The 243,793-nt window shown below is 37.4% G+C and overlaps 3 protein-coding genes and 1 long non-coding RNA gene across 15 annotated transcripts; 1 reads left to right on the top strand and 3 right to left on the bottom strand.

Moving 5' to 3' along the window:
• Window positions 1-1,530: 1,530 nt before the first annotated feature.
• On the bottom strand, window positions 1,531-200,136 carry RP1 (RP1 axonemal microtubule associated). Of its 12 annotated transcripts, none has more exons than XM_085572110.1 (61): window positions 199,935-200,136; window positions 197,254-197,351; window positions 173,860-174,510; window positions 172,325-172,496; window positions 159,423-159,586; window positions 157,412-157,498; window positions 154,666-154,798; window positions 150,083-150,234; window positions 149,380-149,458; window positions 148,647-148,722; window positions 147,007-147,083; window positions 146,889-146,920; window positions 146,618-146,747; window positions 145,451-145,554; window positions 143,349-143,522; window positions 142,394-142,606; window positions 141,125-141,302; window positions 139,333-139,464; window positions 134,400-134,602; window positions 131,177-131,266; window positions 129,106-129,238; window positions 128,689-128,840; window positions 126,267-126,421; window positions 123,631-123,689; window positions 123,277-123,318; window positions 119,093-119,256; window positions 110,467-110,692; window positions 100,393-100,547; window positions 99,676-99,754; window positions 96,817-96,898; window positions 94,688-94,743; window positions 94,496-94,528; window positions 88,473-88,642; window positions 82,023-82,242; window positions 80,594-80,748; window positions 78,509-78,722; window positions 77,034-77,224; window positions 75,314-75,524; window positions 70,017-70,168; window positions 67,188-67,266; window positions 65,572-65,703; window positions 64,914-65,095; window positions 64,292-64,378; window positions 60,587-60,719; window positions 57,892-58,031; window positions 56,281-56,343; window positions 53,258-53,510; window positions 46,620-46,861; window positions 44,000-44,126; window positions 42,225-42,373; window positions 29,462-29,669; window positions 27,861-27,920; window positions 27,375-27,553; window positions 26,600-26,822; window positions 23,293-23,447; window positions 23,080-23,155; window positions 14,035-14,113; window positions 13,539-13,824; window positions 11,897-11,975; window positions 9,093-9,168; window positions 1,531-6,429 (listed from the first exon to the last, which is right to left on the bottom strand). In XM_085572110.1, the coding sequence occupies exons 3-61, from the start codon at window positions 174,496-174,498 to the stop codon at window positions 6,360-6,362; spliced, it is 8,562 nt and encodes a 2,853-aa protein (XP_085428236.1). In that variant the 5' UTR covers window positions 174,499-174,510; window positions 197,254-197,351; window positions 199,935-200,136; the 3' UTR covers window positions 1,531-6,359. The 12 variants fall into 12 exon arrangements, 4 of the variants coding, with proteins under 4 accessions (XP_085428236.1, XP_085428237.1, XP_085428239.1 ...); XR_014952905.1 differs by adding an exon at window positions 191,281-191,366 and having other exon boundaries at window positions 6,356-6,429; window positions 9,093-11,975; XR_014952910.1 differs by lacking the exon at window positions 11,897-11,975.
• LOC146768393 (uncharacterized) lies at window positions 184,484-199,040 on the top strand. The gene is made up of 2 exons (XR_014952911.1): window positions 184,484-184,634; window positions 185,108-199,040. It is a non-coding gene; the product is annotated as an uncharacterized LOC146768393 (long non-coding RNA).
• Window positions 200,137-223,345: 23,209 nt separating the features above from the next.
• LOC144247190 (transcription factor SOX-17) lies at window positions 223,346-230,882 on the bottom strand. Its single transcript, XM_077787058.2, has 2 exons — window positions 230,477-230,882; window positions 223,346-230,214 (listed from the first exon to the last, which is right to left on the bottom strand). Exons 1-2 carry the CDS (start codon window positions 230,766-230,768, stop codon window positions 229,286-229,288), a joined length of 1,221 nt encoding a protein of 406 aa, XP_077643184.2. The 5' UTR covers window positions 230,769-230,882; the 3' UTR covers window positions 223,346-229,285.
• A 7,435-nt stretch (window positions 230,883-238,317) lies between these two features.
• Window positions 238,318-240,083, bottom strand: SOX17 (SRY-box transcription factor 17). Its single transcript, XM_021555728.3, has 2 exons — window positions 239,653-240,083; window positions 238,318-239,390 (listed from the first exon to the last, which is right to left on the bottom strand). Exons 1-2 carry the CDS (start codon window positions 239,942-239,944, stop codon window positions 238,465-238,467), a joined length of 1,218 nt encoding a protein of 405 aa, XP_021411403.2. The 5' UTR covers window positions 239,945-240,083; the 3' UTR covers window positions 238,318-238,464.
• Window positions 240,084-243,793: the final 3,710 nt, after the last annotated feature.

Below are 243,793 nucleotides of genomic sequence, written 5' to 3'. Positions count from 1 at the left end.
CTCCTCTCCTCTCCTCTCCTCTCCTCTCCTCTCCTCTCCTCTCCTCTCCTCTCCTCTCCTCTCCTCTCCTCTTTTTGCTTTTTTTGTTGGTTGGCTAGCTTTGCTCTGTTTGGATTCAGCTACTGTTGCATTTGTGAGGGAAATAATATTCTTTCACACTGATTTTCATATTAACAATAGCTGTCTGTTAAAGAAAGGCAGTGCAATAGATGAACATTTAAACTTAAATTAAAGGCTGTTTGATACTTGATAAGAGGAATGTCTTCTGGTTTGTTTTCTCTCTTTAAAGATAACAAATGAAAAGGATCCCAAATAATAATAATGATAATAACAACAGAACCAAATTTCCTCTCTGTTAGACTGGCATAACTTCTGTGGAGCTGTATCAAGGCCAGAAGTGTTTGTATACACATTGTGTACAAAACAGCATGCATTCAGCAAGCCAATGTTGTTCCTAAATCTCAGAAATTATTAATTACAAAATATAATTGAAGGACAAAAATGAGATCGCAGACATAAATACATATTTCATAAACCAAGAACAGACAACCAAGTACATTCATTTCTCATGTAAAACTAGTTTTTCTCTGAAGGAGATTTTATTCATTACTTCCTTTTTCCTCTCCTTTCTTTAAAGACATTTTTATGGGTATCACTGCTTTTGTTTTTTTCTGAGTTACAACTGTTTCCCTTTTTTGACCCTTAGAATCTTGATCTACTTTAGGAATACTTTTTGTGTGTACACGTCCTTCTGTTTCATTGTAGACCATTATCAACTCAAACCTAAATGTCCAAGAAACAAGCTTCCAATCCTCTTATCTTTACTCTAAAGTATCTTTTAGTTCTTCACATCCTAAGATGTGCATCTCTTCTGTAGTTGTGCTATACATACTGCCTTTTCAAAATGCACACAAACTTTTGTTTGTATCCCTCTCATTTTGCCATTAGAATATCATTATACCCTATAGGTCTAATCAATTTTTGCATGCATCCTTTAAAATTATTCCAAAATATATTTGATTTTGTTTGGCATTACTTTTGGCAATTTCAGTTTAGTGCTTTAGTTTCTGCACTTTCTTCTAGTTCAGACCAACCAAAGCATTAGAGTAAGCTCATTGTACCTGGACTTGACATCCTCTGGAAGTGTTCTGGCACAAAAGCCTGCATTTCTTACTCTAGGCAGTCCTTTAGGGAGTAGTTCTGCATCAAGAAGAAGTTGTGCATAATCCTAGTGTCCTGGCAGGGTTTGCAATGCTGAGCAGAGCTCCTGAGCAGCCCCTCTTAGAAACAAAGAAGTCCTAATTCAAAAGGGATTCCCTTCCCTTCCCTTCCCTTCCCTTCCCTTCCCTTCCCTTCCCTTCCCTTCCCTTCCCTTCCCTTCCCTTCCCTTCCCTTCCCTTCCCTTCCCTTCCCTTCCCTTCCCTTCCCTTCCCTTCCCTTCCCTTCCCTTCCCTTCCCTTCCCTTCCCTTCCCTTCCCTTCCCTTCCCTTCCCTTCCCTTCCCTTCCCTTCCCTTCCCTTCCCTTCCTTTCACCCCTCACTCCTGTCTAATATTATTTCTCTCCCAAAGTCACCCAGTCTTTTCCTGCACTGCACTTTCCTCTCTCTAGATGTGTTTGACACAAAACTGGTTTGACCTGGTGGAGAATCTGATGAATATTTATTTTCTCATTCACTCATTCAGATATAGTCTTACTCCTATGTCTTCCATAGAACTGGATTTCTTTTTTCCATGTTAATACAGTGCCCTCAGGCACAGATGCACATGAAATCAATTTCTTTCAGACCATCAAGTAGGAACCATTCTACAAGATGTTCATAGGTTTTAGATATTTTTAATAGATTCATGTTTAAACTATACACACAGGTGTCAGTGGAAGTTGTAATCTAGGCTGTGTGTTTAACATTTATGTACTAAAATACTTCATTGTCTTTTTGCCCAACTAGCTTCATTCTAACAGGCACATGCCACTGTATGATCTGATACCTGAAATACTTCATTACAAAGGAAGGATACATTTCCTTTCAATTAGGACAACATTTCAGCAAATTAGCATAAGCACAAATCAGAAATACATTCATAAATTGATACACTGTTTAGAAAATGAATATTAAAATACTATCTATTTTTAAAAAATATAAAGAGCAATTGGTTTCTTTCTTTAGGTTTAGATTATTTTATTTATGGGTATACATGTAGATTCATACAAAAATATTTTTCAAACTCTATACTTTTACATTTACGAAAGAGGGATGAATCCAGTATCTCTGTATGTTAGTCCTCTTTTGCAATTATAAATAATACTCTGGAAGGTTCCCTGGCTTCTGAAGTTACTTTGCTTTATAACACCCTGATATTGATATGTGTTATTTGGTACATCTTGGGCTCTTTTCTGTAGCATGCCAAGGTTAATGTGAAAATGAAAACACACACACACTCCACATGAGATCTCAGAGACCCAATGTTGAGGGGTTCTTAGGTGTACACTTAAATTAAGGAAGACTATAAATCAGAGCAGTTGAAATTATTTTTTTATCCGTATTCTTTAGGCAAAGATATTTTGGGCACACATTTAAATTTCATGGTGAATTGTGGCTGTCGTTTGTTTTATTATATTGCCAGATGTCTAAACATTAGAAATATATAAATAGATTCAACTGTACACTCCAGATAGATTAATAGGTATATTCCAGGTTTAAGCAGAAAGAGAATAGCCATGCTTTGAAGATAGCATAGGGATTTTTCAATTACCTATGAAAGAAGGAATTATTTCTTGGGATTTTTTTAAGATTTAACTCAGGATTTCTTAAGTTTACATTTATTATTTAGAAATGGGTGTCAGTCACCTTTCAGGTTGCTTCATAGCTTGCATTAAAATATATAATCAAAGATAGACATAAATATATAAGGAATTATAGGAGAAGACAGAGATATAGGAAGACAGCAAGGAAGCAAGCTTGCAACCTTGTACAATGCTGACAACTCTTTTGCTGCTATTGTGCATGCAGAAACCAACTATCAGGGACATCACCTTTTATGATAAATGGAAAAGCATTTCTAGAATACCTAAGGAAATATTAACATGCCTTCTGACACTGTAAGATGTAATTAAGAATTTACAAGAATTTTAAAAAAAATTAAAGTCCCATTTTCTTTCCCCTTTTTGATTCACTGTTTAAAATTATTTTCATTCAAGCAAAAGAAAAGGGTTTAGCCACAGCACAGAAAGTTATGACACTACTTTGCACAGCTAAGTACAGAGGATTTTATGAACTTTTCCAGTCTACTGCCTTTCTTCATGGAGATGTGCAAAGGACCATTTCAGACTGTATGTGAGCAGAGGGGGTTTATATTTGCATAGACATTTATAAATACTAACAATGAAGGAATAGATGACATTCATCCAAGATGTCTAAAGGAACTCAAAGGAGCACTTGGTACTCCCTTTTTTATTATTCTCTTGCCATTTCCACAACTGACAAACTACAGGATGGATAGATGCAATACAACTGCTCATATGTACTTAAAAGGAAGGAATCCTTTCTTATGTATGATGAGTTTCAGAAAAACAGTACTTGGAGTTGCTGGGAGAATATTAAATGGTCCAATGAGCCAGTCAGAACATGATTATATTTTTTTCAAATCCTTAACATCAACAGCAAAAGAAACCGAGACACTTAAGGGCTTAAAAGGGAAGAAATGTATCTAGATCAACCTATTAATAGACATATACCAGCATACCAGGAGAGGCAGATGAGGAAAAAAGATACAGTTAACTGGACTCTAATGGACATTTTCAGACTTAGGGGGTTTTTTTAAGAGTCTATGATATGGTCTGCAGGGTAAGTATTTCAGCTTCAGGCTAATATTTAACTTCAGTCTTTGTCTGCAGTGCATAATCAAATGTTTAATAATAATAGCAGCAAAATCTTCTAGCCTGCCTTCTTTCACAGTCCTTTAGTCAGGTTGCAACAGAGGCAGTAGAAGTCAAACCTTCTCTCCACTACAGCCTTTCCTGCTCCAACTGATTCAGTTACCTCACTGCTCCTTCCAAGGCTACTCTGTGTGTCAAATTCCTGGACTACTTGTTGACCCAGGCAGTCTCTTTTCCATGCTACATCTCTGTTCCCCATGGAAGCATCAGTAGTGTCAGTATCTGCCCAGGCTCTCCATAGGCAGGGCAGGGTGTTGGGAAGAAAAAAAGCAGGGCAGCACCCTTGCTGTGCAGGAACAGCAGAGTGCACACGAGGAGGCACCTTTGTAATGTCCCTGTCTTTGACCAGCAATTTTTTCCAGAAATCATCCCACTGGCAAGGGACAGAGATTGAGTGACTTCTGTGCCAAACACAGCCCACATCATATGGAAGAAGCATGTTTGGGATTTGGCACCAGTCACAAGATAGGTATGCTAACTGGAATGTCTTCTAAGCAAGACCTGAGTGGGGAGGGTTATATGGTTATATTTCACATTTTCTTATCCAAGTGTAATCCCCTGGTATTGTGTGCTGTGAGCACTCATGATGCTCTTGAAATGAAGCCCTCTGCAGTGCTGGTCCCATTATTGAAAGGGTTAGAGAGTTGTGTGCACAGCTCTGGATCCAGGAAAGCAAATCCAAAACCTGATTTGGACACTGTATAGGTAGAGAAAATAATTCAAGTATGGAAGGCAGCTGCAGAAGAAGGGTATCACTCTTAGTAAAGAAAAACAGATTAGAAAGGCATTATTTACACTTGATAAATCAGAAATGGCATCAAAGGGAGCTAGTATTACAAACTATTAATGAAACACATAATAATGAAACAAATCACATAATAGATCACAACCAAGTGATTCAGTGTAATGAATACTGATACTAAGTGAGTGAGCTGTGGGCTCTGGGGATACAATTTCAAATCCATTCCAGTGAGTGTGGTAGGAGTGTCAACAGAAAAAAAAAGAATAATTTGGCATTCCATTGCTCACACTGACCACATCCACACCTTACAATAGTTGTCCTTTTGATGACATTTGTAGATAAAAATTATATTTAAAAGTTATGTTACCTACCAAGGCCAAATATAAGCATTTATTATTTATTCTTGTGTCAAGGTAGCAACAGAGATCTCATCACTCATGCAGATGTCAGCCAACTGTCCTAATTTCACATAATAGTGTGAGTAAATAAACATTAACCATATTAAAAAAGACAGTCAGACAATGTTTTATCAACACAGATTAAAAACTCATTTATTTCTTATAATTATAGAGAGCCCAATAACATGGTAATTGCTTGAGGGTGAAACAAGTCTAAAATTTGGATCTTCAGAAAGATTTTAGATTTTGGAGGTACAAAACGTGAAGTCCTTGATTAAGAGAGGGATGTCTTGCATAGCTTATATAAAATATTTGTATTTTGGTCACACACATGAAACTTCAGGTGGTGTGCAAGTCTTGATTACATTTCAGACTTGTCTGTATCCTAAATCCTTCCTAAGTCAATTCTGGCAATATCAAAGCCTACCAAATAAAACATTAATTTGTGCATTTATAGCAAGATACTTTTTTTTTAGTGTGCTTTTGCAAAAAAAAGAAAAATGGGCCTTTTTTGTTGATTTTCTTTGACATGAAGGCATTCACACATATAGCACTGGAAAGCTGGTTTGATAGCTAAGGAGAGGCACTGCAAAAATCATCAAGCTGAGCAGGGAGCTGCCTAAGCCTGCCTAAGCTATTGCAGTGTCACTGATAACAGCCTCTCTTAAGAGACCCTTTGGATCTAAAGATTCTCAGCTGAGGTTCTGGCTCAGCTACAAGATTGTACAACCAAATGTCAGTGACAGGCTTACCAACACAGGGTGAACTTCTGAATAACAAGATCTTTCTTACTCTCTGTTATGGTCTTAAGAGAAGCAATATGTAGTAAGGCTGAAGGGTTTTGCAGTTTGTTTGGGAAATTATTTTTTAAATATCTAAATTTTAATAAATGATGAAAATGAAAAAAAAAAATCAAATAAATACATACTGATAGATTTGAAATGAGCTAAATTTACCTTACCCACAAATCATTACTGAAACACAAATATTTGAGTATGTTACTACATATGTAACTACATACTACAATTATGATTGCTCAGTTCAAGTCCACAGAGACATGTTACAGATTTAAGTTTCTGATATCTAAATTTCTGTCATGCAAAGTTTTTGAGCATCTATAATAGGATCAGAATTCTGTGTTCACATTAGACATATTTCATTTACTGTGATGTTTTTAATACATTGTTTTGACTTTTCTTCACAATAATTACAATGCCTTCAGAATTACAAAAGACAAGTAAATCAAATCAGCATGGATTTGGAGAAGCATCACACTCAGAAAGAATCAGAAATCAAGCAGCTGTGGATAAAGCTGCACTACGGTGAGGCCATCATTTTCATCTTCAGAGAGCCACCTTAAGGGAAAAACATAAAAACCTGTCATAGACACAGCACATATAAAACTTAAGAAACAGACAATTTGTGAGAGCCTGGTTCTGCACTTTTGATTTTCTAAGAGTTTTTACATTGGTTTGTTGAGAAGAAAACAACAATCTGAAGAAAATTGTGACTTTTAAAATTTTTGGTTTAGTATTCACATATGTGTAAATTTAAAGTGTAATTAACTTTATTAATATATTTATGAAATACACATGAATTTCATTTTTTGGTCACATAGGTAACTAGTAAATTGATCTAAAGAATGACAATAAAATCAGGATAATTTAGAGTAGGGAAACGTGTTCTGTGATAGCAGGTTATTGTCCTTGTAATTCATTCCAGGAACTCTCTTTCCCATATCTCTTTGTTGGTTCACAAAATACTGAGTTGCATGATGGGCCCAATCCTAGCCCTGTAAGAACCTATGGAGCTTTTACTGTTGATTATATGAGAAACAAGCCTGAGTCCAAAGTTTGGGTAGACTGATTTTAACTGGAACCATGTATACAGTGGTATTAATTTCCAAAGAGAGTTAAAAATCTTCTATACTTTGGAAGGTTTATGGCAGTCTACCTGATTTGATATCTACATGTGTGGGAGGGATTCCCAGACAGTAAGTACAGCATGAAAGTAATTCGCATCTGAAGCTGCACCATCCAGCAGCAGGGAGATATGGCTGAAGATAAACAGGTCCAAGCTGAAGCAAAACTGATTTTGGCAGCTAAAACTGTAAGTGGAAGTCACAGAGCCTAGGAAAGCTAGATAACAGGCATTTAAATGGGTTAGCAAAGGATTCAGGTTTCTCCGTGATTAATGTCTTTTACAGACATTATTTGTATTGGTGGAGTCTTTTTTTGTGGGAGAGAATGAGCCCATTTCCCATTCACTCCGTAGGCCATGAGAAGAGGAGCTCCATGAGGACCTCCATGGCTCAGCTGGGAGAGGACCATGAACTTAGAGTTTCCTCTATCTGAGGAACCTCTGGGTCACTGAGTGCCCTGGGGTTAACCTCCTAATCTCTCCTACTAAATAACTTCCAGTACGAGTGGGTTGATACACTTCAAGGTAGGCACATAGCCCAACAAGGCCCCAGTTGAATGTTCTTATCAGCAGCATGTAGGATCAATCTGTGCCAGTCACTCACTTATATCAATGATGTGATTCAATTTCTGTGTGCCAGTCTCTCATATATCTTTGCAATTTTACTAGAAGATTCTAAATAAAATTGAAAAAAACCCACAAATATCTGGAAAAAAATGTTTGCTGCAGTCTATCTTCTGCAAGAATCTTCCTCTGACTGGTGTGGTCTGAGAACCCTTACAAGCAAGAGGTGAAGTGGCATCAAATCCTGAAAATCCTGTCATGGATTTTGTTGTGCATCTGAGAAACCATATTTGTGGTTTAAGAACATTGCTTAATGCCCACTAACTTAGATTTAGGTATTTAGAGGATTTGAGAGCATCTGAGCATGCCTTAGGAGGAAGCTGAAGCAAGGGAAGTTTATTGCTGTTGGAAGAAGTTTAATGTGTTGAGGTCAGTAACACCCTCCCTCTCGTGATTTAGACTGTAGAGACAAACTGAGTATCCAAGAACTTTAAAAGTCACCTTTTTTTGGCACAGGGGCTGGGATTTGGCTTCCATTAATTGTCAAGTCTACAGAAATATTTAGGGAAAGGATAAAATTAAATATTCTTGGCTACCATTTCTGTTTCCAGATTACCAGGTAACATTCCTCTTTCTAGATACAGGTAGATTGTAAATTTTCACACTTCTGTGTTCTCCAGATGCATTAAAAAGCTAATTTCCACTTGGAATGACATGAATATGTTTGCATCAGTTATTTATTCAGAAATTCTTCAAGCTGTGAATGATATATTGTAGTGAACAATCACTCCAAGTATACCCTTCCATTTAATTTCCAATTTTTGAAATTGTATTGTTTCAGTTTGATGCAGACTGATGTGCACCTTCTTTTTGCACATCAGTAGCCCTTTACCCAAGCAACCCATTACCTAAATATATTTCTAAATTTAGATCATTACAGTTTTACATTATATTATATAAAGCTTTCTTTAGTCTTTATCCTATTTATGAGTGTATCTTGGGCCCTTACTAAGCAAGCATTGAAACATAAGGATTCTAATGTTTTAATGTTGCCTTTGCTCAGTAAAATACATTACTTATTCCTTGAGTTTTTAATCTATGCTGCCATATTCCACTGTCCTCCTTTCTGATTTCCTTCCATGCCTGTTTGCTTATCCCTGATATGTTTGCCAGAGCTATTTATGTGCTAATGCTTGTATAATGGCTCACCAGACACCATCTACCTCTTGTGTTCAAAATATGTACGAATACTTTCTCTTGGAAAAGGCATTAAATTATGGCTCTTTCTCTCTCTCTCCTACAATCATCCAGTTTTAATTCTGTGGAAAAATCGAGCATCGTCCTCTAACAATTCTTCTGACAAGTTAGTTTCAAGCTGGCTGAAGGGTTCAAACGTCATTGGGGATGGAGTGATAGGAACACAACATTGGAAAAAAAACATCATTACTGTCTTAGAAAACCAGACAGAAGCAACTGAGAGATTTGTGAAAAAGAAAACAGCATGTACAGGGTGATGATGGACTGATCTACTGACCTGTTACAGTTGAAGCAATGCGTTGAATTCCTAGCTGCATCTGTGATTTCCACTTTTTCTAGAAACCAGCCACTTGCTGTAGAAGGAAAAAAAAATAAAGAGCAAATTTAATATAATCAAAACACAAATACAGCATAAGAAAGGTTTCTAATTTCATTTCCCAAACCCCATGTTGTTCAGTACTTCCAAGTAAATTCAACATCAATAATAAAACTGAAACACAGATTATTCAAATTACTATCAACATCCCTTTGTTTTACAGGGAAGGTCTTTGATGTTTTTGACAGAAAATGTAATGGAGGATTTTTTTAAAAACTTATTTTTCCAGATTGGATAGAACAGGCAGTAAGACAAATGAAATAGTGTGCATGGTAATATTTAATACATTCTTGAAAACCCATTTTGCCCTTTCAGGTACTTGGAAATGCACTCAAAATGCACCCCTAGTGGGCATTCTACTACTTTTTTCTAATTAATATATTGATATGGATGTGAACCAAGTGTTGAAACAGAATGCTTCTTATATCCCTATTTTTTCAGCACTCATGAATTAGAATAGCATTTTCATTTAGGTCAGCACTCATATTTGTTTCAGCTTTAAGATACTAAATATTTTAATTTAATCTCCTGGTTTTTGTGTGAAGAAATACCTAAATTGTTGTGATATAGAATTTTATTTCATAGAATATCAAAATATTAATATTTTAAAACCAAAACTTTATTTTATATATACAATGTCTGTGCTGATATCTTTAGTTGTGTTTGTCAATGCAAATACTTAAGGAAAACATTTTAAAACTAATTGGGATCATACTGCTGGCAATTGACAACATTTTAGTACTCTTTACGTGTCCTAGAGATAAAGAACTAGATCATATCTAATTATTTTGGTTTTCAAATATTTGCATGAAGTACTAAGTAGGCTAAAACCAATAAAATATTTTATTTGTAAATACTAAATTTTAATTGCACATGCTAAAAATGTAATATAAAAATATTTGCAAATAGTGTCAGTTTGGATAAAATGTAAAGGTACAGCAATGTTTCTTTTTATTCAATGACATTTTCAATAAAATAGCTGGGTTAAGTAGGCCATGAAGGGTGTCTAGGTATTCCACCTTCAATTCGCAAAATCCATTTATTGATATTGTGAAGTACTTTTGAAACTCTTTTAATGAAATCTTGTGAATGCTTTAATATACCATAGACTCTACTTGGAATAGATGACCTTTCACAAAATCTCTAAATCAGAGTCAAGATCATCAGCAAAATGTTACAGTCTCTCAAATTTACACGACCCTTTACAAAAGAATAGAAAGGTAAGTTTGCTCTCTTGCAAAGATTAAAATCTAACGCTTCATCCTTTATTGACAAAACTCCAACAGACCTCACTAAAGTCTCCAGGTATGGAGAAATCCAGAGGTAGCTAGGATATATTAGCAAACAGAACATCTCAAAGAGGTACTCTAACATTTCAGGAAGCTTGTGGGGATAACATCTGATTTGACAAAAGACACTTGGAGGTAATTTCAGAGAAATATTTAGAGGAAGGTTGTCATGTCTAAGATGACTCAACACACACCAGCTGTGCTAGGAAGGCACTATTAGCAGCTGTGTGCTGTTGATCAGGACACAGAGAGGAAAAATAATAATATTGTTGATAGATCAGGATTCAGGAAATAAAAGTTCAATCTATTATTTCACCTGCAGACTTCTGTGCAACTCTCAGTGCTATAAGTCTGCAATTGTGGAGTTCCCTTCCCATATCAGATCTAAGATGAACTGTGTGCATGCATAGCAGTTATCACAAATAAGATGAAAGTCAGCAGGACAATCTTGTTTATTATAGATATTTCAACAGGTTTAGTGATTTTTCTGTTTTCAACACCGTGAAATATATGACATGACTGGGTGGTTAGGAAAATAAAAAAGCTGTTCAACTTTCTCCAAATAGGAATTGCAGAATTTTTATTGGTTCATCCTAGAAATGATAAACCCTTTGGAACTTTATGATGCCTCATTAACTTAGATTAATCAGATATTATTAAACCTAAACCTATTTCTTTGAGATGGGTTAAGCAAACTTCACCTGACTAGAATATCTTAATGCAATCAGACCCTTTTTGATTCAAGTTATGCATTCCCTGAAAATTCAGTGTATGTGTTTGTATATCTCTGTATGTGTGTATATATCTTGATAGCTGCATATCCCTAAGGGTTTTTAACACTATTAACTGTAAGCTAAAAAGATTATATGCCTGAGTCTCCCATTTTATTTTTATGTAAAATTCAGAGTCTAGAGATTACTGTTCACAGAAACATTTTTCATCATCATGTGTGGTTATGTTCTATAGCTACCTCCTAACTTAACATCAGGGCAGGACCTGGTGCACACTGGTGTTCTCAGGCTTTACAAGAGGAGATCTATGGGTGTGAGAGGGAGCTACAGCATGCTTTGATCAGAGTCCCCAGACTTGCTCAAATCATGGGAAGTTAAGCCTGCAGTTTGAAAATTCAATCCTATCTTATTTAAGACATCTAATAAGGGGTTTGGCTGAGCAATGTTTGAAGGATAAAATTATCTGAGGTTTATTTTAACTAGATCTGTTAGAAAAAGAATTGTGGCATAGTCAAGGGAAATGTGATAGAGGGGGTGAAAACAAGGGCAGTAAAGCTGACCTCATTTGTACACAGATTTGTATTAGCTATCTGTAGCAGCAGTGTGACTTCAAGCACCTTTCCAAATGTCAGGCAGATCCTTAAGCAGAAGATGTTTGCACGACTACTGAAAACAGAATACTTACCAAATCCTTTCCCATCGTGGCCAATTTCAATTGAACATAGGCTGCCTAATTTTTTTGTCTTAATCTTGAAGGTATCAACCTTTAATATTAAAATATAATTATTAAAAATATGATATAATGTTTGGAAGATTACATATTTGTCTAGGTTACTTCTGAGACCAATTCAAGTGTAATAGTAGAAGTTCAGAATAAGAGAACCACTAATGTGGCTTATTTTCCCAACTGATGTGTGACACACATTCTCTCCTATTAGGTCCCAGTTTCAACACAAAAAATTCATTTTTCAACTTATAGTATGACAATTCCTACCTCTTTCTTGACTTTCATCTACTGTGAAAACATTTTTGGTCTCATGAATCCTCAACTGGCAGTCTTCTAAAATGGTTTTAGTATACGATTCATAAATAAAAATTCAGGAACAGAAAAGTTAAAGGCTTTTACTACATTAACCATTATTCCTCTTAAATATGATATATATAAATTTTAAATATTACATTGTTTCATATTGCAGATCTTCAAAAAGAAATCTGTTTTTCCTAAGACCTTTGACATCACTGGCTATTCATCAGCTTAGCTGGATAGCTAACAGGATTTCTATGTATCTACTGTTCTTTTTTGTAGGGTAATGACACCTCCTGTGTAGTACCAGGCAAACGGAAGTACTACAGAAGACACTTTTTTACTTGCTCCTTGTGCCTGTAGGTAGCTAGATTTATTATCCTCCTCAGTATGGAAGACAATTCATGGGTAAATGTCTTTATCTCACAGATAACCTGGCTGAAGAAACTTAGATTAATTCCAGGTAAAAAGATGATTAATATTGCTGGAGATAATGAGGTAGATCTCTTAAGGGACATATTTTCACTGGAGTTCTAATTATTTAGTCATTACCATTCAATATCTTCACAAGAGAAAGTTACAGAGAATATATATATATATATATATTTTTTTTTTTTTTTAACTTAAGGGTAACCATCATTGTACTGCATTGCACAGGTGGTGACCAAACAGAGCAATTTCTTTGCCAGAATAATATGTTTGTTACATTAGGAAAACATCCAGCTAAGGCAGTAGGACGTCATGCAGAGAATCTGCATTCTTATTCAAATGTCTGTATCTGAAATAAGGGTCTCTGATAAACAGCCTAAAGCATGATGGATCTTAGAATCAGGCTGATGTGTATGGTTCCATTTCACCTGATTTTAGGCTTATACACCCAGGGATGCTCGCAGCACCAGTTTCCATGGCAAAGTAAAATGATGGGAGGTAAGAGACTGATGTGTTCTCATGCACAATATTCAAGGTGTGTGCAAGAGCACAGGGTGGTGTACACACATGTTCAGGCAACTCATGCTGTGCATTTCAGAATGAGGAAATACATAACTGGGCACTAAGTGGAGGCAGTATGAAGATATATTTGGGATTAATAGGCAGAAGAGCAGCAGAGACAGCTAGATACAATAGAAGTAAAATGTTCCTTGGTGAATCTCATGGAAAGAAGAAACACAGGGCAAGATAAGACTATACCTCATATAGTGATGTTGAAAACAGAATAAATGCCTCAAGTTTTCCAAGGAACTTGCATAGATTTAATGTCTGCTTTTCCGGTACAGAAATGGACCTATAAAATCTGTGTACTCACCTTTCCTCTTTCAAAGGGGTTCTGATGCTCCAGTGACTGAGAGAGTTGAAATACCTCAGATTTCTCCTCATTCCCAAATAAAATAATATGCACATTGGCATCAGTCCCTGCTCCCCTTTTGTCACCTGTATACACTTTAATAGTATACTCTGTCAATTTTTTTACTTTACTTCCTTTTTCATTCAAGTTGTTATCTATGTCATTCTTTTGTTCCTCTCCTCTAATAACAAAAGATCTTGGAATTTCTCTCTGTATTTTGGGCTTATTTGCATTCACAGAAAATTCTCTGAAAAACAGAACCACATTTATTTTTTGATAAGTAAATAATAGGTTACATGAAAAAAATCCTATTAATTTATGTGGAACAGGTAAAGATGGGCATATTTTTAAAATATCTATTGAAAGAATTACTCTATGGCAGTCACTTTTATTCAGTGTCAGCAATTTCAAGTATTGTGCTATTAAAAAAAATACTAGCTTTACACAATATACTTACTCATTCACTTCAAATACATAGATAGGATGCTCCTTTGCAGCTTCTTGCACATGCAGTTTTTTGATGTCCAATTTGCAGTCTGCAAAGAAGAAGATCATAGTGAAAATATTCCATTGCATGACAAAAATTAGGTAGAGTGTTGTTGGTATAATGATGGCATTCTTACTATATGAAAACTTCATTTTTTCATTAATTTAGGAATGCAAACAACTGAGTTGAAAGTGCTGGAACAACTACAAGATTCTTTATTTTGTTCCTATTTGTAAACCTCAACTTAGAAATTTAGGAGTAAGCAAAGTGAGTACTGTCCTTAGTGAAGCAAAGGAGTACTGTCCTCGCTGTCCTTGGACGGGCATGCAGAAAAGATTCAGCATGACTCGGGCAGGCACGTTTGAGAAGGAAGAGCAGAAATACACGTCTGTTGCTTCCTCCTCAGTGACTGGTTGACAAGAGGACTGGAGCCCTATTCCACATGCAGCACAAAGATGATCTCATTAGGTGGCAGGTAGGAGGGGAGTTTGGCAGCTCATTGTATCCCTCTGCTGTTTGGGAAAAATTGCTCTCTGACTTACACTCCTTTTTGAATTTTCTATTGGGGGCTTCAGCTGCATGGCCTGAGTGTCTTGCCACTCCTTAGTCATGAAGACTATTCATTTTCCCTTCTATTATTTGTAACTTCAGATCTGTTCAACGAACTGCATCTCTTCTAGTACTATCCAGCTCCCTTTAATTATATCAATAGGATATCAGACTTCTGTGGAGGAATCCAAGACATTGTGTTATACCTCATGACCTGCCAAGACACGTGCATAGGGAGAGTCAGAAGATTCAGGAAGGGATCATGAACCATCTCATCTTAAAAATTTGCTCTGGTAAGGAATGAAAGTATAAATGCACTAGAGAACATTGCCTGAACTGATCAGTCCTGCAAGGTAGATCTGACTTTAAAGATATTTTATGGGGTTTGGAACTTTTGGTTCAAAGTCTTGGTCTAAACTAACCTCAGTTCAAACAAGCTTAATTACAATATGGACACCCTCACTCATCTAAAGTGTTTTATCATCTAAGTAACTCCTTTGGAAGAAATATCTGTTATACAACATCCCAATTCTCTCTTCATAACACAAACAGAGGCAATGAGCCCAATGTCCCTCCTTTGTGAATTGTGTTTTCAAACCTGAATGGAAAAGACTTGCTTGTCTCATTCTCCATGGTGCCCTTTGGCTACACACAATTGCCACATTCAGTGACTGTCACTCAGACAGATGGCTGTAGTTAACTTTCACAGCTGAAGCTGCGGGGAAACAAAAGCATGAACTGCACGCCTTGCTCCCGCCAGCAGCATGGCAGGGTTTTCCTTCTCCTTCCCCTACAGAGAAACTGCACCTCCACACGTGTCCCCCTGGGGTGACCAAGGCAGCCTGTGCTGGGCACAGGATGTGTGACCAGCCAAGGAGCTCGTGGATGCTCCCTGCCCAAATGTCACCTCACATACTTGGTTGAAATTGGGTGCTGTGCCTAAAAGGTTTTTATTAGGAGCCTCCAGATGAGCAAACAAAAAAAAAAGAAGATGGATAAAGTGCAAACATAGAACCCTTGCTTCCCTAGAAAACTGTCTGAAAATGGTCAAGTGTAATGCATATTAATGATTTGCAATTATATAGCAAATTTCATTAACGGATTTCAAAAAACTTTATAATTAATTCTTTGAATTAGTAGCATGATAGCCATCCTACAGATAAAGCAGAGAGATATTGAAGTCAAAACAATTTTAAGGAAGTTCAGTGACAAAACTTGCTGACTTCCAAACAGAGGTAAAATTTGTCTCTGAGTGTTGCAGGGAGAAAACTGAACTGGGGGAGAAACAGTGAAAATAATTGACTCACAGAAGGAAAATTAAACAATATCAATTTCTTACTTGAGTAATAATCATTCTCCTAGATAACTTATTAGTAGAACATGTATTAAGTGCAGAATATAATTATATTCATCTTCAATTACTTTCTTGATGCAATACTATTATAACCTTTAGATCCCAGGATTTTAATTTGTCAAAATGTAGGATTTTGCTTTATAAAACACTATGCTTTAGAAAAAATAGCCAAAAGGAATTAACTAAGATTTAACTCTGGCAGTGACTTTGTTGTCTTTAAGAGGAGGTGTCTTGGTTAGACAAGACAGGAGTCTGTGAAAGAGGGCAAAGCCTCCTGTGCAATGGAGAACGGCAAACCCCCCTCCCTCTGAATTACGAGGATCTTTAAATTAAAAGGCTCTCAGGCAAAGATATGGGAGTGGGAGTAACAATTCTTTACTAGGAGAAAACTAGACAACAATTTAAAAAGGAAAATGCAATCGGTACAAACAAAACTAGTGAAAGAAAAAGTCTAGAACCTGAGGAATGCCAGTATCAGGTTTTGCTGGGACAATTGCTTTCTCTTGCAATAGTTGATGAGTTGCAGCTGAAGTGGTGATCTTTAGAAGGGTATAATTTTCCTCTGAAGATCTGGTGGCAGTGGGGCCGGTCTTCCTCTGCGCCGGGGTTGCCTCTGAGCTCCGCTGCCGTCGCCTCTGCGCGCGCCGGCTGCTTCGCTGCGGGTGCCGCCGAAGAGAGAGAGAGAGCGAGAGCTGCTTTCCCCGGGAATCCCGCGAAGAGAGAGAGAGAGGTGCTTCTCTCGGAGTCCCGCAAAGAAGAGGGAGAGCTGCTTCTCTCGGAATCCCGCGAAGAGAGAGAGAGAGGTGCTTCTCTCGGAGTCCCGCAAAGAAGAGGGAGAGCTGCTTCTCTCGGAATCCCGCGAAGAGAGAGTGAGAGAGCTGCTTCTCTCGGAGTCCCGCGAAGAAGAGGGAGAGCTGCTTCCCCCCTCTGGGTGGGACCCCTCACGGCGTTACATTTTTTCAGCCTTTCATTGAATCAGTCAAAGGTGTATACACAAACCATTGTCTCTGAGAGAGATAACAAAAAACCTGTCCAACCGGTTCGCCTTCGACAGATGGCAAATGGAATACAAGCTTATCTTACAACCCAGGACATTATCCACCCCTTATTCTATTTCCATCTGCACACCATGAAATCTTACACCCAGTTCTCTCTTAAGACTAAGTTTCCCTGTGGTACACAGCGGGTCTCCCCATCTTCCTGCATTACCCACCAAGTGTAACCAGGTCCTTGAGCAAAGACAATCCCACGAATGGGTTGGTCTTTGCCTGAGGTGGGATTAATCCAAACAGTTTTCCCTAAAATACCTTTCATATGTACTACAGGGACCTTATCTCCATCTACTGCGTGTAAGGGTTCTGACTGAGCAGAGCCAGCTCGATTGACAGACCCCCGGGTGTTGACCATCCAGGTTGCTTTTGCCAGGTTAATTTCCCAGTTTCTAAATGTTCCCCCACCGAGTGCCTTCAGGGTAGTCTTAAGGAGTCCGTTGCACCGTTCAACTTTGCCGGCAGCTGGAGCATGATAGGGAATATGATATATCCATTCGATACCATGTTCTCTGGCCCAGGTGTTGATAAGGCTGTTCTTGAAATGGGTGCCGTTGTCAGACTCAATTCTCTCAGGGGTGCCGTGTCTCCACAGGATTTGTTTTTCCAAGCCTAAGATGGTGTTCCGGGCAGTGGCATGAGGTACAGGGAAAGTCTCCAGCCATCCAGTGGTGGCTTCTACCATGGTCAGCACGTAGTGCTTGCCTTGGCGTGTCTGGGGCAGTGTGATGTAGTCAATCTGCCAGGCCTCCCCATACTTGTACTTGGACCACCGCCCACCATACCATAGGGGCTTCACCCTCTTGGCCTGTTTGATGGCAGCACACGTCTCACAGTCATGGATAACCTGGGAAACACTGTCCATGGTTAGATCCACCCCTCGGTCTCGTGCCCACTTGTAGGTGGCATCTCTGCCCTGATGACCTGAGGCATCATGAGCCCATCGAGCCAGGAACAACTCCCCCTTATGGTGCCAATCTAAGTCTATCTTTGACACCTCTATTTTTGCTGCCTGATCTACCTGCTCGTTGTTCCGGTGCTCCTCATTAGCCCGACTTTTGGGGACATGGGCATCTACATGACGGACTTTCACCGTCAGCTTTTCCACCCGAGAGGCAATGTCTTTCCATATATCAGCAGCCCAGATTGGCTTTCCTCTACGTTGCCAGTTGGCCTTTCTCCACCTTCCCAGCCAGCCCCACAGAGCATTGGCTACCATCCATGAATCAGTATAAAGGTAGAGCTTTGGCCACTTTTCCCTTTCAGCAATGTCCAGAGCCAGCTGAACGGCCTTGAGTTCAGCGAGTTGGCTCGATCCACCTTCTCCTTCGGTAGCTTGTGCAACTTGGCGTGTGGGGCTCCATACGGCTGCTTTCCACTTCCGGTTCATCCCTACGATGCGACAGGAACCGTCAGTGAAAAGAGCGTAGCAGGTCTCCTCTGCTGGTAGTTGGTTGTATGGTGGAGCTTCTTCAGCCCTTGCCACTTGTACCTGCTCCTCATCATCAGTGAGACCAAAGTTTTCACCTTCTGGCCAGTTCGTAATTATCTCCAAAATCCCAGGGCGATTCAGGTTTCCAATACGGGCGCGTTGAGTGATGAGGGCAATCCATTTGCTCCATGTGGCGTCAGTGGCATGGTGGGTAGTAGGAACCTTTCCTTTAAACATCCACCCCAGCACCGGTAGTCGGGGTGCCAGGAGGAGTTGTGCTTCTGTGCCAATTACTTCCGAGGCTGCTTGAACTCCTTCAAAGGCAGCCAAGATTTCCTTCTCTGTGGGAGTGTAGTTGGCTTCAGACCCTCTGTAACTTCGGCTCCAGAATCCCAGTGGTCGGCCTCGAGTCTCCCCAGGCACTTTCTGCCAAAGGCTCCAAGACAACCCATGGTTCCCGGCTGCAGAGTAGAGCACATTCTTGACCTCTGGTCCCGTTCTGACTGGGCCAAGGGCTACAGCATGAGCGATCTCCTGCTTGATCTGGGTGAAGGCTTGTTGCTGCTCAGGGCCCCAGTGGAAATCATTCTTCTTTCGGGTAACCAGATAAAGAGGGCTCACAATCTGGCTATACTCAGGAATGTGCATTCTCCAGAAACCTATGGCACCCAGGAAAGCTTGTGTTTCCTTTTTGCTGGTTGGTGGGGACATAGCTGTGATCTTGTTGATGACCTCAGTGGGAATCTGGCGCCGTCCATCTTGCCATTTCACTCCCAGGAACTGGATCTCTCGGGCAGGTCCCTTGACTTTGCTCTTCTTGACGGCAAAGCCAGCTTCTAGTAGTATCTGGATGATCCTCTCACCTTTCTCAAACACTTCTGCCGCTGTGCTCCCCCACACAATGATGTCATCAATGTATTGCAGGTGTTCTGGAGCCTCACCCTTTTCTAGTGCAGCCTGGATCAGTCCATGGCAGATGGTGGGGCTGTGTTTCCACCCCTGGGGCAGTCGGTTCCAGGTGTACTGCACGCCCCTCCAGGTGAAAGCAAACTGAGGCCTGCATTCTGCTGCCAGAGGAATGGAGAAAAACGCATTAGCAATATCAATGGTGGCATACCACTTTGCTGCCTTGGACTCCAGCTCGTACTGGAGTTCCAGCATGTCCGGCACAGCAGCGCTCAGCGGTGGAGTCACTTCATTTAAGCCACGATAGTCCACAGTCAATCTCCATTCTTTGTCAGATTTGCGCACAGGCCAGATGGGGCTGTTGAAGGGTGAGTGGGTTTTGCTGACCACCCCTTGGCTCTCCAGCTCCCGAATCATTTTGTGGATGGGGATCACGGCATCTCGATCCGTCCGATACTGCCGGCGGTGCACTGTCGAGGTCGCAATTGGCACGCGTTGTTCTTCCACCCTTAGGAGTCCTACTGCAGAGGGGTTTTCTGACAGTCCAGGCAAGGTGTTCAATTGCTTAATGTCTTCTGCCTCTACAGCGGCTATTCCAAAAGCCCACCTGAGTCCCTTTGGGTCTTTGTAATATCCGTTCCGGAGGAAGTCTATGCCTAGGATACACGGAGCATCTGGGCCAGTCACTATAGGGTGTTTCTTCCACTCCTTCCCAGTCAGGCTCACCTCAGCTTCCACCAGAGTCAATTGTTGTGATCCCCCTGTCACACCAGCAATGGAAACAGGCTCTGCCCCCACATGTCCCGATGGTATCAGAGTACACTGTGCACCAGTATCAACTAAAGCATCATATTTTTGTGGCTCTGATGTGCCAGGCCATCGGATCCACACTGTCCAGAAGATCCGGTTTTCCCGTGCCTCTCCCTGGCTAGAGACAGGGCCCCTCTAACACTGGTTATCATTCCTTCCCTGGGCATACATACTAGAGGTCCCTTCAAGGGGGTCTGACAGATCGTACCCACAAGCTTGGTCACGGGAGGTTGAGGCTACCTTCACTTTGGTGGAACTCCCCCGGTTAGAGTTTCCCTCCTTGAGTTGACGGACCCGTGCTGCCAGGACAGAGGTGGGTTTCCCATCCCACCTCCCCATGTCTTCCCCATGGTCACGCAGGAAGAACCACAGATTAGCCCTTGGGGTGTACCCTCTCTCTCTAGCTGGGGATTGTTGGGTGCTGATTCTGGGGCCTGTGACTCTCACGGGTGCTGTATTAACTTTCCTTATCTCCTCCCTCATCTCCTCTTTAAACTCCTTAATCACAGCTGAGATATGAGCCTGCATTGGGCCATTAATCATACTCTCATAATTCCTAAGTTTGTTGGCAACAGAACCTATTGTCTCCCGGTGGGTGTCAGCATTGATCGTTGCAATGAAGGTGGCGTATTGAGATGGCCCAAGATTTGCCAGACTCCACAGCATTTGTCCCGTACACCTGACCTTGTCAGGGTCATTATTGTGTCGTCCATCCCTCCCAAAGAGTACCTCCAATACTGCCACTTCTCTCAGCTGTTGGATCCCTTCCTCGAGGGTCTTCCAGCGCATTCTATGATGGTGCTCTTGCATCCTCTCTCTGTGGATAAACCTCTCCCTGACACTCATTAAGAGCCGCTCCCAGAGAGAAAGGGACCCTGGTTCCCTTACAAAAACCTGATTTATACCCGAGTCCTGGGTCAAGGGTCCCAAGTTCCTTGCCTCACTACCGTCCAGCTGCACGCCTGTACCCATAAGATCCCAAACCCGGAGTAGCCAGGTAGCATAAGCCTCACGCCCTCGTCGCACAATGTCTTTATGCAGATTGCGAAGACTTTCGTACGTCAGGGACTCGGTGATGATAGCAATCTCTGGCTCCCCTGTGGGTTGTGAGGTTCCTCCATTCCTGTCCCTATCTGCAGGGTGCTCTGCTTTCACCTTAGACTTCCTTGTTTCTACCGGGGCCACTGCTGCTGACCGTGACTGCCCTTGTGGTTCAGCTGGAACCTGGACAGTTGTAACATTAGTGGGTTCCACAGCTGTACTATTAGACTGTCCCTCCTCAAGGCAAAGGGCCGGTTTCTCACCAGCTGGGGAAATGCACTCCTTCAGCATCTCTCGTATCTCCTTAACCAGAACCCTCACCCAATCTGGGCGGTTCATTTCTGAGGTGGGCTGTGGGGCAGGGTCAGGCTCTGGAGCAGCAGCATCTCGAGTCTGTGGTGTAGGTGTGAGGGTAGTTATCCAGGTTAATCTTCCCTTATCTCTGAATGCTAAATATAACAGGACTATCAGCAACACTACCCATTGTATGGTATCATTAGCACTTATAAAGGATCTTAACCCTTTGAGAACTGGTGGAACAGACCCAAAAAGATGGTTAAAAGGTTGAGAGAAAGTTTGCCCAGGTGCTATTTCCTCGCAGTAGGTACCGTTATTAAAGTAACCCCAAAAACATACAGTTAACGTGTGATAGCTATGAATCCATGTACCTGCCTTCCAGAGGAAATTAAAGATCCATGAATTCCTCACCCAATTAACCCAGAAGCCAAACTTGATAACAGACACCGTAGCCTTAGTCATAGGACCCATTTTTAGATAAGGGTCTGCAAATGGGAAAAGTATAGCTACGATCACATGCCACCCAAACCAAGGTAAACTAGACCACATGGTGATGCTGAAGATGTTTTTACACACAACAAAACCAAATTACTTAAGAACTGTTAATCCTTTTTCCCTCTCAATGCCCTCGGGCCTCACGTTGATGCGCCAAATTCTGTCTTGGTTAGACAAGACAGGAGTCTGTGAAAGAGGGCAAAGCCTCCTGTGCAATGGAGAACGGCAAACCCCCCTCCCTCTGAATTACGAGGATCTTTAAATTAAAAGGCTCTCAGGCAAAGATATGGGAGTGGGAGTAACAATTCTTTACTAGGAGAAAACTAGACAACAATTTAAAAAGGAAAATGCAATCGGTACAAACAAAACTAGTGAAAGAAAAAGTCTAGAACCTGAGGAATGCCAGTATCAGGTTTTGCTGGGACAATTGCTTTCTCTTGCAATAGTTGATGAGTTGCAGCTGAAGTGGTGATCTTTAGAAGGGTATAATTTTCCTCTGAAGATCTGGTGGCAGTGGGGCCGGTCTTCCTCTGCGCCGGGGTTGCCTCTGAGCTCCGCTGCCGTCGCCTCTGCGCGCGCCGGCTGCTTCGCTGCGGGTGCCGCCGAAGAGAGAGAGAGAGCGAGAGCTGCTTTCCCCGGGAATCCCGCGAAGAGAGAGAGAGAGGTGCTTCTCTCGGAGTCCCGCAAAGAAGAGGGAGAGCTGCTTCTCTCGGAATCCCGCGAAGAGAGAGAGAGAGGTGCTTCTCTCGGAGTCCCGCAAAGAAGAGGGAGAGCTGCTTCTCTCGGAATCCCGCGAAGAGAGAGTGAGAGAGCTGCTTCTCTCGGAGTCCCGCGAAGAAGAGGGAGAGCTGCTTCCCCCCTCTGGGTGGGACCCCTCACGGCGTTACATTTTTTCAGCCTTTCATTGAATCAGTCAAAGGTGTATACACAAACCATTGTCTCTGAGAGAGATAACAAAAAACCTGTCCAACCGGTTCGCCTTCGACAGATGGCAAATGGAATACAAGCTTATCTTACAACCCAGGACAGGAGGTTAGCTGTGTGATTTACATGACTGATTTAGAAAGCAAAAAGTATTTTACCTGTTTTACTGCTGATCAAAAGAACAATTTTCTCCAGCTCTCCCAAGTCAACAGCATCCACGATAACTAGAAGTGACTAAAATTAAAGTATTCAGTATTGTAAGATAAAACCATGTTTCTTAACTTCTTTTCATGGGAAAATTTGAAAATAATATGTAGGAAGTATAAAAATGGATTAAAGGGTAAATTTTAAAATACTTTAAGACAGAGTACCTCATTTTTCTCTCCCTGCTGTATGTTCTGCAATGACTGGAGAAGGGATCTGTCTCCTGTGTCACCACGAGTACCGTATATGCATGCAGTCATATGCACTAAATTTCTCTCATTCAAAATATTTCTTGAAAATACTGTTAGATTATATGTAACCACTGCAATATAAAGCAAAAAGATATTTTGTTAAGGTTTTGCCACAACCTTGAACACCTATTTGACAACATGGCATTCTACAGAGACATCTAATAAAAATTCAAGCACTTGAAAATAATAGCAAAACTCAAGTTTTTGCAAAATTTTCTTCATAATTGTTTTGCTACCACCTCCCAGATCTGAAATTTGAGAAGTGAGGCTGGACCAGCCCAAAACAAAAATGAAAGGATTGCATTTTGAAGGTTTAATTCCTGGATCACTGTGTCAAAAAGCAGCAAAAGTGGACCTGCCCTACAGGAGAGGACAAGGTAGAAGCTGAGCACAGCCCCAGCTCAGGCAGTGCCCTCTCTGACCAGGTTCTGCAGCATCTGCATAGGGCAGAGCTGTGCAGAATCCCAGATGCAGCAAACAGTAAAAAAGACCTGAGATCCATCCTGGTGATTGAGTTGGGGGCAGAAGGAGAAAGGGCCAGAGAAGGAATGAGAATAAGAGGACAACATAAGACCAAAGTCTGTGCAGGAGAGGGGGCAGAGAGAGAACTAGGGGAAGATGCACATATGATGTAGCTCAGGCATGATCTGACCAGTGCATCCTCTGCCCATCTTGGCTGGAGGTTCCAGGTGAGTTCAGCCAAGGCAAGTTATATCTGTGACTTGTCATGGACCTGGTGCACTGGAGTCCAGTGGAGAGGTTGCATTCATGAACTTTGGGTCAGATCATACAGAGGATAGCACTGGGAGAGTCCATTGTACAGAGGGCAATGGAGAGAGATTGATGTAGGCAAGGGTAGGAGGGCTAAAATGCTTAAATAGTGGTCTTTGGGTAGTGTGACCAGATCACAAGTGTAGCAACCAAGCTTTTATCTCTCTAGTGCACTGAATGAATTGGAAAGGGGAAAGATTAAATGGGTCTCTGAAAAGAAATTACATACAACAAGCGTGACATATATGAATGTTACAAATCCATTAATTGTATAAAATTCTAATTATTTCATAATATCAATATGAATTATGAATTATGGCTCTCTGTTAAATTTATGGGAATAATCAGCTTGAAAGTAGCATAATAGTTTTTTTTTCACCTTTTCAATATTTAATTGTTTTGTCTTAAAACCTACAGCAGTGCAAAATTGACCTTCTGAACTGCCCTGTGTGTGAGAGGGGAGAGACAGCACCATGTCAACCCTGGGGATTCCTGTGGTGTAAGCATCTCAAAGGATGGTGCAGTAAAGGGAAACTACTTATGTATATACTCAGCTGGAGGCCTCTGCTCATTAATACACCCAAAGGCACAAGTGTGCACTGCCAGATCTCAAGGGTCTGTACTATATCAACTGCATTTTGATGGCTTCAATTAGCCATTAGCAAATGCTTCATCACAAGCCAAAGCACAATTTTTTTTTTAAAGGAAAATATAACTGAGATAAAATACTAAGGCACTCTATGAATGACAGAGCTGTATCTGAAATTTAACATCACATGGCTTCTGGTTATAGGGAGTGTGATTAGCTGTTTTCCATTCCAATTAATACAATACTGGTATTGCTTTTAGCTGATAAAAGGGAGAAAATAAATTAGGTTTAGAAAGCTGTCAAAAAGCATATCTGGTTTTCACAATAAATTGCAAGTAAAGTTGTCTGTAAAGATCACTTTGAACTCCACGTGTACCACCTGCTGTGGAGCTGCTTAAAGCTCACTCAGACAAAAATGGCAAAGATTGGGAGAATCACTCTCCTAGCTTTTTTTTCTTCAGTGGTTACAAATCCCTCCTTGAAAATATCTAAAACATGGATGGAAAGACATAAAACCCACAGAAATTAGCTATTTTGAACTTATAGATAACATAACACCTATTCCTTGTTTGTGATGTTTTTTTGTCTCTTGATTTCAGAATAGTTGCAAAGAACAAATATATAACCAGAAAAAGAAAAAAGAAAACAAAGAATGGGGAAATTATTTTTTCAACAAAGGTCAGTGACAGAGCCAAGGTCATAAGGACTCCAATCTCACCCCACTTTTATCACCCGTGCTGCATCTTTCTCTCCTCATTTCTGTGTACTTGTCCCTGTATCCTGAGTATTTCTGCATGTGACAGTGATCAGTCCTTTGCAAGGGACGCACTTATGTGCTTTATGTTAATCTGAAGGTCCTCTTTGTTTCAATCTTGTGTGTAGGAGATGAAAGCCATTGAGCCCTGCTCTGTACCCATACTCTGTAAGTTATCAAGTCAAAATAACACCTCTAAGCAATATAAAACCTAAAGACCAGATACAAATTTTAGATTTTCAATTGCAGCCAAAATATGCAAAATAACCCCAAAATTCATCCTCTGTTACTTCTACTGAGATTATTCACATACTTACTTTTGGATGCAGAGACCTCACTGAAACTGGGCCATAAGCTCCAATCCAAAGTGTGTGGGGTAGTTCATTTTACGTCTACTTCAGCTCACTTTAGATGAGCTGACTTATTTTTTACCCAAATATTTAATTTTTTTTCTGCATAAAACCCAGGCACAAATTATTTGAATATTAAGCATCATTATTTGGTCTGTTAATTAAGTTAGTATTTGTTCCATCATATGGCAGCATTCAGTACACATCACATTAGGAAACAGGGTGGATTTTAGGTTGAAAGATTTCTTTTATTTTACTTAAACAAGATGATAAATGTAAGAATTGTTGAGCTAATTTTAGGAGGCATAAATATTTGGAGTATGTAAAGGTAATAAAGCTGAAGCTTATATATAGTTTTGAGCTGTTATTTACTCATATTTGTTTGGAATCTGCAAACAACAAAATCACATAATAGTAAATGAACTATAAAAAATGATGTTGTTAATGTCAGCAATATGAGCAGCTGAGAACTAAACAAAAGAGAGTAGAAATATTACAATAGTGCAAGAAACTGTTCTTTGTAGCATATAATAACATTTCTGTGCAATCAAGGGAATATTGCACGTCCCACTTTATGGGACAGAAATTAAGCTGAGTGGGTAATATTTTCTTTCATACCTTTTAACTTATTATCCAGTCTCTATGAATCATTAAATAAAGACAATAAAAATTTCTGTTTTGATAAAGGTTTCTACTGTAATACTAGGACATGTTAACCTCCTGAACCACTCTACTGCTTTGAAGTAGATTTATACCTACCAGAAAGTGCTTCTTTTAATGGCCACTGTATAGGGAATTCAATCCATCTGTCTCCATTAGGAGAAAGAGGAAGTGTTTTATTTATGGTGAGACTAAAGGTATCCAGGGTTGATGTGTTCTGTATTTTAAAGTGACGAAGAGACAACTGGGATATGTTGTTTTCCAGACTCTGGAGACCAAGCCGCACTTTATAAAGCATTCCCAAATCAGATGGCAAATGTATCTAGGAATCAACAAAGCATTGAGTTAGCATCCAAACAGAGGTATGCAGATAAATGCAAAGGTAGTTTACAGGAAGAGAGGAAGCTGGCTCTAAAGGAGTCAGCGCAGTCCTGTACCCCTTTGCATCAGTCTTGGTGCTAAAAGTCCCATTCACTTCAAAAGCAGCAGAACCAGGTTGACTGTAGGCACTTAAGGACATTTTAGCTTTATCCTCTAGGGGCAGTCATTGTAATTGTTCTATCAAATTCAAATTACACATGCCAATGATTTCTAATGTGAATAAGTAATGTTAATGTCATTTAAAATGACATGCATTATTAACTATGACTATTTGTTGGGGGAAAAAAAGAATATGCTTGATCATCAACTTGAGAAAGCCAGAAATTAAAAATAAAATATGGTATGCAACTGAAAATTTCAGCTCTGATTTTCTTGACTATTTAAACAATAATACAAACAATAAAAACAATATTTACATCACTATATGATTACTTCTCTTTAAAAGGAAATTCAAAGAAAATTTAAATATAGGCAAATCTATGTATTATTTTACATCATATGTTATTTGGTTCTCAGTCTGATGTTCCACTTTGTTTTCCATGGTAACTGGATTTGACTTGCTGTTGCTTCCATAAAAAACCATAACCATCTTGGATATATTTTCTGACAACTTTTCAAATTCTGATTTTGTTTCTTCTTGATGCTTTGTGAAATAAATCCTCCATCTGCCTTCTGAACAAATAAAATACAGAAAACAAAAGGAAAAAATATTAAAGATGTTCCTATTTTCATATATTAACAAAGCTATCTGACATAAAATTTCTAAGACATGCCTTGTTCTACATGGGGAGCATAATTTTATAAGAATGTCACCTGGCTATTGAGCAGCTCCCTAAGTTTGTCACCATTTTTTACTATGACAAAGGGAAAACTATTGTCAGTACTACTAAGTATAATGACATATTGTGATGAGAATATTCTCACATTATTATTTCAGAACTGATTAATAAAACAGTAATTGTAATGACAGAAGTTATACCTGAATTCATTTGCTCTCTTCCTAAAGGCCAGGCAGATGTACTCCTCCTCTCCTGAACTTCTAATTAAAAAAAAAAGATAAAATTGTTATTTTTGTAAAACATTATCTATATGATAATAAAGGTCTGTATTCATGTCTAGTGAGGCAATTGACTGAGTATTATATCATTTAGATTAAAGATTTAACTAGGAAATGTACAGTGTGATTTTCCATTTAAGCATCATCTAAATATCATCCTATTAAATAAATTGTCTGTAGGGCTGGCTCTTTACTAGGAAAATGGTAGTAACATGAAGACTCAAGTATTTTTCATTTTAAAGCATTTCTCTTTCATTTGTACAATTTTTGCTCTGGATGAATGAGCACTAATTGGATGTCTTTAATGCCAATTCTAGAGGTTGATGTTCCTCCCAAAGATATGAGTCCCCACTGATTTCATCAGGATTTGGTGTAGATCAAATCTGTCTGTAAACCTGAACTAACTTCTTTTGAGTTCATAAACAAGACTGGATTTGTCAATTATTGTATAAGGAAACTCACAGGGACATTTGTCCAAATCAATTAAGTTTAGTAGAAACGGAACTAAATATTGCCTTTTAGGTTTTTTTTTTTTTTGTTTTGTTTTTTTCAGAGATGTCCCAACATACAAACTTAACCAAAGCTGAAATTATTTGCTTTTGCACATGAACAATTGCCTCCTTTTTTTTTTTTTCTTTTTCTGGTTTCAAATGATCAAAAGTTAGAGATCATACAGCAGAGGAAATAGATTGAACTTGAATTTTCAGTCTCAAAAGGCTATTGCTGGTGCCAGCAAATGCCCAGGGAGTTAGAAAGAATAAATCTAGAATATGCTTTACAATCCAAGGACTCATCTGTAATGTCAATTAACTTCTCTGAGAGGCAGGAGAATAAATATATCTCTCTTAGAGGTACATTCTGGGCTTTGGTGCCTACTGATCTGGTTGGAATGTGCACACCAGATTGTGTTGAAAGCCACGCTTAGACTGAAGCCATGACACAGGGAGGGAAGGAGGATGTGCATTCCCTCCCTGTCTTGACAAAGAGTCACAGGCAGTGGGATCAAAACTGCTCCTCTGTGGCCCGATTATTCACATGGTGTCAGTCAAAAGTGTCTCCAGTTTCTGGCAAAAGCTGTCCAAACAGGGTAGCATAAATAATGTAAATTAGTCATCTTGCATACAATGGAGGAATTTTCTCCACTGCTTAAACAGAGTTTTCCCTGCTTTTTACCTTGCTTTCACTCTGCCTAGCAATTGGTATTAGAAGCTTAAAAAATAGTTTGTAGGTGTAGAAGTAAGACTTGGAGAGGTAGATTTTGTAAAAAGGGAATAGGACAGATTTCTTGGCATTTACACCACTGAAAACCTAGAGTAACAAAGCAGAAATTATCCTCTGGCAAATTGGGGTTATTAAGTGGTACTAAAACTCAAAGTGTTCAGACACACTAATTCCCTGTATAATGACAATGTTCTACTGGAATATTTTAAATCACAACTTGTTTGTAGAAGCAAATAATATAGCTGCATTCTCCAGTTTGAAATGAATTTCTTAGCAGATGATAGTTTGAAGATAGTGTTGACCTGTGGCATCCAGAGTTACTGAGGCAGATTTTTTTCCATCATGTCTGTCTTTAAGCCATGTTTGAGCCATAAACAGTGTTTCTGTCCCTGAAGATGCTGACTCTTTCACAATAATCTTCTCCAGAAGCCAGTCAGAGCCTCTCCCTTTTTCAACAACCATCCTGTGCAGAATACCAATATCTACTGCCTCCACTTGAAAAATATCCACCTGAAAAATTCAGAATCGGAAGTCATACGGAAACAGAATCATGTAACTAAATTATTAGGGTATTTTGAAATATGAAAGTGAAAAGAAAATCAGGATTTTTTTATTAACTCAATAAATACCAACAGAACCAGAGATGACAAGTTTAACGATGTTAAATGCCTGCATTAAGAAGTATTTCTTCCCTTTGTGGTTCTGCAATTTACAGTTAAATCCCCTTTTTGCACAAAAAGAACTATAAGTTGCCTATGCTCACTTAATGAGAAATTTTCCTTCCCAAAATTGATGCTTAATTAGCCCAAGGGCTATTTCAGAAATGAAATACAGGGAATGAGAAAGGTAGAAACAAGCATCACGGAAGGAATCTCTAAAGAATGACAAACTTGGTTCCAGATTTGGATTAACTTGTAGGATTAGTTTCAATATAAGTAATTGAATGGAAGGAAAAATATTAAATAAAACTATGTTGAAATAAGTTCTGCTATTCTCTATCAATTAAAAAACCCACAATAATTTTACAATGTTTAGAATATGAAGTAAGATTCCTAAAGAAAATTGTGATACATCAGACATTCAACAATTTCACAATATGTGATTCTGGCTTTTTGTGAGTGTTACACTTATTTCCTGTTTACTCATCAGAAAAACAGACATTAAATTCTCAACACAGAGACTTTCCACATTTTTTGCTTTATAGATTTATGAATTATCATCTTATTTCTACTGGGATTGATAACTGTTGAAAGCTAGTGTTATTTGTTATGGAATTTCCAGCATGATTGAAAGAGGTAAAGATGGTTTTGAAGGGAATAGGTAGTAATAATGATTGAGTCCTGAAAGGTCTTGCAGTCTTCCAAACGCAATTCACACTGAAGTTGCTCTACCAGAGCAACCCCTAAAGGCTTATTCAGAGAAGAAACAGAGAATAGCAGTCCTCTTGCTCCACCTCTATTCTTTCCTGGACAGGTCTTCCAGCTGAAGAACTGATGAAAGATTTGTGTCTCAAAGATGAGCCTAACCAGCTTGCAACTTAATAAGACACAGCATAAGCTCAAATATTGAGCTTAAAATTGCAGATAATATATGACTATCCACTTTAAAAAGAATCACCAGAAACAGAAAAAATTGAAATTTGTTGTTCAACTTTTGTTTCTTGTTTTTCATTAGTATCTGTACATATGAATTTGAAAGTGTGTGTGTTTGTGAACCACACCTTTAACAGTGTCCTAAAAATAACAATCAATCTGTTACTAATTACTCTGTAACTTCAAGACAGAAAGGTCATGTTAGTCAAAAACTGCTACAATGTACCATCTAATCAACAAATGTGCATTATCACTCTTACGCTATCATGTGAAATGGAAAAATGAGACAATGACATTAAAGAAAAAATCTGAAAGAGGTGCTTGAATAGCTGTACTTCCTCACAAGGAGTCAAGGTTATCAGCGGCTTAGTGAATTTAACAGCAGAGCAAATACATTGGAGTGACTGAAATTCTAGATGGAGTGCAGAACTGCAGGAAAAGAGGCTCCTCTTCATGTTTTCCTTAGCTAAATAAAAAAATTAAGGTTTAGTGTCAACACAACCATTTTATTTTATTACCTATTGGACTAATCTGATTATTGAATATCATTAATTTGAACTCTTAATTTACATTTATTTTGATATTAGGTTGATCACTCTTTTATTCCAGTTTTAGTTGGATTGGTAAAGTAATACCATCATGCCTGAATAAAATGAATTTGTTACACTTATTAAATGAAATACATTAAAAATACACACAGTTAGGAGATGACTGACAAACACAGACTGAAGTAAGAAACATACACACCCCATGTGTCTGTCAGTAAAAAAATATTTTAAGTTCACAAAATGCAAAAATTTATCCTAAAATTGCTGCTAGTTCTTGCAAATTATTATGCTTATAGTAATGCATGATTGTTGAGGTTTAACCCCAGGCAGTATCCAAGCCCCCTCACCAGCAAGATCAAGGAGAGAATGCAAATGGTAAAAGCTAGAAAATTCGTGGGTTGAGATAAAGTTTAATAGAGAAAGCAGCAGCCATGCACACAACCAGAGCAAAATGAGGAATTAATTCAGTGCTTCCCATAGGCAGGCAGGTGCTCAGCCATATCCAGGAGAGCAGGGCCCCAGAACTTGCAGTGGTTACTTAGGAAGACAAATGCCATCCTTGACTCCAAATGTCACCCTTCCTCCTTCTTCCCCCACTTTCTATACTGAACATGATGCCACATGGTCTGGAATATCCCTTTGGTCAGTTGGGGTCACCTGTCCTGGCTGTGTCTCCTCCCACCCTCCCATGCACCCCCAGCCTTCTCACCAGCGTGGCAGAACAAAAAGCAGGAAAGGCCTTGGCTCTGTGTAAGTCCTGCCCAGTGATAACAAAAACATTTCTCTATTATCAGCTCTGTGTTCAGCAAAAATCCAAAACAGAGCCTCATACCAGCCACTGTGCAGAAAATTAATTCCACCCCAGCTGAAACGAGCACAATTGTTTTATGGGAAACACATGAGAAAGCGCTTGTCAGATACTTGTTGGAATAATTTCTTTTTAAAAGAAAAGAGTTTTCCTGAAAATGACTAATTTGGTGGCATGATCATCCGCATCTCCAAAAAAATCTGTTGTCAGTGATCCATTCTTGGAAAGAAGAGTTAGGAATATAGGAAAAGTACAGACAATATTCTGCTGGCTTCTAGACTTGTGCTGTCCCCAGAAGAGTAGTTGAGTCTGACTTGCACCAAGTTTGATGCTTACCAAATTCTTAGTACTTATTAATTTAGTGACTTAATTAATCAGGGACAGCATGTGCTATGGGTTATCCATGACCTGGAGGATCCTGCCACAAATAAAACTAGTTAAGATGCAAAAGGGTTTCCAATTCATTTTTTCTATGAAAATAAGTATATTTTGATGGAATAAACATTTGTAAAAACTTTGAATGTTTGGTTTGTGCTAGACACAGCACTTTATCACTTGTCAGTGTGCCATTTTAACAAGCTCACTTTAGAGGATGTAAAATCTCAGAAATCCATGGTCAAATTAGCAGACTAATAAATGGGAAGTTAAGGAACTATTATAATATAGACTAGAAATTGTATCATCTGGGGTAAACTCACCTTGCAGACAAGATTACATTTTATCTTTATGTGTACATTTGAAAATCTACACAGTGTAATGAGCTTTATTTTAGTCAAGAGACCAAAAAAGAACAGAGAAAGATCAGCAACTAAAATTGTTAGAACTAAAAACAATTGGCTCGAGATAATTTATTTGCTAAATTTAATTCACTTTTCTCCTCTCAAGCTGTCTGCAAACAGAGAGATTATGACATATATTTCATTCTAATTTTATGAAATTCAATTATTATTAATAATTTAGATAATATTTTTGTAGATTCATCTGAGACTATGGATTAGGCATAAAATTTTCTAAATACTCGAGTTGTTCACAGGTCTTGTATGTCACATGATACTCTATCTTTTATTTGACTTACAAATGGCGACCTTCTAAATTACTGGAGGGTTAATTCTTCTGCAAAAAGAGAAGAGATGGGAAGAAAAAACACAGAAGATAAGCAAACCTATAGAATATGAAATTTATCATTTTCCCCTAGGGAAAAAAATGTTAATTGTTTTTTAGTTACTACTAGCAAATTAGGTTTGAACTGAGAAGTCACCTTAAATATTGATAATAATACATATTGTCCAATTCAGCAGAGCTTATATTTAATTTTCTCAGAATAGCATTAAAGCAATTTATATGTATGTACAGCCCACTAAATTTTCTTAATTAACATGGCCTGGAGAAAGAAAGATATTCCCCAGTCTGAGCAGCTAAGATTGACAATGGTAGAGCCACACATTCTCTGTGAGCCAGAAGAGCTGCCCTAGCAAATTGCAGAATTGGTACTTTTGGTACTTCTTTTGGTACTTTCCTGGCTAAGAAACTAAGGACTAAAAAATTCCTTTATAAGAATAACTCTAGCAATCCTTTCAGAATTAAAATTTGGGTTTTTTTCTTAACTCCTTTCCAGATTTTCTTCAAATGTTTATTTCTTTTCCAGGGATCCACACTTTGAGCCTTTTCTTTGAATCTATGACCCAGTTTATTATGACTTTATTCAGTACTCTTCTGTGACATTGCTGGCAACATATCACTGTCTGCAGCAGCTGCAATAGCTCTTGTAACAGAAGCATTTGAACAGTCACTGTGCAATATTTACCTTTATAAATGCCAATCATTTTACAGGCTTGGTATTGAGACTTGATGGTTGGTTAATGATGATATTCCCAGAAGAACTGAAAATGGCAAGTCAAGACACACCATATGCTTCATTTCATCAACCTGTATGCACAAGTGATTTCCCATACTGCTAATGTTAGTATCATTTTAATAGGCTTTTATTGGAAAAGGAGTCAGAGTGTCTAGATAAAGGACCTTTTCTATTAAGCTTAGTGAACCTATTGATTTGCTGCCTGATTATTTTGATCTCACTCGCTAATCTGGAGAAACTGAAAACAAAGGAGTTTTAACACAGGAAGGCAAAATAAAGGCCCCTGTAACACTGAGTCCAATCAGAAACAGTGTGTAAACAATCCTGTAAAACGAGAAAAAGAGAAAAACTACTTATGCCCCTTCAGACTGTGGTCCTGTGGGCTCTTCCAGTTGTGCTGAACAGAACCTCTCCACCCTGTCCCAAATGTTTGTCACATCACTACCTTCTGTTAGATGGAAGTTAGCACCTTTTTAGTTAGGTCAGCAAAACCACAAAATCAGCTCCAGGAAAATTTTATCAAGACAGACCAAGTGAAAAAGCCCAAATCACAAATTATATAAACTGCTTAAAATAAATAAACATTTGGACAGAGCAAATGTATGTCACTGTGCCAGCTGACCTCAGAGTTGGAAATATTGGGTGGTAAGCAGCAGTGATGATTAAGCATTGGTAGAAGTACTGCCTTGGCTCAGCTCAGAGGAAGGATGGACAGTGCCTCTGACTGTGCCCTTGTAGTGTTCTCTATCCTTCTTTAAAAACAGGGGTTTTCTTGCATCTGAAAAAGCCAACCCCAAATTTCCTTCTAGACTCACATTTCTGCAAGCATGCTTTTGTATTATGCTAAATTCTCAGCTATAAATTCTTTGCATGAAAAAAGTAATGTAGATTATAATGAATTAATCGTTAGAGGTCTCTGATAACCCACGTTTATCATAGTTTATCAGTCTTCAACAGGATTGGTGAAGAATCAGTGAAAGAATTAGGAGTAGTAAAAAGCCCCAAGTATATTTGACCTGCACTGATCTTAATAATCTTAGTATAACTGGAAAGGAATCTTTTTGAAATGAGATTTATATGCACAAAACTGCAACAGGAGTAAGAAAGAATAGAGGCATCTTATAATGATCAGTAGCTATAAACATTCTGCTAACTAGGTAAAGACATTTCAATCAGACTTTAAAATGTATTTAATAAAATGCAAAAGGACTGCTAGATAGATCAGTATCATCAGCCACATCCAAAGTTGTAATCATAAATTATATCAAACAAAAGAGATTTAAAAATCAAACAAAAGGACCAACAAAACACAAACAAACATAAGACAGCCATCACTTTGGACAGATTCAATAGCATCTGACGTAGCCTGATTGTTGGATTGATTTAATAACAGTCCAAGTTTGAGATCTGGTTTAACAGGCAAAGAAAATAGCATGAATGTCATTTTCTTCAACTTCAGAAATGTATATCATTGCATGATATTTTGATTAAGACACTATAATCAAATATAATAATGGGATAATAAAATGTCTAACTTGTATGTCTCCAAGTGAAGTTGTAAAAAAGATAATATTTTCAAGCACATCTCATTGCAGTGAGACCAGTTAATAAGCTTATGCTCTTTAGTATTTCCATGATTTATCTGGAAGAAAATAAGATTTCAGAGATTATGCAAATACAATCTCCAGTTATGACACTTGAAGAAGCAGGGTGCTAAATTGAAGAGTGCTCTGAAAAGATTTGTGAGAGTTCATAAATCACTGGAAAGCCTTCCTTTCAGTGAATCAAACAGAATAATCTATTTAACTTGTCAAAGGCATACGGATTTTCTTATTGTCATAAATACTGTCAAAAGCAGTAGAAATTTGGTGTAAGAGAGCTATCCAAACTAGTAGTCAAAAGTGTGAAAAAACTCAATTCCAAGAAGTTAGACAAATTTAGACAGAAAACAGTGTGAATCTCTAATATTTACAAGAAAAAACAAGTATCCTTAAGCTTTGAAACAACTTTCCAGATAGATTTAAACTTCATCACTGGTAGCCATTCATTTGGAGTTAGATATATTTTCTAAACTATTTAACTTGAACAGAATTTAACTTAGTTCTTGCTGCATTGAGGAAAATGATTAAATATTTTATTTCCTGAAAAATGCACGCTTGTATTAGCCATAACTATTTTAAGATTTTTTTATAAATAAAGCTAATAAATTTAGCTGCATTTTATTTTTAAAATTACCTTGTTTATCAAAACCCTGAAATGAACAGGACATAAAATTCACTTACCCAACTTGGCCTATCTAAAATAAGTCTATATAATAAGACAATTTCTTTCAAAAAGAGCAGCAGGTACTCTCTGAGGTTAACTAATTTCATTTTAAGATAAATGTCCAAATGAAGAGAGAAGGTAACCATTACTCCCTTTCTGCAGCAGATGCTTAAGCAATCATGTTAGAACAAATGTGTACAATACAGGCAAGTAAGGGAGATGCATTTCAGCTTTAGAAATGTCACTTACATGATTTATTTTTAGGATCTATGTAGACAGAATGAAGTACTCTCCTCTTGCAGTTAATTTTAGCGTTAATTTATTTTTCCCAGTTTTTAATTTTTTGCAGCAAAGTTTTACAAGTTTTCTCACTCTGCAAGAATGTGGGATGTTCTGACTCTGTCCCTTATAAATCTCTCACTGATTGTAACCACTGACTGTGAAATACCATCCTGGAGGTATCAGTGAGAACTGCACATAACTCAGGTATTTGCCACTGTCTCCTAGGATGTTATAAAGCTTTAGTAATGTTCCTTCTTTCTGCATTTCACCTCACTAACAACCTTCATCAGCCTTTCCTTCACTGTGATGGTATTCTGTACTTTCCTAGTTCCCATCTGATTAATCCTTCCACTCAATGGATTTAAACATGGTGTAACCAAAAGTAGCAGTCAAGTGGCCAAGGTGAGCCACTCCGGTGCTGGCACAATCAGCAGCTGAACACTGCAGTGTGGCACAAGGGGGATATTCCCAAAGGAACCTCAGGGGTAGCAGAGAGCCCCCTGAACCCACAGCTCAGGCCACAGCAGGCGACACAGGACCAGAACCAGTGGTGGCCAAGCTCCCCCCATGTACAGAAGAAGCCCTGAGGGAGTGCAAGCAACCACGAGTGCCACAAAGAGAGCTGGCAAAGCCTGAGGAAAAGGTTGAAGTACTTACTGCCATCTTTGCCTCAGTCTCTAATAGCAAGATCAGTTGATCTTCCAGCCCCCTGAGATGTGAAACAGAGGCAGGGAGCAGAATGAAGCCCCTACAATCCAAGGGGAAAGGACCAGCAACCTGCTACAGCACAGAGACACACATATGTGGCTGGATGGGATTCACCTAAGGGTACATAGGGAGCTGGCAGAAGTGCTCACCAAACCTCTATCCATCATTTATAAGCAGTACCAGCTAGCTGGACAGGTCCCAGTTGACAGGAAATTAGCAAATGTAACGTCTCTCTACAAGAAGGGTTGGAAGGAGGATCCAGGGAACTGCAGGCCTGACCTATGTGCCAGGGAAAGTCATGGTGCAGATCACCTCGAGTACCATCATACAACACACACAGGGGGATCGGGCTCAGCCATCATGGCTTTATGAAAGGCAGGTCCTTCTTGACCAACCTGACCTTCCATGACAGAGCAACCTCCTTAGTGAATGAAAGAAAGGCTGTGAAATTTGTTAAGCTGGACTTTAAGAAAGCCTTTGATACAATCTCCCAAGTATTGTCCCAGAGAAAATGGCTGCTCATGGCTTCAATGTGTGCATTCTTCTCTGGGTAAAGTCTGACTGGATGGCCAGGCCCAGAGAGAATGGAGTGAACGAGTTAATGGTGAATGGAATTAAATCCTGCTGGTGGCTGGTCACTACTGGCGTTCCTCAGGGCTCAGCAGCCAGGCCAGTCCTGTTTAATATCTTTACTGATGGTTTGGATGTGGGGATCAAGGGCACCCTCAGTCAGTTTGCAGATACCACCAAGCTGGGTGAGAATATTGATCTGCTAGAGGGCAGAAAGGCTCTGCAAAGGAGTCTGGACAGGCTGAATCAAAGGGCCAAGGCCAACTGCATGAGGTACAGCCAGGCCAAGTACCATGTCTTGCACTTGGGTCTCAAAACCCCATGCAATGCTACAGGACTGGGCAGGAGTGGCTGGAAAACTGCCTGGTGCAAAAGGACCTGAAGGCTCTGGTTGACATCTACTGAACATGAGCCAGAATGTGCCCAGGCGGCCAAGGCAGCCAAAGGCATCCTGGCATGCATCAGAAATAGGGTGGCCAGCAGGACCAGGGCAGTGGTTGTCCCCCTGTACTCAGCACTGATGAGGCCACACCTTGAATTCTGTGCTCAGATTTGGGCCCCTCTCTACAAGAAAGGTATTGAGGTGCTGGAGCAAGTTCCCCCAAAGAATGGGAACAAAGCTGGTGGTGGGTCTGGACCAGAAATCCTGTAAGGAGCAGCTGATAGAACTGGGGCTTCTGGAGAAAAGAAGGCTCAGAGAGATGTGATTGCTATCTATAACTGACTGAAAGGAAGGAGGCTGGGGGGAAGGTTGGCTTCAACCAGGTTGGGGTTGGTCTCTTCTCCCAGGTAACAAGCCACAGCATAAGAGGAAATTACTCTGAGTTGCACCTGGAGAGGTTTAGATTGGATATTTGGAAAAAAATTCTTCAATGAAATTATTGTCAAATTGGAACAGGCTGCCCAGGGAAACATGTAGTCAGGGACATTGTTCAGTGGTGGACTCACCAGTGCTGTGTCAATGGCTGGACTTGATCTTAAAGGTCTTTTCCAGCCTCAACAATTCTATGATTCTAAGATGACCAGATTGATGTAGTGTTCATTTCAGTATAACAGTAACTTGGCCAACAGCTTGGCACTGTGATTAATACATTTGGATCAATGACATTTGGCACCTATTTAATCATTATGTCAGGCACACTTTCCATAAGAGAAGGTTTATCTGCAGTCACAAAATAGCAGCACTGTCAGTGTGGTGGGATGTGGACATCACTGGCTTCCTACTTGTGACCTCAGGACACTGCCCCACATTCTGATTCTTCATAGTGTGTTCTGGCACACATGGACTTTTTGCCGAAGTATTTTTTTAATTGTCAGTGCTAAATCTGTGAGTACTGAAACTGAGCACCAACAGTCACCTCTCACTGAAAATTTTTGTATGTGCTGCAGTTACCATGGCACCAACCTGAGCAGTTGATGTCTAAATATAGGGCAGGATAAAGAATATATCTTTTCAAATACTAATAGAATGAAGCAAAAATTGTCAGAGAATTTAGTGCTTCTATAAAGTGGAGTACTTAAAATACTGGCCAATTTCATAGGGCCTAGATTAAAGTACTTAAATATCAGTCATAACATATTCAGTGTACTTTACTGTTTTTGATGGAATTGATCTGAAAAAACCCACATTCTCAAAGAGGAAGTTTTTGAATAACTCACAGCCATATGGACAGAGCATACAGCAAGTCTATCAAAGGCCATATAAAGAAGCATCAAGAATTATATTTGCTAAAGAAATATTGTGTGTCAGAAGCAACATGGAGGTACTGTAAGGATTTTACACAAGTGGGCCCTGGTTTTCACAGAATTTCTGCACCGAGTATACTTGGTTCAAGAAAATGCTCATAAGCAGGTAACATCTATCAGGCTTAAACTGACAAACAAAGAATGAATAAATACTATTAGGATTTCCTGAAAGCATGAAGATGTGTGCTGAGATTGCGTTGCCTGTCCTCACAGCTTTTAGGAGAATGTCAAACAAGGCATCAGTGTAATAACAATTTGAAAGACTATGGTTGTTGCAGGACAAGTCCTCATGCTCATTTGTATGAGAGATCACCAGAAGCTCAGCTCTCACTGGTGACAGCACTGCCTTCTCAGGGGTGAGCTACAGGGCCTTACTGGTGAATTAATCATATCATGCACATTACTTTACCTACAAGTTCTCTGTTGGTCTCACAGGTGCAAGGACTTTGGAAAGGCACAAAGAAACCTTTCAGATATAAGATTCTAATTCACTCTTTTACTAACATGTAACTTAGCTCATGAAAATAAAAATGTGTTAGATGAGAGAAGAATATCTTCAATCCACTGCAAACTTTGCTGAATATTTAAATATTTCTATGTAATTCTGCATGGCTAAACTGTTGCTTGTAACAGCCCTGACATTCTGTGAGACTAACACCATATTTTGATGTGTTTTCGAACAGAAACAGTGTTCCAGTTCACTAGCTGTTACAGTATAGTCAGGGGAAAAATTATTGCAAGGAAAAGCACATTTTAAAATGTCAGAACAACTGTTAAGATTCCAAATGCAAATTCTGCCTGTTATACTCAAAATCCCTTAAACCACCAAGTGCAGAATCTCTGTCTGCAGGGGTTCTTGGCACAATATGTGATTGGGCTGGTATAGAAAGAGACATTCTACACTTGAAAGTCCTTTTGGAGATTACTTTTAAAGGGAAGAAAACATTGGGAAATTTCCAAAACATATAATGAAAAAATAATGCTGCATAGGCAGGAGCCTTTCTTGCAGAATAATTTTATACTTTTCAATTAACCAAATACCTTTATTTTCACTGAACTTTGAGTGAATCAAGACTTTTATGTGTTTCTCTATTACTTATCTACAAGCATTTCTTTTTAGAGCCTTAAAATCCTCCTGTGCTGATTTCTACATTTAGAAATATAATGATACTGTGTTATATTCACACAGTGCTCCTATAAAATGTCAAATAAATAATGAAGAGATGGCTACATGCCAGATCTGAATCTTACTCTGTAGGAGAGACAAATTCTGAGCTAAACTGAAGTAGATGCTAATACTATAAAAGTACCCTTTGGGTTATAAATCTTTGTGGTTCACTTCTGCTTACTTAGTCAACATTTCTAGATGTGCATCCCTGGTCCCTCTTCATTAAAAACTACCAGTCTAAAAATCAGATTATTAATCTGTGTGACTATGATTTAAGGAGGAATCTAGTAAAACTTATATTTAACTAACTTTATGTCATGAGGACAAAAGGACTGCGGCTATAAAATTCAGCTAAATCAGCTTATCAATAAACCATAACATGAACTTCAGCATTTGTCTTCAGGGAAGACAAATATGGCTTTACCAAAACTGAGTAGCCTTATCCACAATATTTAATCCCTTAAAAATAAAGATTTAAACTCTCCAACTTTTCTTATGAGTAAGTATTTCAAGTGGCTGAAATATAATACTCACTTTCAATTCCCACTGAATTGATGAGGTTAGGGATAGTTAGGAGCTGAGCTCCTTCTAATCACACATACCATACCATGTCTCTGCTTTGGCTATCAGTCTAGGCTGATTTGGAAGCTTACATCCTTGGAGAAGCTCTCATTTTCTTGGCAGCCAACACCAACAGAAAAAAATAACTTACTAGTTACAAGACACTGGTGGATTTTTCTCTAAACTTCAACTATTCCAACATAAATTTTCTGTAACAGATATTTGTTTTAGAGTCTTTTAAAAATTGTTTCAATTCTCAAATTTGTTTTCAAAAAAGAGCCAGAGTAAATACAAGCAATTTTTTTATTCCATGTTCAAAATACCTTGTGATCTTTTCAGCTGAAAATTTTACTCCCTCTGTCTAGACCTCTACAACGGGCACAAGATTTTATGTCAAAGACATGCATTTTTTTGTAAATCTACCCATGTTTCTGCAGCACATTCAGCACCTAAACTCCCTCCAATTTCTGCTTATACTGACAATGCATCAAGGAAATGCATGTCTGGCAGCAGTATTGAACCTTGACTGATCTATGTCTATGAGCTACAAGAGTCACTCCTGGACAGTGAATGAAAGACCCTCCTGGTACACCAAAGAAAACTATGGAGGGTAGTGGTGACAGCCTGGAGAGAGACCAGGAGTCAGACTGAGGGGCAGACAGTAGAAATCGGGAAAAGGTGGCATAGTTGAAGAGTGGCATGGGCAGAAAAGAGGTATTAAAATTTGAATGTAAATTTGTATATAAAAGCATTGATATAGTCACTTTATTAGCTGTCATTGTTCCTAGCATTAGCTGCATAAGGATTGGTATTTCCCCCATAAGACTGAGATATTGATAGACACATGCTTAATCACAGAGTGTTGTGAACTGGACTTTGTAGATTTCCTTATTCCTACCAAATCCACAGTGACTAGACAGGTTCTAAAAGTGAAAAATACCTTGCAGAACTTATAAGTATACCTTTCCTTTAGTGAAAGTTTCATCTCCTTTTCTAATTAACTTTCTTCTGCCAGTATCTCCCAAGGAGCCTTGCAGCATGACATACACATCTGCATCTGTTCCTGACCCAGGGATAGCTCCCGTGGTGATGTAGAGAACATAGATTTTCACTGTGGGGAAAAAGAGAGCAAAGGTTTACCAAACCTAAACCAGTTGAAACATATGTTATTTAATACATTATTTCTATTACATTTTCAATTTTCATCCTGTCTGGAGTGATTAGAGGACCAAAATATAGTGTAATGCTTGGAAAAGCATATAGATGCATTGTAATTAGAATTTAGGAGCAACTATTATAATGAATAATAAGCTAAATAATTTGAGTGGGCCTGAAACCCAGGCAGAAGAAAAAAAAAATTAAAAATAAACACATAACAAGTTGATATAAAAACATGTAAATAATACTCTTATCACCTCTTGCATGCATTTAAATACATGACACTCCAATGAAAAAATTTCTAGGCTATGGATGATACTAAATCACTCAACAAGTAAATCTATGCTTAGAGCCTCATGGAGTTCAAAGAAAGCTTTTTTCCTCTGTCAGGAGGAAAGCAACTCTTGTATTTCTTCTGGATCATGGTCCAGTCAGTGGCTGTTCACTCTGCACTGTACCAGTTGGAGTTACTGGCCTCAGGAGAGGCAATTACATGTGAGAGAACACACAGTGTGAACACACAACCCTTCAGCTGAATACTCCTTGAAAAGCTGCTTATGTAAAATTCCTCTTTGTACTCCCAGAGAAATGCATAACGCAATGGTGATATGGCCCCTAAAATAAGAAAGAAATCACATCCCCAAAACATTCAATTGAAAAGCAGAAAAAAATGTGGGGAGAAGTAAAGAAAAAGTACCTTTTCTCATGTTAAATGCTCCTCAGAAAAAGGAGCAGCATTTTAAAAGATTTAAATATCTGTGTTCTTCCATAAATAAATAAATCTAAGAAGTATTTAAAAGCAAAGAATTTTACCAGTGAGTTTCCCATCGATATTTTCTCAAATTCATATTCAAGAAGCTTCTGCCTAAGTGCTTTGTAACTTTGAAAAGCAGCTTTGAAAGCACAGCAAAAGAGGCAAGAATGTACAGATTACTTCTGTGCTTGATCTAAACCCTTAACTCCTGGAGTGGCCTAAGATATTATCATGGTAGACTATTCATTTAGGATAAGAGTTCTTCCATTCTTCTCTAACTTTGGTTATAGAACCTCATAAAAAACACAGAACTAAACATATTCAGTCTTGAGGGGACCAAGGCACAACTCTGATGGAGTTGGATGACATGCAACTGCTGGGTCACAGAAAGAATGTCTGCAATTCTACACAAACAGTAAGAGAGCTGTTTGGGCTGGCAGGGGCATGGATCTCCTTCTTGCTTGAAATTACAGTACAAGAGTTATCTCCTCTGTATTTCCCTTGCTCAGTCTGTGAAGGAACCCAATTATATCACTGAGTAAAAGCTAAACTCTGAGAACTGTTCAAAACCCTTTTAATAGTTTCAGTGCCATATGCTTGCTCTTTTATGTGTCACAAACTGATACCAATCAGACTTGAGTGCACAATGCTCAGTTTTAGGATCTAAGATACTGGCTTTAAACATTGGACTGGACTGGACCTAGCCATGCATCATCAGGAAGAAATTAACAGAAAATATCTGCAAAATCCTTTGCAGGTACTGCTCTGAAAATTGGACATCATCACTGACCAAATCTCTCCACGTGTTTCCAATTTATGACAAACCTGCTGGAAAAAGAGACCCAGCTGTAAGAACTGGAAGTTCAGTCACTCTTCCTCCTTCTTCATCAGCAAAGTTATGACAAAAAGGGAATTCTAGAACATTTTTAGTTTCTCTGTGTTGAAGTTTTACCTTAGCAAAGAAATAAAAAGAAATAATTTCAGCATATGTTGTGCCCTAATGCAAACTATAGCTAAATACAAACTATTAAATAGCTATGACACATAATTTCAAAATTTTAAACTAAGATGAAATAATTTTTCTAAAATGTTTTTTAAAACAGCCTTTTAAATGAGAAGGAATAAATATCTTTCCCAATTAAAGGTAATTAAAATGTTGTCAACATTTTTGCTGCAGAGACTGCAGTGAAGGAAAAAAACCTGAAATTGTTCAAAAAGTTTCCTTTATGTAACCTATTCATCCAGCATATGGAAGAAAAAGAAGTGTTGATATGGGCACATTTCAGCTTGTAAGAAATGTCAATATGCCACAATATTTTTCAGTGCAGAATGTTTTCTTATTCTAAGTAACAGGAGAAAGAAAAAGGAATGTTTCTGGGAAAAACTGAAATATAGAAATTAAGAACACTTTCTGACATATATATATATCAGCACATATGTATCACTTGAATATATAGAGTTTGATACTAATTTCAATCTCTATGAAATTGTGTATAAACTAAGAAAATGGTGATCCTACTAAGAAGCTTCTTCTTTCTTTAAGAAAATATGTTTTAATAATGAGATATCTTAACACTATGGTACTACCAGCTACACTGAGATAAATTCCTATTTTCTAAACCATTTAAACCTAGAACAGACAACATATTTAAAAATACTTTGTAGAAAGTAACCCTGGTTTAAAAATTGCCCATATAATTCACCCATTTCAATTTTTCATGAACTAACTTACTAAAATGTCCAAACCTTTAAGCTAGTAAGCAAAACCAACTTTGGTCACGAATTGTCACTGGGAGATGGGAGCATTATTTTGTCTTCGAAAGACTCAGTATTTTTCATTATGACAGACACACTGAAAGGAGTTTTTTAAATGCACTGTGAAGTATAATGCTAGAACAATTTTCCTTTCATAATAATATCTACATTCCTGAACAGTTTATTGAAACTCAGATTTTATTTACTGTGTTTTATTTCTTCAAGAAATTAAAGAAGCAAGAATGAAGATATTAGCTATTACATGCTGCAGAAATAAGGCATACCTTAATTAATTTTTTTCTAAGCATTATTTTCTAATTTCCTCAAAAAATAAGGATTATTATTTTGAGTTATGGCTATAACAATGAAGTCTGAATCTAAATGTGGAATTCAACCAACTACACCTGCATTTACTTTTGATAGAATGCAGAAATCACAGACTTTCTGGAGATGTAATCTTGTAAAATCAAAACAAAATAGCATAGAAATGACCATGGTGATTCTAACCAGCAGTGTAAATACACTGCTAAGCTGTCTTTAATAACAGATATTATCTACAACCACTTATACCAACCTAGTTATTTTATACAAGGATTCAGACAGTCCTGCTATAAAAATTATGGAATAAAAGGAAATGTCTCCCTTAAACCCAAATAATTGACATGTATCCCAAAGCAGGGAAATTTATAATTTCTTTCTCTACCTCTTCCTACTTAAGTGTGCATCTTTTCCTTTATTTATGTAAATGATGCTGACTTCTCTTAAACTGAGCTTTGAGTGATTGTTCTGAGCTAATGAAGTAAAGCAGACTAATACATGTCACTGTTTTCAGCTGCCAGTTTCTGTTCTGAAATTTTTCCTGTGATTTACTGTCTTCTACAATACTCCAGAAGCAGTCTTAATTTTGATAGATTTGTTGCATGACTTTTTCATCTGGCTATGAAGATGAAATTAACAACCTGCCTACCATTTAAATGTCAGGGAGTTCAACTCAGTAATACCATGTATTGGGAAGAAAAATTATTTTTTCTCCAGTTTTTAATAAGAATAAAATAGAAACATTAATGGACAAAAGCATGTCTGCAATTTTAAAGAAGATTAATCTTTCCTTTATAATTGTTTTTATTTTTCCAGCATAAGAAGATAAAGACATTTCTTCGTATAGTGAAATGCCACAGCAGTTTCAGTGTGATGTCAGGTTTTAGCTGGATATCAGAAGAAAGATTGTCACTTTTGCTATTCACTTCTTTTTTTCACATGCCAACATAAAAGGCAGATAGTTTCATCAAAATGCATTTCTAGTGTCTGCCTTAATTATTCACCATGGATCACTGACTCTACAACATGTAACAGCCAATTTGAAGTTATGTAAATACTGCAATGTATGCCAGTGAGTACAGTTCTGAAAAGACATCACTTGATATGCTAGAGATGATGGCACATCTGTATATATGGCTCTCCAGAAATCCACCCAATTTCATAAGATTTTTGTTATCCATAGCTATCCTAGTGTTTTGAACAGTCTCTGAAGTTAGCACTCTACAACTGTTGCAGCTTCTGTAAATTAAAAATTTAGCAATCTCAGACAGGAATGAAAACTGGAAGAAATAACAATAGAATATAGAAAGAAAAAAAATATATATATATAATTGAGACAAAACAAATAATTACTTTAGGTTTTAATTTTTACCTCACGGCAATGCCAAGTCTCTCCTTCTCCAGCTTCTTCAATTTCAAGGCGAACTTTGAATATAGTATTAAATTTCTTACTTAGTTCAATAGAAGTCTCATAAATCTGCTCTTTTTTAAGGGATCCTTTGGGGAGTATGACTGAAGTACAAGTTCCTTTTTCACCACATACTGTTAGACACATTATAGGGTTCACGGAACTTGAAGAAATATCACTAGTTGTGACATGGATATCCCAAGTCCCTGTTGAAATAAAACAGCAGACAAAAAAATTAATGGGTTTGCTGAATATCCAAAATAATACAGCAATTTGTAGCAGGCTGAGGAGTGAGGGACTAGCAACCCATTCCTACCTTTGTACTGAGCTCAAGTACTGGCACATAACATGTTCACTCACTGTTATCGATTTAGTGAAAAGCAAATTTGGACATCAGTGCTTTCATAGAGGTAGCTGATACTTTAGAGATGTGCCAGTCCAAGAACAAAGTGCAGATGAGACTGCCCAGTTCAACATCAGAGACTTGTGAAGAGCCATGACAATCTGTTAATTTCTTCCCCTGCCCCTTATAAATATCCCCTGATGAGTTCAAATATTTTTTTGCACTAGTCACCATTCAAAACCAGCATATTTTTTACAAGATAATATTGGTTATCAGGTTTGCCTTTGGTCAGAGAATATTTTCATTTTAACTTTTTGGGGATTTACTTAAATGAACATGTTAAAATATGCTGCATACATACTATAGGAATATGGTGGTGAGATCAACTGGTTCAGCTCTTGAAAAGGAATATTATTATCACACCTCACCATAATTATCATGACAGCAAAGTACAAAACTTTATCCATTTCTTCTATGAAAAAGTAATGTTTGCTGAGAGATTAAAAATAGTCCTATATAGCATCACACAGATTTGTCTACTTTAGGGACTCAGGAAACACTCCAGGAGAATTTTTCCTAGGTCTTTTTGAAGCATTTAGTCACTTAAGCACTGGAGATGAATTGACAGATCCCTGAAGTCTCAGAATGTCAGGTAGACTCCTAAGTAACTTCTGCAACTTTGTATGGAACAGATATTTGGTTAAAACTTCAATCAACAGGACAGTTTTGAAGATCAAGAACTCCATCAAAAAAAGTCACTGATTTAACTAGCTTTAATATTTTAATTCATGCTAATAGAATGTATGAAAAATTCAGGGTTACCAAAGTCATGGTTCCAATTTTAAAAAAATTGTGAAAATCAGAATTTTTGTTCACCTGGGCTGCTGCAGAATTGAACAGAATTTTTTTAATAACATGACTTAGTTCAGTATTGATCTGATAATATCAATTAGTTATTTTGTAAAACAGGTTGTTTTACTCTGAGTAATGGAATCAAAGACTCCTGGAGTTTATGTTCATAAACTCCAGCTTCCTACCTCAGCTTCAGAATGTTCAGTCACCTCAGCTTCCTAACTGCAACAGGAAAGTATTTGTCTCCTACTATAACTAATGTGAATAAAGGTTTATTGCTTTAGGTCAGGTGAGGATCTGTACCATAAATCCAGCACTTGTTGACATAAAAATTTAGTACTCACCATCTGTAAAATCATCTAAAATAACTTCAATGTTATGACTTCATGAATAATCCTAAATCTATTTTCATGCCTATGAACATTAAATGTAAATTAAACCAATGATAGTTGTGAAAAAATGGAAGTCAAATGAAAATTTATCACATCTCATGTGAGATAATCTAGGATATTTTACCCCTTTAGTACTGAAATACTTGGCCTTAAACTATCAATATATAGCTGCCCAGGAATGGAAGGACTATGTCTGCTGGATAGTACAGCACCATATGCTGCTATAACATATGAATTAAATTGTATAATTTCTGATAAATTTGTTAAAATTCAATTTAAAAACAGCTTCCTTCCTTCTCCTTAGTTAAGTATAAAACAGTGTATTGGGTTTGCGTGGCCACATTTTGGTAGCAGGGGGGCTTCAGTGATGGCTTCTGTGAGAAGCCATTAGAAGACCTTCCCTGTGCAGCAGAGCCAATGCCTGCTTGCTCCAAGACAGACCCACCCCTGGCCAAGGCTGAGCCATCAGTGATGGTGAGAGCGCCTCTGGGATAAGGAATTTAAGAAAGTGAGGCAGAAGAACTTGCATAATTGTAGCTGGAGAAGAGTGAAAAAATGCAAGAGAGACAATTCTGCAGTTCTTCAGGTCAGTGCAGATGGAGGGTGAGCAGAGATTCCCCTGCAGCCCATGGTGAAGACCATAATGAGGCAGCTGTGTCCCTATGGCCCATGGAGGTCCACAGTGGAGGATTCACCCACAGCCCATGGGGGATCCCATGATGTCCAAAGAGGATGTTACCTCATGGGAGCCTGCACTGGAGCAGACTCCCAGCAGGACCTTATGGCCTCATGAAGAGAGCCTGTGCTGGAGCAGGTTTACTCCTGAAGGACTACATCCTATGGAAGGAGCCCATGCTGGAGCAGGTCTGGAAGAACTGCAGCACATTGGAAGGCCTCACTTTGGAGAAGTTTGAGGAGGACTATCTCTTGTCACTCCATGCTGGAGTGGAAGAGGAAGGAGTAATAGAGACAATGTGATACATTTACTGCAAGCTTAATTTCCTGTCCTGCTATACAACTGGATGGGAGGAGGTAGAGAAAATTGGGAGTAAACTTTAGCCCAGGAAGAAAGATGAAAGGTATTTTTAGATTTGGGTTTAGTTCTCATTATCCTACTCTAATTAAGCTAATTTCCCCTAGTCAAGTTTGTTTGGTCCACAGCAGTAACAGCTGAATGATCTGTCCATGTCTTTATCTTGACTCATGAGCCTTTTGTTGTGTTTTTTTTTCTCTCCTATCCAGCTGAGGAGGGGAAGGATAAACAACCTTGATGGGCACCTGGATCCATCCAGGGTCAACCCAACACAGAGTGCAATGCTAAAAATCTAATATTTCTTTGTTTCTTTCTCAGAAATCTTTTCATTCTCTTGGGAGGGCATTAGCGGACTGCTGAAAACCATTTATTTTTATGACAACTTTGTTAGCTTAAATAACTCTCCTCTCTCCTTGATGTGTAAGCCACCATTAATTTGATAGATCACTACTTCGTCCATTTTAAGCATTACATTAGCTATTCTGAATCTGTCACTTTTTTCCAATACTCTTTCACAATAAAGAGTTGCCATTTTTTCAGTCATCATATCTTCTTTACAACTATTCCAATTTGATCTAGTCCTTCTGGACAGGTGGCCACAATTACATACAGCATTGCTGGTGAAATATCATAGTTTCTCTGTAAAGCCAGTAATCCAATTAGATTTTCCCTGGTAATGCCTACATACACTGTGGGGTCACAGTAACCCCAGAGCCATGTCACATTACTGCCTCAAAGTTATCCTGTGATCTTATAACAAACCCAGATATTTTTCACGGTCCTCTTGCTGATGAATTTGTGTAGCAGAAATCATTACAAAACATGGCAATACAGATCAAAACTGGTTTTTGGACCCTTAGTTACTACTTGGTTCCTAATTCTTAAAAAACCCCAAAACAATTGAAATTAGGACCATGTATCAGAATTGAGAGCTCAAATAGCTAGTTGAGTTTACACCTAATTGTATACAAGCTGCTTGCCACAGAATTCTGTTCAATTCCTGTCCTTCAGTTCCCAACCTTTGCATGTCCTGATAGCACTCCCAGCTTTGTAGCAACAAAAGATCTCATTAACATATTCCTTGTCTCTTCTCCAGCTCTTTACAATTCTTCTTTTTACTACTACTTTTCACTTTCTTGTGATTACCTAATAATTTGTCATAAAAAAAATAAAATTCAATACAGGAATTTGGACAGATTCAATGTCATTACATTTGTCTTACTGCAAAACATTTCTGTCGTATCTTCTTGTTTTACAGTCTAGCTTTAGTAAAGCCATGGTGCATTCCTTCTCATTTCCTATTTGCCTCTATTGTCTCAACTATTAATTTCTTCAAAAGTGTGTTATAATGATTTTCATTTTAACAATTACTAGGTAAATTGTCACCTACGTTATGCTTTCTATTCTTTAGGTGGAGGCATTATGTTTGCTGATGTTAAGTCTTCATAAAATTGTTTTAAATCCTTGTTATTAGATATGCCACTGGACTAACAACTACCTTGATTGTCACTGCTTGAGTAAATGGAACTAAAAGTTCAATTTATGTTTCAAATATTCTGATTTCCAGTAAGCTCATCCCATTAGTAACTGTGCTTTTTGCTTCCCTGGCCAACATTATGATTCCTTAATGAGAAGAGAGACAAGGTATTCCATTTGTTTAAGGGCTATACCTACATGATCTTCAGTCTGCACTCTATTGTTCCTAAATAGTTACTCACCTTTGAAGGTTCTTTTAATGAGTAAAGGGTTGAAGAACCATTACTGTTTGACTTACTTTACAAAATCTGTTTTAGCTTGAAATTTAGTAAGTTCCATGGTATCCATCTGACCCCTAGGTGTTGGAACTCAAAATGTCTCTCAGACATTTTTAGAGATTCCAGGCCTTGGTCAGAAGCATTTTAGACCCTGGCAGGCAGCTGGAAACAGCTGTGATTTTGAGTTTGAGCCATGGAATGAGTTACCAACTTTGGAGGTGGAAAAAGCAGTCACAAAGGGTTAGATAGTATAGTAAAAGTAGTTACAAAACAGAGGGAAAATTTTTTTAGTATTGTACAGGGGAGTTTTAGCACTTGTACAGGGGGGGTTTTACTTTGTACATGGGAGTCAGAAGTTCTAAGATGGAGGAAAGTGGGCTGATCCTGTTCTTCCTTCTTCTCTTTCCTTGCCTCCATGTTCTTGGTGATGTTGGCACTCACAGATTGGTTTAGAGTAGAAAAGCACTTTTTAATATAGGTAGTAGGTATTGGGGGAAAACTATAAACATGTAATACGTAATATATCATATAAAAGATAGCAGCAGCCCTGGGCAGGGGAAGAGAAGAAGACAGCAGACAGAGAGGATGTCAGGGTGTGTGTGTGTCTCTGCCTGGGCTGCTGACCAAACAGCCGCAGCCCGAGAAGACAATCTTTTAGATAACTCGCAATAAACTGCCTTGAGACCGAACAACAAGAGGCTGCGGAGTTTTTCTTTGGAAGTGCGGGTTGGAGGAGGAATTTCACCACCACACGAGACCCCAGACCAAGCCCGGGGTTCTCACACCTAGGGTATATTGCTCTTTGCTGATTTGTCTTTTATTTATCCATTCTTCTAGGCTCTCTGCTTACTTGTCATATTATTTCTGGATTTATTATGCACCCAGACTAAAAATTATTTTCAATAGATACAGCACTGAGTATTAATAACCATAGACATGAAATTATTATCATATCTGTACTCAGATTTTTGAGGACTATGTCTGTGTGTGGGAAACCAAGGAAAGCAATTGTTTTTACACAACCATATTCAGACATTAATCAAGGTACATAAACAAGGATGCAAGGTTTCTCTCACTTTTCATATTATCAGTGAAGAAAGATGTGACAGATTTTGACCAATCTTGTGCTTCTTTGAATTACCCTCAGGGATCATCTACCTTGCTCTATGGACTATGTAGGACACCTATGGAATCTACTTAATAGAGACCTAGAATACTTGCAGTGGTGAAATACAGCTATTTCTTGTTCTGAAATTGTCACTACTCTAGCTGCTCATACTATGCTTATATTTCCATGATTTTCTGTTATTCTGTAGTATCAGTAACATTATTTCTGTTTTCCTAGATGATATGCGATATTCATGTGTGGACTAACTACAGATGACTAAATATGAGGATATAATCTATTAGTTTTATCTGCAACTATGTATAGTATAAAATTCCCTGAACATAAAAGGAAATATTCAGGATCATGGAAATTAATAAAGATCGGTTTACAAAATGGCTGATACAGAATGCCAATTCACTCCTCCAGATTAGTTAAACTTTACATAGCTTGGTCTATCAGTTCTGATTCAGTTTTCATAAATGGACCCAAACCAGCATTTTACACCTCTTCAAGAAAGACACATGAGAGAGCTAAAAAATACAGTATCCTGGCAAAGCATGTTTTCAGTGTCTAAGTTGTTTCTGAATTTTGGTTGTTTGTTAATTAAACAGTTTGGATAGAATATTGACTTCAGGTCAACTAGCTGTTTGCAAGAACTTGTGCCATTGATATAAGTAAAAAAGAAAACTGCAAATAAAATCAAATGCTTTCTGCAAATATATGAACATAAGGGAAAATCGCATTTTGCTAAAAGAGTTTTTGTATCTCTTGTGATTCCATCGCTGTTGCAGGAGCCTTCTGCTCTGCATTGAATGCCATATGGAACAACCTACTTCTTTCTGCTTCAGCTTTTTTCTAACCTCAACTAAAATCATAGTACCTTCATTGTCTCTGTCACTTAATATCTCCCTTATGCTCTAGATTTTCTTCCCTGAGCATTTTAATTGTATTTACCATCTCAGGAAATTGTTTGTAGAGACAATTTGTGTGAGAGAGGCAATTCACATTCAAGCTATACTGTTTCTGTAGTTTGGTTTCAACCTTAAAAATAATAAAAAAATTATTATGGATTACAATTAAAACCAAAGCTGGAAGGAGTTTTGAGGATTTTGGACCTTACCATAAATCTTTCCTGTCAATACTCCATTCCTGACTTTTCCAAGAAGCTTCAATGTTCGTTCCATCTGTGCATCACCAACTCCACTGTCTAACCATTGCTGGCAAAGAAATACATATTGTTCTTCAGTCTTGCCCGATTCATGGATGACAACTTGGTCAAGGTACCATCCAGCTCCATAACCCACATTATGGTGCTCAACAAGCACTTTGCTTAACTGTCCAAGGTTTATTGCTCTAATTTCAGAGATACAAACCTGAGAAGATAGAGGCAAAAAGAATGGTAAACTGATTAGACCATGTATCTTCTGTCTTTGAGAAGTTTGCATTTAGAAAGACAAATTCCTTTCAATGATGAAGTATCTTTCTCTGAGAATATGGAAAAGTGTTATAGGTTGACATTCATATTTGGACAACCTGTTCAGAAACTATGTGGATCCTTGAATATATACATCTTTTCTTCAATATGATCACTGCAGTTCAGGTTTTCTAACAAAAACCTCCCCTTGTTTTGGGTAGAAACAAACCTTTGATCAAAAAATCTAGAGAAAGCTCATGAAAATTGAAGTTCAAGTAATCCTTCATAAAGGAAACAAAGAGAGTTCTTCAAGTTACAAGGATAAACCTGATAACTTAAATCTCTGTTTAGATAAGGCATTTTATTTTAAAACATTTTCAAGTATTTTACATTCTAAGACATCCTATTATTCAAATAGGAAATGTTCTATTATTCAACTCTGAACAGAAGTACTGTGGATGACTATGCAAACAAAGGAAGATACTGACATTAGAAACTATAACTAAGGCTGTACACGCATACAGGCAAGAATTGATGTGCTCCTCGGATGTAAATAGACATCTGTTTAAATATTGCTACGGCTACCAGTAAACAAAAGCTAAATGGCAGCTGCACTAGTGCATGTTGGGATGAATAAATTATGTGAGTGAGAGAATGAATGTGTTCTGTGCAAGATAATATAAGTGGGTGGGTAGATACATGGCCATGTGTGTGGGTGACATTAAAAAAACCCCAGATGGATAGTAGAAACAGACGCTATAATTTTTATTTGTTGCCAGCCAATTTGCCACCAGGCAGGAAAAAGGATGAGGACCAGAAAGCAATGAAGGAAGAAATGATTTTTAGAACGAATTATGTCATCTTGTCCATTTTCCTGTCTGTATCAGATATCAGACTATTCTCCACAATGTGATCAGAAAAAGAATACATCCAAGTTATTATTCCTATCACTGCCTTAGGACTTCCAGCATTCATACCTTGTTATATCCACGATATCCTCAAACAGTTACCATGGCAAGATATACCCCTGCATGTAAGTATATGTAGCCCAAAATAAGATCTAGCTGGGAGGAACATCTTGCAAATAACTTTTTGGGAGTACTCATTGCTTTTTAATTTTATTCTTTGTAGTTCCAATCCAAATATAATTTTCCTGTCAGTCTACATGACCTTTGACTTACAGGAAATATTCTGTATTGCTAACACTCATGTTCCTTCACAGCTAACTCTAATTGAGAAAGGGACCTATCATTAGTTTCATTCTTTGTGATAATAATTAACATTCATTAGACAACAGTGGTCATAATCACCCATTGTTATCAATGAATTCTCATAATAATACATTAAATTGCCTACTCCCTCAGCATTAGTAAGAATGTACTTTTGGTTGATGTTATTACATTTCTTTTTTTCCTTCAGTATAAAGATATTTGGAACTGTATTAAACACACTACTGGAAGTACAATTAATGAAAGCCAAAAGGATTTTGTTTAAACTGTTTTGCAAACCCATTTTAATCTGTTTTCTTACACTTGGTTGAAATTTTCTGTCTTCCTAGATTTTCCTTATATTCATGTTCTTTTTCAATCAAGAGAGATTTTTTTTTTTTATATATATCAAGTTTCCTTAACTTTTTTTCTTTGCCTCTACATTCCACATTTTTCAGGGATATTGCTGACAAAATCTTGTCTCTCAAGACAGCTTGCCTTTTACATTCCGTCCTTTCACCTTCTAGTCTTAGAATCTCTCACTAAACTAAAAAATTCCAACGTTTTTATTGATGTACTTCTATGTAAAAGGAATGTAAGACTGGTAGTAGTATTTTAAATTGCAAATCCATCTTGCCCATCTAGTATAGTGTTGCCAACAGCTACCACTAACAGATTTCTATGGAAGAGCTGAAAAACAGGGCAAATATATAGGGATGCTTCTTGAATATAAAGTCTCTCAGCCTTTTCCAATTTGTGGTTCAGAGATTGCTTGAGCCAGAGATTACATCTTTGCATTTAACAGTCTCAGTGGAAAATTGTCTTCCATGACAATGTGCAATGGCTTTTTGCACCAATATGTCTTTACCATCTGCAACATCTTGTGTCAGAAAGTAAAATGTATTAATTACACATTGAGCAAAAAGCCACCTCCTTTTGTTTTGAATCTGCCACCTGCACATTATATTGAATGCTCCTGAGCTCCTTTATTTCACAAAGAAATAGAAATGTTTCTTTTCTGTATGCCATTTTATATTTTTTTATCTCACTCACCTTTCCTCTTATCATCATCTCCTTTCCAGACTAAACCATATGTGTTCACTTCACTGTTCTTTGTATGGAAGATATTTCATACCACTTGACATTCTTCTTGCACTTTTTAAGACAAGTGAATCAACAAAACACAGTGTCTATTATGCATCTGTACTAGTGAACACATTTGGAGGCATGACTGTGTTTCATGCCTTGAAGTGGCTGGATTTTTTGGGTTTGTTTTTGTTTTTTAATAATTTCTAATAATTTTTTGTTTGATTTTCCTTTTGTTTTACTTCTACTGAGATGATATCCTACTACTTTCATATTTCAGAGCCCATCATTTTGCATGCAAATTTAAGGGGTTATTCCTCCTCACAGCTACTGCTTTTCATTTAGCTACAGAGAATTTAATCTGCCATTTTATTACCCATTCACTGTGTATGAGGTTCTTCTGCAGACTCTGCCACCAGTTTTAATATTTATTACCTTAAATAGCTCATTATGGTCAGAGCATTTTGCCATCCCACTGCTCAACTCTTTCCCAGGAACCTATCGAACAATGAAGAATGTGAACACACAAAATACCTAAGCTGATGAACACTTTCATTGTCTGCAGCACAAAAATTGCTCCCTGAAAACAAAGGATCTGTTTGGGAAGACACTCAGCACTCTGCAGCTCAGTGTAATGGCTGTGAATTCTTTATCACTAACAGCTGTATCACTGACTCTGTATTAACAACCAGTATGAAATGCCACGTGAATTATTTCTTTTTAGACTTCTTTTCCAGATTATGTCACTGACCATGTGCCTTTACATTTTTGATTAACCTTCTAGTTGTCCATAAATATTTGCCCTCAGAAATACCAAAGATTAACCTGTATTTTTAATAATATTATCCAGACAATCAACATCATAAAGTTCTTCCTATATTGTTATAGCACAGGTTGGACTAAGACAGCAGGATTCTGAAAAAAATGGCATCTGAAAAAAAAGGAAGTATTATCGAAGAGTCAGAACAACATAGAGAAAAGACTAAGTAGGAAGATTAAAGAGACATTCTTCTTTGCACAGAACAATGCAGCAATACAAGTGCACAGAGGGTAGAGGTCTATAAAGCAAGAGAGAAGCAAAGAGAAGATGACATGGAAGAAAACATTCACCATGTCTTCCAAAGGAAGATGTGGAATGAGATTTAAATAATATGTGAAAGTTTAGTTTTACTCAGGTAGCAGATCAAGTGCAATTAAATTGATACAACACTGTGGACACTTATCATGTCTATAGAAGAATTTATACAAATTAATGGAAGAAAAAGTATCAATGACTAGAGTATGACTGGAACAAAATGATGTGGCTGGTTTCTAAGTTTCTAAGCTCAAGAAGACATAATAAATCTAGTGAAGGAAGAGTTAAGTGCAAGGCTAGGAAAGCAGTAGAACAGTTTGCCTAGGAAAGTTATGGCATCTCAGGCATAAAAGAGCATAAGAAACAGTATGAAAGCAGAGGATTCTGCTTCATTGTACAGGATTAATTGATCTAGTGCTCTCAGTTCAGGATATGGGTGAGCATGCTGTGCAGATATAATCATTAATATGGTAATAAGCAAAGGTTAACCAGAAAATCTCATAGGATTTATCTTGAGCAGACAGTTATGTTTACAACCAGGTTTACCTGTTTGCAATTTAACAGATTAATTAACATATAGTAGCTAATACATTTAAAATCTTTCATCTGGGTGATTAAAAAAAAATTAATGGAGCAGTCACAGAAAATAGACCTGATATTTCTATACTAGCTTCACAAATGGATGAAAATTAGGCCATAGAATTTAATATATAATTGGATTGAGTTCCAGATTCTAAGAACATTTACTGAGAGTTTGTGGATTTTAAATTTATTTGTACTCAAACTATTCTTAAACTGGAATCTCAATTCAGGTAAAATGCTTATACTTAGCAAGTAGCACATTCGTTCCACAGGTTACCAGAGTGTAACATCCATGGTGGTATTTCATAATTGGAAAGAAATATGGAATTAGAAAATAATAAAATTAAATAAATAAAAAAAACATGTAAGGAAAACGACTCAGTACCAACCTGCCCTCTTTCAAAATGTGAGTGCCCTAGTCTCCTTTTGCAGGAATCTCCCCTCTCTCCAAATACTGTGATAAATACATTTGCATCTGTTTCTGATGCAGGCAGTGTTCCTGTATGGACATTGATGATGTAAAGGACTTCTGCCATGAAAAATCAGTAACACAAAATATTACCAAATGAGATAATTAGCAATGTAATTATAAAACATTATAAACCAATATATTTTAGGTACAAGATTAATTTCAAGACCAAGGAATTAAGTTATAGAAATTGACATCAATTTTCTGAGTTTCATATAGATTGCTAGCTATCTCACAGCACACACTACAGCATTAGGGATGAAATGTCTTTTATGAATCAATGCAAGAATCCATGCTTGCATTACAGAAGAAGAAAATATCCTACTTCTGGATTCTGGAATCACCTGAAAGACTCAGACTGATTTTAAAAAAGAAAAAAAAACAGGAGTTCTTGTAGGAATTATTGGTCTTAAATTGAGTTAGGATTTAACGACTCTAACATTTTACCAAGGAAAAAAAACAGACATATATGATGAAAACCACTTTTTTTTCTGGATCAACTGAACTGTGTTTCAATCTCATATTTTGAGAATTATGGCCAACATGATTTAATATGTTCAGCAGATATGGCTCAGCTATTTATACAAATATGCATTGTTATTATTCTTCACAACAAAGGATGACTTGCCATGACTTTTCTCTCATGAGTTATATTATGAGTATATATATGAGTTATAATATGAGTACATATTCCTTGAGGCAGTATGACAGAGGATTTTTAATGGGTTCTGTGAAGAATTAAATGCTATAACAGACTCTTAAGATATATTTCTATTTGCAGTCTAGCCTCCAGTTAGATATTACATGCAAAAAGTTTTAAATATTTTAACCAAGACTTCTGTTCATAGTGTAATGAATGAGAATTATTTTCTACATATTTCATAAAATATAATCTGAACAAAGGAAGATGTTATCATATTTTAAATACAATGATGAAATGAAATATGGCTTCAGAGGCAGAAATGGGGCTTGAAGAATAACTCAAAAGCCCCTGCATTTTCTCTTTGTAATTCATGCCATTATGACTTTGCTCCAGCTTTTTTTTAATCTGTGAATTAGTCCCTCATTAAGTGCAAATCAGTCATTTTCTGAAAACTGTCATTCAAATATACTAACTGGGCTTTGTGCGTTTTTCAGACTTTCAAATTGGTACTTAGTCTAGTGAAAACAATACATGTCAGTTGCTTTAAGGCAGAAGAAAATGCTTTAACTAGATACCTGTGCACAGCACTTACAGGATGGCCAGGGTATCGGACCAAGCCAGCATAGGTTTAGGAGGGTTAGGTCATGTTTGACCAACCTGGTCTCTTTTTATGACCAGATGACACACCTGGTGGATGCAGGAAAGGCTGTTGCTGTTGTCTATTTGGACTCCAGCGGGCCTTTGACACTGTCTCCCACAGCACACTGCTGGAAAAGCTGCAGCCCATGGCTTGGACAGAAGCACTCTTCACTGGGTTAGGAACTGGCTGGATGGCCAGGCCCAGAGAGTGGTGGTGAACGGTGCTGCATCCAGCTGGGGCCAGTCACCAGTGGTGTCCTTCAGGGCTCTGTGCTGGGGCCATTCTGTTCAATATTTGTATTGATGACATGAATGAGGGGATTGACTCTTTCATTAGTAAATTTGCAGAGACCTGGAACAGTTGAATGGATGGGAAGAGTCCAATAAAATGAAGTGTAATAAATCCATGTGCTGAGTCCTGCATTTTGGCCACAACAACCCCTTGCATTGCTACAGGCTGGGGATGGTGTGGCTGGACAGTGCTCAGGCAGAAAGGGACCCGGGAGTACTGGTCAGCAGCCAACTGAACATGGGCCAGCAGTGTGCCCTGGTGACCAAGAAGGCCAAGGGTGTCCTGGCCTGTATCAGGAATAGTGTGGCCAGCAGGAGCAGGGAGGTCATTCTCCCCCTGTACTCAGCACTGGTGAGGCCACACCTTGAGTGCTGTGTCCAGTTCTGGCCCCTCAGTTTGCGAAGGACGTTAAATGCTTGAGTGTGTCCAGAGGAGGCAACGGGGCTGGTGAGGGGCTTGGAACACAAACCCTGTAAGGAATGGCTGAGGAAGCTGGGGTTGTTTATCCTGGAGAAAAGGAGACTCAGAGGTCACTCTCTACAACTTATCACTCTCTACAACTCCCTGAAAGGTGGTTGCAGTCAGGTGGGGGTTGGTCTCTTTCTCCAGGCAGCAGCTGACAGAATCAGAGGACAGTCTGAAGCTGTGCCAAGGGAAATATAGATTGGATATTAGGAAAAAGTTTTTATGGAAAGAGTGATAAAGTACTGGAATTGTCTGCCTAGGGAGGTGGTGGAGTCACCATCCTCGGATGTGTTTAAAAAAAGACTGGATGTGGCACTCAGTGCCATGGTTTAGTTGAGGTGTTAGGGCATGGGTTGGAGCTTTGATGATCTTGAAGATCTTTTCCACCCTAAAGATTCAGTGATTCTGTGATTCCAGTTTATTGAATGAATAGTTAAAAGTAATTTTGAGTGTTTTTAAAATATATATAAAATGCTTTGCAATCTTGTGCCTTGTGTTCATCATATTAGGCAATTTACAATTCTGTGTGTGTGCATGCATTTGCTCATGTATTTATTTTTCATTTCAATAGCATACCCCTGAGTGGTGGCTGGTCTGGTCTGACCGCAGCAAGCTCTGCCACAGTCTCAGATCCATCTTCTCCAAACAGATATGAGGTTTCAGTGTGAAAGCTCAACTCTTGTTTAGTGTCCAAGTCTTTTAGCTGAAGCTGCAGGCAGAATCAGAGAAAGAAATTAATTTAGTTGAATTATTTAATTTCCTATTTCCATCGCAATAGAAACTGACATTTCTTCCTTTTACTAACTCCTGCACACACTTTATAACAGATACCTGATTCTGAATAACAGTTAGAGCAGCTTCTTCAAGCTGCTAATTCTGTAGCCTGATGTTTATAGGTGTATTCTTCACTGTATATCGCCACAAGCATAGTACTCATTTATAAAGAACCAATGAGAGATACAGCTTAAATTGACCTGTATGTGTTTGCAATTTCAGAATGTCAAATGAATGAATGCGGTTACATCAATCTTAATAGCATATGACCATTTTGCAAAAACATTTGGTTTGCTGCTTTTTATTTTTTTAAATGAGTCTTGCTATATCTCAGGTAGGATTTTCAAAGTTGGCAGAAATTGGTGTCCAGTCTTTCAGGGCTACCTGTGGAAATAAATTATTTGAAGAATGAATTTCAATAGAATGGGCAAGCTTAGGTCCAGCTTCATTCTACTTGGCTTTAAATATTTATTGGAGAGGGAAGAAATTAGGTTCCAAGTGTATGGACTTAGAACATCCAAACCAGCTGAGGAAGCACAGCCTTAGGAGCTCACATATCTCCTCTGAGAGGGTCAAGGTGGAAATCAGATTCACAGGAAGTCAACTCAGATCATATCCTAGGTCAGGTTATAAAATACAGAGTAAAAATCTATTAAGTATATGCAGAAACATTTGTGGTAACTATTACATGAAATATTGAACTTCATAAATAGCCAATGTCTGCAAGTTTGCAGAAATAGTTTCTTCAGTCTTCAGGATCTCTTTGTATAGAAATAACATATTCAAGACTTTAAAACAAAAGGAAACAAAAAGAAACAAAAACTTAATTTCATCAGGACAGTAAGTAATTGGAATTCTTAGGCAGGGATTCCCAAAATTATTGTGGCTACTTCTTTACAGTACTGACAGCAGCTGCAACAGCAAAACTTTGTGTTCATCATACAGAATAAACATACAAGTGTTTAGAAATCCTGAATACAGGTTTTCTGACACAGATTTGAACTGCAAGCTGTGAGGTGTATAAATATTTTTATAATTGAATGACATAAACGAAATTATTGGGAATTTGACAGTTTTGTTCTCAAAAATTTTGTCATCAGACTGTGTTGTCCTTGACTTCTTAGAAATGCAATAACCTAACATTTTCCATTATTGCTTATTCATTCTGTCCAGTGATTTACAAGTCACAGGGCTTCTAGATGAAAGTAAACAATACACCACAACAATTTCCAGAATTAAACCATTAATTAATTGGATAAAAGGTAGATTTATTCAGGTAGTATTAAATTCTACTAAAATTGCAGTCCTATTATTTACAAAAATAAGGGTTTTTTGCACTTGCAAGAACAAATTTTTTTTAGATTAAATGTATAACTTCTTCTTACACAAAAATATTTTCCCCTAACTTCTATCAATATGTGCAACCCTAAATATCCATACATATCACAAACTCCTATCTGTCTTAAAATTGCACTAAGGTTCACCTCCATGTGCAGGCAGACAGCCTGCAGAAACTGGACTCATAAAAATGAGGTGTGCAGATTTATGCAGACTTTGGCCTTAAAATAAATCTTACCTGACAAATTCTTGTTAGCTCTAAGATTACATCTAAGTGTGAACTTAATCTTCAAATCATATAGTGTTGCTATATTGTAAACAAATGTAAAAATGGGTTTCTATTCTATTTTAGGAAAGACCAGAAACTGGTTTTGAGCAAGAAATAGCTACTCATTCTACACTAAATAAATCTTCAGAAGCTACAGAAAATACATAATTTTTAGCTAAGGTTATATAATTCACTACAGAATTTTGCAGAAAACTGTAGGAGACAACAGGAAAAACTCTGGTACTTGGAAGAACCCTGTAAACATCAAAATAGAGAAGACAGAGAGTAGCAAAATGAAAACGTAGGGATTTTATCTTCTTTTTGCAGTTTAATCTGTGTTTCTGAGAAAATTCTGGAACTTTGACTATTATTTCTTTCACATAGACAGAAATCAAAGAAGGTAATTTTATTTAGTTGGGGCTGGGTTTGACCACTGGTTCACATCCTTGCACATCCTGACTGCTGCCTGTCATTTTTCTGTTTCTATACAGCATCTCTATTTTTTACTGCACTGTAAGAATCCTACTAGAGTGAGACCAGCTTGTTACATTTTAGATTATGCTTCCATGAATAACTAATTTATAAATAGACTAATAAAATAGCATTAGATATTATAAGTATATTAATGGCAAAATCAATAGATGTTATGTGGCTTGTGCTGTGGGTTGCACATGCATACAAGAAACTACTTAGGACTATAGCAACTTACTGACTTCTTGTAGATTGCAACAATTTATAACTACTAATAAACCAATTATTAAATTAATTGTGAAGTATTTGAAAGTACAGACAAAAATCACTTAGCCAGTTGCATAGAGTTGTTTTGGAAAAGAAAGCAGAAAACAAAATATTACATTTATGAATTTTCTGCCATGTTTTGAGCCACCAGGTCTGGAGGCTGAAGCCTTATATTACATAATGGATATATTAAACATAGTGTCAAAATATTTTTGGAATGCTTTATCAAGTGGCCTGAAGATGCATATTAAAATGAGAAATTAGTTTTGCTTACCTATTCTTTCCATTTTTATAGCCTAAATGGAGAGCACAGTTTAGCTGACGCAGAACACATTTGGGGAGAAAATGTAAAATAAACTCCTCCTCTATCCCCAGAGGAACTCATAAATTCAGACAAAACATTCCTTTGAGTGCCACAAACCCACTGACATTTTAGTCTGGAATGCAGCTGTCTCTAGCATTTCCCATCAGAATGATTTCTGGAGTCTATGCATTTAAGGAATCACCTTGATCTTTCAAATCCACAGCAGGGTTAAGGGACTCTGTGGCACAGTTCAGGAAAGCATGCTTCTACTTCAGAGTAATTCAGTGCTATGTCCACAGTGGGGTTTTTTGCCCTTGCCTATAGGCAGAGCTCATTGATACAATTTTTCCTTGAATTAACCTTCAAGTTTAAGTATTGAGAATACTTTTAAATTCTAATTGTATTTTAAGATTGACAGCATTAAGTCCCTTCTCTACTCCTTTTTATGACAATTCTTAAGGACCTATTAAACTACAGTCAGAGGTTTGAGGCCCACTGATGGCCATATTGCAAAGAATAGACCCCGAATATTATCTTAATTGGCTTCCACAGGTAGGTTGGTCTGAGTGTGGAGACTGTCAGTATTTCCATGCAGGAATTAACATTTCCAAACATCAGCAGGAAACACTGTCTTCCATGTACGGATGATGTGCATAATGGGTGTGCACACCAGTGAAGAGCTATCACAACATGCACTTCAACAGGTGCAAACAAGGTCGAGCTACCCACAAAGAGATCTGCAAGCTGTAGGCAATCATCTGCAGATACCAGGTAACTGAGACCATCTGTGTCTCAACAAAAGTTATTTACTGTTATGTTGAAAACTATTGAAAGTTTATATGCATTATACTTGGAATACCTTGTGAAGTTTAATTCCTCTTCTCAAGGATGGACCACATAACACAAAGGAGACTTTTGTTATATCTCCAATATCACCAACAGTCAACTGTTAAAAAAAATAGTAATAATTAACTTTATGTATTATGTAACAGTTTGCATGGCATACTTTAAGCCCAAAAAAAAAGATAAATACAACAGGTCATAATATTAGTCAATGACGTTAGTGTTAGGAGGAGGAAGTCCTATTAAGAGTGCAAGTTAATTTGGACTAACATTTGTATCATAAATTATGTCTATTTTTTACTGAGGGAAATGGTTGCAGAGCATAGGCCAGCACAACAAAAGGGAGGAAATGTACAACTGAATTCTGTTTTTCAAGGCCAGTTCTTTTCTCCTCACTTGATTCAAAGTTAATGAGGTTTTTCACATCAAATTTGGCATTTCCTCAAGAGAGTTCTCCTAAGTGATATGTTTTGGCCCAGCAGTGAGAACTTCTCCAAGCTGTGTTTATTTAAGTCATAGAGGTGTAAACATTAACTCTGACAAGCAACCAGTACACATAATGTCATACATATTGGCTACAATCCTTATTTTACTGAAACTCTTTGGTAAGACTTGTATGAAGTAGAAAAGAAACCAACCAAAAAGGGAGTATGGCTTAGATTTTGAACTTTCTGTGTAGGTGATTTCCCTTTTGTTCCAAATGCAACAATTTCAATGTTAGGAACATCTTCCGGTACTTGTGTGCAGTGCAACCATGTTTGCCATTGTCCTCTACTTTTTGTATCTAAATTTTCCATGGGAAGAGATGTCACAGATGTTTCTGCAGTAAAAGAAAACCTATATTTAGAGCAATATTTGTTATAAGGCATTATAAACCAAAAGATTACATTGCCTGGTAGTGCTGGATGTAGCACAGGAAATTCAGGCAACAAAGTCACAAACCCCTCATTATTCATGTTAGTCCCATGGAGGGGTAGAAAACCAGGCCAGTGGCTTCGTGGATCCATGTCACACTCACACAGAGGCCATGCCTCTTCTCTTTGTATTGTTCCAAGGACAGGAAATGTCCTGCCAGAGGAGATTCTTTCAATTGTGCCATTTCTCCATCCCAGGCATAATTTCTTCCCCTTTGTTTACAGAAGGCATGATTCACCTTGGTCCAGGACTGTGCCCCTCACCACTGGGGTATCAATGCTAAGTTCTTCCTACTGTGTGAAGTAACCTTATACCAGCTGTGAACTGCTCTGCCATGCAGGAGTGACTAATGGAAGTGAAGGACATTTCTGCTTGTACTACCTTTGAGTGGAATTGCGACTTCTACAAAATCTTCCTTGGAGCGTTTATTGATCCATCCATTGTGAAAAAAAACATGTGCAGAAAAAGGGTAGAAGACTTCTTTCATAAGAATTTTTTCCAAAAACCACCTATCTGATTGAAAATAAATAGGACATTATTAATTTATACCTTTTAAGCAACAAAATATTCTGTGTATGCAGTCATAAGTTTCTACCTTCATCAAATCAATAAAAGGTTTTCTTTTGACAGACTTCTTAAGGAAATAAATTTTATGAAAATATATTGGCTAAGTGTATGTGTTTCTATTTGTTCCACTACAATCCAAAATAGTCAATGTTTTTACGGATCTTGTGAAATTAAATGTAGGGATAGATTTGCTGTAATGATCTATTACAACTCAAAGTAGAGAAAGGCTTCTGTATGCAATCTCTAAACACAAGAAACCCCAATAGGAAATTATATTATCAATGTCCTAATGGAAAAAGGATCAGGATTTCTATGACATTAGCCATTAGAAAATCCAGAAATTTCTTTCTGGGGAGATACTACTCTATATAATAAGGAACAAACCAGCTAGTTTTATCTTGATTTGAAACCATGATTGTTTGGAAACAAAGCATTTGAAGAGTCACATCTCTGAGTCTTGGTAAACTTGGTTACATTCCCAGTCTTGCTGAAGTGAATGAAAGTTGTATTGTTCATTTTAATGTTACCATCTAGGAAATAGTCTCCCATCCTGTTTTTCTGAGTCCAAGTTTAACCTACAAAGTCATTTTGTAATCTTGGGGTTTTTTTTAGAAAAGAAGAAGGAACAAGAGACTCAGGTTATCATACTCTGGCACAATCATTTCCATTATCAACATTACCCTGCAGGAGTAAAATACCTGTAGAATCTCTATTCTCTTGTGTTTAAAAAACAATGGGCCAAAATTGTAGCCAAAAGCTTAAATAAAATACCAATTCATGATACTCTCTGTTGTTGATATTTATTTTCAAGAAATAAGCAAATGTTTTTTAGTTACAATAGCTGCTTTGGAGTCAGCAGTAGGATGAGAAAACATGCTGCAGCAATACAGCCTTTTTATCTGCCAGTCAACCCCACATATGCAGGATTAGAAGGAAAGAACCTGTGAGGCCAGAACAGCCTCTCTTCTCAATCTAATGAACCAATTTTATGCTCTTATCTTTACATAGAAGCATATAGCCCTAAAATAAATTCATTTTTTTACATATCCATCATCTAAAAATGTACAGCAAGTCAAAATTTTAAAAAGTTTCAAAAGCATGATGGCACACTGCTTCATGAAAAACAAGAGCTTTGTTGACTATGTTTATAAAAAGATAGAAACTTCAATGGAGAACAATTTCATATAAAATTTACAATTTTACATTGCTATATGTCCTTGGAATCCCTTGCACAAGATCCAGCTGAATCTGGATACTTGACATGTATAATCCAAAAGAAATAATGAACAGCAGAAAATGGAAATTAATTTCATGTTTTCTAAATTTTTTTAACACTTTTGTGTTAAATTTCAGACATTTTTGAAGTACTAGGATTACGTAAATCTAATAATCTACATCATTACCTTACATTAACCAAAAAAATTACCAACCTTTGCTTAGACTTTTAAATCCAACACAAACTTTATTCAACTTGCCAAGGTATACAGATTTAATTTTGAAAATATCCACCTGCAATATGAAAATAATTAAAATTATATTTTAGTTTAACTTAATAGGGGTTTGGTTTTGAGTATTTATCAGTTTAGCCTAGTGTGTCTGATCATTGTTTTGCACCTTGATAGAAGCAAATTTATCTCATCTATGCCATTTAATTATTTGATTTCATAATGAAATATTATATACTGTAACTTATCTTTTCTTATCCAGTTGATATTATGAGTTATGAGTTTCACAATGCCTCTGTATTTAGTAGGAAGTATTTTTGGAAAAATCAGATACACACATTAGCAATAAAATTCTCATTTCTCATACCTTCATGGACTGAAATAAACAAATCTTAGTGTGTTGAAAGTTACTTTGGTCCAGAACCTAACTTGCAATGAAACTGATAAATACTAGAGGTCTAATAATTCTGAAAATCTGGAGCAATTTAATTTTCACTAAAATTCACAATTAATTTAGTGGGAATTAGGTATGCAAATGGGAATTAAGTAAATTATATCTGTAAAGATTTCAACCACTGTGCTTTTGGGATAAGGACGTCTCCTTGAAATCATCTCTACAATAGGCCAGATTTTCTACATACAAAAGACTTGAATGATCAGTAGACTTCATGGAGCCTTTCCTTTTTTCTATATCATAAATCTCTATAGATTATTCACCTTCCTGCCTATATATGCTCATCTTCCTCTTTGAACAGTCATCTTCATAATCTCTGGGAAAGCTCACGGAAGTATGTGCATTGATACTGGGAGCACACATTGCTTAAAATGCATATTAATTGGCTTTTCTTAAGTGGGCCTGAAAAAATGAGGTTTGGAAGCATACAGTTTATGAATGGATTCATCTAATCTTTTAAGAAACCAGCTGCAAAATTAAATCTCGACAGCTAAGATTTTTATTTCATGTGATTTCATGATTTATTCTGTTGAACACAGAAGCAGTTGTCTTGGGAAGTTGGGTTGAAAATGCAAGTTTGAATATAACAGTTGGGGAGTAGTTTTTGGGTTTGGAAAAAAATAATAAAACCCTTGCATTGTTCCCATAGTGGCACAGTTCCAGAATTTCAATGACTGTGAGAATAATATTGATCAAAAGAATAATTTTGAAAAAACAGCAATAACTAAAACCAGAGCATTCATCATTTGAGTGTAAATTGGAGTAAAGAGAACTGCAACAGACTGAATATCCAAAGAGTTGCTACTCGAAATCTTTCCTATACGAAGAAGATTAGGGTCTTATAGCCTAGGATATAGAAAAGCCCTTTAGAATTTCAGAGGAAGGATTTAGCAAGTCTGCACAAGCCTGTTCAAAAACTGACACAGAATCTGGATTATACAGAAAAAATCCTTGTGAATTTGCAGATGAGTAGTACTTCCACAGGAATGAGTATTCACAGAAGTCAAGTGCTATTGTTCAGGTTTTTCTCTACAAGTTTTATTCTTGGCAAAAATGTAACACATTCTTATAAAATAAAGAGGTTTTTTTAAAAGGTTGGGACAGTTTGAGATTTTGAAAGAAAGAGGAATTTGTCCCTCTTCCAGCCTGTACTGATACCTTATCCATTGTACCAGGCAGTCTTGCTGTTCTGATTTCTCTGACACTATCCTTAAGACATACTACACAGGACTATTATCTGTTATCATCAAAAAGACTAATCTATACAACTCCCTACATTACTCCTTCAAGCAAGATGAGCTCTACTATCCTGTCATTATTTTCAGATTTAAATTGTGAACTGATCTACCAGTTTGATCAGTTCTTGATGAGCATGACATTGGGTATGCATATTCTCTTCCACAATGGAGAAAGAAAATACAGAGGACATAATGAGTAAAATCGGGGTTTCCTTTCATACAAAAACCTCGTATCTTCTAGAATCTTCAAGAATAGTAAGAAAAGCAGATAAAATAAACATAGGTATATGTAAAGAATAAATGAAGCATATATCAAGTACATTTCTCTAGCTTTCTGCACCAGAGAAGAAATTACACTAGGCTGGCTGGCAAGAGTGAAATATTCTCTCCCACCCTCCCTAAAAGATTTCCAGGTATTTCATTTACAATTTCCTTAAAACAAAAATACAAAACAAAACAAAAACAAAAAAAAAAAAAACCCAAGTTGAAATTCTAAACACTAGAATCTAATAAACTATCAGTTAGACAAGTTCTTCTGATTTGAAAGAGATGCTTCCTTTTGATCTGAAATCTGTTTTAGTTACTTTGTTCTTTTGCCAATAACTACTCAAGGAATTACTCTTCTAGGAAAAGCCATTTAATCTCAAAAAGCAACTGTATGTTTACCAAAAAGCAAGAAGTGAGTGGAAAATTTTGAAAAGTGAAAAAAATAAGAGTCTTCTTGGAACACTGACAGTGTTCAGGAAAGTTAACAAGGTAAGTTCATAGACTACTTTAGATGGAGTGCCTAGAAATTTATCTTACAGAAATATTATTATTTCTAACAAACTGGCATATTTTAATAAAGCAGTGATGTTTCCCCAGCCTTTGAAGTCTGGAATATTAAAACAGAACTCTTAAAGGTCATTTAGTCCAATCCAGAATTAATTTATCACCTTAACTGTTTTACTGTAGCACAACAGTGATGATGCTTGAAAAAAATATGTTAGCTATGGAGACAATCATTATACGGAATATAAAACATTAATATTTTTGATACTCTAGCCATAAAAGATTTTCTGAAAATATAAGTTCTAACAAAAAGACACACAGATTCAGTTACATTTTTCCTCATTATTTTACCTGCCCTCTAGCAAAAATGATCAGGCTGTTTTTTGAGTTAAGCCATCTCTTCCCCGAGTCGCCTTTTTCTCCTAGTATACGAAGATAAACTTCTCCAGTGGCATCTGCCTTCTTCAGGTCTCCTGTGTGCAAATGGATCTCATACTCCACAACTTCAGAAAAAATAGACAAAATAAACCCAAAAAGTCAGCAGGAGAAAACACTTGTCATCTTGCCTGACACCTGCATTATATACCAGTTCTTAGAATTGCAGATTTCACCCTAATCCCATAATGTACCACCAAACAAGGCCTCTTCAGTTCTGGTGACATACACATAACCAAAACACATTATTGCTGCATAACAGGATTACAGGCTAAAGATTTGCTCTGGTCTGCCACCACTCCCAGAAAATAAGTGCTACTTGTTGCTCTCTGGGGAACAGGATCTCTTGTGTACTGCCCCCTTCCATATAAGAAAAAAACATACATGCATCCTCTTCAGAAAGTCTAATTTTTTCTATTATTTAATGATATTTCTTTTATTTTCCATCCCTCTATTTTTATTTATCACTGGTTAGAGCATAATACTATCACAATGTTTTTAAGTTAAAATATGTTAATACAAAATAAAAATAATAAATTAAAAATTCTTTGAACATCAGCTTTAACACATAAATAGAAAAGCCTCCTGATATTTTGTATCATTCTCCAAAGAACCTGCCATTACTGATATAATAGCCCACAAATACAGGTCAGATAACTGAATTTTGAGTTTAAGGGAAAGTATTCCTGAGTTTCTCAGCTGTGGTCATAGTACAGAGATTAGAAGAGACACATGTCCCCTGTACAAAGCTTCTGCTTCCTTGCCTCTTTTTGTCACACTACATAGGGATGCAGATGAGACCAGACTGAATTCATCTCAATGAAACTTCATGGAAATCTCCTATGTTCACTTTTTAGATTACCTATTTCAGCCCCTGAGTTTCCTATGGAAACAAGGAACAAGGAAACACTTGAACAGAAGCAGGTCACAATCTCAATGCTCACTGTTATTTGCATCATTTTAGCAACAAGGACCCCAGGACAAAATAAGAAGGGTTTTTTGGGGATAGATTTTATTTCCGTTCTGATGTTGTGTGCTCTAATTCAATTATAATAGTAAGTATCATTTGTATAGTGTGTTCATTTGGGCTCATTTTTGTTATGAGCTGGCACTGTCAATTTAGGAATCTAACTTTCGTGGCTATTTTAGGACTGAGATCCTTATGTAGCCAGCAGGGGAAGGCAGGTGCTACAGAAAACACCTCTGATGGGTTCCCACACATTCTAGAGATAAACACTAGAACTCAGGAGTCTAAATTTAGATGGTCTAAATATTCCTCTGCTTCAAACCACAGGCATAATTTCTTCAGACTAAGAATAAAAGCTATGCTCTTGTAGCAACACATGTTTGTAAAACATGACTGTTAAATATTTTTACAAGGACAACACTTTTCTCCACTGTAAAATGCAGAGCCACATTTGGGGCGCAGGTGATGAGCAGTGCACATGTACCAAGCAAGAATGTATCTGAAAACATTTTTATTATCTCTTGAACTTTTTTATCACAAACATGAAGAGTTTGTTTCGTTGTTTTTTGGTTTGTTTTTTTTTAAGAACTGAGCAGCCTTAAAATCCAGTGTTTTACAAGTCCTGAGCTATGTTTGACTGCCAAAAATTATCAGCCCTTTCTCCCACAGCCTTCATCACTGTAGCGGTAGAACACAGAAAACATCTAGACTATGTGACATTTACATGCTGGAGAAACTCCCAGCCTCACTCTGCCTCCTGCCCCTCCCTGGAACTTGGCTGGCTTTACAATATCTGCTTTCCCAGGCAATTCTGGTGTGCAAAGGAGGGGAGTGGTGCTTTAGACAGACATGAAATCAAGAAGAAACAAAGCACTTTCAGTTTCACAGCTGACAGTACAAGCTAGAGAGCACAGAAATGCATATTATTCAAGTCTGAAACATATATTTCAGTCTACTGTACATCACAGGATACATGAATATCTGAGTATACATCCTGGAAATGTCTGATATTCTCAGGATATTTTTCTTCTTCAATCAAATTTTTTCCAAAATAGAAATTTTTAAGCAAACTGTACATTCTTTAAAAACATTGTAATTATGAGAAAGTTCTAGTAGGTTTAAGAATGATTCAATGAACCCAGAAGCTGAAGCTGTCATTTAGTTTTATGCGTAGGTGATAGGAAAACAGGGAGCAGAAAAAATGTTCTGAGGATATTTATTTTAAGCTTTTCTTACAGCTCTTTTCACAGGTTGGTGCTATTCATGTTGAGTGTTATAATCAAAAGGTCTGAATTCAAATATTGTGACATCTTGTATAGCTATTTCTTTCTATCTCTAAAACAAAAAGGTCCCATAACAGGATTAACAATTTAAAAGAGTAGGTTGTAGACTGTAACACTAATATTTAAATTGATTCATTAAATAATAAGGGCTGCATAAGTCTGACAATAAAACTCTGCTAGTTTCAATAAACTTCTGAAATATATTTATTTGTCTTTACCTTTTATTTCATAAGAATTATGTCTGAGAAAATCTGCTTAAATGTAGTTTTATTTCACTGCAGCAATATTTGCTTCAGGGACTCCACCTGGGACTATTATTTTTTAAATAATTTAAACTAAGGACTGGGAAAATTCTTGTAATTGATGGTATCACTCATATTTGATAATAAGAAGTAAACCAAGAGTTTTCCAAGCCTGGGGCCCTAACATATCTTATTCCTTTCTTCAAGGGAGTTAAATATGTGCTGCCAGGTAAAAGACAAAATAGCTGCATTAAAGTCAGCACAGCTACACAGACTTGATCTTTCTAGAGTTCCAGATGGTTGAAAATACATGAGCTGTCCAGGTGACACTTTAGTTAGCATTTAGCCAATGGCATTTTGCTTTTAGGGGAATTAGGATATGAAGTTTCTCTGTTGTTGATTCAGAGTCCTTCCTCATCTGTGTAACTGGGTCATGTGAGAGGATGTGTTGAAATCAAAAAGCTACTTGTATGAATAAGATCAAAATATTTTAGTCCATGTGTCTGGCCATTTCTGTGGGGGTAGATGAGCAAGCACAGTGCTCACATTTTTACTGCTTTTGTCCATTAATATTTGAATCATTAATACACAGACCCATGAGCTTAGCTTAGAAATGTATGTAGCGTTTCTGCTGAGTCAGTACTTTCAGCTGGATCTGATGAATCTATTGATGCATAATTTAAAGCCCAATGCAATCATAGCAAATATTTACTATTAATTTTCCACTATTTAAGTGAACTAAAAGTATACAAAGTAGCCCCTATGAAAGGAGTCATAACAGAAAGGGGATGCTGGGAAATATGGTAAAAGTTTTTACGCTGAGTTTGGGAGCATTGTGTTCTGTATGAACAGCATACCCCAACAACAAAAATCTACTAAGACAAGGTGTTCTGTTCAAGCTTGTCATTCTTTGGCTCTTCCCAATCCTATTTATAAAATTTCTCTTCCAGATGTAAGACAACATATTGCAACTGAAAGCAATCATCTGATGTTCATTTAAAAAGAAAAAAACAACATAAATTAAAGATAGGAGAGTAAATGCATATTGGTTTTTTATTATTATATTGCATTAATTTCTTATGTGTGTGTCTTTGAATAAAATGAAAATAAAACAAAGAAGACATTTTAGACTGAAGTAGTATTTGGACCACAAAGAATAAAAGTGATATTAACACTTCCAGTTGTAAATCATGGGACCCCACAAAATGGTTTGTGAGAAACTTTCTAGGCTGGTAGATACTCCTATCTGAAGATTCATTTTTGAAAGAGAGCATATATATATATATATTTTCCTTGAAATTTTCCAAGAAAAACACCCTAAATTTCTAATATACCTCAATAATTAATTATTTTACATATCAGAATAATGCTTTCAGACAGTATCTCCATTTGGCTCTTAGCACTATAGAGGCTTTGAGAGGTGTATCCTAGAATTTTAACTTTTTTAAATTTTTGGACATTTTATATGCAGTAAAAAATTTATCAAGTTTGAATTCAGAAAATAATTGTTCATATTTACAGTCCTTCTCATTTTTTCTTAAATAAATTAGGGAAATAGGGCCTTTTAATAAGGTATAGAATTACTATATTCATAATTGTAAATCCAGCACATATTACATCGAACACTCAATGTTTTTTGAATCTGATGGATCAAAAGTCTAAAATGGTAAGATTTTTCAGTACATGAATACAAGGTGACAATTTTTTTTAAATTATGCAAACCCACACAAAACCAGAAATTTAAAGGGTCTTTACTGCTTCTTTCAAGTTTCAGCTTTAAGTTAGATGAAAGATATAGGAAACTCTCTTTAGAGAATGGTCTGCAAAAGTCCATGTGGTCTATTTTATTTCTTTTTCTGGGCTGCCTCCATCTTTTTCTATTAATTTCCATTTAAGTAGGGCACTCTTTGTTCTATAGCCTCTAGCAATAAACCTCTTAACTGGCACTAAAAGCCTCAATATATGATCTTTACTTTCTCAATCAATCCTTTTTATTCTAATGAGCTGAATAAATGGAAAGCTTGTCCTTAAGTAGTAGTGATCAGGTTATCAGTACACAATTGGTTGTTCCAGGGGAAGTGGTTGGGGGTGGTTGGCAGAAATCACTTAATTATCTCTCTGGCATCATATCGTTCACATGTGTTATTAACAGCAGAGAAACATGCAACTTGATGTGTATTTTTGTAGAGTATCACTTGCTGTGCTAGGAATTTCTCACTGACATCAATAAAACACTAGTGTAATTGAAATTCTTAAATATATCTTTGCTGGCTAATATCTCTTGGCTGGTAGACTTTAAAAAGTCTACCTTTGTTGTGTAGGGGGTCTGCAATTTTTTTCTTCTTTACTTTGTTTCTAGATCACATACATTTCTTTGTGAATAGGAAGAGACAAATAGTATCATACAGTAGATAATATTTTGTACTCATCTTCAGCTGACATAGCATTAATTTGAAGAGACAATAAATAATCAAGAGTTAAAACTGGAACATCATCTAATGTGAAAGAAACCAAATACTGTGTTTGGTCACCAGTTAGAGCATCTCTCATAATCCTCATACCAATGATTTCTCTTTTGTGGTAAATGCATGTACAAAACCATCACATTACTTAATATCAAATTCTTATGGAAATCTTCACACAGTATTTTTAGCCCAAAAGAGATGTATTGGTATTCCAGAGACAGATCCTGACCCAGTAACAAAAAAGGACATATCTTACCAGGCAAAGGCTCCTGATCTGCATAGAGAGCTGGCAGCTCCACACATTTGTCTTCCTTAGGGTTGAACCAGCAGTCAAAAGCTAAATACATCTCTTCCTTTGTGCCTGTGTGCTTCATATGCAGTGACTCTAAGTGCCATGGCTGTTTTAGCTCACTGTGTGGGCCAGTTACTTGAACTTTGTATATTGAGCCAATATCTGCCAGTTCATCCTGTGTGAGGAGAAAGACGAGATGAATGGATCTCATTTCAATTGTGACAGAACAAACATAGTTGGCAGCTGTATGCAACAGTTGAACAAACTTCAGTAGTTAAAAAATTGGAGCAGATTTATAACTAGTACTATTTTCTAATAAACTTTACTAATTTCTGATCAACATTACTAATTTCTAATCCATAAAAAATTAATTTAAAAACATGAATGAGGAGTGGGAATGCTTGAGGTTTGATATTAAGGAACAAGCAATGGCAGTCACTGCTGAAATTTATACACAGAAGAAGGCACAATGTTCATATATATATTACACAAATTCAGTAGATTGTTTTCAGGCACAGAAGATTTAGCCAATTTTTAAAACTTTGGACACTGTTAGAAATATTTCTTACAACAATAAAAGTGATGCAATTAATCATAAATTTGAAAGAAAGCTAATCCAGTTTTGAGGAAACATCCAAGAGATCTTTCATCCTCACTCTAGATCATAGAAGATGCACATTAAAATCTTGCATTCATACTTGAGAGAAAAAACCTATCTACTTCTACTGGGGATAATGCACCATCTCTAGGGCATACCATTGCTTGAATAGGTGAAAGCAGAGGAGGCCTTAGATATTATACTTAGTGGTTTAAAAGAAAATTTTTTTCACTGTAAGTTAAAAAAAAGAGAGAAAAGAGGTGTGTTTTCCTATTCAATACTTCTTGGAATTTTCCCCTGCTTTTTCATTTTAAATATCCTCAGATGGTACAACTCCATGTGACCTGACTTCAGCCTTTCCTCTGACAGGGACACTTCCATCTTCACACCAGAGATTCTTGGAAATAACTCAGAAAAGCACTCTGAGTACTCCTCATTTTGGATCATGTTTGTGGTTAGTCTACCTGCTTAGTTCCTCTTTCACTAAAGAAAAGAGGAGCATCAAAATACAACAAATTATTTCTTTAGCTTAATCATAAAATTCAATTCATTAAGAGGAAAAAGTAAGAGACAATAAATACCAGGGGGGAAAAGGGAAACTATACTAGAAAAACCAGTTCAGATAAACTGATGGCAGGGATGAATAAATTACATGAGAGAGAAGAGAAAAATTAACCTTCTGTGCATTTTATCTCATTTATGATTCTTCCTTCTCTATCCTCAGCCCCAAAAGCTCTACAGTATCCCATGGCATATTGTATGCTTACAAATTGCTGATTTTTGTGGGATCAACAAAGCCTGTAAATCAGTACCTGCCGCGTGCTATACACTGCAATGCGCACCAAGGGACCAATTCGCTCACTTAAACATTCTCAGTATGAGACACTAGGAGAATTTGCTCATTCAGAAACCATTGTTCATGTGTTGCTACCTACAAACAAAAATTATGATCTGTGCCCAACTACACAGAGGACTTAAAAATCAATTTGCTAGTTTAGTTTAAAGAAACAATTTATCTCAAAATTAAGTGGATTATTGGCTACATGATTCGTAGGCTTTTCTTGCAACAGAAAAAGGTTGAAGTACTTTGATCTGAATTGCTTTTCCTATGACTTGAAGTGGCAACTTTTTGCGACTCAGGTTGCCGTAGAAGATAAAAGAAAGGCGTATTGGATCCTCTTCAGCACTCAAGTCAGATCCACTGATATCCATTATCCAGAAACCTGATGACTTCATGTTGATTTCAGGTAGTTTAGGACTAAGAGTCGACCTTCTACCTTTAAAAATCATCAAAAAAAAAGGAAAGATGACAGCATGAGAGAATGATATAATCTAGCAGGACCACAGCCTTTACAGTACACAAATAAAGCTCTTTTTGCAGGTTATGTTGTATCTATAGCAACTGCTCACTAAGAATAACACATCAATATCTTTATTATCTTTTTGGTGAAGAATTTAGCAGCTTAATGTTCTTTCTGTGTTTAAATTTTAATTTCAATGGTATTTTTGATGCCAATGTCATGTTTGGAAGTAATTGCTAAGAGAATATTTAGTCACCTTTTAGAAGTCTAAGTAATGTTCTTTTAAAAGCAATCAGCGTTACTAAAGTAAATTATCATTTAAGAGCATTTAGCCATATGTAGCATGTAGGCACCTAATGCAAAATGAACAAATTCTAATGAAGTTTTCTTGTCACCAGATGTTACCTAGCAAAATAATAGGTGTTGTAATAGTGTGAGACTGACAGGTAACCTATAACAAACACACAAAGTTGTTTGCCAGATGCTCAGAAGATCAGTATCACTAACTCCCTCTCTTTTTTTTTTTTTTCATTAATTGTTATTCTTTATTTTAGTTCTGTTTTAACCAGTCTAGGTAAAGTGAAAATTATTCCATGAAGAGGAACAGCTCAGGAAAATTTACTTTCTACAACTTAAAAAAACCACACAACTGAATCAAGGATATCTTATGTTTTACTTCCTCTGAACAAAGTTCAGTAGTTCATTTCCTTTGCATTTAATTCTTTTCACAGGATTCAAGAAACCTTTTGCTACTTCTGAATGACTAGAAGTCCTGCTGTAAGTGTTCTTTTGCCAAGTACATCCAGGTTTAGATTTGTGCAAATCATGGAATAGAAGTAGGTGTGAAATGAGCAGAAACGAGCATACCAGAACTGCTGCTTTGTGCTGCGGAATATTCTCACAGGTAACGATTAGGCTCATTTCACTGAAGTAATTTTTCTTTAGATTTCAAATGAGATTCTAGGCCGAAAAATAGTGCATAAAATTTAAGCTATTTATCCCCATGAGGTGCACATCCTAAGCTTGGTTATTTATCTCTCATTTAAATATGCTGTGTTTAATTTGGAAGACAGGTGTTCCATATGCAACACATTGACAAGACAGAATTATACTAACTTTGACCTTACCAGATGTGCTATAACACTAAGATCAAACTGAAAAATTACATTTTCAATAAAAGAAGGATACTATAGACATCTAAATGAACTGTAGTCAAATATATGCATATAAAAATGGGCAGGTCAGTTCTGCAGAACTTACCAACTGTTACAATCTCACAAACAGTCTCACACAAACCCAGATGAGTGTCAAGCCAATTCCATAGTGGAAAGACCCATTCTTGGTCTGAATCTTGTGATTCCTTGACTGTTACCATTTTGAGGTACATCCCTGCTCCATAGCCTTCTCCATCATGCCCTATGACCACTTTTTGCAAATGACTCAGAGAAACAGCTTCCACCAAAAATGAATCCACCTGCAAAACAGGGAAATACAGAATTTTTACTTGAAACTTCATGGAAAATATAGGCTTGAATTAATCTGAGAATTCAAAATTTTTAAAGTCTGATTCCTTATGAAGTTTAACATGGCATCTCCCTGCTGAATCTAAGAAAGCACACACTGATTAGAATTAACATTTAATCCTATATTCATCATTAATTATGCACTGTAATTTCATTTGATCTTTGGTCAATATGAATCACTGCATCAATTATTTCATATTACATTTAATGTAATATGCTTACAAATTATACCTCAACTTTCTGACAGTCAGTTATTATAAGATTTTGGTTCTAATGAAATTTCTATATTTTAGATATCACATTTCTAAAGCTTATCATACAAGTCTAGATACAGATATTAATAGTTCTAAACAAAAGTTAGAAATCTGAAGAGTGTTTTTACTCCAAGATAGCTTTATAATTCTTCTCCAGTAGTCAGAAAATCTGACATTTTACTTTCCCTACAGAATGAAAATAATTGTGGAGCAAATTGAGAAGAGCAATGGAGGAAGTTAAAAGGAAAGTGAAGGGTAAAAGATGAGAGATGGGAAGGGAAGCAGAATGGAGAAGGCAGAGATAGACATGAGAGAAGCACAAGTAACAATAGATGAGAAAAGAGACCAGAAAGACAAGATAAGTAAAAATGTGTAATGCAAAGAAAGAAATTGTATGTCCCACTAAATTTCTGTAAGAAAGCCAGATGTTCTGTATAGGGCCCAACCAGGGGCCAGATGGACTTCACAGTAACAGCTGAAGATTAGAAAGTTATGAAAAACTGGAGTTTGAACAGCAAAGTCTAGGAATATAATTAACACCATAATAAAAATGAAATAATTCAGTAGTAGGCACTAACTAAACTGGATGTCAAAACAAGTAAAAAACCAAGATATTAGCAAGCTCATCTCTAAAAGAATACAGTAGTTTTCAAAGTCCTATGTGTTTTTCCTATTACTTTTTAAATAAAATATTGGAGAAACAAATTTTCTGCTACTGATAGTGAAAGTACTTAGATATAACAGAAAGATCTTATTTTTTTCTAGTAATAGTCAGAACCCAACAGCAGATTGGGAGCAGAAATCATTAATTTAATTAATTAAGATATTTTAGGAAATAAATCCATGTATGAACATAAATTAAAAGAATTACATTATAGTGCTGTCTTCCTTATATAGGCATAGTTCTGAGAAGTACACAGAAATGAAATTTAGAAATTGTCTCAGTTCATTACTGATTCCAATTTTACTCTAACCAGTGCTGTGGCAGTTATCTAATAAAATTATTTCACAGAAATCTAAGCCTCTCCTTGACAATGGACACTTTCAAACATCCTTGTTCAGTGAGTGAATGTCTAATTCACAAGAGAAGAATTTTATTTATAGAGATTATTTAGAAACACTGGGTTTATTTGCATTCTTTTTCTAAGTGGATTTTTTTTGTCTAAACTTGCTGATGATATTGAGTTGGTGTTTCAAAGTGGGATTTCAGAAACATCATAGACTGCAAAAGTCTTGTGGAAATTTCTCTAATTTTTCACTAATTGTTCAATTTTTTACTCCCTGTTCTGTCCTAAATTTTGAAGAGAAGTCAGAAGCATGATCACAGAGGTTCTCCCCACTAATCTGCTTTCTATTGCTCATGTGGAGTCTTTATTGCCATATGGATGTGTTCTTGTATAGGAAATAAATAACACTGGAATTGGTCTATTGTGAATATCTGGAAGATAAATTCTGTGAATGTTTCCAAATTCTTGCATATCTAGCCAGATGTATCCGAGCAGGCATTAAGTAACACTTAATGCAGTGCTAACCCCTGTACATGTAAGACTGCGGTATGGAGCCATTACCTTATTTCTCTGAAATTTTCTTCCTTTTGTTAGAGATGTATGAAGTTTCCTCACACCTGTGTCTCCTCTTTTGCCATAGAGAGTGATATAAACGTTTGCAAAAGTCCCTGCTCCCCAGCGGTCACCAATATGCACAGAAACAACATACTTATAGACTGTACAAAAAAAAAAAAAAAAAAAAAAAAAATTAAAGCTGATTAAATACAAGCTATACTTACAAATAAAGCAGCAACACAGAATATTTAGTAAGACTATAGATTTTTGTTTTATTTCTGCAGCTGCAAAATAATCTGCTTCATAGTGAATTAAATAATCTGATCTCTTTGTGCTAAACTCAATGAAGACTTTCCACTCACTTTCTTTGAAATTTGAAGGAAATTGGACAGTTTAGACTTATGAATGTAGGCAAATTCTGCCTGATTCTGTTTTATTGTGCAAGATCTACAAAATAAGAATTCATTTGAGTTAGTTCAGGAGCTAAACTAAAAACTAATTAAAAACTGAATTATCTTTGAAATAGATAATTAGCACAGGTCAAAGAATAAGGTTATGCAAATTTAAATAAGAAACAGTTGCAACATAGCATCTGGATGCATGACATGACATACAAGTATAAAAAATTACAAAATGTACTTATTAACTTAAAGAATGAAACTATAAAGTCTTTGCCTTTATATTGGTTCTGTATGAATGCATTTTTACAGTCAGATCAGATTTTCTTCTGAAGAAGATCATTTAATTGCATATATATTCAGGCTCATACAAAAATATAACCAAAATTTTTCAAATGTCATTTTTAATGTACAGTTCTGCGGAGTTAACATTTAACTAATGTAACACTATACTTTCTTTTAAGGTCATTAATAGAGTTGGGTATTCAGGAATCTGAACTTCTGGAACTTTAGTTTAGCAAAGCAGTCATGTCTCTAATTACTTTTATCTCATCTGTAACTGCTAAATTTTCTGAACAAATGTAAGTCTTCACATTCCAAGGGCATCTCTGAGACCTCTCAGCATGGCAAAAAAAAGTAGTCCTTAGGAAAAAAAGGCTTATTTCTGTGAAATAAGCCTTACTTCTGATACTTATATCAGCAAGTGAAGGTATTGTAAACTATGTAATTCAATAGTAACTCTAGAACAAATAATTTCTATGGCTTTGAACTGTTTGTTTCCCTAAAACATCCAATTGTATTGTTCAGTTTTTTCATTTAAAATCATGCAGAAGACTTGGCAACTGTAAAATTCAATATGCAATTTAACTGGAAAATTAAAATATCATTTTCAACATTCTTTCAGTGCATATGTGAAGACAGGTGCAACAGAGCCACTAAAGGCATCAAATCCAGAAAAAGCACTATATTATATCTGTGGCACTGATATATTTTCAAACAGTTAATTTACAGTGTTTCTGTCTTCTTGGTGTTTTTACCTGGTAAAGTTTTCTGGTCTTCAGTGATTGTGGGGAATTCTTTTACCAGCTCCTTATTCCCTCTCTTAAGAGAGAGCCAGCAGTTACACTCAAAGTTCAGTTCTTGTTTCGTATCCAACTCTTGTAAATGAAAAGACTTCAGATGCCAGCCCTGAAAGCCTGGCACATCATCACAGCTGACTCGAATCTTGTATACATCTCCCAGATCTCCAGTCTCAACCTGCACCAAATAGCATGAGGAAGAGGGTACTGTCAAGGCTGATTCACTTAGAAAGATTTTCTCCAATCCCAGTGTAGGATTTCTAAACTTAATGGTAAATAATGTAAAAGTTTGAGGCTGGTATAAGTGTGATGATAGAATCAATAATTTTTATTTCATGGTATAATCATGGGTGAGATTATCTCCTTTATTAGTATTGCGAGCATGATACTCTGTAAGCATATGTACTGTAAGCATGATAACTTTGGAGTGAGTCACAGCTAAAATTAGTAAGATCTGTGCATTTAGGTTATTTAGACAAAAGGTAACAGAGAAAGTTGTGACCCTACTAGATAAAGAGAACATTCATTTATGATTAAAGATTCTAATATCAGCAGCCAAGTGAGGTATTAATTTAAAGATGATTACTATGAGCCTGGAATCACAAAATTGTTTAGGTTGGAAAAGATCTTTAAGATAATCAAGTCCAACCGTTAACACAGCACTGCCAAATCCACCAGTAAAACATGTCCCTGAGTGCTACATCAGCATGTTTGTGAATACCTCCAGGATGGTTTTTCAACCACTGCCCTTGTCAGCCTGTCCCAGTGCTTGACAACCCTACTGGTGAAGAAGTTTTACTAAATTCTCTTTTGCTAAATGGTTTTGACTAGAACATAAAACTACTTTACAACCAATTCTTCATTAAAGGAAAGGTATATTTCTGAATAAAAATAAATATGTTACAGAAATAATTGTGTAGAACAACACAGCCCTGTTCCCATACTACATGTGGAAATTCAATAACTGGTTGCTGATTGTGAGTAATGATTTGCATGACATTAACCACTGCATGGTAAGTCTCCTGAACAATGGGAAGTAATGTGGCAGCCATGTAATGGGTAGCTACAAGAAAGACAGGATGGGAAGTGATTTTGAGTGAAACAACTGAGAACTAGCAATTTTTAAAGGCAACATTTTTTTTTATTAAGTATCAAAATACTTAATAAAAAAAAATATTGCCAGTGGCTTTGTTCTTCTCCCACATTGATGCTTTTTTTTCCCGCACCTCAGTCAAAATATAAGATTTGGTGACTTTCCAGGGAATAAATCCTTTGTGCACCCTATAGCATCACAAAATAAACTGAAATTAGCCTTACACCATCATGCCTTGGCTCTGACAGCACCGCCAGCAGATTGGCTCCTAAGACAGAGCACAGACCTAACAGATCAATTTATTTTGCTTCTCAGCAGAGCTCTGAACGTGACAGCCCTTCACTGCTGACCTCTCTTGCTTAAAGCTAGTTCATGTGTATTTGCACAGTGAACACAAGCATGTAGTGAAGTACCAGCTACCTAATTCTAATTAGAGAGGTATTAAAAAAATGTGCTTTGTCATTTTGGAAGAGTTGGACATCATTTTTAGTAACTGTTATGCACATAAGAAATAGTAAAACATCAGAGTATGAAGAGGATTAATTAATTGAAAATAAAACTCCCCGCCCAAACTGTTTTACAGGAATTTTATGATGGGTTTATGATGCAGAATTTACGAAAAGAGGCCTTTAGTAGGAAGGAATTGCATTTGATGGATTAAAAGATCCCTTCCAGTCTGAATTTCTTGAGGTATTATAAGTGGTTGCCATGCCACTCCTACACAATTTCATGACTCAGGGCATTGTTCAAGGAGCAGAGAAGAGTTCCTTTCCATTGCCCGTATAACAGCCCTGGGCTGCTCGGAGCCTCTCAGCTCCTGAACTGTAACTCCACAGTACACAAAAAGGCCACACAGCAGTAGTTATACACCAGAAAAGAGGGCACCAGACTTGTCCTCTCTCTAAGCCTAGCCTGCCCTGCCTGTCTCTGTGCCATCGTGCTCACAGAGATCAAAGCTGTCCCTGACTGGGTCTCCAGTCCTGCACTGTGAAAAGGGAAATAAGTGGGCAGAGTTTCACATCAAGATTTTTCATTCATGCTGTGTATGTTGCAAAGGATATCATTAGCTATGTATCATTAGCTGAGGTGGACTAAGTGGATTAATTCCTTGCAAAATATGCATTCCACCTAATTAAACTTAACAGGAATTATTTGGGTTCATTGAGAGGAGAGTACACAGGTTCTTCACCCATCTAAACTACAGTTCTTTCACAGACAACAAAGTAATTGTTTCTTCTCTTTCAGAACCAGACTACTGACTTTTAAAATTATTTCCTGCACATTTTTTTCTCATGCATGGATCTCATAACTGTATCGCACAGCTACTCTAAATGCTGTGAACAACTTATTCCATAAAGCTCTCTATTTGGGAGTTGCAAAAGTACAGAACTTGGTTATTTTTATGTGACAAGACAAGATGTAATTCATATTTTACTTTGTCTTCTGCTACCCTAATTTGCAATTCACTAGGATTCTAAATTGTCATAAATACATGTGCTATAATCCTTGAAGGAAATGCACAGAGGAGATTTATAGGAAAATAATCCCAAAATACAGGATAGACTATTTAAAAGCCACAATTGTCCATTTTGTTTCTAGAATCACAATTTCAATTAATTCCCTGACTGCCACGGAACTAGCAAGTACTAATAATCATACTGTTTATGATCCGTGGAATTAAACACCAGCTATTTTCAAATGAGGGTATTAGATAGTTCCCCATTTTCCATGGATTTGTTTTTCCATTTACAGTTATGGCCAGTATTAGCCTTTCTGTTCAGATCCATCATTGTACCCAGTGCTGCCATTACATCATTCTTGTAATCCTTTTCTGATCAATTTAGTATAAGCAGTTTTCCTTTGGTATATGATATTCTATCTTAGATCCAAAATTGTCTGTTCCCTCCACCAATGTCTATTAATGGATGCAACATGAGCTGTGAGGCAGAGACAGACATATAATCAAAGCATATATCCAGTGAATGTCCTTGTTTTAAATTTGTTTTTGCAAGAATATTTGCAAGAGGATACTTTACCTCATTCATTATAATTTCTTGATTAATTTTTTCACACTTATTTATTCTTAATAGTTTTCTCTAATCTTCAGAACTTGAAATCTTAGCTGAGTTGGCATGATTTGTCACATACTAAACAACACAATATGTTTTCCATTACATGCCTAAATCTTTAAGAGCGTAGCTCTTAAAATTAGGAAGAGCTACTGCGCTTCAGAGACAGGTAACTGATAAAGATAATTAGAGAATTTCATAACATTTTAAATTTTTTCCTTTTTAACTCACATAGGGCTTCTCAAAGACATTGTGCTTATGGTAATGAAAGCCTTGTAAATTTTACTGTTTGGGTGCATATTTAAATATAATTCCTTTTCATTATTTTCTCTGTTAGAAACAAACAAACAAACAAAAAAAAAACCCAAATCACACATACCCACCCACCCCATAAATTATTCTACTTAATAGGGTTTCATCAAACCTACTAAAATTCAACTGAACAGCCATTTGTCATATACTCCAGAAATTCTTCTGCTTGTTGTTTGGAGCATCATCTCATACTGTGGAATTGGATAATTGTATTATGTGGTTTGAAAGTTTGTCACCTTTTTGATCCTTAACACAAAATACATTCAGAATTTATCATGTATTTACCAACAGTCCTACTTGAAGAGCACTATTGCTCATTTTGTACTACCCATGCTAGTGTTTCGGACAACAGTTTTGGACATCCTAATCTCACACTCTGTGCCATGTATTTTAAAATTCTCTGGAGAACAGAATGTGTGTGATACAGCAGGACCTTCCAAAGACATACTCTGACAAACTCACTCTGCTAGCAGCCAAGAAACAAAGATAACTGTGAGAAAGACCCATATACTTTACAAATCTATTCATTCCATGTAAGATCAATGATTGATTCCAATCATCACCAGACTACCAAGGAAAAACTTTTACCACTTCACTGGTTTCTTGCCATGCTGCCCTCAGTGCTACAACTCCTGTCAGATTTCATAACATTGATGCAATCACCAATTTTTCAATTTATTTTTTAAAACTAAAAATAATTAAAATAATTATTTTAATGTTCTAATTAAATTAATTATTTTTAAGCAGCTCAACTACCATACTACTCATTTTTGAGACTACCAAAACCCAACTGTACCTAAGAGAATGCATCTATTTTCTCTCTTTTAATTTATTCTTTATGCTTGCTATGTGCAATTAAACTACACCTGTTCTTTCATAGGAGTTGATTTGGCATATTTTGGATGGAAAAATCATTCTGAATATGATACACATCTGTGCATACACTTATGTAAGAACACCTGTAAAATCAGGAATTTGCATGCCTTTCTGTCCTCAATGTGCAATAAATGTATCTCTGAGATCAAAAATTAAGCTTACTGTTTCAAAACTATGAGAGCTGCTTATAGCATATAACCTGTTGTTCTTTTTACTGCACTATATTATTAAGGATGTTTGTCTAGAACCAGGATCTTGGGGGAAGGTTAAAAGTTCACTTATTCATGCTTTTTGGAAAGCTGAATTCACAGCTTGTCCTCGTGATATCACGTTCATGCCTCCAGCCTGCTGCTACAGTGAGAAAACAAAACTGAAGTTTCTGCATTCTTCTGCATAGTCTTAGTAAGAAAAAGAAAGGGAAAGCAAAAAAAAATGGGTTCATTGTCTCAAGCACCTAAAGAGGTATGAAGGTGTTTATGGAGATACTTATGAATCCCTAAATGCCCCTTTATACCAGAAGTGCTATTCTATAAGCTGCACTGTAAGCAAAGCAACAAAGAGATAAAATGTCACACTCAGTAAATAATGCTCAAATAGTACTAACTTCTTCATACAAAGCAATAAAAACAAGGACACAAATAGCTGTGGGGAAAATACAGGCACTAACCCAAAGTCTATGCAAAGTATGAACAAGCATTCAGAAAACTGCTGGGGTGGAAGGCTACAACCCATAATGTACTGTGTACCAAGCACGGTAGACTATGGGAGACAACCACAACTGACACACAGAAATACTAATTTCTCCTAGTGTAATACCCAATCATTGAAATTAGGCAGCCTTAACAAAGAATAAGTGCCACATGGGAAATTACCAACATGCTGGATGTAGCAGCATCACTGCTTTATGCAATGATGCTTGCCAAAATTCAGTCAGCTGGTGCTCCTGCTCCATAGACAGATTCTGCCTCTACTGACCTCTTCAGTTTATGTTCATGACATAGCATAGGAAGCTTGTTTTGTTGTTCAGTGTGTTTCCTGTGTGTTTTCTGATAAGCAGCTGCTTCCTTGTCCTTAAGAAGTGCCATTTTATCTTTTCATTTACTCCCCATAAAGGTCCTAAATTGCTTTAGCTTGTTATTTAAACTAAAAATTCAGCCTGGATCAGGTCATTACAATGAGGCTTTGACATAATTTTCTAAATGTAGCTTTTCCATTGTTTTCAGAATGTTCATTGTAGCCATTGAAAAGTCTTTCTGAGCTGTATAAAACTGCCTCAAATTGCAAGCTATTTCTCCCATCTTGTTGGCTAGAAGCTGTACTTCATGACAATCAACAGAATTTGCAATGACTGCCTATAAAGCCAGGACAGAATTTGAAGATTAAAAGGGTGCCTCAAATGAATCCTCTCAAATCATCAGCATGTGTGTCAGGTGTATGAATGGTCAGGATGGTGTTAGGGTTGATTTTAATACTGGCCATATATAAGCTATTGCTTCAGAGTTCACCACACTTTGATATGCATGAATGCACTCTCCAGTGATTTGTGATTATACAGAAAAATCCTCTGCCTGCTGGCCTGAGAGACAGAACAACCCTGTGGAGAGTGGATACTACTTTACAAAGATGGAAATGAAGGAAAGAAAAACCCACTTATGTCCCCTGGGAGTGCTGCCCAATCCTTCATCTTCTGCATTCACAAATAATTGTATATTGCCTTTTGTATGAACTTCAACTCAAGAATCTTCAGGGAATTAGAAAAAAATGCAAGATGAGCTGGTGAATGCAATAAATTCCACAAAAGAATCTATGGAGGTGGCTGTAGTAGAACAGGACTAACAGTAGGAGATGGCCCAAGACCTATACTTACATCATTTCATCTTTGTAAATAATTACATCATTTTTTAGCAGACAAATCAACAGTATATATATAATGGTAGTTATGTATACACACACACACACATATACATATATACATATATCTATATCAATATCTATATTTATATCGTAGAGGGCAATGTCATGATAAATTCTTTGCAGTACTGCATATTTCTGACTTACAATGAATTCATCAGTTGCTCTGGGGAGAAAGCACACATATCCTGGGGTTTGTGGAGAAAGCAGAAGCTCATCACTTTTGCCCTTTGAGCCATAAATCACAAGGGTCCTTTTACATTCCTGTGGCTCTGGGGAATCTCCATCTGTTTTAACCCACACTCTCCACCATTGTGCTAAAACAGGAAAAACATTTTTAGCATAAATCTACCAATTAAACATTTTTAGGATCAATAGTATAGAGCAATGAATGTTGTTACTATCAGAAAGAAGAGTTATAGAGTTATGAGTTTACATCCCATTTACTATAAATAAATAATTAATAATTAATTTTTTAAATCTCTTGAAGTATAGCTCAGACTTAATAAACACAAGACAATTGTTGAAGTGGGTATGAAAACAGAAATTAATACATAGGAAGCAGAGAAAAGACACTTTGCCTAGGGGTGTTTTTTGCATTCTCTGTATCAAAATAGTTACTTTAATTACAGTAATTATTTTAATAAATTTCAGTTCTTAGAATGTTCTTATGTAACATGAAAAGAATATTAATTTTTTGAAAGACTTCTATGTGGTACATTTGTAAGGTCTGCTGGCTAATACATAACTATCTAAACAATGGAACTTCAACTTCTTTTTCTCAGATTTTTCTAACATAATTTGTCATGTACAGTCTGCTCAGATCACTCATTAGAGGTCGAATACAAAATTCAGGAAATCTTGACGAGATATTTGCATTGACCTCACCTCATGGCTTGAGCCTTTTAAAGGTTGTTTTTTGGTAAGTCACCTGTACTTGTAACAGTGTTAGAAGTCCACTATGCAACTGGGAAGCTGCTCCATGTGTGGGGAAAATACAGTGTCTTAGAAGGATAGTATAGTTTAGGAAGCTACTTAAGTGCTTGAAGGTAAATCATCCTCTGAATTCAAAGGTATTATTTGTTGAAAAGACACTTGATCCTGAAAGGCAAGAGAAACTTAACAATGAAAGCAAATTAAAAGCTTTTGTTTGGACTGTGGCTAATACTGTAATAATAAAATAGTTTGCTAAATATAAAGAGAACTATTTTGTGATTATGTGTAATCCCACAATACAATATGCTGATAAAATGAATTTTAGAATAATTTAATTCAGAAATAAATTAGATGTGACTTTTTATTACAGAACTGTGTGCTATTTTCCTAGCTTTTGTTTTTCTCTGCCTGCTTAAAGATGGAGACTAGGTGAAAGCCTGATCTGGTTTCCTTAATTTATAATTTTCCTCTTTTTTCTTTTTTTTTTTTTTAGCTAATCCTGGGGCTTTTTTCTCTGTTATAGAACCTTTTTCTGCCTTACATCTTACTGTTCCCTGACTCTTCTGGGCTCAGCTACAAAACAGCAGGCAAATACTCATCTCACAGCCAGTCTTCTGAGTAACACACTAGCTGAAAGGATCCCTCCATCTGAACTCTTTTTTTAAGGTCATTTCCAGCAATGAGTCAGATGTAGTGTGTGGAAGATCCACACTTTGCCTAATGAGGAACTTTTGCTGTTTGATATATGCCAGCTTTGAATTTTATCTCCTTGTGCCAGGTTGGCATGTGGTACTCTTCAGGGTGTCACACTTGGTGAAGTCAAGCATTGTTTGAGCTTTTGCTTCTCCTGAGCACTCCAAGGGTTTATGAGGAGCTTCAAATTTTTACAAAGACTCCCAGCATAGCCCTGAATCTCTTATCCTGTCCAACCAGGCTCCATTTTGAAGGCTGTTGCAGGAACACAGCAGAGGGGGAATTAAGATAATTTTGCAGTTCTGTATTTCTCAAGTGGAGCTTATTTGTTTTTTCTTTTTGTACTATCCCTCTGCTCCAGGAGAGATCAAGCCCTAACTTAAGAGAAATCCCAGATGCATAACTGGTTGTTTCCCTCCTCAAAGAGGCAGCATGTTTAGAGAAGGTATTTCGAGCAAGGTGATTTATTTTAATTAATATCCATTATTGTGTTTTTAATTATTATTTCAGTAGGAAGGCTAAGATACCAGTTAGGAGTTTTCCAGGGAATAAATAAATGGTTACAGATTTAAGGTCTCTTAATGTCTGTGATTCTTTATTGTCCTACACTTACTTCTAATGCTTCTACAGATTATTAAATGAACTAACAGAGACTGACTGCATTTTCTCTCTGTTCAACAAATTCATTTAAACTGCTCATGACAGAAGAATCAAAAAATCCTTTGTCTAATATTCTATTCACTTAGACATCTATTTGGTGAGGAGGCTACATGAGGCAGAAGACAGATGCCAAGTATTTACTGTGTTCAGTGATTTCTATACCTCCCCAGGAGTGAAGTTGTGGAAGTGAGACAGCTGGGCTTCAATAGGTCATTTTTCTGTGTTTCATCTGTGTGGCACATTAAAAAATACTTTTCCCCAGATATCACTGACCTGTGTTAACTTCCTTTCAGAGTGATTATTGTGTTCATGTGTTATTGTACTTCTACAACTTATGTGTAAAGCTAGAGCCATTTACTTTGAGACATCAATGTAGGAAGCACTAAAATGAATAGCAGGGGAAAAACAGAACTCTGGGGGAAAAAAGTCTCAGAATTCTCTCTTTACTATAATGATATAACCACGAATCTTATTCACATTACAGAGATTTATCCAGAGATATGTTAGAATTAGGGATAATTTCTTGACTTTCAGAAATTAAATGGGATCAGTATAACAATTTCCTGTCAGAAATTCCTTTAACCACCACTCTGGAACCTGAAAGTTCCTTCAGTAAAACCATGAAAATCAAACCCACAATGATTTCTGTACATAGAAATCTGAGCATGACAAAACCTGAAGTCAACATTTCATCATATAATTCAGAAAGCTAAAAAAGGAAGGTTTATTTTCTGGGTTTTTAAAATATGAGTTATTTATATATCTTTTAAGGATTTCCAGAACTGTTTTTACAATACACTATTTCAGGGGTTTTTTTACTCTGGTGTTTTTGGTCTTAAGACCTAGAATGACATTCACACTTTGCAAGATGTAGGAGTTGGTTGCTTATTTCCTGAAGATTGTAGAAATTTGTGCTGCCTGGAGGCAGAGCAGTCAGTCTGCTGAATTCTTTTTCTTAAGGATTTCCGCCTTCATCTGGCAGTAGAAACACTTTGTTGTTCTTGCTTTTTAGAAGCAGGTCCATTCCCTTTAAATTTGGGAATCCTGTGATTATGCTTAGTCCATTATCCAGTACTTGCAAGGTAGGGAATAATTCTAAAACAAAATTAGTCACAGCAGAATATACTGAATATTTTCTGCTTTGATACAAATTTTCTATGAGACTTAATACCAAAAACCTTGCACAACAGAAGAGCCAATCGAGAAATATCTATTAACCAAACTCTGCTACTGAACTACACTTTATTTACCATCCACAACACCTCAGGACACCCTACAGACATCACATTACAAGAAGCCAGCTCCTTTTAGCTGACTGCAGTGAGGATTTCATTGGAACATACTGTGTCTTGTCTCCTTGCTTTGAGAGAAAATTCTTTCCTATGTGCTATTATGATACCTCATCTATTTTGAAGTAGAAAAGGAAAATAAATAGAGAAAACAGAAGGAAAAAAGTAGTAAAATATCCCTACTATGTAGGAAACTTTTAGAAAGTAACAGAAAGTCCCATTCAAATCAACTTCTTTTGAGAGCTGAGAGCATCTATCTGCCCTCTCAACCAGGGCAATACACTTTATTTATCTTGCATCAAATATATGAGGAGGATTCAGAGGCATACAAATAAATCTATTCCTATGCTGATTTGCCAGAGCCTCTCTGTAATGTATAAATGTACAAAGGTTACTGAGAAAACTTGACATGGGCAGACTGGATTTTGGCAGAATCCATAGCCAGCAGCAGCAGGCACAGGGATCTGGGATCTATGCTTCATTAGAGCTGGCATAATGCCAGCCTGACTGAAAAAGGACAAAGAGCCCTCAAGTAACCTACCTAGCTATCATGCCTTTCAAAGTTTCTTCTTTGGCTAGGTGGTTGAACATGTTACTAGCATCATCCAAAGTAAATGAGATTTCTGAGTCACATTCAGAGTGACTTATAATTTGTTGTGTATGTGGTGCTTTAAACTTGACCTAAGCACATTGATCTTACCCTGAAAATCAGCAAACCCTGAATTATGCCAATCAAGTCTTTATGACTTTCCCTGAAGCCCATTTGCAGAGTTCAGCTCATACAGAATATGACCACGAGTGCCTAAAACATTGGCTTCCTAACATCAGAACTTCCACTTGCCTCTTATTCAGTAAATCTATGTTACATAGAAAGTTTTCACCCCCACTCTGAAGGGGACTGCTTTTCACTATTCTACCATGTGGAATCTTCACTGCTACAGGTGCTAGGAAAATCTAAGGGAATTATTTTTTCTCCCAGGACTCTGCATCTCTGGAATGTTCTCTTACCAGCTCTGACATTGGCACCAAGTCCTGATAGAATGACACAGAACTGACTACAGGATATCTTTCCAAACCTCTTGTGATTGTTCCCTCCTACAAAGCTCAATCATGCATGGTCTATGAGACCACTGATGTGACAACACAAATTAAACTGTGAAAAATCAGTCCCAACCACCATCTTTTTCATGTAAGGCATAAAAATCCAACCTCTAACCTGTCTCAATTCCTCACTGGAGTGAGCCCATGGGTAAAACAAAGATGGCTGAAGAGCAGCTCAAGCTAAGCTGTCATACAGCTAACTCACAGATAAAAATGTTCTTCTCTTTTATAACCTCTTTTTTCAGAAGCTCTGGTCTCAATGGTGTCTGGGTCCTCCTGGACATCTTGGGAGTGTGACATTTCAAAAGCTGGTTAAGGATAAGTCACTACTTTCTCCTCATAATCAATATATTAAGTCTGATCACTCTTAACACTCACAGGCAATGAGCAGCCTGTGCATCTGTGCCTGCTTACTATACCATAATGAAAAAATGAAACTGCTGGAAAAAATTTTGAATGGTAGTATAGTCTATTTTCTGAACATAAGGTGAAACAGATATTATGGCTGTTACTCAGAAGTGTGCACTTAGCAGAATGCAGAATCCAATTGCAAGTCACTTGTGAAAATCAACTTTCTCTGTGAGAAAGTCTTTACCTGAGTTCATCACTTTCCTCTTGTCAAAGTCATGTTTTTGTCGAATAATAAAGCTGTTGACTAAGCTGTTTGATTGAATGCAAATGATTCAATTTTTGCTGAAACTGGAACTAGTTTGAGAGACTAGGATTTATCCTACAGAAAGCAAGTCACTGTTTTAAGGGACAAATGGAAACACTACTTTTTTAAATTTAGTTGTTCCCATTAAATTCCCAGACAGAGTTGCACAGAATAGCCATTTACAGTTAAATGTTCATAAAAAATACGTGTGTCAGTTGGTTTCTCTTTTCTGGTTAAGATGAAACATGGAGATGGTAAGTAGTGCATTACAGGGATGAGACTGTAGATATAAAAACAGCAGCTGAGTGGGGAGTTTTTTAATAATGTCTTTTTATTAATTCAAGCAGATTTAGCCAACTGAATGCATATAGAACATTTAGCTTTGCTGGAGGATTTGGAGTTTAAGCTTGCATTATTTCTGGCTACTTCGGAATTTTGACCTGAAAATGTTTCCAGTGACACTTCACAACATATTTTTCAACTTGCTGAGGTTTGCTAGGGGACCTGTCCCCAAGTATTAAATGACAGTGACATTGGGGTAAACAAAAGAACACTTGAATCTCTTCTCAGAGGAATTCCTGCTTGATTTCAGAACAGAATAGTAGAAGTAGGAAGAAAACCAGAAATGGTTTCTGGTTTTTCTCAATTGCTTATAAAGGTCTAATCCTCCCTGTAAGACTATTGCCAGCCAGTTTGTCATGTTCTCTCACAGCTGATATACAAGAAAATACACGTAAAAATGAGATAATTTGCTCACATATTTCTTGCAATACTGATTTAAATTCAAACAGCAAAAGTTATGGTATAGAAAACAATGGTTGGAAAACAGCTCTTACCTTTAAGAAATGACTTCATTGAACTGCCATGCTCTAAAATATGAACCGGAAAAATAATTGTGAGCTAGCTTTATTATTACTTTTTTCTTAAGTTATGGTCTTATCTGGAAGGGTTCTTTAGTAATAACTAGGCATTAAGTATATACTGTAGTCCTATAATTAGTGTTAAATTTTCTTTAACAAAATACTTACTATTGGCAGTTAGCTCCCTCTCTGTTTTCCCATCATCTTGATATTCATCTAACCATCTTTCATTGCGAAAACAAAAATAAGATTAATAAAAACTATTAGTATAGTATATATCATCTGATCATTACCTTTTGTCTCCAATAGTATATTTTATACACCTTTTATCAAGTTACACCTTAAAACTACTTCCAAGATCAAATATTCTTTTATACCTTCAGCACAGTTGGCCTTATTCATATAAGAAGAATCTGGTTCAATTTGCTCCAGGCAAATAAGAATTTTGATGGTAGCTGTATGAAGTGAGTAGTACTATATGGAGTACATTGTATGAAATACTAATTATTTATTGGTTCAGAGACTCAGCTGTACATGTGAGGGAGTTTTATAGCAGTGGTTAGTTATAGTTATTGTACTTAGAATTATATACAAAACCTGTAGGTCAGGAAGTTTTTAAAACTTTTGCAGATCTGCAGCAGCAAACTGAACTTCTGTTCTTACTTTATTTTCTTTTATACTGGTGAATTTAAGGAGCTTTTATGCAATATCATTTCACTGCAAACATACATTCATACTCCTTTCAGTTGAACCCTCTTACTCACATAATATTTCCCAATCTTCACCAACCTCACTTATTTAAAAATAAACAAATACGTGCTCACTATCGGGTTCTATTCTATTGACTCCATGTTGATGTTGTATTTGTTTAAACTCAAGGATCCATAACACATTTCATTTCTTGTATGGAACAAAACTCTATGAATAAATCTCTTATGCATGAAGTCTAAACTCCACTGTATTTCAACTTTTTTGCAATAAATATCTTGATTAACTTTTGAGACCTATCTCCTCATTCCATCCTAAGAAACAAAAGATCACTAGCAGTTTCTAAAAGTAGAAAGCAATTGTTGACAAAAACTGGATGCAGGATTTGAGATGCAGCTTCACCAGTGCTGAGTGCAGGGGGCAATCACAGCCTTGGTGTACGCTTTTGCTGATCCAAGCCAGGCTGCCATTGGCCTTCTTGCTCACCTGGGCACACACTGGCTCGTGTTCAGCTGGCTGTTGGCCAGCACTCCCAGATCCTTTTCCACCAGACAGCTTTCCAGCCACTCATCCCCAAGTCTACAGCACTGCATGGGGCTGTTGTGACCCAATGCATCCCCCTCAGTACCCTTGTGTGGATCACTTCCAGTCCAATAGACTTGTCTGAGTGCTGCAGCAGGCCACTGACTCTCTGCTTAGATTGTGGGGTTCATTCTGCTTCCCACTGCTTTCTTCTAGCTCAGGGGGCTGGCTACAAGGAGAACTGAAAATACTGTTGAAGACTGAGGGGAAGAAGGCATTAAGTGGCTCAATCTTTCCTTCATCCAGTGGGTATTTTCTGTACTTGGCTACCTCACTGTGTCAGGAGATTTCTTCCATGGACTCCGGGAACCTCCTAAACTCCTCCTCTGCTGCATTGTATTTGTAGTCCCTCACAAGACAACAGCTGGTGATTGTGAGATTTCTTCCAGCTGCTCACATTAAATTTTGACTGCCTCTTCCTCCTGGCTGGCTGGTCTGTAACAGACCTAGACCATTCTATCATGGCACTGGCCTTGCTGGCCTCTTCCCTTTACCCATAAACGCCCAACTCTATCACAACCATCATCAAGCTCTGGAAAATCAAAATACTCCCTAACATACAGGGCTGCCTCACCTCCCCTCCTTCCTTGCCTCTCCTGCTGGAGAGTTTATAGTCAACCATGGCAGCACTGCCACTGTGCAAGTTATCCCACAATGACAACTATGTCATTTCAGATCTTTACACACAGTACTTCTTAAAAGATTGAGAACGGAAAGCTTATTTAATATTACATGGTTTCTATATAATTTAGATTAAAAAAATATCATGCACCTTTCCTCTTATGCAACATTTGGTTTGGAACTTCTCTGCATTAGGCTATTACTCCCTTCTATGCCAACATAGGAACTTTTTCCTAGTCTTCAGCTACAAAATTTTGCACCACTTGTATGTTGAAAAACTCCAGGGCATTGTTCAAACATCTAGTTTGTGTGCACATATCTGCTCTAAAATTTTTTCATTACATTGCTGGCAGGTAACAAATTCTTTTTCTCCATGAATGACATACCTATTACAAGGAAATACAACCTCGTGAGCTTCCTCTCCTTCTTTATGTTTGATGACAATCTTATCCAGGAACCATCCACTGCCTGTGCCGAAATGACAAAAGTTTATAATGTGAAATCATACTATTTTTAAAATAAATTTTAAGAAAAAAAGCCCAGATTATCTTTTTCTAGCAGAAAAACAGATCATATTTAGGCAGATCTCATCTAAATAAATAAGATGTATTAACAGAATGAAAGTTTTATTATTTTTCATCTCTCCTAAGAGATGCAATTCTTTTCTGCCTTTGCCTGTTTTAATTTTAAGAGGTGTGGTTTTTTCCCTTGGAGACAAATACATGCATACATCTCTGAACTGTCAACACCATTCACATCCCAGCCTACATCTTTTGATTATTCCCTGTAATCAGGCACAAGGGTGTTGGGACCAATATGTTTATACCCATAAATATGATTTGTGTGAAAGCTGGAAATTTTTGTCCTCTGTGAGTGAACTTCTTATTGCATATATAAAAATATTAATTAACAAATCTTTAAAATTAATGCTCTCATGTGCCAATGGAGTGGGGCTACAGCCTTGGAGGGGATTTTTTGTCTTTGTGCCAGTAACTGGCAAAACTGAGGATCCAAAACCAGCAGCCAGAAAGACTGACTGCCTAAGGCCAGCTACTGGAGGCCTTGTACATCCACCCTGTACATATTTTTTATATTTGACATTGATGGATTGTTGTTCTGCTCAACTGGAGAGGATAACAGAGGAAGGCCACTTGTACTGTTTGTGTACGTGCTGAGTTCCTGACTGTGTTGGTCTGCATGGCCAGCTATGTGCATACATTTGTGTCTTAGAAATGTGTTTGTGTGCTTGTCAACTGGGAACACACACTCAGCCTTGCTACTATGAGACCAGCAGGCATGGGACTGTGCAGTCTCACTTCTGCTGGATTACTGAATTCATCTTTTCTCTTACTGCAGTAACTGCTGGCACATCCATGCTGATCTTTTAGATCACTTCCAATGACCATCCTAGTGACTGGTTTGGTTGTCCTGTGATGCCCTTCTCAAATACCCTGATCTCACTGTACCTGCACCACTCACAATTTATCATATTGCTTACAAGGTTTTACCCAGCTCACACCATTGCAGCAAAATGGCATGCAGGATGTTTTGGTCAGAAACAATCATCCTATTTATCCTTATGCTTTGCATCCTGGCTGCATCTGAGTTTGGAAGTCTTTAGAAGGCAGCAGTTTCTGTCACACAGAAAGGGCATCCCCAGGTAGTGCATGGAGCAAACCTCTCTAGGACAAAAGTTCTTTACTCTCCTCATTCACAATAGCTGTGGGAGTAGATCTGTGCCCTGCAGCATGGGAGCCCCAAAGAAAACATATGTTCTAGGATCCTTTCAAGACAGACGCCAAATCAAGAATTAAGGCCTTCCTGTCCTGTCACTCAGGCAAATGATGAGAAAAAGAGGTACCCCACCTCTGAAGGACTCCTCCTTCCTCCTTCTCAACCCCCAAAAGGTTGAGTCTCTCTGAGCAACCATCTTTTTCCAGCTCTCAACCCCTCAGCCCCATATAAGCCTAGCCTGAGGTACAGTTCAAAAGATGTCTGTGAGATCTGTCTGTGCTGAGTACAATGAAAAACCTTCTGAATGACCAAGGCATACATTTTGTTACAGATAGAATTCAATCCATTGTACTGTTTAGAAAGTCCTTCACATATATGAACCCACACATATGAACTCCAATGTCAAAAATCAACTTGAGGTAGCTGAATTGGGTTTAAGATTTGTAATGCTGATCCTCTGCTGCCTGTTAAAGGAGATATCAGAGAAGAGAGCATGGTGTGGTGCTGTGGGGAATAGAGGGGAGGTAGGCTCCGCCACAGTGCCTCTTGTGTTATGTATTGGGTTACGACAATGCGAAACTTTCAGGTGCACCATCATCCATACTGCTGAAGGCAGCAAACTCTATGGAACTACAGGAAACAAGATTACACAGCATTCCAAGGCTCCACTTTATGGCTGTTTCTGTAACAGTCACACACCTGCTCAGAGCCTTGGGCAGTACAGACAGCAAGATTGGTGTTGCCTGGGGACATTTCAGAACGGAGTAGGGTAAAAGGGCTTTTCCAATCTGTTATCAGTGGAGCCCTGAACTGCCTAAAAATCCTTTTCTTCACTTAGCTTCTTCCTAGATATTAATCTGCAAGCATATTTGCAGTATTTACATTTTTGGTGCTTTTAAATGCTAGCTTTCTCTTCATTTGCATAATTCCAGGGAGATGTCGCCTTCTTTGAGAGCCTGTACCCAAAATTCACCTCATTACCAAATTCTTTCTTCTTTCCTCAAAAACCTACAAGCTTAATACAATGTGACTCACTGGAACACCTCCACATGGACTTTCACAGATCACATGTATAATCAAATCTTCTACAAATGCCCAAAGCAGCAAAGACCTTGTGCTATAGCTACCCAAATTTTGTCAGGTAGCAAATCAGCTGCTGAATATCTTAAATTCCTTCCTGGACAATTTTCACTGTCTGTCTAGTGAAAGATTGTCTTACCAGTGTGAGACACACTTTTGAGAGTTTTCTACATGCAAATAAAAAATGCTTTCTTATAAATAACCATGAAAACAGAGAGCAGAATAACAGTATATGACATTAAACTCATGCCCTTTTTTCTGTCCATTACCACAGTTTTTCATCATCCCGTCACAGTGATCAACCTGCAGGAAGACTTTTTATCACTGCAAGACCTTCTGTCACATTTTCTATGAAGCATACAACATAAACAAGTGCATTTGGTTTAAAAAGCTCTTGAAAACAGACTGGTCTCTAGGAAATTAAATCTTACCTGGACCAGCTCCATCATGGCTAATCAGAACTCTCTCCAAGTCTCCCAGTGAGACAGCTTTTATGCAGAAAATATCCATCTGTGGAACCATACAAGGAGAGTTATAAGAGTCTTAAACATAGCTACTGCTTTGATTCTAACAGTATAGAAAAGCTTCTTTGTAATATTTTGTTTGTTTTTTTGTTTTCAAAATTAATATAGTTGTTTTATATTAATCCTGGCCAAACAGGGAGGATCCTTTAACACTTTCTAAGGTAAATAACACCTGAAAATTACTCCACAGGGACAGCACTGATACATTTGGCATGACACAATGATTAATTTCAATTACTTGGTTGTGTCTACATTGTATTTTCCAGCCCTGTGTGCCTCACCAAATTTGTAAAACATACTCAGGAATACAGAATAGAACCTGTTTCTCAAATGTACAATGATCTGTTCAGGACTACAACAATGATATTGTTAGAATGTTATCTATATGTGCAATACAAATGACCAAAATACCCAAATTCTAATATCTAAAGCTCTCAGAAAATGGTTGATTAAACAGATAAATATTATCTATATGATGCAATTATGTAAGGAATTTTGAATAAAGAAAATAGCCAATGCTTGAATAAACCTTGTAAATAAAAAGATATTTACATTTCTTGACAAAAGTGTTTTCTAGCCATAATTTCATCTTATTTATCAGAAGCAACATTGTTTTTACTTCACCTGTCCATGTCGAAATTTAATATTATTATTCTTAGACCTATGGAGCTTCCTTTTGCCAGCATCTCCTCTTGTCCCAATGATGTTGATATAAACATTGGAATCTGTTTCAGCACCAACTTTAGCACCTGTGTATACATGGACCTCATACACCAACACTACAAGAAGAAAAAACTTGAGATTATCCTTGCAGCTTGCACAAGATTCAAAAGTTTCCTCATCAAAAATTTTCCAGAAAACTCTACTGATTTTCAAGTTTACAAGTAGCAACAACTATCCATGAATTTGTAGCTTCTAGGTTCAAATCTTTTAATTCTCTTCACAAAAATATAATAACACCAAGCTTAGGAGAACCCCATTATGATGAACATTGTTATGCATTGCTAGTTCACAAAGTGTTTCTTTGCAATTTACTGGGATACCACCTAATATATCGAGTCATCATCTGAAATAAAAGCTACTTTTCACTGGTACCGAAGCATTTTCAACCTCCAGATTTATGCAAAACAATTATCTGGGTTGTTAACCTTCATTTCATCTTAAAATAGGTTTTAGATTTTCATCCCATATGCAAAGGTAGACAAGCAGATGAGCAGCTCCTACACCTATAAAAAAATGAACCCTGCTTTTGAAGGTTTCTACATCTGTCACTAGTGAATGATAGGGCTTTCAAAACAGCTCTCAGTTAAAATATATTTACAACTTTTTAATGCCTCTCCTTATAATCTAGACATTATAATCTTACACACAAAAAATATATACATCTTCAAAGAATTTTGCAAAATATAATATAATATAATATAATATAATATAATATAATATAATATAATATAATATAATATAATATAATATAATAATAAATTAATATATAATATATTTTTAATTACTGTCTTAAGATGTTCTATGCCACACTAATATTATTTTTTTTACTATCCAGATGTGCAAATTCATTTTTAAAAAATTCTTTGCAGTGATCATATGCTATTATGCTTAATTTCAGGTTTTTTTCTCTGTGCCTTTAAAAAAAAATTCCTGTTTACATTTTAATGGCAATTTTTCCATGCAGTCTTTCTTTTCTAATCACAGCTGGCCATTTCTGCTGCTATGTAGTAGATCACACAGAAGATTACTGTTTCATTTATGCATAATTTGAACAGTTCTTGGAAGCAAAGAAAGGTAATACAAATCCTAACAAACAGAATTCGTTCAAGAAGAAACAAAGATGAAAACAATATAACAAAATGCTTGAAACTGGACAATACTCTACAAAAACTAGTTAAAATACTGTTACCTTTACACCACCAGATAGCTACTAGAATCTGACATTTCATACATTTTTTATTCACTGGCTCCCAAGTCAGTTTATAAAACTCAAACATCATGTTGTCCACTATCACTGAAAAACAGCTACTCCTGATTCCCACATGAGACGATAAACAAGTAGTAAAATAATACTGCAAATACTTGAAGGAGAAAAATAGCACCACATGTATTAAAATATAGAAGAAATGTTATGGATAGACTCTATGTTTAATCAAATTCAGGTAGTTATTTTAATCTGTGTAAAATTATCTGAAAACACCGTGTCTCCAACTCTTTATCACTATTATGACTGGGACTCTAAATAGAAGTGGTGTTCCTTGACCAATTTTATTATTTTCTGTAATTTCAAGCACTCATTGCAGCTCTCACATCCATGCATTAGTGTACCAGCATTGCTTGTGAAATATAAATGATCTCAATAATTCACACATATCCTCAAAAATTTGAAGAGCCTTATAAAAGTAGTTTCAAGGTTTTTAACATTAATAAATCATGATAAAAAAAATTCTAGATATGAATAGCAAGTAGCAAAGATAAATTGATCTGATAATTAGCATAATTGAGCTATATATCCAAATTACATTTTATATCATAACTGCTAATATAATCATAGCTGGCCAAAGGGCAGAGGATAAGGGATAGTAGCAAACTATGACAGAAAATGTGCAGCATAGCAAAGAGCCATGCTGATCATGAAGGGGAAAAATCTTTAGGAGTGAAAAAGGAGAGAGATTACATTTCCAAACAAAAAATGCTAAAAATTATCATAATCTGTGACCACATATTTCAATAACAGGGCTGCACTACCCATGAAGCAAGATGCTGCAGGTAGTAGAAAAAGGGATATATTGACTTGAAGTCTCTTCCACACTTTTACAGTCTTACTTACTTTCTTAGTTTTGAAAATGCAAAATATTTGTGGGAGGAAATGGAAGGGTATAGAGTGTTTATGTTATGATTGTTTATATAGAAAGACCGGTATTACTTACAACTGCAAGTAATTTCCATCATCAAAAATAAAAAATTTAAGTAACTATAAACACAATTTTAAAGCATATTCAAGGGTTTCTTTTTAAGAAACCATTTAACAATAATTGTTTACAAAACCAAAATATCAACAAGTCCTTTCCTCCATGAAAGGAGAAGAGAACAAAAGGTATTTATAACACAACACAAAGATATTAACAGATAAATAAATTATACTACGTTTTGTAGCACTGTGCATCTCTGTGGTAACCAGAGAGACAATAATGATCTAATCATTAAACAGAGCTTTTTTTTGCTATCAGCCTAAATAAATCAGTCTGAAATAGACAGCATTCACATCTTGAAATGTAGAAAACTGGAAAATATTTTCCATAGTTTCTTGCATCTATACATCCCTCACCATCTGTAAAATCTTAGGTCTGACATTTATGTAAGCTACACAATCTGCATTATTTATACAGGAACCTTCTTAACAAAATAGACCAGTTTGTGCTCTAAATTTTTCTATCAATATAGGTTACTACAATACAGGCTATTATATTAGGATAAAAAAAGGAATGTTTATACCCCTTAACTTGAGTATATGTTACAATGCATTTCATAAGAATCACACAAAAAATGAAGCAGGGAAAACATTCTCCACAGCACACACGCCTAATTAGAACATGGTGAACATGGCCACTATGGTGAAACACCTGCACAGTCATATAAACATTTACTAAATAGATTGTGGACATTAAACCTTTTCTGTGCAAATGGAAAACTAGGCACAGACCAGACTGAGAGGATTCAAATTGCTGAAGTTTTATCAAGCAGTTCCTCTAGATTGCAGAACAGCTACAAAAGGTGGTGGTGCTAATGGCTCCTGAGCTAAAGATTGCTTAAAGCAAAGAAAAAGAGTGATGGTACCACTCTGTAACAGATAAAACAAGGTACACCAATTGTTTGATGGGACAATACAAGCAGAACAAACCTACTCATTGAATGTACTGCTGAGACAAAAAGACTCACCATATGTGAAATTTTTTCCATTTTCAGTTTTCTGTATATTTTTCACGAAACACAGTTTGTTGTTTAGAGAGTAAAGTGAAATAATCCTAGATAATGTGTTCAGCCTCTGACACTGTGCTTTCATTTCTTTTGAGTAACCAACCTCTTCTAAGGCCCCTGCTGCAGGCCCATCTGCAATGGAGACCTCCTTCACTGCAGGAAGAAAAAGCCATCCCAAAACTCTGAAAATTAGAAATGTATGGCCTGATCCCCTGTTCTCTAGTAGTAATTTCATTTTACTATATACTGATTCAGTGTAACTACACTCACTAGCTGTAAACTGGGGTGACACAACATTCAGAGAGAGGTAAACCCATAGGCAAAAGAAAAAAAAAAAAAAAAGCCAGAAAAAAAGTTGAAAATTGTTTCATAAAATCAGCCACTCAACAGAAGCCAGGAAACAGGGTTTCAGCATTGAGGGGGACCTGTGAGACTCACATCTAGGCATCTGTCCAATGTTGAGCACATCAAAGTAACAGAAATGTCTTGGAAAACACAGTAACTTTGATAAAGGATATAAGAGGATTAATTAATATAGAATAGCAGGGGAAAAAACCTCAGCTAGCACTCAATAAAAAAGAAACCTTTCAGAAAATAAGTGATTGAAATCTTCAAATTGCTCACAGGGTAACCTTAGATAAGCTCTAGAAACCAAACCGAAAAATCTGTAACATGGATGCATGGAAGAAACAGATGAAAAAGGGAACAAAAGTGTTTTCAGACAGAGGTGAGAAGTTTCTAAAAGCAGACTTTAAAGCAGTATAATAACTGTGCTAAAAAATCACAGAACCAAATATATAAAAAATACTATAGAGTCATATGAGCAGTCAAGTGTACTAGTACCAAATTTCCAGTTGCTCAGCCTATAAAAATTCTATCTTTTGAGATACTATCATGAGACTTCAGGAGTTTTTTAAATCCCAGCTCCAGCTTCTGGCATCTATTGATAACATAAGAAGTGAACTACCTTGGACAAAAAAGAAGGAAAATTTTCCTGGTTATGACGAAGAGGTAACCTAAGGACAATAGAACATGAGTTGGAAAACCCGTTTTTCCAGATTTCCAATTCTGTGGACCAGAATCAGGGTTTCCAATACAGAAAATTGATATATACCTGCGCCTTCACCAATGACAAGAGATAGATCAGTCCCAGTTCACAGGCACAGTATATAATTATGAATTCCTTTTGAAGAAGTAATGTACAGAACTCAATGGCTTATGACACTTGCCTTTGGAAAATATAAACAGTAAGCAAATACCTCCAGTTGCTTCACTCAAAAGACTAAGTTAGTATGTTGATATGTTTTGGGAGAAGAAAACAAACCTAATAGGATTAAAGAATAATTTATTGTTGAGAATCTGAAAATGAAACTTTTCATGGCAGAAACATTGGTCTCTTCCTTTTGGTACAAATTTCTGTCCCATTGTCAGATCTTTTCAAAGTAATTCCACTAAACGTACAGTCATTAGTTGAGAATTCTGGTTAAAAGCAAATGAATTGAAGATCCATAGCTGTCTGTGCCTAGTGACACTGGTTTGCTTACAACACTGCTGAATCACCTGGTTGGCTCTACTTCCTTCTTTCTGGTGTGCAGCATGGAGTGGTTTTAGAACAAAGAACTAGGCCCTTTTTGGATGAAGCTACACCAGATAATACATTCCAAGAGCCCAATGATAACAATCTTGACACAAACTGGCAGTCAGTCTCTGGGAACAGACTAGAACAAGCCTGAAGACTTCCCTCTCGACTCCCATAAAGAGCCCATAGGACACTTAACTAAGTGGGATTTTAGCACTGAGTGCTTCACTGAGCAAATTCACTCCCACCAGGCTGCCAGTGTAAACAGACAAACTGGCCAAAGAGCACAAAACCTGGAGAGATGTTAAACGACACGCAACATTAAAATTGTCCAACTGCTTCTATTCAGTCCTCTCTTTATGCTGGCGTAGCAAGATCCCAGAATGGTATTGCACAGTATTGCTCCAGGTTTTGCCTTTTTTCTATATGACATGCCCACTTGAATGAAATGGTCATTTTGGCTCAATCTGTCAAAACAGCAAGGTTGAATCTCTAGTTTTGTCACTTGGTGTTTACACCTGGCTTTCATAAAGGGTGTTTGGCATTTTGCCATGAAGGGTAAAGATACAGGTGAGTGCACCATTAAAGCCAAAAGAGAACAAATTCTTAATGGCTGATACTGGTTAAGAGGGACTATCTTCCTCAGAAGTAGTGCATATATTAATTTAGAAAACACAAATACAAAAACAGTATCATTTCAATTAAAATTATTGTTCTCACTCTAATCTCCACTAACTGCTCTCTAATCTCTGCTAGTAATATTTTGAGCAATAGTCTGGAAATATATATGTTCTTCATGACATGAAAGAAAATTATCAGCTTTGAAAAAACACACTTGCTAATGAATTTTACTATAAAGAAGCTTGACGATATACTTATGTAGTTGGTGCCTCCTGAGTGATAGAACAGGGATAAAAATTTTATAGAGATAACACTTATGTTATTACTATTTGCTTTGGTCATCTTTTGCACTATTTCAGTCAATTGCCACTTTCCAACCTTTCTGTATTTGCCTGCACACTGTACTGAAATGAAATAAAAGACAAATACTGAGACAGAGGCAGGGAAAATTCCAGCTCCAAAGATTTAGTATTCTTTTCTACTTGGAGAACCAATACAGTTATACCTTTGAATATGTGAACAAGAACAGGATACATTTACCCCTTTGTATCCTCATTTGACATTTATATTCATATAAACATAGCAGTAAGAAGATTCAATACCTCTTGCATCAGGTACCCCTGTAGAACAAAAGTTCAGCCATATCTGAAGACAACCCATGTTAGGATCTGTGATAAAGTTCTGCACATGTACAGAGGAATACAGGCAGGGGACAGTCCAGGTAACATCCTGCTCAGGCCCATCACAGTCCTTCTCCACAATCACAGGGGCACAAGGGCAGGTGGGAATCCTTAGAGACTTAGAGAAAGGGAACACACTGCCAGCCCCTGCAGGGCTGTCCCAGGAGTCTCAGTCTGGGCATAAAACCCACCATGATGAGCAACTTGGAGTACCTATCATACTTAAGAGGTTTGATGCCCCAAGGCATCAGATGCAATATAGGGCAGAAGAGAAGATGATTTTGTGATTGCAGAGGACTTGTAAGACGTTTAGGAGAGGAACTAAAGGCAGGGAAACAGATGGATCTAGGTGACCTGGGAAGGAAGTGGTGTTAAAAAATAGATCACATCTGTTCTCTGTGTGCTTGTGTGGGTAGGGAGTCCAAGTACCAGCAACTGGACTTGGAGTCCTGCATGGCAGCAGCTTGAGAGACTGAAGGGAATAAAACTGTCAGTGAGTGGAGTGGGACCAGGGGTCAGAGGCCCATTTCTCTGAGTGCAAGACTACATGAGCAGCCGAGTGTTGGAGGGACCAGGTGAGTCCCACTCAGCTGTCAGAGACACCCTGAGGTGTGGGTATCTTTAGGGGTGAGACCTGCTGGGTTGGGCATGAGGGAGATGGCCTGTACCAGAAGCTGGAGCAGGTCTGCAGCCTCAGGGGCTCCTATGTCCTGTTGCCAGCACCTGGAGAGACTGGGATCCAGGGGCAACTGGGGATAGGCAGAGTGTGTGAGCCCAGCTGTTGGATCTACCCTGTACACACCAATACACAGACACAGTCCCACTGCTGGACGTCTGTTCTGCTCAGCCAGAGTGGGGAGCAGGATGAGGCTGCTGGGGCTGAGTTTGTGCAGCTGCTCTGTGTGTCTGGGTGATCTTTTCAGCTGGCACACATTGGTGTGTGGTACACAGCTGTGCTCTCTGTGAGTGTTGACTGGGAATGTGCTGAGCCTTGCTGCTGGTTGGACCTGGGGCCATGCAGCTGTGGCAGCCTCACTGAGCTACTCTGAGCTGCACATCTGGGCTGACCCCCCCTAATATTCCTATGCCAGAAAGCTAAGTCAAAAGCATTCAAAGTCTTCTATCTTATTGTCATTGAGTGATTTATTTCAATATTTACCCAACTCAGGGTATGATTACTAATTTCCAATACCTATCACTTAGAAAATAGTTGAATAACTTTTATTTTGTGCATCAGAGTGTAACAAGGAGTTGAAGCCATATCTAAGGAGCAACAAGTAAAAACCCAAAACCTGTAAAATTTGGTGAACTAAATGTATCTGGAACTGCTAGAAAGGGAAAAAAAAAAAGGCACAGACTGCATAGAAGAATCGCAAAAAAAAAAAAAAAAAAAAAAAAAAAAAACACCAATCAACCAAACCATCAAAAAAACCTGAAAGGAACATCCAGGAATCACACAGTACAACAGCATACTGAATTCAGGGACAACTTCAAAGACAGAGCAGGTGTTTTCTAGATCCCAGGGCTGGAAAAGCAAAAGAGAAGGTGTAACAGGAAGAGAAAAAGAAGCCATGGAAAATAAGGAAAGAGAAGACAAAACCAGACCTGCATTGGAGGGATAAGAAACCTGAGTTAAGAAAGGAAGTTGAGACTGGCGTGATGGAGAGATTGATAAAGAACTGAAATCAATACTTGGACTAGGAGACCAGATTAGTGTCAGATTTTTTAGGCAACTGAGGAGCAATGAGAAAAACTAACAAGGGCTACCAAGGTGAGAAATCTGAATGGATAAGAAGTAAGTTCAGAGAGGAAGGTAAAGAAAAGCTAACAGATGCAGGAAATAAATTCAGATCTTAAGACAAGATGCTAGAAAAATAATAAAGTCAAGGAGTCAAAAAATTGTTCCATGGTTTTGGGTCCATATTGGTTGCATAGAAAATTTCAGCTGGGGAAAGGGAGAAAAAGAATAAGTAAAAATTACTATTTCTTCTGAGAGGGGAGCTGAGCAATGAGATAAGTGTTTAAGAACAGCAATTACAAGACCAATGCCTTCTGTGCTTAGTTTACATTTGTTTGCTTTGTTTAAAGTTTCAAGCACATTACTTTTATACTTAAACAAATCTGTTATCACTAGAAGATCACAGATTAAATTGAAAGTACAGAATACAAACTCCTAAATCATATCAAATCCTCATTAAGTAATTGCCAGCATGTAGTTTCCTCTGTTGGAGAAAGTGACTTGATGTGGCTTGCTCAGTACTTGTAAGCAATTAGCTTTTAAATGGGAAATTAAAATGGATAATGTTTCATTTTCTTGTTCTTGAGAAAATAAATACAAAATGCTTTGGACTCCTTGCTGAGTTTGTATTGATGTTCAATTTAAATGTTCCTAAAATCAATAACTAATTAGTAAAACTTAACTTTTTGAGATATTTCCAAGTCCTTTTGGAAATGTATCTTTTCTTTCATACTTGAAACATATATTTTAATAACTTTCCTGCAAATACAAGGAAATATGCAGCAATACAATGATTAAAGACTACATAAATATGCTGCTTTTTAAAGATATTTCCAGCATTTGATAGAACTGACTTGATTTTTCATATATAAATATATATATAGACCAGAATATTAGTACTTTTCTATGAATGAGTTTTTCAGACTGCATAATGCAGATTTGAATTATTGATGCTGAATTGATTGTTTGTACAAATTAACTGGCTTCTGCACCATTTTTTATTGCACCAGTAAATGATATATATGTCACTGTGAGTGGCATATGGTACTGTGGTACATGTCAGTGATCATAAAACTTGGTTCATCCTGATCAGCCTCCTTTTATTGAAATCACTTATTGAAGTTAATAACAATTCTGAAAAAAAATAAGAAAAGAGCAAAGCAGAAATATGAGCTGGCTCATACATGTTTTTCAACATCTTCTGTCCTCTGCAATAAAACATTCACAGTCTTAATAATTTTTTCAGAGAATTATATTCTTTGGACTTAAGGGTTTTCACTTCTGGGATATTTTCTTCTCAATTTATTTGATTGCAATTAAATGCAGGGTGATCTTTTTTATGTTAAATCCCACACACCTTGCAAAATTCACTGAATCAGCTTGAATCCAATTTACTAAATGGTAGCACCTATCTATGTAAGACATATCACTGTCAGACATTACTGGCCATTCTATTAATGTAAAGAAAATCTATTAAAATAAAAAAGACACATGTAGTGATTATACGGAATCCCTATTCTTCTATAAAGGCCCCGGACTTTTTAAATAATAACTTTATATGATGGGAGAACAAAGTGCATCAAAGCTGTCATAAACTTTGGTGTTCCAAAGTGTCATCCTGCAGCTAACCATTTCTATGTGAATGGCTGTGACTCAAGCCTGATTTGAAAAACATGTGTGTGATGCTTCACATGATGGATTTATTGTAAAGTATGCTTTATTCAGGACAAGAAAGGATGACCTCAAACTTGCTAAAATGAACTGGATACCACATGACATTACACACCTTGATTTCCTACCTGATGTCTTTCTCTGAAGAGCAGTATTTACCAGTGATGTATGAGCACTCTGAGAAATCAAATATTTTATAGGGTAATATGCCCTGGGCACAGCTATTATTCTGATTTTGGGAAGGAAAGGAGTAGGGTTAAAGGATCACTTCCCTCTCCTGGAGCTAGAATATATCTGCAAGGGATTGCTTCATGGTTACACTGGCTTTTGGGCAAGAGGGCTTTTGTTGTCCTGAAGGAAATGAAAAACTGTCATATACTCAGAGGAAATGGTTAATGAACACATGATCTAAAATACTGAGCACATACATGGTAAAAGCTCCTCTGCAGGGTTTCTTATTGCCACTTCTCTCCATGTATCACCTTCATCCTTGTCTTCAGAAAGCCAGCTCTCTATGGGGAGACAAATCTCTTCAGCAGAAACAGGGACTACTCTTTCAAGTCTGACTTGCTTCAGGTACCAGCTGGGATCATTTCCAGAGTTGTCATGGCCAATGCGGATTTTATATAGCTGTCCAAGATCTCTGAGATTGATCTATTAAAAAAAAAAAAAAATCCAGATTTTAATAACAAATTACACTGTTGTCTTTGGACATCCTTATACTGGGCACGCAAGCTAAATGTGCAGTGCAGCTAACATAGCCAAGAGTAATGAGTTTTGTTAGAAAACTAAGCCTTAATATACAATGAATCCCAGAAACAAAGAGTAAAAACATATGGAGTAGTCTGGAAGTGTAATTTTATTGACTTCAGTGCACCATTATTTAAAGTGAATAAAGGGCTCAGAGAATCCAGTCTGTTTCTAGACATCTTCAAGGAATCCATTTTCTAGTGCTATAATGTAAATCTCTATTCCTAGACAAATCCTTTAACAAGCAGAACTAAGTTCAGTCGTTGCTACACCAAATGATACAAGTCCATACAGTTACCATGAGCAGAGCCCTATTAATTATTCCTACCACTTATCTGTCTGCAACTTTTCTCATTGATTCATGTTTTTATGTGCTCTGGTTCCAGGGTTAACTGTTTTTCTAAGTGTTGATGTTACAGGGATGCTACACTGCAGCAAATTTAAACAGTAAAACATGGCTATGTCACATTGAATACTGCAGCCTTGAAATAAAAGCCACTATGTTTTGGGTTGCAGAAGTATTTTGGGCAATTCTGATGGCAGGAATCGAAGCACAAAAGCAGGATTAACCATTTTCAACCTTTTTTTTTTTTATCAGTGTTGTGTTTGAAAGGTCATGGTAATTGGGAAAAAAATCACCAAGTGAAAAAATAACAAAAAAGAGTTGTTTCCTTTACTATTATAGCAATTTTGTACTATTTCACATCAAAACAAAAAGGAAACAAACATCCCTGAGGCAAGCCTGGCAAAACTCAGTCTCACAGGCTGAGGGCATGACATGTATGCTAGTAGTAAAAAGTCTGAATAGAGACATAATCATTGTAGTAGGGTTTGCTATATTAAAACAGTATGTTAAAGTAAGATGTGCCAACTGAAGATACAATTATAGCATTAATGCAATAAAACCATGTACCTCAAAGATATGCTCTTAATACTCACAGCAGAATTACAACAACAGACAAAAAAACCCACTCTGAAGCCACAAATATAGGCAGGACATGGGTTAAGTTGCCCTAAAAAATGTCACCCAGCTGCAAAACAGAGACCTCTGCAGTGGGCAAGGGACTGCTAAGGTTACCTCGAAAATAAATATAAACTGTATTAGAACTCTCAATCTTTATTGCAAACTGAGTGGATTATGGTATTAGTGAACAACAAAGGTGGGGCTCTCGTGGCTGCTCTTTGTGGTGCAGAAATGTTAAAGGGCAATTTTGTAAATAAAACACTGATACCTTGTGACCTTATGTACATGATAAAATTCTGGCTTAATCCCTGTTGAAAGAGAAGCATCACAGCCATCACAGATTATTGTATACAAAAATAATTACCATGATTCTTGGTCAGGACCAGGAAACTGTTAAAGACCCCCTTTCAGTTTCTGAAGCAGCTAATCAGTCATTTGGCTATGAAGCAAATGGAAATACTGATAAAGAAACCTTGCATATCTATTTTATATATATGTGAGTTTTAGTATGTATCATATGAGTTGGCTCAAAAGCAAAGCTAAAACTTCAAATTATATTCATCTATCATATTATTCTAAAGTGGAAACATTATTAAGCATCCTTGTCTACTGACTTACAAAATAAGAGGGTTTTGTATTATAAACTATGCTGGACTTAGAGGTAATGGCATACTTCTGTGTCTGAAAAGTCTCAAAAATAATTCAAAACACAGAACACTGCCCATGTTACAACAGGCTTAGTAGTATTCTTATAATTTTTGCATAATATTAGTTTTCTGCATAATTGTTTATTAGTGACCTTGGGGAAGAAAAGTCATGTATGTTCTTAGGTGGAAATTAGGCAATGGCAGAGGGGAAATCAATTGCATATGATGTTCTGAAAGACAATATAATACAATTAGACATTTATTTTCAGTACCAGTTGCATATTTGAGGCTTGGAACAATTAATCTTGATGTCAGATCAGATATCATATTGGTTTCTCAGTGGTATTGACTTGCTAACATGTTATTTTTTGCCACTTGGAATCCCATTAAATGTATGTCAAAATTTGCTCTTGCAGTGAAATGCAGAGGAAAATATTCTCATAACACAGTAGAGCTAACGATATTCTTTTGACAACATAAACAGTGTCTTGAGGTTGATTTTTCCTTCCCTGTGTTGAATAAATTGCCTTGAACTTCTGCATGACTTGAACACAACCTGGCATTTAGAAATCTACTTTCACAGCCAGAACATTCTGTAAAAAGTTACAGAACAAAGTTGACTTTGTCACCCTTGTAAACAACGTGCTTACACAAACTGCAGTCTAGCTGTTCTATGATGTTGGAACTAAAGCTGCAAAAGTAGTATTCCTTTTTATATGGAAACAGCCATTCTGATAGGCCTGCAATAAATGTCCAAAGAGGAAAGGATGAGTTCCAGGACTAAAGCATTGCTCTGAAAATTGAGCAGCTAGATTCTATTCCTGGATTTGCTTTAGGATTCCTGAGCAACTACAAAATTCACAAACCCATTTTGCTCCAGTTTCTCAACTATACATGGACAACATTTTCATGTCTCTTACAGAGACATTGCAAATCCCTTTTCATAAATTTTGAGATTCTCAGAAAAAGGCACAACTCCAAAATTCTGTATTTTTTTTCTAAAATGTTCTGTTCGTTTTTGTTATTTGCTACTTCTCTAAAATTTAATTGAGATATCAAAAATTATGAATTGCAGTGATGTAATAGAGTTTGGACATGGAGGGAAACTCAAATTCTGTTATGATGTGGCTTACATCAGCCACCTATAGAACATAAAACCTAAACTGCAGAGGTGACAAACAACGGCATGGAAACACAGATTGAAGCGAAGGGATCTAGACACCACAAACATCAGGTATGGTGATGCTCTTAGGGATGACCTGTTAGAGAAATCTTCTACAAATGCCAGCCTCTTCCCATGAAAAGGTTTTGCAAAACACCTGAATCATCATCTAAAGTTAACTTGTTGGTTGATTGTGGAACTCCTTCTGCTGCATTAATTAGTTTGTGTTAAGTCCTGTCATAAGTTCTAAAGGGTATGGGTCTCATAAAGACCTTGCTTATGTGACAGCACATAATAAGCTTAAAATATAGTGACTACAATGATAGTGGTAATTCTAAATGATAGTGGTAATTCTATCGCCTTTGTAGCATTTTTCTTCACTGTTACAGGCAATAATATCAACACATCATATTTCATGGCACAAGTACCAGTAAAAATTATTGAAAAAACTGTCCACCACTTTCAAAAGGGCCATGCTTTCACACACAATATCTTTGATTTAGTCATATTCTAAATGTTTGCAAGCAGTTAAGCTAGACTGACCTGCTAAACAATACCTCCATAAGCTTTGCTCATTGCTACTATTTATAGGACTAAATAATCTTACCATAGGCAATGGGAGCATTTTTATTAAATCATGTGTTAGACAACTTGGCCTTAATTTTTGAAATTGAAGCTTAACAAAACTCATATTTAACAATTATTCTCTAAGCATAATTGAAATCCAGGTTTATCAGCAAAAAGTTCTACCTAAAGAGGATGCCAGGAATAAATTTTAATTCCATTTCTAAATGAGCTATGCAAATACACTTTTTGGTCCCTAGCATACCTGTGATATTTTGAATGGAGTTGGTATGATCGATCTTCACGTACTTAAGATGTTTAACTAAGTGAAAAGTAAAGTTCCTTGTCTGAACAGGAAAAGGTCCAGTGGAAAGATACTTCCATAAAAATATGGAAAAAATACATGTATTTGCTCTATTTCTCTTTCATTTACTAGAATAAGTAAAAAAATATCACTGTTGTCTTGTTGTGCAGAGAGTATCTACAATCTCTTTCAGATTAACTCAGGCTAGCATGAAGATCACTTGGATAAATCAACACTTCAGAGACAGCTGCACCAAAATCCTGATGTCTAACACACCCACCAGAGAATGTGCTTGGCAGACAGTTATTAATTTCATGTAAGGCCACTTCATTAAGAGAATTTCAGAGAAGTCATGCACAGCAGTTGGATTCCCAAAAGAAAGAAAAATCATTGATTGCATCAGTTTAACTTCTACAGCACTGGCATATAAGAGAGAAATCTTTGGAAGCAGATGATATTTTTTATTTGTGAACATGCAGCTAATAACTGCTGCCAAAAATACAATAACAATTATACCAGTACAGTACAAAGGGTCCACTCATGCTGATTGCTTTTTCCAGATGTCTGAATTCAGCCAATTTGTTATTTGTGCCCAAAAAACTTGGCACAGTTACATACTAACTCAGCAAGTAGAATATGTCACAGGTGCTCACACAGAAATGTAAGAGTGTCATGACAAGGGTGGGTATAGACATGTAAGGAGTAGGATTAAAGGCCACACAAAGATCAGCATTATTTTTTCCTACTTCATACTGCTTTGGTCACAAAAATAGATTGGGTAAATACTGCTCATTGCACAGTGACTGTTAAAACACTTTTTTTCCAGTGCACTCAAGCTCTTGAAGAACTTTATTTTTACTGTGGGGTTAATCAAATTATGCCAACAGCAAGTACAAATATTCATATATATATACATATACACACACACACACACTAGATACTGCAATACATACTGCCTAATTACTTAACAAGTAACAGCACATTCCCCACTCCCATTTCTTGAAGATGAGCTGAGCTGTGTTTTTCTCCAAGATTTTTTGTGAGCTCTGTGTTTTTTATTGGAACAAGCTAAATTTTCTTTAATGTACAGCCTGTAGCTGATGAAGATAATTTTACATATTTCTCCCTTTCATCCCAGTAAGGGATGAGGTTCATCTTGTTATCATATGCATTTCACAGTTACAGTTTCAAGTGGAATAACAGTGATGGGTATGACTGTTTTATGCTGCCTTAAGCAGATCTGACTAAACCCTGAGCTTCTCTAAGTTTTATTCAACTATTTCTGGACCTAAATGGTCATTATGGAAAGCAGGGACAGTTGGAAAATAGGAGTACACAAGCAATGTCCAGCTTTTAGGCATTGTCAGTCCCATAGTTAAGAGTGTGGATAGCTACATCAGTGCTTATGTTCACTTTTGCAATATTCCCACTCTCAAAGGATTCTAACTGAGCTCATTTCAGTACCTCTTATTTGAACATCATGAGTAAAAGCATGAAAATGGATTTGTTGCAACCTATTTTTTGCAACATTTAGTTTTCTTCTCACTGCTTCTCGTTTTACTTTGGAGATCTCAGTTTTGACTGATGAAAGAATGACTATGGATCCAGAGTACAGGAATGAAAGGCTCACAGTGAAATACAACAGATTTTTAGAGTCTGCAGGGCTAATTCTAAAGAAAGGAGTTTTAATTATTCATATATAGGTCATTTTAAATGACTGATCATTTTATCTAAACAGGAGGAAACCAAAATGAAAAACAACAGATCAAGTTCTAAGTGTAGCACATTCTTGAGATGCAGTAAAACATGAAGGTGCACTCTTGACAAACAAAGTGGAAGAAAAATGGCTGTATTTAACACTTTACCAGTCTCATCATAGGAGCACTATTTATTAAGTTTTATGGTATTAAGTATCTCTTCAAGTAATATAGGAGTCCTGCTTTTCATCTGCCTCTATCACTTTCTGGTATTATTTACCCTAGACCATAGAGTGCTTAAAGGATTGTTTATGTGGATGAACAAACTCTAAACCATGTAAACAGATATGGCACCAGCTTTAAAAGTTAGAAAAATTAGCTCATGCAGAAAAAAATCACATCAGGGATGGATTTCAGTTTCCAATGCTCCTAAAATATCATGCATACTTCATGTTCTGTACTTGCCAACATGGAACAGCTACCTTCCTTACAAAGACAGACACCAACCCCAAAATATAATCTAAGGTTAAACTGAAGATTCTGAAGATTTCTTAGAAAAAATTACAGCACTTCTAATAGTTTAATATAGTGGGGTTTTTTTTAAATTGACAATGTCTTGAGATTCTTAAGACCAACACCACCCTAAAGAGATTGAAGAGCTGATAATGAAGCAAATTCACAAAACAAATAATGGAAAAAGTCTTACTAGGGAAATGCTAGGTCCTGCCACTTTCACTAAGGCAAGCAGTATTTTGAAAGCAGATATACTGAACCAGTCAGTGTTTTTACTGACTTCATTATTACTAGAACAGCAGAACTTGTACCTGAAGGTATGGAATTATTATGTATGGAAGTAATAAAAATTGAGAGATTGCAGCTGGTTTTTATAGAAGATAATAGGCTTACAGTCTTATGCTTAGTTCTCTTTGACACAGAAGGGAATATTTAGCATGACCAAACATTAAAAGAATATTTTAAAAGTAATTTCTTTATCAAACAGTGTGTATAGTCATAAGAGATAATTCGGCATGTTTCAAAGAATGATGATGCAGAATACAGGGCTCCAGACAATATAATTTACAATATTATTAAAGCTCCGGTATCTTGAGCAAGCCAGAATTCTGCCAAAATCAGTATTTTTGAAATACTGAGAAATACTCAGGTACAGTGATGGCACCAGAGGAAGATGCAGGAAACAGATCAGAGTTGTGATGAAAGCTGTAACTTATGGTAGATTGATATTCCTCTACTGGAGAAGGGATGGCTCTCAACAGAAAAATTATGCCCTAAAAACTATGCCTGAATAGTAACAGAAGCAGAAAATCACAGCCCAGAAGTAGTTTGTTTGAACACACAGGGACAATTCAGAGCAGGAAAGTAAATCCATCAGATTTAAATTCTGTTTTATCCCTATTCCTATATTGTTTATACTTGATATACCCATCTGGTAGGAAAAATTTCTAAGCCACAAGAGCAAATGTTGTATAGAGTACAGATGACTGTCTTGAGGAAACCTAGAACCCAGGACTCCAGTCAGAAACAAGAACTCTCCCCATCACAAAAATGTAAATTACCTTCAATGAATTTCATGTACTGCTATCACATGGAAATCTCTAAGGGTAAGAGCCTTGTTACATTATACCTGAATTACAATGGACTTTGGCTAGTTTTTAATTTCATTTACGCAAACCTTAATCAGAAATAGTCACAGTTAATGAAGTTTCACTTGCTTTATAAAGCAATAGAAACAACACTAAAATTAAGTTCCAGAATGAAATCTCAGGAGGCTATAAAGGAGCACCAGCTGATTTACTCAAGTTTTATTACCTTTCTTTTTTCATTATTTATAACTTCATTGAATGTTCATTGTATACTTTTAGGCATCCAAGTCACTACACAGTTAACAGTGCTTTCTATCAGACTACTATTGTTTTTTTATGAAGACAATCCAATACACTTTGGTCTCATTCTCTTTGTGGGCCATTTCCCTCTGATTTCTTATGGTTGTATGTGTGACTACAAGGCAAGGATTTTGAAACTATATGGTATTTTGATTGTTTCTGTGAGGCATGGCTTTTTTTATTTGTTTCCATTATATTATGCTGATCTCTTCCAGCACCCTGCATCAATTAACACTTCCTTTTGAAAAAAATGTGCTAGAAAGTTTCTATATGGCTGATTTTGGTATCAAAAGACACTTTTTGTCCCATCTGTCACTGATTGCCCACCATCTGTTTATTATGCATAAATTATTTAAACCTAAGTGACATATCACAGATTTAACTACTGCAACAGGTACAGTCCTGACTGAGGAACTGCATGAAGTAGAGAAAATGGCAGGAATAACAGGATCTTGTAGAAGTCCTGAGAAATGTCACGTTTCTGAAGCACATCTCAGAGACTTTTGTCAGCAGAGAAAAATGTCTCCATTTGCTCGGAGGAACAGGCCAACACTAATTTGAATCACATGAGTTAACTTAATCTTTGTGATTTACCTCTTGTTTCTAGCCACCCCCCACCTCCTCTTTCCTTCTTACTTTCTCCAAAAAAAGGTTTGCACAAGAGTGGGCTTCAGTGGAAGTCTAAGGAAGTTTGTGGAAGAATTTACAATGGACCCTTCAAAAGATGGATATGTAATGCAAACCATAAACAAGACTATCTTAATATATAAATGTAAAGAATGTTCTTTTTGCTTCTTCAAATGAACATCTAATGTAAACTAGCACATCAAGAAGATGCAAGTATGAAGCAGATTCTGAGAGAAGTCTGCCCTATGCAGTTGTGAACACAGCTCCTGATTCAAAACTCAGAGTTGTAAAAGTCAGCCATGCCCTCAGAAATACTTACTTAATCATCCTTATGTGTTTCTTTGAGTCTTTTTTATTACCTCTATTATTTACTTTTGAGAAAAGCTACTTTGCATACATTTTTAATTCCCTGGTGTTTATGGAACAGCCATACTGTACCTTAAATGTATCTTCACTGTTGGGATTAAACAGCTGCTGTTTCCCAGATCCCAAAATAATAGGACCAGAAGCTTTGTTTTCTCCATAAGCATAAAAGAATACTGTTGCTGTTGTGCCAGCTGTTTCAAAATCCCCAGTGACTATAGTTATCTTCCAGTCTCCTTCTGTAAAGTTTAAAAAAAAAAAAAGGCTTTAAAAAAATGTTACTTTATAAGAAGCAGTTTACTTGAAAGATGGAAATAAAAGCATAGTTTGGCCCAAGGACTATGACTACACTGCACCTGAAAGTTAATGATGTCAAGAGAGGCAACATAGGACTGGCCAAATACTATATCATTCAAACTCATCTTAAGCAAATTATGGATCAAGGATTGAGGAGGTTGACACTGCGCTAAAGCAAGAAATATGAACAGAGTTAAGTGAGATTTCTAGTGATAACCCTGATGGTCAACCCAGAAGCAGAACACTACCCAGAATCTGGATTATGACAATAGTATAACCAAGAAATGCAACAGGAAAAATGTCAAAGCATCTGATTAAATATAATTTCCTCTCATTTTATGTTGATGTGATACATCAACAGAGTTCCACTTGCCTGATGGGGCCATGATATTTAAATCAGCATTAAAAAAATAGGCTCTTGTAGAAAATTCTGAATTAGATTAGTACTCATTTGAAAATCATTTTATATAAAGCTCCCTGACACTAAAATGTCATTTCTGCTCCCATACAATGTGCACATTATTTAAATATTCAAAAGCAGCTTAATATAATTCTTATTTTAAAAAAGAACAATTCATAATTGTAAAATGCATTTCTACATCTGAAAAGATGGGATTGCACGCTTCTCCACCCCTCATTGATTGCAGCTTTTGTCTGTATGAAACAAGTTCCACAGTGCAACTTAAATTCATTCTGTTCAATAAAAACAACAAATGAAATACCAGCCCACAGTCATCTTATAAATAAATGCCATAGCGTACGCTGCAGTTTCCTTAGTAGAAAGCTGTCTGTAATGCCTGCATGATTTAAATCTGCTAACAGAAGTATTTATCTTAGGCCAGCCTCATTATCATTCAGTAATTTGCCCCACAAAAATTGAACTTGAGCAGGAAGTTTGATTTCCTGTTTTCCAAGTCTTTAGAGGTCTGGCTTGGGAAGGTGATAGAATTTTAAATACACATAAATACACAGCTGGGAATTCAGAAACAGCAACAGCTCATTTGTTCTGTCCAATCAAACCTGGCCCACAGACTGAGGGAAGAAATTGTGTCCTGTACTCTGCTCTGTTGAGACCCCACCAGGATTATTGCATCCAGCTCTGGGTTCCCCAACAAAAGAAGGATGGAGACCTGTTGAAACAGGCACAGAGAAGGGCCATGAAAATTACTAGGGGCTGGAGTTCCTCCTCTGTGACAAAAAGTTGTTGTTCAGCTTGGACAAGAGAAGGTTCCAGGCAGGTAGACCTTATTGACAGTCTTCCAATATATTAAGGGGCTTAAAAGAAAATCAAAGACATTTACAAGGACACGTAGTGATATGTCAAGGGGGAATGGTTTTAAAGTGAAAGAAGGTAGATTTACATAAGACATGAAGAATATTTGTTTGTTTGTTTGTTTACTGTAAGGATTGTAAGACACTGGAACAGGTTGTCCAAAGAAGTTGTGGACGTCCCATCTCTAGAAATGTTTAAAGCCAGGTTGGATTGGGCTTTGAGAAATCAAGTCTAGTGGAAGATGTCCCTATCCATGTCAGGGTCTGTACTAGGTATCTTTGAAGATTTTTCCAACCCAAACTATTCTACAATTCCATAAAGGAAGTGAACTATCCAATTTTCAATAAGAATTATCAAACTCTAGCTTGTAAGAAACTCTTTTGTGCCTTTGAAAATCTGCATCTTCACAGCTTTTTCTATAGTCTCACATTCTTGATAAAAGAACCATAGCACCGAAAACAAAAGGATAGACATGAATTAGAAGAGTGAAAAGCCTCTATACAGCGATGGTGGAAAAAAAGAGCATAAGGCAAGGGCTCCTTGCCCCATTGAAAAAGAGCTTGTTTACAAAAAATTCAGCCTTTTCCATTTTCAAGCAATATAATGTTAACTTCTCAAAGACAAAGTTCCTTTGAACCATTCAACTGGAAAAAAAAATACTATTCCATTTACAAGGGCTTACGAAGGATGGTGCAGACAATGGGTAAAATATGACCCACTACTCCTAGAATTTCAAGCATCATTCAGAAAGAAATACACCTTTTAAAGCAGGTAAAATGTATTTTCTTTTTGACACGTCCATTGATTAATTGTGCCTCAAGTGGTTTTGATGGCCCTTTCTAATGTATTACCCTCTCAAAGTCTGTCTTTTGTTAAGCAGTGGGGCTCTGAAATGATGCAGTTGTTACTGTTGAGGATGTCTTTTCTAGCTACTTCAGCTCCTACCTCCCAATTATAAGTTTAGTATCTATAAATTATTTTACACACAACTACCCCTCTGAAGGTAAAGAAGTGAATCAAACTTCCCCAAAAGCATCATTATGAAGAGTTTTGTTTTGAACTCCTCTATACTGACTTTGAGGTTTGTTCCCTTTTTCTAGAAATAGAAAGGACTTGTGTTTGAAAGACCATGTGAGTATAGGAAAAGAGTCCTTAAATTTCTAATCTCTCTGATGACAGAAATCCTAATTGCAGTGCATTGCATGCTTCCAAATAGAAAAGGCAAACAGTAAGTATTACAAAAACATAATTCTTGTTGGCATAAAAAGCTGGATTGTTCTGGTGAGTTAGAGTACCAATAGTTCCTTAATGACTGAAGAGGAGCACACTTTGAGAGGAAAAGAATACAGATAAAGGTGTTACGACATAACTTTCTTTTAGCACACATAGAGGAAAGGTGCAACCTATCACCTGGGGTTCTGGGGACATCAGAAAGTGGTAACTTGCCACAGATGACTGTCTAGACATATGTTTTGTTCTGGTTGTTTTTTTTTTCAATCTCCCATATTATTGGAAACATTACAATACACTAGAAAGCTCTGCTTCCTAGGAAAATAATTCTGTGTTTTTTTAAAAAGCGACACAGAAAGAAAATGCAATATATATAAAAGTTGATGGGAAAAAAAGATAAGTTAACAAACTCTCAGATGAACCACTAAACCAGGAATTTAAGCAGTCCCTCTAGGTCTAGGTGTAGAATGCACAATTTCAAGTTTTTTTCCCACTGATGCATGTTTTACCAAGTGTCCCAAACAAGAGGCTATTTGTTACATACACTTTTGGCTGCCTTGCTCTGGTTGATCCTTTTCCACAGCTTAAATGACACAGCCCAGAGACCCATCTGTAGGTGCAGAATTTGAATTATGGAAGGGAAGATCTCTCAAGGCAGGGAATGAAAAAGTGAGGTGTGTGGAACAGATAAAGCACAAAGAGTGATGAATAAAGAGCAAATTACTGCCTGCTGGAAAAAGCATAGAAAGCAGAAAGGACAAAGATACTTGTGATTCAAAAGAAAGCCTATAACAGGACAGGATTATAATGTTTTCTAAAATAACTGGGCAAAAATTGTATTGCTACCCACTTGCCATAGGAACTAGGTTTAGGACAAAGCATTTGGATCCTCATGGATATTCTGATCGATACAACAAATTGTGAAAAAACATTTTCAAACTTTCTCACAACACCTTCTAGATCTTTGTTCATCCTACAGCATGAAGCACTTCTCATAGCTGAAAAATTCTAATGTGTTATTAAGAAATAAAATTTAATCTGCTCTGGTTGCCAGGACAGAGAAGTCAACCTGAACAAATATGAAATCACAAGTAAAACAGTAAATTAAAAACTATTGTTTAGAACAAAACTATATATAGGCCAGGAGAAAGAATCATGTTTTTAAATGTTAGCTTATAAAAAACTGAAATTAAGATAGATCACCAGTAAGTACTAGAAGAATTCTTCAAAGCAGAAAGAAAAATAACATTATGGAAAGAAAAATGACAGAATAAAAACAAAGCATAAACAAAGTTACTTATTAAATTAAAATATGAAGTTCAGGGTTTACTGAAGTGTCCAAATAGTTTGCTATAATTAATGTTTTAAAATAAATACAAGTTGCAACAAATGTGTAAAGCAATTTGTTCTGAAACAGAAACAGTCTTCATTAAAATCAGAAAACAAGAACAGTATTTACCATTGGCTTCTTGCATTTTCAGCTGCTGATTTTTTTTAAACTCTGCAAAAAAAAAAAATCTATTAATAAAGGATATTTCCATTAATATTACAGAAAAAGTTTGAAAGAATAGATCAAAAAGACATTCAGTTTTTGTAGCCAATAAAAGAAAACTCTTTCTCATTCGTTCCCGCACTACTTTCTCATTATCACCTATATCAATTATATAAATCATGTTCTCTCAGAAATATAGCAAAGCAAGCTTCAAAATCAGGTAACTCTGATATTTACAGTGCAAAATCTGCCCAGATTTCTTCAGAGGAAAAGGATTACTAATTATTGTTCTTACTTCCATAAAGTTACAATAAATATTACCTTGAGGGTACAGTTCAATTTCTGAATGGGTTATACCTTGAGACGTAAATGGAAGCCACCTAAGAATACGAAAGAAAATATAAAAGCAGGTAGGAATCAATTTTTATTTACATTACCATATAACTGAATGGTTCATATCTGATTTTCATATTGAATGCACCTAACAGCAATGGATCTCTACTCCTAAAATTTTAGTATTTGATTTATGTTACAGTAGAAATTATTTGACTCAACAAAGAACCTTCTTTTGTACAAATGTAAGAGCTATGTAGGTGTAAAATACACTTGCATCATATTAAGAGACTCATATGGCACTACTTTACTTGTTTCTATAGCTAAACACAAGAATATAGCAAAGAACATTTTTTCAGTACTATGGATTGAGAGGTAAGTATAATTTGTATGTATCTATTGCAATATTTCTCAAAACTAGAGTTCAGTGTTTAAAATAAAGATGGAACCAAACACTTCTCTTTCTTATTCATCCTATAAATTTAGGACAGGTAAATGAGTCTCAAAAAATGACAAATCAAGAAAGCATTCTTTAGATTTCATAGTCATGTTACCCCAGGCTATGCATAATTTTGAAAAATTTTCATTCAGACATGGATTATCAATAGCTTTTGTTTTCTCTTGCTTGGTAAAAAATCAACTCCTTTTTATTACCAGATAAAAAATGCACCAATCTCCTGAGCTGTAGTTTTTTATTTCCTCAGTCCACTTCCATAGACTCTCCAGGAATGACCTAGATCATTCCGTCTCCTGTGAAGCCTATTGGGATTCCAATACAAGCTGGGCAAGAAAAGTCCAGACCAACTTGCAAAGTTTCCAATTTTTTTTGTCTTGAAAACATTACTTGGCCAATTCATATAAGAGCTACTCCCTAAGAAATAAATTTTCTCTTACTAAGCTACTTATTTCTATTACTTCTGCTAAAAACTGATGGCACAGGTATCTTCTGAAATCTCTGATGCTAAAAGGTATCAGTAACTAGTAAATACTGTATAATTGAAATTGAGTAGAAGGTGTTGGATGTTCAGAAACTAATATCAGGTCTTTAAGACAGATGAAATGTTTATGTTCCTTTGGTTAAATGAGAACAAAGACAGAACTTTTTTCATGTTCTGGATCAGAAAATAGCTCAGTAAAATAAAATAAACGTGAAGCTGAAGATTACTGAATTAGATTTCTGAAGACTAAAAACCTTCTCCCTGCTTGAATAGAACCTGATCCCCACCACTGACTTATTTTAATCCCTTTTCAGTAGAAGGGTTTCCTTGTTGAGAAGTTAGACATTATAAAGAAACACTTGTTTCTTTTTAACACTCTCTATCACAGAATAATAAACATCTGGTGCTAATTATCACAGAATTAACACAGCAAAGTGCCCTGCCATTTATCATTCCTAAGCCATATTGCTCACTAGAGATAGCTATGACACAAAGAAAATTTTTTTAATATATTATATATTTTTATATATTATATATTATTTATATTATTTATTTATTATATATTATTATATTATATATTGTTGTATATATTTACATCTATATTTATATTTAAATATAAATATTTATTTATTTTATATGTTTATATTTATTATATATTATAATATATAATTATATTTATATTATAATATATAATTATAGTATATATAATTATATTATATATAGTTATATATTATTATATTATATATTTTTAATATATCATATAAAATATTATATATTTTTTTAGAAAGGTAGCAACTATAGCTAGCAACAGCAGCTGGTCTGCATCCAAATCTGCTCAGAGAAATCCTCAGTCTTATGCTTGTATTTATAAGCATCTTACTGGTTGAAGAAAAATCTCAGATTTAGAGAGTTAATCAAAGTGAGAAAACATCTTTATTCCTGTTTTTGAGGATATGACACCAAGAATTGGAAGAAGCTGTTCAAGGTTATGTAACATGGTCATTAAAATCCAGACAAAATAGCTAGGCAACATTCATTCATAAAATATTATTAATTAAATGTTATTTATTCTGGTGCCTTGTCACATAGTGGTATTGTTTGTTTTCACTTTCTTTATTTCACTTGAGTCATGCATACTCCTATGAGAGAGACTGTAAAGTAGAAACTCCAAAAGTGGAAATACCATATTTTTCTAAAAATGCAAAATGAAGTGTTTATCAATAGACTTTTAAGACGCTCATTTAATAACTTAAATGGAACACCTACAAAATAGTACCAGGCATCATATTTGTCTCTCTGCTATGTTGTAAAGACAGTGAATGCTAGTCTTGGATGGAAAATCTTCTTTCCCTCTTAGAAATACACTTAATTTAGAATATTTCATGTGCTTTATCTTTCCTTCCTGAAAGGTAAAACACACTTACAGCACTGATCCTCTAAGATAAGGCTGTACTCTTAATTATAGCAACACAGACTCAATATAAGTGTTTAACCTTTGCTACAGATCATACAGAAAATTAATTCAAGCAATCTGCTCTGGAATAACACACTTTGTGGATTTTATGAAACTGTGAAATAATCAAAAAATATCTTTGCCAGAAAAACTCACATTCAGTACATCGATTGACACAACACTTTTAGCAATACATATTGAAGAATATTTAAGAATATTGTTGTAAAAACTACCTTTCACAATTGAAAACATATTCCGAGTTGCTCTCTGCTTCTCTGACAATGACTTTATCACAGTACCAATGCTGGGACTTGGTAGTGGCCTCACAGCACAACAGCACCTTCTGCAGCTTCCCAAGGGATACAGCTTCCACTTCAAAAATACTGACCTGGGAGACAGAGGAGACAACACTCTGCAATTTGCCACCAATAAGGCAGTCCAAAAACTGAAGTGTGTTAAAAGCCTGATCAATTCCCACAATGTAAACTGGTTTTCATAACAGCTGGACTGTATTCAATGAGTTTGGTTCTGAAGAGTTAAATGTCTTTTGATGAAGTGTCACAGTAAAAAAGAAGGCACAGCCAAAATAAGGATGCAGCATTAATCCCCAAAAAACTTGGCTTTTACAGCCATCATGCAAAATGCTGCACACAACCCTTTAGTATTGTTTCAATGCCTTAGCATTTACATTACTCTTCTCTAGGTAAGTAAGACTTAAAGATGTTATTACTTTTGTTGATATTACTTTAAATCAGGCCTTCTTATAATTTTCTCTTTTTTGTTTCACCTCCTCTACTTACAATTTATTGTGCTGAAAGAAACTGAAATCTGACATGGCATTTTCACCTTGTTATTCATTTAGGCCTGTGCTTATAGTTGGAAATTATTTTCACAGAAGCATGAAGCTGATCAGGTTCAGGTTGATAATTTCCTGTCCCAGTACAAAGCATACAGGCTTTCTGTCTCTAAATGTAATGGTCCAGATAATTCTTCTCAGTATAAAGAAAATGAAGGAAAGAAATACACTGGAAAATTCATATCTGTAAAGTTCTCAGTCCTCAGCAAATGGCAGAATTGAGACTGCCTGTGCAAGACTACTTATCCCTTGTGTATAGATAATATATGATCACAAGCTAGTCTCTCTGAAAGATTCCTGCCTCAAAGTGTGCTCAGGAGGACAACAGATATCAGTATCTCTTTTTATCCTCATTATCTTTATGTCTCTATGCATTATTTACTGCAACCACCCAAAGAGCTCAATGAAATAGAACTGATTTCCCCAGTGACTTCACCTTTGTACTTCTCCCATAGCACCCTGGTTTTCTGTGATGGCTTCATCTCTTTTTTGAAAGGCCTTCTGCATAATATTTATAATTTACCTACATAGTTAAAGTGTGGAGTTTGCTGCCAAAAGCTGTCAAAGATGCTTCAACTGAGAAACAGAGGGGTTAATTTACTGAAATATTTAGCATTTCAAAGAGCTTACTAGGTGTGCAGAGCAGAATTCTATTTGAACTCAGTTACAGCTATGGTTGTTCAGAGAAGTTAAACTGTTTATGCAGCAATACATAAACATGAAAAATTTGGTCACTCAGGAAAGTTTTATTTTAAGCAATTTGCTCAATATAATTCAGAATATCTGTGGCAGGGATGAAATAAAGTTGTTCAAGTCAGCATTCCGCTATCTCTGCCAAAAATGATATATCCAAATCCCTGCTCTGCTGCTCAGAACAATCCACTGTCTTACTCACCCATTTCCATAACAAAGTGCACTTTGAACCATTTCCCTTAGCCCCTGTGTAAATAATATGCTGAACTGACCATCAATCTGGCTAGAATAATGCCCCCCAGAAAATTCCACTTAAATTCTGCATTTTAATTTGAATAGAATTTTATCTCTCATACATTAGTAACAGCATATATATTTTTAAATAGTATAGATACATTTAGAGCTTCCCAGTGGGTTATGGCTATTTTTAGCACTTTAGGTACTGCTTTTCATTTGGTAATTAAGTGTTACACTAACAGCTTGATACCACTGGTTATACATACAAGTGTTAATCCTCAAAGACCACAAAGGAAGAAACAGGCTCAATAGCAAATCACAAGGTGGCTAGTAGCAGAAATAACATTAAATTCAGTAATTCCTGCAATTTAACCATACTGCAGATAATCAGGATGTCATATATTTTACTTTTGGAAGAGCTAGGAGGCAATAAATTGAAAGAAAAATTAATTTAAGTCTGTCCTGTATTAATCACAATACTTTACAATCTATTATGCAGTAAAATAAATACATAACCAAATGGACCTACAAAGATCTGAAATCATGGAGAACAATTTCTGTACAGTCTTTTGGAGCCATCTGTAGCTCATCATACTTTGAAACTACATGTTTTAAATTCATAGGCAGCTCTTCTCACCATCTGAGGGTAAGGCCCTCAAACAATTTTTCTTTCCCTTTTCCTGCCTATGTTTTCACTCATTCTATGAAATCCTGGGTCAATAGAAAAATATTTATTTTCCTTAGTTCTTAAAAGTTATTTAGCTAAACCTATGTAGTTTGCTCTATTACTATTATTAGGAACCTGTATAATATGTATACAATTACTTAACTATATTCACAAGGCTAAGCAAACTGTTTTTCAGACTTACCATTCCTCTCTGAAATGGCACCGGTGTACCAGTTTTATGCAGAAGTCTTAGACCAGAATCTCCTCTTTTTCCATAGATACACAAATAAACTGCACAGTCTGTATCAGCTTGCTCCAAGTCACCGGTGTGGACATAAACATGGTATAAAACAACTTCCAGAAATAACCATAATAAGAAAATTCAAGTTATATGTAATTACAACTAATTTTAGTCACTATTATAGCTTAATGATAACAATGTCAGTATGTCTGATCTGGAATTAGTTTTCTGGAAGATACTCTCCAGAAATCAGCCAAACTATTTGCTTTTAAGATTGCTAGGACCACAATTCAGTTGGCATTAACACTGAAAACCGGTAGCCAATATATAAATAACTTTTTATATAACTGTAACAATATATAAATAAAAACCACATACTTGGATAGATAGGTTTTCCAGCTTCCACTACTGGAAGTTCACATAGAAGATTTCTATCATCACGATTCTTTGATAACCATGTGTTTGCTGGAAAATTCAGTGTTTTCTTGCTCTTTAGATGTTGCAGTATCACCTGAAGGAGATGCAATTCCAAATATAACTCAGTTCCAGTGCTTTGCTTCTCAACAGCAAAACATATTTTTGTATAATTTTTTTATATCTCAGAAAAAATAACACAATCAGTATATATGGCGTACAAAATTGCAGTATGAAAATATTTTTATTTTGGCCAATACTATGCAACAAACAAATCTGTAGCTGAAATTTGTGGGTTTGCCATTTGACATGCCATCAAGTCTGGTTTCAGGGAGTAAACCACCTCTATGTAACACTGCCTGGAGGACTGAAGACTTAAAAACCTTCTGGTAGCTGCTGTTACATGACACTGGGGTTTTGGAAGATGTGGAAAGATGGACACAGATTTTTTATTTTAGAATGAAAACAGGATGAAACTCATCATCTACATCCTTCTGAACTTTGACAAGTAGAGGATATATTGGAATATTAAATCAATTTATATTCTTTGACTATTCTACAGCAAAACAAAAAACAACCTGGGTACCATCACCCTCTATATATTCTTAAGATGGTTAGAATTCTAATTTCTAGAGTTATTTGCTGCTGTATAGTAAGATAGCTGCCTTTTTTCCTATAATTACATCACTCTATTATCTTTTATGAAAGCAGTTTTGTTGGTCTTGAATTACAATACTTACTACAGGGGTTTTCCAGAGGTCTTGACTAGCAAAACAAAATCAAAAATTATCTTTCTGCAGTTGCATTTCTGAGTGTGCATATAATATGCATAAGCCTTGTAAACAAAATTATGAAAACACATACTTGCATCCAAATTCTAACACTAAGGGAATAAGGGCAATAGATGTGTCTATCTCACTTTTCCAATAAAATATTATTTCAAGTAAAATGAACACTGCTTTCAACACCAAAGCATGTGTTTATTCTAACATTAAATACTTTGGCAGCATTGATTTTTAATCTCTAATATTTACTGGCAGTGACCCCCCTGCTGATTCATAACAATTGCATATATTAACTGCTTTTTCAGGAAAATACAGCTTTCAACATGGTTTATTTCTTGATCTGAGATGAAGTTTTTGAAATCCCTGGCTTACCCTATTAAACTTGGAGCAAAATATTAAAGAAATATTTAGTAACTACCAGGCTGGAAAGTGGAATATTTATGCTTACATTCAGTTTTACTACATTCTCAGTTAAGACCTTTGGGTTAATGTAAAAATCTGCTATTATTGCCTAATTCTGATTGCCTAAATCAAGCTTTTTAATATTATTCAAGTGAAAAAGAATAAACTTGTTTCCTTTACAAATTCAACACAAGAAACAGACAAAAATTTCTTATCCCAGTTCTGAAATACATTTTACATGGGTGTCAGCCTTAAGAAGCATTTAGAACAAATTTAGTCTGGGGAACATCCCTAAATATCAGGAGAAAAATAGAATTAAAACAAAATAAAGAAGAAGAATTTATTCACCAAATCGAAAAAACCCAGCAGCTTTTTTTTCCCTGAAAATATTCATAATTATGAAATGAAACGGTGGTGCCTGTTATGACTTACTTTGTTTACCTTTAAGCAAACTTTGTTCATTCCTTGCAAGTTGTTGCCATGGAATGATTGCTGCTCCATCAATTTTTTAAAACTAGACTGTCCCTAACACACACTGAAGAGCAAAGAAAAATCAAAGAGTATGGCAAATTTTCAAAAGGCAAAACTTAGTCAAGCACATCAATACAATAAAATTGTTCTCTGCAGGAATTAGGAATAATTCCAAAATAATCCCGCATAATTCATCCCTTAGAACATGAACTGTATCAGAGTTCTTGTCATCTCCACAGCAATCTAAGAATAAAATTCAGTAAGAACTTATCCCAATCAGCATTTATTGATTCATAAACCTATGTCTTTATGAAAAGTTGGGCCTTTATTTCACATAAATTTAATTAAAAGGGAACAAAATCACTGTAAAATCTCACCCTCTGTAAATTCCACTCAGGTTGCTCATTTGGTAATCCATCAAGTTCAATTCTTATCTTGTAGATATTCCCAATGCTGTTTATTTTAACCTGAATAAAGTCAGAACAGTACAGTATATCACTACATAGAATTACATCGTTATCTTTGCAATTGATACTAGATTTATCTGAACCACTGTAGTATCTGAGTGTTCAGAAAAAACACATATTTGATTGGCAGATTTGAGGTTATAGGATTCAAAGAACATATTGCTTCTGTTTTGACTAAGCAGATTGCTGTCTGAGTCCCAGTTTGACCAGATTACAGCTACTGGAGGCACAAGTCTTGCCAGGAGAATGATTTGGCAGGTATTTGAACTCTTCAAAGTTTCAAGAGTAAAAAAAGTTGGTGAGGGCTGTTCATGAGAGAAATGAGTAATACAAAATAACATCCTATAAACAAAATTACATCCTCTGACTACAAGTCACAAATCTTTCATAATTCTGCACAGATGACCATAAACCCTAATATGTCAACATGAAGGATATAAAATTTTGGAGACCTCAAAGAATAGCTTCCAAGGGCTGACAGAACATCTGCAAAACTTCAGAATGATGCTATATTTGCTTTCTGACTATGATTTGCATTCATTTGCCTTTTCAAGCATTATGTGTGCTCTTACTTATAAAAATTATTCTCTGCAACCCTATCTTCAAAAATTTAAATGAACCCTCATTTATCTAGGGTTCATTTGAAGTTTAACCACTATTTGAAGCAAGCATAAATAATTTTAGATAATTTGTAATGTACCTTTAGGAAAGGAAGAGTGTGTTATTATGTTATTTCTCAAATAATAATTCTATTCATAAAAGATTGGTAACAGCCTATTCCTTTCCACCATTTACATCCAAAAAGCTATTTGCATTGGATAAAAATTATCTTCATTCTCTTAGAAACACCTACTAGTATATTATCCACTCATTCTTTACTTTCATTAACAAAAAGCACTCTTCTCATTTCAGAGGCCAGAATTACCTTGATTTCTTGTATCAACTTTTGGCTCTTTGTGCTTTTATGTAAGAATATTTTATGTTATAGTCACAGCATTGTCATGCTTTAGTCAAACACTTCTAAAAGCAAAAAACTTCTATTTGGATTTCCTGAACGTTGAATTGCACATTGGAATTTCATAATGGTGGTTTGAGACAGAATCTCTGGGTTTCACACAAGTAAATTATATTGTTACATCAACCGAATTCCATTAACCAAACAAATGGGCATATATTCAGTTTGATCGAAAAAAAAATACCCAGGTATTGTCTTTCCCTCATTTCACAAACAAACTAACAAACTAACCTACTTCTCAAGTAATATGGGATATGGTATTCTCATTCACAGAGCTGGTGCTCACTGCATATATAAGGCTATCATGTCCTCTGTTTATTCTAACAAATTCCTCTTCAGACTTTTAGTTAATAAAAAGGTTGCACATAATTTCATGTATCAATACAACACAAAACAAAATGTAGTAGACTGAGTCAGAATGCAAGCATGTTTTCTTCCTAAAACAAGTATAGGTCTTCCAGAAGTAGCACTCTGGTAGTCTTGATTTTTCTCATGCACTGTCTTAGGAATGATAAAGCAGGCAATGAAAACTCACATGGGTAAGCTAAGGTAAGAAAGAGAAGGCCACTTATTGAATGTTTTTCAATTCTTAGGTTAGCTCTACTCAAACATTTCATGGTTGCACATGTTGTTGATAAATGAAAGGTAAGAACTTTAAACTAATTCCGAATTGCTGGACTATTTTAGCCTTTCAGAAGCTGCTTTCTTCCTAGAACTCCTGGACAGAACTGTGATTAAGTTGATTACTTTAAAAATAAAATTTGGTATTGTCTGTTCTAGAATATATCAGTGAAAACATAAAAGTTCAAAGACAGAAGTGGTAAGAAGATGTAGCTTTTTTTATGTCTTACATCCCTATCCTCATTTCAAGACCTGTTCTGTTAAACAAGTACAGGATAAAGTTTAAGGGGAAAAAGAGAAGAAAGAGCTCTTACTCATAGACTTTTTCTTTTTTCGCAGACTAAAGAGTGAAAAGCGCTTCAATGACATTTGCTGTTTCATGCCTGAAAGCCATAGTGTCAATGTGATGTAACAAACCCTAGGAGTAGCCCCAAGTGCTGAGAGAAAGATCCTGCTCTCTCACAAGATCAATATCTGCAGCACACAGCCATAATGGGCCACATCCATTTTAGAGAAGAAAAATTGGTCCATCTCTTCTGAACATATGGATTAACGTTGCAAACATGCCATTATCCAACATTGCTTATAAATTATTTACTAATTAGGAGAACAGGATTCCCTGTGGATCATAATCTATAGCCTATATGCTTAGAAAATGAATGTTATGGTAGTTTGTCTCCCTACCTATGCCCTATTCATAGAGAGAATTATTATTATTAATATCACTGACAGTAGCAATCTTGGATTGTATGAAGATTGTATTAGAAGTGTTGATGAGTCCAGAAAAAATCATGAAATATGTAACGACTGCTTTAGCTACTGAAGACAGCAATGTTACATGCATCTCAGACAGAGGTTTAAGCAAAACAGAAATTTTAGCTCCTTTGGTAATTTCCTCTCAGTCTACCTAGACATAATTTCCTTATTAAGATAGACGTGGAGTTATTCTTAAATAAAAGCAGAAACCCTATGTTTTCACGACATGGTAACACATAGATTTCATTGGACTTTTAGTTATTCCACAGGTAAATATTTCTGTCATTTCAATCACTTATAATATGGCAGCTCTAAAATGGGTTTTCTTCTTTAATTGAATGAGTTCCACAGCATATATTTTATATTATGCTTTGAAAACTGTATACCTGAAAACTTAATTACTAAAGATCCCTAAACAATATGCAAGTCGTATATCAGGCATAGCTTGTTTCAAAATAGTTTTTAAAGCTAGTTTCAAATCAATTGCCTTAAAGAAATCAATTTACTTCTGCAGTTGTCCCATTTGATCATCTATATGAAGGAGGTGGTTTAAAAGAAAGAATATTTCCTCTGTTGTTTACTATACATAACAAGCTGATTTAACACAGAATTCATGGAGATTAGATACAGATTTATTTTATGCAGTAAATATAGGAGAAAAACATTATTTTCTTTTCACATGCCAGGATAATCCTTGGAAAGGTACCTATTAAAATAATGTTCTTAGCCTTCATTAGCTACCTGAAATTCATCTTCCTGCATGGGAAAAAACAGCTGCTTTCTGCTGTCCTTGCCAAGAGTTATTGGTCCAGTTAATCCTCTGTCTCCATATATCCAAAGAGCGACACTTGCTTCAGTTCCTGCATTTCCTGTCAGTATTGACACTCTCCATTCATCATCCAAAGGAAGGGGACGCTCACCACCGTGGGGATTTCTCATTTCCTCTGTGAAATACAGAACGTTAGTGGGAGATGAAAATTGACATGAAACTGCCAGTTGCTGTTGTAACTTCAGCACATAAGAAGGCCATAACAGCAGGGGGATTGTATTTTTTCATGGCAAGTGAGATAGTCTGAAAAGATTGATTTATGTTTCTTGTCTAGACCAAAATGTACTGATTAGTTGAGCTACAAGAATCAGCTGGAAAAGAACAAGTTATCTCTCACACACGCCATCGTCATATTTTTTGTACATATTCTGGAGCAGAGTAAGGATGCTGTGGTGCAGAACTGTGACCATTAAATTGATATTTCTGGTTTCTTAGTCTGACATTTAGAAACAAGTCAAATTTCTCCTCTAATACCTTGTGTTGGGACGTCATTAGGAGAGTCACATGTCTAGGAATACAGACAATTTTAATTTCAAATAAAAAAAGAAATCAGGAAATTAACTTTCTTCAAATTAAATAGCAACTAATACTGTAAAAGAAAAATATCAAAAATACCTTGATATAGCTTTTCTTAACCATACTTATGCAGTGCCATTATTTGGATTAAGGCATGCTCTGCATGAATGAGACAACAGCAGCACAGTAGCACTTTATGGATAAATTTCACAGCTCTAATGGCTAAGCAAATAAAATTTTGTAAAATATAGGCTTCATTTTAGAGCAAAACCCAGTGATCTTCCATCTACCCTTAAGAGAAACAAATGTACATGCAGAGATAGCAAATGACACCTCTGCACAGGAGATATGGAAAAATCAGACTCTATTAGGGGAAAGGAATTTAGTTTTGAGTAATTTAATCAAAGTGAAAATTACAAACATTAGATGTCTGGAGCACTACTTTCCAATGACCATGGAGCCCTCTCCAAAAGAGGGAATCCTTGCTGACAGGAATTTATAGTTTGTTCTGACACAAGAGGCAGTTATAAGTCCCAAATTTGAAAATATGAACATGCACATTGCCAATATGCTGTGTCCTCCAGGGGTTTCCAAATTGTTCACATAAGCACTTTCCATGTGACTGCAAAGAGAATTTTTAATATGCCACCAATATTAATTGTTGAAAAACTTCCAATGCATCACTGTGGATGTTTCTGCTGCACTGCCTAAGTTATGTAGTGGTATTACAGTCCTTTCCTTTTTTATTTGCTTGATTAAAATACTGTACTGGGTTTCTCTGGATGGAGTTCTTCCCTTCACTTATTACACCACCCTTACATGAAAGGAAAAAAAAAACCAAACACTTGACCAAACAAAATCAAACCAAAACCAGACAAAAAAGCAATTGATGAAAAAGCGATCATCACCAGCAGCCCTTTTTTCTTAAAAGTTGCATTCAAAAGGAATGATACAGTTGAGTAATCAGGTTGTCCTATATTTAAATCAACATGATAACTAAAGCCCCAAAACTGAATTATGATCCACTAGCATTAATATCTTAACTGATGTGAAATATTAACACAAGGAATTGCAAAGGACTTAGGATCCATACAAAGGTCTACAATAAATAAGGACTGGCTTCTAGAACAACAGGAAATTTAGCATTGGCAAAGATTATAATATTTGGTTAATGAATTTTTAAGAAATTCAGAACTGTAGTAAAATTACTTTTACAGCAGTGCCTCTAACAGAAGTAATATGACTTTGGATTGGTCATAGTGATTTAGAATAGGCAATACTGGCTGATTTGATTGTATTCTTCATCATGACTGAGAGCAAATTATTTTGACAGGAAAAAGAATAATCAACACTCCAATAATAAAGCAAGAGACAAATATCTAGAGTTCACCAGAAAAAGAACTTAATTACACTTCTCTTTCAGTGACTTTCACTTTCAGTGAAAGAACTATAGCAAACTAATTGCTTTGGTATGATAAACATTTTGGAGAACTTGACTATACAATTTTCTGCAACTGTAGTTACCTAACTTCTCACCTATAACTCTGAAAGCTAGACTTCCTTCCAGCTATCCAAAACTACAACTTTCTTACATCAAAGAGATTAAAATGTTCATAAAATGCAAAGGTATTCAAGAAACATAAGGAATCTCATGTTGCTTCATGTGGTTAGGACATGAACTCCAGACTTGGGCAGTTGCCACCCAAAACAATTACTGCAGCCTCAAACTACCACCTCTTGGAACAATAATGCACAAACAATTCACAGGCTTGGAATGCTTTTTGCCTCATAAATTACTGGCTCTTCTTACAAATGGAAATCAGTAGCATTGATTTGCTACAGGCTAAAAATATTCCAGTCTGAAAAGAAGATTTGATGGTTGCCCTGCATTACTCATGGGATTTTACACACTTCATGACACCATGCTGTAAATCTATTGTGACAAAAATTAATTCTATTAGGCCTGCATGAGAACGTTGAAGTCACAACCCTTTCCACAACTTCACAGAAATACATTTTTTTAAATTTACTTACTTATCCTAAATGTAACACAAAAGGAAAATTATCTTGTCTGAGAAAATGATATGCTTGAGTGACACTTTTAAAAAATGAACCATCAGAAAAACTAATCTCTGGAGCAGACATTCGGGCAATAAAGTGGATGTATTTTTTATTATACCTTTGTGTATCATCATTTCCAATGTTAACTGAGGTGGAAATGAAATCAGATTTTATTTATACATTCTAAGTAAAAGATATTAAAAAAATAATAGCAACTAATAACGCCAGACATACAGGAAAGGAATGTGGGGGATATATAGATATATAGAGAGTATTTCTCAGAGATACACTTTGTTAATACCAAACCATAGAGGTGTTCTCAGGGTCACAGACTGCATTTGTGTCATGGAAGCTAATGACATCTGAGCTATTAGGTTAAAGCTGGGACCTGACATCATCTCTGTACAGTGAAAGAAGTTTCTTGAGGAACACAGAACTCACACTGCAATAGGAGAAGTCTCAAATGCTGTAGCATGGCTTTCAGTTTAATGAATCCTAAATCAATTATTAATTGTTAAAACAGAAACCAAAATTCATCTACCAGTTAGCGGACATAGACATAAATAGGAGGGTCTGGTCAGGCTAAAAGCTAATCTGCTCTGAGTTTGCCTGCAAAGACCACTGCTCTATTATATACTCAGTACAAGCAGCACCCTTTTCTAAATATTTACTGTGAGTGAAAAACAGAAAGTAAGAATTTTATGAATATCAGTTTAAAACTCAAGGCTCACCTGTACATGTCAAAAGACATATGTTAAGTGAAAAGTGTCTTACTAAAAAATGATCATTTTATTTGAAAGACAGAGTAACTTTGATATTTCTATTCATTTTCCATGAGCAGAATCTATATTTATGAATGCTGAAAAAACTACTTACAAAGTGCTATAGACTCTATGTAACCAATTTCACGGCAGATATTGCTTCTATAAAAGGATCCTTTGTATCCAAACCTAAAAACATCCAGCTTCTTTGAAAACAGGTTTGATGGCTTGTGTATTGTTGTCATGGGTTTCAGACACAGCATATCTGCTGACAAACCACCACACTTCAGGAAGGCTTTGTGACACAGTGATACAGGACTAAGTCTGACAGATTAGATATTGGGTGTTTTGAGCTAAAAATGGAAAAATATTTCCAAAAAGAATTAAGTATTTATAGTGATTCACTATAACCAGAATACTTTGGTTGAACTGAATTTAATTAAAATCTTGCTTGATACTTCCCATTATACCCTATGAACAAGGATGACAGATGTAATGTCTTGTTCACATAATCAAACTTTTCACATATACCTTGAAATAATCAGAAGATCAAGTTCAAAACCAAATCAGCAACACACCTGAATTATTTGCTGCATAAATGCCTTTGAGAACACCTGTAACTGAGTAAGCATGTCTCTCATACTGGAAGTTGCAATATAATCTTGTCTTTAAATCTCTTTCATAGTAACAGATATGTTTCCAAAATGTGACTGTGCCTCCATGTGATATTTGCAGTTCTGTAGTTTCCATTTACCCCATCTGCTTTTTTGTAATGAAATTACATGATTCAGACTGTCAGGGTCTTTGGGTACATTGAAATAAGAGATACAGGAAGTAAATATGATCATCCCCACTCTTTAAGAGATGTATCAGTCCCTGTTTTGTTTTGTTGTTTAGTTCCTTAGTTTGGTGCTGAATGCTGAATATACCAAAAATTCTTGTATTAGACTATTTAAGCAACTTCTTTAGCTAAAGAGAAAGCATTTTATTCTAGAAAAACATATCTGCTAGACTATGAATCTAGGAGCATGACCAGAACATTGTTTATCTAACTCCTACCTGCCAAATCATAAGTATAAATCTAGCATGCAATGCATCAAAACTTTCCTCTTTCCTCTAGTGAACCATAAAGCAGAAAACATGAGTGTGAGAGCATAAATGAAAAATATTCCATTATTTCAGTGAGCTTTAGATAGGGTTCTCCACCATATCAACCTCTTAATTTCCACAGAAATATTCAATCAATAGGTTACTAATTAATTTTTTAAAATGAAGTTATTTAACAAGTTACTCAACCTGCTGATTGTTGTCTTATCAATAAACCACATTCCAATGCTCCTTTTAGAAAAAGAGCAAATGGAAATGCATTTTATGTAGTGTGCTTGAGTGCATAATCCAATAATCTAGAAAAGCCATTCATTGTCCCTCCTAAGGTAAGTCTCTGCAAACAGGCACAGAGGACAAGCATAAAACATGTACCACAGCTGGTTTGTAAACTGTCACTTACTTGAGGGTGAGGAAGTTGAAAGCCTTTGAGGTACTGGCTCCTGGGCTTCTGCTGATTGGATTTGAGATTCTCTGAAGTCTTTCTTCTCTTGTTTGGGTGCTGCAGATGTTCCCATAGGCTTTTCCCGGCCAACTAAAACAATGAAATGTAAAATCTGTAACTAGCTGGAAGCCATTTGCTCTTTCTTTCTCAGAAGCTAACAACAGATCTCACAGTTCTTCCACACAATAGACATCAAAATCCTTTCTCTATTGTTAGCAGAATGCTACAAAAACTGGGAACAGAACTGACATACCAATTAAAGTCCATTCAATGTTTTAAAAATCTAAGCAAAAATTTAACATTGATGTAGGAATAAAATGACTTGTTAACATGAAGCTTTCCCCAAAATAATCTTCTCCACCACCAATATGTTTTCTTAAGAGTGGAAATGCTGAAATGAAAATTGCTAGAGGCCATTTGAATAATAAAAAGTAAATTGATATTGCTAATATGAACATGTCAGACCAACAATATTTATTGCTTGCATGGAAAATATTTGTTCCTTTTTATATTCTTTTAGTGGACAACTATATAAATATTCAGGAGGGTTGAAGGCTGCAACAAAGTAATGTTTAGCTTTATTTAATGACTCCAGTAAGCACTGACTTGTTGAGAATTTCTATTGAAAACACTGCTTTTCCAAAGGTTAATAAAGGAAAATAATTTCCTCATTTCTACAAGGACATAGCGATTAAAATATTTCTATCACCCTGCAGCAAACAGGGACAGAACAGTAGGGATGTGCTTGTGGTCACTTTCATAATGCTTCCATCACAGTACACATATATACATATGTATATATGTATAATTGTATATATATACAACAGTATATATGAACATATGCAATTGTAAGAGTGGTTGTAGGTTTTGAGACTCTTTGTGTTAAGATAAGTATGTTCTGATTCTGTTTGGAAAAAATCCAAGAAACTTCTCAAGTGCAAACTGATGTCCATTTAGCCTTTTCACGTGTTGTTTCTTTTCCTGATGTCTGCTGTGAAGTCCACCAGTTAAGAACACATTTCCTGTAGAATTGTGTTTTCTGCAGTTATAATCTAAGTCAGTTGGCTACCTTTCATAGCTAGTTTTTCACCAAATTAAAAACTATTTTCTCCTGAAAGGGGAAAAGACAAGCAGGTACCCAATGACAGTGATCCCGAGTGTGCTGAGACCAAATTTCGGAGTCCTGGCTAGTTGATTAGATCAGCTCTCTACTGAGGAAATATTTTGAGAGCAATAGCTCTCAAATCTGACTAAGGGAAAGAGGAATAATATAATGAATATTCTGGATGGGGAGTACAATGTATTTCACATCACTAAAAAACAAACTGAACACTTCCAACCAGGCCTTCTTGAAAGTGTACTAATATCCTTATAAAATCAAGAAAAACCGTGGTAGAGTTGGCAGCAAGACAACACTTCCCAGGCTTCCAAAATCTGTGCCCAGAATGGGGAATACACCCAGGAAGTCAATGCTGTCTTTATCTTGTCCCCCGTTTCAATTCTCATTTTCAAAAGCTTTGTAGTAAAACAATTGACATCTCCTGTATTATTATTATTAAAATAAAGGAATCAAGCTAACTGAATATGTAGGAGAAATTTAAAAAAAAAAAGAAAATAAAATTTTCACTTTTAAAGCTACTGAAACCAAGGCAAAATGTGTCAATATATATTTTACACTTCTGCTTTAAATTTTGTCCATTAGAAACAGTAATTACTGAATAAAACCATAGGCTATTGAGGAATCACATACATTTGATGACCTGTGGGTAGAAAAAGATATTTCTCTCTCCAGTGTTAACAACTGGTTTAGTTTGGCCATCTGGCAGAAGACCAACATATATCCCTTTATTTTGCACTGATTCCAGACTCACAGATCCAGTTTCCAAATTCTTCTCAATTTTAAAATGACAGTATTCATCACCCTTGCCCTAAGAAATTGATAACAGAAACATGAATTCAACAATTGAATTAATGTAACTAGAAAACTTTTTAATAGTCTTAATTATTACTACTTTCCAGTAATATTTCAGATTAACTTTACATTCTTCACAACATGATACATTACTACACACACAGAGACATACCTGCAACTAATCCCAGTTTATTCCTTTATGACCAGAAAGACTAATCACATAAGTTAGGTAAATGAAAGACCAAGTGAAAGCATTCTGATTTGTTAGGCTTTAGGCAAGGGCTAGGATATATTCAAAGGAGTTTCCCACTTAAACAGTTTCCAGAGGATTAAGGAATGTGAAAATATCTATATCAGAACACATAGGATATCTCTATACAAAGTATATTCATAGCCCAGATTTGCTAATGCTGTATAATATAGCATGTATTAAATAGATGTAACACATTTTTTCCTCAATTTCATAGGATTTACAAGTTTAATTTCAAGACCTTTACTCAATGTTACTTTTTATCTGGACTTCCTGATCCATTGGTGGGAGCACTGCTGAAAAATAAGATACTCACAAAGCCTATATTCAAAATATGGATCAAATATTTTAATCTCTGAAAGTGTACTGGAGACAATGAAAATACTTTCATGGACCTTATATCTGAGTACTTACACAGTTCAATTTCTTATTCAGTTGTCTTAAACTCCCAAATAAGAATTATGCAAAACTATTTCTTACATTTATTAACTTAGATTAACAGAATCACACTTTAAAAGTCAGTGAAGTATTCAGTCACTCACATCTTAGTTATTCTTTAATGGGTTTTATCTGCATCATCTATCTAGCAGTACATAAGTTTTAACTACATCCACATTCTCAATAGTTTAATAATAAAATCAGATCTTTACTGATTCCATCAACTGCCAAATTGACACAACACCTTCTCTTGCTATATTTTTTTCTGCTTTTGCTTTGGCAAATGAAGGAAAATATTTGAAACATTTTTAATCTGAACAAAGATTTCTGTAGTTTTTATGCAAGAAAATTAGTCTCTCCTATCACTGACAATTTACTCAAACTATCTGCAGAGGGAAATACAAACAATAACTGCTTACTGTTCCATCACACTGGTCATCTTTGATCTTCAGATACATTCTTGGTTTGTGCACACTTTCGAACATGCAGAGTCCAGAGCCGATTTTATGCACCTTCCAGTAGGATTCCTGCTGCTGCTGACCTGCTCCACTGCAGCTCCCATCAGATCTAAGGGACAGAGCCTGGCAGAGACTTGTGTTGAGCAGAATGATGGCACCATGATGAAACACACCCTTTAGATCAGAAAAAAAGTCCTCTGTGAACAGCACAGCTTTTCTCCATATTAAATTTTGATACTGATACTGCTCCTACCATTTAGTTTTAAGCACTTACTCATGCATGTCCTTGCATAAAAGATAAAAGACTCAGTCTTAAGTAATTCAAGTATACTCAAAGAGTCAGTCTCAAGTAATTCAAGAAACTGAAACTGCTCCTACCATTTAGTTTTAAGCACTTACTCATGCATGTCTTTGCATAAAAGATAAAAGAGTCAGTCTCGGGTAATTCAAGTATACTTCCAGTCTTTGAATATTTGCTGCTTTCTGCACAGGCACTAACCAGAGCAGTGGAAATCCTTCCCTACTTGCAGCATCTCTGCTTTTTCTTGCTCAGTCAGCTCAGCATAATATCCAGAGAACACGGAGAGTGGCAAATTAAGGAACTTGTCCCTTTTCAACAGCAGCTCTCGTGTGCTACTTTTTGAAGGTCTCACTAGCAAGTTCAGGGTCTCATCTTTCTGTGTTACTGCCCACTCTATTTGCATGTTCCAGCTGCAGCATCGGCACCGCTATCCCGGGAGAGCAGTAAAGGCAACCTTCTCAAGAGCTGCCTACCTGTTAAACTGTAGCTGAGCTCCACCTCGTGGAAGAGGATCCCTTTTTTACCTCGCAAACCTCTGAAACTCCGTTAGAAACAATCTGCTTTAGAACACCAAATTTTAGAAGGGTCTTCCTAATTCTTCTCTTCCCACCTTACCTTGACATGCACAACAAATTCTTTGGAAAGCCCAGCGTATCCCGTTGCTTCATCAGCTACTTTGCCTTGGAGATTGAAAGCCACGGTGTGACCTGGGTAGCTGGCTGACTCGAGAATGGCACAGCTGTTTGGTTGTAGGTGAACACGGAGCTCACAGCAGGCCTTGTCTTTGGCCTAACATATTAAAGAAGGAATAATAAATTATATGAACTATATGGCAAAATCCAAACAACAGAGAGAGCATCGCAACAGAGTTTCTGTGCTGTTCGAATTCCCACAATACTAGCAGTCTAGTACAAAAATCTTTCCCTTTTTAAGATTTGCAATTGTGAAATTGTGGGCTCTGTGGACAGAAATAGTTCATTGTACAATGACACACATCTGGCAATAATATGAAAGATACCTGGGTGCCTCACTTGGAGAATGTATCACAGCCTATAAAAATGGCAAAAAAGTATGAAGCTGACATAGACAGGAAATGAGCCATGGTAACTCTTTGCCACCAGTTCACCTTCTCTTGCCTTTGTGTATGCCCTCATTCATTTATACTGCTCTCACAGAAAACACTCAGAGAATCAGAAGTATTACTTGAAAGAGTAAAACAATACAGTCCATATTTTCCTGCTCAGCTTGGCAGGCTCTGTGATCCCATTTTATAAAATATGTAATTTAATATTTTATCAAAACATTTATCAATATATAATATATAATAATTCAACCCATAACATATCAACCCATCACCATTCTCATATTTAAATAAAACTGAATTTTGATCAATGTAAAATGCTAAGAATCCCTCTAATAATTGATAATACTTATTTACATCATCTTAGAAATTTCAAGACTACAAAGAATTGATATTTCTAGGAAAACTTTTCATTTTCAAGGCACTACCTTCTGAAAAAAAGCTAAAAGAGCTGTCTATCAGATTCAATATATCTATAAAAGTGAGTGGAAAAGTGTATGAATTTTAGAAGTAGTTGTGAAGCAAGTGAGTAAGCATGTCCTCAAAGTACAATTAAGTATGTATTATAAGGCAGATTGCAATTTTGTGTTGCATTTTTGTTCCTCCACTGCCTGAGCAACAGGTATCATGTCTTACAGGTGTCATAAAACATCAAAGACTCCCAAAGCACCCTCAGGCTCATTTCTGAGGCCTTTCACCAGAGGACTGCAGGAGGGGAGGTATTCCCACCTACACTCCTCATTTAAACCCTGTGCAAATATTTACACACATTGACCATCCAGTGCCATTTCACTCTAACCAGCCCTAAGGCGTTCCTTTACAAGAACCTGGATTACTTCCATTTCCTGGGATAGGTCATGCCAATTGGATATTAGGAAAAAGTTCTTCACAAAGAGAGTGCCTGGCCGCCGGAACAGGCGCTCCCGGTGAGTGCTCACAGCACCAAGCCTGACGGAGCTCAGGAAGTGTTTGGACAACATTCTCAGGCAAGTGATGCTACTCTTGGTGCTGTCCTGTGAAGGGCCAGAAGTCAGATTTCCATGATCCTTGCAGGTCCCTTTCAATTCAGGATATTCTCTGATTCTACAATCAGAAGAAATTGAATTCTACAGCTCCATTTATCTATTTGTATACTGGAAGTGCTGAGGAGGAAAGGCTATAGTAAAACTTTGAAGCTGTGCTAGAACAAATCAAAATGCATCTAAACAAACCCTGGATTATACCAGCTGTCTTATGACTGGCATGTTACTTGAAAAAAAATAAAAAACACAAAGGGAAAAGGGGCATTTAAAATAAAGCAAGAGAATTTTTCCTTTTCAGAAAAGAGGAGATATTAGGGTATTCCAGGTAGCTTGTCAGCATGTGGCAAAAAGTATAAATGACATCTTGGAATGGCCTGGTATTTCTGAATTAAACAAAATAAATTAACCAAAAAATAAAAAGTAAACTGTGAGAAAACAAACCCCTATCTCTAAATTCACCTATGTATCAGTAATTTCCTGGGTTCAGTTCTGCAATTCTTCACTTCCTATCTGATTGGAAGTACAGTTATTTATTAGACAGATTTTTAAAACTTTTTTTTAATCAGACAATGGCATATCTTTATGAAGCAGGAATCAGGAACAGCATTTCCTACCTTTCCAGTTACACGGCCACTGACAAGAGCAAGAGCAAGAGATGGCATTTGATGACTGCTGAATATACATATATTTCTCCTTTTGACATTTACATGAAAAAGACCTAAGAGTTAAATTTTTAAAAAAGACAGAAATATGAAAGTCTATTAATTCATATTTGCATTTAATTGCAATTGATGGTTTATAATTTTCAAGGAAAAAGAATTAATTAAGTGTTCAACTCAACAGTTCAACCTCTCTGATCAATAAATTCTCTCATTTGTTCAAGAAAGGGCATCTAGGGACTACTGTCTATTTTGCTACCTTGAGGAGAAAAGCCCTGAGAGGTAATGATAAGGAACAAATTTCTTTTTATCAGCACATATGTTTAAAAAAAAATCCATAAAAAGGAGCTGAGAACTCCAGCATAATGAACTGGGCTCTAGCAATGAATTTAGATGATAAATAACAGATGATGTAGGGAACATAAAGCTCTCAGGTAAGAAAAGAGACTTCATTTTCTCTATCCATATTAGAATTTGTAAAGCAAATCCTGCAACATAACTCATGGCTTCTCAAATTTTAAATCTGGCCAATTTTCCAAACAATTAACTCTTATAGCTACTAAATACTGATGAAAGGCAAATTCTTGCCATTTTTATTGTTCCCAGGCACAACAGTGATTTTTTAAGCAACTGTTCTACCAATCCATTATGTTGCAGTTTTGTAAGATGCAGCTTATATTATAAAAATGGAATAAAATGAATTTATGCATACACACACACACACATATATATATATATATATATATATATATGTATATACACATGTATATATACTCCTTATTAATAAACTCTACCTAAATTTGAACTTGTTATCTTAGATGGATCTAGTTTTTTCTAGCTGTCCTTGCCATGTGAGTTCTGTGGGAGCATCAAACTACAGACTATGGGAAGATTTTCAATTTGGTAAAGGAAAGCCAGTAGCAAGATACCATGTGAGAATTTTTGTGTTTGTGTAAACTAAGCATATATTTTCTGTGTCCTTATAGTTATTAACACATGTATATTTTAAATAAGGAAAATGTTTTGCATGATTATCTACTCCTATCCATTTTAGGAATCTCAATATTAAAGTCTTTCTTTCTTGTATCTCTTATGCATACATCCACAGGGGAAATACTTTACCGTGTTTGTTTTTCTTGTCACCAAGAGCATCAACTCTGCTATCTGGGTAGAGGCAAATGAAGCCACGGGTGACCCTGTTGTAAAATTGAAGTATAACGCCTTTCCGAAATTTCCATTTTTCTGCAGCCCACTAGTTTTGTAAACAACAAACAGAGAAGAATTATAAGAAGATGATACACAGAAATTTGTCATACAAGGCATTCAACTGACCTGATTTCACTCAAAGCATAATTTCAGTGGTTTAAATTAAAATAAAAGGGTATACTCTTACAGCTTTTCCTCTCTTGAGTTCCAGCTCTTGTCCTGTGAGGATAAAAACAGTGTAATTAATTTACAGAGATTCTTCATTTCCTTTGAGACAGTTTTCTTTCCCACCAATTTTCACTTACTTCCTGGAAGCATGCTGGCATCTGTCACAGGCAGTTCTCTAGAAATATTGCCGTCATCTTGTCCCTGATCCAGCCACCTAAGAACCAGAACCCCTTTAAGTAATAACCTTTATTGGTAACTTCCAAAGTATACATGACACTTTTATACAATACTTGCTATTAAAGTCTCATTAAATAAAGCATTAAAGTCTCAAGGCTGACAAACAGCAATACAAAAATCCAGCTTTAGTAAAAAGAGATTAACATTGGCAAAAAATTATTTTTCTTTCTTGTTCTTGGTGAAACGTAAATAAATGCTTTCCCAGACCTAGGTAAAAGGGCCTAACTGAATTGTTACATATCAGAGAACTTGTATTCATCCCAGATCAATAATGAATTGTGCAGTGGTCATGATGTTTGCTCTTCCTGTCTGCAAGAAGGCTACAGCAAGATGCAAATAGTTCCATGCCCTGAAAATCCCTATGCGAGGGGACAAACCCAACAGTGGCAACACTTTCACAATGTCTGAACTATACTTGCACAATGCCTTTGTACACATCTACTTATGCAAGTTAAGTCTAACTCCATTTGAGTCAAAAGCATTCACACACTCAGAGCAAGATAGCAAGCACCGCATCAAGCTCTAACAATAACTAGCACACACTCTGTATTTTTCTGCCTGAAATGGATTTGAACTCTCCCTAAATTATGTATGAACCCAGCATTATAGATCTCTTCATAGCAGTTCATCTCATCTAGAATACAGACTCAAAATTAGGTCAGGCAAGGATGAGGTGCTGTATCTGATAGGCAGAGAGCCCTTACTCACACATAAATCAGTTTCAGTGTGCACATCGCTCACTCTGGGCTGTCTCGGGCAGTTATTTATTCACTCAGAGAAGTGAGAGGAGGAAATAGAATTGGGGTGCCACTGGCAAGCTGCAGCTACACTCTTACGTGACTGGACTTTACCATTCCTAATATTTGTACTGATATTTATCGATTAAGATTTTTCCACAAGGTGTTGAGAATTAATCAGGCATAGATAAAACTGTAAATGAGTTATAGAACAGAAGAATCAGAGCAGCAGCATCTGCAGGGGAAAAGGCAGGGAAAGTTAGGATTGTTTCAAATTACATTGCAGCTCAGTGACAGGTTCAAAGCAAATGAGTAAAGGGGATGTGGTCAGGCATCCACATTTGTGATTGTCATTTCACAGGATGTTAAAGTCTGATCCTGAGCTCAGTGAACCCCAAGTTAATCTCCATACTAACTTCAGTAAATCAGGAACAGTTTGCTCAAGAGACAGCAAGACACTCTTCTGGAAAGCCTTGCATTGCATGACATGGAAGAACAGACAAATCCACTTGGTGTCAGATACAAGGTTTTAGATATGGAAAATATGTAATAAAAGCCTATCTTGACTAGTTCAAAAGGTGCAAGAATGGAAAGTTCTCACACAGAACACTTTATTGCTTTCTCCCTAATTCAAAGACCAGATGTTTGACCAGATACAACTCTTAGAGCTGCAAAAAGAATCAGACCATCTCAACTCACTTCTTAGGAAACACATATTTCCCCTTACGGGACATTTCAGTAGAAAAACTAAGAATAGTTACAAATTTATTAAAAATCTAAAACCCAAATCAAACATAACCAACCTGTGACAAAGAAAAGTATAATCCAAATCTGTTATAGGATCCTTGATTACAACTTTGTCCAGAAACCATCCATTTCCTTAGAAGAAATAAAGTAAAAGACAGAACATTGTTCATGAGAGAAAAATTGATGCATTTAATTATGACAGACTTCCTATAGTTTTCTCTCTTCTACTGGAACTGCAAAATCTGCAGCTCCACTGGCAGATTTAAAGAGTCACAGCCAACCTCATGGGTAGAGGGAGGATAGTGCCTGCTCTAGGTACTCTAGAGCTTCCTTATGGGCCTGCAAGCTGCTGGGTTTCTCCCTGGCTACATCCCTCCCTCCTTTAGCATTGCCACCATATGAGTCTTATTAGTTTGGCCAATCAAAATAACAATAAAATTAGATAGTAGCTTATGATGTCTCAAAGTTGCTGTGTTTAGTATTTAGGTTCAAGAGTTTGAAAAATAGAACTTGTGACTGCAAGCATTTTAAGTTTCACTATTAATTGGGAGTCTAATGACAAGATAGTGTTACAAAAATCTTCAATTGCATCTTTACAGTGCAACTGATAATGTTAATCCATCTAAAATTATAATAGCTCATTTTAACTTTAATACAAGGCAAAATCAATGTCTTAACATGAAAACATTCCCCCTGCTCACAGTTTTTAACAGGGATCAGTAAAAAATTACTATCAGATGCTGTCCTTAACATAATAGTTAAGGGTAGAGCAAAGGTGAGATTTCTGACCTGATCCAAGTCCATTGTGTCCTATAACAATCTTGTACAAACATCCAAGGTGCACAGCTTCAACAGCAAAGATGTCAGTCTGTAATCAACCAACAGAATTTCAGAAAAATCTGAAATACAGAGCATTCTTCAGTCATGAAATTCTGAAGACTCAAAAGCCCTTATGACTTTGTTTTATATAACCCTTATAACTTTGTCAATATAACTTTTGTCCAGATCATCATTTGAAATAATAGCTGATGATAAAGTGAGAGCAAAACAGGAAGGTCAGGTTTCCTGAGACAGAAGTAGAAGCAAGCCCAATCACTTTGCTTATGGGACTAGTGCCATTCAAATGAATGGGATGAGTCAGGAAAGAGAAACCTGTTGAAAACATCAAAGGCTAAACAATTACAATTACAACAGAGTTCAACATTAGAAATGCAGATATAAAATGAAATTTCATTTCCTCTTTGTTTATTAGATCAAATTTTTAGAGGAATGAAAACCAAAAGTACACAGCTTACCTATTTTATAAGTGAAAATTCTCACTTTCAAAAGCACTTGCATGACTTTAGAAAGTATTTGGAACTTAATTAGGGAATTTTGGGGAGCCATTGGAATGTAGTAGTTCTCTCTTTTCTAACTGCACCTTTCTTGGAATTACCACCCACCCAAGAGAGAAAAGCCAGACAAACATATCAAAAAATGCCTTTTCACTTACTTGTCCTTTTAAAAATTTCTTGGGTTTCTGTGACCTGAGCAGCTGTCTTGATCCTGTATCACCTCTTTCTCCATAGACAGAAATATAAATATCAGCCTCAGTTCCAGCATTCCACAGGTCTCCAGTTGTCACATGCACTTTGTAGACAGTCACTGACAATAAAAGATGACAACTTTTCATATCACAAGCACTATTATATAGTTACAATAACATCTAGCTGGCTGTGGAGTCCAAAGATATCTGTGTCAAGGACAGGGTATAAAACTTAAAAAATCCTATTCAATAAAATAAAATATAAAATTGCTTTTATGCTTTTTATGGTTGCTGTATTTATTATTGTGTCTCAGACTCTCATTTGTGGGGAATGCAAAGAGAAGTTAGTTCTAAACGCCCAGTAGCATATCTTGGTCCTTCACCATCATTTGAAATCATCATAAACTGAAAAGTAAATAATGTAAGTCCAAGATTACTGTCACTATAAGAATCTATGAGATCAAAACTACAAAAACAATTGGAGCCATTAACATTTTGAATACACTGGTTAACCAAATAGACTAAAACCTAGCACCATAAGTTTAGCTTTCTAGGACCTCAAAACTCAGAAAACTGCATTGTTTTATTATTTTAGTAATTCATGCTGCAGGACAAAATCATAGGATACTTTGGTTTGGAAGACCTTTAAAGACCATCTAGCCCTTGCCATGGTCATGGACATCCTCAGCTACATCAGAACCATGTCCAGCCTGATTTTGAATGTTTCCAGGGATAGGTAATCTCTCTGTATTCCAAATGGAAATTCTTTAAAGTATATACATTTAGAATGGAACAACTAAGATTTAATTCAATAAATAATTTTATTAATAAGAATGGATATTTCAAGTAAAACTAAATTTGAATTAAAATATGATTAAGCTAAAGACTATTTTATGATCTACATAAAAATATCTACCAGTATAAAACTGTGTTCCTTAAAATGCAGATGTAGGAATTCCTTAAAATTCAGAAGTAAGATAAAACATACAATCATAATGTTCAGTATTAACATGGGAAAGAAAAAATTATGCCAACATACACTAACAATATTTTGTTAGACCAGATGAAGTACAGAAAGAATGAAACGGGAAGAGAAAACCTCATTTTCTGGCACACAAGCTCTTCTTCCAAGGGTAGATGTCCGTGCGCTTCTCTGTCTTGCAAGCAGAAAAGAGTTTCTGAACCACTGGGTTCGAAACAACATCAACATTATCATCATTCAATTGTCAGTTTCTATTTGAAACACATTATGAAGCTTGGCTGCAATTCTCTGAAGGAGGTTGCTTCCAGATCTCACTCTTCTGATGGCCAAACACCTTCCTTTAATAAGCACTGAAGATATCTGCAATTATGCTAGATGGCTGATCAGTGTTACAATTTTTCCATTCATCCTTATTCTTTTTGTTATTATCTCTCATTTATTTGCATGAGCTTTTTGTGTTTGTTACTAAACAAGCTATCTTTAAAGAATTCAATTTGAATAATGGTAATAATTTAGCAAAAACACTAAACAGCCTGCACAGGTTTTAACGTGCCTTCACAGAACACTAGTGCTAGTTTCCTTCTGGAATGAGAGTTAACTCATTTTGAGACCAGAGCCTCTGAGCTCCTCTGAAATATGTGGCAAAGGCCAGCCATATTTAACACACAGAAGCTTTTGACACTCTTTAGCTAGCAGCATAATCAGGCACTATCTTTCCCAGTGTAAGTCTGTCTCAATACTCACCATAGTTTTCATTTAGCAACTGTTAATTCCTACAGCATTTTACCCACATAATTTCACATGTCACCACCTGATCTATTTACCTGCCCAACTTTTTCTTTGCAGCACCCACATGAACACACATTTCATGAACAGACCACAGAAGAAGGAGAGAATTAATGTCTCTAGACCAACAATTCCATGCATAGGACCACAATGCTCTATTACAACAATTTCCTCCTTCAATAACTACCTACTTTCAAATTCCTGCAAGACGAAAAGCAAAGGTCCACCAGCTGCCAACACTGTGTATCCCTGATTTATTCTCAGGATATAATTAATGACTGTGTCATAAACCATGAGCAGACAGGGAAAAAGTAGAATGATAGAGGATAAAACGTCAAAGGAATGCTGCTCATTCCTCCAGCATTATAGCAACAAAGTCTCTATGTAACACTTCTTAACAGTTTAATTCCCATGTTTTTCCTTTGAATAAAAAAGAATGTCAAATCAGAGAGTGCTTCAGCCTCTTTTTATTCAGAAATTGGTTTTAAAGTGCCTCTCATCATCTCTCTTTCACATTGAATCTAGACCCCTTCACTGTTCTGTTATCAAACTATCTTCTCTGAAGTTAAAAGCTGTGTTCCCTTTACACTGTCTCATGCAGAAATATAACACTTGCAAAAAGACATAGGGGCCGTCTTTCAATTACTAAATCTGAGATGAAACTGCCTTCTCCAAAGCCTTCTACATGACCCCTTTTACACTGAAGCTGGTAGAAATGCACAGAAGCTCTTTTCTTCCTCCCTTGTGTTAGAGAGAAATTGTTAACTACAAAATGCAGATTGAGAGGTTGGTTGTAAGCGTGCCTTTGTGCTTTTCATGCATGAAGATTACTCCATAATAAAAATCTTTTATTGTACCTTCATTTCAGAAACAAGGAAAGTTGCTACTCAGAAAGAGCCCAAAAATTAAGATGATCAGAGAGTCACAGAATATTCTGTGTTGGAAGGGACCCACAGGGATCATTGACTAAAATTCTTAAGTAAACAGCCCATATAGGGATTGAATCCAGAATCTTGGCATTTTTAGCACCATTTGCTAACCAACTGAGGTCTACATCTCAGGATATTTAAACAAGAGAACATTTGGGGAAGAAAATACGCTGCAAATAGGGTATATTCAATACAGTATGTCAATTATCATTAATTAGCATTTATTCAAAGGGGTGAGGAGGCACTTGACTTTTATACCACTGTGTTTTTATGTCCCCCTATAAAAACAGTATTGGTCTCCTGACCAAAAAGACCAAACCTGTTAGGAAGTAGGCTGAGTGCGTCTGAGGCTTCTTTTGTCATGAAGATCATGACCACCCAAAACCAAAAATCATTTTGGTTAATGTGGATGGGCCTCTCTTTCTCTTATGAGCCATTGACATCTGCTAGTACTGGGGGAAATCTCTCCCATTATTCTTTTTCTCTTAAAACATACTTATGGGGCACAAGCCTGGTTTTTTATGATCTTCTTGTCAGGTTCTTAATCTCAGAGCTCAGTCATCACAGAGAAGCATAAATATAACTCCAGGCCACCCATCTCTTTATTACAAGAGTAACTGCCCCAAGGTATGTTATCCCACATCCATGGATCATTTTCTGGACTTCTGCCCCTCGATTTTATTTGTATATATCCTCTTCCTCTAGCCTGCACCCACAATATCTGTTACCACTGAAATACTTGTTACAATTTCAACTTTGCAAGATCAACACAAGGGACCATAGACACACCATAACACACTGGTAAATTGTTAAACACTCTGAAAAAGGGGTTTCATAATTTTTAGAGAACTTAGAATGGAAGTTTCTCTCATCTTGTTTTGTCCTCTTCAGCTGATATGACTTTTGTGGGGAAGAGGACATGTCCCAGGTAGATCTTGTTCTAGTGAAGTCCTAGCACAAGTAATACCAGTGGTGTTACGGCGTTTTTCCCTCTAGCATCACACCCCAATAGGATGAGAATCTGCCACAGCATTCTTGCTCCTTCACCCCCATCTCTCCCAGGACACATTGTTCTTGCTAAGCTCTTGTAATTTTCTTATAAATTGTCCAGAAAAGGACAATGCCAATTGGAGAGACAGGAAGAATAAGCACAGACTTTCCACCCCCTTTCACTGATCAAGCAGAGGGATCATTAGCAACGTCAGGGACTGGTGTGGTAGAGCAGGACACTAAAACAGTGCAACAACAGCAACACTCAATTATTTTCATATCCTTTGGAATCATTCACCTTTAGAATTACAATACAATCTCTCTGTGAATAATGGATATTTTAACACTTATAGCCTCCTGAAATATTTATTCCGCAAGTTTTATTCCACATACAAAAATTAAAACTATTCTGGAAGTCTGAGCCACCTACCATAAAGACACTTAAACAGCAGCTGCAATAGCAACACTGGAGCTATAATTCTCAGTTATTGAAAACAGAGTTTGTGATCTGGCTCATATGCTATCTTCATGGTGGTTACGTCTGACATGTCTTTACTATTGCCTTTATTTTAAACCAAACATAAGCACTGAAAATCTTACCAAACAAGGAGTCCACTTTAAGAACATGTGAAATTCAAAGCATTAAAGTCTCTCTCATTTCCTTTTCAATGCTTTTTAACTTTTTACAGTTAAAATGTACACAGTATACTGTGCATATGGAATATGCAGAGTAGCAAGAAGAAAGCAAAGTAGAAAAAGTGTTGTGGCAGCCAAAAATATAGAGGGCCTGATGAAAAATAACGAACTCACCTGTACTGACAACAGTCTGGGGTCTGACTTTGCTGACGTTGTATTGTGCTTACCTGGAAGAATAGGCTGACCCTGCTGTAAAACAGGAAGCTCCACAGATATTTCTCCATCAGACTGGTCCTTGGCCAGCCATCGGTTTGCAGGGAAAGAGAACTGCTCCCCTGAGAAAAGGTTCAGCAACTGCACCTAAATAGCACCAACAATTCCAATTTAACTTGCTGATCTCAGAGCAGATGAACAGAACATAAAATGTGTGGGATGCTGTTGAAATCTGTGCAGGTAGAGCTTTGCGGATAACCACAAAACTATGGGTTTAGAGCATTTCTGCTCCAGCTGCCCAAACTTGACTTTTCACTGTCATATTTGAAAGCTCAGGGCAGAGTAACTCAGGTGCAACCAAGAAACACATTTTTGTCAGCTCAGGAGCATTCCCACAAGCTCCAGCTATTGTTCCAGCTGGCACATCCATGGGGGCTGGCACTAGGTGGCATGGCTTACCACAGACAGAACTTCTCACCAGGAAGCTTGTCAATGCTTGTATCTCTATTCCTTACACTTTTATCAGAACAGGAATTAAAGGGGCAGGTTGTAATTCTTCAGCACTCCCTGTGACATAAATAAACCATAAAGTGCCCCAACTAATCCCAGCACCAATTGAGGCCTACATAATGCCCTACATTATTTTCTTCCATGCCCAGGTTCAAGCATGTAGCAGCAAAAAGACCATATGCAAACCCGCTGAAGGAGGAAAAGAGGTTACTTTGTACTTCAAAGTATTCCTTAGTAAGCGCTTCAGAGGCTGCTGTATGTTCTAATAGTCCCTGATTATGCTAATTTATACCCGTATCTACACTAGATTTTGAATCGGCAGAGAGAAGGGAAAATACTCCTACTTGTAGTTCCACCCTGTGCTTTGCAGAATCTAATCTCCCTAATTTGAATATTGAACAAACTCAGATTTACTGGAAACATTTTTATCTCTTTTGCTGCTTGAATATTAAACTTTAAAGACAAAGAATCATCTCATCTGAAAAACCTGGAACACCTTAGCCTGTCAGCATCTGGTGATGAAACCTGAAAGGGAAATTTGGCTTAGCAAAGCAGCACCTTTTCCTGGTCTGATATCATCTCAGTGCAGATACAGACACAGAAACCATGTGGACCCTGATGGAGGACTAATGTACATAACTACCAGAAAAGCTCTGAGTTGTCGAAAATGCTCTTTTCATTTTAGTTAATCCCAAAAAAAATGTAGGTTTCCCAAGAAACAGTGATGCTAAGTGTCTGTAGGTTGTTCCTCTTGTTTGAAGTCTAGAAATCAATGACTGTATTCCTTTGTCTCTGAACCATAAAAAACACTATCTGTAAGGTTTGAATGTATTTCCTTTGGTTTTTTTTCTTTTCTTTGATTTTCTGCCCAAAATTGCAAAGAAGGAATGACCTGGCACTGGTACCACTCCCTAAAATCTGTATCTGATTGACTGAGATTCCATAAAAAGACAATTAAAATTTATAAATAAATAACTAGTGGACACACTGAAGTGTTGCAGTGTTTAAAATTTTACTGTTGATTTCAATTAATATATCCTAGGTGGAAAGAAGGTTAATAATAACTTTTCATTTTTTTCTCTTTCCTTTTATTTTTTGTTAGACTTCCTCAGTCTCATTTTTAAATGTCTGTCTCCAAAACTCAGTACAGCTGGAAAACTAATAGCTAAGTTTTATAATCAAGCAGTCATCAATCACTTGAATTGAAAGAGATATAATCCCTATAATTCTATTAGGAAATCTCTTAGAGTGATAACAGTTTAGTCCTAGATAGGCAATATTTCAGTGTAGACATGAACTGGTTAGAGGTATGAACTCACAAGATCTTGCCTAAACTTCAGTTAACACTTCCCAGATCTCTTCCTTCTGAGTCACGGGCCCAGGTAAGCATCATAGCCACAGATTTTGAGCACTGATCAATGAATATTTGACTTCAGTGAGCACTTTGCATTTGATAGATCTAGATATACCATGAAGTATAATTTAAACATTGAGTTTACCAGCAGCTTCTAAAACTCTTCATAAACTGCAGTCTCTTAACTGAAAGATAAGAAGCTCTGCCACAAAGATGGAAGGTTTTCAGGCATGCATAGGCTATAATTGGCATACATAGTATCACACTGGATATTAGGATAAAAGTCAGATCCTTTAATTTCCAGTCCAGAAACCTCTATACCATGCTTCCTAACCAAACCTTGAAATGCACCTAGCTCATTCTCTTTGCTTTATTATATTTGCTTAACCTGCATCAAGATATTTTTTACATAAGGAGGGAAAAGGAGCTCTTGTCTTTTTCTTGTCAGAGACACAAAACTAGAAACATTTGCAATGTAACTCTTGTGCTGTGCATAGGGACCCATAGGTATCAGCTACAGATTTGGGGAGGACTTGTCTAGGCTGGGTCCCATGACTTCATGGGTTTAAACAAACTCCAGGCACTATTCTTTGTAGCATACAAAGACTGTAGAAGACTCAGACTATAGCAGCTAAGTTAAGCAGTCTTCCTTGCTGCCCAGCCACACATTTTTAAAGAAATGTAATATATTAAATTGCAAACAGGCAACCCCAGACATCATAAGCTGCTTTAACTCCACACAAAACCATTCCTTCATAAGTAATCCCTTAAATGAAGGTGAAAGCATTTGATGAGGCTAATATAATCCTAGGGATTTTTTTCCTCTATTCATATTTTGAACCCACTGTCATAGTGACTGCTTTCAGACAGGTAAAATTCTTCCTCATTGCTTTTACCTCTTTGCAGTGCCAGGCAGGGGAGTTTCCTGCATTTGTATGTCCTATACGAATTTTGTAGAGATGTCCTATGTTCCTAGTATTGACCTGTAAAAGAAACACAACTATGAAACACATGTGACAGAAATTGATTTAGTAAATGTAAGGTGAGACTTTTAATTCGAGGAGTTAAATATTCTGACATTTAAACCAGACTTTCCAACATATTTCACTTCAGATAATTCTTAGATATTTGGGTCTTCTAAAAGAGAGCTCTCAAAAATCACATTGGCCTGCCAATCCATTTAAATATCCAGGAAGTTCCTGCAGTAATTCCTGGCTGAATATTTGCCTCAGTGGGAGATGAATAGAGACCATACATACAACTAAAAAACAAAAGTGTCTTGACCATAAAACCTGTCTCAGTTTAGCATCTATACTAGTAACTTGCTCCAAAATTATTTTGGCTCCCATATACCTCTGAGTTTCTCCCTACCCCTCCAGGAGTGTCTGCCTTACAATTTTTTTGGAAACAATTGTGTTCAGCTTTGATGCTTCTTTTTACAAAACAATTCAATTAAATCAAGTTAAAAAGCTGTATTTGAAAGATTAGCTGTTCGGCAGGCTGTATGAATATGACCAGTACAGATAACAGGGTGCTGAGGGAATAACTTTATGTGAAGGTTATTCAAACAACCTTACTATGAACTTAAGTGTAGAAATAGAAAGCTTATCTTCAAGGAACTGGAAGTACACCATCAGTCTTCCTTCCTCACTGTATAATTTATTTTTTTACAATGTAGGCTTGATTTTCTCTCTTGTTGTTTTCCATAGAATTAATTTGCATGTTTTCATTGACATTGTATAGATGGGTGTGAACTGAGTTACCTGTATCATGGATTTTCCTGAACTTGGTGTTATAAATTATAAAGAGGCAGAGCAGCGAGGACAGACCACAGTTATGTGCAAATATAGTGCACTCAGAGAGCCTTTTCTCTTTCTATACATTTCAGAGTAGGCTCTCCTTAATTGTATTCAATGCTATGGGTGCTTGCCTAACAGAGGAATCCTAGATCTCAAACAATGGACCGTCCTCCATATTTTGCACTTAAATGTCATTGTGACTTTTAAGTAGTGAAATTAATTTCAGTAATGGCAACAGGAAACAGCCAGCAACATCTGCTGTGAAGAGGGTCTTTTAATCTGTCAGACCTGCTTACTTGTTTTATCCACTCCTTTCAATCTGGCTGGTTTTGATATCATGGATGGAGAATGACATTTTTTTTATCAGGGGTGCTGGATTCTTCTGAGGAAAGGGATAAAACTGCACTTCCTGCATCCCAAACATCTACAGGCAACTGTGGAAAAGGTGAGCTCTTCATCAATGCTGGCATCAAACACCTTTTCTCAGAAGGGGAGTTGCTACACTGGATACTAATGATGGAAGCATCTGTTTGTCATATGGCCCTATAACAGACACATGTAGACAGCCCCTATATACACACTAAAGCTATGCAGATTGTGATAAAGGACCTAGTCTGGCTCACCTAAATCACCCATTATAAGACTGAGCAAGAATTTGTTTGTGTAACTGTAAGCAGAAGTAGTTTCAGATAGATTTATTGCAGGTATAAAATTTGCCTCTATTTCAATAAAGCAGCAGGTGTTTAACAAGGTTAAAATTTTACTCCATATGCTAATTTTTCACTTCCTCATTTAATTTTTAATATTGTAGCCCTGTTTCAAATTTGAAAATGAAAAAAGTATCTGTTGTATGTTTATTGAAATTTTCTTGGGCACAATGCAAATAAAACAGTAGTTGCTCTTCAACAGACAATAAACATGTTGAATCAAATAAATTTTGGATAAGTGAGTGGGAAAGGATACTAAATTTAGCTCTACATTTAAGTCTTGTTTCTCATTTCTAGACATAGGCAATACACAAAAAGCTGCCTTTTATCACACAGAATTTGAAATGTCATGTGATCTGGCAGGAAGCAAGAGGGCAACACAATGAATATATATTACTTACTGTGAAGATGTCTTCATTGCCTCTCTGAAATAATTTTCCCTTCTCTCCATCAAGAAAAAGAGGACCTGAACTGCCACGATCCCCATACAATGTAATATAAACCTTTGAGCTTGTTCCTGCGGATGGTACATCACTGGTGAGGACTGACACATTCCATTTCCTAGCTATCAAAAGATAAATAGACTCGCTGAATTACTTAAACTCAAGATTCTTAAATAAAATGCATTTGGTAATCAAAATTCTAAGTAATAATGTGTCAATGAATACAGAAATGTGTGTTTCACAAAATTACAGCAGGCAAATATTGAGTTTTCTATATTTGGCATGTCAAGAAACATCAGGTGGCATTCATACCTTTTATTCTAAATGTCCTATATGACCAAGTCAAATTTAAATGAACAGATATCACCTTTCAATGACAGTTTTGAAATATTGTATTAAATACGGGGTTCTCTTTACTTAGAATATATTAGCTCTACTCAATGCAGTGCTGTGTAATGACAGCCTTGACACTCGTCACTTTAAACATTAGGGACCCTGAAAGCAAATTAGCTCTACTGAAAAAGAGCTGTTTAAGAAAGGATCTGTATCTCTGCAAAGGTGTGATCAGCTACACAGATGTAACAGCTTGTTTGGAACACACTGAAGCTTTACCAGCACAGGAAGAACTTTGATCTGTTGGAGAAAATCCAGATGAGGTCAGCTAGCTGATCTGGTAGGAGGAAAGTCTGAGAGAATTGGGTTTATTCAGCCTGGAAAAAAGAAAACTTCAGGGTGGCCTTCCAGTAACTGAAAGAAGCCTACAGGAAAGATGGAGAGGGACTATTTACAAGAGCAGGTAGTACAGGAAGAGGGGCAATGGCTTCAAATTGAAAGACAACAGTTTTAGATTAAAGATTAGGGAAAAATTCTTCACTGTGAGAGTGGTGAGGCACTGGAATATGTTAAGCAGAGAAGCTGTGGACGTCTCAGCTCTGGAAGTGCTCAAAACCAGGCTGGATGGAGTCTAAGTGGAAGGTATCCCTGACCACTGCAGGGGTGCTGGAACTAGGTGGGTCTTAAGGCCCCTTGAAACCCAAATGATTAATTCAGTTCAAATTAGCTGGTGATTGAATTCCTTGTTTTGCTTTGCTTGTGTGTGCACCTTTTTTGTTACCTATTAAACTTTAGCTCAACCCAGGAATCTTCTCTATTTTTCTCTCTCCAATCTTGCTGGTAGGGAATTAAGCAAGCAGCTGAGTGGGGCTTAGTTCTGATTAGGCCTAATCTGTGACACAAGGTGAGAAAATTGTATTAACTATTCCCCATAACTCTTACAGTGCATCAACATTGCAATTAGATTAATGACATTTTCTATTATTAGTACTATAAAAGTCAAGGTATTTGTTTAATAGTGATACATTGAAAAAGTAAATTATCTTCTTTTCCTCTGACATCCTTATAATTAAGAGAAATATGACTTATACATTTCAGGTTAGAGGAAATAGAAAAAAATATTTATATAGGAGAAAAACTTGAGAAAATATCTGATTTTGTTGATAGATACCGAGGAAAAAGACTTTTTTAAGTAAATTACCATGATGACTTTGGGACACATGTATATAAAATAACCATGAGCATGCTGAGGATGGAAATTAGAAAACATTCAAGACAGACATCAGAAGCAGGACTCAAGCTCTAGAACATCTCTCTGGTGAAGCTGTAATGACTACAGAGAAAAATATTTAAAATGAGACTTACTACTAAGTGGAATTACTTACCTAATTGTGTAATTTCCTTCTAGCAAGCAGATAAACTAGATAAACTAAGAGTTCCTGGGACTGTGATCTGTATGCTATGTTGGCTGTTTCTTTTTAAATTATGGCAAGAGAAAAACTGAATTCCTTCCAGATGTATGATATACTCTCTATAAAACTCAGAATACTCACAGAATGCTTTTCTATCCTATTAAAGTAGCTCATATTACTCCTCATGGTGTTTTTGCCTCTGTCAATCAGTGCATTCCTCTAGCATTGCGAGGTTCTTTCTTCAGCCTTCTCCAATCTTAACTATGAAAACAATCTTATTTTATCTGTGCATCTCACACACCTTATAGTCTCTATTTTTGCTTCACGTTGCACCAGGTGGGGTTTAGACTGGATTTCAGATTGAATAGGACAAATTACTTCACTGAAAGGGTTGTCAAGCATTGGAGGCTGTCCAGGGAAGCGGTTGAGTCCCCAGCCCTGAAGGTATTTAGATGTGTAGATATAGCACCTGGAGATATGGCTTAATAATGGTGGACTTTGCCATTCTGGGTTAATGGGTGGACTCAGAGATCTTTACTAACCTAAATGATCCCACAATTCTCTGATCTTCACTGTACCACTAATGAATATATAAATCCTATGACAGTATGGTACATCTCACTGTCAACCTTTTGTCCTGCTCTGAGGTGACCATTTTATTCCTTCTCTTTCAGTTAACAGAAATCAAAACCAAGTCTTTCAGTTAATATTAATTTTACTGCTTACTATGATCTCTGCTAATTGTGTCCTGAGGGAGTTCCTCACATCTCATGTTCCAATGCTTAGTTTGCTCAGTAACCTTTAGTAACTCAGTAATAAAGATCTGATTGAAGGCTCCTGAACCTGGATCTGGAAACACTGAGGTGTTGTGAATGCAGCACAGAGTGCTGTAAATCCAGCAGAAAGACTGTGATGGAGACATATATAGCTGTTAATTTACCTATAATTTAGACATTATTTACAGCACAGAATTCTGTATGACATACAGATGGATTCTAGCAATTTTGAGTTGCATTTTTCAAACAAAGGTTTTATTTCTGTATCAATATGTAAAGGGATGAAAAAATACCATTGAGATTCCTCACTTGGAGCAGTTCTAAAACGTGTGGAGGAGGACACCAAAGGAAGTGGGGATAGACAGAGGAATGTCAGAAACAAGGGCAGCATAGGAAATAACACACAGCTATCTGGTGTAAAATATATTAGACAATACATCTTGATTTAGAGTTATTATTTTATTACATAGTAGACACCGCTTCAAACAACAGAAATATATAATTTATTTAGGAGGGAATATATCAGCCACTGGACATCTAAAAAAACTAAGCAGTGCTTCTAGGTTTCCTACCTGTGCTACAAACCCCTTTTGCTTCACATCCAACTTCTACTTCCCTTCCAAGCGCCTTCTGTCCCACATAGACATAATCTTGGGCTCTGGGCCAAGAGGAATTTGCGTCAGCCTTTTATTAGGTCCCTTTGGATAACCAAAGGATCATGACCCAGGACTTATCACAGCATGCACATACTAGTTATTCGAGACAGAGTCTTCAAGAGTACAGAATGGCCATTCTTTACCTGAAAAGCAACACTTTATTTTTTCAGGTATATCTCTGACTTCATTAACAATGAAGAGGGGCACTGTGCAGTATTAGGAAATAAGATCTAACCAAAAAACCTAAACACTCTCCCTAACCACAAAATACCTTAAATATTTTCCAATTTCATGTGCAACATCATTTACTGAAAATTGTAAACCATAGGTGCTTACTACATACATGCAGTATTAAAAAAATGCTGTAAACAAGTATCCAAACTCTAACAACAGATTGAAAGATCCTGGAACATATTGCATATGCCTTGGATTCTCAAAATTCAACATATTTACAAAAAATCAAACAAAAAAAGAAACCCAAAATAAAACAAAACCACAAATACAATCTCTAAAGTACAGACAGAGATTAAGTTAGAACACACAACCAAAACTTTAAGTGCATGTAGAACAATTTAAAGAGTAAGTGGTGCTGTTTCAGAAGGAAATATGGCAAGAGCAATCAGGAAATCCATTGACAGTTGCCATTCTCACTTCCTAAATATGCCCCTTTTCTAGTGTCCTCTGAGAAAAAGAGGCCTCCTTATTTGGTGTCTGGATGCTCCTACATGGAAAAATCTATTTACTCACATACATGTTCTACAGCTGGCCTTTAAAATCTCAAACAGCAATTTTATAATGTATATCATATAAAATTAGCGTGGCTTCTCTTTCCAACTTGTTATTGTATTACAGCATTTGAAGAGTACTTCCTAGTTTTCATTTAAAATTAAACGTATCAGTTGATTTTCTTCTGGGAAAAGCATTTCTACTGAAAGGCAGTTTTCAATCTCCTCTAATGTCCTGGAATATCAATATCGTATCTTAAAGCTTGGGCACGTATTACAAATTTCAGTTCTCAGTTGAAAAAAGCAGCCATCATTTCTCTAAAATTAGATGATTGGTATGCAACTACCTCTTCACAGTTCATATTTCAGTGAAAAATTGTTTCCTAGCCAAGAAATCATTGCCTTAGAAAAACAATTTTCTTCGTAGGGTGGGTCCCATAAAAGTTTAATTAATATTTCTATTTCATCACTGGTATACAATTGCAACTTATTTCTATCTAGTTATTCACACTGGGAGTTTTATTGATTGCACCGTTCAGCAGTTTATTATGTGATTTCTTTTTCTAAAGATGTTTTCACTAAGGTAATGATCTTTATTACAAGTCTTTCTCATTTTTACCGTTTCCACTTTTCATTGTAGAAGAGCAAACTACTTCTTTGTCTTCTTCTGTAGGAAAGGCATTTTTGTTTTTCAGATTTTCAGAGGCTTTATGTTCAATGCTATTTAAGGAAGTGTCACACCTCAGAAATGTTTCAGAATGACAGGTTTCTTCTGGATCTGCCAACATGGGAGAACATTTTTCTACAACAATAGAAATTAAATTTATTCTTAAGGTTTGACATGTCTTTCCTTTGGGTAGCTCAGTATTTGTGCCTGTGATAAGATCACTGGGTATGTGTTTGGATACACTGTTTTGACAATTTCTGGCTTCCATGGGGTTTGTATTCATATCCTTTGTTATCTGTAACTCCCCTAAAATATTTGTATCTTTCAAAGTTGAGGATGCAAGTATCCCAAAATTACTAATAAAATCTAAGGTGTTATCAGCATAAAACCTTTTAAAGATATTATTGACAATCTTATTGATAGAGTTATTCTTCAAAAACACATGATTATTTTTGTCTGTCAAGTCTTGACCTGACCATTCTAAATGTTTGCTCTTTTTGCCCAACAAATATGAACCCAGCTGGTTCTCAATATCAGATGCCTTTTGGTAGGCATATCCTCTCTGTTCCTCATTAATTGGTGTTACTGTTACCATCAGAATTGGACAATGTTGGCCACATATCGCATGGAGTCTATCCAGAGAATCTTCTTCACGAAGAGCACTTCTATCAACATTACTAACATTTGTTGGCTGAGACTGTATGGGTACAGCATTTGAAGGTTTTTCCAATGGATGCACCTTGTTATCAGGCAATCTAAATTCTACAGATGAAAAGGCTGAAAAATTGGTGTCAGCCTGTGTGGAAGTAGAACCTACCATGCTTGATGGATTGGTATTGTCTTTGTTTGGTACAGGAAGGATCTTACCATTGCGACTAGGTTTGCCTTTTATATTTGACTCATCCTGCAAGGGGTCTGAATCACTATTATGAGGCATATTGAAGTAGCTGCAAAAATTTTCAGGGGGTTTTACCATGTCTTCAAGTTCTGAAGAAGGTATCTCATCAAGGGCGGGGTACTGATCCAGATTGCCAAAGTGAGAGTATGGGACTTCATCACTTTCAATTGATGTTGTATCCAAATTACCATACATTCCAATCCGTTCAGGTGGTGATCTTCTTATCAAATGATTTTCTTTCAGAAGCCATTTGCCTTTATCTATCAATATTCCTTCGTCTTCACTAGCCTGAATGATAGGTTGACAATGTTGATTTGGAGATTCCCCTAAATGGTCGTTAGTATAACTTGTCTCTTCTCTGTTAAGAGCAGATTGTGGTACTGGTAAAGGAGTATTTTCTCTTCTTGATATACTATCATCTGTGTTTTCTTTGACTGGATAGTTTTGTGATGGTAGTGAGGAGTGCGACAATTTCTCTGCAGAACAAGACATAGATTCTTGAGAAAAATAAATTATTTTTTCCCCCACTGCAGAGTGGAATCCTTCAGTATCTGCTTGAAATACTTTTGACATATAAGGAAATCCTTTGTGAAAGTCAGGCTTAAATGAAGCTTCTGTCTTGCCATAGAGTCTTTCAATAGTTCTCTTTACATAGCCAGTATTATAATGTTTTTCAAGTGCTTCCTCTCCACTTTCATTGGTCAAGTCACTGGATGCCCTAAAGTTATTATCACTCTCTTCAGTATCTGGTCTGTAATCTGACCAGTCTGAAGTAGCAGGACTTTTTAAGCACTTTTTAATTTGAGAGGCGTCAGAACACATTTTATTCTCCAGTTCTTCTACTTGTAATTTCTGCTCTCCCTCGGTCATGTCACATTCTGTAATTTGCTTTGATTCATAACGAAATGATAATGGAGAGACTGTAGATAACCTGTCAGAGGTTTCCTCAGATATTTCTGCATCTTCTTTGTCACCCTGTACAGAATAATCCTCATTATTACATTCTACAGAGGTTTCAGCATCTAGTGTAAGTTGGTGTTTTGGTGTTTTGTCAGTATCTGCTGACTTTGAATCAACATCCTCATCTTCACTTTTATCAGTACTAACAGGTACAATGCCTTTTTCACCTTCTAACTCAGAAGTATCCTGATCTAAAATACAGTTGTTATCATTAGAAGTTACACTGTGAACTGTGGAGTTAGGTTCTACTGAAGATTCTGACTCTTCATTAATGAATGAGGTATCTTGAGTTTTTTCATATAAATTACCAGGCATTTCTTCATTTCTTTCTGGTGTCTCTACAGCTGATGGAAGGCTACAGGTATTTGAAATCATATTGTTATATTGACCATCTACTTGTGTTTTGGGAGCAGTCATGTCTAAAGCTTCTGTTTCTTTACAAAGATCCCTCTCTATATCAAAACAGCTTTCTGATTCCCCAGTTAATTTTAAAGCTTCTTCAGAATTGACACTGCCCATTGCAATAGAAGGCTCAACTGATTCTTCATGTTCATGCAAATGTGTATCATTAGGAATTTCCGATGTGGGCATATTCTCATGTGTGGAGCCCTGTTTTTCAGGTTCTTTCCTAAAGTGTAATAAGTTATTTTCTGTTGATTGTTGGAGATGTGAGAATACAGTCTTCAGCTCATCAGCTTGGTCTACAGCTGCAGTTTGTTTCAGACATTTTAACTGCGTAAAGATTTCAGAACAACTACAGGGATTTTTTTGCGCATTGTCAGTGATTGTCCCAATCAAACTCTCTCTCAGATTCAGTAAAAGTAGCCAAGCTAGGAGGGCATTGGAGGAAGAACCAAAAGCTGCAGGAGAAAGATCTGAAAACCCACAAGATTTTCCAACGCATCCACTATGTCCTTTCTGCAGACCAAGCAAAGCTGATTGAAGTTCATGCAGCAACATGTTAGACATGCAGTTATTCTGAACTTCAATTCCAATTTTCTCACTAACAATTGTGCAATCGGCTTGAACAGCAACTTCAGATCTTTTTATTTGACATAGGTTGGTAACTTGAATGTCAACTTCTGCCATCTTTTTATCCTTGTCATGTGCTTCATGAAACAAATGTAGCTTACTATCCTGATGAAATTCCGCCTTCAGTAAATACTTGGCTTCTTCTAGTACAGATGCCTTAGAATGAATCAAAGAGTCAGTTTGTCTTTCATCTGAATCTTTGTCTGAGTCTTCTGGAATTCCCACTTTACCAATAGGCGTTAATGGTTTTCTTGTTAGGTTATCTCCAAGTGTTTTTCCAGTTACATGCATATTATTTGTGTTAAATCTAGCTTCTTTTTCTATAGAGGCATCAGTATTTTCTTTAGGAGAAGAACAGGCATTGCTATTCTCTGCAGTCCCTTCTCTTTTCTTTATAGGAGGTAAGACAGAGTTTGAGAATGAATTTTTCAGCCAAGTTTGGACGTAGTTTTCACGTGAATGCTCAACAACATTCTCTTGAAAACACTCCTGGTTTAGAGCCTCTAGTGTAATGGCACTTTCTAAGATATTTTTCTTACTTACACCTTTACCTAGATTTTTCTTCATCTTTTGCTTTTTCTCTTTCTTTGATAGCAAATGTTCCAAATTATTCTTTTCTTTTTCAAAGTTAAGATTTTTTGGCACTTCTGACAATAGCTTTGATGAGTTAAGTGTCTGCTTGAAAGAACTGGTCATAAGATGCGTGCCTTCTTTCTCAGTATTAAGCATATCCTGACTGTGTTTAGATTCATTGTTTGAATCAGCTGTTATTAGACCATCTTCACTCTTTGCAGTTGAAATGATACTGCTTTTTTTGCCTGACTTCAATTTTACCTTGGCTAACTTCTTGTTATTACTTCTTTTTTTTTTGTTAGATGATGATGACGGTGATCCATTTTGTTCCACCAAATCCTGGTGATTGAACTCACCTTCAGGATGTATGGTTTTGTCTGAATTGGCAGACCCATCATTGTTTCTTACAAAATAATCAGATCCTTTTTTCTGAGGCATTTCAGAATATTTATCCATAGCCTCTGTTGTGGAATCCTGTGTGATATGAAGTCCCTCACTTCTAATCATCCCTGAAATTTCTTGATGCTTTTGACTTTCATATGTACCTTCCTCTAGAAAGCTAGATGATTTTCTTTTCTTCTTCTTATTTTTGGTGAGGGATGAGGCAGGCTGGTTATTCTCAATGGGCATTGTCATCACAGATTCAGTCCTGGCATTGATTTGAGTCTCACTTTCAGTAACAGTAGGAAAGAATCCAGTTGTTTGATTTACTTTCTCAGTCGGACTCTTACTACATGGAGGTGCCATCACTTTCTTCTGGCTATGCCCAGCACAGGCTGGATGCACTGAATCCTGAGAAACACCTACTAAATCAGCAGCTTGGCATTTTATTTCTTCTTTTGACTGACATAATTCTGAATATGTAATGAAAGAACTCACTGACCTTTTTATTTGTTTAATATCACATGACTTGTGGATGTGATCTGCTGTACCTGGTCTAGCTGTCTGGTAAGTTTTTGACAATGGTGTGAAACCACTGATGTTGGCTTTGGAGGTTGATACTAAACTACTATATGCACCTTGTCCCACAGCTGATTTCTCCAATATATTCTGTACCAATTCATTCTCATTAGGCACTTCTAATATCTTCCTATTTGTGGTTTCTATTAACTCACTACTTTTGTGGCTTACTTTAAAAAGCATTTCTTCCTTTATATTTTCTGAAGACATCTTTAATAAAGCATTGTCATTGACCTCATTAAACTTTGGATTACTGACACTTGATTTTTTTCTGCTTGAATGAGCTACCATGCAATACTCAGATGTTTTTTCTCCATTCTCTATTTCCTCACTGTAGGAAAACTGTCCTATTGTCTTCTCTTGAACCTCTTTCTCAGATACCAAGGTGACACTTTCAACTACTGCTTTCTTTTGTCTAACACGCCTTGGCCCAGGGGTGGGAGGCCTATAAAAGTGAGGCTTAATATTTTCCTCAGGTACATTGCTTACATCTAAATCTGCAGAATTGTTCTTAGAGACATTACAATCAGCAGTTTTCAAATCAGGTTCTGATTCTTTTTCTGACACTTCCTCATTGGATTGCTGTAATGAGTCTTCCCCTTCTTTATTGCAGCTCTTCAAAAATGGAGCATCTTTTGGATTTTTACAATCTGACATATTTACATTGGATGAGCAGTCTTCCACCTTCATTGCAGAAGAATTGCAAATGGAGATGTTTTTGTCATCAGAAAGTCCAGCACGACTTACAGTGGTTGTCCACTTAATGGTTTCTTCCTCTTTAATTTTGAATCGAACTTTCATTTCCACTGTGATACTGCCATCTTGATTAATGTGAACAGATTTCTCAATGTCATCTTGATACCGTGACACAGATAAATCTTCACCAATAACTGACCGATTTCCTCCTATCCCATTATGGCTGTCAAGAACATAGGAAGACTCTGAGTTGTTATCATTGCTGGATCCTTTATCAGAACAAACTGAGAATATCTGAGATCTTGAACTAGAGTCCATTTCAGTTCTCACTACCAATAATTACATTGAAAGAGCACAGATTCATTCAGTAGACAGAAAGCAGAGCAGACAAATATCATGGATAAGGATCCAGATGATGAGATAGCAGACAGGCAACAAATGAAAAAGAAGAAAGGAGAAAAATTAGTATTAAAGATGTTAATGAAGTTTGTTATTTTACATACTTTTTTTTTTTTTTGCATTAGAAAGTACAGAAAAAAATGGGTAATCTTGCTATTCATCTATGAAGTTTTCAGAGAAAGAAATGTAAGAAAGTCTTAATAAAGAATTAAGGAGTTAAATGCTTGTCAACTTATTTTTATTTTACAATAAGTTCTTTCTAATGCCAGAACTACAGTCTTATTTGAAGCTCCAAAGTCTAAAAAAGATTATACTTTTTTATTTTTAAAAGTGTCATATTTTACTTTACTCATTTTTATACTTAATTAAGAGATGAGGTTGCCTTGAGCTTTTCAAGGGATTCAGAGGTGCCCACTTGTTTGGGCTTCAAGCTACCAGCTTTACTTCCTCTTCATGCTTTGGTGATCATTAATATATCACTTCCAATTAGTTCTTACAGTTAGTACTAAAACATGTCAGTCAAGGTCAATATGTATGTCCTTGGGCTTAATCTAACAATCTACAGTACAAGAATAACTACTCTTTGTAATGTCATGAACAAGTGAGGATAGGGTTCATATCCAATCCTTCTGTGAAGAAGTAAACATTGAAGTTCTTGAACTTCTTGTAAAATCTCAAGTTAAATCATGACATTTTGGAACACATTTGTGTATATATACTGCAGACAATGGTGCAAAACTCAGCAAAGCCTATGAGAATACTTCTAGACTTCAGTGATTTTTGAATGTGGCACAAAACCTGGTAGCATACACAATATATATTCCCACAATATGTTTTGATTACTATGCAATAACTTGGGTCTTTAAAAAATTTATTTTATCTCTCCCTCACAGTTGTCGCTGAAGAGTTGAGAGCTAAAAGAACATAAGAATAAAGTTTTGCTGTCTTCCAAGGCCTTCTGTGTGTGCAAGGGAAACAGTGCAGGTACACCCACACAGAGGTATGAACAATTGCTACTGATATCTAAATATATATATAATCCATCACTTAATACATAGGTTTCACTTGCAAAAAGCATTTTAACACATGTAATATTAACTTATCTACATTTCTTGAATTTATGTTGGTTTGTTTTTTTTAATTGGTCTCACTTTTCCAGTAGTATATTACTGTTACAGAAGCTTGTTTATAACTTCAGACAAATGGCTTTGCAAGCTTCTCAAGCATATGCTTTACTATGAACTAAATAAGAAACAGAACTTTGTACTAATTCCTCTAACACAGACCAGAACTTTTGCTTCACAAAGAAAAAGTCTCACCTTTACTCTCTCAGGAAATGAATTTGGAACAAAGATGATGAAATTTCATTTTCCATGCTTTTATATCATCAAAGATTATCTCCTACACCTGATATTTTTTAAATTCTCAGGTTGAAGACAAAAAGAGGGGTTTTTTTTCCTCCCTCCTTTTGTGATTGCTGTTGACTAAGAATTAGAAGCCGGAGATAATCAGATTCAACAACTCAGTTTTTCTACAATTGCAAGACTCAGTCTTTGTCTCAAAGCAGAATCTAGGTAGGATTTTTGTTTCTGCAGAACTTTCATTCTCAACTTTCATTCTTACTCATTCTCTCTTGCCTCATTAGTTATGCTCTGCAAACAGGTTTCAAGCTGTGCCAGTCAAAGTACATGAAAGCTGAAAAAAACTAAAATTAATAGCTTGGTGGGGAGATAATAAAGTGCAAGGAATGTGAATGGAACTCCCTCAAGCAAAGGGAAATCAAATGTCATATATTAAATGCTCCATGATACTGTCAGGGTTACTGCAGAAAGTCCCAGTACAGTAACAATTACAGAGCTCCCTGGTTCTCCAGTACAGCATGAAGCTGTAGCAAGAGTACCTCTGGGTTAAGGAAGATCCTGGACACAGTACCTCAGCCTGGCAGGATGCTCTAATGTCAGGAATTCCCACAGGACCTAAAGCTCTGATACTGCAGCATTTCATTTCCCTCAGGCTATTCATCTGGCTTTAGTTTCCTCAGGCTATTCATCTGGCTTCTCTGCAAGAGCTCCTCATGCTCTTGATCATGTACTGGCCACTTCACACTCTTCCTGATCTTATCAGGGAAGCAATTCAGTGAGTAATCAAAGAGAAAGCATATACTTGTGTATCTTTTCCTAACCTTATTTTAAAAAAATATATAACAGCTATAAGGATATAGGACTGAATAATATTCTGTTTGGTCAAAAGCAGCTTCAAAAACATGATGAATTTCTGAGTGGATGGATGCTATGCTACTTTTCCTATTTATGTGGAGCATGTGACAAGAGAAGAAGAGTAAGTCGTGACAAGCCAAATCTCCACTTGTTAAGTTCTGAAAACTGAACAAAAGTTTTGCCCAAGCAATTCAATGAGAGCCTGAAGTAGCCTGAGGTTTTACTTTTACCACTGTTGTTCTTCATTCTGACACAAAAAAATTAATAACAATGGCAATCAAACAAATTAAAGTGAAATATACTTGTAAATTTTCATCCATGTTCTAAGTCTATCAGAAACAAAATATGCATACTAGCTAAGTACTTAGCAGAAACTTGCATTTTAAAAAGAAAATTGACACTTTGATCTTTCATAAGCTTATAGAGGAGTCACATCAGATATAAACAGTTTCAACTGGCCTTTCTGAATATCCTTGATCCTAGTAAAATTGACACTGTTTATGTCTTATGCTAAGAGAGATAAATTAATAAAATACAAATTAATTCAAAGAACTTACTCTTTTCACTTTCTGACTTGGCATTTGCTTTTGGGTACACACGATTTCCAATTCCAAGGAGTTTAGCAGGTCTCAAATACCCAAGAGATTCATAATTGCTTGGTTTAAAAGGCTCTCTCCCTGCTGCGACTACAGCTCCAGAGCACAATATCAAGGCCTGAAGATTAGGAACCTGGAAAAAAAAGTAACATTAAATTCTCTGCCTTAGTAACCACCAAAAAATAGTGTAAGAGATTCATCCCTTTCAAGCTTTAATATCTTCTCTCCTTAGTCTCTACATTCATTTGCAGCAGACTATTAAATATCTATTAAATATGTATCACAGCACGGAATTAATTTTTCAATTCCTATAAGGCAATTCCGATTTCTGTGAGGATATATCTTGTTACATAAATATATTGGATAATTACTTCAAGAAGCAACTTGGATCCAGATCAAAATTTTCTTACAATTTAAGTGTTTACACATGGAATTTTGTTTCATTGCTGCACAGTGACAGTTCATAGTCATGAAATATAAATATGCATTTGGAAGTAGATATACATATGAAGACATGGAGGAAAAATTCAGAATACAGCACAAGCAGTTGACTCATACTTCTACAAAGGACATAGGACACCATCACAAAGTATTAAGCTTTGGAAAAGACCTCTGGAGGTCATGAAGTCTAACCCTCTACTCAAAGCTGATCTGACTGGATCAAGATGCTCAGAGCCTTGTCTGACAATTTTGACTGCATATTCCAAAATACACTGCAAATTAATGCTTACAAACTGTACTTCACTAACTTGTAGGTAATATGAACAGTTTCCCAACCTAATACATTATTTCAAAAAGTGAAGGGTAAACAGGAGATGTCTTATGAACTCTCTGAGTTCTGCACAGATTTCTCTTTCTAGATACCTGCTAAATGTAACCATAAGTGTTTTCCTGTGGTTAAACAACAGACAGAAAAATCACTGACATAAAATTATACAAAAGCACATGAGACTAAAATCTGAATTATTAGTGCTGCACCATCTGAGTTTAGAGGTAGAGAAGCTGGCCCGTGGTTTGAAACTATAATAGGCAATAAGGTGTCAGAGTTCTAAGTCATTAATGGCAAACCATTCTGCATTTGTGCAATGATAAAAGTACCTGTAGACATTAGATGCTATTTATCATGTTCTAAAACATTAAAATCCCAGATAAACAACATTAAGACAAAAAGAAGGTTTTTGTAAATGGGTAATAGTATATAGTTGGGAGCATGCCTTAAAGAGGCCTGAGTAAGAGAAAATAAAGTGTTTTTTCATTTTTCCTTAAAATGAAATGTGTCCTCACTAACTTCTCTCTGTTCCCAAGATTCCAGTATATTTCCTCCAAGCCAGTAGCCCTTCTGAACTGGTAAAAAGCATGGAAAGCAAACAGATGAAATTTAGCACATCAGCTCATACATCAGGACCGTGTTTCAATCATGGATACAACTTCTTTTTTATTTACAATAATCTACAATAAATCACAAAACAAATGTCAGTACTCATCCCTTTTCTCACCTTTCTGCCATCAGTGGTATAGAGCTTTGCAACTGGGTATTGCATTAACTCACTTATATAATCCAGAAAGGCCTCAAATGTTTGTGTATTTTTCTTTCCCAGAACTATGGTGCGCCTAAGTCTTACATCCCCATTTTTGAAAACAAGCATCTTTTTGGGAGTTGTTATTCTGCTTTCTCGGTGGCCAAACCCATCTTCATTCTGCCTTGCTAATTGCACAGCTCGACGACGAGCGCTGACAGGCCTGCTGATCTGCCAGGGTAGTGGCTTTTTGCTGGCCTGTTCCAGGTTGATGGGCTTCATTTTCCTCTGATGGGAGCAAATATAGGATTTTCCATCTTCCAGATCCTCCAAATTGGTGATGCTGTGTCTCCCTCTTGGTGTACTAATATTCCTTACTCCAAAAGGTAATGGGACCCGTTTGGACAAACTATCCAGCAAGGCATCGAATGTCTTGTAAGACCTGCTATTAACTACCATTTTGATTCCATTAAACTGGGGATCTCCACTTTTATAGAAACAAATCCGTTTTGCCACAACAGGTTCAGTAACATTGAAATGGCGCGTGGATAAGCTCTGCTCGCTCTCGGAGGAGTTTGGATGATTCGCTGAGTAACTGCTTGAAGGTGTTTCACTCATTTTGACAGCAATCTGGAAGAAAGAGAAGATGGATGTAAAACTTTCTCTGTCACTAGTAAAAACATGATCTACATTTTGAAAGGTGCAGGAAGAGGATTTATGAGAAACCAATAGCAGCGTGTTGTGCCAAAAATCATTGGATTTAAATGGATTCAAGCTGTTATCACTAAATTTCACAAAGACTCCAATACTGTCAGATTAAGTTAGCATAGCTCTACTTGCAAGTATTCCCCAAACTCTCCAGTGTAATTTCAAATCTCTTATCGTTTTGGTACAAGAGACAGTTTCTTAGAAGGAGGTGGTTTCTCAGTCCATCCTTTGAGCATGAAGCTAATGACATTTCACACTGAAGATATTTAAGAAAAGTCCTTACTAGGAGGGAGAAATCTGTGCTTTGGTACAAGCTTTTTTTAGTCCAAAATAGCTAAACTGAAAGACAATGCAATTCAGTCTGATCTTATATACTAGTTTCATATCAAGCCAAACCATGGAAATCTCAGAATCTCAGAAATCTCCTGATTTACATAACTATACCATAATAAGGCCCAAAACATGTGTTAGAGTGAAATTTTATCATAAATTGACATATTATTTGCTTTTCTATTACAAGTTTTTTGTCTCACATATTTACTACACAGTTGTATTTATACTGAGAAGAAAAAACTACTGATAAAATAAGGCATTTTTAGCAAAAGCCTTTAAGTCCCTCAAAAAGACACAGAAAGTTCAGGTATTCTTCAGGAGAAGTAGCCTTGAAATGAAAACATTTAAATACTGATCTTATAAATAACAAATTATGTTTGGCAACCATATTGATAGTCTTCATGATTATAAATAGAGCACCAATCTTTCCATTTTAATCCAATCTAACTATAGATACTGTAATGACAACCCTTTAAGTGACTAAAATAACTATCTTAATGATTAGTTTACTTTCACTAGAACACAGGGTAAAAATTGTCAACTAGCCTCAAGGAAACAGTTTTAGTAGACTTTTACTGAAAAGCTACGTAGCAGATCAGGGAACACTTGTCATCAAAATAAATTTTTTGATGATGTAATCTTAATCTAGTTGCCATATTGAGTAATGGAACAATCTCTGGTTACCATGTATTTTTTAATGACGCTATGAAACACAGTATTCTGATTATTTCAATACTGCACATATCAATTCTGAAAATGATAAGAAGATGCTATGCTTCAAGACAGTGAAGGTTCAAATAAAGTTGATAAGATTTGACAAGATTTTATCTTACTGTGTTCTTACAGCTTTTCCAATACTACTTCAGCTGAAGTGCAATAATACACTGCTTCAGCTCAGGTGTTTTGCCTTCACTAGGAGTTAATTATTTTGAGCACTGATCAGAACACAGGAAGAAATATAAGACATTATAAGACATAATTTTTGCTGTAAAATATACTCCTCTAAGTGCTAAAACTAAAAAATAGCCCAACAGGTCTTCACTAGAATGATGTACTCGAAGAATGAATTGAATAATCACAATTCAATTTTAAATAAATAAATACATTTTAAAAGCTTAAAAATGAAAAATAAAAAAAAACATTTAATTAAGGAATAAGCAAGAAGGTTGGCTGCAGAAGCTTACACAACCCAGCTACTGAAATGGCTTATTTCTGTAGGAGGGAGGAGCCCCATTTCAACTGAAACCACTGAGAGCTACATTTGTCCATTTTTTTTAGCAGATCTACTCATTAGCTGAGTAAATTTTCTCTCTAATTCTATATTGAGAGGTTGATTAGTGAGTTTAGACTAGGGAAACAATTTGAACTAGACATTTCATGCTTCATGCCTCATTCTGCTTAGCTGGATCTGCCCAGAGGAAATCTATAAGGGCATTTTTGTTCCTAGCTGCAACACAAACTTTCCTACTCTCTTTGCAGACCAAATGTTCTACTTAAGTGAAAGCCACAATGACAGAATTTCTTGAGTGAACTGAATGTCATGTTACCCCATTTCAGCTGGCCAAGATGGAGTTTGAGAGCCCAGTCCAGGATCTCTGGGGAAAAGCTCTGTTATCAACAATGGCCAGAGAGAGAAACAAACCATCACAGCTCCTCAGCTGCTCTCTACTGTGCTTCTTACACTTTGTGAAAATTGAGTGGAATTTCATTTAACTGTGTGATTCGATTATTCACTCTTACAGGAGATAAAATAGGTGGATTTTCTCAAGAGACCACTGATGTTAATCACTTTAGAATTAGAGTCTCAGAAGCTGTTCTAGATATTTGTGCTTGTGGAAAACATTCAGTTACATAAGCATCAGTATTTGAAAGAGAAGCAGACTTTACATAAAGCTAATTATTATACTTAGTCTTGACACTGTGGAAATACTGAAATCCAAGACAGAGATGAAAAATACATATCAATAAAGAAAAAAGACAATTTTCAGTGTAAACACAAAATAATTTGAATGTACAAAACTAAGAAAAATAAGTTTTCCTTACAAAATGGATGATAAGACTTTCTTTGGCATACCATGATTCTAACATTAATTTTAATAGCAAAAATGCTTCTGCATCTTTTAGATACCTTATAATTACCTTTTACAAATCGAAAACATTTCAACAATGAACAATCAACTTATTATGGAAGTTACTTTTTCATATTACAAGCCACCATAAAATACCTTCATTTAATCATAAACATACTATCAATACTTAAACTATATTATTCTAAAATTGATAAATAGGTGATATTACATGAAATAGGATGTCTATTAAAATACTTTGGCAACTAAAATGCTGAGGAATTTATTTTCTAATAAAATCAAACAGAAATCAGAATTTAATCTTTCCCTAAATTCTATAAACAAAACCACCACAACATTCATGCGCAAATCTAAATTCGAAAGACACTAAGTGGAACACTTTGTTCTAAATACATAATACCTTCAATGCTATACAGCTGGTAAGCATGACTTAATAATTTTATCATACTCACCCACAGTCCTATGTAAATAAAAGAGAATATAACTTGTTTTCAGAGATTTATAAATTGTACATGTGGTTGTCTATGCCGCATGAAACAACATTCTTAGTCTTATTTCAAGTATGCTCAGCCAGGAAAAACATCATAATCCACTTGTTTAATCTCAGCTAATGTGAGTCACCAGTCCAGGTTCACCACAGACTGCCACTGCTCAGAACAGAATGTCTAACATCTCATCCAGCAAGTCCTGTCATATTAAAACACTATTTACCTATTAAATATTTCATTTGTATAGTTTTCTATTTACTTAGACTGCTCAAGAGAGTCACATAACCACATAAAATAAAAATGTGGGTGGGGAATGTGAGTTATCTAATCTACCTTGTCAGAGTAGGCTTATCATCCAAACTAAATTCTTTAGGGATAAAAAATTTAATATGTTAAAAATGGAGGTTCTACCTCTCACCATCTGACACTATTTATTAAATATCTCTAATTGTTAGCTACCACTAATTCTTGCTTTTGCTCACTGACTTCCTCAAGTTGATTCTCTTTGTGCTAAAGATTCTCCCATATTTTTCTTTATTCAGATAACTCAGTGAAAATAGTTGCACAGTTTCTCTAACAATAGTCAGTAAAACATGACAGTCTGAAGGAGTTTTGTTGTCCATGAGGCCTTATTTATTTCTACATTAAAAAAGGCCATGACTTTTAATGTGTGTGAATATAGTTCAGGAAGAGACAGGAGATTTATGTTTAACTGTATTTTAGTTATGCCATGGAATGTGGACTTTTTTTTCTTTTTCCAGTGGAAATACTATGTTCCCAGGTTCCATCTAATTGCCACCAGATGTATAATCTGATTTAGAGCTTCTTTGCTTAATCAGGATTACACCAAGATCTCAAAACTAGCTGTGTAGAACAGTAACAAAAACACTGCTCAGTAAACACTACCACTGTAATGAATTTTTAACCAGTCTCCTTTGTAGAGAATTCAGCATTTATTATTGTTGCAAAATACCACTTCAGTTCAACTTTCATAAGATACATAGGTACAAATAAAGATTAAATTATAACATTGCACAGATATTTTGCTATAAACATAATATAATATTTTAGGTCCTTAATCTATTTTAGCTAATGTATTTGTATTCTAGTCAGTATTCTGTTGTTTATACTTGTTCAGAAGACGAACAAGTGCAAATTCTATTCTGATGTGTTAAAACTAAACTGCTTGTAACAGGAATTTATACTGGTTTGGATATCCCTACAGTGTAGGATTTAAAACATCGTTGCTACCCTCATTAACTTTCCAGTGCATGCAAAGTCACTTTCAATAAACAGCTAATCCATCTGTGCTTTCCATGTACCACTAGGACTGGGGACTCAAGAGATCATACTGCTGGGACCTCATGAAGATGACAATTAAGTGTCACCATGTGATAGTGTAAATGCCTCTTATTTCTCTAAGACTTCAAAAGGCTTGCAAAGCTTCTGTCCAGACATATGTAGCTTAAAGGCCCACTGCATTCATTCTTGTACTACAAACACTTCATATATTTTGAAAAGATAGAAGAAATCAACTTTATAGTAAAAATAGCATCAGTAAAATTATGATTTATTCAGGCTTAAAGCTAACAAGCCACAAAAAAATTATCACTGTCCTAAAGCAATCAATATTGACACAGAATCACCTTTTATCCACTCATGGACAGCTTGGCTGATGTCCATTATTAAAATTTTGTAGTAAGAATTTAGCCTTAATATCTGGAGAACAGTTGTTCTTTGTATGTAAACATTGTGGAAAGAAAAATTGGGGAATACAAAATCAGTCCAGAAAATAGAAGCAAGCAAAATTAGGCCACATGAGAAAACATTTCACTGATTAAAATTGTAACAGCAAGCACGTTAACAATTTTTCTGAGTTGCTGTCAGTCTCACTTTTAAATGACAAGCCTGTTTATCCTCAAACATTTTTAGTTCTAGGCTAATACTAAATATTGCACTTAACCTGTACTCCATATCCCTTTTGGTTCTATTTTTTTAAGTGCTATTGACTCAGCAATAACTGGAATTACGACCATATCTCTGTGAGACTGTCACTAAGTTTCAGTGAGAGGTCTTCTCTCTCACTGAAAAGAAGCAAAAAGAAATCTCATGTTTGGCTCTTTGTGAACACAGTGCCAGATAAGTACAGAGGACCTACTCTCATGACCACAGGCATCAGTGGGAGTTTTCCCATTTTTTCCCAAATGTTGTCCTCTGGGAAGGCAGTGGAAGAGACACAGCCAGCTCAAGGTCCAGTGCCTGCCATTTGCCTGCAACACCATTCTATGAGGCAGAAGGCCTAAGTCCAGCACTCTAAGCAAGCACACAACCTGCTGAGTTCAGCCCAGCCTGGGCTGAACCAAAGCCCTAGTGAAAGTTTTCAAAGTCAAAAGTTTCTGACTCCAAAATCCTTTGCATGAGACCAGAAAAATACAGCATCAAAATAATTGTAACAAATATTTTTATCGCTACACTTCCTGATTTTTGAGCAATTACTCCTCCTTTTCTATAGACTTTGCTTCAGTAACTGAACTGATTAAATGTTACAAGTACCTAAATACAATCTCCATTTTCCACCTCCTTCTGCAAGTTCTCAGTGTTTCTCAGGACCATTATCATACCTAGGATAGTGATTCTTAAGAAAGAAAAAGTATGTTAGCTATTACATTTCCATGCTTGCTGATACATTCTTTTTTCATTAGCAGAGAATCAGCATCCCAGGTTGAGAAATATAAGCAGCCTTTTCTGCAGCATTATCCTGAGTGGGAGCAGGGTCAGGGCCGTGTGTGCAATGAGGACTTCCCTGCCTGGCAATCCTACAGTCCTTGAAGGACAGCCTTTGTTCAAGTCAGAGCCATAGGGAGCAGCAGTGAACACTTGAGTATTTTTATCATTCAAGAGTGAGTCACTTCTTTAGAAAGGGCAATTGCTACACCAGTTAAACTATTACTGTTGATCTCATGCCCCAAGAAAATGCTGATAATGTGCCTTATATTTCCAAGTCCCTGCAACCTCTTCTATTTCTGGTTTAAGTCTTGCTTTTTTTTTTTTTTAACTGGACTACACAGTGAAGTATGGAACTAGGAAACTGCTATCAAGCTAAAAAGGAAATTATCGCATTAGAAGCAGAGGCCCGGGTTAAGTTCCCTGCAGTGTGCCCAGCCTGTTTACATCCTTTCCAGCAAAGCTTTCCAAAAAATGTGGCACTATTAATATGTTACTACTGATAAGATTTTGAACCATCACATTACAACAGCATTTTACTCTTTGATATACATGAACTTCTTATCAAGTTAATCCTCACAGACTTTTATTCATTAAATTCTCCAACAGAGATTTGATAAGCAACAGCTGAGGATGCAGAATGAGGAAAAAAAGTATGCCTCTGGGGAGGAAAACAAAACAAAATAAAACCAGAGCTCTGCTTTTAGGAGAGCTCTGCCTGAATGGTTAGCTGAACTGAAGAACTCCTGTTTGAGTTGTTCTGGTTTTTGACCACCACTACATTTAACTCAAATGTATATACTCATTTGTGTGCACTAGACAGATTCCTCTGGGAAATGTCTGGCCTACCAGAAGTACAAATTAACCCATCAGCTTTAAGTGAGCTAGAATTTAATTCTGGTATGTATAGCCTACCTCAGATATAAATGCATCACAATTCTCAGATTAGTTTTCCTTATTTTCTTGCCTCAGATGTATTGAATCATCTACACTTACCTTCTGCTCTGTAGTATATATTAACTGAAGGGAAGCGTCAACCATGTTCACACTTTTTTTCTGTGTGAACATCTGAAAAAAGAATAATCCTAGATTGCATTTTGTTTTCATTATATTTACACAAATCACTGCACTGATATGTGAATGCCTATAGAGCTTCTCAAATTCTTTAAATAGGACAAAAAGGGACTAGAAATTTTTCCATATATCTAGTTTTTGTATTTTACAACATTTAAAAAATTTCTTTTCTTCCTTGAATATTTGCCTTCATGACCTGCACAGCCCTTTCACCAAACTAATAATGCAGTTGCCTGTGTACCATCCTTAACACACCATGATTTGTAAAAAAGTCATGTTACACTAACTGCAAATCTAATCAGTGCTATCAGCTTATTAAAAATTTCTTACTGTATTGGTTATAAAATCTTAATGTTTTACTGAAAAATTCACTTATTAAGATAGCTAGGGTTGTCACACAATCTCGTTTTTGTGATTTTTTACTTTCTTTGTATTTCTTAACAATCTGTTGATTTATAACTATTATTCTTTGCATTTCCCAGAGAGCATGGCCAAAGAAAAGAATTAAGCAAGCAGCACATTAATTCCTTGACCAAGCTGTTATCACCTTACTTTGCCATTTGCTTCAGTTTGTCTACCTGAAATCCCATAGAATAGCCTTGCCAGATTTCCTATTTTGTGGAGACATTGTGAGGCATAAACTAAAGTGACTATGAGGGAGCCTTTTGGTTCCTTCTGGAAGACATCATAAAACCTTTTGCTAGGATCTGGACTTATTTCCTTGATGGCTTATATATTTTACAGTTTTGCCTCCTACAAAATTAAAATAAAAAATTTTAAAGTAAAAAATTACATCTGCTGCCTATTCCTGTAGGTGCTCAGGCTCCTGAGGCTCCCAAATTGCTAACAGTACAACTTTGCTGGGCACGTGTACAAGTATTCCAGCTCTGACAACCCTAAGCTGCTTAATGTCTTATCTTTGGTGCAATGCACAGCTCATCACTACTTTGCCAATCTTGCCTCAAGAAATCTGACCATCTCCTCTCACAGCCCAGGCAGCCAGCTGTTGCTGTCCTCTATTCCTCTGACTAGCAGTTAAAGGGATCTTTCCACTCCAGAGACCCAGTTCAGTGCCTGATGTAGAGCAAGCATTTAAGTCCATATATCTAAGCCTGTGAGTCAGTGAGCAAGCTCAGTGCTCCTCCTGTCTAGGCTGTGTATAAGAACAGACTGATGGGTGCACAACATCTAATTCCACAACAGACTTCACAGGTACAAATGCCCAGTGGAAAGACACACCTAATTTTAAGCCTTCGTTTCAATACCCATTTCTTTGACAGACATAAAAATAGTGTCAAGTACAGACCTGTCATCTAAAGGCTCTGTATCTGCTCAGGATTCAGAAGCCAAAATATCCAACTCAAATCTGAGCATGCCTGGATGAAACAACCCAACACTCCAGCCACTCTATCACTGTGCCTGAATCTCCAATAAAAGTCCGGCTCAGTTGTGTTAACTGCAGGCACAAGCAAGAAGATCTGAGAAAAAACAAGTACCACTGACTTTTCTTTGGCTGTCATACTTGCAGCATTCAATGTAAAAAATGGAACCAAATATATGTTCCTAGTATCAGCCCAGGATTCCCACGCCGAGTTTTAAAGATGAAGTCAGTCACCACTTCTGTTACTGTAGCTCTCCAAGAGACCTGGTTTTGCCATTTCTGCACTTAGTCTCTCTTACATACAAACATTTTAAGTAGATATTTCTGCATATGCATGTTGATGTCTAACTAGGTATGTGCATACACACAAACAGATTCCTACACCCAAAGAGAAGCTCTACGCAAATATCTTCAGTTATTTTTATATCTTTTAGATTAAATAGTCATTTTCTGGTGTCTTTCTTGTAAATTCCCACATCTGTTGTTTCCCTTTCATTTTATTTTTCTTTGGAACTACAGTGCTCTAAACTCCCTCATATGCTGAACTGATGTTTTACCAAAGGACCTTATACATATATATAATTTTGAGCCAATTAGATCCATATTTGTTTTTTTATGAAGACTTCCAGCCTCTCTTTCTGCATTATAATTTTGTCATAATGCTTATTTCTAATCTCAAATAATACCAAAAAAATGACATTACCTTGATAAACATTTTTAATATATACTCAATAAAAAATAGAAAGGCAATGTCCACCTCCTTCAAAAATAATCAAATCATATTACCTGCTATCACCACTAATTCTCCATAGATCAATGTTTTCCCTTGTGTAAATCAAGCCCCACATATTTCCAATAAATTTTTTCTACACAGTAATTTTGTCTAAAAGTTACACATAAGCAAAACTTACTGCTTCATTTTAATTAAATATTCACTAGCAAAATTATGTATTTTTATTTAATAAAATACTTTTGTATTGAAGTTGTTAATTTTTAATCAAGCTATAATTAAATAACAAAAGCCATAAAAATATTTGCTAGTAGAAAGTCTGTGAGATGAATACATGACCACAGAGTGATAAGTAGTATCATTGCTGTTTTCAAGTTCTTTAAGTAAAACATAAGAAAGACTACTCAAGGTTTCATCCTATGATACATTAACATTAGACTAGATAAAATATTAAAAAATTTATTAAAAAAAAAGGAAAAGCATGCATTAGCCAAGTTAAAAAATAGGTAACCCACTATCTTTTTTTCTATCTCTTAAGCAAATTTAGTCAAATCATCTATTCAGTGCCTGACACAGATAAAATCCAGTATATATAATTTTTAATGGAAAGGATCTGTCCCTTTTCCATTTAATTGAAAGGATTTTTTCATCAGACTGGGCCCCAGACTGATCCTTGTGGTGTTTCTTCAATGATAAAATACCACAAACCTAAGAAAAAGCATTCACTTAGAAGAAAATGTTTCACCTATCATTAAAAACTGAGGCAAGGTCAGTGGTGGAAGGGCCTGTCTGTCAATACAGGTTTATAAGGTTCCTGCTTCTGCTGCTCCATTGCAGCAGAAAGCTGACATGTTTCTAAGCTTCCTTCCTCTTACTTTTATTATTCTTCACTTAAGGCAGACAAAACAATCCTTCTTTCTCCCATCAACAGGCTCTTCTCAGCAGTATCAACCAATAGAACAAGAGGCAACAGGTAGCAACTGAGGCACAGGAAATTCCACCTGTATATAAGAAAGAACTTCTGTTCTGTGCAGGTGACCATGAACTGGAACAGATTGTCCAGAAAGGCTGTGGGCTCTCCCTCACCAGGGAGAGCCCACATCATCTGGATACCTACTCCTGTGCCACGTGCTCTAGGAACAGGAAAGTTGGACCGGATAACTCAATGTGGTCCCTTCCAACCTGACCCATTCTCTGATTCTGTGAATGTGACTGCAGATGAAAAGAAGGTATGTACAGGTGCTCCACACCCCTTCAGGATACAGCTGCATTATATTGTGCTACTCTGTGAAATGTACTCATGCTGTTATTTTCACTCTACTGAATATTGAGCAGTATATATTTTCAAGTAATTTTCCAAATTAAAAAATTACAAATTTTAATGATTTAATTTTTGTTATTGTCCCTTAATTTCTTGACAATTTCAAACACTACTTGAGAAATAATGATCAGATTTTCAGACTATGCTGAAGGAAAACAGTATATTTATATATAGATCTAATACTGCCTAAAGGGATGCCAAATTGGAGAAATATATTCAGATCAATTCTTGAAACCTTTTGGCAATGATAACTTATCACAGTGACAAATAAAGCATGTTTTATAGTAAAATATTGGCCATGCTTATATAGGATTCTAAAGGCACATTTATGCAGTTACACTTTTCTTCAGAAGAGCAGCAGCTGACACTTGCTTTTTTCAGGCACAGGCATCTCTGTCTTCAGAGAATCAGAAGACAGCACAAGGCCTTAGAGAATGGAAAAAATAGAAAACTCCTCAGAAACACAAAACCCCCTCCAGAGCAACCTCTGCTTAGAATCATAATCGTCGTGGCTACCACTTAGAACGTGTCAAGAAAAGAAACCTACTTGCAGAAAATTATTTGAATGGTACTGAAACAAGCCAGTACATTTTTTACAGAATCACCTCTGATAAGGTCACGAGCCAAGGTCAACCCTTGGCAGTCTCTGCAGTGCTGTGACAGAACAATGGACCCTGCACGGGGAGCAAGCGGGCAGGCGCAGTCTCCGCGGCTCTATCTGGGCAGATAAGCAGCCCCTGTGACTCCAAATAAATCACAGCCAGCGGAAAGAGTGGTGTCGGGTAGGTCTCTCCTCGTGTTTTTCTTAGCAGACTGCCACAGGGAAATACTCAGCTGCTGAAGGATGGCTGTTTACTTAGGAGAGACTGATCTAAAAAGAAGCGACATACTATAATCTGGTCACGCGAACTGTCTCTTAGCAATTAGACTGTCTTAGTGGTTTAATGCTATTTTAGGCTTAATTTTTGCTTTTGGAAAGATGACTTGCTGCTTGAAAAACACAGTACGTGTTACGCCACATCGTCCATGAACTTATGATATCAGAGGCTATTAAAGTCATTGCATCATTTTTACAAGATGTATAAACTCAAGTTGAACTGAGTTACTCCTTTACCTTTTTGAACTACAGGGAAAAAAAATGTAATATGCATTGTTCAGAGTGTTTTCTGGATACTAGTCCTTAATTTTTACCTACTTTCAGAAACTGAGGAAAACGGAGGCAAAAAATAATTTTTGTAAGACCCCACTACAGGGCTAAAAAACAAATATCAGTTAGATACTTCTTTCTATTACCACTGATATCCCTTAAATTGCTGATCTTCCTAGGATTTTCTCAGACTAAAAATATAAATTGAGAGAGATAATTCCTAACATACATTGTGTTGTTTATACTGCAATAAATAACAACAAACTTGCTTGCAACTCAAAAAAAAAGTTCCCTGTCAAGATGTAACCAAAAATAGCTGCAGAAGCAAGAAGGTAAGATGAGAGAGTACTACATAATAAAACATGCCTGTATGCTACAAAAGGAGCTAATTCAAACTAGGCTCATTTTTTTTTTTGTGAGAACCATCTTGGCCAAAAAATGTGCTAAACCAGAGCTATACCCAAGTCCCCTCCACACAGGCACATACCATCAGGCTCTTAATTCCCATTATTTCGCTTGAAATTTACCACTGTTTTTTGTTCTTCCCCAATGTAGTTGTGCATTTTCTTAATTTTAAATATATCAGAGCTTTGTTGTACTGATAAATTTTGCTTTATCTTTCATCTATCATCAATAATTCAGTTTCATTCCATATTGCATGTGCTCCCCATCACATTACATACACTACACAAATATGCAAGACATATTTGTTTCTGTTATCAATTCAAGTGGGAACAGAAGTGTAAATCTCAAAGTTTGAGAACAGAATCGTGGAAGGAATAATGACTCATAACTGATCTGCTTTCAAAAAGCATATTTAATACCTAGTAATAACAGTCCTTTTAAAAGGACCTAATTGTTTATGTATGTGCACTCAGAATAAGATAGATAGTGCAAGGGCTTTTTAATTCTATCAAGTTCAAAATTTTGTTACTTCCACAGCTGTCTTATACCATGTTACATTTTATGTCATATAGCAAAGATATAATCCCTGTTTTATTTATAAAAACACTATTGTCAGGGTTGCAGACAGGCTCATGCATTGGTTGTCCATGCGAAGGTTTTGATAGCAGGGGGGATAAAGGGAGGAATGGGAGGAGGCTGAGGCTGCCCTACACTGGACACAGCTGATTCCTGTCAGCTCCAGCACCTAACACAGGACACATAGAAACCCAGCATGTTCACACATCCGTGACAACATATTTAAGAAAAAAATTGCTGGATGGGCAGGGGAGGAAGAAAAAAAAGGAGTGAGAAACAAGTGTGTTAGCACCAATGCAAGAGAATGAGAGAAGGTGCTACAGATGCTGGAGCAGAAACACCCCTGCAGCTCCTTGAACAGCCCACACTGAAGCAGAGATCTGAATGAGGGCTGGCAAGAGCTCATACCAGAGCAGTTTTTGTCCCTATAGGACTGTAGCTCATGGAAGGACCCAATTAGAGCAGAGGGAAGGTATCAGATAGAAGGAGAGACTGAGAGGATGTGCTATGGACGACTGCGCCCATCCCTATGCCTCATTGTACTGCTTGTGGGGTGGGTGGCAGGATCTGGGAGAAGGGAAGCTGAGCCTGGAAGAGGGAGAGAAAATATTCTGTTTTGTTTTATTGCTCTCCTTTGTTTCCCACTACTTGAATCTATTTTCATTGGCAATACATTAAATTCATTTTCCCCAAGTCAGGGCTGTTTTACTCAGAACAGTAATTGGTATGCAGTTTCTCTAACTTTATCTCAACCCACCAGTTTCCTCATCCTATTTTCTTCCCCTGCCCCCTGAGGAGGAGTGGGTGAGCAGCAGGGTGGGTGTTTGGCTCTCAGCAGTGGCTAACACACTGCAGCTCCCCAGGAGAAACATAGATCCCTGAATTCAGGAACAGCATCTCCTGGCTTGTGCAGCTCATCTAGATGAAAATCAAGGTGTTTCATAAGAATTACTGCCTCATAAATATTCCTTTTCTAAACACAATGCCTGCTAGCAGCAGATGTAGATAAGGGACAAATTAGGCTGAAAATACTTTTTGCTTTAGTTATCTTCAAAGGATTCAGAGCTAAACTCTTATAATAGGAAGTCTTTAGTCAGAGCAATATTTGCCTTGGTATGGCTGGTTTCAGACAACCTGTCCACAAATGGACACAAGCTGTATCCTTTGCCCAAGTAATCCCATTCAAGTAAATGCAAAAACTAATACTGAGACCAAGGGTTTTGAACTCAAAGTTGTCTAAATTGAAACTGTTCAGAGGAAATTTTGTTCAATGCAAATGAAATTTCAGTTCTTTGGTTTGAAGGCACTTATTTTAGAAACTTACCACATGTTTAAAATGGTAAAATAAGAAAAATCACAATCAAAATAACATATTAAACCATTTAAATGAAATATTTTGAACTGATCAGAACATTTTTTCTTGGTTGGTGCCCAATATTTTTTTCCTCTTTTGAGACTAACTCTGGATTCACAGAAAATGAGAAGAAAAAACCCAACTGAAATCCCAAAAATGCTTTCATGATGGGAAAAGACCATGATTAGACTTTAAAAGGACAATCAGAATTATGATCACATCTTAAAAAGTAAATGTTGTTTTTTCTAACATTTAAAACAAGAACATAAAAAATGCATAACTGGAAGTTTGCCACATAGCAGCTGATATAAGCTGGCCTTACTCTCCTAAAAGCCCAGGGACCTGCAACAAATTACAACAACAGAAGATCAAGTGGATCTTTCTGTGATATTACAAACATGCTTTTCCACAAATGTCTACAAGTAACTCGGTACTACTAAAGCATGAAAAAGTAAAGCATTCCTTTGGGAGAGCACAGGTGTAGTAACAGAGATGCTCAAAAGAAAGCCAACAAACATTATTCAGTATTAAAAGTACTTCTTTGAAATTATTAGTTCACATTGTCAAAAGAAGGATTCGTATCTTTATGTTGATAAAGAGTAATGTCTCTTACACAAAGAATGTGTCAAATCACTGCTTGAATCTTTCCTCCTCACAACAATGTCAGTAATTACCCAATATATTTAAATTTAAAAGGGCAACTTTTTCTAATTGAAGAAAATTGAGTTTAAGGTCACAAGAAGTCACTGCATAGCAAATTTGTACCCATCTAAGAATCAAATTTAGCCACTGCATCCTGCTCAGTTCAGAATCCTAATGTGAAGCTGATGGACAAATACAGAGAAAAAAAATCTTTTTCCCAAAATTTTTGAAGTAGTAGAATTGCATTACTGAGGCTTTTGTTCTGTTATTACTGTCCTAAAGTAGAGACTCCTTTAAACTCAAAAGAAAGGGTTATATCAAAACAAGATACCCCACAGAGACAGAAAAATAAAAAACCTGAGAGATCTGTGACATGAGGGAGCAGCTCTGTCCATTCTAGGCAGGCAAAGTTGAGTTAATTTCAACAAACAGAAATGCTGGAAAAAAAAGCCCATTTTACTCCTCCTGCAGAACCCTGCTGTTTCTTTCTAAAAAGTAGAGATTTGAGTAAAACAAATTATACCAACAGTGAATTTGAGCCAGTGATTTCAAGAGCTCTCAGTTAACACCTAAGAATGAGACTGACTTTTTAAAGCATTAAGTTTGCAATATTTCTGGAATACATCCTATTGCAAAATGCTCTAGGTTGTACAATGCTCAGGAAAATTTCTGTTTCAACCCCAACCTCTGGCAAAGACAACCTCAAAACATATAAATCTGAAAATTGTAACTTCAGTCATGTGTCATTCTGTATTTGCTCACATTTTAATATCAGACTGAGAGAACAGCTAAAAAGGGGTACTTTTGAAAGGTCATAAAAAATTATTCATATCACTTAACTTCATCAAGATATTTATAACTGATGAAAAAATTTGCTCCTGTGCTAGAACTGACAAATACTGTCCACACCCGTAAGCCTTTTGCAGTGCCTCTTTTCAGTTTGTCTTTGATGCCAGAGCCTTATCTATGAAACAAACCCATCAATTTCCAGACAAAAACTGGAAAGAGATTAGCTCCCTCCCTGCTGAGATAAATCACTTCCCAGTGTACTCACTTCAAACTTCAACATTTTTCATACGGTTTTCACTCTGACTTGGCCTGTGACGGAACAAAGCTTCAGGAGAATTAATACTTCTGTGACACAAACATAGAGCTGCAGACTTAATTTTCAGAATTGATTGATAGTATTATTCTTTAACTACCTATAATGCAAACAGTTATTTATTTGTTTCACTTGAATGATCATACTGGGTTTTGAGCCAGGCAAGAAAGAAAGAAAAATATTATTTTTGCATCTGCTCAGATTAAGTTGATGGTTAAACTTTAGAGGATGACTTTAGAAACTCATGTTGCACAACAACAAATAAATTTATGATTCTACATGAGAACATCATAACACAAACCCAGATTTTATAATCTTCTGGAAATATTCCAGCTTTTTTAGTTCCCGAGATCCCAGCACAGACTAATTTCTCAAATATTATGAATGTTGTGCAAATTCTTGTTTCATAAAAACAGTAATAACCTATAATTACTCTAAAATAGATGCAAAATTAGACTAGAATATACAGGCAAATGCATTGACTTACACCAACAAAACAAGGAATATTGTTGCCTTTTACAAGAAAGGAAGTATCAGTTAGTCCTTTAATATCCAGACTAAATTGCCTGTACGTCAAAAATCCATTTATTTGTTACAAGTGCCTCTTAAGACACATAAACAAGCAGATATTGATGTCCATTCAGATCAATATAAACAGACCATTAAGACAGTTTGTAAGGGCTTTGACTTGGAATCATGGAGTAGCTGATGTTGGAAAGTGTCTCTGGAGGTCACCTAATCCAACCCACAGCCCAGAGCAGGGTCAGCCACAGCAGGTTGCCTGGAACCATGTCTATGGCTTTTAAATATTTCCAAGGATGAGACACCACTGTCTCTGAGCAACCTGTGCCAGTGTTTCATCATCCTCACATTAAAAGAATATGTTTCAATGAAATTTCCTGTATTTCCATTTGTGCTGTTTTTTTGTTTTTTTTTCCCAAATACCACTGAAGAAGAGTTTGGCTTCATCTTCTTCACTCCCTGCCCACCAGCTATTTATAGGCATTAACAACCTCCCCCTGACTTTTCTCAAGGCTAACCAAACGCAGCTCTCTCAGCCTCTCTTTAAATATTAGATGCTCCACCAATCCCTTAATCATCTTAGTGACCCTTTGCTGGACTCATGCCAGAAGGTCCATGTCTTTCTTGTACTGAGAATTGTTTTTTCTTAAATTTTTCCTTCTATCTGTAGACTTGGAAACATATCTTTCACATTCTAAATATGTACAAATGCCAAGTAAACTTTGTTCCCAGGACTTTTATCCCTTTTAGCTGCAGAGAGCCAATGAATACAATTTCAGTGCAAAAAGTAATGAAATTATTCCTACCTGGGAGGAGAAAAAAATTAAGTCATTTCACCAGCACAGCCTTCTGCTTTAAGGCATTATTTGTTCATCCACATACAGGCAACAGTCTAGAGGCAAAATAATAGTTCCATGTGTCATTTTCTGTTGCAAATGTATCAGATGAGGGTCAAGGTGTCAGGGCCACAGAAATAGCCAAAAAGCAAAAGCTGTCTCCAGGAAAGGGAGAAGGAGAGAATCTTCCTCTCCATTGCTGCTGGGCCACCTATTGACATCTTTCCACAGGGTAATAATGGACAGAGGACTGAAATGCAAAGACTTCTAAACAGACATTGGCATATAAGAGAAAGCAACTTGCCTACTGGCTAGCCCATTTCCAGAAATCCAAATAATCCTCTCTAAAATTTACTGTAATCTCTAATCACACAGCAAGTAAACTAAGGTGCAAATGGCAGCAGGATTTATTATGTGTTATTGCCTGGGGGTTTTAGCACACAAAATCATGAATTAAGAACATTAGATATGCATGCTCACTCACAGTTTTTAATCCTGCAAAAGAAAGATGAGGATAGGCTTTGTCATGGTATATAAGTTTGTATAACAGCTATTGGAATTTAAGGACCACAAGCTCAGTCTGAAAACAGCACAAAAGCTGTGTCAGAATCTGAATAAATTAGCTAATTTCTTTTTCACTACCCTTGTTGTTATTTTGAAGTCATCATTAAACAATCTGCAGGCAACTCTCACAACGTTTAGATTCTCATTTTTCACTGAAATAACTGCAGTTCCAACCTTTAAAGACTGATGTCTGAGCAGCTCTCACAACAAGGTTAATGAACATTCAAATCCTGAAGGTAGTTTTGGAAAGACTAATTGGAAAGCAGAGAATGTGCATCATCTAAGCTGCTACGTGTTGTACTGCATCAAAAAAAAATTATCTATCTGAACACAAGTAAGCCATCTGTCCTAGTGGCACCCTCTCTTCTTATGAAATGGTCACAGCCTTATTTCTTTTAATTTTGCCATGGTAGAAAGGCCAATAATTTAATGTCACAAGCTAAACCACAAAATATATTTTGAATTGGCTTAAGTTCACCTATAAGTTGATAAAATGTACTTCAAGCAAAATGTCTGCCTAAAAGTGTAGCTGACAATATGCTTTGAATTTCTCACTCATTAAGAGAAGAGTGTAATAAAGTAAATCTAGCGTTCTAATTTCAACAGGAATGCAACACTGACAATATTTTAGTTGCAAAAGAATTGCACAGAAAAAACTTTTTCATTAAGATTCTACTTGGTTACTACAAAGACTGGAATTTGTTCTGTCTGAATAAGATAGTCAAGACTGATCCAAATTCCTTAAGTTTCCAGTAGCCAAAATGTAATTTTTATGTGCATATTTGTCCATCATATCAAAGGCATGAAACTGTTCTTGTCAGGACAGTGTATATATATTCCCCAATATTGTAATGAATACTTTGATTTTTCTGTGTCACATGTTGTTTTCTTCTTCCCAAAAGCAGAAATGTGCATGGCACAGGCTCTTTGGTTTAATGACAGATTTTAAATCAGCTTTTTGTTTTACACTCAACACTACAAATTGTTGTAAATTTTCAACTGAAACAACAAACTGTCCTTTCTACTGAAACTTGTCCTCAGAAGATGAAAAGTCAGAAAGGTAGAAGTTGTTCTATTAGCATATTTGAGCTAAGTAAAAAAAAAATGTTATTTCCACCACAATCCAAACCTTTTTTTAAGGGAGCTCATTTTCCCACATGAAAGATGTTACTGCTTTAGTCTGTCTTCAAGACTACCTGTGACCAGGCCATCAAATGTCTTTTGGGTAACCTGAGTGAAAATTCTGTGGGAAGGCAGCAGAAGGCAAGCTGTCATGCTCACAAGAAGTGGCGCTGCTGAGGAGGTCTCAGCTGCAGGCCACTTTCCCAAGTAGTGATGTCTAGGTTTATCACTTACCTACAGACAGAACACTCAGGCCACTGTCTAACAAGTCTAACAAGAAATTTAGAATCAGTTGGAAATACAGAAGGAATTCTCAACCAGAAAACTAAAGGGAAGGTTATGAATGTGCATCTTTCACATGAAGAAAACTGCATAACGGGCAAGAGCTTTTCAGTATTTCCTGTTCACTAGTATCCTTTTTGCCCTGCTTCAGTTACCTGGGATTTTATTTACCAACTGATATTACTCAGTGTTCTGGAGCAACATGATAATAAATGTGGAGCTATAAATGATCCAAACACAGAGAATTGTGCCCTGTGTTGATCGAAGAGCTCCTATTATCTGAATGGTTCAGCTTCTATTATAATACGTTACAAATTGATGTGACAGGAAGACCCAGTGGATTAAAGTACATAAATGAATTTATGTTTATAGCCTGGCCTATCAGAAGTCAAAATTAAAGTGAGGAAAACTCCTAAGTGATTAACAAGACCAAAGCCAAAAGGTTAAGTCAGGTAGACCATGTGCAATGTTTAACACTTTCAACTACTACCAAACTTAGCATGAGCTGTCTAGTGTAGCAGCTTTCAACAACATTATTTGTCTCCTGCTCAAACTTTTCTAGATGTTACTCCACTCAGACTTCCAATAAAACATGCCTTTACCTGTTTATCCATAGCAGGGTTTGAATGCTTTCTAATTGCAGAAAAATTTCAAAAGTACTTTTTTTCAATAAATGAAGCTCTACACCACTTCTGCCCTATTTTCATAAAAATGCCAAAATGGAAATTCATAAAAATTCTGAAAATTCAAAAACAAGATAAATGATAACTAGAATGATAACTAACCAGAGTTAATATTATGCAGAAACTCAAAACTGATGTGAAACAGCTACATTCCTGATCTGACTAATTATATAAAATAAACTAATTAAGCAAATTTCTTAAACTGAACAAGTATAGCTGTTAAGTAGGAGAAATTACACAGTTGGTAGACAGTATGTTCTATTTACTAAAATAGCACATGAAGTGTGCTAAAATAGTACAGTATCTTAATGAAAAAATTATAAAATGCTTTTATCTAAAATTTTACAATGCAGTAGAGAATCCTCTCTCTGGATGATTCTGAGATGCTGATAAAATTTTTCTTTAGAAAATAATTGTAATTTAGGCTGATGAGAAAATTCAATAAATTTTTAAAGCTTTTTATATTATGAGGTTTGAGTTCTCAGCTCTTGCTTTGACCTTTTCTTCCTGTAAATTTTGAGCTTTAAAAGAAATTTAGGTATCGGATTCTAACAGTGAAGTATGTTGTTAGAATAAAGGCCTCAGCATCTTCCTGCAAAGAATCAAGGTCAAAATATATTTGGAACCAAGTGCAAATATAATGTTGAACTTATTACACCATGTGTCCTACTAGAACAAAACACAATTATGGTCTGAATTTCTCAGAATGTACCATCTGATTCTGGGGACCTAGATCACTACATAACAACAGGACCTTTGCTGTCTGAAGAGACTAACAAAAGATGCACAGTAGATAATCACTTAGAAGGGGACCAAAGCACCCTCATATTGAGAAGAGCACTGCTTTGTAACAGAGCTGTCAAAGGAACAAAAATACAAACTCAAAGCTGAATTATTTTTAAGATGAGTGGACCTGCATATTCAACTGGTTTGAAAAAGTACATTTTTACTGCTTGGCAAATGTAAATCACTGGGATAAGATCTGTATCACAGACATGCTGTTGGAAACTGCAGTAGTAGATACAGGAGTTTTGGGACATTTTCTTGTGTTCTTGCATTCTTTCTGGTCTTCTCAGTTCGATTGTTTCCTATTAATTTTTTATTCCTGATGACTGTGTTCTTATTTAGGCACAAAAGAAATTAATGACATCTTTGTGACATTTACAAAGCTAAGGCCTAGCACCGAACTACCTACAATCTACTAAAGAAGTATTCAGATGGAGCAATGCTGGCGCGAAACAGCACTGTGCTGTGGCTAAGGGGCAGAGAAGGCATGTACAGAACAGAAATTATGTGGAATGTGCTGCTAAAAAGGAACGTTGAACACTGCTACTAATGTGTCACATTTCAAACAGTTCACCCTAACAATCTGTGATTGAAGGTTTCTCTTACAGCTCCACCCTGACATGTAGTCTTCAGAAATGCTTCAGCAGCAGACACGTTAGGTATATGGTAGAATGAAACTGTCCTGTTGGGTCATGTGTCAACAAAACCTGAGGGTGGAGGAAGGAGAGTTAGCTTTAAGTCATTGTGATAAAATATCATTACTTATTTGGACCTTCATAGCAACAATACCGTTTACTGGCTACTATCCTCCTGTGTCAGGATGGCAAAAGCAAGGTTTTCATCTTTGTGAAGAAAAAAAAGTATCTCTGAACTTAAGCCTTTGGGGCTAAGCCACACCAAAAAGCAGCTTAGCAAGAATCTCTGATCAGCAGAATCTTAGGTAGAAAGATAATAAATATAACATCTATCACAGATACTTTCTCTGGCCCATCCAACTTGCCAAATTCCAAATTCTGAGAGGCATTCTAAGAGGTTGCTTACAGATCATAGTGTTCAACAGCTGTTGATAAATATATTCTCCATTAGATTTTCCTTATTCCTTTATCTATTTATACTTTTGAGCATCCATGATGGGTATGATAAAGATTTTCACAATTTCAAGTTTTGTGGGGAAAAAAGCCAACCTTTCAACATTCTCCTTTAAATTCACTGCCTGAAAGCCAGTTGTGAGAAACAGTAATTAATTCTCAGTATAATTCCTGTTTGAATTTATTGTAGTTTCTTTTCTTGCTCATTGCTTTAGGCTATTCCTTTTAGTCAACTATAACAGCACAGATTAAGTATAATTAAGATCTGAACAGAGCAGTTTCCAATACAATGAAGAATGTATCACTGTCATGGTTTAATCTCAGCCACCAACTTGGTCAGTGGACCAAGCCACTTGCTCACTCTCCCACCTGTAAGATCAGGGAGAGATTAAATGGACCAGAAAAGAATTCCTGAAATATGCCACTGAATGGAGAGGCTTTCATGAAATATGGAGGATTATGGCCAGCATAACAGCAGAGCAGGACAGACACAGAAAAGGAATTATGAGGATTAAAATGGTTTTAAAAATTATGCTCTAATATGTCTACAATAAAACTGCAGTGCACACTTTCTTGGGAAATAAATTCTCTTTTACAAACTGTTTTTAAACAATCAGCAGGTATTTCTTCTATGTGTCCTCAAGTTTCACCTTGTTTTGCATTATCTGTTTGAACTGTCCACATAACATGTGCATGTTAGAAAAAGAAATTTTACAATTATTTTTTCATTTGAAGAATTTCATAAGGAAAGCATAAGGGAAACAAGAAAAACAGAGCTCGATCTTACAGTTCTTCTATCATCTATTTTCAGTTGTATTTCTATTGTTAAAACAATCTCTTCCTTGCACAACAATAAACACTTTTTCTGTGCTATCATTCGGGTCAAATCACATGGGTTGCAACTTGTATCACCGAATACTGCACAACTCTGACTTGACAAGGCATTCCCGGGTGATCTCTATCGCACACCAGAACACAAAATGCAATCACACAAGCTCTATGGTTATCCCATGTTTTGTTTACAGTCTCCAAGGATGCTGTTTATTTTCCAGGTGGTGCTGACACAACTGATACCAAGGAAGAAGAGCACATTCCAAGAAACTGAAAGCATGTGTTGCCATGGCATGAAGAGTAAATGCACTGAATATTCACTTCAGTAAGGAAGGGGCTCCTTAAGGCATTTTTAAAGGCTTATAACTGGACAAACAAGTCACTTCCTATTTGATATGTAAATAAAATTGTTTAGATAGTAGGAAAGAAGATTTATAAACATCTGAGAGTGTGTATTTTGCTACCATTAGGTTAGTTAAGATAATTTCACTATAAATAAGAATATGACTATGTCAGTTCACTTAGTGTTAGCAATCATCCCTAAGCACAATCAAAAGAAGTAGAATATAGTTTCATTTTAAGCATACCAATCAACACTTAAATCCATCCATCCACTGTGTCTGCAGTCCCAAGACGCTGATCTAAGAACCTCACAGGAGAATTCTGAGTCTCCAGAATTGTTTATCTAGAAAGGCAAAGACAAATTTTCTGTGTTTATATACTCAGCTTTGAGATGTATGTCAGCTCCAAATCTATCTCTGCATAGCAAAGATGGAGCAACATCGAAATAAAATTGTACTGCTGAATTCAATCTGCAATAAGGCAGGTACATATGATCCCAATCACAGTAAAATGCATTAACTATTGCTTAATCTGGAGAGATTAATGGCTTTTCGTATTGTTTCTTGTCCTATTGGCACAAATATTTTCATTTTTTCAACACAAAATTTGAGTGTGACTTTCAAAACAACTCAACAGGTCTCTCATTCTAAAGCAATATAAAAAGCTAAGATCATTCATACACTGGTGTCCATTTACTGAGTCCAAAAGTGAGGTCAGTGATAGCATTACCCAAACATGCTCCTTCGTCTTTGCTCTTTGGCAACAAGAAAATACATCTCTCTACATCAAGATGCAAGTCCAAATGTAAGGAAAAACACCATTTTCCCAGCCTGGCACTTCAAAGGCTTGTGTCCAAGAATTATTTGCAACAATTTAATACTATTAAAATTGACACAATTATTTCTTCACACAGAGCAAATCCTTCAATCAAACACGTCTTTTATCTTCTGAAACCACTGCATGTGTTAGCCATAAATTGATACCTTATTGCTTTTGAGTAAACTGGCTTCATGCACTACAAAACAGAAATAAAGTACCTGACTGAAGAGGTTCCACCTAATCAATTAGATTATCTTTTTAGACCTTTAAAGTCTGCTTTGCAACCTTAATACTTACAGTCCTTCATGGTTCAATATTTCTAAACCATGTCACTTAGATTAAAAAATAGGACCTAGAGGGTATGGCAGGTAAGCTTCTATCCCTTCATCACACTTTCCCTCCATATTTAGCCAGCGAGTGCTGAGACAGAAATCATGTTCAACAAGCTGTTCATACAATGCCTAGCACCGTGAGACCCTGCTTTCCCACTGGTAGGTAGGCTTTGCTCTGCAGCTGATGTTACTGTTCATACTGTTCATAACTCTATGGTTTTCCTGTGTAGACAAGAGTGGTCTCCATCAGCATGTGCTGTGTGAAAACTGAAATGTTAATAAAACAAGAACTGTATAATAAAAAAAATTCTAGTGGAAGGAATATGACTTTGTTCTCTTTTCAAAACAGAACACTTCAAACAAATTGCTGGAAATTCATAGTAAAGCCCAACTAACACAGCAAGCACATCATGATGTCTGAGTAAAGAAGCTTCTAAAGCAAGTATCTGGCCTCTCAGGAGGCTTTTCAAAGTTTTTCTCCAATAATCACACAGAGCTACAGCTTCTATGTTTTGTCATCCTGTTCCTAAAGGAGGTACACAGCCATAGATGCAATCTCCCAGAATAAGAGCTTGGGACACACAAAGCTGGATCATTTTGCTGCAAATCTTTCAGACCGGTCTAGAGAGAAAGAAGAGGCTTTATTGTCTGTTTTTCTCCAGTGCTGAAAGCAGTATTTTTAAGATGTATCTGGTCACTCAGCAATGTCATTCTTACGGATTTTGGATGGAATACTCTTAATATATTTTGCCAGGCTAGAAAAATCCATGAACTTGAATTTATAATCCTATATAGCAGCACTGACAAATAGCTACCATTACTCTGTAATGTAAATCCCATATTCAGCCAAGAGGCAATAAGACTATGTGACAGGATATATATATATATTAAAAAAAAAAAAAAAAAAAAAAAGACAAAATAGACAATTACTGTGCTCAAGATCACTGCTGGAACCCCTGAGTATAAGACACTACTTTTTTCATGAGTTAAGTAAAATGTGGGAGAAAATTTACCACATAAGCTAGTAAGGCTGTGGTTTTAGTTTGTCTATATTCCAATATCATTTACAGGAATTTTCAAACATTTTAAATCAAAGTTTCTGCAAATTAAACTCTTTTAATTTCATTTGAGATGTTCAAGCAGTGAAATTGCTAACAACTCTGAAAAAATAGCTTTCAACAGAGCAAAGTACTGCATTGACTAAAGATGCAATAGGTAAAAATGCAGTTGACAGTTACAAAGCACAATATGCACTGTTCATTCTCATGCTCTAGCAGCATGTACTGACCTATAATTAAGTGGTATCTCCTAGTCTGATCTATTTTGAAAGCATATTCATAATCACTAACATAATTTTTTTCAAATATGGACACCTAAGGTTAAGCATTTAAATAAAAATAGTCTCTTTCTGAAGAAAAAAGAGGTTGTGACTGAAGTCAAAGAAAGTTACCAGGCCACTGATCCTGTGGATATGGAATTAAGAGTAAGAAAAATATACATGGAGTGTGTATACATGTGATTAACTTTCCCAGTCAAATTTAAAATATTGGTATACATCTTTCCTAGGCTGACAGAGAAAATATCAGATAGAACAATGTATGAATTTTTAAAAATTAACATTTATCAAAATGTTAAAATGACAATCTCTTAAAACAACCAAAAGCCAAACAACCACAAATATAATATGCTGCAGTGTAATCAGAATATAAATTCATATTACTGATATAATAGCATGCTTAGAATAATAACTGGGAGACAAGTGAAAGAGGTATTACCTGGTGCTGGAAAGCAAGTTGCTAGCAACTGCTATCCTTGAAGTGTTATAATAGGTGAGAGAAAAACCAAAGTCAGATAGACACTGTTTAAGTGATGGATACTGCTTTTTTCTGCTCCCACATATTCCAGCCACAGTGTGTTCCAAATGCTATTGCCCTACCTGAAAATAAATGTTGATGTTAGCTCAGTATAATTTTCTATACTACCTATGGCAACAGCAAACACATGTTGAATACTTAAGCAACAGCCTAATTATTCCATTGTCAGAGTTTCAGTTGGTAATCTTTGAGTCCTGTGCAAATGATATCCTGTAATCCGTAAATGTTTTGTTTCACAATATAGTTCAACATTATAGAAAAATATTTGAGCTTTTGAAAATCTTTTGAAAATTGTTTATTTAAGATCTTATTCTACATCTCCTATAATCATATAATAGCTTGTGAGTATTGTGCAAAACATTGTACAAACCTTAGTTAATGAACCCTTATAAGATTTTCATGCAAAACCATATTAGATGTATTAAATGTGGGAAAATGCAAAAATTAAGGCACCAGAGAGACAAATTATTTGAGGGTACAGAAACTGAAAGAAATGGCATATTCTTCTGACCACAGTGGTACAGATTTATTTCCTAAATTTAGATATCAGGTTAAAGGCTTTGCTGTTTCAAGAATACATGACTTGCTGAAAGCTCAGGAACTGTGGAAATCCAAGATCTTATTTAGGAGAGTTTAAGAGCAATTCTAAATCCTACACTCAGCCCTAAAAACCTATGCAAATTATGAAATTATGTAACAAAAGGCTATATTACTCATTTGGAATTACGGACAGGTATGATAACGTATTACTGAGAATATTGCAGAAAAGCACTGTAGTTAGAATATTGTTTCATTTAAATTCTTGCAGTTACATGAAAACAGAGGAACAAGTTGGTGGATCAGGGTATAATGCCTAAAATACACAACACAATGTATTCATATTTCAGTGTGTAGATCAACAACTTCTTTCTGAAATAGAAACAGGTTTTAAAGAGCAAGATACCAAAGCTTATATATCCTGGCCAAGTCCTGAGGTATTTTTTCTTCTCTTTTCAGTATTCTTCAGATTTTCTTTCCAGCACTAGAAGAAAAGGAAAAATTCAGAGAAGTATAAAGTAAGTTAAATCTACATTAATTATTTTAATAGTTACAAAATTTACAGTGATCTACCATTAAAAACACTCAGCTCATAAGATTTTATTTTTAAGTGGAGCAATAATTCCTCCTTCCCCCACTGTGTATCTGATCTTCTTCAGACCTCCTCCCACATGCTACCTCTGCATTTCATCAACAGATGAGTGACAGACTGTTTCAAATGCAGAACAACGTAGCCTCTCTCCAACCTAACTAAATGGCTGCAGAATCTAGGGAACACTGCTCTGCTTCTGCCCTAAACTTTTCTCTCCTTTAAAGAGAGGACCCGTTGTTGAGATGGGATTATAGAAGCCAAGGTGTAAAAGGTGACAATATCTGTACAGCTTGTGTCTAGGAAAAACAACCAGTGGTCTCAGTTCTCTTGTGGTTTCTGTAGCCTGTGTTATCTTCCTTAAAATACCAGAAAAAGTGAGATTCTCAGCTTTCATTGAGAATAACTGTATCCTCACTTATTGTAGTCACATGGGCAGTTCTGAAAAGTCTAACTCAGCAGCGCCCTGACCACTTGCAAGCCAGATACAAATAAAATGAAAACCCAAAATTCTTTTTAATATAATGATTTTTCTTTCAGATGATCAATTATGACTTCTAAGAAGCTTGGAGATGCAACTCTTGACTTTCCCTGACAGTGGAAGGGTATAATATTTGATATGTGTAAGAACATATATCACAGTAAGAATATATATCACAGGTAGATGAGATGATCAGAATGGTATTTCCTGTTTTGATTCCCCCTTGATTATTTATCAGCAGGTGAGCGTAACTTCATATAAACAGTGCATGTAAAAACTGTACTAAAATTTTTATCAAGGAACATACAGGAAAATAATCAGAATACTAATAATATGTGTTCAGAAAAACAGCAACCTGAAATTGTGGTATACAGAAAATGGATGCAAAGTGACATAACCCTTGAGCACCCTCTGTGTCTGTGGTTTGTGATCAGAAACTTGCCGCACTGACCTGTTTATCTGTTGTGCATGATGATGACAGCTACTGTAGTTGTGAAACAATTTCTACAGAGATCTTTAAAGCAAACAGAAGCATTTTTAAGCAGTGCCACCCAGAGGTGAAAGAGAGCTTCTCATCCCCGATGACATCAGGGCTCATCAGATACCACAAATGCAAAAATCTCTCAGTGGTCTGAGAGTCCTGTAATAGAAATGGTCCTGCAGAGAGGTCACCAGTGGGTGAAGGGAGGAGTGCAATCTGCATTGAGATTCTACCCTAAATTTAAAGTGTGGTTTCACACACTTGAGTCCCACAGCTACACTGAGGGTAGAATCTCATGGTTCATTTTTCTGCCCAGGGAAATAAGTCTCTTTGCTCTGTCAGAGGGCTTTGTGTTTCTCCTGTGCTGTAGGAAAATCAATATTGAGACCTTTCCTCCCTAAAAAAACTGTCCCAATGAAATCACATGAAACAGGCTCCCCCAGCTGCCTCAGTGGCCCTTCATGAACACACTCCAGTTTGTTGTTGTCTTTTTTTTGTACTGGGGTCCTAAAAATGACAAAGTATTCAAGCTGCAAGCTAGACAAACTCTGCCAGGAGTCATCCTCCATCTGCAGTAAGGAAACTGCAGAACCCCTTAAGGTCCTGCTCTGTCTGTTGACACAGGCTGATGTACAATGTCTCTCTTTGTGTATTACCAAAGAAAAGTCTGTGTCCAGAACCTAGAACAAGGTCCTGTCGCTCACCACCCCATCAAAGCCTGTTTTCAATAAGACATCAAAGAAACAGCAATCTTTGCAAGGCCACCTGTGCCAAATACCACAGTGTGGTGGCAAGATTTGCTTCTAGAAATAGCCCTTGTAGTCTCCCTATATGCACTTACCATGTAGCAAGCACATCTTAAAGTAATCCATAAAAAAGTCATAAGAAAACATAATAGAAATAGAACATAAATAACTGAAAGGAAAAAAAAAGAAAAATATTCTATACTGTCAGAAAACAAATTACTCCTTGCCATTATCTTCACTGTTGATGTAAAAAGGTAAATGTCAACAGAATGTGAAGAAAAAACAGGAATGAAAGCAAAATAAAGATAGAATGAAAATATAAAATTTGGTATCAAGGTAAAAGAGGAAATATTTGACAGTCTACTGATGCACCAAATCAATATTCTCTGCCAAGAGACAACTCCTACTTAGCCACAGAAGAAACAAGAACTGTTCAGTGAAAATTTCACTTTAATTAGAGAGAGGGCACAGTGTGTTCAGACCCCAAGTATTCCACTGGCATGAAGGACTGAAGTTCAAAATCTGTCAACATATTTTGCGAAGAATAAATGTATATTTGGACAAATGACACAAATACTTTTTTTTTACCAGACTTCCACTGAAATTCCATTACTGTAGAGAATTTTTCTGTTTCAATAAACCAAATTAACAAAAATATCCTTTCAGGTATCTTTCTGTGAATTTCTTATGCCTTGTAAAAGGCACTCAAAGTATTAATACCTGCTGCCTCAAATTAGAGTCAACTGATATTAGAAAAAATACCCTGGATTTGTATTCATTAATTTTAACTGAAGATTTTCAAGCACAGTTGCACTAGTTTAACTGTTAAAATTTTGAAGATGTACATAAATAAAGTTTCTAATCCCCCTGGTATACTTCAATCCCCAAGCACTTCCCACTTAACAGCTGATGTAAAAAACATCCCGTTTATACCCTGCATTCTAGTAAATAGTGTATGAAGTCATACCTGTTTGCAGGAGTGAACTATAATATGGCAGAAGATAAAAAATTCAGCGGCATTTTAACACCTTTCAAATTATCTCTTGCAATCAGGATTCAAGTCTCATACAGCAGCTGTTTTCCTCCAGAAGAAACCTGTACTTGTTACCAAAAATACAGTGAACTGCTCTGTGGTTTTCCACATTTCAAAACTGCAGATGGTTTTGAGTTCTTCCCATGTCTTTTTAACAGGGTCTCTCCTGAAAACAACGACAGCATGAAACTCAATATCAAGAAGCAAGTCAGCCATTCAGTGCTGGAGCTTTGATGTCACTAAGAGGGCTCCCTGCCCTGACCAGCTGCACCCAGGACCCGCATTCTGTCCAGGGCTCAGCAGCCACAGCAGCTCCTGGGGCTGCCAGACCCTGCCCCAGGAGCTGCAGCAGGGCTGCTCCCCATCCCTGGGAGGTGCCTGATCCCCAGAGCTGCCTGGGAACAGGGACTGCCTGGGGACGCTGTGCAGCTCCAGAGGTCAGGGCCTCAGAAAGCCACCTGCTTGTGTCCCACCCTGACATTCATAAGTAATCTTATCACAGATAATCTGTTCAATCTACTGAGGTAGCTACAGCACTGTCTTGCTACATAAAATCAATGAATGGCATAACAGCCTCAGTTGTGCAATGCCTGTAAAAGCCAACACGGAAGTACACAAACACAGTGATGCTATTGCCTGTCAGACACTACATCTTTGCCACTTCAAGAATTTCAAGTTTGAGAAAGATGAAGGCAGATGAACATGACTAGAAAGGCTATTTGATTACAATTATGGTTAATCTTAACATATACCCTGTTAAACTGTGCAGTTGTTTTTTTATTTAAAAGGTTTTCTGGCTCACTCACCAGTGTAGGCAGCTATACAGGACAGACTGTTTCTACAGTCCTGTAAAAGTACTCTACCAAAAATAAATGTGTTGATTATGCTCCAAAGGTTCTGCTACACCACAATGAAAATATAAAGAAGACAAAATTTAAGACAGGCCCATAAGGTACAAGTTTCTAGAATAGGGAAGAAAATCTGTTTCTAACAGAGAATTGCACCCAAATGAAAAATACTTAGATTCATGACTTCAAGTTGTATAAAACCAGGCATGTTTTATACATCTTTATAACAGTCTGTGGCACTAAAAAGGTATGTGCAGATTTATAAGGGCTTTAAAATTAATATTAGCATTGCCCCTATGATATGCTCTGTTTCTGTGCACAAAATAGTAAAGATCCTACATATCACCTTCTTTTTTGAGTAAGATTTGGGATTGATAAAATGCCAAACTTCCAGTCACAAGCATATGTCCAGCAGCAAAACAAGCATAAGCCATACACATTGAAACAATGAATCCAAAATGTTCCTCTTCTTTCTCCTTATTAATGATATATTGACGATATAAGAAGCAGAATGTACTGAACTAGTTGAAGAACAACTAAGAGAGAAGGCAGAATACTGATCTCGCATGAATCTGCTGTCAAACACTCTGCTGCTCTCTAAATTAGGGCTTTTGTATCCTCTCACACCAATTTTTAAAACAGGTCAAATAGTCTGGAAGACACTAAACTCCAGCAGGGTACTTGACTTGGCGCCACAGTGAAACACAGGGCTTAAAACAACACAGAATTCCTCTGCTGATTGCTGATGCTGCTCTTCAATATAACCAGTGGCAGGAGCATAGAGCAGGCACAGAGAAAGCATCTGACTTAACAACTGGGGGGAACAAGCAGCTACTGTATTACCAGTGTCTTAAGAGAGGGACATCCCTGTCGTCAGAATAAGTGCTTCTACTTCATATTCTTTGATTCAGAGAAAATACGTAGCTGGAACAAAAATGCTGATCTGAATGCTTTATTCTTCCTCCTTTGCCAAAATCTGTATCACAGCTATCAATGACACACCCTTAAAGCTTTGTGCCAAAGCAAGCAAAGGAAAAAAAATATGTTCTGACTCTAGAATCTAACCAAGTGATTTCCATGAGTCTGGCACAAGACTAGGGTTATTCACCTAAGAAAGGGCAGAGCTGGGATCCCAGCTCACTGTCACTGAACAGAAACATTTTCTCTAAAACATAGATCATCTTTCATGGCTGTAGGTAAATCCACAGAACTTCCACAAACAAATACAAAGGCTTCGGGGTTTGTCTGAACAGTGTTTCCCACCTTACAGATAAGTTCATCTGTGATAAGTTAAATAAAATGACTAAGAGTTTCATAATATTTTGTTGTTAAAATAAAAGCATACCTATCACTTGAATCATCTGCAGTGGTTGCACACCTCTCTCTGTATACCAACATTATAAATCATGTAACACACACTTGAATTGCTTCAATAAGATGCAACAAGCAGAAAGTTTCATCCAGTAATGTCTCTTAAGTCCTTAAATTCTCATTCTTAGCAACAAAACAAGCAGAAGCACTATTCTAATCCCTTGTGAGCCGTTCAGCCTTCTTGTGAGCTCAATCTCACAGATGTGAGACCCAAGTAGCAGAGGGGCTGCCCAGGCACAGCATCTTGCTCATCTATAGCGTATCATCATATTGCAAACAGAGATTAACAAAGAAGTACTTCTTCAAGTCAAACAGAGCTTAAAATATGCAATAATTGACCTGAAGAAAGAACATTATGTATCTATCGCAACATTTACATCATGAATTGTAATAAGTGTTAGGAGTATATCTCTAGTAGTCTACTCCTAACATGCTTCTTTTCCTATTGCACACACAGCTGAAGGACTTTTGCAACCCCAGGATGCTGAATTCTAAATGACCGAAATATTAAATTCTTGGTGAGCAAACAGTAGCATAAAAGTGGAAATAGTTTTATATACAAAACCACTGAAGAGCTAGATCACCCTTTGTACAATTAGAAAAAAACATATTTAAAAACCTACCTTGTAGCTATGACATTCAGTAGGGTAACTCAATCATCTTCCATCTGAATTTTCTTAGGAGTAAGAGATGAATACCTTTGATAAAAACAGTCAGGCTTGACAAACAAGTATATTTATTCCCTTGAGTCATGACCAAATTTCATTCCCTACCCTTTGCCAGACTCGTACAATTTCTGCCAATCTTATCTAACAGTCTAACAGAAACACATCATTTTTGTCTCCCCCTTTCTCTGAAAGGGCCTCTCAAAACACTCAACATGTCATTGTCACCCCAAAACCTGTTCTTCTGTAGCATTTGTTCATCCACTTGAAATCAGCACAACCATCCTCATCTCCCAAATAACCACACTCTGTCAGATGAAAACAATGTTGTGCCTAATTATTAATTCCAAGCCACAAAGTCATTGAAATACTGGAAATCGTTGAGATCTGAAACCCAAGATCACAACTTCAGGCATATTCCAGGTACTCAAAAGTATATCTGTACTATTAGGTTAAATCCATTCATTCTTGGTTCTCATTCCAGCTCTCTGCACAACACCAAGACCTTACCTTATCCATAAAATATAACTTTTCAATTTTTCCTTTAGTTCATACCAATCACATTATGATTTTTAATAGCTTTATAGCCAAAAAAATCACTACAGATCTTATTTCACCTCTTCATAAATTCCTTCACTTTAATATATACAATGTATACCACATATTATTTAAAGTAACCCTTAGCTACTTTATGCAGATACATTTCTTCCCACAGCTAATTACTTCTTAAAAGTAAATTTAAACATCTCTTTCTGCCTGTATCAGATATCTCTAAGCACATTCTAGAGCATCTCTAAAAAGATCAACATAACGCAACAGGCTGGGTAATATTCACAGGTTCAGAAGCAAGATCTTGTCTGCTCAGTTGCACATCAGTCACAGTAAGTCCTGTGGCCTTCCCTACATTACCTAAACAGAGATATCTCTAATTTTTTCAAATGATCAGAAAATATGATAAAAGGTAATGGTATTGTCCCACTGTGCTTCAGGAAAGTCTTTCTAAATCTGCCAACTGCAAGTGCTTATGGGAAGTGTATTCCATGAACTCAAGAAGAGTTACATTTACAGCTGTGATTACACAATGAATATAGAACAAAACCCAGCAGGCTTTACACAGCTAATTTTAGTCTTGGGATTTACCATAGTGGCATCATCCTGGATGCATCTCCAGGTGTTCAAATTTTGGTGCAGAGATTGCCTTTCTTACCATTCTATCTCCTTGACTAATACAGTGATTGGGAAAAAAAAATATTAATTGAAAATAATATTAATTCGATAGCATCTCCTTGCCCCACTGGCTTAAACCTTCTGTATCCTCTTTCAAATGTTTATATATAGCCTGGCTGCTGAGCTATACATACTGCAGCAAGTCTTCCACCTGCTGGACAAAAGGCAGCACTAATCTTCCTTAGCAGGAAACAGATGCAACAAATATCTGCGAACAACACAATGACAGACGAAAAATAAAATAAATAAAAAAAAAAACAAAACTAAACCAAGCACAAAAAGGCAGCATCAGGGTGCCCTTGTTCTTGTCCAAGTGCAGTAAATAAATAAAGGTGAAAATGCAGCCATCCGAATAAAGGGATACAGAGGTCAAGCATCTGTGGCCAAGGATGAGTTGTTCTACTTTCCCAGTATTCCTCGTTTTACAAACTGTTTCTACAAGATCCTTTTATTTGTGCTTTTATAAAGGAGCTGCGTTACTTGAAATGGAAATAATACAGACTTTCTGCCTTTTGGGCTGTTTTGGGTTGGTAACTGCCTTAATCAAGCAAGGAGAGAAATTTACCTCTTTTTATTCTCTGCCTGCCTCAGGTGGAGGGCTGAATCAGAACATCGTGTGTTCTGTGATCCTAAAGCAGCCGGGCAATTGCCAGGTTCCCGTGCCCCGGAGCAGCTTCAGACGGGATGCCGGGCGCTGAAGTTTTCACTCCGGATCCAGAGGGAGGAATGTTCCCCGCGCTCCCGGGAGAAGAGCCGAGGTGCTGTGCCCGAGGGTGGGGAAGGGGGAGATGCTGCGTCCTGCGCAACCTGCATCTCAATCGGGCAGGGAAAAGGCTTTCAGCAGCGAGCAGCTCTGTATCAGACTACAGGGTGTTATATTCAAAAAAACGTGGTCTCAACTAAAGTTCACTCTGAACTTTCAAAGCTCAGATACTTTTTTGTTATGTAGCTTGCTTTGAGACCCCCAGCAGCATCTTTCCCTGAGGTATTGCCTAAGGATGTGAAAGGAGAGTCTGCAGGTCTCCTTTGATGTTATCCACTCTCCTCTAAAATGTACACATCATCAAGAGGAAGAACAGCTGTGAAATTGCAACCAAAGTCAGGAAAATATGGGTTACAGTGGGACCATTCAGAAATCTTAGATAGGATTAGCAGACATTACTAATAATAAAAGCTGAGCCAATAAGATTCAATTTATCATTTCTAGATCTTGTTATCAAGAGTTTTATTTTGTTGTTGTTGCATAGAAAATTACACTCATTACAATGCCTCACAGGCATAAACAGGTCTCAGTGCTTCAAAATTTATCTTCAGAAATTAAGGACCAAACAAAAGGTGCAGAAGAAGCATGTCAGAGACTTCATAATTGATGTTGCCAAAGACACCACAAAAGAGCCCTCCCCATCTATCTGTATACACCGTGCACACAAAAGCACATAAAGATTCATATCTGTATCAGCTATCTTAAAGGTTCAGCGCCACAAAGTTAAACATAGTTTAGTACCAATAGCTGCAAGAAAATATTTTTGAAGCATAATAATTTGTAAATGAGACAGTTCCTCAAGAAGCCACAATCTGAGAGAAAAATCATTCCAAAAGTAAATAAACTTACATGTAATAAATCTAATTACAATCATAAAAAAATCATAGAAACCATAAAAGAATCATAAAATAAATGCAATGTAAAAAGTGACAATTATTTTTAAGTAAACCAAAAATAAAGATAATGTAATGGTGTTATCATAAATTTTTTGTGAAAATTTGGGCACAGAAGAAATGTACAATGAATAGCTCACTAGCCTGTTGTATGCATGATAAATCAGATACAGTCATACCCTAAGGCTGGTGAAATTCTATTTTTTTTTTTCAGAAATATTTAAGGAAGCTTCTATATAAAGCTTTAAATTTGGATATTATTTGTTCAATCAGGTTGGGACCATGTGTTAGAAAAGCAAATGGCAGAGGGATGCTTCACAATTTTCAGGTCAGAGGATGCCACAAAATACTCAGACTTAAGGAAAGTCAGTCTGTATGATTAACAGCAAATATAACTGAGATATTTTCAATGCTATAGAACCTGCCAACATCTAAAAATTCCTGGATAAAATAAAACAGTGCCATCAGCAGCACTAAGTGAGTAAGAAAGCTAAGGACAGTAATTGCATGCTGATTTATGTGTGTTTATGTTACATCATAGGAACTGGTTTGATAGATTTTTTTTTTTTATATTGTTACAAGTCCAGCTGATAGTAACAAATTGAGCCAGTGCAGCATGTTCAGATGCCCAAATTAAAGCAGTTTCATGCTTGCTCCACCCAATGCTCTCATCACTCTTGCTGAGATGGCAGCCAAAGCCAGGCTGGCTGTGTATCTCCCATCCAAAAGCACTGGTACATGCTTACATGCAGGGTATGCTCAGCACTGGACTAACAAAACCACAAGGTATCAGGGCATAAACCTTTTTTAAATGGGAATCTATAGGAACAGTTCTCATCACCTCCAACTTAACACTTCTGGAAGAAATAAAAGTCACTAGGGAAGATGTGAAGACTGGGAAAAGGCAAGAAGGGTAGAGTTCACTGACACAGAGCAATCAAGATCACATGGTAACATGGACACAAGCAACTCCAACTCGTTTTAAGATAAGCAAATGAAAGTCATGCATAGGAACAAAGACAATGACTTCTGCTCTGGTGATGAGAAACACTGAAAAGAGTCGGCAAATTACCATGGAGTCTTAGTGAATTCTGTGCCCAGAGGGGCCTTTGTGATTCTGAGATATTTAAAATGAAGACTACAAAACAGGAGCAGAAATCAGGAGCACAATAGTTCCTTCAACTCCATGTTTGGCAGTGTTGCATCTTTCCTTTTTTTTTTTTTTTAAGCACAACCTGTTTTCAAGCTAGTATGTTAAAAATAATGTTAAGCAAGAACAATTGCATCAAAAAATGTGTACAGAGATGATTTGATAGTGCAGGATTTATTGATTCAATCTTTTCAGCTTAACAGAGAAGAGGTGAAGCAATGATTTGATAATTTTCTTTAAGAGCCTGGATGGCAAACAGAGGCACTGCAACATTTTTCAAGCTAGTAACAAAGATGTAGTAAGACCCGAAGGCTGAAAGTTGAAGCCAAACATTCAGAAGAAAAATATTAACAATGATAGCACTTACCTGTTGCTTAAACCATTTCTCCCCAATATTGAAGAGAAATAGCTAAGACTCTAAGATTATTCTGAATATTAAAGTAATACAGTTTTTTTTTTAATTGATGCACTTACATAATATATTGTATCATGCATTATTCAATTATATATTACTATAATTTTCACTACAGGACACAGATAAACTATCAGATTGTATCTGATCTAATTATGAATTACATAAGGATGTCTTATTAAAATAGACAAATGGTAATAATATTTTAAAAATAAATATGTTCAAGATGCAAATGCCTAGATAAGCTGTATGCCATGGTACAGTTCAATTTTTGACCAAAGAAAGTCCTTAGAACAAAATTCTTGAAAAAGCTTAGACAAAGGTTTTGCAGTACGACTCGGGGAAAGAAAACATATGGGAAGATAACAAGTAGTAGTGTAAGCAAATATCCTGATTTACACACCGCAGGTATCTAAAACTCCCAGTATTTCATTTGCAGAAAGAAAATTAAGTATTTAAAATATTTTCATATCTCTTCATGTATGAACACGTGTGCATTGAATACACTAAAATGCTATCTACTGGCAATGATTTGCATCACTTTGTAAATTCTAAATTAAAGCCAAAACAAAAAAGGTTAAAATTAAAATATCATTCCTGTTCTCACAGATCAATTGTTTGGCCTTTTTTAAACTTCCTGTTTTGCTCTATAGGAACTCTTCTTTATCACTCTTGATTCACGGAACATGCTATTATTGTTTTGCCTTGCTTTACTCCCCATCAGCAAAAAAACTACTGCACCTGAACAAGACTCTAAACCCCTTTTCCATGCATGTTTTCTCACAGAATTAACTGACATCAGTAGATTGTTTGCTTTTAACCCTGACATCCCCCCTTCAACCTATTTTTGAAACAAATTTTATTTTAGGATGTCCTGACTGGTACTAAATTGGAAACCCTGGTGTGAATTTTATAGAACACTATTTCCTTTTATAGAGGATGTTCACAGCTAATCTGTCATCTAAAGGGCAGACAGAGGCCAGAAGGTTAGGAAACCAAGACAGGTGGCCCAGCAGTAGCCTGAAATCCAAACTTTTTTGGCATTGTGTGCTTAATTATATTGCAAGGAATCAGAGTTTTTAGCCATTATACCATGTTTTATTAACACTAAAAACACCTCAGCTCTGTAACAGAATAGGCAAACATTGAGCAGAACTTTCTTGCAGAACAGTTCTTCCACTCGGGTAAAGATGGACAGTAAATTCCCCATTTCCCACAGATCTTTTCCCAAGAAGTTATGCCAGGAAATTAAGAACTCACATTTGTTCAGGCTTCCCTTCAGCCCTGCAAACACACGCTTGTGTTTCTATGTTTACAACTTGCTTTTAATAAAACATATTTACCTTATCAGTAAGTGATGCCAATCCCCCCACCTCATTTTATTATTATTAATAATGTAACAGAAAGAAATTATTGTTCTATTAAATGACTAAAAATTACTAGTTTTGTACTTGCCATCTAAGCCAGTGTAAACATATGGCAGGGCTACATTGTCACCAAAACAGCCACAAACTGAGGGTCTTTGACTCCTCCCTTTCCATAGCACATCAGCTGTCTCCAGGAGGCACACGTGTTTTTCCACAGTTCTTATATCCTGGTAAGACCAAGTGATTCTGCAGACAAAGCATAGTTTGCCCTTGTGCAGACAAGACAGGTTGGAGAAACATTCTGTATAAAATTAGAAAATTCTGTACAATCTATCTTAGATTCTACAAATTCTACAATTGTGTAGAATTGCATTGAGGACAGCAGCAGAGAGAAATGGGTTATGTTGGATCACATGGAGCTACTGTGCCAAGATTACACTTAACTCCATGAGCTGGAGCATTTAGGGATTAGTCAGCAACATAGCTATCACCCAAATGATGCAGTAAAAATATCCTCTTGCTCCCAAAAAAAGATGTGGAGCAGTAAGTCCTACTTTGGACTTAAAATGCTACATGAGTTATTCAGCTCAACACTTGAAAATCTACATCACCCATGGCATCAAACACCAGCCTCAACCCATCAAACCAGTATGGAACACTCAAATATGCTCCAACAGCACTTTTGCTTTCACATCAGCCTTCCATTATGTTGAGGGTTTTTGTTTGGGCACACAGTCTGACTTTTAAGGCCTCAGTTAGCAAGTCTTCAGAAAAATTCCTCCTGAAGGCCAAGCTTTGCAGAAAATCAGCAGTTTAACCATTGTGCTGAACTCAAAAGCAGACATCCTGCTACATATACAGGATGATATATACATATATACATATACAGATACAACCCAGAGTAGTTAACTGAAAAACTGAAACTGAAAAAGTTTCTAATTTTGAACACAAGTAATGCTTTTGTCCTGTTATCACATTGAGGGCAGACATCAATCTAGTATTTGGGGAAGGGGCTTGCAAAACATAGAAAGAAAATATAAATGTCCGTGTTTATGTGTATGTCTGCAAATGGGATGGAAGTAACTGTTCTAGTAAAAATAATTGCCATGACACAAAATAACTGTTCATCTGTATTACATTGTTTCCATTTATTATCTACCACATATAAACTATTTTGCCAAAAAGGATACACACAGCAGACAAAGCGCAGAAACTCAAGATAGGATGTACATTTTGAGAAAATTCCTGACTTTCTGTTCCTTACAATTTCTCTGTCTTCCCAGACACATAAGATAAACACAGCTAGACTGACTTCAGCATTTTATGGGTTATAGCCCTCAGCCCCAAAATCTGCCAAAACCTGAACGCAGAGAGATAAGATATCAAGAATTAAAGGAAAAAAATGGCTTCCCCTCTGCAATTTTCTACACTATCCCACCTCTTAACAGTTTCTCACAGAACTACATTTTATTTGTAAAGTATTCTTTCTAATTTGGACTTCTGCAAGTAACACCAGATGAAATAATTTGTGTATCTATCAAAAAAAGTGTATCTTCTTAATAGTTTTTCAACACTTCTGATTTTAACTTGGGAGGTCTTTGAATACAAGAACAGGATGTCAGACAAATGGAAGACAAATTTTATAAACTTGAGAACCATAATACTTGACCCATAAATGCCAAACTAATCGGCTTCTTGATTCTTTCTTCTCCAAGTGGCCCTATACTCATTTTCTGCACAAAATTCACCATCTCTTTTTTAAGGCAGAAGTAACAGTTCTACTAATTAAAAGGTTCTAGTAATTAAAAGGTTATACAGTGATTATAAATTTTTCTATTTGCTGAATTGAGGGCATGCCATTTTGTTTTATCTTGAAAAATGTTTTTACACCAGTTAAATATGATTTGTCAGCAATTACCTTTATTTTGGTTTAGCATGTCCTTTGTTAATTAGAGCAGTCCCTAATGCAATCTTGCCAAGTATTTTAGCTCTGGAGTTTGCAAGCCCCTAAGCTATCATCAATTTCACAAGTTTCTTAATTTACACCTGCTGAGATAGGATCAGCAGACTTGGGTTTGTTTAAATGAAAATTTCTGTTTGGATTACAGAGGGAAGCTGCCTACCCATGGGCATACACGTTGGGATAAACAGCCACCATAGGTGGCCACTCTGCAAGTGAAAAACATTACAGAAAGTTGGGTGTACAGATAAAAGAAAATAAATGAAGGTATACTACAAGACAAGCATTTGCATTTACTGTATTTCAAACAATGCAACACTGATTTTTTTAAACTCCACATTACACTTGCACAAGCATTATAAAGGTCTCTAAAGACAGGGTACTGCAGTGATGTGTATGAGAGAACAGTTACACACAGACCAAAGCTTTCAAAACTGACTAGCAGCTGTTAGCCTATTTCTATCAATTTAATATCTTATTTTCAAGAGCCCAATTGTTCAGTTTTTGAGAAACACAAATCAAATAAAACCATTTCCACACATATATGGCATAAATGCATGTTTGAGTATTTTAAAATTAATAGGAACTTTATTTTCAAGTTTGCTATTAATAATCTTTACCCCAGAGGCTGGCTTTCAGTGAATCTTTCTAATAGCAAGATTCAAGAACTGTTATTAATGAATTATGAAAAAATATAAAACATATTCCCAGAAAATACTTTAATGGTGCTTCTAAAGAAAGAATAAAACAATTTAAAAAAAATCAGAATATAGCTTTGTTTTATAAATTAAAGAAGCAGTCCAGTATTATAAAGTCAAATTTACTAAAGAAACTACAGAAATCTACATCACCCATTTCTTTAGTTTCTACAACTAAAGAAACCTGCATTAAGTAAAACTTTACATAATATTATCACCTTTTCTGCAAATGCATTTAAGATGAAAACAACTAATTTAATCCAATTTAATGTTTTTATTAATCTAAAGAAAATGTACGCCTAATTTACATTTCCTGAAGACTTAAATACTTCACCATGACTGGCTATGGTAGATATTTGTTTATATTGTTGGGGATTTTTTCCTAATATGATTCAACTACCATGTTTGATTTAGAGATTTGCTCCCTACTGCAATGTATTTAAATAAATTTGGCAACTAGGAGCATAACATGATAACCTGTCCCTGTAAAAGGTTAAAGTCAACAATTACAAAGCTTTTAGTTGTGAAAACAGCCAGTAAGTCTTGAGGCAAGCCAATAACATTTTCTTCTATCTTCTCACCAATTAAGTGAGATCCTGTTTCCTAGTCTGAGGTACATACAGGTTATCAGGTGTGTGTGTGCTTTTAGGATTAGTCATGTTCATGGCAATAAAATTAGTATGAGCAACTGGGGAGAGTTTACACAGTCCAAGTCCAGGTTTTCCATGCTCCATCTCTCATGTCACAAAATACTACACAGTCATTTCATTTCCATTGATTGCTACCTGGACATTCACTACAGGACTAATTAAGAATCAAGTGTAGAGTGTATATAGGTCATTTTCTTTGGCTCTAATAGACACTAAATAAAATTTACTTACCATAAGTCATCTCTGTTTTGCATTCTCTTCTGAAGGCATAACTGTAGAAAAATCCACAGATACACATGGATTGAAAACATCAACAATGAGCAGGCTTTATCAGCAGTGGAAAACAGCTCTCGGGCTATGATATTTTTCCCTGAAATTCACTTATTATTTTTCTCTAAAAAGAACTGCTACAGCAGGGATCTTGTACTCAGCACTGCTGTGGCAGCATCTTGAATCCTGTGTCCAGTTTTGGACCCCTCACTGCTACAAAGACTTTGAGGTGCTGGATGTATCCATGGAAGGACAACAGCTGGTGAGGGCCTGGGGCAGGAGCTTATGAGGAGCACCTGAGGGAGCTGGGCTTGTTCTGCCTGGAGAAAAGGAGGCTCAGGTGGATCCCTATCACCCTGCTGCTACCTGAAAGGAGCTTGTAGAGAGGTGGGGTTCATTCTCTTCTCCCAGGCAACGAGTGATAGAATGAGAGGAAACTCAAGTTGTACTAGGGGATGTTTAGATTGGATGTTAAGAAAAAAATTCTTCACAGAAGGCACTGCCAGGCATTGGAACAGGCTACCCAGGGGAGTGGTGGGTTCACCACCCTGGAGACAATTAAAAGAGCTGCAGATGTGGCACTCAGGGACACGGTTTAGTGTGGGCTTGACAGTGCTGGGTTAGCAGTTGGCCTCGATAAAAAGTGTCTTTTCCAACCTAAATATTTCTATGATTGTCATGACATGCCCTTCTCTGTTCAACAGCTAGCACCTTGCTATTAAGGAACTCTCTACAGAAGACTGTCAGCAAACAGAGGTACCAAGGACTTTATTTAATAGGCACTAAGTTGTAAAAAATACTTATCCATTCATTTTTCCAGGTAAGCTGCAGTGGGAGAAAGAATGAAAGGTGATCATTTTTTATATTTTTATGCATATATATACACATTTCTTTCCACTGTAATGCATACAGAAAACTGAATAAAGGTTTGTTTTGCAAATGAAATAAGCGGTCAAGTATTATAAAGTCAAATTTACAACTAAAGAAACCTGCACTAAGTAAAACTTTATGTAATATTATCTAAATCTTACATAATATTATCTAATATTATCCTGTGATACTTAGTTTTGCTCCCTATATGCTTCCAAAAATCATAACTTCTCTTAAATAGGAAAAAAAAATTAGTATTATTCTTCCTTTACTCAAATCTCTGACTTTCATCATGGCTGGTCTCTTAATTGCAATCCCTTTCTGAATTGGGTAGCTTTTATATTGTACTTAATTATACAGCATCTACTGTGGGCTCTTTTCTGGTTGTCCTCTTCCACAATGCAGATGATAATCTTAAAACAATATAATGTTACATGAGTAAAAATGTGAGATTCAAGCCAATTTTGTACTGACAATTTCCCACTTGCTCTGTGAGATCAAATATAAATTCAAAGTCTGATCTTTGCTCTAGAAAAATGTTCACTTTAAATTTGCAGAAACAGCCATGACTTTAACTTTCTGACCACACATTATAGAGATTAGTGAGGTCAGCCACCCTCTAAGAATAAGATGTGCCCCTTCATGCATAACTCCTCCTGTTAATGAAAATACTAATATAAAAATATTCATGCAAATTATAAAATGGAGTCATACAGAGCATATATTGCAGGAACTGATTATAGATATTCGGCAGCATGTGGTGCTCCCTGTGAAATACCATGTAAAATATTTAATAAACTAAATTATGTAAAATTATATATAATCTCATGAACAGCACAGTATATTACCTACTGGTGCCTGCTCCTGTATAGGTGCTGTACAGGGGAAAAGTGTGTGAGGTTACTGATGGTGAAATTGGGAAGAGTCTGAGGGAGCTGAGTACCTGGAATTAATTTAGAGGAGCAAGTGAAAAGGGAACTGGTGGAGTCCCTTACTGTACAGCTGGGTTAGGGAGCTGCCCTGAGGAGCCACCAGATAGGAATTCCCTGTGGTATTTAGTTGTACCTAGCTCAGTTCTTTTGCCCACAGTCTGTTGCACACGATTCCCTCACTGCTGGGGTCCAATTAAAGAAACAAGAGAGCATCCCTACTGTTGTACCCTGATAACACATTTGAAGAACTTAATGTTGCTTTGGTGATAAGGCAAAACACCAAATGCATGTCATGACAGTCTCTGAAATACTAACTGATAACACCATATTTTTATATTGTGAAAGCAATTTCTTAAATGCAGAACAATTCCATTTGCATTGAAAACATTAATGTTACTTCATTTATGTTAGGGGGAGAAATAAGTTTAGAGAAATAATTTTGCCTTGTGACCAAAGAGAGCTAATGGTCACCATCATTTTTAAGCAGAAATTGAGCCTTCAGTCTCTACTCACAAATGATGTTTTCAAAGCTCTGCTCCCACCCTTAGGTTATCTCTTTCTCCAAGTGTGGTGTGCAAACACAGATGCCGTGCTCACCTGAGGTCTCTTATAGTGAAATAATTAACTCCTGGGAGTCACATGTGTTCTTCTTCATGCTTGCCAAGATGACCTCTGCTTTTTTCATACAGCAGTTTTGTTGATTCAGATCAGTAGGAATGTGATGAAAAAAGAAAGTGATTAAGGTAATGTATTTTATTTTACACTGCAGGGGACTGGGAATGTAACTGCAGTCAGTTATTATGTCTCAGATGAGGTGCAGTAATTCTCCACCAAGAAACAGCAACTACTCAAACTGTTCTAACAGAACTATTCATAACTCACGGTATTCTGCTGAATAAATGGCTTAATTCACATTCAACTGTTGCCTTAAGATTCTCCCCCTTAAGATTCTCTGTTCTTTGTAACAGAGTTCACAAAGTCAGTTATTATTTTATTTATATTTGTGCTTTCCTTAATTGAAGTTCTTCTTGCTGATATCAAGCTATTTCTCCAAATTACCAGGATAATTTTAGCTTCTAATTTTATAATTTATAATATTTTCAGCCCTACCCAAGCTAGCAAAATCCAGACATTTTGTTAACATTTCCTGACTCATTATTAAATACAAAAAAGTAAAGAAATGGGCCTGTATAATGATTCCATCTGAAAGAACTTTTATAGGTAAAGGCATAGATAACTGTGATTATCTGTGATTTAATCTGGTCCATGTCTCTCCAGTTTAGGGGAAGTAACATGTAACAACCTTAAAACTTCTACTTTCATCAAGCTGCATATACTACTTCTCCCTTAAACACTCAAGCACTTACTCTGCTATCACAGGAAATCATGCTGAATTGGTAACATTTATTCTTGAAAAATCTGGTTTGGTTTTGTTCCTTTATCCTCTCACTACTTGTAATGTTAATTGTTTGGCTTAATATCTTTCTGATTATCAGCATTAGACCAAAGGATTTGCAAATGTCATGCTTTCCTTAAGAAAAATATCATGTCCCTATTTTATTTCAGGGAATCTTCTTCGGGGTTCTTGCACAATCAGTTTCTATCAGTGCCAACATCATTATTTTTAGAAAATTGGACATTGCAAACTATCATTTTTGAAATTTTTAACAGCCAGAAGTATAGAACTAGTGATTTAAAGGCCAAATATAGACAAATTTAATTGCCTAGTTACCTTCCCACTTGGATCATTTTTCTCGTCCTCTCATGACTACTGTTATATTTTCCATTAATTTTCCTTCCTCAGTGCTTTGTATTTAAGATGCTATAAATACAGTGCAATGCTTCAGGGGATGGTCTCCTTGCTCCTGCTGGAAGAGGAGGAAAAACTTGTTTGACAAATGAGCCTTCCAAGCTGAGACACTCATAGTTGAAAGTGACACTGTTTGCCTTCCTGTCATCAAGGATAACAGATAAACTTTGGAAATCAGTTAGTTTCTCTTGCTTTAAAGTAAGCCATGAGAACTCGTAGAGGTTATAGATACTGGAAAATATCTGTAATTCCTGGATGTTACTGCAGTTCTAATTTAGGAAGTAAGAAGAGTCAAGTTCATGTGGTTTGTTTATATGGGACGTCACAACACCGTTATTGTTATTCATCAGTTGGCACAAAGGGGAGCTTGGAGCATTTCCAGGCAATCTACAAATTGGAGTAATTTTACAAAACACCTGAGGCAGCTGAAGACTCCATCAGAAATGGAGTTTTATCTGCTCAGAATAACTCACAGGTTTTAACTTATGGAGGGCTCAGATCAGTGATAAATTCAGCTCCAAAAGGAGCTACTTACGCTGCAGGAACAATTGCATACTCAAGTCAGGATGCTCCCCTACAAGGGTGCAGGTGCCAGCCTTGTGTTATTGTCTTGAATAGCCACCCCTAGGGCATCTCAGATTGTGTCAGGCCCTCAGGTTTAGAATAGTATAGCATTATCTGGAAGGTATTTGAGTCACAAAACTCAAAATTATATTGCAAACATTGAGAGAGTATTTGTCAGGATGCAGATGAGAATATAGAACACCAGAATGATTACAAACTTTTCCGAAACTCAAGAATGTGCTGTGGTCTTAGTGCTGATATAAATTCAACAAAGTTAAGTAAGTTAAAGACAATCTTAATGTCACCCACTGTAAACATACAATGTTTAAAAATTCTGCTCCTTATTTTGAGATTTAGTTATTTTATCCCTAGAAAAGGTAAGGATTCTCTAAACCATGAATAAAAATTGAGTCTGAAAAGGTATCTGAAAAGATTAGTATATACCACAATACATATTTGCCTATGAAGACCATTTGATAAGATTTTCTCTATAGGAATGCAATTTTACCTGAGATAAGAGATCATAGGAAAAGTCTGTGGGGTTTTCTTTCAGCTCTCTAACCTCAATAAAATACAAAAAACATTTTATATTGAGAGAAAAATATCTGGAATATAAAAAAGGTTCCCTAATAACCTTGTGAAATATATATATTACTGTTGCAAGCCATCCACAGAGTGTTCCAGACTCCAGCCCACGAAGGAGTGCCAATAATGGCAGCACCACTTTTAGGTGTGGTAACCTTGTTGTCATGGCTGCAAACCAAAAGGAAAGGGGAGTTACTTGTCACTACCAAGTGCAAAAGTGTTCTGGAGATTCTCAGTGGAAAAGTGACTAATACAGGAAACACAGCAGCAATGAAACCCAGTCTTTCCCTGAGGAAGAGGGGAGTGCTTATTTTCCAGTTTGCAGAGCTGGGGAACAGTATAGGTTACACTGCAGAAGGAATCACGTGTATTTCTAGTATTTCACTTCAGGGAAAATTCTAATCTTGTGTGCACTTCCAGTCACACTTGCCATTAGCAGACCACAGCTAAAGGAGAATACAGGCAGCCAATATTTCTCCTACGTGAAATAAATTCGTAATAGTGTAAAGTGAAAAGCTGTGGGGTTACACAGATACAAACTAAAGTGCAACAAACAAATGGATTGTGGATGGTGAAGGGCAACTAACTATCCTGCTGACGCTGAGGATTTGCGTAGTTATTTCTGCAATACTGCACTCATGTGTGCACAGCAAATTACATGAAGGCCGTTTGGGAACGGTGAAATGAAAAATCTTGCCCAAGGATGTGTGTTGTAGCCAGGGGATGTTAGACAAATAGAGGAAATAGCACAATTATGTCAAGGTTGTCAGGCAGCAGAACAAGTCTGAACATGTTTTGTTGTGTTACTGCTGTAGGTGGCTTCTCTACAGCCGTCAGTTCTTATTGACTGAATTATTCACAGATCATACATTTTGATAGCATAAAATAGTCACTCTGAAGTACTTCATGCATTCCAGGTCAATCTAGATACTTCATCCTGACTGGCAGTATTAAGGTTGCTAGAAATGCAAGAGTATTCATGCATTGAAACCCCTTAGCCCTAAAAAGTTTCAGGTAACCACCATGCCATTTTTTAAAATTCTGCTAAAACTAAATAAATTATACAAGCAAGAAATTGCCTCTCTGCTTCTAAACATAGACTACATACAATACATTGCAACTTTTTAATAAAGAAATCTAATAATAAATCATTAATCTTATAATAAAATCTAATCTAAATCATAACTTTCTTTTATAGAAATTAAGATTGTGCTACTACAAATTGTTGTCAAGTGTTACTTTTACTTTCTCAGCCATCTAGTGGCCATCTAGTTCCCCGGTGAGGCTTCCCCTGGAAGGGAGGCAGTATGACTGCTTCTTTGCATCAACCTAACTACATTCTCATCAAGAAGCTTCCTATGGGAAAGCAGCTATTCAGGCTTCCTTGTGCATCTTTGATTTTTTTTTTCTTTTTATGAAGAAAGAAAATAGATAAATAGAACAGAAAAGATCATGCGGATTATACTCCACATGTTTAAAATGTGCAAATTATGAAGCCAAATTAGTAGCAGCAATTTTAACTCTAGAAAAGTTGTGAGGTGCTTCCCTGTTGCTGTTCTGGTACTTTAAGCAGAGGGTTCCATGAACACTACTATAAGAGCAAAACTGGACTAAACCTGAAAAAATAGTAGCTTAACTTGACTTCTTTTGTCATTTTGGAACACAGTGGAATAAAAACCTCAGATTTATAAGTCAGGGTAAAACCCTCACAACAAGGTTTTCCAATCAACTGTTTTCTTCTTTTAGAAGTGGTGCCTTGAGTTTGATTGCACTGAAGAAAATTTTTATTTAAGTCTTTTCTTGACATCTTGTCAAGGCTGTCAACTTTCTAAAGAAAATGTTTCACTGAGTGACAGGCTGTTCTGGGAAATTGTCTGTCCTAAGACTAAATTCATCTGGATGAGATTTTTTGCAGATTTTGAAAGACAAAGCCTAGTTTTCTGCCTCTCCCAACTAGAACAGCCTGTAAATGACTACAGAACAGACTATACTGAAAAGATAAGTGATTACCCAAGCTTATATAATACACCCACCCCTGAGTACAAGAAACTCATCTGGGTAAAAGTAGCTAAGCCCCTCATTAATGATACAGAGTCTAAGTGATGCTACACTTGCTGGGAAGTTAGTAGAGCAGCCTTTAAGGGCTGTAATTGGAAATCAGACTCGTAAATTAAACACACCTAAGATTCCTTGCAGGACACTAAGAACTGATCAAAGGAGATGATCTCTTGTGGTCACTTCAATATGCAGCAACAAAATAACAGCCCTTGTTATTTTTTGCATCTCCTGTAGGGATTTCCAGACTATATATGAGTAGGTACAAACCAGTGGGTTATTCACTGAGATATTACTCTGACCTATTCAGGAATAGCAAAATTGATATTCTCTTTTCTCATTTGTTATTTTGGGTTTTGTTTGTTTGTTTGTTTGTTTTGCCTCAGGTTTGGCCTTCTCCAGTATTCTGCTCTGCAGTAGTATTTATAGGGAAATAACTTAGGTAATTCTGTCTGAGAACAGAACAAACAGCATTTGTATCTTGACAAATTCTAGCAAGTTTTCCATGCATTAAATAGTTCTCTATGGGTTTAATCTCTAACTCCAAATCAGCGGTGAATTGAATCCATTATTTTTAAAGCAAGCCCAGGACACTGTGATTCAAGGTTTTTGCATCAGTGCTAGTGAGTGTTTTTGCAGCATTTCACTCTCAGTCATCATAACAAATTCAAAAGCATGAGAAATTTATACAAATTGCACTCTTCTGAGGGCAAATCTTCTTTACCTCCCTCAGAGAAACCAGTTTTCACTGTTGATTTTGCACAGGCAAAACTGTCATAGGTTGACATACAGAAACACTATGTGTAAATCAAGGAAATACATGTAGCCTAGCTCACAGAAACTTGTAGGAGTGGCACCTTTCATTAATACAATGAAAGCGTAAACCAAAAGAAAAAAAAATCAAGACTACATAACCTGACTCTACCTTAGCTATTCCCCAGTAATACTAATTTGTGCATTTGAAACCAGAATTTGTATGGTATCAAACTGTTCAGCTCCATGAATTCACAAATATTGGTTCACCATTCCAGTTAATTTGAACACAACCTTTACCCAGAAAAACATTCTAATATTCTTTATCTTTGTTCAACAGAAGACAAATTTTTGTTTTAAACAGGATGTGTGCAGGATAAATTTTGTTTCTATGTGGCAATAACAAGAAGCTTTAAAGTAAATCAGACACCATAAAGTAATTCCACAATGCCTTGGAAAGAACCCAAGATTTGCTGGTACCTAAATATATTCTCTGTGGGTAAGTGTAGAGGCCACCCTCAATTTGAACAAAAACTATATTCCCCTGATAACTCTATGGAATACTCTGTGAAGTGAGTTCTCTCTGATAAGGAAAAGGATGGAAATTTACTTTCTCTGAACTATTGCTTAATAAAATGCAGAAGATGCTGGTATCCTTCTTTAAACAAAGCAAAAAAATGTTTTGCTGAAGAACTTTGTTTCTAAAATCTTACTTCAATATTTTTCAATGTCAGGTATCTGGAATTTGCATCACAATACAGCTATAATATAAAGATGAATTATTTTAAAAGGATAGAACAGAGTCATAACAAAAGAGCCTCAGTAGCTGAAGTCTCAGATACTTACTGATATTTCAAAGGGCATTTCTAGATTTGCTTTGAAATGTTGTATATTTTCTCCTTACACTCTTTGTTTTGAGATTCTTTCTACTGAAGGATTCATGACATCATGAGTAGTGTTTCAATTTTATGTCTATCAGGTGACATATACCATGACATTTGGGTATTTCAGTTTCTTTACCTCAAAATTCAAAACTTGTATCAATATATTTTAAGAGGCGTGGCAATTTCAATATGTAGTAATACATAAGGTATATTCATGATTGAATTAAATCTAAGAAAGACACCTTTGAACTACAATTAATCTCAAACTATACAAAATACACCATACAACCTGGACATTAAGACATCTCATGAGAAGTCCCTTGTCTCCACATGACCATGTGCCCATTTAATTAAATGCATTTTTAAAACACTGGGGTAAGACAAAATGTTTTTTAATTTACCTGACAATGAGTGTAAATTGGACATTAAAATTATGATGCCATGGTTAAAGTTTTTATGCTCCACTGACTATCCTAGTCTTCTCCATTTTTTACTGCAATCTATAACACAAAATTTAAAATCTATATACCAATTTTTATTAATGTAGTAATCATTGCATATGCAGCCATAAATATAGTGATTGCTAAAATACTTAATATATTCCTCTTCCAAGTCCATATTCATTTAATAAAAACTAAGACTTTTAATAAACCAATCAATAGATTTAATAATAGCTGTAAAAGGAATATTATTGCTTTCACAATATTAGTTTGGAAAATTAGTCAAAGCAATGTGGTGTCTGCAGAACAGCTCTAAGGAACTGAATAAAAATACTTTTTATAGGTGTTTAAAATACCTAAAAGCTTCCACTCTCTGATTTCCAGCTTACCACACAGGCAGCCTTGGGTATATGATGACCCTTGATTTATCATGACAGAAGAAAACAGTCCCTTTAAGAGTTCCAGAAGCTGCTCAGATAACCTGAGTGGGCTGGGATAGCCAAGATCCAGCAGGGATAAGGCGTACCCCATTTTCCAGCCCACAAACCCCTCGTGCAGCAGCTCCGGGAGAGCAGCTGTGGCTCGGAGCGGGGGACGCTCCAGCCCGCACCGGGACGGGTCCCAGCCGCTCCCGGGAGCCAGCCCGGTGCCCACCGCACACAAGGGAAGCTGCCAAGCACGTCCCGCACAACCGAGAAAGTGCTCCGTGTGGCCGTCAAATACAGGACAAATTTGAACATTCCTGCGTAGGACTTTGTGAAAATACTTGCTTGAGAACTATACTCAGAAGATTTTGAAAGTGATATACAGGTGCCTGCAACTAAAGTCGTCTAAAAGTTTGCATTTAAAGAACATGAAGTCAGCTTTTTACAGCTTTAGCAACACATTTGGACCACAAATTTTTCATGCTAGTCAGCTGACTCCAGCAGAGTACAAGAGTTTCAGCTAAAGCTGGTCAGATATTCCTGCAAATAGAGGAAGAGAAAATCTGTTTTTTCAATCATATTAAATCAATGTTTGGATCTTTTGTAGTAATTTTGATATTTAGCAGTCCATCAATATAAGAGGTGTGATTACATTTCCTCCATGGAAAGCTGTTAAGGTCCGAAGTTGAAACTTTAAGAAGCTAGAAACTAAAAATAATAAGAATTAAACCATGAAATGTGAAGTGGGAAGGCAGAAGAAAGAGCTTATAAAAATGAAGCTACCTCATAGGAGCTTGCAAGGAGGTAGAAAAAGGGCACAGTTGGGACTGGAACAATCAGGAAACACTGAGGAGCAGAAGTAAGGACAAAGAGAGTGGGCAACTAGAAACAAACAAACAAAAAAAAAATAGGTGTTAAAAAAAAAAAAAAAGAGGCAAGCCACCAGGGAAAGGGAGAAAATACAGGTAGATTTCAGACAAAGGGGAAAAGCTCAGTATTTTGGGAATAGAAAGAATAGATGAACCGGGTGGGAGTGATTAACCTATTAAAAAAAAAGGAAAAAGGCTTATGTGTGTAAAAAAAGGAGCAAACCAGGCAGAGTACAAGAGGAGACTACAGCAAAAGGGAAGGTACAAAAAATACAGAAGCAAAGTAACAGATGTCATTCCCAGAATGAGAATCAAACCAATTATTCCACAGCCCCAGCATCATTTCTTCTTCCTACACTATTATCTCAAAAGCACACTGACAATATTTGTTCCTTCACTGTGCACCAGATTAAAGAACAGGCTCACACAGTGGATTAGATGCTGTAGTTTGGTGAGATATTCCTCATTTGCTGCTTCATTTCATGCAGATACTGGACGAAGTTCTAGGTAGAAATCAGATGGTAACTGCAAGGCAACAGGAAATTGACTTGGGAATTAGATGTTGGGAAGGAAAAAGTGATCTAAGTGCTATAATTAGGGAGCATTTTGGCTTCAAACTATGGCTTGTTTAAGATAGGGATTAACTGCATTGAAGTTCCATAGAAAATGTGTGTATCATTTAGAATTAATACTGATATTATAATGGTATTCACTAGAGGTTAATTGGAGCTGCGCTGGTAACCTTAACCCTGGAATTTGTTTAACCTCACTTTGGAACTTTTTAACTTAAGCTTACTTCCCTTCTTAAATTTTCTTTTACTGGAGGAGGATTTTTAATTGCATTTTATAACAGAATTCAGCTAGCTACTGAGGCTATACTACAGTACTATTAAAAAGATGTCTTAGGATGTATGTAGTGAATAAATATACAAAAATAGCAATAAAACAAAATTAATACTACTTCAATATACCTAAACATCTATTCAAAGTACCTAATTTGTCTTTGTTATTATTCCGAGGGGCTTTTTTAGAACATTTCTGCAAAAGTATGAGAAAGAATCCCTGCCACAGTTTTAGCAGCCCATAACTGTAGAGTATGATTACCATGATGGTGACCAGCAGGGCTGGTCATCTAGGAGACAACTGGAACAATCCAATTGTTCAACTAGAGTTTTCACTGTTGTTAGACTTCTCCTAGCCTACAATTCTAAAATATCAAATATTTCTATCTAGACGAAAAATATTATGTGGAAGTGACTCTGCTTTTAAAACAGTGACATGTACACAGACTAATCTCCTATCCTGCATCCAACCCCCTTAATATCATACACTGGCTTTCATACTTCTCTCATTGTCAAGTTGAAGAGGAGAAGATGTTGTGACACTGAAGGCAGTGCTGTGTTAAGTGATTTTTTTAGTACTTCATTGACATGCTGTTAAAAACCAGACTGGAAGTAGTGGACATAATCGGGATTTCTTGAGACCAAAATAAAATTACATTTTCTGAATTAATAAATAAAACATTATTTGATCCCATGTTTTGACTAGATTTGTTTGAAAATATAGCAAGCTCTGGGCCCATAATGGGTTTAAAAATGGTCACCGTCATATAATTTTTGTAAAAAATTGTGCAATTTATAAGCATAAACTGCACAAATGGATTTTTTGCAGGATTTCTCCTCCCACAACTTAGTAGTCTAATAAATTTGGAGGATAGTAGACTAAGTAGAATAAAGTACACTTTCCAAAAATATTTATTGTTGCCTATCACTTTTGAACTGTCATTGGCAAATTAAAATATCTAAAAATCTCCAGCACAATAATTGTAAGTAGACCCCCAGCCAGCATCTTCCAAACATCAGAAGAGCAATGATGCAGTTGTACCCTTGCAGTGGCAAAAGTGGCACAACAGCACAGGTGACCATGCCAAAATAAAAACATTTCAATGGTCAGCTGATCCTTGAAAGTAGCCAAGATGAGCACTTGAGCTGCACTGTTTTTTCTCCTCACTGGTATAAACTGGTCATGAAACCCCCATGGCACTAAATGGCATGAACAGACTTGAAGGTAGGTGGGCAGAAAGAAATGTAATTTCTACATGCACCTTCAATCCTGTCTGTGAATCCTCTGGTTCAAACAAAAATCACTACATACAGCAGTCACCTGCTCATATACAATTTTCCAAAACCAGTGTATTTCCAGGCCCACTTTAAAATAAGTATCTCAAACTTACTTAGATTCCTTTGCTGCAGACTGGAGGTTTTTTCCCCAATGAATTAATGCAAATTCAGTTGGCATTAAGGGAAAAAAAAAAATATATAAAATGCACAAAAGTAGAATCACATGTTCTGTACTCCAAGACACAGACCAGCAGCAGAGATCTGACCATTAAGCTATGTGATAAGAATAGAGCCATGCATGGGGAAAAAACACCTTAGGCCCTGGAGGCTATTTTAGAGCTATTGTCATGGTGAAAGAATCAAATCGTAGCTGCCTTTGGAAAGCATTGCCTCGGGCAGTATAAATTCAATTTAAAATTACTCTCACTCAAGAGCCACGTGACCAAGAAGAATGACAGAAAGAGCTGTACATTCCTTTATTTTCCGGAAATGCTAAAACACAATATAGTTAAAAACACAACGATAAACACGCTCTGGACAAATATGTAAGACTGCTGATTCTGCAAAAATATTGATAATCACACACATGATTGAAATGGGGAAAAAAAATATGTAAACATTTCGTTAACACCACACGAAAAGCATTTCTAAGGACGCCTGTAGCCTGCAGGACACCAGGATAGCAGCTTATGTCCACCCAGTCAAAGTCTGTGAAACTGTCCCAAGGAGATTCAAATAAATTACATAAATAGGAGCGGGGCCGGGCGCTTCCCTGCCAGTGTCCGTGCCGTGCCCAGCGAGCCCTCACAAGTCGGGGTAGCCGCAGTAGTAGACGGCGCTGCTGGCGTCCGACACGGCCGACGAGATGGGACCCGCGCCCTCGGGCGCCGACAGCGCGGCCGCGTCGTGGCCGCCGTAGGGCAGCCCCAGCTCGGGCTTGCAGGCGAAGCGCAGGTACTGCTCGAACTCCGTGCGGTCCACTTCACCCAGCAGCTCCTCCGGCCGCAGCTGCTCCAGCTGCTCCCGGCACGGCGCCGCTTCGGGCGGCGGCGACGGCTGCCCCAGGGCCCCCGGCGGCGGCGGCGGCGGGCCGCGGCCCGGGCCCGGCGGCTGGCACTGCCCGTAGTAGGCGTGCAGCGGCGCCGGGCAGCCCAGCAGCCCCTGCAGCGACCCGCCCGCGCCCAGCGCCTCCGCGGGCGGCAGGTGCCGCCGCAGCGCCGCGCCCGACGGGCTCTCGGACGCCGCCGGGTACTCGGCGGCCGCCGGGTGCGGGCCGTAGCCGTAGGGCCCCAGCGCGCACTCCTCCTGCAGCCCCGCCGCGAAGAAGGGCGCCTCGCTCTCCGCCGCGTCCAGCGGCGACGGGTCCGGCGTCGGCAGGCTGTAGCCGTCGAACGCGGCGCCCAGCGGCGGACAGTCCCGGTAGGGGCCCGCGCCCGCCGCCGCCGCGTAGCCCTGCTCGCCGTACGCCAGTCCCAGGCCCTCCACGCACATCCTGCCGCCGCCGGCCACCTCGCCGCCCAGCCCGGGCCCCGCCGCCGCCGCCGCCGCCGCCGCCTCCGCCAGGCCGTGCTGCAGGAAGCCGCTCTCCACCCGCTTCAGGCGCTTCACCTGCTTCCGCCGCCGCGGCCGGTACTTGTAGTTCGGGTGGTCCTGCATGTGCTGCACCCGCAGCCGCTCCGCCTCCTCCACGAAGGGACGCTTCTCCGCCAGCGACAGCGCCTTCCACGATTTACCTGCACCCACCACCGACACCGTCAGACCGCCCGCTCACCGACCGGCACCCACGCCCGCTCCCCACGACACCGACACCGCCCGCAGCCCGCACCGGCTGTGCGCCAGCCTCGCTCGCCCTCGGACGCGACCGCCACCCCGGGACCCCGGCCCGACAGCCCACGGATCCCCCCGCTCGCCGCCCACGCCACCGATCCTGCGCTTCCCCCGGGCTCCTCGCCCTCTGGACCCGCCTCTAGGGACTCCTCGCCCGCCCGTGCTCACCCAGCATCTTGCTGAGCTCGGCGTTGTGCAGGTCCGGGTTTTGCTGCGCCAGCCGCTTGCGCTCGTCCTTCGCCCACACCATGAAGGCGTTCATGGGACGCCGGATCCGCGCCTCGCCCTTGCTCCGGCCGCCCGACGGCCCCGACGCCGCCGCGCCGCCCTTCGCCTTCGCCTCGCCCAGCGGGCTCAGCGACTCTGCCCACGGGCACATGGCCGGCATCATGATGGGCAGCGAGCACCGCCCCTGCACCTGGTCGTCGCTGCTGGCGTAGCCCGCATCGGGGCTGCTCATCTCGCGCCGGGACGGGACGGGATGGGACGGGACGCGCTGCGCTGCCGACCGCCGCCAAAGCCGGCAGCTGCGGCCGGCCGCAGGACGCACTCGGCACTCGGACCCCGCTCGCTGCTGCCGGAGCCGGCGCCCGGCCCGGCCCTATTTGAGCCGCGGCGCGGCCAATGGGGCGGCGGGGGCGGGCGCGCCGCCGGGCGGCGGCCGTGGCTCCCGCGGCGCTGCCCCGCGGGGCGGCCCCGCGGCTCCTCCCGGCGCGGCGGGGCCCGGCACCTGAGCGCATCGCGGCCTCCGCCGCCGCCAGCGCTGCCCCCGCCCCCGCGGCACCGTGCCGGGTGTGGCTCGGGGCACCGGCAGCGCATTCGTGAGCGCCGCCGGCTCAGCCCTGCCCTCCGCAGGGGCAGCGCAGAGCGGCCCGCGAGGCCGTGCGCCGGTGGACATCCCTGAGCGCAGCACAGCCAAAAGATGGGAAAGGGACAGAGTATTTACAGCTGTGCCGAGATACCCTGTAACGCTCTGAGAGGCACAAGCGGCTTCTCCTGCGGCTATATTTGGGATGTAGCTTGGTCATGAGAAGACAATTCGTCATCTGTGTCTCACGCTTCACTTTCTCACTCTCTAGTCGTACCTGAGAAGGTCCGAGTCGCCCCGGCTGCTCCTGCTCTGCTCCTTCCCGCTGTAACCAACTGCTCCGAGGGAGCGGCGCGGGAATGCTTCGTTGCTTCTCCGCTTGCAGCTATAAGGAGTCGTAGCTGAAGAGAGACAGATTTTCTCCCGTCTGGCTGTCGCTGTCGCTGCCTCGCAGGGTCCCCTTGCCCATCAGTTTGTTCTCTGTGCTTTGCCTCCTTGGCAAGTTGGTTTTATTAAATCACGACGTCTTCAAAATTAAGCGACCCTCATTTTATCGGAATATATAGAGTAGTTGTAAAGACAACTACTGTTTGTTTTTCCCAATAACAGTTCGAAGCGGTTTTAATTATTTTTACAACTATCCTACTGCCATCATATTGAGAGAGGTCTTGATAAATAGGACATTCTCATAAACTGTAATAATTCTTCCCATTTCGGTTTTCTAATATTCGATCGTATTTTCGATAGTACCAACAACCCTATTTTTCAATGCGTACCTCGGAAGATGGGTTAGCAGTACCACACTTCATGCAGGATGAATGCAGAGGAAGTTTGCCCATAAACGAGCAGTCGCAAGACTTGCGAACCTTAGCACAACCTGGGATGTGTTTCTTGGCGCATTTTCTTGTGCACCAGTATAACTGGACAAGCTGAAAGACATATCTGTTCCTTGATGCGTGAGATCACATCTTATCTGAACAGAAAGGGCGTGAAGTTGCAGGCGATTTAGGAAAAAGAAAAAAAAAAAAAAGAAACCACCACCTGAATAAATCCTGCCCTCATTAATTAAGTTTGCCGGTCATTAACGCCCTTTTTCCCCCCTCCAATAAGGCGCGCTCTTTCCCTGACAGCCTATCTCCACCACGTAAGTGGGGCGGCTGGGCTGGGCTCTCTCCAGGCACTGCCGTAAATCCTGGGTGGGAAGAGGGAGCAGGAGCACCCTCGACAGATTCCTGCCGTCGGGGAACCCCAGTCTTCTCTCCAGCGATGGACATAGGAATTAAATACTCATACAATTTCTTTCCTGGTGTCTCTGTGTTCATGTTTTGCTTGAAGTCGAGAGTATAAAATTCTGTGTTAGTTCTTTATAAAGAGCCGCACTATCATGAGTTAGAGTACTTCATCTTCCACATAGGTCTGGAACCCAGAAAAGAGAATGTAAATGCCTGCAGGCTGGGAAAAGTTTGGGGGGCAGAATACCTACTTGGGAAACAATCGATTGGTAATGGTAATGATGTCAGACCAAGTTTGAAATAATTTATTTTGGACAGATATCTGAATATATTTATATATTAACCCTTTAACCTACAGGAAGCAATCATAGACTACTTTGGGTTGGAAGGGACTTCAAAAATCATCTAATTCCAACCCCCTCCCTGGTCTAGCGGGAGCACCTTCCGCTAGACCAGGTTGCTCAAAGCCCCACCCAACCTGGCCTTGAACACTTCCAAGGATGGGGCATCCACAACCTCTCTGGGCAACCTATTCCAGTGTTTTACCACCCTCGTTGTAACCCTGGTTCTTTCTAGCATATCTAAAAGGAGCCTCTTTCAGTTTAAAACTATTTTCCTGTGTCCTATCCCAACAAGAATAGCTTCCCTGCTCTGGTTTTTAACACGCACACATACACACAATATGAAAAAGGATCACTTATATTATTTGGACACGTACCTTAAATTTCCCTAGGATAAAAACTAGGCAGCTAGTTAACTTGGAGTAGTTCTTTTTTGAGAAAATACTGACATCCTCGAGGACAGGGACGACTGGACCTGTCTTACAAGTCTGCATTGCTTTTAACCGTCTGTCTCTGAGCCTGGAGCCGCTCTGCTGCCCTTCCCGGCCGCCTACACGGTGACCCCATCCGTGTTTCACCCCTCCATACACCCCACTGCACTGTCGTTCTCGCTGCTCGGCAGCGCTCCAGAGGGGCCACCGCGGACTTTCCTACCCCGAGGCTGCCGGGTGGGGGCTCAGGGCGGCGGGCTGGGTGCTGCACCCATGGGCTGGGCCTCCCGTACCAGCCCGGTCACCCTGGTAACTGGTGCCCGCTGCCCCTGCTCGGAACACGCTGGGGATGAGTGCCGAATACTGGGGCAGGAGACACTCGACCTCCCAAATTTGCCGTAGGCTTTCTTCAGCAGACGCGAAATGGGGCAATTCACAGCTGACCATGTCAACCGGGTCATTGTGCCGGCGAGCAGAATCACGCAGCCACAAGGACTGCACCACGCAATTCGTTCAGTCAGTCATACCACGTAACAACCTGACGGCATGAGTGAGTCGGGCCTGTCCCCCAAAGCAGCTCTACCTCACCACCAGCAGCTCCACGAGTGACTTCCGAGCAGCAAAAATAGAGATTCAGCAGCACACATCAGGAGGGAAAAACAAAATTTAAAAAAAAAATTGAAACGAGTTCCAGAAATACATACAAGCATGTAATGCCACCCGATCTTCACCCTTGGGGCGTCACAAGCACCTATGGGACCCTATAATCCAGAACAGAAACAGATTGTGCGTTAGGGTTAACAGCAGGGACATCCGGGTAGCTTTGCAAGCCTCGAAGCAGGGAAAGGAAATAAATAATCTACCCCTTTCTTTGTAAATGCCTTCATAATCTGTCATTTTACAGTGTAGAAAGTGCAATAATTTTCTTTTTTTTTTTTTTTTTCTTTAGAAGGTGTGGACTATTGAGGGTTTTTTCCTAGTGCAATGGACAAAACCTAGGATAGGTTTGGCAGCATCCAAAGCAGAGAGAAGTCACTCAGATGTCATCAGGAGCAAGGGGATTTATTTAGCATTTGATCTGAAACCAGACTCATATCTTAGGTGAAGTCTATGTGACAGACCTTCTGAGTAAATAATTCACGGTAAAATTATACACTTAAAATACTAAAATATAGCAGTCTACAAGAAGCCTTGGATGATCAGCACACTCTCTTAGATGCTCAGGCAGTTGCGGTATTTAAGACTATGTTTCTGTCCAAACACAGAGAGAGGTGAAAGAAATTCTTATTTTTGTAGACGGAAATCTGAAGAGGGCGACTGAATTCTGATCTCGCAAGCATTTAATTAGTCAACACATTACTTGACTGTTTAACGTTAAGCAAATGTGGGTGTGTAATTACTGGGTTTCACAGTTCTGCCAGTCGTTCTCGTCCCTCAGTGCAGCGATAAGCGCAGTCAGCCACCTGATGCACGCTAATGTCGCTTGTCACAAGGCTGCGAATGGCCTGTCCCTGCCGCCCACGCAGCTGTGCCCCGGGTATTGGCTCCGGATCCCGTGCTGGCATGCTAACACTTGCCAGGGGCTTCTGTCGTCCTTCTCAGGAGCGACTGGGAGAGGGTTGCCACATAAGTAAACTAAATTTGTGTAAAAGGAGAAATTCGTCAGCAATATTGCTGCTAATGTCCTCTGAGATTACCATCTTTGTAGCTGGAAAAGCACGCAGCTACAGAAATCTGCTATGTTAATGTGGAGGTTGGGTTTTTGAGGGTTTTTTTTGTTGTTGTTTTGGGTGTTTTGGGGTTGTTTGTTTGTTTGTTTGTTTGTTATGGGTTGGGTTTTTTGTTTTGTTTTGTTGTTGCTTTTTAGAGCACAAAACCACTGCTTCTTGACATTTCCAGCTCCTTTGCGTTAGCAAGTTAGTTGGTATTTTGACCTTCTGGCTTTCCTGCCACCTGCCCTATATGGACGAACCTTGAGCTGACTTCAATTTAGTACCTTGGCCTGAAGTCCCTTTTTAGGCACATTAGACCCACTTACTTTTCTATCCATATACTTCAGCAAGACAGAGAGCACACACACACACAAAATTATCAAAATAGCAAAAAAATTAAAAACCAAAAAAACCCAACCAATCAAAGCAAACAAACACCAAAAAACCAAAACAAAAAAACCACACACACAAGCAAACCAACCCACTCAGAAATAAAACAACATACTTTGGTATGACTCTTCCAGCTGCAATGTGACACCAACATAAGGGACCTGACTGTGTTAAGAAAAATCGAAACGTTACTAGTGATTTATTGTGAATTAATGAAAGAGGGACAGAAAATCCCCAAAACCAAACAAAAGACAAAGAGCTGAATACATTCTGGGCTTTGGGGTATAAGTGATCTCTGTGAACTTCAGAGAGCACTCACCATTGCTGTAGGAAGGGACTGGAGGGCGCTGCCCAGGTAATGCCTTTGTTTAAAGAGAGAAAAAGTTTGGGTAAGGTTAGAGATGTTTTGCAGACGCCATCCTGTCTTTGTGGTTTACTTTTTAGGAGTAAACCAGAAGCGCGGTTTCTAGGGAGCGTATTGCCCTGTGTGCTGATCGAGTGGCAGTGACAGACCCCGACTCTGCCTGTAGAATGCGGCCAGGAGCCACCTCGGTCTCTGTCACACATTTAAAGCCTTCTCCACAGGCCCTCGAGGCACATAGCAACTGCTTTCACCGCCTGACAGCGAGAACCCTGATTCTGAAAGCACTCGCGAAAAAAAAATTAATAATTTTGGGCTTCTTCTTTTAATGTGCCTGTTGTGATAGGCACTCATGGGGAGTGAGGAAGGTTTAATGCTTTCAAAAGGACTTACAGGACAGATTTGGGTGTCTGTAATTTAGAATCAGAAAGTCAAGATGCTTTGAGGAAAGTAGGGCTTGGATGGAGATTCAGAATACTTTGCTTTCATGCATATTGGCAGTGCATTCTTCTGCACATTTCAGACATTTCAAACAAGCTTCAGACCGTTCTTCTCATAAGAAAAACTAAAAAAAAATATAGAGCTACACATCTGGCTACATACAGGAAAATAATGCTTCTTAGACTTGAGTCTGCAAAAGCTCTATGGAAAGGATTACTGGAAGATCTGCCACATCTTCACCACACACAGATTGACACACTCTTGTGGTGTGTTGGACTGTTGTGTGGGTCAACACTCTTACCAAAACCTGTGTATTTATTTCAGTTTTGTGTAATTCCCTTTTGAAAAAAGAAAAAGAAAAGAAGAAAAGAAAGTTTTCAACCTTCATTAAGAGCCACTTACAGTTTCACGTCTGCTTCGGGCTTCAGCTGTCTGACAAGTTGGGGTGAAGAATAAAAGAAGGGAGAAAAACCTGCACCTAAAGGAAAAATGAAAAGAAATGGTGACTGAAGTTATGAAAAACTTATTGTGATTTATTTCCCAAACTAGCCAAAGTGATTTTCCTACAGAAAGCTGTGAATATGTGTGAAAAGGACAAAATTATTTTAATCCTGTAGGTTTAAATACCATAATAAAAGGAAAACTCAACCAAACATGAAACCATCTCTCATGCACGTTTTTTTTCTGGGTTTAGCTATCTATGTTTCAGATATGTATTTTTTTTTCCAAATTAAAGTATCAAGAAAATATATGTCCCTGTTCTGAAGTATCACCTATTTCAGAATTACATCATTTTTCTCACGCACAGTTGGGAGAGAAGTGAAGAGAGTGACAGAATGGATATTTTAGGTATATTTCTTAGAATTGAAGACTGAAAAGTAAAATGAGAAGATTAAGAAACTAGAAAGCAGACTATTTTACTAAATATTAAAGGCCTGAATGCCTTTTGATTCAAGACTCACTAATAGTGCACAATGACTGAGTCGATTTTTGCCAAGGAGGCTGCTCTGAAATCTCATTGATTGAGGCAGTTTGCATCTATTTTATCTTTCACGGATGCAAACGTAAGTCTCTTTAATTGTAATTTGAAAACGGACCCAATTTAATTTCCCATCCTCGAGGAAGACAGAGTAATCAGTGGGTAAGTCTGCCACTTCGGTCCCTGCCCCCTCCTCCCCGGTGCTCAGCTCCACAGCTTTATCTTAGGAAGCAAACGACCCTGATAACTGTTACCTCCTCCCCCCATTTAAGCAATAGACATAATTAATTTATCAGTCCCATCCCACAGCCGGACTCAGTACTAACATCTAAATGGAAAGGTCTTTTTTTTTTTTTTTTTCGCCCAAGTTTAATGACAGGGTGCCCATTTCTCAAACACGGAGATAGTTCTATTTCCAGATGCGATGATGTTAACCAAGGGATTTCTTTAGGAGAGAAAAAGGTAAGATTCAGGGAGGTACGGATGAAGGTGCCGCTGTGGCAGGGCGCCGAGTGGGCTGCTCCCGGCCGGCCTCCCCCTTTGGAGGCTCATGTTGTAATTTTTCACTTACTTTGAATCCTGATTTACAGATCTTGCTCACCGCAACGGAGATCTGCTACACAGCCACCCGCTCGAGCCGGCACAGCAAGGCAGCTGCAGGGACACGAAAGGCATTCTGTCCCAGAAGGTGCTTAAACCAGCATTTCTCCACCCGTCTCATCAATGAGCCCCTGCTTCCATTAAAAAAGGACGAAATCCTAATGTACTTCAGCAGGCGCTTTCATAGAGACCTTTGACACGTCAAAAGTAAAAGGCATCTTGTTTTGTTCTTTTTTTTTTTTAATTCAGTCATATTAATCATCACTATAAGAAAGCACCAATAAAGTGAAAAAAAAAAAAAAAAAACAAGAGCCTAAAGTAGACAGTTACTGAAGGCTTAAAATTTTTGTCTATATCTGAAGCAGGAGAAACATAGGAAGACTGTCTACAAAGTGTGAGAGAACCTAACGCTTAGTGCACGGGACACTTGCAAAAGTAGTTTAAAAGGCATTAACAATCAATTACAAAGGATGATAAGACCTCTTGTAGGAGTTATCAGAGACCAGTTTTATTATTTTCCCTTTATTGAAAAAGTGCAAAATCATTCTGTACAAATCCATCATATAAAACACAGCAGTCTGTAAAACATACAAAAGCATGCAGATCTCTAACAAGATCTCAGAAATTATATTCTTCGTGTGCCCCTAGTATCATGATTCCACCGCAGCAACAGTTTCATATGCAACTGTCGGACAGTGATGGTAAAACCTGCACCACCTGGACAGCGAAATGGCACATCACCTTTTAAACCTCGAGCAGGTCACGGATACCCTGTCAGTTCTCAAGATTCAAATAAATTACATAAATAGGAGCGGGGCCGGGCGCTTCCCTGCCAGTGTCCGTGCCGTGCCCAGCGAGCCCTCACAAGTCGGGGTAGCCGCAGTAGTAGACGGCGCTGCTGGCGTCCGACACGGCCGACGAGATGGGACCCGCGCCCTCGGGCGCCGACAGCGCGGCCGCGTCGTGGCCGCCGTAGGGCAGCCCCAGCTCGGGCTTGCAGGCGAAGCGCAGGTACTGCTCGAACTCCGTGCGGTCCACTTCACCCAGCAGCTCCTCCGGCCGCAGCTGCTCCAGCTGCTCCCGGCACGGCGCCGCTTCGGGCGGCGGCGACGGCTGCCCCAGGGCCCCCGGCGGCGGCGGCGGCGGGCCGCGGCCCGGGCCCGGCGGCTGGCACTGCCCGTAGTAGGCGTGCAGCGGCGCCGGGCAGCCCAGCAGCCCCTGCAGCGACCCGCCCGCGCCCAGCGCCTCCGCGGGCGGCAGGTGCCGCCGCAGCGCCGCGCCCGACGGGCTCTCGGACGCCGCCGGGTACTCGGCGGCCGCCGGGTGCGGGCCGTAGCCGTAGGGCCCCAGCGCGCACTCCTCCTGCAGCCCCGCCGCGAAGAAGGGCGCCTCGCTCTCCGCCGCGTCCAGCGGCGACGGGTCCGGCGTCGGCAGGCTGTAGCCGTCGAACGCGGCGCCCAGCGGCGGACAGTCCCGGTAGGGGCCCGCGCCCGCCGCCGCGTAGCCCTGCTCGCCGTACGCCAGTCCCAGGCCCTCCACGCACATCCTGCCGCCGCCGGCCACCTCGCCGCCCAGCCCGGGCCCCGCCGCCGCCGCCGCCGCCGCCGCCTCCGCCAGGCCGTGCTGCAGGAAGCCGCTCTCCACCCGCTTCAGGCGCTTCACCTGCTTCCGCCGCCGCGGCCGGTACTTGTAGTTCGGGTGGTCCTGCATGTGCTGCACCCGCAGCCGCTCCGCCTCCTCCACGAAGGGACGCTTCTCCGCCAGCGACAGCGCCTTCCACGATTTACCTGCACCCACCACCGACACCGTCAGACCGCCCGCTCACCGACCGGCACCCACGCCCGCTCCCCACGACACCGACACCGCCCGCAGCCCGCACCGGCTGTGCGCCAGCCTCGCTCGCCCTCGGACGCGACCGCCACCCCGGGACCCCGGCCCGACAGCCCACGGATCCCCCCGCTCGCCGCCCACGCCACCGATCCTGCGCTTCCCCCGGGCTCCTCGCCCTCTGGACCCGCCTCTAGGGACTCCTCGCCCGCCCGTGCTCACCCAGCATCTTGCTGAGCTCGGCGTTGTGCAGGTCCGGGTTTTGCTGCGCCAGCCGCTTGCGCTCGTCCTTCGCCCACACCATGAAGGCGTTCATGGGACGCCGGATCCGCGCCTCGCCCTTGCTCCGGCCGCCCGACGGCCCCGACGCCGCCGCGCCGCCCTTCGCCTTCGCCTCGCCCAGCGGGCTCAGCGACTCTGCCCACGGGCACATGGCCGGCATCATGATGGGCAGCGAGCACCGCCCCTGCACCTGGTCGTCGCTGCTGGCGTAGCCCGCATCGGGGCTGCTCATCTCGCGCCGGGACGGGACGGGACGGGACGGGATGGGACGGGACGCGCTGCGCTGCCGACCGCCGCCAAAGCCGGCAGCTGCGGCCGGCCGCAGGACGCACTCGGCACTCGGACCCCGCTCGCTGCTGCCGGAGCCGGCGCCCGGCCCGGCCCTATTTGAGCCGCGGCGCGGCCAATGGGGCGGCGGGGGCGGGCGCGCCGCCGGGCGGCGGCCGTGGCTCCCGCGGCGCTGCCCCGCGGGGCGGCCCCGCGGCTCCTCCCGGCGCGGCGGGGCCCGGCACCTGAGCGCATCGCGGCCTCCGCCCCCGCCAGCGCTGCCCCCGCCCCCGCGGCACCGTGCCGGGTGTGGCTCGGGGCACCGGCAGCGCATTCGTGAGCGCCGCCGGCTCAGCCCTGCCCTCCGCAGGGGCAGCGCAGAGCGGCCCGCGAGGCCGTGCGCCGGTGGACATCCCTGAGCGCAGCACAGCCAAAAGATGGGAAAGGGACAGAGTATTTACAGCTGTGCCGAGATACCCCGTAACGCTCTATGAGGCACAAGCAGCTTCTCCTGCGGCTATATTTTGGACGTAGCTTGGGAACAATAGGAGAAGTCATCATCTGTGCCTCACACTTCACCTTCTTACTCTGTAGTCGTACTTGAGCATATTTCACCTCTGAAGTTCATGAATGAGCTCAGCATCCCTAGACAGTAGGATGCTGAACCCAGTGTAAACCCTTTGATACATATCTTCTCTCACTTTTTCACACTTCCTAATAAAGCTATTCAGTGTCTGTCATAGCATTAATATTCCTTGTAATTATTATTAATTCTTTGGACTTTGCTGTACTTATTGCTTGTTGCATTACTTTATCAGGATTTCTCTGATTTGCCCAAATAATCTGTAATTACAAACAGATGTTTGAAAAATGTACATCACTTCAGAATAAACAGAACTTTATCTCGACACCATTTATGTTCTCCTTTGGCATACAAACTAATGTAGAATACGGAGTTTTCATGGACGCTTTGGTTAATATTTGCATTGTTATGTGGTGCTATTAAATGCATCAATGCTTATTTGAGAAACCGCTCAGCTTTAAACGCAAGATCAAAGGGGTTTATTTTGTTAAGGACACCTTTGTTTGGGTAGCCACTTTGATCAAATAAACCAATATTGTAAGAATTCTCGCTGAAATTAAATGAATGAAGTCAGAATAACCATTAACGTATTCTAACATTGAATTTCCTGTTTCGCACAACGTAAATCCTGCTCCTTTACACTTGACGGACAGATGCTTTAAAAAGAAGATCGCAGTAGCGGACAGGAACTGCCAGGGGCTAACACAGGTAAAGACAATTTTCCAGTCATTTATACATTTAGCTTTCTGCTCCCTAGTGCTTTCTAGGGATTATAAACAAGCTATATGTTTCTAGCATAATAGTATAGCATATTTATCCCTCTTGCAAGGAGCAGAAACTATTATCAAAAGACTGAGATCTGCCTAAACCAAACCAAAAAGTTTTAATTTTCTTTTCCTCCGTTCAAACACATGTGCTTGTCCAACACAGAGGCAGAGATTCAAACAGCCCAGCTTTTTGTACTTATATTACGTGCTATAAAAAGCAGCAGAGGTGAAAACAGTGGTTCTACATATATGTGTGTTTAAATTAATCTCAAACCATTATATAATAACACCATTCTTGCAACAGTATTATGCACTTAGAATTGATTGTAAAATAAATTAACGGTGACACTGCGCTTGGAAAAGCCGATCGTCAGCCCAGAACTGGCGATAATCAGCAACGCTCCTCAGGAATAAAGTGCTTTTTCACTCGTTTTTAGTCCAGCGCCTTTGGGACACTACCTTAGGGCATACCTGGGTAAGGCTGGTGTACTAATGGCTTTAGTTTTATGGCTGAGGTTGTGACATTTCCCGACCCGACGTGCCGGGACTCAGAGCCCTCAGTCCCAGGCCAGCCACCCCGAGACAGGTCACGCACCGACGCACGGCCGATACCCAGGGAAAATTCTGAATTAAACAGTATCAAAATCGTGTTTAAAGAAAACTCATGTGTGAAGAAAGCATGTGTATTTTTCCCTGCAGATAACTCAGCTGAGGGAATAAGCAACATGACTTCCAAACAAAACAAAACCCAAGTAGGCAGCAAAGCGTTGCTCTAAGGAGCCGGTCCTTTTCCATTGCTTCCCAGAGCAGCTCCCAGCTCACGCTGCATTATTGACTCGGACAAGACTGACCAACCAGGAGTTTAAACCGTAGGAGAGAATATTACCTTTTTTTTAACCAGTTGGTCTTGTTAAAACGCCAAAATTTCCCTTTCACTGTAATTAGCAGAGACATTTTCTTGAGCCAAGGGGAAAAATACCGTAGAGGCTCTTACTGAAAAAGTTCAGCGAGTAGAGGGACTGCTTGCACATAAAGCTTGCAGAAATTTTTAGGGCTGTCACTTTCCACAGAAAGGAAAATGTTTTTCTATATAATGAACATGAGGTAATAAACTAAGCAACTGCCGTCGACTTTGTTTGGGAGATTTGTTGAAACTGTTTCTACAGCTCATTGATCTGGGATCAAAGAAAGAAAGGTGTGTTTTGAATCTCAGCCGAGAAAGTAAAAGCTCTCTGGTTTGTACAGAAAATGTTGGCAATTTGTGACCCTTCAAGTGCCCCTGGCGTCCTAAACGGATTATCTCCCTTCTTTTCTACCATTTCATTTTTACTGTTTGGGTATTTTCGAATTGTAACTCTAAAACACACAGCACTGCTCTGCTTCTGGGTCCAGTTGCCCTCTGTGCTTAGACTTCGCTTCCCCGCAGCGTTTAATAGGGAGCTTCTTCTGACACTCCTGAAACCTCCGTGGTCGCACGACTCCTGGGGTCATTCGTTAACTTTCCCAACCTAACAATGCCACCGAGAGTTCATCCTTCTGATTTATTGACCTTTTAAACCCGCCGGTACACAGCGCGGGGGCGCGGAGTGGGGATCCTCCGGCGAGAGATGTGTTTCTATTTCAGGTCCATTACAGAATGCGGTGTTGGAAGTGGTGCTCCCAGCGTTATCAGAGCCGACCACAAATGCCACATGAAAAGCAGCAAACATCCGGAGGGTTTCCTGCAAACCGAGCAGTTTCCCAAGACAAGAGCCTTTTTTTACAAACCGTGTATTTAAAGACAGCACACTATGCCTCCTCAGAGCGATTCAAAACCACCAAATGAAAGCAGCCGAGCCAGACAGCGTTGCATAGTACAACAAATCTCCCCGAATGAAGACTTTCTGGGACTTTGCGTTAGGAAAATGAATGTATTGCAAATGGTCAGGAAGGACCCACTATTGAATGGGAAAAGAATCAAAACCCCAAAAATGAAAAATATCCCTTTCAGAAACTCTAATTATGGAAACATCATTAACTATTTTACAGCAAAATAATTGACCCCAGCATCTAGAAAGTCACCTGTCTCACTTTAAGCTGCAAGTTGCTTTACAGCAAATGCACACAGACCTGAGGAAAGCTTGAGGCTCTCAGCTGCCCTCAGCATCCGAAGCGGAGCCGCTTGGCTGGAATCGCGTCCCGCCGCCGCGGGCTCGGGGACGGGCAGTCGGCTGTGGGACAGCACGGCCTCGCACAGCGAGCTCCCTGCATCCGTGCGCGCCTGCCTGGGGGGGTGTTAAGCAACGGTGTCCCCGCATTTTGGGACTGAAGGGAGTCCGGCGGGGGGAGCGGGACGTGCGCGACTCCCATTCCGAGGTAAGAGCGCTTTCGCCTCCCGGCGGACGCGAGGTGCCCCCGCCAGGTGATGTGCCCGGCCGGGCAGGCTGGCCCCGCTGCTGCCCCGCTCGGCCCTTTCCCCCTCGGG

Source organism: Lonchura striata, chromosome 2 (genome assembly GCF_050655825.1).
Source record: "Lonchura striata isolate lonStrDom1 chromosome 2, ASM5065582v1, whole genome shotgun sequence".
Classification (NCBI taxonomy): domain Eukaryota; kingdom Metazoa; phylum Chordata; class Aves; order Passeriformes; family Estrildidae; genus Lonchura; species Lonchura striata.
The sequence above is the reverse complement of the archived record's forward strand: the minus strand, read 5'-3'. Positions and strand labels throughout refer to the sequence as shown.

Excerpts from the sequence above, each read along its gene's own strand:
- RP1 (XM_085572110.1), bottom strand. The coding sequence starts at position 174,498 with ATGAGTGAAACACCTTCAAGCAGTTACTCAGCGAATCATCCAAACTCC. Across the intron at positions 123,319-123,630 it reads AATTGAACTGTACCCTCAAG|AGTTTAAAAAAAATCAGCAG; the intron begins GTAATATTTATT and ends TTTTTTTTGCAG. Across the intron at positions 44,127-46,619 it reads AGACTTGGCATTGCCGTGAG|GTAAAACTTCAACACAGAGA; the intron begins GTAAAAATTAAA and ends TTCTTTGCTAAG.
- LOC144247190 (XM_077787058.2), bottom strand. The coding sequence starts at position 230,768 with ATGAGCAGCCCCGATGCGGGCTACGCCAGCAGCGACGACCAGGTGCAG. Across the intron at positions 230,215-230,476 it reads CGAGCTCAGCAAGATGCTGG|GTAAATCGTGGAAGGCGCTG; the intron begins GTGAGCACGGGC and ends TGGTGGGTGCAG.
- SOX17 (XM_021555728.3), bottom strand. The coding sequence starts at position 239,944 with ATGAGCAGCCCCGATGCGGGCTACGCCAGCAGCGACGACCAGGTGCAG. Across the intron at positions 239,391-239,652 it reads CGAGCTCAGCAAGATGCTGG|GTAAATCGTGGAAGGCGCTG; the intron begins GTGAGCACGGGC and ends TGGTGGGTGCAG.